The sequence below is a fragment of the Dermacentor variabilis genome, chromosome 6, assembly GCF_050947875.1.
Source record: "Dermacentor variabilis isolate Ectoservices chromosome 6, ASM5094787v1, whole genome shotgun sequence".
In the NCBI taxonomy this organism is placed as follows: domain Eukaryota; kingdom Metazoa; phylum Arthropoda; class Arachnida; order Ixodida; family Ixodidae; genus Dermacentor; species Dermacentor variabilis.
This window is the reverse complement of record NC_134573.1, coordinates 125,087,641-125,375,998: the sequence shown is the minus strand read 5'-3', so window position 1 is coordinate 125,375,998 and position 288,358 is coordinate 125,087,641. Positions and strand designations below refer to the sequence as shown.

The following is a 288,358-nucleotide window of genomic DNA, read 5'->3' as shown; positions in this document are numbered from 1 at the left end:
CTTCCGATAATGTTTCCTCACATGATGTGCTCCCCACACTCACACTTGCGTGCACTGAATCCCGTAACCTCCAGCATCGGGCGAGAGGGACAACGGCACGCATCATGCCAGCATTTTTGTTGTCATTCCTTCGCACCCGCAACATACGCCACGCGGGGACGATCTTACCACACTTCGACTTTGTGCCGAACCTCACGGCAACGTCGACGCCAACGGCGAAAATTCGCGTTAAGAGTCTATTAAACGGATATCGCAATAAAAACATTCTTTAGGGGGAAAAAAAAGCAAGAAAACACTATTCTTGTACCTATTTTATGGGAGACTCAGCCATTGGGACACACTGAACGATGTTCGCCAGACAGGCTTTTAAAGGTACCCAAGGGGTCGTACCTATCCGAAAATAGTTAGTATGCGAAACGTGTTTCCAGGTATTCCTATGCATACACCTAAGGAGCCTTGATACGCGTACGCGCTCAACGGGTGATTAACAAGGCCGTAGGCGTTCCCCCGTACGAAGCGCCCCTACAAATATAAAAACGCAGCAGAACCACTTATCTTGTAGGCGATTGTAAGAAACTTTACGCTGCACCACGAATGTCTCATAATACAGCGAAACAAGTCTCACTGGAGACGTCTACAAGGTGGGCGTCCGCGGCAATACTTGTTTGGGACAATTATTTCCTGTGACACAAATTTATTAGCGAGATTACTGTGTCATGATCATTCGCTCTTGAAGACGAGAGTCACGCGCGAGTGTTTAACGCCGCGGCTTTTGAATTACATGGGGGAGACGCGAAGCGCCGCAACGACACATTATGTAAATGGGCTATTTCCACGTCACGAGCGAAGGGCCATCAGTGAAGCAACGAGCCACTAACGACATTTTACTGGTCAAGTGGCGCAACCTGGACGGGATAAGCTCACCATTTTTTTTTCTGGTACATTAGATGCGTCCTTTCTTTCGGTGTGTATTTGCTACATTTTTACTGGGCTGCATTACAGCGAGTGAATCTGTAAGGTATAATCCAGTTAAAATTGCCTAATTCCAGTTGCAAGTTTTTTTTTTAGATTTTTATTCAGGTTAGCAAAAGCTGCGAAAGCATCGCACATTTATATTTGCAAATAGGCATCGACTATTTTGGTAACGCAGCTGCGAGAACATTACCGCCAAAACAACATAAAACAAATGGCTTGTTATTGCTTTTTAGCATGAGTGAGATAACATCTCAGGCGCTCGTATTAAGCGCTAAATGAAAAATCCAGTACAACTTATCTATATAAACGATGGTGGATCGATATTTTTTTTTACTTTGCAAACATAGCAAGATGCACTATTTTTACTGAGTTTGCACAAGACATGTCCACCGAAGTGGCAGGCTTAGATAAGCTGAGCTGCTGTACAATTACCGTGATGAGCATGTAAGGGCAGAAATTTGGTAAAGCTCTTACTGCCTATTTAATAATTACGCGATACGTGATTGAGATAAGTAGTGATCGAGGAAGTCTCCTTGGAACCTTGCGTGGGCGCCGTCGGCTACCGGCACCGTGCCGTCGGGGCGCAGACGTCTCTTTGGGGCGCACACTATGCGTTGCGATATCCATAGTCGGCTCGTGCTCGTCGTTTACGTGCCACGTCGACAGATTCGCTCCCTCCTCTGCTCTCGCGGTCGCTCCTCGTAGATAAGCTGCTCTTCAGGCGTACGGATCACGTACGCGTGGCCTTCCCGCAGCAACGGTGGAGCGAAACGGTACGGAAAATTCCCCTTGGTCACCTTATCAGGCGCATACTACGTCACGCGCTGCGTCATACAGCCACAAGCACACAGCTGCGACGCCGCGCCGTTTTAGGCGCAGGTGGCCGTTAAACCGAGCTCCGACGCGAGTGGCGATAGGCGTCCGCGTTTGTTGTGGCCCCTTTCACTCTCACTCTTTAGGGGAGAGTTTTTCAGTAAGGTGTAAGGAGTGCATAGAAAAAGTACAATACATAAAATAATACAAAATTGTTCGGCGACATTTATACGGCGTTTGCAAATGTGTCCGAGCAAAGCGGTAACAAAAAAAAATGACAATAAAATAACTTGGAGGAAAACCACAAATTGCAAGTGAAGTTTACGACCGCACGTGAGTTACAGCTCTCTCTCTGTCAGAACCTCTCATTCGTAAAAATTTGTGAAGAACCAACGCCGGATGCTATCCAAGAAAGCACCTGGAATTTGCGAGGTGGTAATTTTTGGCAGTACGATGCACATACTATTCGGGATTGGCTCACAAGAACGGTCAGAAACACAGCAAGAAATTGCGGTGAGTTCCCAAAGAATGCTAAACGCGCCAATAGTTGTGGGCTGTTGATAAATGTTTGAGGAAAGTTGAGCACACTGATTGCCGTAATCCGCATAGCGGAGGCTTGCTGTTTGCGCCATCGCAGACCCGTGAACAGGAAAAAATCATCAACTTTTACAATAATTAATTCCCATTTTTAAACATTTATTGTAACCTGAAACAACGTTTACCAATTATGCGCTTAGCGACAGCTAGCTTTATTGTAGTATCGAAGAAAGCATTCTCTTGCAGTGCTATATGGAGGCTGTAAACGTTTCAAGACAAAGTACCAAAAAAAAGAAACACACACGCACACACATAGTTCGTCGTTTTTACAGCATCTAAGTTATCATACCAAAAGCTTATGGCTTCCGGCATGTGCGTGAGAGCTAAGTGTTATCAAGTTGTTATTGCTACGTTCTAGTACTTACTGATTTCTTCCCGTTTCAAAAGCCCTCGCGCTCAACAAATCGGAGAAGCGCTTAGCAACATTGCGGCAAATGTCGGCACGTGTGCTGCGTCCTTTAACAACTTTCATAGTACATCCAGCTAAGAAATTCGCCTCCGTGTTCTCGTAGCCGAGTGAGGACAATGTTTCCGAATCATTTGCATAGAGCAATAACGTTTCCATTCCCCCTCCCCCTTACTTTTTACTCTCTTAGAAGGTTGTGCAGTACATAAAGTTCGATACATCGAAAAAGATAGACTCGAATGCCTTTCTTATAGAAGATAGAACATTGTAAAAGAAAATGTATGCGCGAATTAGTGATATGATTCGAAACGGGCCGCAAATGAGCACAAGTTCAAACAATGTTACTGTAAACAGCACTCGTCACTTACGAAATTGGCGGAACAGGTTCGTTATTTTCGGGACAACCAGCTTTTGCGATCTATGTTCGGTTGTACAGAGGATGTATGTCCCCTTGATTAGATCCCTAATTATGACATGCTACACGAAATTTTTAACGAATACCCTCGTTATAAGAATATAGGCTGTGCTTTGCTCTCTCAGCCCCGTCACATGGAACTGATATACTTGCACTGTTGCTTTAGAACAACAAACATTAACGCAAAGGACACACACTAACCTGGTCACACTTGCTATTGGCTGTGAGATCAAGTGTAGCCGCCTGGCGGACACTGGCTGAACTACGATAGTGTGGATGGCGCGTCGCGTCGTCTTCTAGCTGCTGCTTGTTTACATGTGCGCGTACAGCGCACCTATCTTTTCAAGCCTGTTTTTTCCGTGGTTGTAGTGCAGTCTTAAATCGTGGTACGGATTCTTTTGACCATTTAGAGATTCATTTGGTTTTGCATTGTAAAATAATCAGTGACTGCAGGTGTCGAGCGCGCTATGTGTGATCGTCGCGCCCTCCATTCGTCACAATCATTCAAATTAGATGGTCACATTGAAATTCAAGCATGCCACACACACAAAAAAAGAACGTAGTTTTAAACAAATAAAGTGGTCGCTGCGATATCTAAATGCACCGCTTTAGTGATTTCTTGTAGCGATGTGTTGGTCATTCCGCAATCTTTGTGATGCCCCGAAACATCAACGACGCATCGTGAGATCACTCAGCAGTAGGAAAGAAAATCTTTAGCTCTCATATGACGTCCCGGGATACAATTGATGGCATAATTCCATGACTGTCGTCGTGACTGTGGTTGTAATGTGTACGCGACTATCCTTAGTTGTTTCTGAAGTGCCCCTTCTAGCATGTGGATATCCCACTACACAGAAATAATTTTGCCTCGCATTTGAATTTTTGAGGATTGGTACTTTTCTTATCTCCTACAACATGGAAGCGGAATACTGTGTTACAAGAGGATCGTGTGTAATATTGCATCCGCTGGACACAGGCCATCGTAAAGTTGCGTTGATAGGGGCAAATACAATGGGCGCTTTAGTGTGGTGTTGTTGCCTTGACGGAAGGTAGCGGCCCATTTTTTTCACCAATAAAGAAAACAACGCAATAAGGCTAGCTCTCAAAAGAACTTAGAATTATGGAAACCATTATCATGCACGTAATAATGCAAAATCACCCTTCTGGTAAAATGCTACATTTTTACTATTGCTGCAAAAATAAAAAAAAGCGATGAAGAAGATACGTCTGACGCCCAACGGCAATCCTGCCACTGCGCTGACACGCATAGTGCCGCATGTTGTTTAACTGAACTTAGTAACGCTGTTGTAATTGAGAGAGGATGGAAAGACGGAGTAGACATGAGTAGGCATCGTTAACTATACCTACAAGCGTTGAAATAGAGTCACAATAACTAGCTACTTTACTTTCACGGTACAGGAGTACACTAATTTTTATAGCCGGTGCGACAATAGAAGAAAGTTCAGTTGCACAGCAGCAACGCCAACAGAAAAGGCCGAACGGAAGCCTAACACGAACAAAAAGCACCGTAGAAGTATAGGAACAGAAACTGAATTCTGCGCTCCTTTCACACATAGCAGGAATGTTCAGTGCGTTTCGTGCAAGCATGTGGCATTTAAAGGCCATTTATCATCACTTCAATAGCGTCAGCACATTTCATTACCAAATAATTGGCACGAATTGCTCAAAGCGAAGCGCCCACCGCGTACATTTCAATGCACGCCGCCGGCCACCATCGAAACCAACGCGGCGACGGTGCTGCCACCTATATCCCGACCTCGTGGCCAATACAGGAACATAGAAACTTCAAGAAAACAACACGCGTTTCTACGGCGCTGAGCACTGACTGTCATGTCAGCCCTGCCGAGATTTGTGGAAGGTAAAGACATGAAAGTCAAGAAACTCTGCCTTAACGTGCACACGCGTGCGGCTGGAAGAGGGTGTTTGGTAGTAGGGAACTCAATAAAAGAGAGAATTACCCTCAGGTCATTGACCTCGTACTAAAACCAAGACACATCCTCGACACTCTGCATGCACCCGCCTGATTATGGCGGTGAGAAAGAGATTGCAGAAACTGCGAAGTCCACTTTATACTTAACTTGCTCTCAGCGCAACGCGCGGTTATACGGTAGCGCATTACCTGCTGGATAAGAGTGCGTGGCAGCACCTGTTTTAACGATTCAGCGCCTTGTTGTGTACTGATGCTTCGTTAACTTGCACCGTGCTCCGTCGTTGTTTTTTTTTTTTTGCCTGCTAGCCCGTGGAAGCTCGTGTTTCTTTGATTTCGATGAAGCTGCGGGGCCACAGCGCCCGCCGAGACTTAGAAGGAAGCAAGCGGAGCGCTTCCCGCAATCCCCACGATTGAATATTCATACACGGATTGCCCGCGGGAAAGAAACAGAAAAAATATAGCCTCGTCCGCCTGCCTTCTGTGTGCCGACACCGCTTTCGGGGGATAATGCTTGGATTTACGTGGGACGCGCGAAAGTGCGAGTGGTGACGTGAATATTTTAGGGCGATGTGACACTCGCTTTCTTCCGCGGGCAGGGCTGTGTTTCTTTTGCGTGCGTGTGCAAGTTTCTTTACGTTTTTATTGCAAACTTTTTCTCTTTGTTTCTTGCGCTAATGGCTGCGGAATAACGCACGCAGAAAGAAACACAAATTATGGAGTTTTAGGGGCCAAACCCACGATCCGATTGTGAGATACACCATAGTGGGGAACTCCCGATTATTTTGACTACCTGGGGTTCTTTTTAAAGGGTGCCTAAATCTAAGTACACGAGCGTTTTTTTGCGTTTCGCGCCCATAGAAAATGCGGCCACCGTCGCTCGGATCCAACGCGCGACGTCGTGTACCATAAATAGAATGTCATGGTCCATGAGCCACACCGGCGGATCGGCAGCTTGAGTGAACCGTTGCCATTTGCTCAACAGCGATGTCCCAACTAAGCAGACACGCACGTAACGGTTGTCGCTAGCCTTGTATCCCTAAAAGACGTACCAGAGAAAAAGAATGTCTTGGTGGCTCCTAACGTTCCTGTTTTCCCGACTTTACAAGCACGTTTCTTATACCTCTGCTGGAGCCCTCAAAGCTCACCGGTAAATACATCGCTGTCCAAAATAAAGAGAATCTGTATAAATGCGCTAGCCAATTACTTTCGCTCGTTTTCTTGACGTCACGGAGGAGGGGAACTCCTTTTAATATCGGCGCCTTCAGGCACAGACTATCGGAGAAGTGGGGTTCTTTGGGCGGAGATTCAATGACTGTCTGTGCATGTCTCCATACCATCTCTCTCTCCCTTCTCTCTCTTGCCCTTCTCCCTTCCCCCAGCGCACGGTAGCCAGAACTGCTTGTTGGCCTATAGTTGGTGCTTACTAAAAGACGTTTTTTGCCGCAATTGAACACTCACAAAAGGAAGACACATAAAGACAACAGGGGCGGCTTCCTGTGTCACATGTCTTCCTTTTGTGAGTGTTCAATTGCGGAAAAAGAACATGTCTTTTAGTACGGTAGCCAAACAGACTCTTGACTGGTTAACACCCCTGCCTTCCTTATATCCCTCTCCCTCTCTTGGGCGCTGATTGTATAGCGTTCTTGAGTTGGACGCCGACAATAGGAGATTTGCGGTGTTACATTGCCACCTTCGCATGGTAGCTACATATATACTGGCTGACCACTACTGTCGGGGCTGCAAATACATGCGTTCGGTGTGCTTTAATGGGAAACAGTGAGCTGTGCGGCCCCTCCCGGAATCCCGAAGAAGACAGCGTCGCCGGGGCTTAGTGCAGGAAACCGGGGCGAAAGCCGACAACCACACTTCCGCGTCACGTTGCAATCCTTTGCCTGGCGCTTCTTCTCCTTCCACCTCTCGTCTTTTCGGGTGTGCGGTTCCCGGTATTCGTGCTGCTCGCGTACCTCGCGTTATATAGAGAAGCAACGCGCGCGGTGCACAACGCTGACTCGGGTTATATATCCCGCATCTCCGGCTTCGATGGCGTGCTCGTCCCTCCCCTGCTGGCGGCGAATCTCGCCTCTAGCGCGTCTGAATAATTCATGCGGCTCGGGACGCCGGCAGAGTACTTCGGGGCACGTAGCGAAAGGGTGAGCACGCCACGCGCGCGCGCGGACAGGTAAATATGCACGTGGAAATTCACACACACACTAACGAACACAGCACAACACACGTGGTGAAAACCAAAGATTGCGGGGGTCGCACGTTTGAAGAAGCAAATAATGCCTGCACCAAAACCACGATCTGATACTATATGGTCATGGCAGCGGAAATGCGCACGGCGGTCGGGCATGGACGAGTTTATTTTATTATTGTTTTTCTCTTCCGCTGCCTCAAAGGCGGCATGGCTTTGTGACGCAAATCTTCTTGAATGAAAAACCAGCAGGTATGAGTTGGGCATAGAACTCTTCATACACGAGAAATTAGTGCCTGGAGTCCTGGAATGAGGACACCACCCACTCGACCTCAAGAGCAACCACCTCGATGGTCCGAATAAATGTTTTTCTCTCTCTCTCTCTCTAATTTCCTATATAAACAAGAGAGGCAAAGGTGTTATCTTCTATTTTGCTAGCTGCGAAGCTAACTGCCAAACCAGGAACGGTGATGCGAGGATCCACTATGATGTAGTGCCAAGTTAAGCATTTCGTTCATTAGTTGAGCTGGGAAAAAAATAAAAGGATATAAGAGGAGACGACGAAGTAAACATGGAAGGTGAGTGTAGGCGAAAATAGTTGCTCGCTGTGAGCACAATTCCTGGCCTATAGAAAGGCGCGGCAAAATAATACACGCGAAAAAAAATGCCTCATTTTGAGCTTGCCACTCTCTACCTTCAAACGGAGAAATCTGCGGGGGCGTCATAGCTTGCTGACAGGTGACACTATGTATCCACTTTCATTGAATAGAAACTCGTTGCGATAAAGTGATGAACACTAGAGAGAGAGAGAGAAAAAAGGAAATGCGGATGCAGTTCCTGTCAGTTGGTGGCCCGACGACAAGGCGCAGAAATCGGCTCCCTTGTTTCCGGGCTTGTTTACCACAGTCCTTGACCTGTTCTGAATCAACAAAGGCTTTTATTTTATTTCTTCACTAGCTACGCTTACACAAAATTTCCGCATGGTAGGTCTGAATTTTCACTGCAGTAAAATGATTTGATTCATACCCGCAGTGGTTGTTTAGTGGCTACGGTGGTGGGCTTCTAAGCACGAGGTCGCGTGATCGAATCCCGGCCACGGCGGCCCCATTCGTATAGGGGGCGAAAGACGAAAACGGCCGTTTACTTAGAGTTAGGTGCCCATTGAACAACCGCAGCTGGTCTAAATTGCCGGAGTCCTCCGCGACGGCGGGCATCATAGATTGTTCTGGCACGTAAAACGGCCTAATTTAATTTAGTTTTTCATTGATATTTTAAGGCAGGAACAAAACGCACCAAGCAACCCTAAAATTATTTTTATGGAGTGCATTGTTTCTCACAACTCTATACAACTTTCGCGCTCGTGTATACGATGGTTCGCACGTACAAGAGAAATACATTCGATGCTGCGTTGATCACAAATTACATGCAAAAGGCAACTGAAGCTGTCTCAGAGCAGAACGACTACATTCGAGCTGTGCCGTAAGTTTTGCGCGATCCAGAAAAAAAGCAAAGCTCTGTTAGCGAAAACTTGGTAAACAACACCGAGCGTATTAAAAGTGATGAACACCTTTGAATAAATCTCTCCAGGGCTAAGAAAAATTTAAGCTTAAGGATAGCATGGAGATCTGAACACAATTCTCACCTCATGTTCCCGCAAGGACAATCAGTTCGCAAAGGATGTCGGCATGCTTGAACTCTTGACCAAAATGTTGACGTCGTAGAGGAAGGCTGAAGGAAGCGAATGCGAAAGTATCCATTCAGCAAAGAAGCAAGGAAGCAAGTCGAGAAAAAGCCTTCTACCAATCACATGACTGGCACCAAACGGAAGTATCGGCGCTTGGTTCGCAAAAAGTTGTGTAGTGAGAGAGCATCAGGCTCTGTGTGGATTCAGTGTAGAACTTGCAGCGAATGTGCCAAAAATGCTGTTCGGTGGCTCATAGAATTTGCTAGAAATGCTTCGTTGGCGAGTAATGAATTGTGAAAACTTTTGGGGCAGACTGATTTGGTCCTTGTGGCAGAGGTGAAATGAGCCGTATCACACTAATTTAAATATAGTTTTATTTAATACGTAGACTAATTGCAGCAACATATTTTTCTCAGGCCAAGAAGCCAAGGACCAAATGAACGATCTGATTGTATTTTTTCGCAATTATTAAAAACAAAACAAAAAATAGCATGTATTCGCAAATTTCCGTCTCACTTTACCCCTCCTTACTCTAAGACAAGCAACCGGTAGAAATCCTTCGTTCCGATTTTCGCCCCATCTAAAATGCCCAAGTACTCGAATTAATTTCATTTTTTTGCGCATCCTCCTTCGTTCTGCGGGCCGCACATTCGTGCAGCTTATTCGCCTCGTGAACACGCAGGTGGGAAGTCGTGGTACAGTTGGGCCGATTCAGTTGGCCGTGGCGCAATCGGCGGGAACTTAGGCCCTGTATGGGAATATTCGTGCTGGACAATCTACTTTCTTTTCCTCCTCTATTATTTCATCTTGTCTTTGAACATACTACCAAATGCACGGCTAGAAGCTAAAAGAACGCAAAATAAAGCTTCCATATTGGCCAGCACGGAAACCACTTTGCATGGGCGTGCCTTTGCATGGTGTGACAAATTATGTCTTTGTAACGCTTTCGTATTATGGGCACTGGTGACATTAGCTTTTCGCTTTGTACTATGCAACTGCGCCTTCCTTTCTCTATGACATCAACCTGGATGCGACTCCAGTTCATGACTGTCAAAAAAGAAGGAAAATGGAAAAAAATTAAATACCGGGTGAAAAATAGCAGACAGCGTTCGTCCCACTTCTTGGTTGCCCAGAAGACATATTTATTCAGAGCCAGAGAACGCGCAAGGGCGGGAAAAAGTTCATTCAAAGTCCAAAGAATTTTGTTATTCACCCACAAGTTAAAAACAGCAGCAACCTGCGAATCAAACGCTTTCAACCTGTCTTCCCCTTTCCCAGTCGATCCTACCTACCCGCAAAAAAGCAGAAGAAACAAACAACAGTTCTAAGCTCTGGTGTTGCTAAGCGATGCATTAGCGTTTAATCCAAGCTTATAGACCAACTTTTTCTGCTCTGCCAACGTGTGTCAATAATACCAACGCATATATACCAACCATCGTCGATTACTCGACGATGGCTGATTATTTCGGAGCCTGGATACCTGAAAGGATATAACGCTTAAAGATTACTCACTAAATTTAAATATTGCTACGCAGAAAATAGTAAATCTAATGCTGATAGAAGAAACAACGAACGTTTCATGTATAACGTCTGTTCTAACTTTCGCTGTGGTTGAGTGTTAGTTTAGTTCGTTGTTCTAGAGAAATAAACACAACGATTATGAACCTATGAAAATGTACGAGTGCAGCAGAATTGGTATTTAGCACTTACGTATTGTTTGCTCCTCAGTGCAGCCAACTTCAGAGAGCGCAACAGCAAAATTCGCGTTAGCACATTCGATTCACTCAACCAAGTGTGCGCGGACCGAGCTTTCGCCTGATCAAACATTGGTCTAACTGCCAATAATGCGTTAATTAGGAAAAATAACGAGTTTTATAACCCTGTTTGATAACTATCACATGCATTAAGAATCTACTAACCATTCGCAACCTTCCGTCGCCGGATATGACGCCTCTTCGTAAAGGATTTTGCACTCCTGCTTAGAATTGTACATGCGCTGTAGGAAAAAAAAACCATCAGCAGTGCGCAGCAGATACATGACGAAGACAGAATTCTGGCTTTAAACATACAATAGCTAAGCTGCTGGCGTCGTCCGTGAAAAGTACAAGCTTGCGCAACAGTTGTCCTCATTGGCAACGCTCATTTATCTGCGGCTCCGTCTGAAGGAAACACGCCACACGTCACCCATCGCCGCTTGTCTCGAGCAGGCGTGCTTTCACGGAAACAACGCGCACGCCCTCTCCAACAGCAGACAGCCACGGATACAAACAGCGAGCTCTCAATGCGAACGTGCTCGTCTGACGTGCAGTGCGACCTGTCAGCGCAAGACATATCCGCTCTGTAGGCGATCAGGATAACACGGAGTGAGAAGTGGAATCCTCTGCGTTCTTTTCGTCGCGCCTACTTCTTCTTTCTCCTTTCATTTTCACTTTCTCTCAGCCTCTTTCCCTTCCTCGCCTTTGGTCTCTTATGCGGCTTGCTTTCTACAGCTTACATGTGCCGATCCTAACTGCGTATCCACAAAATTTCTCACCCGTGTAACTTGCGAGCCCAACTTGCTTGAGAGGCTCGCAATGGAAAGCTTTCTATCCGGGCTTTCAAAGTTTCCCGTCGGATGGGGCGCCCGCCAAGCTCAACCGAGATCCACGCTCCGTCGGCTTGTCACAAAGCGTGTTAAGGGCGCCTCGGGCACACTAGTGTTCTGTGCAGCCGAGAACAAAGGTTAATTTTCAAAGCGATCGCCAAGCACCCGCCGTCTGCTCTGTATGCGAGCAGAGAGCGAGAACAACTTCCGCTAGGATTCTCGGCGCATACACCCGTCTAGAAACAGCCCCGTCCCGGTTTTCACGGACCTCTTGCGCTCTCGTCGCCAGCGCCGTGTCACCTTCCACGGTCACACGCAATTTTCTCCTCCCCCATCCAGTCCTCCGTTCGAAGCGCGACATTAGGCGTGCTGTTCGCGTCACGGCAAAATGCATTTCCGCAACCATCCCGTTTTTTTTTTTCGCACGTTAGAGGCCGACTGAAACACATGACATCTCCAATAGCTCTACAAAAACGGTCGCGGTAAACAACTTGTCGCGTCGTGTATATTCGGCTAGCTGAGTGCTTTTCGTGTTGCGCGGTGTTTGGCCGCACTTTCGCAAACAACTGTACAGCGCCCACTCAGCTCATGAGCTTCACGGATGTCGTCGAGCGATTTTGAGCTCCTCTTTTGTCACAGATTACGAGTGCGCGTTTCCGAATGCGAAGAGAGCTATTTCAGGGTGGAAACGTCGTCGCTCCTGGCTGAGAGAAATTCGCGCAGTCGCGGCCTCCCTCTTGGTCTCGAAGGCGGACACATGTTCGCGCTAGGGTGCAGATTTCTAACACTCCAGAAACTAAGGGGAGGGGACAAAATGTGCGGCGCCAGGATGTACACCGACCAAGCAAAGTGGGGTAGTTTATTCATTGCCCCCAAGAGAAGTAGTGCAGGCACTAACTTTTCACCCCTGTCGTCGTCAGACGGTGCTCGTGTCGCAATGCCGTCAAATTTTTTATTCTCTGTCAGATTAATTTATCAGAATAAGCGCTCCTTGTGATCAGTCGTACACGAAAAACGTGCTTTCCCGCTGCTCATGGAGACTGTCTATGTATAGTTAGTTCTTCTCTTTCTAGACTTTCTTTAGAATATTTGTACGTGGCTGTATTCAAGATTGCCACCAGGCTTTGTCCTTACACTCTTTGATGATTCGTTCTAAATCCTTTACTGATTGTCCCGATAGGACAAGCTCGACTGCAGGCTGCCGTTTGCTGTTCATTTAGACTCGGTGACTCATGAATGTTTATCATCTTGAACACAAGATGGGAATGTGCAGTGGACAATTCTATATTGTTCTCTTGCCAACTTGCGTGAATTTCAAAACAATAGAATGTCAATGCGACTAAAGCAATAGTCGTCTAGAGGCACCCTGTAACTCTAGTGGCTTGGCAGCAGTCACGCCGTACTCCGTTTCAACACATCGGCGTCTCAGCAAAACTGCCGCTTTGAATTGAGCCTCGGGTGCACTCAGGTACAACAGTAAAAAAAGCGAACAAAAATCGTCCATCTTTACGATATAAAACACGCGTCTTGCAGAATTACCACTTCATGTTATGCCCCTGTCAAAGGGAGAGGCCTAAATTTTATTTGCATCTAGGCCATCTGTTCGCGATAGCTTGCAGAAGAGAATATCCCCTGTCATCGAATCGATTAGAATGTTTTTTAACCAGTGAATCACGCGTGTGCTACTTTCAAATGTGCATAGGGGAAAAACGTGCTAACCTCTTCTATAGTAAGCGTCAATGCTAAAACACTAAAGAATCAGGGCTTCCTGCTTTTCCTTTTGACAGACCACCCATGATTTCAAGCTGCCCTCCTGAATAGCCTGCTTCACAGCAGAAAGCTTCTAAGTGCGGTAAAGCCACTTTTGACTTTCGCAAAGGGCGCAGATGCGAAGGAAAAGCTGGCCTGACGAGCGAGAGGCAACTACGCTGCACTCTACTAGCGCAAGATAGTAAAGTGACTCTTTTCTTACCTATATCCCCTAGTATCTTGTCCCACTGGTAGTATCCCTTAGTGTCTGCCCGTCAGACGGCACCTCGCCTTGTAAAGTTTACCCGCCCCGAGCACAGTGTTACCAGTGTCATACGGGTCCTTCTCCAGAGATGGTGCAATAGCAAACTCGGCTGATCTAGGAGGTGGTGTAATCAAAACTAAGCCTGTCCCAAAGACTCCACATCATATGTGTCCTCGTAAGCGTTTTATTGTGGTTTGTAGTGAGAGATGATCCTGCAGGGAAGCGCAATCGTGATAATCCAGAAAACGCTATCTATCACAATACGGTCACCCAGGTGCAGCAAGTGGATCTAGCTTCATTTTCTTTTTTTCCATCCTCTACTTCGGCATGTGTGCGTGTATGTGTGTCCGTGTGGGTGCAAGAGAGGGGGGATAAAGAATGTACTAAAGAAAACGGAGACAGGTCTGCACGAGGCAGTAACTACTACTCTAGCCTTCTACTCTGCTCAGAATGAAGAGGAGAAAAAAATTTGGCAGAAACAGTTTCCAATGATTGTCATTGTAAGAGAATAGCCGAACGCTTGAAAAAAAGCTATTCGCTTGATTAAAGAGATTGTTAGCGGTAGGACATACATGAGTTGCAGCTAAGACATTTTGGTAGCATCGGTTGTTTCATTGCCTAGTCCCATGGAGAGCATAGCAGTTACCCATCACATCTCTGGCGGTTGTATAGACACATACTACGTGGGTCTCAAAGAGCTACGAATGATGGCGTTCTGCAACCAACGGGGCCAGGATGCCTCGATAGTACCGCGGACTACCGCGCCTCACTGCGGCGCTGCTTCTCAAAGCACTATACTAAATACGCCCCGCAAAGCTCTGACGAATGGACTGCGGAAGAAAGCCTGAAGCAAGCAATATGGCTTCCTTCGTCTTTAAGTAACCATCGCTTAGCATTCGCTATCTTGAGAGAGTTACTCGCACATATAAAACTTGGTGACAACAAATGAAGAGCTCTATTTGAATGACGAGCAACAAATTCATACTGAACACGTATCCTGCTTTTTATCTATTCATCACGGCTGTCCCGACTTATTGATACGTTAATGTTTGGCTTACTGCCAGGCAACGTAAATGTTCAACGAATATAAGCAATACTGTCGTGGCTTTTACACGCCCCACACTTTGCAGCAATGTATAAGGCACCGCCTATTTAAAGCAGTGATAAGTCAGAATGGCGTTCATGGAACTGACGACAGAAGCAACCTCAATTTTGCACATTACTTAAGCCTTAAAAATTAGTATTCTCAAGCATCTAGTCCGCTTGAATCCTTGCTCTGAGAACACCGCAGAAAATCGCCATACTTCTGACCAATTAAAACATGCCAAGTAAGTATACGGAGAGTAGAAGAAAAACATCTGGTCAACATTTCACTGGCAAGACGAGAAAAACGAACCTGTTACTTTATGGAGCTGGAAATAAGAGAGCAAGTCAGGAGCAACAGTTTCATTCTTCTTATCCCGGCATCTGTTATTGGGAAGCCCAGTGAACCCGATTACATTGAGTGAACGGCTATGAAGTACTGGCGCTCTTCACGTTCAGACGACTCAAGACAAGCACGCCAGCAGAAGCTACGCGGTCCTCGAAAACGCTCGTTTCTCATTTCACAAAGAGCACAGACGGATGTCCTCAGCGTGACAAGAGCATCGACGACGAACAGAACAGCGGAGGAGGAGAGTAAGCGAAAACAAAGAAAAGAGGGAAGAACAAGAGCAAGAACAGAATGGAGAAAACTTCAAACTTGCACAGAAAACGTGAGAAGAGGGCCCGCCTACTTTCCCTTCCATACCACCTACCTCGCTTCCTTTCGAATTGTCGCCCGTCCTTCCACCCTTTGCTGGCAAACCGTGTCGAGAGGCTGCAGCATGAAATAAATTGAATGTCTTGCTGAACTCGGACGAAATAATATATCCCCAAGCGTTTGGCAGAGTGGGGAGCGCTGATGGATGAAGTGTACAAGCATGTGGCGTTTTTGTCACTCTTCTGCACGTGCGACCCCTTCCCCTCCTTCCCTCTCCCTCCCTCCCTCTCTCTCTCTCTCTCTCTCTCTCTCTCTCATATATATATATATATATATATATATATATATATATATATATATATATATATATATATATATATATATATATATATATATATATATATATATATATATATATATATATATATATATATATATATATATATGGGGGAGGAAAATAAGTTCCGTGGTATAACCGATGAGACAGCTCTGCTTCCGCTGTGACTGGAGAATCCCTCTATATGGATGCGCCAATGCAAATTTAGGAGAGCATAAATATGAAGTATTGATGGTGATTTGGATAGCCTTGTCAAAGAGCAATACTTGTCGAATGCCTGAAAGGAAGCAGATGCCACGCCGCTGCGCATCGTGCAAGAGGATTCGACGCCGCAATAACGATGCCTCCGGAACGCGCAGTTGCCATGCGTGCTGGCCAAGGACATTGTCTTTCAGAGTAAGAAAAGCCGAGAAGATTACAGTTGTATGTGAATTTCACCTGGGAAAGGACGTTAACTGCGCATCATGAAGCGAGGGAGCTCCTACGAGATGGAGAGAAACAAAATGGGAAGGAAGACATGGAGGTTAGCCATTGTGTGTACCAGCTGGCTACCCTGTGCTGGGGAGAAGGGGAAAGGGAATAGTAGGTGAAAGAAGAAAAAAGAGAAAAATTCACACAATAGCGTGATGCTACGCGCTACAACTTTCAAAGACCAAAGTGCTAAAGAAAAACAAATGAAGAAAACAAAATGCGTAATTTATTGCTTAGGCACTTACTGAAGTGAACTAAAAGCCAGGCCTGTAAAACCTAGCATATTGGTAGGTATTCATTATCCTGAACCCCCACGTTTTCTACGCATGCCTTTTTTTTTTTTTACTGCGAAAGAATGGTCCCAAATGGATACGTGGTTGACACTGAAACGGCTTCGAATAACCGCTCCTATATAAAGCTTGCGGGTCCTGATAGCTGAAATTTTCTGGGAACTATGAGCGTAGGCTGAAAATTTCGGAAAGTGATGAGGAAGGAGAGAAACGAAAAGCCGAGGAGTACTTAGAATTGAGTTAGCGTGGGGCTCCCCGGAGTTAATAATGTTAACACGCTCTCTTGAATTCGTAAGGCGGCGATGGAAGGCGTAGCAGGGTAGTGTTGCCTCACGAACTCCTTTACGCTGGTTTAAAAATGGATCAGCTTCATAGCGTAATAGCCCCAGGGAATAGGGAGCGCTTATACATAGAGGTGATGGCCAAGTGCTTGCTCTCTCCTGGCACACTCTTGACCTCGTTCAACCTAAATTCCACTCCGCAAGTATCACATCTTCGCAAATATGTTTTATTTAGTTATTGGAACCTATGTGAAACGAGATTAAAATGATCCACTTAGCGAAACGTGTCTGTAATTATGAAAGTGTAATTGTATTATGCTGAAGGGCAACTTTCCAAATAAAAAATGCATAAATAAAAAGGATTGATGTGCAGCAACAGTAGCCGCAAGCAGCTGGAATAGCCTATGCTCAAGGATATTCGTTCGAAGTAGGTGCCACTTCTCAAGTGGAACTAAGTCAACTACTTTCCAGAAGCAGTTGCGGGACATGCCGCAGCTGCTTCGCAAGTGGCAGATTTTACAAGTATGTTCCACTTAGTGGAACCTATGTAGAAGTAGACCAAGAGTGTGCTGACCTTTGTGACATTCTTCTTAATTAGGTTCTACAGAACACCTAATTCCCGATTTCAATAAGCTTCACAGCCATCTTAAGGCTTCGTCGAAAAGCTGCGCTACTTCCAGACATAGCGTCGCTGAGTCCCGAAATACCTGCCCATTTTGTCAACTTCACGTGGGCTCGCCGAGGCTACCGATGCCTCTACATCTCTAGGAATCTCTCTTCAAACCATCCGGAACCCATTTCTGGAGGACTCGAGCGCTTCGACGACTCCGCGACATTGTTGAGCATACGTTATACACAGGCGGCGGGCAGGAGACGTGGAAAGCAGTGGTCTTGCCAGATGATTGCCTTCGCGATGAGGCAAACGATCAATAAACGGCCGAACCCTTGCGACGCAGTGTGCTCCGTTGGCCTGCGCAGAGCAAACGAAACAGTGAAACATTCCTCTGCTGCGTTGTTCATGGTTAGGCCACTATGTTTCCTCGAACACCGAATCGGAAGTAGAGGCAAGATGTCCGAAAAGATGACGTCGCTGAAATGGCATTCACGTGACCATGAGATCATTGACTATAGGCTTCAGTCACAGACACAGTCCGCGGAGGAGGAGGCGACGGAAAAATTTAAATGGAAGATAGGAAAAAAGTGGAGGAAAGAGGAAAGACAGATCAAGATGAGAAATCTCAAAGAATATAATGGGACACACGCACTACGGTTCACAGAAAAGAATATGGTTCGTAATTTGTACTTTGCGTAGGAAACTCCGTTTGGCATCGCGTCCAAATATAGTTGTCTCCCGGTAATGAGATTACAGGCAGCACGCCATATTTCAATTCGCATCGACTGGAACGAAATTTTCCCGCATAATTTCGTCGAACGTTCAGTCACACTGGTCGAAGAACGCCTTTACTCGTCTAACGTTGACCTAACTTGTTCTCTATCTTCTCAGCTGTTTTTCTCTTGTTCCTTTGTTACCCATCGGTCGGCACCGCAGCCCGCGTTGGAAATAGCAACCAATGCGACTCGCTGGAGGTCAGCGCGGAATGCACCAAATTCAAGCACAGGGAAACAATTCGATTGTAGATCCTTGAAAGAAACAGAGGCAGCAGCAGCTTCGGCAGTGCTATAGCGTACGGCTCACTCTAAAATTATCGGCACCCGTGCTTCTAAAAACGCTTTTTCCAAAGCCCGAATCAATACCTGCGGGTATTGGTGTGAGGCCTGGAGAACGTGGGGGTTACTCAATATTAAGGCACTTGCTTAGAGACATCTAAACGTTAAATGCATGTAGACGCTCCTAAAATACAAGAAGAAAAAAAGAAAAAAAAGAATTCTTGGAGTAGCTTTCGACAGTGCTCAGAAATGACTGAGATAAGATTAGCAGTGGGCGAGCAAGTGAAGCCTCCACCCGGAGCCAATGTGCCGACAAAGGAACTTGTAGACGAGTGACCACGTGGAAACGTTGGTTCAAGGCTGTGACTTTCTTTCTTTGTCTGTTATTCACTAATTCTAGGCTGAATTTTCCTGTGATTCATTCGTATTGTCGGAAATAAGGTATATTTCTCAGTGTAAGTATGATGGCATTGCTTAAAACGTTTGTATTACATGATTTTGCCGCGATAAAACCGCGTAATTTTTTTCATTACAGCGGTTAAGTTAGTTGTTATTGGGTTATAATATAGGTCGTCACCTGCACGTGAGCAAGTAATGCATCACTTTTAAGAGTACGACCATTCTTAAAAAGTGACGGGTTTTCACTGGCCCGTGTGAAAGTTGACATCCTCACACGTGAGGCTTTCGTTTTCTCTCTCTCTGTCTCTCTCCTCCACAAAAAATGCAATACGTTTATACTGTACTTTTACTTTTAGCCGTGCAGAAGCGTTCGAAAGGCCTAAACAACTGGTTTACTTGTTTCAAAGTACTTCACTAATTATATTAATCTTGCGAAGCTATTTAATATTCATTCTCCAAAGAAAGAGAGAGAGAGCGAGGCAGCGAATTAATTTTACGGAAAAAGCATAGATGTAAGAAGAGTATTCTAAATGATTTACCGTGGTGTGCTAAAGTACGTGCAAGAAACTTTTCTCGCGCCTCCTTTCCCTCTCTTTTTCGCTGTTTCTTACCCGTGCCTTTCTAGGGGTTTTTTGAGGCCTATAATGGCGTAGAAAAAAAAATAATCTACACTTACGCCTAGAAATCTTATTCCACAAAAATATCCTAAAAGCACCTCCATCTGCCCTCAACATAAGTTTACAGTTGCAGAGCACATTCGGCTCAATTGACAACCAGCATGACTAGAACGTATCGGGATATATATAAAGCTAACGTTGCAATCTGTCGTGTTTCTCCAGCCACTCCTTCACGGCTGACACTTTTTTCCTGCTGTCTTAATGTTACCCATCAATTCGAACGTGCTTGTTCGTGGCACAACACTTCCAGATACTAGCGCTAGAAATACCAGTTCGCCACCAGACAATAGATAAATAGATAGATAGATAGATAAATAGATAGATAGATAGATAGATAGATAGATAGATAGATAGATAGATAGATAGATAAATAGATAAATAGATAAATAAATAGATAGATAGATAGATAAATAAATAGATAAATAAATAGATAAATAAATAGATAAATAAATAGATAGATAGATAGATAGATAGATAAATAGATAAATAAATAGATAAATAAATAGATAGATAAATAGATAAATAGATAGATAAATAGATAAATAGATAGATAAATAGATAGATAAATAGATAAATAAATAGATAAATAGATAAATAGATAGATAAATAGATAAATAGATAGATAAATAGATAGATAGATAAATAAATAGATAAATAGATAAACAAATAGATAAATAGATAGATAGATAAATAGATAGATAGATAAATAGATAGATAGATAAATAGATAGATAGATAAATAGATAGATAGATAGATAGATAGATAGATAGATAGATAGATAGATAGATAGATAGATAGATAGATAGATAGATAGATAGATAGATAGATAGATAGATAGATAGATAGATAGATAGATAGATAGATAGATAGATAGATAGATAGATAGATAGATAGATAGATAGATAGATAGAGAAAGGATAGGAAACGCGGGGCGGTTAACCAAACGAGCACCCGGTGGACGCAATGGTAGGAAGGAAAAAAAAAGAAGAGAGAGGGAGAGTAATGCGCGTGTTCAAAATAGATCACTGCATGCTGTTTTAATTTTTGCACAATTCACACTCAGGCGGCAAATATTCTCCCATTGGCTGCAGCTGAGCTGGCGCTTGAAGTTCAAACCTGCCTTGACCATCGCCATGCTGTCGCTACAGGAAGATCAAAGTACGGTTAATGCAGGCAGCAGGTCTGCACCCTCTGTCAACTTCAACAGAAGTCGGCCGTGCTACGGAAGCCGAGTAACAGCGTGGGCTTCTTCGCTGCAGACATTGTCCAGCCTTTCCTTTTCTTCAGGGACACTTTTTTTGGCTCGTACATTAAGCGCAGGAGCGTCACTATTTAACATGTAATGTAAAACGGTAAAACGTCGGGCACGTGGCACACTCCGTATGGCCAGCACGAATGAATTGGTTCACAGAAAGCAAGTGATCCAGGAATAATAAAAGAAAAACTTATTGTTTCTTTTCTTTCTTAAGAAATTAAAGACTTTCAGAGCTAATTCTGTAGTTTTGTTTATAGGGAGTTGTGAACATTTCCGATTAACTAAAGTGGTAATACCAACCAAATCAGAGCTTATTTCCCCGTTTAATCGGCAATTCTGTTTGATGCGATTTTCGTTTACCGAGATTCTAATGCATTTTAATAAAAACCAGAGCTATCGGTTTGATTTACAAGTTTGTTTTTGTGGTAACCCTGCAAATCAGCATCCAGAAAGAAAATTGAGCTCCCATCCACGCTGTGAAGGTATTTGGCTAGCAAAGCTGTGGTATCACCTAATCCGATAGACCAATGTGACAAAGCCTTGAACGATTGAGCAATGCACTGCATCAAATGACTCACAGCAAGACAATAAAATGGGCATGACGCCGTTGTGCATACTGACGTTGCTGCTCCCTCCGTCGCTCATCGTATACTTGCGCTGCTCTTCGGGCGTTCTAAGTGTGCATGGCTTGCTTTGGGCAGGACCCGCTGCGTCCTGCCTAGCCTGAGCCGGACGCCGTTGTGCATATTGATGCACAACGGCTTTCACAACACAAATGAGAACAGTTTCTAAGCGGGTTCCTCCTTTAGTATAGTTACGTCCCTACCCGCTTCGTATGCTACAGTTGCCCCTTCCCGGCAATTGCAGCTTACGAAACAGTTATCTTTACATGGAAAGGCATAAGGCGAACGCTGCGTGCTTCGCATTTTCGAGCTCCCCTTATCATGTCATGTAGTTTTGACGCTTGTTTTGCTCTTTTGTTTATTGAAACGAATACTGGGGTGTGTCTTGCACGCGCAATTCCCACGAAGATAAACACTTTTCGCTTCAATTCGTGGCATGGTTTTCTGTCGATGGTTCTGTCGACGGAGACGAAGAAACCCCGGGATCCGAGTCATACACAGCTTCGTTGTAAAAGGTGTTCTGCAAATGTCTACCACAGTCGCGCTACGTGGCCAAAATAGTGTTCTGTAAATCTGGCAGTAAAGTGTTCGCTTCTTAGCTGCACAGCTGATGACTTAATCGGCCTCCAACAATTACTAACATTGCTGGGACTCCAACAACCTCTCGAATTTGCCATTCTTGCACATCCTTCAGAGGCCTGGCTCACATAATGAGGCCTCACAGTTTTACTTCTTCACAGGCTTCACTCGTTTGAACCTGCAACCTTTTCTATCGTACAAAAAATGTCTTTCCCTTGCACTAGCCGCGAAACGATGACATTTCGAGTGAAAGTGCCTACAGGCTTCTGTTCTCACGGTAAGTGTGGGGCTCCATTAATTTTATTTAAACCTTCAATATCTGCGCGCTGTATATGCACGTAGTATAAGAAATATATTGGTGTCAACCAAAAGACCGATAAGAGAAGCTGCAACTTAGCTTTTCACACGCGTATTTCGTAATATAAGTGGACACGCGAGGAAGTAAAGAAAGTAAACTTTCGGCATGAGCTGCGCGACCCGGAAGCCGTAGTAAAGTCATTCATTCTAATTCTGAAAACAAAACTGGAAGCTTTTGACGCAAGCCTTTCAGTTACGGATCCCTCCCCGAACCCAGGATTATAAGGGAGCGTGACCGCCGTCTCCTCTGTTGAGCGTCAATCTCCAAGAGACTCGCTCGGCTTTTTCAAAAATAACATGAGGCAAAGCGGCCTTTTTTTCTTTCTTTTTCTTTTCACTTTGCGCTCTATTCACATGTTGGCCTTTATTTTTTTTAACCTTCTCTTGAACCTCCACGTGCGGTCGTTTGCATGCAGCTCAAATAGAGATTGATGACGCAGTAACCATATGAGCCGTTCCACACTGCACCCGCGGAAACAAAAAAGAAAGAAAAGAAAGAAAAAATCAAGTGGAGCATTGAAATTTCGCGATCCCCCTTTCCTCCCAAACCCCACCCTCTCGTTTCCTTCTACTGGATTTGTGCTTCTTAAGTTGTTCATGGGGGCCCCATAATACGCTCCAGCTTTGAAAACATGTCATAGGCAGAATTACGGGCCATGCTTTGTTCTTGTTGTTGATGGCATATTTAGTAACGCTGTTTGGGTAGAGAGATTTGTCGATGTACGAACAGGTTGCTTTATTTCTTATGTGTCTGAGGTATTGCATGACACGCCTATGTGCAAGTGCGTCCGAAACGCATAAGTACGTTTGTTTGAGGCAGCTGTCCAGCAAATACGCCTAGCTACCATTGTCTTGCGGATATCACGCGTCCATGATTCATGCTTGCTTAACTTTTCTGAGCCTGTGTGCTTGGAAATGTGATAGTAACCGGCTGCTTTCTGATCATTTGCGAGATCAATATGAAACCATGAAGCAGCTATTACGAAGTTGGTGCCAATCAATTTTCGGCGAAACTCTTTAAGAGCTTCTGAGGACGGAGTAATAGTCAGGGGACACTTTGAAGCATGTTATTGCGTGACTGACTGGGCCTGCGTTGCTTCCGTTGGCGTCGATCCTATTTGCCCAAGCAACGAAAGATGTGCGCAACGTAAGATTACATAACGCTCTACTATAATGCTTGCGGATTAGGCTAATGTATAATTGATGTTGTAACAACGTCAACGTTATAATTATAAACTTGAAGGGGGCCGCCCTGCTGCTGCTATCGTACGAGAAAATCAGAGAGAGAGAGAGAGAAAGAGAGAGAGAGAGAGCAAAGAGAGGAAAGGTAGGGAGGTCAACCAGAACAGCATCTGGTTTGCTACCCTACACCGGGGGAAGGGAAAGAGGGAACAGAAAGAGGAAAGCGGGATAGAGGGAAAATCAGACGCGATTAACCTACCATTACGATGTACTGTTGCGAGCAAAATAAACGAACCCCTGTGAGCACGTGCCGAACGGCGTCATCGCTACATACTCCTAGGCTACAGTGTTCGCACTCGCCAGGCGCCCAGAACCGTGTAGTATATATGTTCGCAGTAAATTATACTCAAAGGCGCGACCTTTCGCTTTCTCCGATGATTCTCCCTACAGCTTTCCGAGTTTTGCGCAAGCCATCGCCGCCGTCCAAGTAAGAATTCAGCGGTTGCATCACAACATCGACCGCATGACGACAGCGCGGGTTCATCGGTGACGCGAATATCGCATGGGTGCAGCCCAGAAAGCGATAGTGCGAAGCATCGAATAAGGCGAAAGGTCAACCTGGCGAGTTATACAGGAATGACATTCGAATGACAGGACTTGAAAAATTATAGACCGATCAGCTTACTGTCCGTTGCCTACAAAGTATTTACTAAGGTAATTGCAAATAGAATCAGGAACACCTTAGACTTCTGTCAACCAAAGGAGCAGGCAGGATTCCGTAAAGGCTACTCAACAATAGACCATATTCACACTATCAATCAAGTGATAGAGAAATGTGCAGAATATAACCAACCCTTATATATAGCTTTCATTGATTACGAGAAAGCGTTTGATTCAGTCGAAACCTCAGCAGTCATGGAGGCATTATGGAATCAGGGTGTAGATGAGCCATATGTAAAAATACTGGAAGATATCTATAGCGGCTCCACAGCCACCGTAGTCCTCCATAGAGCAAGCAACAAAATCCCAATAAAGAAAGGCGTCAGGCAGGGAGATACGATATCTCCAATGCTATTCACAGCGTGTTTACAGGAGGTATTCAGAGACCTGGATTGGGAAGAATTGGGGATAAAAGTTAATGGAGAATACCTTAGTAACTTGCGATTCGCTGATGATATTGCCTTGCTTAGTAACTCAGGGAACCAATTGCAATGCATGCTCACTGACCTGGAGAGGCAAAGCAGAAGAGTGGGTCTAAAAATTAATCTGCAGAAAACTAAAGTAATGCTTAACAGTCTCGGGAGAGAACAGCAATTTACAATAGGCAGCGAGGCACTGGAAGTCGTAAGGGAATACATCTACTTAGGGCAGGTAGTGACGGCGGATCCGGATCATGAGACGGAAATAATCAGAAGAATAAGAATGGGCTGGGGTGCGTTTGGCAGGCATTCCCAAATCATGAACAGCAGGTTGCCATTATCCCTCAAGAGAAAAGTATATAATAGCTGTGTCTTACCAGTACTCACCTACGGGGCAGAAACCTGGAGGCTTACGAAAAGGGTTCTACTCAAGTTGAGGACGACGCAACGAGCTATGGAAAGAAGAATGATAGGTGTAACCTTAAGGGATAAGAAAAGAGCAGATTGGGTGAGGGAACAAACGCGAGTTAATGACATCTTAGTTGAAATCAAGAAAAAGAAATGGGTATGGGCAGGACATGTAATGAGGAGGGAAGATAACCGATGGTCATTAAGGGTTACGGACTGGATTCCAAGGGAAGGGAAGCGTAGCAGGGGGCGGCAGAAAGTTAGGTGGGCAGATGAGATTAAGAAGTTTGCAGGTACGGCATGGCCACAATTAGTACATGACCGGGGTTGTTGGAGAAGCATGGGAGAGGCCTTTGCCCTGCAGTGGGCACAACCAGGCTGATGACGATGATGATGATGATGATGACATTCGCATTTCGCGGATCTCTCGAAGGTATAGGCGAGCCCAGGTGCCGCGGCGCTATGGAACATGGCAAGTAGAACATTCCGTTCCATTTGCCGCGTTCCTCTTACTTAGCAGAACATACGTGGGGCGAGAATAAAATTAAGGATTATAGCGCAGTCCTACGCACCCTCGTATATGGGGCCATATAGTTTGCTCGCGACAGTACAATCATGTCGAACAAAGAGACAGTGACGAATGACGGGGTGTTACACACAATGACGCATTAGTTCCGCGTCTAATGCATTATTATATCAGTAAAAACAGCGAAAGCTTAGGTAACACAAAATAGCTGAGATGATAAACCAACGCGGCCACACATAGAGCGTAAGTTCGCAGTTCACGGCCACAGTGAGCACGCGTACAATGTTCCTGGACTTCACGAAAAGTCCGGCGCTTAGCTGGCCGTCGTGAGTGAGCTGCATTCCAAAGCGCGACAAAAGTTCAAGCCAAATACCAGAGGGCAGCGGGATGAATAGTTCTACGCCGAACTGATTACGAGAACCTCTAATCAACCCTCGCCGTAGCCGCAACTCTCACTTTGACATACGGACCCATAGTACAGCCCACCCACGGGTTGTAGAGCAGCACTTGCGGATTTCAGTGCTTGGAGAAAGTGCAGAGCTTTTCGAGGATTCACATCCTACTGTAGCCCCAAAGTTCCACGAATGGGCTTTCGTACAAGCGACACCATGCCGGCGCAAAAGCGTCTGCGCTCCGCGAGACTGCAAATATTGACTTCGCGCTGCGGTGTCGAGGAGGGCGCAACTATACAAACGCGAGCCTTCAGAAGTGTAGTCGAGGAGCGGCAGTGTCAACTCACCAGACCCAGGAGAGGATTCTTCACCTTAAGACGGAGGCGCTTGCGATGACAACTTTGGATTTATTGTGGCGCGCAGTGTCAGTGCCGGAAAGCGGACGCCGTGCTACATTTCCGTGCACTCCCTGGAGCGCTATAGCTCGTGTGCGGTCTCACAACCACAGAAGATGCGAAGAGCTAAAACGTGTACGATATGCTCAGGACGGGCTCAGCCGAACATAATGACTTGTTGCGTGAATAGAGCGGCAGATATACATGACTCTTTCTGCCACACATATTATTCCCGCAGCAGCAGAATGGTGCACTGTCAGTACTAAGGCGGAAACACTGCGGTAAAAAGTGGGCATGTCTTGAATCCACATGTTTCGAGTGGCGTTGCCACAGACCACATCCACAGTGGATTTATTGCGGATGAAAATGGTAAGCAACGCCCCAAAAATGTAATATGAAAACAAGCTCACTGCGAGATGCTGCCTCGTTGCGAAATTTGGTTGGAAGTCAGCCGGTCCTATATAGCTGTACCAGTCGTATACATCTGCCATTCCTCTGAATTCGACACGTAGTATATGCGTCTCATATATAGGCGACAGCACCGTAGCCACCCCCATTTCCTTCCTTAACCCTATATAAAGATGAAACGCACTTACACATCGATGAAAATTACATCTGGTTATCCGTAACGTCTTGGAATAACGAGTGTATTTCTGCAAAAAAAAAAAGAAAGTAACTAAACCGTATTTGAGCAATAGCCTCATTGGAATAGCAATTAACGAGTAGTTGGTTTGCAGAAATATTAGAAACAGAATTATCTCCAGCATATAAAGAGAGAGAGAGAGAGAGCAAGAAGGCTGGGAGGTCAACTGAGCATCCGGCATATAAAAAACGCTACTATAATATATGTGTTAAGTTTACTGCGCTGAATCAGAGCTACGAGGTAGCAAACTCAGCGTAGGAAAAAATACAATGGGAATTACATAGTTACATTCTTCAGCTCCTGTATGGTAAGGCCGAGCAGCGTTCATATTTCTCCGAGCTTGATACTGTAACGCGCATGCGCGACAAGCAGTGACTTCATCGAACATTGCAATGCTCCACTATTGAGCTCGTTGAATGCACCTCAGCTGCGGTCGTAGGCTTCATGGCTGAACGGATGCCCTTTCTCTTCCCATTTAGCTTCTTCTTTACGGTACTTTAGCATTTCCTCAATACTCCATTTTTATTGTTAGCGTTAAGGGAAGCCGAGAATAGGTCGGCGCATTAGCCGAGATAAAAGTGCACGTACACGGTGCATGCATGACGCTTCCGGTGTCGTAAATCGTGGCAGCATAGCACGAGCAAGCAGGTCAGAGCGCTACTTCAAAACATCTTGCAATGCGTTTGTACCGAGGAGCAGGATGGGTGTTTGCTTGCGGCAGACGCGCTTGGCGTTGCAAACGTTGCCGGCTATGGACGACCTCAGAAAAAAATCAGTGCGACCTGCGGAGCCAAGGGCATTATGCGAACTGTGAAGGTCACATTCGGTTTTCGAAGCCGTGTGCAGCCTAGCTAGTACGTGTCTCCCCCACGGGGTGTCACGACGAGAAGCCGCGAAACGGGCAAGAGGCTTGTAAGCGTTATTGGGCAGATGCTGCAATCGGTCGCAGTTGCGCAGTGTTTCGTGAAACCAGTGTGGTATTCGCGCGCTCTTAAAAATAAAAGACACGCTCGCATAAATCTCGTAACTGGTACCGGTTTGCACCGAGACGTACTTTCAGCACACACTTGGAAGCGAGCGCGAGCACCTGGCAAGGTTTACAAGCAATCAATCGGTGCTCCCGGGACAATTTCCAAAACGTGTTGCGAGACACGTTCACAGATCTCCGTTCAAATGATCTTAGGTGTTCTAACGAGCGTGAGGCATATAACCAAGCATATAACAGTGCTTAACACGCTCGGCTAAGAACCCCTCAACAAAATGCTTACGCACCCAATCGCGTTAAACGCAATTGCTGCCGGAATGTCTCCACGCATATATACGGACAGCATAAATGCAACCCATCACTACAGTGTAAAGACCTACCCCGTATTCTGATATCATGCCACTGTCTTCTCAGCAATGTGTTGCGCGTTTCATACGTTTATCGAAAGCAGTTCATCGAATTCGTCGCATATACCCTGCAGGCAAATAAAAGTTGCTTAATTGAATTAATAACATATTCACGCTCATTATCTTTCCAACTAATTACTTTACGGCCCATATTTCAATTTACGAGTTGCAGCTAGTGAGCTTACAAGGCATATAGACTTAGAACTAATTCTAAGGATGACACCGGTTTCGATAGATGCGCCGTCAGACTCGCGGTAAAAAAATGCACTGTTTTTCTCACTTCTTACATAAAACGCTGGTTTATGCACTGAAGCGGAAAAGTAACTGGAACGTCAATGCATTTTGTCGAAAACTTCTAAAAATTAATTTATCGAGCCTTTTGCAGTCCTGAGAATGCATTCTAAGGCGATATGCCTCACGAACTCACCGGCTAGAATTCGTAGATTGAAGTATGTGTGTTAAGATAACTTATTAAAAAGTCAATTAGGGTATTTATGTTACTTATGCAAATACACATCTTCATTTAGAGGTTTAGAATTGTGCCGTCTGTTACAGGCGATGTTTTAAGATTTGGTGCAGCTAAAGAAAGAAAGGACACAAAAATAAAACTTGACATAGGGTGTGAAGCGCGTCGCATGCCATCTGGTAACACGAGCAACTGGACAGTGAGTACAACACGCGTTGCGCGTCATCCAAACCCCGTCGACCCACAAGGCTCAACATTCGCACTCTAACCACGCATCGCGGATTGACTTTACGAATAGCCGAAACATCTATCTCCTAAAAAGCCAGGGTCCTTGCCCCCATAAAAAATGTCCCTCGCGCTGGAATTTGGGGTAATCTTGCCTTACAGTTTCATTTATTAATATATTCCGTTCTGCGTTAACTTCAGGATACTCCAACAAATAATGGTCAAGGGCACCAACATCTTGACAGTGCGCAAACGACGACGATGTGCTAAGCATGAATAAACCTTGAATGAATGAATGAATGAATGAAAAAGGAAGAGGTCCTGTCTTGCACTACTACGCTGACGTTCACGCTAATCCTGGCTGTAGATCACCATGCATTTCTGCTTCACGGTATGTGACTGACGTCCGCCGCGTAACATTTCGACCCGAAAAATAAATAAAGAAATAGAAGAAAACACGCCACAGGAATGAAAGAAGGAACAGTGAGCTCGCAGTATAACGATCGCTGAAGCAGCCTTATCCGAAAGGAGGGGAAAGAAATTGGGAAAATAACTAAAGACAAAAATAAAGAAACAAGATGCAAAAGGAAGCGGAAATGGAAGTTAAGGAAAGCAAAACTAGTCTGAAAACGCTAAGCATCGAGGGTCCTCTTTATTTTTCTACAGCACTGCAAGGTCTGAACTGAACAGTGGTTTGGTGAATCAAGTACGCGGCATTAGTAAACGTTTGTTCAGTGAGCGAACATCTACAGTGAACGGGGTGGTAGCTAAGGTTGGAGCAAAAAGGAAAACGAAAATGGGAAAATATTTGTCCCTCTGACGGAAAACAGAGAGAGAGAGAGAGAGATTGATTTCATTTGCCAGGAAGACAGACGTCGGCCTGATCTGTAGCGCTCTATCCAGCTACTCGGCACTAGAGAACAGGCAACGGCTGAAAAAAATATCAACGCCCTTACCTGCCTAAAGATAGCCTGTGGCAGATCGCATAATTCTTGTCATTGAGCTTGATTATTCGGAGAGGCGGACATTGCTAGCACGAGAAACGGAAACACGTATTCAAATAATCAACAAAACTTGAATAATTAATTTATCGATCAATTACTTTAGGCCACATTTGGCAATTGAATTATAGCGGTGAGCTTGCAAGACGTATCGACTTGAATTTAATTTCCAGCATGGCACCAGTTACCAGGTATTATTTCCAAAAATGTGGAGTGAACAACATGGTCGTTCCACTTACTTGCGTGTTTCAGTGCATGAAAGAGCGTTTTGTTAAATAAAGGTAAGTGGAACAACAGTGCATCTTTTTAGGGCATGTTTGATCGAGCATATCTCCAAACTGGCGTCATTCTGTAAATGCATTACAAGTGGATAGGCCTTGCAAACTCACCGGCTAGAATTCGTAAATCGCAATATGCGCCGTTGCGTAATTAATTCAAAAGATAATTGGTGGATTTTTGCTAATTAGTTGAATACGTGTTTCTGTTTCTCGCGTAAGTATTGTCCGCCTCTCAAAATAATCTAGCTCAAGGACTAGAATTACGTTATCGGCAAGAGGCTATTTTCAAAAATTGCAATAAACTTACAAATGATCACCCTGTATTGCCCGCGCCATAGAGTTTCCTACTACGGCGCCTCTCCTTAATTGTTGGCGTGGAGCCCAGGGTCGGGTCCGGATTCGATTCTTCGCAGGGCTTAATTTTCTTAATTACTTTTACGCGCTCATCGCATCGAGGACCGATACACACAGAGATCAGATTCAGGCAGGGTAGACAAAGAAATGTTCTCGCCTTTATGAATTCAAATACACGACGTGTTCAACACCTTAACACATCAATAAATTCGGTTATCACGGTGTTGTAAACTGAGCCTATTAAGACATATAAAGAGGATGGACCATCGTGCTCAGCTCGGCGGCGAAGCCTGACCAGCATTACGTTTCCCGCTGCTGGCCACAGCGCTGCCCCTGCGTACATTAGCGTTTTTCTTTCTGCGTTTTTTTTTCACCCAGCGGTCTACCCGCCGCGGTAGCTATGTAATGTTCCGCTGCTAAGAACGAGGTCGCGGGTTTGATCCTGTTCGCTGCGGCCACGTTCCGATAGAGGCAGAGTACAAATAATAATGCTCGTTTACCCTGCACCGGGTGCTCAATAGGTTGTCGGAATAATTCCCGAGTCCCTCGCTTCGGCACGCCTCGTAATCAGATCCATGCTATGGCCCGCAAAACATTAGGAATTGAACTAGTTGTTTCTTCGCCTCTGAGCCAACCGAGACGTACCAGCATACTAACTTGGCTTTGGAGAAAGTACAGCTTAAGGTAATCTAGTCGTGTTTCACGCGGGAAAGAAAGTACAGTCTACAAAAATACTGCAGGTGGCATGTGAATGTGACGAAAAAGAGAGAAGCCTCGTAGCTAAGCGTAATCTGGGGGAAGACTTGGTAGGTGAAAAAAAAAATAAGCAGACCTTCTCGCGAACGTGGTCATATAAGCGTGGATAAAGTCATTTCGGATGGCTGAATTTTCCCAGAACTAGGGCGAAAGCATCTCCAGGTGGCGACATGCTGTCCGCTATCTCCCAGGTACGTGTGTTGGGAACTAATGACTTCGTATACAATTCAAGCCTCTCCAGACAATATGCCAGGTTGCAGAAACTCGGATGCCACGGTGCGTAGCAGGGTGCGATTGCACAGCGCCAAACGATGTCAACAGAGCTGGACGTAAAAACAACCTAACACACCTCACTAATCTCTCCGACCACCGCTCAGCAAATGTTATTTTACTCAATCCAGTGCCCCTTTGTTTGCTAGACCACATGTGTTTCTTCGCGCTGGTTGGTACTCTGCTTCGCACTTTTACGTACTTCCTCCGATGCGCCTTCCGTGTTGACTCTGTAACAAAGTTTTACTGCTTGACGTGCGCAACCGACTTAGTTGCCGGCGGGAGAGCGGATGTTTTATTGCGGTCGAAATTGAGGCCCTTCGAAACTTACACCTCGGTGCACTCTTTTTTCGTCAAGGGTAGAGCTGCGGTTGGCGGTTGACGTTATCCTTCTGAAAAGGTGTACTAATAATTTCTCCCTATTTGTCTTCCTTTCTTTTTATCTCCTTCGCATCAGCGGTCTTTTAGACCGTTTTTTTCACGTTCAGCGCACCTGGAGAAATGCACCTCTTACAGCATTTCTACAGATGCGTTTCTGCATATCGTGCATTCTTCAAGGCTGCTGTACGTGCCTCGGTAGGTATTCGGACTAAGGCACTAAAACATTACTGTCGCAATTGAAAGAAACCTTAAGGCCAAAGCCTTAAAAAGCCTTAACTGACTCAAGTGGAGAAACATTTTACTGGCTTAAGTGGTGAAAGCCTTAAGTGGCTGATGCCCCCGATGGCCTTCAAAACAACAAAAAAGAACGCGTCATACGGCCCTAGGTACAATAACTGTCATCATCAGCAGTGACTCATACCTCAATAAGCAAGGAAAAAATGCAATGGCTCATCCTTCTCGTAATGCAGACGCTACAAGTACTTACCAAAGTGAAGCGTACAGTGCACACATTCATTGGAATCACGCACACAACATACAGAAACCCGGTATCTAGTTTAGTTGTACAAAAAAAGGACGTGGGCATCTCAGTGTCATACCCACGTAAGCAAGCAAAAAATGCAATGCCTCATATTACCGTAAAGGTGAGGCTACAAGCGCTCAGCAAAGTGAAGCGAACAGTGCATAGGTTCATTGAAATCACCCTTAAAACACACTGAACAGCATACGTTTTAATGCCATCCTGAGAGGATAGGACTTAAAGTCGAAGAGCAACGTCGTTGGCGCTAGTGTCACCCCACTATAAGAGCGCGCTAAGCCACAGCCAAGCGTCGAAAATGAGCCGAAGAAGCTGAACTGCGAAACAATCAACGCGACGATGATTCACGGCGCTTTATTAAGTGTGTAGCAGGCTTTAGGCGTTCACGTGCTACAGGAGTGTAACATGGTACCGAACTTTTTTTTTTGCCAACAGTGAGGATACAACGTAAATTTCGCCTTGGAGTCGATCGTGCGAGCGTAAGTGCGTGAAAATTTCTGGGCTTTCCTTAGAATGCCACCGTCGTGAAAGCCGCTTTACGGAACTATATACCCTTGTTTTCACTCTGCTAAAGTCATCACTATAAATATGTATCGCAGCTGCGTCCAGCACACAAGATGCGGACGGGCTTGAACCAGTTCGCATGAGATTTTACTATAAGCTGCATCGGCATATTAGCATTTCTGCAATATCTACATTTCTGTTCTTGGTCTAAATAATGGTTGCCAATAAAAAAACAGGAGAAATAGGAATAAGGGTGCAATAAATTACCGATTCCAATGTTCCCGCCCATAAAAATTCCTTCATAAGTAAGAAAAGAAGAAAGCGCAGTATTTGAGACTGTTACATTGATACACTGAGAAAAAAAGAAAGTAGCAGTGTCGCGCGAAAGGCGAAGCATCAATTACGATAGCAAATCAATGGACAGCTATATGAAGTAAAACTCTTGCTTGGGCTAGTTGGTTCATGCTTGGATGTGTGAAGAACAGGGCGCAAAGAACAGGACAGAAGAAGAACACAAACGTCAGGATCGGCGCCACTTCAACTAAGTTTATTTCCGCAACAAGCCTGCCTTATGTAGGTCAATCAAACGGCAGCACACGCGAAACATTAGAAGCAAAATGCAGCAATCTTTCGACCACTCAGGAATCGTATCTGGCACAATATATCAAATCAGCAAACAAGAACCACAAGTGGAGCAGCACAGGAAGCAATTCATCGAGCACAGTCATTACCAAGCCAACAGGGAGAAAAACGAGAGACAACAAGTACCAGCTACGTTTCACTAACAAACTATCCAGCACATAACACTATTCAAACGCCTAAGGACATAAAACCCGCACGACTATGAGAATAATGACCAACGAATAACACGGGAAAACATAGAAAGGGTGTCTAGAGAAAAGCGTCTGCGTCAAATCTAAAATCTTTAATGTCACTCACCGATACATTAATAAAACGTGTGACCGCGCGAAAAACGAACCATGTGATAAACAATGAAATGGACAGAACAGTTGAACGATAAAGGGTCTTAAAAAACAGCTCCTGCGCCAAAACGAAAGAAAGGCGACAAAAACCTGTAAGAGCCACTAGAAAGTTGTCAAAAGATAAAAAAGATAAATAAAAGGAAGACAGACGGGAAAAACCTAAACGAAATCATAACATGAGGCCTAAATGAAGCCTTCTAAAAACGAGTAGTCTCCTTGTCACTAAGCACAATGGACGGCCTGCTGACGCATTTGTTTCCCTCTTTCTTGATGAAATAGGCTTCCACAACCTCCCTCTCGACCCTGTCTTTTTCAAACTTCAAAAATTTAGTTTTTTTCGAACTGAGGGCGGCAATTAGTGCAGTCTCTGCAATGCTCTGCAAGGAAGCTCCCTTTATTGCTGCGCAGATTACGACAATGCTCAATTGCATGCTCATTGAAATATCGACCTGTTTGTCCGATACAGGTGCGACCTCAGCTTAGAGGGATTTGGTATACGACATGTGTCCTGCATTCAGTGAACTACTTCTGATGTTGAACTGAACAAACCGGGCGTTTCTCTCGGTTCACGGCACAAAGCTTAGACAACTTGCAAGGCGCTGAGAATACAACCTGAACATTATGCCTGCTCGCCAGTTTTTTAATGTTCTGCGATACCTTGTGAAGGTACGAATTTACCGCAACAGAATTGCGTGAGACTGGCTCCCTGATAATAGGCGGGTGCTTGAGTTTTTGGAGCATCGCTTCGCAGACAGCTGAAATCAGAAATGGCGGGAAGCCTGCCTGTTGTAGTCTTTGCACTTGAGCGCTAAAGCTACTTGACACCAAATGGAAACAAGATTTAGTTAAAGCAGTTTGCAAAGAACCGCTAGCAATTGCGCGCTTTACAATCTTGGAATGGGCGCTCTCAAACGGTAGCAGGTCTTTCAAAGAACGCGGATTGTACATCCAACAGACGCCTTTCTTTGGAAACACTAGCCTGCTATCCAAAAACTGGAGTTGACCACTGTTCAGAACTTCCTTGGTAAACTTGAGACCCTGGCTGTGGTTCGAGGAGACAGTCTTGGTTCTCTCAACGGTAGAATCTAATTCGTGCTCAGGGACATCCTTCAATATAACCAAGAAATCGCCAACACATATGTAAATGGACACTACATGAGGATCACGAAGATTATCACCGATCTCGGCAACAGGAAGAAAGATATCGCAAAGAACAGGAGATACAGAAGAACCGATGCATATCCCTTTCTCCTGCACATAAAACTGCATGAGTGGAGGTCTGTCTGTCTGCGGCGGCTGCTGTGAATCGCGCCCATGGGTCAGCCGAGCGTTGCCTCTCGCGATCTCTCGATTAGCCAGGCAGTGGCACCACTTTGTTAGCAATGGGCCGCACGAGACAGATTGTCCGCGCTAGCGAATCTATCTCGAAATGAAAACGGGTATACATTTCGCATTACGCAGTATCGCAATTGTTGGCGAATTTTTTTACTCCAGAAAGAAACGGCACAACCTCGGCCGAACCCGAAGGCAGTACAATATCTCGCAGCTTCTTCGTAGAGTTCAGCCACGGAGAAACGACTGGGGGAATGAGAGCCGACCGGCGAAGGTGGGGGTGCAGTTTGACAAAGTGTCCCAGAGCGTTAGCTGCCGCGAGGCGAGAATGGCACACTGACACGCTCCCGATCGCGACGCAAGGAATAAAGTCAATAATTCTATAGTGGCCGATTAAAGCTATAGCGCACACAAGTGCTCTAGCTCGTGCACGTATGACGTGACGCATATGTGCCAGTCGTCTCAAAAAAGTGTAATACGGTCGGACACCTTTACGATGAAATCCTTGGCGCGTCCGAAATTATTCCTTATGTAATTCACTTCATTATAAAGGTAGCGCAGCACACAACTCACGCAAGAACAGGGACATGGTTATTCCTTCATTACACAGGTCATTTCGTTCTCTAAAGAGGAAGTGCTGGACTGTAACTGAGGTCGGCGTGAGAGAAGCCTGCGTATGGTTTGAGCATCGCGCTGCTGTGTGTGTTGCGTCAGCGGTTCGATCCCAGCGTGTCTGCGCGAATTTTGCGAGTTGTGGGTGTTATCGCTCATAAACACTGCAGTCACTCTGGTAATGTCATTATATGATTGACGCGTGTGTTTAGAAAAAGTTTATTTAGACAAGAGACGATATGAACACAGTCACAATCACGGCACTTTTCCACCAGGACGAGAACATATTAAAAAAAAAAACGAAGCATCATATACATGGCAGGTTTTCAATGTAGTGTCCGAGTCCTCATTCACCAACATATAATCGCATATACACACAGAAATGCACAGTTACACACAAACTACATGTCACATGTATAAAATGATGTTCCATATGTACAGTGTACACAATAGTTATGTACAATGATGGTGAGACAGAAACTTTACACACTTTTGAAGTGGTGTGAATGAGATGTTCATATACAAAAATGATCATGTATACGAGAGCGCACAAACACAGAAATGGAAGTCCCTCCGAGCAGCCGCTGCTTCTTCGGTGAGATATTGTTTTCCGTTTTCTTCGTAATATCAGTGCTATGTTGAGACTTCACTGGTGTCCAGGGAGAACACACATCCTGTGGGATTCCCGTGTGCTCAAGATCGCGCACAATATCGCGGCGGTTTTGCTGCGCTCCGCAGCGCATCTAAGCCTACCACGGCGGTAGGCAGCAAAGAACAACGACACGAGCCATATGTCCGACAGCGCGTTCCTAGGCGCATGAGTGCCGCAGAATCGGCGCCGCACTCGGAAGTGCCACAACACGCGCCCACTGTCGCCGAGCCGGCGACGTTAGTTTTCAACGCTGCCCTACCTTCCAGCGCACCTTCAGTGAATATGGCTGAGACAAGCCAAAGTGAAGCCAAGAAACCACGGGTTGATGACGACAAAACATCTACCTATGATTTAAGTGAAGATGAAGACATAGACTGCGATGAAACACCGTTCTCCTTGGCAACGTATAAAAGGAAGCGGCCTGAAGGAATTCCAGTTGTTTTTCGACCCTCACAGATAGGAGAGAGAGAGAACAAACATTTTTATTGGGTGAATGCAGCTTTGGAGAGGCGTACTCATTCCAGAATGCCTTGAGCTCTGGCCGCGTCCTGGGCCCTCGCAATCAGCCGTTGCTGATCCGCGAGGTCGGAGCTGGCCAAGGCTCTCTCCCAAAGCTCGTTGGTGGGGTAAGGTTTCGGAGGATTTCATGGTGCTGCTCTGCAACCCCCTACTATGTGCCTGAGGGACCCGGGCTCTGCGCAGAAGCGGCATTGTAGGGGCTATGAGGTGATTTCTGGTTGGGTGGGGGAATGTATTAACCTGTACAGCTCGGACATCACACAACACTACAAGCTAACCCACAGAACATATGCATTCCACGGCAAAGGAAAAGGTGCAGTCATTCTGCGTGAATAGAGATGGAAGTTTCTCTGTCAACGTTACTTCAGTCTCATCTGCAAGACATCTACTGTCGATGAGCGAAGTGGCTGGTTTGGAAGTCAAGCCATTCATTCCGGTATATTATACCAAGAATGTTGGCAAGATACGCCATGTGCCAGTTGAGTATACGGAAGAACAACTGGTTGACTTCCTGAACGATCTTGTAGTGACATCTGCCCGTCGTCAGGCGTGCTACAATCGCTAAGAAGACGGAGCGGTAGAATCACGCCCTCTGAGAACAGTCATCCTCCATTTCAGAGAAGACAAACCAATGACGCAACGAGTGCATTTAGGTTTCACGAGTCACCCCGTAGAAGAATATCAGGGCCCTGCTCTAAAATGCTACAACTGCCAGAGATTTAGGCATTTATCGACGAACTGCCGCAGTCAACGTCTCTGCAAGATATGCTCAGAAGACACAACCATTCAGAGTGCAAGTCTGTGTTTCAGTCAAAGTGGGCCAACTGTGGCGGAAAACATACAGCTTCCTACTCCGGGTGCCCTCAGAGCAGAGCTGACTCGAGGTTACGCAGACATGAGTTGAAATACGGAAGGCTGCCTCATCGTAATGCACCCCCACCCAACCTTAATGCTGTAAGGTGCGCGTGTCCAACTCCTAACAAATAAAAAGAGCAAGGGGTCCATACGAACTATTCCGCAGCCCTAAAGCACTCAGATCGACAACGTTCGGACAGCTAGCGACATGATCCACCTTCAAAGAATGCTACTCATCTTGCCCAGGCTTCGAGTGAAATTCGCCGACTTTCTCAGCAACGCCCTCAGCCATTGACACAGCAACCTCATCTAACATCTGAGCGACTACCTCAGCATTCGTCTCAACCACACCAGTCATCCCAGCGACCATCTCAGTCAACTCTTCAGCGCCCTATTTCGAGCTCGCATGGAGCTTCAGCGTCGTTCGGTGATTACGTGTCTTTACCCGTAGCACAGATGATCCTGCCGATGCTATTCACAGCTCTGCGTGCAATTCTTAGTGCCATTCCACAAGCAAACAACCTACCAGAGGTAAAGCACTGCTTTCTATGGAATCGTAGGTGCTTCCACAACCACCAACAGTTCCACGGCAGGCTTACAATGAATAATCGTTACAACAATGTTTTCGTATTTCAGTGGAATGCTCATAGCCTTCGAAATAAGTCAGCTGATTTTCGCAAACTACTATAGCTCAACACAACTTTACTGTTTTATGTATACAGGAGGCAGGCGTACGAGATTACTTTCGTCTTTCAAACTGTGTTACACATGAAACATCGCGCATAGCTGGAAGTAGCAGAGCGATGTTATGCGTGAGAAAGGACCTGCCGTCCTATTTAATACAGTCGAGCGATTTAATTATACCGAAGTTCGTAGCATGCAAGATGTCTTTTAGAAATACAAGTGTCACAGTGATCAGTCTTTATCTACAATGTTCTAGCAAAATATCAGTAGACAGCTTGGGGAATGTGTTTGGCTTCGCAAACTCACATGTGCTGGTTTGTGTGGACTTCAACGCACATAACGTCATCTGGGGCAGTGAATATAATGATTCCCGTGGAAGCATTATAGAGACTGCCGCAGAAAAAATTAATCTGATCGTGTTAAATGACAGCTATCCAACGTCCTTGCGGGGGTTTCGTTACTCAAGCTGTATAGATGTTACGCTCTGCTCACAAGACCTTGATGGCTTTGAATGGTCAACGGACATAGAAAGGCACGGTAGTGATCATTTTCCGATCCTGATAAAACATAGCCTCATACGGAGTGAGGGGACCCGGTGCTACTCAAAATATACTAATTGGCAAAGTTTTCGTCACCATTTAAGTAAGTCATTGGGCGAAAATCCCAACTTTCAAAGTTTTGCAAAATATTGCGTGAGGCTGACAAGATCTGCACAATGCAAGTCATTGTTCGAAATGAATACGCTGCAGTCGACGGGGAATATGAATGTCTAAGAGCAATTAGAAGACGCGCAGAACGGGCTTACCGCCGCAGTGGAAAGCTGGATGACTACAAGATGGCACAGAAAGTTCGGTCAACTTCGTGCAGACGCTTACAAAAATGAGGTACCAGAAGGTGCCGAGAATACTGCGCGTCGTTGTCTCCGTTTACTCCTGTTCCCAGAATATAGTCAGTAGTCCGATCTTTTAGTGGTCCAGTTACCCAGAGCCATACCTTCCGAGCCCTTGCCGTAGCTCGAAGCACTCCGGAAACATCTGTTGCTGACAAATCCTGTCAACTTATAACCAGACCAGGAATACCGTTTGCTTGCTTAGAATTTGCAAGTTCGACAACACTAGCAGAACAGAAGGTTCGTGCGTACTTTATGTCACAACATCCTCAACTTGCCTGCGAGTTTAGTTTAAATGAACTTAAATGTGCTCTTTCGTTATGCCGTACAAAGAAAACCGCAGTCCCAGATGGTGTCACGTATATGATGTTAAAGAACCTAGGTCCAGTTGGAAGAATGGCTCTTTTGGAGATACTTAATGATATCTGGATAAGAGAGACTCTTCCAGATTCACGGAAATTAGCCCGCGTAATTCCAATACCGAAAACCAGGAAAGACTTCCCTTTGTCTTGTCTCCTACTGACACGTCAGTCTCACAAGCTGTTTTTCCAAACTAATGGAGAAGATGATTGACCGTTGACTGCAATGGTGGTGTGAACACACAAATGTGTTTTCCAACTACATGACCGGTTTTCGACCAAATCGGTGTACAATGGATTCAGTATTAGACATTGCCACATGCGTCGAATATGAACGAAGTTGCGGAAATGTTACAGTAGCAGTATTTTTAGACGTTCAAAGAGCATTCGACACTGTAAGGCACATACACATCCTTGCTGGTATGTTAGAGCTTGGCCTACACGGTCGAACACTGCGATGGGTATCAAATTTCTTGAAAGATAGAAAAATATTTATGGAAACAATCGAAGGAGAGAGTAATTATCACAGCATCACGCAGGGCGTTCCACAGGGCAGTGTTCTCAGTCCGTTTTTATTCAACTGTGTCATGGCAGCCTTGCCACAAAACTCCCGTCTGGTCTACAGTATTCCCTGTACGCAGATGACATCTGCATATGGGCCTCTGGATCTCATATACAAGACATTCAAACAACGCTGCAAGAGGGTCTTGATAGTATCGACACCTTTTTAAAAGAAAGAGGCATGAGTCTTTCATACGCAAAGACAGCCGCACTTCCTTTCACTAGACGACAGTTGATTAATTTCCAACTTAGGCTTAACGGGCAAACTTTGATGTTTGTGAAAGAGCATAAATTTCTTGGTGTTATTCTTGACCGCCAGCTAACATGGGCTTCACACATCCGCGCAATTGAAAAGCAGACCAATGCAGTAATAAACGTACTTCGGCGACTCGCAAGCACAACGTGGGGGGGATCAGTCTCTTCGCTACTACAAGTTCATGACGCACTCATAAAACAAAAAATTGCTTACTCGGCACCTATTCTTCATGGTTTATCGCAAACTTCTGAGGAACGTCTTCAACCTTTACTGACAAGAGGGCTGCGAGTGTGTCTTGGGGTTCCGCAGGCTACCTCGAGTTCTTTAGTAATTGCTGAAGCTCGTCATCCACCATTTCCAGTCATACGAACGGCGGAAACATGCCGAGATATTTATCGCATCCTAAGCCAACACGAGAATCATCCATTAAACCTCGCGCTTACCGAAAGAAGCAAAAGCGAAATTAACGATTTTGTTCGAGAACATAAAGCATTATTAGCAAGATTTGAATTATCCAAAGTGGGTGTTAGTTACCCTCCCTGGATGTAAACATCTCCTAAAATAGAATTATCGGTTGACGGCATTATATCTAAGAGAGACGTGTTCATAGTAGCCGCACAACAACTGGCACTCTTCGAAAGTTACTCATTATATCCCCAGTACATCCACATTTATACAGATGGTTCGTGTCATAAAAATTCCTCGACTTCAGCATTCGTCATTCCACATTTAGCGCTATAGCAAACACTTAAATTATCCCGAGAGACATCTTCTACCGTGGTAGAACTGTTTGCAATCCTGTGTGCTTTGCGTTTCATAACATCAGAAAAAACATTCGCAAAAATGGGTTATCTTTAGCGATTCGCAAGCCGCTCTCACATTACTACAGAACAATAAGAAAAATTTTTGGACACCTTGCTATTGTATGAGACACTCAAAGAACTTACAAAAGGAAGCGCAATGAACCACGTAATTGCATTCCAGTGAATACCTGGGCACTGCAATATTCCTGGTAATACTGCAGCGGACGCAGCTGCGAATCGGGCGCACAATAACGCGGAGACAACCAATCTTCCCCTATATTGTTTAGTGAAATCCGTCTGCTGCTGAGACAGATTTCTTGTCACCTCAGCAAAACTTCCTGGTTTGATCAGCAAACTAAAAACTCGGAGTTATACTTTATAGACCCATGTGTAAACTTATCAATGCTGGAAAATCTAAAAGACAACAGAAAATTTGAAACATTGGTACACCGCCTGCGTCTTGGTACTGCATTTACGAAACACTTCTTGTACACGATAAAACGTGTCTAGTCCGCAGTATTTTTGTGGCCATCCAGACGAAGTTGTGCATCATCTTCTCCTCAAGTGCACGAAATAAGATCCACAAAGAAGGGTATTGCAAGCAAATTTGTTGACATTAGGCAGAAGACCATTAACATTAATAAAGATACTTGGCCCATGGCCAACTGCGGGCCTTCGAAAGAAAAGAGCGCTTCTTGCTGTGAAAAGTTTTTAGAGGACACCAACATTTTGGGAAAATATTAAGTATCAGATGATCCGAATACGCTAAATGAGTATCATGCACGTTGTTCGTGGTTCATAATTGGTTTATGTGGTGATCGCAACTTTTACGCAATATGTATAATTCTGTCCCGTACTTGCAGTGCATTACATGTGTTGTGTGTTTTGGCTGTTCAAAATACATGACTTTATATTTGCGTACGTGAACTAATGCACAGAACTTTGCGACTCATGTACTGTTGGACTGTATATTTTTTATCCCTCCAGTGTTCTACTGAGTGCCATATTTTGTGTCGCTATTCTCCCTTTTTACACAAATTTGTTTCCTTTCCCAAGTGACAAAAGTAGCCGGTGCCACCATAAAGGCGCCAACCGCTCCTAATATTCATTTCAATAAAAAAAGAACACAGAAATCACGGGCACCTATATTCCATGCGTATTAAATGAATATTTCTGATGGCCCGGCTATAAGAACCAGGCTGGTCGAAAATTAAACCATACGCATTCATAAGCCACCGACAGGGAACGGCATGACCACTGTCGGAGGAACTCTTCTTCTTCAAGGAAGAACAACTCCTCTGGCTGAAACAACAGTACCTCAAAGAAGAGCCTCGCCAGAAGTGGAAACAAAGCGCGGCAACGAAGCCTCAGGGCCACTGCCTCGCAGTGGTTACGCCACAGACAAAAGGTCCCCACAGCAATTAAATGCCGCGCAAAGCGGCCACGTGAACAGCGACCAGATGTAATAAAGCGGTCAACTACAAGGCATCGGAGACCAGTATGCACGGCCCTCCAAAATATCCTGGCAACGAAGCATTGCAGCCGCACATGTTTATTCGATTCTTGAAGGGGGAGATAGGGGCACAGCGAAGATGGGGCAACGCCCCACCCTTTATAGCCTGTCACGAGTTGGAAGCGCTTGCCACCCTAGACGCCACATGAAGTCGCGTAGGTGACCAGGCAGAAATGACGCCGTTATCGCATCCCACGACACATTATGGGAACGTGCGAGGATCGCTAGGGAATTAGAGGAAGCAGTAAGGCTTACATGGTATCTACAACACGGCTTTCTAGAACGTCTACATAACGACATATGTGTTGTATGTGGCGATAAAAATGCCACGGCCGTACATTAAAATGTAGGTGCGTTTAACACTTCTAGTCCTTGATTGAAGTGCGCGCCCCGTAACATGTAGCGAATTTTTGTCCAAAAGAAATAGCAGGCGAGTTCACGCGCCGGACACTGATCACGATGTATCATCATGCAATCATCATCATGCATCATTTCAAGGCGACATTTTTCGCCTTGAAAAAGATAAGTACACTTGTCGAAACGTTGGTTCCCACTTTTGCCTTGTTCTCGTATTGCGCATCGTCTTGAATTTCCACCTCCCGCCTTCCCCGCGTTTTCCATGTAATAGTGACCAGTAATTCAGGAACCTGCTCTTGTATGAACGTTGCTAACTACTCTTGCTCTATTATGGAAGCAATTAAAAACTGAAAGCAAACCGCAGAAAAATAGGGAAAAGAAAAAAAAAACGAAAAAAAGAACCGAACGAAAGTCGAAGCCACAGAAAACATCCTTAACCTTGCACCGCAATCAAAATCTTTAAAAGTATCTGGTACATATGACCTGAACATTTGCACTAACGATGGGTTTCTGCGCTAGCTTCGATCGCCTGGTGTACGCTAACGGCATAGCGCGGCTACGGCTGCACAACCACTTGGATTGGCATTGGATATCAATATATCCTTTGCCAAGCAAAGCACAGAGGCCTTCGTTAAGACGGAAGTTCTTCCACTGCGAAAAGGAACGTCCGCACCTGGCCACGTCCTTGTTGTTCAAGCATGAAATGTTAAAATAAAAAGAGAAATAAACTGACAAAAAATATATATCAGGGGTTCCCAACTCCTTTTCCGGCTAAGGAACTTCGATAGCTGAATCCAACCAGAACATTACTTAAACTGAAAATATGCTACCATAACAACTTGTCATTGGCAAAATAGGTCGGTGGCCAAAGTATAAAAATAGTTTGTGTGCCTAATTTAAATTCACGTGCAAGAAACGACACGATGAAGAGAGAGCGGGGCATTTACCAGAACATTACCAGTCATCGACAATCCATCAGGAATTACTGGTTGTCTTAAGTTCGCCTAGTACGGTGTGGTGCCTGTACAATGCTCATTTCGGAACCACAAGATTAAATGTAACACAAACATAAGTGTCCATCTTAACGACGGAGTTATTGTGAGCGAAAACGCTGCACAAAGCGTGGTAGGAAAATTTTGTTTTCTGTTATTGTTTAAATTTGAGAGACTGTTTCCTTTGCCACTGACATTTTAGCCTGATCACACGGTTCCCGATGAAGCGCATGACAGTTCGAAGAGTTCCTCCACTGAGGTTCAATTACATTTTTTTTTTCTTCGAGAGGATTTTTTTTTTAAAGTTTATTCTGAACAAACAGGCCTCGACATCGTACGTCCGTGACGGAAAGTTGCGCCCGCTAGATTTTCCGTAATATGTATTGCTAGTACAAAAAAACGAAAAAATAAAAACGGAAACGCTGCCTCACGAGCAAAACAATTAAAGCAATAAGACAACTTCAAAAAATTAAGAAAGCGGATGAGTACACATATTTCCCAAGTAAGTGACGGGAAAACAATGCTAACAAAGTTAACAAATTGATCACGTTACAGCCAAGGACAAAGAAAGGAGGAACCTAAAGACTTGGCGCTAACTGCGAGTTTGTGTAGAACCTTATCAATGTCCTTAGACAGCACAAAATCGCTCACTGCGTGTGAAGCAGGATTAATGTTCGCCAAAAGGGAACTTCAACAAAGATTTCAATGCATATAGAGAATCATCTCTCAATTCGATAAAATATAAGTAACATCATCGCTGTCGCTTCCTTACTGTTTAAACTGAGTGAGCGAATAATTCGGCTGGTATGATGATTCCATTCGACGTTGAGCCGCTTCCGGGAGTTGAGCACCCTTTTCAAGCTGCGATCTCGCTCCTTTCATGCTCGCCCGAAGGTGAGATTGCACTGAATAATCACGTGATGTTACTATAACTTGCTTCTATCATAAGAAGCCAACAAACACTGGCATTAATGAAAACATAGGGGAGATTACTTGTGCTTAATAAATGAAATAAAGAAACGATGAATTATTGGAAATGAAAGTCGATGGAAAAACAACTTGCCGCAGGTGGGGAAAGATCCCACAACCTTCGTATGATCGGTCAGCGCCAGCAATAATCTAACTTGTATTCTACTGGTCGCTCCCTCAAATTTTTCCCCCTGCATTGAGCACACACACACACATATACATACTCGCTTTATTTTGTTGCTTTCTACTTATGGGAGCCAGAACCACCCCGCTCCACCCCATGAATGGCCTTATGAGGAACGCAGTAGCGCAAAGGGTTGTGAGAGGTCGTTAAAATAGGAAAACGCCGAGATCGACTTTGTCGCTCGACTTGACGACCCTCTTAACGAAAGGTTGTCGTGAATTTTAAGTTCCGACTTATGGGTTAAACCGTAAAAAAAATATTAAACCTAAATTAATTTGCCCTTGGATCAGACGTAGAAGGTCACCAATCAGAATACTTGTACTATAACTGCAGAAGTAGTAGCAAAACACACAGCGAGGTAAACAAGAGGTCCCAATGACGATGATAATAATACGCCTTAAACATGGCACGTGCCCATAATTTGGGGTAAACGAACAATCGGATGGTCCAAAAAAGAAAGACAATATTGTACGGTTTTCACTTGCCATAACCCGCGATATGATCGAAAGGCACGCCGTAGTGGTATAATTTTGGTATAATATGAACATCCTGGAGTTATACCTTACACCTAATTCACGGCACACGAGTGTTTTTTGTATTCCGCACCCATAGGAGCATGGTCGCCGCGGTAAGAATCGAACCCATGACCTTGAGGTCAGAAGCGCAACGCCATGGCCACTGGACTAGCGCAAGGCGTGAACGGTCAGTTATAGATAGGGTCAATAACTCCACGATAACTCCAGGCGTTAGGGAACGTAAAACAGGCAACGAGAATTTAGTGTACTTGTGCAGTCAGGACAAGATAGCAGTGAAAAGGAATAGAAACAAGATACATTGGAGAATGTAAGCCAAATAGAATTAAAAGGAAATGGTATTTGGAGATGGTAAATATATATATATATATATATATATATATATATATATATATATATATATAGATTAAAGGCAAGGGCTTTGAATATTTCAACTTCCTAAAATAATCGGTTTTCTTGAGGCGGTGAGCCTGAGGCATTCAAATTTAATGAACGGAGCTCAAGACAGCGATATTGTGTAGCCGCCTCGTTTGCGAAAACTGGCGCAAACCCACGCCTCAGAATTGAATGGGCGTGTTCGCGGGAGTGCATGCAGCCATAGGCCCCCGAGAATATTTCGCCGAAAACAAGGTGCACACTGTTTTAAAGGGAACTTTTTTTTTTTCAGCGAACCCAGTCTCACTAATTAGCTCGCACAAAGGACAGACTCATGCATAGCGTGTGGTGCATCGCCATCCTCGTCTTTTCTGTTTCTATGTTGTAGTGTGTCTAGGACTAGTGCGTTTAGTGGGTCACCTTGTAGCGACGGTGAAGATCGCATTAGCACAAACTGTGAATCACGAAACTAGCTTTTTTATTGGGTGAACCTGTGCCCGAAAGAACTATAATGACACTCAAAGTAGAACGATAGCGGCGAGCACAGTCGGCGATCGTCGAAGTACACTCTTAAACAAATGTACACCCTTTGGGGTGCATATTTGCCACATAAACATGATCGTCATCTGACTTGCTTGCGTTTTCTTTCTTTAAAACGCTGCTCTCGCTACTTTCCTGTCCAGAATGCTCTGTCATGCTGAGAACGCACATGCTGTTCGTGACTAAGAATAATAATATTTGGGGTTTTACGTGCCAAAACCACTTTCTGATTATGAGGCACGCCGTAGTGGAGGACTCCGGAAATTTTGACCACCTGTGGTTCTTTAACGTGCACCTAAATCTAAGCACACGGGTGTTTTCGCATTTCGCCCCCATCGAAATGCGGCCGCCGTGGCCGGGATTCGATCCCGCGACCTCGTGCTCAGCAGCCCAACACCATAGCCACTGAGCAACCACGGCGGGTATGTGACTAAGAAGTACCGGGCTCGCAGCGTTAAAGAAAGGAATGCAGACAAGACAGATGACTATTATCGATAGGCAAGATACGACTTAAAGTGAGCAATTTCGCTTAAGAGTGTACGATGTGCGGATCGGACGTGTTTGCTATTTATACACGACTGAATGGACCTTCCGGCATAATCGCTGGTGCTCGAGTGAATTCTGGAATGTGCGCTACTATTCTCGTCGCGCACACATTGTTTACACGTGGCTCGGCGACAACATAGTGAACAGATAGAACTATAGCCATAGCATGCGAGAAACTTCCGATACAGAAAAGCGCATCTTGCGCTAGGCGAAGCTTTCAACATTTGTTAGCCCCGGTGAAAGGCGGTAACCGGGAAACAAGCAAGCACACGTGGCCATGCCGCCCTCTTAAAAAGCATTGCCCCGATGCTGCATACAAAACACGAAAAATAAAAGCGCACGTTATTAAGAAAATTCACGAAGCAACGTAAAAGTATACATATATAAGGTCCCAGTGTTCGTTAGCGTGCGTATAGTGGCTCAAGTCGCGCTACGTGCACGACTTCAGGTCGTGCGTGGCGCCGCGGTGACCACGTAGTGTCGTCCGGCACAACCTCATAGTTCAGTGCAGCAGTACGTCGGAATATCCCGACTGGTCCGAAGTAATGTCGCAGCGGCTCTTCACCAAGTCCACGTCGACGAAGTGGGGTCCACACCCAAACGCTATCGCCGGGCTGGTATTCTATATATGTAGCGTGATCGAAGACTGTACAGTCTTGGCTGTCGGTCCTTTGCTGGTTCTTGATACGCCGGCGGGCGAGCTGTCGGGCTTCTTCGGCACGCTGGAGGTAGGCGGTGACGTCGAGGCCGTCTTCGTCGGTGACGTGTGGTAGCATGACGTCGAGCGTCGTCGCCAAGTGTGAAGTTTGAAGTTTATTTTCTTTCTGCATTACAGAAAGGGGAAACAAGAGCTAAAGGCCATTTGGCATGACAGGGGCTCTTGCTCCTAAGAGCGTTCGGCTTACATGATGATCCAATGTAGGAAAAAAGCAATTATAACAAGAAACAAGCAAGTACGATGTAGAAAATACAAATAAATAAGATAATGTGTACATTATAAAATGACTATGTGAAAAAGACATTTATGCTTCAATTTTTGTTTGTGCATTCACAACAAAAATTCCAAAATTCCAAAGTTCCTTCCGTAAACCAGCTTGACCAGAGTCACGTGCGTTATTTCCTGCACCGCCGCGTTCTAAGCGAAGGTTACGCACGGAAGAATGGCATCCCACGTCTTGCGCTCAAAGTCGACGTACATTGCTAACATGTCCGAGAGCGTCTCGTTTAGCCGTTTACCAGGGCCATCCCTCTACGGGTATTAGGCAGTCGTCCTCCTGTGACTCGCTGGCTGCATTGCGGAATCACTTGGGTATGCTTCGCTGTAAAAGCCGTCCCTCTATCGGTGATCGGGACTTCGGGGGAACCATGCACAGCACCTATTGATGTGCCGGTGACCGACTCTGTTCTGTACGGAATTGTGCAACGAAACAACAAACGGAGCCTTCATATCCGTATTGAAGCAGATATACGCCTTTGAGAAGCTTTCTACATTTAAAAACTGGATTTATATGTTAGATGCTTTAATATTCTATGCTATGCTATGCCGCAAAACACTATGCTGCAGGATGCTTTGCAGCAGACAAACAAATTTATATCATTTAACTAACCGCTTCAAGAAAGCTTCGTTTCACATAGATTCCTACATGTTCGTTGGATCTGCAAAACATTTTCTGTGATTCTCTATATAGTGCGTTTCTGAAAGACCATTCGGCTTTTCACTGAACCATTTACATGTCATCTCTCCGTCGCTTCATTTCGCCTTGAAATGTTTTCCCGCACGTGCTTTTAGCTTAAATCGTTTTCCGCCCACTCCAATCCGCGTTCGCATTGTGATTTGTCTTGATCAAAATTCGACTATTCTTATTTATTTCCCACTTATATCTTTTTTTAACTCCTTGCCTCACTCTAAACTCCTATGGTCTCTCGCAACAGTGCAATCACTAAAACAAAACAAAAAATGAACCGGACGATAAGTTTCCAGCTAGAGGAGCGTTTCTCGCGGTAGATAAGAAAACACAAATTGTTTTTTTTTATTCTGCTTCTATCTGCGACAGTTCATTTGATAAACATGCTCCTCTGACAGGAGGTATGAGAATATGATGGTAAGAGCAATAGAAGGTAGTTTCTTCTAAAATTCAATTCCGATAAGATTGTTCTCAAACATACACTTTACATTCCTTTCCTGTTCTGATTGCTTGTGTTGACATTTCAGCATTAATAGTTGATCTCTGTACTTTATAAACTCTTTTTTTGCAAATTCGGCTGGTTTGTTGCAGGATTGAATATAACAAGAATCGCAGTTACGGTATCTCATATTATCCGGCAATCGTGCTTCTATCCCGTTTTAGTGCATCTGCGTGTTTTTGTTTTTCAGTTCTCCGGCTGAAGTATTTACCGGTATAGCCAAAAATGTCTAACGAGAGAAATGAAACGTTTGCAAACACATCAGACAGCCGACCATCGGCCCATTCCGAATAGGGGATGCGAGCGAGATGTCTCTTGGCTAGTAATGACGACAGCTCCAGTGGAAAGATGGCGCGTGCAAAGTTAATACAGATGCGCATCAAAAAAAAAAAAGAAGAGATAAAGAAAAAAATGGTCGCTGTCATCTTCCGTGACCTGCAGGCTAATGAAAACTTGAGTCCCGGCTCTGATCCCCAAACGTTATCCAGACGCCGGAGGCATTCCAGTATTGGAAATGCATGGTTGCATAAGTAAAAACGCTTAGGTTTTATACATCTTGCAATGGAGTAGAGGTCAGCTAGCACGGGAAGGCATGTAGACCAGGCAAATGTCACGCTTATTCAAAGGGTGTCCTTGACAGTGCGCCAGAGCAGCTTGCATAACATACGCTGGCTTGGAAAAAATAATGACATTGATATGCGTGACCGCATAGCAACAATCACGCTACAGTTTTCAAGGCAGCTGTACCGGTATACTTTATGCTACAGTTGCAGCAAGCTATAGTATATGTGTATATACACGCAGGACTTGTTCAGATGCCAAGCAAAACGTAGGCCAGAGAATCTATTCACTACCTTTTCGCTTTCGGCAGCCGCTTCACGTACGTGGCCGCTATGAACTTCCCAGTTTCTTTGTACGACCACTGAATAAACAAAAGCGTGTGATACTCCGGCAAACAAAGTTACAGCCTAAGAGGCCGAATGTAGTTGCGTCATTCTCTTTTTGCTAACCGAATAAGGGAAACAAGCTTTATGGCAAACAGCGCACCCTTTACGGAGCGCAGTAAAGTCGCAAGGTGGGGACGTGTTGTTGGCGGCCTAATCCGATGAAGCGAGGAGCCGCTCTCAACTTCTCAGACTTAAACCCGAAGACATTAGGTGCACGTAAACTCTGCTTCCGTTGACGTCAAGCAATAGCCGGGCGTTGTGGGGGTCATCGCATAGATGCTAAAGAAACGCAACATCCTCTTGATCACAGAACTCGAACGGTGCGCGTGTGATGCAGGAGAGTGCAGAAGAAGCCTTGCTGCTGCAGTGTGAATGACAATACACACTCGCGCCGGACGCTGCACTGAAAGAGGGCACACTCTCTTGATAATTAATTCAACAACCGACTGTGTATTACATAGCACCGACAGTAGTTTTGCTTGCCCAGAGAAGCACCGGAGCCGGCGTATATCGCACTGTACAGGATGATCATCTTTAAGCTTTACGGAATTTTCCAAGATAGCCTGTGTTAGATAGCATAATTCTGATTTGTTGAGCTGAATGATTCGATGAGGCCGAAATTCACAGCAGGAGAAATCAGAACACATATTCAGCTAATTAATCATTATTGGCCAATTCTCCAATTACTATACGACACTTACTGCAATTTGCGAATAGTAGATGGTCCGTTTGCAAGACGTGTCCACTTGAAGTGAACTTTCAGGATGGCACCAGTTTCGAGACAATATTTCCCAAAGCGTGGGACGAAGTACATGGCCGTTCAAGTTAATTTTGTATTTTAATGCATAAAAGGGTGCTTTGAAAGAAAGCAAGTGGAACAACAGTGTATTTTTACCAGAGTTTGATGGCGCATATCTCCAAACTGGTGTCTTCCTGGAAATTCATTCCTAAGGGATACACCTCGGAAGCTCACCGGCTACAATTCGTAAATTGCAACATGTGCCGTAAAATAAGTGATTAAGAAGTTAATTACTCATTTTTTGGCAATTAGATGAATATGTGTTTCGATTTCTCGTGCAGGTAATGTGCGCCTGTTGGAATAATCCAGCTCAAGGACTAGAGTTATATTGTCTGCAGCAGGCGATTTATGAAATATTCATAAACTTGAAAATGATCACCCCCCCCCCCCACTTTCAATAGAATCATAACGGCCTACAAGCTATGTGGCAATAAAAGCAACAGCACAAACTACTCCGACGTTAATAATAATATTTGGCGTTTTACGTGCCAAAACCACTTTCTGATTATGAGGCACGCCGTAGTGGAGGACTCCGGAAATTTTGACCACCTGGGGTTCTTTAACGTGCACCTAAATCTAAGCACACGGGTGTTTTCGCATTTCGCCCCCATCGAAATGCGGCCGCCGTGGCCGGGATTCGATCCCGCGACCTCGTGCTCAGCAGCCCAACACCATAGCCACTGAGCAACCACGGCGGGTGACTCCGACGTTCTTGCTTAGTTATGCTTCTATAGTTTTTCTAGAAACATTAACTTTATAGTAACGCTTTAATGAGAATAATGACTATAGTTTTGATTGAAATAGGGATAGAGTTAGGTGCCTGAATTCATGTGCCATCTTGAAGCTGCCTCAAAAAATTAAATTATGGGGTTTTATATTCCAAAACCACTTTATGATTGTGAGGCACGCCGCAGTGGAGGACTCCGGAAATTTTGAGCGCCTGGGGTGCTTTAACATGCACCTAAATCTAAGTACACGGGTGTTTTCGCATTTCGCCCCCATAGAAATGCAGCCGCCGTGGCCGGGATTCGATCCTCAAGGAAACCGGAGTTTGTCAAATTAAGCGGCCGCTACATCATAGCACGGATGGACAATACTAGTTTTGCCAATAATAGTCAACTTGTAGACCTAATAGAGAACAAAAATGGATTCACTGCAGTCAGCTGACACACGCTAATCATGAGCAGCAACAGACTATCAACATTCTTTAAAAGAAAACTAATAAATCGCTGTATTCTACAAGTACATGCCAATGTACAATTGTTAACTTGGAAGGAAACTTGGAATTGTGCTATCGGTGACAAAGAGAAGCAATAGCGCAATGTTATTATGTAAGAGAACAGCATGACTTAAGAATCAATGCAAGTTGATTACATTCCACTTCAGATGAGAAAGAAAGAAAGAAAGAAAGAAAGAAAGAAAGAAAGAAAGAAAGAAAGAAAGAGTGGAGGGAGTCGAGTAATGCTACAAAACTGTACGCCGGTGTTCAGTAGCAGAAAGAAAAAATTTCAAAAATGAATTAAGCACAGTTGATTGTTGCACGTAAATAAATGCAGTCATGAGATTAGGAAGCTTTGGGTTGTGTAAATCCTAAAACGTACACAAATTGGCTGATAGCGATATTTCTGATAACATTTTACGTAGGCGCACGCAAGGATATCAAAAGGAAGCCAGAAAGAAAAATCCTAAGGAACACACAAAGGAACATGAAATGCGCTGCATTTCTTTTTATTCCTTTTGTGGTTTTCTTCCTTTTTGCTGGCAGTCCGCTATTTAATATCGTGGTGCCAGCGCATACTGAGCGTGAAGGTATTTATATACGCAACAGCAAAGGCAGAAAAGAAAATAGCAGAAGAAATTTAAGCTTGGTGCCATAAACCATAAAATAAAGAATAGCAAATCACATTAAAAAAATAAAAAAGAACGAGCGGATCTTGCACCAGTGGTGCAAGGCTGGAGTCAACAGCGGAGCTTGTGATCACCTAGCTTTTTACGGGGCTTGCCTAAGTTGTTTGTACGTTTTGCTAAGTTGCTGGTAGGCTTGGCTCAGTCGTTTCTAGCTTTTGCGAGATTAAGGTAGGCCTGGCTAGGTTGTTTCTAGGTTTTGCGAGGTTATGCTAAGCTTTGCTAAGTTGTCTTGGCGGGCTTTACGCTGGAAGTTCTCGAGCGGTCGCAGGCCAGGATCGCTTTCTCGGTGACGTCGAGCGTTCCCTGCACTGAAACTCAGAATACTCAACTCGGCGTCGCCTCTTCTCAGCCGCAGCTTCGGCGCGGTGTTCCGGATCAGCTCGGCGGCGACGCATCGCTTCTTGCTTGGCAGTACGGCGCTCTTCCTGGTAAGCCGCTTTTCTTCAGGCGTCCGGACTTTCTTCGGTCTTCCCCTGACAGCAGCACGCACGTACGGAGTAGAAGAGGCGAGAGGTGTGTCGCCGCGCCGGCTGTTCGGAGTTTTTATTCGCCTGTGATGTCACGACTCCGCCTTGCGCACGTGGGGTGCGAGAAGGTTACGTGGCTCGGTGCTCTCGCAGGCAGTTGCTAGGCAACACGAGGCGGCGCACTGCTGGGCTGAGTTTCCTGGTAACGCTCCACGGCGGACTTGAAGCTTAAGCAGCTCCGCTGTTAAAATGATGAGCTATTCCACTCTGTGAAGGTGGATGGGCAGCGAAGCTGTTCGGCACACGACAGAGATGAGACACAGAATTTTGAACAAAGGTGCGAGCCCAAGCATTGTCCTGGAGGGTGGTCATCCTGACGAAAGGTATACAAACACATTTATATTTGGAAGTACGCTTAAGCTTCGCCTTTAAGAGTGGAACGCGATAACAGCCAAAGATAGCTGACTGCTTCCGACATCTTCCGACAACTGCAGCTTGTGGAACCATAATGTTTTCCTGGAAACGCTGGCGACAAGTGCTATCCACGAAGGCGAACTTGGTGGCTCTTTTTTCGATGGCGTTTCAAGGAACCGGGCAGGCCGCACCGGTCCTATTTTCAGACAGACCTCAAACGGCACAGCCGGAAAAGGAGATTGTGTCTGAGTTTCCCCGTAGCAGAATTCTCGTATATTCAAATTACATTCCGACGCTATCACGTCTTCAGGTTTTGTGTAAGCCATGTTTAACCAATTTTCTGACGCATTTTATTTTCGGCAATTCAATTATTTCACTAACGCCTCTGAGCTACGCGGAGAGCCTGCGTGTTTCAGGATACGTGGTTCGGGAAGAATGTGTCGACGCAGAAGAAAAATGTGCCATAAACAGCTTGGCTGTAAAAAACTGCTCACAACGTGGTGCCGACTGCAAAATATATCGTTCACGAATTTAACCTGTGAGTTTAGCAGGTAAAGCTGTGTCATTGTGGCAGCTCATTACCACCTCTGTCGGGTCTGCGTCCGTCGACTGATTTATTTACACGCCGTAAATTGATGTTATTTGTGCCGTTTATTTTTTTAAGAAATGCTGCACTCGGAGTGGTTGGTTGCTCCTCCTCTGGCCTTTCCCCTATGTCTTGTGCGACTTGCAGCAGGACGTGAACGAATATTTTAAGGGAAGAAGAAAAAAAATATTTTTTCCCCGACTGTCTAGTTCCCTGTTATGCATCGTACGGTTTTAATTATCAGCGACACGGACCACTTCTTGATGAACAATAAATTGACTGTAGTTTTAAGAGAACAGCTGAGTGACTGTGTTTTTAAGGCAATGAGGGGCCTTCTTGTTGTTGCGTTCAATGGGACAAGAAACATTATTTGAGATGTAACAGTAAGTTAGCTTTCTGCAGTACTCGAAAAGCCCCTCTTATTATGTGAACAGGCTTGATAAGCCAGAAAAGGCGAAAGCAGGAAAGACACGTGGCGGCACCGCTTCGAAGTTGCCGGAACTACTCGCATGACGTCACTGATTTCCCCTACGTCTGCTCAGGCCTAGGTAATGTTTCATCGGTATAGATTGGCTAAGTTTCATTTTAAATGAGCCAAAGATTGAACTTAGAAAGTCCTGAGAAATTTTACGGAGCCCCATAGGCCCAAATATGAAGGTTCTTGTTTTTGAAATACGTGACATAACGGAAACGTATCATCGCGAAATACAGAAAATTAGACTTGAACCTTTTTTTTTCTCGGACCATTCAATTATTTGGCGCAAAATTAACGAAAAGAGAGTTTAGACAACACTTGAGCAGTGTAAACTGATTTAGCGTCTCCCTTTAGTGTCAATTTATTGTCGTACCTGTGCAAAGAAAACACGAAAAAAGGTTAAATGCAGAAACTTTCCTTTCTGCCGTGTGTGTTTCCTAAACATATCGTAGTGCGCGAATATACCAAAAAGGGATATAAAAGTTTCAGTGATATGATTCTGCACCCTAACATTGTATAAATGGCTGTAGTGTGACAAGGCTCTGAGGTAAACCAGAGAAATTTCTTGTAATTTTTATATCACTGGCAGCTTTTTCAAAGGTAAGCTTCTTTTTCCTAAACACAGTGGCCACCATCGCCATAGCTCTCATGGAAATCAATTAAGCGCGTCACTAAAGCTTCGGGTCACATTGATTCGAACACGCGCGTTGGATCTGCATATTTTCACCCAACTGCGCGTAGCAACCACCGTCAGCGCGTCTAGCAACCCGCGGATACGTATCCTTGACTTTCTATGCATTCGACCTTTTCCCCTGAAACAGGGAGTCGCGCGTCTCGAAAGAACATAATACTTGAAAAGAAACGGACTGGAAGTGGACTTCAAAGAACGTTGTGGTAAGCGCGACCTTTCCTTCTTGGCGCAAGGCGCAGCTCCTCCTTGCATGCGCCGTCTTCGCCGCTCGCACGGAAAGAGCACGCATCGGCGGACCTTTTCAGTGTCGTCGGCTCAAAGAAGTACCCGCGAAGGTTCGTCGCACTTGCGCAATAGACGCGGGAAGCTGCTTGCAACGTCGTGCAAACGAACGCCGGGATGCTGGTCTGCTGTATTTTTGTGGTTGTCTCTCTAGTGGCACGTGCCTAAGATGAGTCTCGTTTTCTTTTCCTTTCAGCGAGGTTTTTTCGGCCACCTTGTTCTTTTATACTTTACAAAGCACCGCATGCCTTCTTCGCTGCTGAGAAAATACGAAAACAATCCTTAAAACACAGGAGTGCGCGACCGTGCCTCGGCGGCGTAACGCACACATAATTGGAAACGTTAGGTATATGCCATTGAAGAATGCCCAGACATTGCAGAGGTACGCTGGCGCAGCGGGCAAAGTGTGTGTTACTTTACAGAAGCCAATAGACTGCTTTAATTGTTTTCTTACTTTCTTCCCATATAAGATAAATATATATTTAGTTAACATTGATTTATAGTAAAATTCAATCGCAAACGTATTAGTGTCTTAGAATTTCATATATAGAGAAACAGTAGTTGAGGCTTCGTTTATCGCAGCGCCTTCAAAGAGGAGTAATGATGGTGATACACTTGTGCTACCTGGTTGATGAAAGGCTCGAACTATAGACAAACTAGGCGCTGTGCGCTCAGAAAAAGCACCTGCTCTGGTGTAAAATTAATAAATGGGCGCTACACTTTACCACGCTCGGCAACTCTGATGAAGTTCGTCGCTTGGTGACACGTCTATAAAAATTAATTTTCACCAATCATAGATCATGTATAGACATCAAGTAGACTACTTTGTCAACTATAGGAATTCTCGGGGTGTATTCTATAGCTATGTTTTTATTCTTTGGCGATACTATGAGTAATGGCTGTCTCTAGAGAAACTCCGTCGACTATATTCCATTACGGTTGGACTAATTGCGAATGGGGGTGTTTGCAGACATTTTTTAAACATTAATCAACAATACGAGTAAGGACGTAGGACCGTCTACACGGACGGTTCTGTTAGTCAAAGAAAGTGCGTCTGCAGCTTATGTTATACCATCCTTAGGGGTAGAGTACGCTTGTCGACTAGGACACACGTCGTCACCAACAATAGCGGAATTAGTGGCAATTCTCCAAGCCACTCGTTTTATCAAAAGATATGAGACACCAACAAAGTGGGTAATTTGCACGGACTCTTTATCGGCTTTAGTATGTCTTGAAAATACCGATGACAGCCAACCACACGCACGAATAACATACGCAATAGTGAAGAGTTTAACTCAGGCTAATGAAAGGAAACATGAAGCGATATTACAGTGGGTCCCGAGCCATGCTGGTATAGCAGGCAACGAACTAGCGAACTCATTGGCAAAATCAGCCCATAGAGATGCAGAAATTGAACTCATCCCTTTATCACCAATGGACACAAAACGGATATTGAGAGTACTAAAGAAAGACTTGTGTAGGTCAACATGGTTTAATGAAAACACTAAGGAATCAATACTTTACGAAGTAGGCCCTCACCTCGAATACCAGCTGGATGTGCAACTTTCTAAAAGTACCGAGACACTAATTCACCGACTGCGCCTTGGGACAGCATACACCAAACATTTCCTGCATCGCATCAAACGGGCTCATTCCCCGGCTTGCTCCTGTGGCCACGACGATGAGGATGTTCGCCATCTACTCCTCGAATGCCCCATATACGAGATACAAAGACATCAGCTAGAACAAGAGCTACACTCCATCGATCCTCACCGGCCTTTCTCACTCGCAAAACTGCTGGGCCCATGGCCATCGAAAATGGCACAGCGAAAAGCATTGAACGCAATTGAACATTTTTATGAAGAGACAGGCATCCTCAACAAATACTAGGTTGAATAATCACATCATTGAATAATCACATGATGTCACTAAAACATTCTTCTATTATTTGTAATTATTAGTGCTTGTACATTACGTGTTATACATTTTTTGTTGTTGTGCGTAAATTATTTTAACACTGTAATTCCTCATCTGTTTATATACTCATCGAAGTCAACATCATGGCCGTTTGTGGGTGTTTGTGACTATTAATGAACTCATTGTGGTGAAACTTGCATTTGACTTTTACACTGCGATGTTCATAGGCGTATAGGACTGTGCTGTGGCTTTCTCACCCTATGAAGTGATTTTTCTTTTTTTTTTAATTTTCCAACATATTTTTTTTATATCGTTGTTGCTGTTATGAGAAAAGGAACAGCCGTCACCATTATAAGGTGACTACGTCTCTTTCTTTTATTTTAATTTCAATAAAAAAAAGATGTAGGTCCGCTGATAGCATATATATATTCTACAACTTTATAGTAAAACATATATGGACTACCTGTAAGTGTTCTCAATAAATTTTTGTGGAGACAGGGATCCTATCAGCCTGGAGATATCGGTAAACTGAGACTGCTAAGTGAACAGCCGTATAGCGTTTTAATGTTAAGTGTGTGTAAAGGTGGCAACATAACATTTCTATTTTTACAGCCCTAATAGGCACCTAGTGGTAGGACAATGAAAATAAAGAAGGCCGAAAAAAAGTGAAAATTTTCTTGCCCCCTTCCCCCCGCCATTTTTTTCGGCAACCATCAAAACTAATTCTGTAGAGTCTACCTATACAGACCAGAATATACAGCTCGCTAAACTATCTCGTCAGCATCGTACACGCGAGAAAGTGGAAGGAAATAAACATAGAAAGCACATTTGAAGAATAGCTAGGTCGATATGGTATCCCTCAATGATTGCTTCCTCGGAGTAACGGAAATAAATCGCTAAGGCAATCTCTTGTTATATTTAGGTGCCGAAAGCAACCCGTGATGTCATGGTCATTTTTTGTGCACCACCTATACAGGTCAAGCAAGTCACTAGAGATGCAGTGATTTGAAGGGAATAGACGTATAGGAAAAAGCAAAGAAAAGCAAAAGAAAAACAAAAAGAACAAAAAGAAAAAGCAGCCGCAGCCAGCCGTCTTTAGTCTAGGCTTACAAATTGGAACGGTTGACGCGAGTGGCAGTGCCGGGCTTAAGGCCAATTGAGAGAAAGTGAAGGAATGCATGCGCGCTAGTAGTGTTGAACGTAGCGTACAACCACCCTCAGTGGGTACAGCCTTGCTTCTGACCCCTAATAGAAACCATACGGAAACACTGCATTCCGAAATGGGGAAGCGGGTGGGTCGAAGTTCATTTTTTTTTGAAAAAGAGCGAAAGGGACGAAAACCACGGGAAGAATCGCACAAGGCAGTCGCTGCTCGATGGTTTAACATCGACTGTTCAACATCGACGGCTCAGCGCGTTTCCCGAGCGCTTTCTTTCTTTTTTTTTCCCTGTGGCTTTTGGGCTTTTCACGTTGTTTCCAAAATCAACGTGCACAGCGAAGCTCAAAATCGAAGGAACAAACATTTCAATTCACTCACCGAACGAAATGGCTTGGTCTGTCCGGCAGTTTCCACGTTACTTACTCGTTTGCTAGCAATAGCATCACTGTGCGCGGGCCGATTTCGCAGTCAATGCGGTGCCAAAGCGCATGTGCAACTTACGGCGAGAAACAGGTCGTTTTGGCATGATAACATGGCTGTTCGTTGAGCTTGACGACGCGTGCGTCAGAAAGCCATGGCTGCGCAATGTCCTGCACAACCTTAAAGGCATGACACAACCTTGGATTTGTGCCACAACCGTGACTTGAACAAGTTCTATGACCAGCAACATACCGATACGCGATCACGTAATAAACGCGCTACGAAAGAAGCATCTTCTAGTCTACATATTCTGGTCGAATTTTAACTTTCCTGTAACGTTGCGTCCATGCGTGTTCGACATTTATCAGAAAGAAAAGCAGTTGACGCGCATCGAACATGGCGACCATTTCTAGACAGAAGCAAGACGACGACATCCCGCCGGGGCTGCAAATGACGTGTCGACCATGTTCGTGGTTCTAGTCATTCATCTCAAGCCATTCTCCAGCAGTTTGCGGCACTACTACAGTGGGAATGCGCGGCCTGAAAAGCGCAATTCTGGTGCTGTGACTGCGCGACATTTGTTGTAGCAACACCGAAGACACCAAAGTGTGTTGGTGATCGATGAAGTTGCGCTGATTATGTTCTCTCATTTGGTTAGCTCTTTCCAACTTCTCGTTGGTTTCTTGGCTAAGACAATGAGATAGCCGTTTGTTTCAGTTGTCAAGCTTCCCATGTTTCGCAGCCACCGAAGAAAAAACAAAAAAAGCTTCAACGCGAAGTTGACTGAAGCATGTACTCACTTAGGCTTCAGTGAAGTGGGGATGTCGCAAAAGTGGAGGTGCTTTTGACTCAACCGGCGCGAATTCGTGGTCTGAGAGCTCGCCTACTTAACACAATAAACTCGGCGAAAAGTAAAAAGAAACTACTTATGATGGAAGGAGAATCGAAGCGTCACATGAGGAGCTCTGGAAGCAACGCTGGAGCTTGAAAGGAGAGGAGAAAGAAATGTACTAAAGTTTCTGAAACCTTGTCGCCGGACAGTGACCCGTTCTCAATAGTCAAAGATCGTTAAATAGTCAGTGTCATTGAGAACATTGAGCAAATGACGTTAATCCATTTAAATACTTAACACTTCCGACTTTTAAAACTTTTTTGAGGACCCGGTGGTTGAAAATCAACATCAATGCGCACTTTCAAGAACAGAAATAAATTTGTAAAATGAAATAAGCCATGTGTTGTGAGAAAACTATAAGTAGCAATAATAAAATCTAAGCAAAAATTTGAATACAAGCTCCAGAAATGCGTGTCTCCTACAGTGCAAGCCTGCCTACAGGCACTACGAAAGTTCGCAGCGGTAGTTTCACTTGCCTTGGTAGGGTTGCGAACAGGAGGTTCACGAGAACCATAAAAAAAACGGGGAGGGAGACATATAGACAAGAAAACTAATTTCTATAAAAAAAGTGATAAAAACATACAGAACAACGCAGCTTGTGTCTGCACTTTTCTAGCAGTGAATGCATTAGGCAAAGAAAAAAATCACCGCGCATTCGAATTGGCGCTCTCAATTTCTAGGGGAAATGCGACAAATGGTGTCGTTGTCCCGCCTACAAGTGACGCCTTCGCGATGTCGAGTGCTTTCGTCGGAGAGGCCACGGACGATTCTTGACGATTTCTTTGAGCAGTGATGGCCCCATCCAACGATTCAATCAGGATCCCTGTAGGAGGGCGCCTCTCCAATCTGGCTCGCTCCCCGGTAACGGTAGATGCGCGAATTGCCCCAAAACTCTGATGCATGCTGCGCGCGGATGCCACAGGAACAGAAAAGCAATACCTAAGGAAACCTTGAAATCTTACGCGAAACAGCGAAGAACTAAGTGAGATAAGTAAGCGTGGAAGACGTAAAAAAAAGATAGAATCGCCTCGTTCTCACCTTCTCCTTTCTAGGCAGACTTTTCGCAATGATCACCGGCGGCGTGTCCTGTGAAAGTAGCAATTCCCTCATGTCGATTCGACGGTGTCCCATACCCGCCGCCTCTCGGAGTTCAAGATTCTTTTTCTTCGTCAGCTGTACCCAGTCTCTCAAAAGGGCCTTTGATTACTTGCGACTTCTTTCAGCATGAAATGCTTTTAACTCCCGTTGTCGGCGACCTTCAAGGGACCTTGACCCAAAGGCCAAAGCCGTTATCCCAGCACTCAAACGAGAACACCCGGGGAAGTTGCGAGAACAAAACTAGATCATCCTGGTAACCAGTCAAAACATTTAAAAAATGCGGTCTCCGGCCCCCAACCTTTTGTACAAGGAAGGAAAAAGTAGAGAAGGAAAGGCAGGGAGGTTAACCAGTTTAGCGTAACCGGCTTGCTACCCTACACATGGGAGAGGGATGGGTGCGATGAAAGATGGGGAAGGGGGAGAGAGAGAGAGAGCACATAGCACAGCACACAAACATCGGCCGGTAGAGTCTATCAATATGGCATTGTACGTGATAACACTGTCAGAGCCGCTTGTCCAATCCCGTCTCTTTCAAAAACTGAAGTAGTCCCTTTGTCGCCTTCATCTGCGATGTCTTCTGTCGGCGGCATGTGAAAATCGTGTCGAGGGACAATGGTCTAGTGTCAAGGTGCGCGAGAACGGATGCCAGGGACTGTCGCTGAACATTATATTCAGGACAGTCGCACAGAATGTGTTGCAGCGTCTCCTCGCAAAGACAGGCATTGCAGAGAGCGTTGTCGGCCATTCCAATGCGGAATGAGTAAGATTTCGTGAAAGCCACCCCTAACCATAAGCGATAAAGCAGAGTCGCCTCGCTTCGGCGGAGTCCAGTTGGCATATAGAGATGCATCAAAGAAGGCAGGTGGTATTGACGGTTGCTCTGGTTGGTCTGGCTGTTTGGTGTGCACCATGAAGAGAGCGTCATCTCCTGTGCAAGCACTCGAAGTCTGCTAGCTGCGTCGGATCGTGAAAGCGGTATGGCCTCTTCCTGTGCGTCTTCAAGAGCTGCCCGAGCTGCATTATCGGCGTCTTCGTTTCCAGTGACGCCGCAGTGACTTGGCAGCCACTGAAACGTCACGTGGTGTCCTTTCTCCTGTGATGTATGGAGTAGGCATCTAATATCGAATACGAGCTGTTCGAATGGCCCGCGACGCAGAGCTGATAGTACAGATTGTAGGGCTGCCTTTGAGTCGCTGAAGATGGACCATTGTCGAGGTGGCTCCCGACTGACGAAACGGAGTGCAGCGCGAAGAGCAGCTAGTTCAGCAGATGTCGATGTTGTCGGGTGGTCAGTCCTGAAGCTGATGGTAATAGCTTTTGCTGGGACAACCACAGCATCGGACGAACACTGGATGTTTGTGGAACCATCAGTATAAATGTGTTCACTGTCCGCGTACCTCTCGTGCAGAAGAAGCAGAGACAGTTGTTTGAGGACAGGCGCATTTACTCGGAAACCGATGACGCCTTATATCATCTCAATCAATGGGCGGACCATTTCCTATGTCCGAAACCACAGATTCCTTGGCGTCATTATTGACCGAGACCTCTGTTGGAGCCCACACGTGGCCTACATGAAACGGCGCCTGACAGCTACTTCCCAGTTGTTCAAATACTTGACAGGGAAGACGTGGGGGATGTCAGTAGACGCAATGCTTAAACTCTACAGAGCTCTCTTTCTCGGTTTTTTAAGATACAGTCTACCTGTACTGAACAACACCTGCAAGACAAACATTCGTGTTCTGCAGGCAGTACAAGCTCAAGCACTCAGAGTCTGCCTTGGTTTGCCCAGATGTACGTCAACAGAGGCGACTCTTGCGATTGCTCGGGACCATCCAATGCGAACTCACATTACGGTGGAAGCCCTGAGAACGCACATCAGACATTTTGCACGTGCCCCCTATCACCACCTTGCAGCACTACCTTCAGACAGGCACCAATCATCATTCTCTAAAACTATCAACAAGTACAACGACAAACTTCCCTCGGGCTTCACCGCTGCATCAAAACCATCGATACCCCCTTGGTGTCTTATCAGCCCCACAGTACATCTCAGTGTACCAGGAATCGGAAAAAACCTTTTGTACAAAACCGCATTACGATAGTTACTGCCCAAACAACTCACCAAAAAATATTGCTTCCGAGTTATTGCTAATATTTGTTGCAACATTACTCAAGCCGTAACTTCTAGCACGCTAGTGTTGTATTTGTCATTTCCGATAGGCGACGTTCAAAAGGCAGATACAAGGCACTATACACTCCATTGTCATCTTTTGGCGCTGAGCGCTGAACGCCAGCGGTCCGCAAGTTCTGCGGCGCGGGTTTTCCGCTGCTTCGAGAGCTGGCGCCACGCTGCGTGGCGTATCCTTCAGGCGCTTCTACCCGTCGCGGTTGTTTAGTGGTTATGGTGTTGCGCTGCTAAGCACGAGGTCGCGGGATCAAATCCCGGCAGCGGCGGCGCAATGCACGCCCTTGTGCCGTGCATTGCGAGCCCGTTAATGATCACCTGGGGGTCAAACTAATCCGGTGTCCCCCACTACGGCGTACCCCATAATCTAATCGTGGTACTGGCACGTAAAACCCCAGACTTCAGTTCATTCGCTTTCTAGCTAGGCAGGGCGCTCCGACTCCCTGACGTCTTTCGCTGCCTGTAGTGCAGCCTTCAGCTTTTTTTCTTCTAACTGGGCAGCGTCTATATGGACCAGTGCACAATATGGCGTGCACTGTATGGCGTGCGGTGTGGCAGGGTGTGCCATTGCGAACATGCATTACACATATTTTATGATTGTGGCTTGTATCGTCTCCAATCAACCTGCTTTGCCGGTTGCCATTTGATTCTTACATCTACTCTCGATTAACAGAGAGCCAGCATTTCTTTGTTTTGTCTTTTTCCCAGAATCTGATTCTTTTCCACATGTGCCCAACCACTTATGATGAGTAGGTGATCCTTGCTCTATACGGCAAGGTAACCATCGTACTCAGCTAATTAACGTAAAGCCGACCTGTGCATAGTGTACGCTACAACCAGACGCGGCGTAACCAACACCCTCAAATACCACTCGGACAACAGTGAAGTTTTAGGCCTACACGGAAGTGGACAAAGTAACTGGTGGTAATTGAAATAAAACATGGTTCTCAAAAACGAAAGCACCTTTGCTTAAATGCACGCTTCGGCCGCGCCCAGAGCGGTGTTCGCATCATTGAAACTACCATGCCTTAGTAAAATAAAAAAAAAAACGCGTAAGAGTTAAAGGTCTGGCATTCAGTTGCAAAACGTTTGCCCAACTTTGTGACGGATCTTAAGAACCGGAATGATCTGGCAATTCCGTATGGGTATTTCGCTGCAGTTGTAGAGTGCCACATCAGCACTTGATTTGTTAATTTCGGTATCCTCCTCAACAACCGACCTACTTGTGCAGCAGTGCACAAAGGTGACACTCCATTGTCTCCTGAACCCCACTTTTTTATATCACGTAGCGTGTTACGCGCTAGGACGGCCGAAACAAACAAATGATACACGCAGCGTTATTTGTTTCTTTCTATCGTCCTGGTCCATAACGAGCTGCGTAATCGGTAGTGCACGTAATCGTACACTACGTAATCTTCATCGACAGTCGCCAATAGTAACCTTAGTCCTCCTTTTCGCCGAACTTCCAGCCTCCTACCCGCTTTCTCACTTGGAGGCGGTTGAAATGACTGCCGATAATGTCGTTGGTAATATTGATGGTGCATTTATGACTCTAAGAGAACCAGTAAGGAGTAGGATAACTTAAGCTGGGAGGAAAGTTTCACTTAGTATATCACTCCGAACTGAGGAATCACATCGTTCTTTGATATTAAAACAACTGTTAAGTTATGACACCAATGGTTTTTGAGATGAAAATTTTCAACTAATGTGGTTCTTTTTGAAATTGTAGGAGGGACCATAAACAAACAAATTGTAGAAAATATCCTAGGTGGTTTGATATATGAAGGCAGCGATCATATTTGCGTATTACGACCTACTTGGAAAGAAATGACACCAGTAACGGAAACCACATTCTGGTAGTTTTCAACCTGCAAAGTCTTCTATTATCAGGACTTGGAGATACGATAGTGATTTACATGCAATATAGTGCAACCGAGGTTTTTATTCATTATCAACTTTATTTTTTTACTTTCTCAAGTTCTATTATTTCAGATATCTTTGTTTGCTTCAGAATATATTCATGGTTGCAGCACAAAGTAAAGCTGTTATAACCAACTACCTAAAGCGAACGGATTCAACAACGCTCACGCGCAATTCTCATCAGGTGTCCCTGACAGAAAATAAGTGTAGTTCGCAGTTTCATGCAACGCTGTACTTCCGATAATTCCTTCTTTGCGATCATGTTTCGGTATTTGCGAACAACGTTTCCATACAATATTCAATTCCAAATTGGCTGTATACCTGCGAATAGCTTGCGTGCACAATGCTTGCGCCTGTCGCTTCTAAATTTGTGCAAATTTTGTGATGTTCATGTGAACATAATCACGAAGTATTGTAGGCACAGAATAGGAAGGTGACCATAAGAGACAGGGTGTGAAATGCTGGAGGATAAGTTGGTGCTTATTTTGTCCAGGAAGCTAGTGAGCAAATCACACAAAACGCATACAAAATGTACGGAGGCGCGCATCCTTGCAACAAAGAGCAACGTTTTCGAGTCGCCTACGCAGTCCGTGTAGGAAATGATCCGCACGCCTTTAGTATTAATGCGTAAGCATTCTTTGTCGAGTACCTCAGCAAAATCGGGCCTTCCCTGACACCTTATATTTGCAAAGTAAATGCATAACTCGTCAGGTTAGCACATTTAATCGTTGTAATAGTGTTAGAGTAAATTATTGGTAGCGGTGGGTAGACGTACATAAGCTAGCTAAGTAAGCAAGCAAAAGTGAAGTAGCTGCCGAGCCAAAGAATGCTTTCGCATTAGTAGACAATTTTCAGAATTTCTGTATGATTTTGTGTGCCTCCATAATCCTAAGAACAATAACGGGTAGGCGAAGGAGTGGTATTCAAGAACAGAACAGGAAGAAGTGAATTGTGAACTCTGTTGCGTTAACTTTGGGCACATAACTTCCTATGCCTGCCAAACCTCGTGACCGAAGACGTTGCTGATTGAAAACTGTAGCTTCTGCGACTTTTGTGATTTATTTATGTAGGTCTATTGATGCAAAAAATTCGGAAATTTGTGCAAATGTGGATTATGACGCATGTAGTAAAGATTTACCGCAGCAAGGTAGGATGGCGGCGCAATTGTCCCGATTTTTTGGTATACGAACCAGCGTGCATAATAATATCGTCTGGTTGGCATGTTTATCATATATCGTCGTTTGGCAAGCGAGTACTCTTCCTGGTCATGCACAAACTGCAAGACTCACCTGAATGATATTTGTGAGACGGCACCCAGGAAAGGCGTTCTGGTGGCTGGTTGCCCTTACTCGGTTGGAACACGCATTTAAGTGTACAGGTTGTCCCTTGGGTTAGGTATCTATGATTGCGAGCTGATGACGTTGCAACTTCGACCAGTCCAATATGGAACGCCTAAGTTATGCTTGAAGCCGGTGGCAGTAGGCACATGAGCTGTCTTCCACAACCCAGACGCCGTGTGCTCTTGAATTGCTTGTAACTGCACTGTCATCGCGGTTCTTGCACGAGGACTAGTGCATAGTGACTAACCGCCGTGGAAAAACCATAAGTCAAGGTGTCTCACTAGAAACACGAGTAACGGTTTGGACTAGATGCATACGCATAGGAGTTCATAGATCAACGTCCCCTGCCTACGCATTGAACACGAAAGGCAGGCAGCTTTTGGTAACATCGTCTTTATTAACAGCGGATTCGTGTTTCGTAGACAAAAATAGATGTCCTTTCAGCTAGGCTCCCACCACATGCCATCCATAGCAACGCTCATACCATTTCTCAAACGTTTCGGCAACATGAAAGATGCATCGACCTATCAAGTGTCCACCTCCTAAGATTAAAAAAGAAATGTCGCTGATACATACACTTCTACCATACAAGCTTTGAATCGCTTCTCAAGTAATCAGATTTCATTTCTCCGGTAAGGGCGGCAGGACGGTGCTTGGCTTCAAACAGCAGCGTGCGATCAGCTACCTTTCTCGCTATTATTCAATACTCAATCGTAATAGTGAGTCAACCTCACATATGCTTCCTTTGTTGTACACGGGCAACTTCAGGTCATCGCAAAGGTGTCAGCTACAATACGGCACTGAACTTGGTAAAACATCGTCATTGTCATGCAAATGAGTGTTCGCTGATGAACTTCCAAATGCTCGCGAAAATCCAATACGACCGCTTACTGTGACGACTTTGTCAAAGTTGACAATTCTATTTTTGATTACCGTTCTTATAGCTCGCCTCTGCGATGACTTGTCACACATGTTTGCTGAGTCAAAGGAGCGACAGTGATATTCAAAAGTATGAGCAACAACTGAAAAGCTACAGTCATGCCCGCGTGTTATCAACAGTGTTTCAGTTGGCTGATGTAAGTATTCTGGGTGGCTACATTCTATCTGTCTTGTTATACTCAGCACAGAAACAGTTTATTGGGTTAATATGTTAATCACACAAACAACACTGTGAACTCGCCTAAATGTGTTCCTTTGCTGATTCACGTACGTGTACTCTATCCATATAAGTTTCCTAGAATGAGTTTATGAGAAAAAGTCAGGAGAAAAACATGTTTCAAACAAAATGCATCCGTCACGTAGGGTTAAATTACAAGTATGTTCTCGGACTGTACCTACTTCGCATACTGTTTCGTCATGGAAATACCAAAGAAAATGATTGATGATGATTATCATTTGCAAGATTGTTCAGTATCAGCTGTTCAACAACAATCCTAACTTGCTGTGCGGTTTCTGATAACGATTGCTTTCCCCAGCGCTCCAATTCTGAGGCCGTATCAACAACTGTTTTTGCTGGTAAGTACTCTTTGCCCATAGGTTGGCCCTCTTCACTAATATTATTTCAAGCAATACAATTAGCTAGAATTTGTTGTTACAAACAATTCTATCGTAAAAACTTTCTTATGCATACGGGCGCTGAGGCCCTCCGGACGCCAGTGAAAGTAGTAAGAAATGTTCTGTACAGAAAAATGACAAAATTGTCTTCCATTCTCTCTCCCTCCCAACAAAGAAAGCCCATGCGGGTTTCTCAGAAAGAACCTTGTGGATTTACGCAGGAATCATTTGTCACATTCGATCTTTCTGCACGGTACTACCATGTCATATTCAATATCCCTGTGCTTCCACTTATCTAAGTCTACCTGGTATAGTCATCTGCTATCCTTTTTCTCGGCTCGTATGACCGAGCAACCGCTCAGGAAAGGCGTTGGTCCAGGGTTCGATCCCAGGACCAGGACGAATTTTTTGTTCAACTTCGGTGCTGTCTAAGCAACTCGTATGGGCTTCCTCTGCAGCTTTTTGCCACTCTCGTGCGCATGGCAATCTTACCATTTCGATTAACTTCCTCCGCCAAACGGACTTCCGCAGAGCTCACTTGCTATGTTCTTCTCAGTCTACGTCTAAACTATGGACTATCGCAACGTCACTATAACGCTCACACAAATGTGACGTCACACTCGCTGTCACCCACTCGAAAGCTTTTGATTGCGAAGACACCCATACTTCTCACGTATAACACTCTGCAATGATACCATTTATGCTAAAATCATATTGTCAGAGCCACCTACAGTTTCAACCACGTGCAGTGCGGGGTTGCCGCTCATGCGTGAGGCCACCGCAGTCCATTTGTCGCTCAATTATTTCCTGGTCCACAAACACAGTATGCAATAACACGTCACGTGGGCAGAAGGATGGCAGACGACCACCTACTGGTGTCATCATATTATTTTGCTGTGGAGTTTTCTGGCACGTTCTACTGAGTATGCTCAAATCATACATTGACATATGTCGATGACATTTTTGAACGAACAAAAAAGAACCTTTTCAGTTATGCAACAAGTCCGAAATATTCTAGGCAGTGTGAATACTAGTACACCCTACCTTCTATGGTTGTTATCAGATCCAAATTTTAAAGCATTACGCTCTGCCAAGGCGTGCTCTACAAGCCACCCTGCAAAACATTTACCGGCGTGAACAAACATGCCCCACATTATTTTCGTGTAGGCAGAGGCACATTGTATTAGACTGTCATCAGCAGATTTCGAAAGATTTGTCAACAATGTGTCACTTCACATTCGAGAACTTCAATGAAGAAAAAACCCGATGAAGGTTCTTATAATACCATAATCGCACACGCGCGGTACGTTCTACAGTTTGTTACACCGCTAAATATTCAGGTGGTAAGTGCAGCGCTAGGGACGTCGGGCGCACTCATTATTTGCCCTAGGTCTCAATAATGGTGCGGTGAGTGGAAAAAGGCGAGTAGCTTCATAAAAAGCAGATACTTTGGCTTACGTATTGGACTGGGCTGGAGATTACAGCCCGAGCATCGCCACACCACCGGAACAAAGAGAGGTGTCTAGCCGAACACGTGGGGCTTCACACCACCTCACTGGTTGGAGGCATTCTAGCGACAGTTAGAAAGGGCGCAGTAATTAGTCGGAATGGTCAGAGAAAAAGCAGTGCTAGAAGATGGAACAGGATAGGAATGAGCACACAGACACAGCACTAAGTGGTACTTCCTATGTTTTCTCGTCTTCTGGCACTGCTTTCTTTTTTTCTGTAACCATAATCCACCTAGTCCACGAGTCAATTCTTGCATGCGAAATATAGTGCAGCTTCTTTACGTTTTCTCCCTTACTCTCCGAGAAGCCTTAGCTTCATTTAACAATATACCTATTAGATTCGGTGGTTTCGGGAAACTTCTTAGGCGCCTGCACAAGCTTAACTTCGAAGTGTCAGTGGCTCGGCGCACCCGTTTTGTCTTGACTTTGCGAGCTCATTTACTTTGCCGGCGTTTGTGTTTACACGCAACTGTACGTCACAGGCTATTACGTTGCGCTTTCCATTCTATTTCTTTTCTTCGGGCACGCCTGAATCTGGTCGTTCCCTTTTATTGCAAGCTGTTTGCATGGTTTTCGTAGCTCGGACTTTTTTGGTGTTAACAGCGTCGAACCAAGCCAACCAACGAGACTCATTCGCTAACTGTTACGCAGATGCCACCAATTCGCTCGCATTAGGCAGCGAACCACTCCGGTGATTCGAACAAGTGTCAAAGGTGGCAAGCAAGCAATCGAGTGAGCCTGTCACTTTCCCTCTACGCATAGAGAGAAATAATTCGCCTTCGGGCCAATTTTTACGAAGCAATTCGTAAGTTGGAGCGGTTTGTAAAAACAGAAAGCTGGCCTATGACAATAATGAACATGTACTCAGTTAAAACAGCAAGCCAATCTCGAATGGCTCTTACGAATCCAAAGCCTCGCGAATTCGGCCACTGACCATTTGTGGTCAAGTGGTGCAACCATATTGCTTCCAGATGTGCGTTTCGCGAGCGACGAAAGGAACAACAAACATCGTCGACGGCAACCTGCGTTGGCTCCCGAGCTTTTGAAAGCCTCGTTTTTGTTCTGCTGGTGTGGCGTCAACGCGAACACTTTGGCAGCAGACGACAAATCACTAAAGAAGTGGGGAACGGGGCTGAGAGTCGGTTACAGAACGCGGCGTGCCAACAGTATAGGTGCGCCCTCGCTTCTACAGCGAACGGGATTCAGCGTCCAACAATCCCGACAGCACAAAGCAACAGTCTTCGTGGCAAGTGTGCCTATCAGCTGTCCTCGGCGTGCTTGGCGCATATGCGGTTGAGCAGGATCTCGCTGTAGATGGCGTTGATGTCGCCTTCTACGTGGAACGAAGGCGCTGGCGGCGGTTTGCCCGGCGGCCGGTTTTTGGGCGCTTGCACTGGGACCACCTGCGAAGCGAGCAGAGAGTTTCGTTTACAGGGAGACATTTGGGAGACATTTTTTTCACGCCGTTGCTCGTATTGCCCGCTCAAAGTGTGCTTAAGTAATTTTTTTGCACCGTTCAACAAAGTAAAAGAATAAACAGAAGCAAGGGTGATTTACCTGCCCTTTTCTCTCAATATTTGTCTGTTGAACTGAGTTCTTCACGGCCCTGATGGCAACATCATTACGTTTGTTGCTTATCACATAGCTCGTCACCCTAAGTAGCTTCCAAAGACGTAGAAAATAATACCAGTGTCAATTCTCGCTAAAGCTGCATTCCAAGAGCGAGGGAAGCGGACGTCTTTGTATGCTTCCCTCCGTCCGCTTCAGCAAGAGAACAGGGGCATTAAGACTGCTAACATTTTTTGTCTTGCTAACTCTCCTACCAGCATCGACTGTTCTTCTCGCGCAGTTATAAACGTGCCTGTTCTGCCCATGAAAAGTAATTGTTTTTCGAGCGGCTTCGCGTGAGTTTTCTCGCGCGGGGTTAGGGGACCAGCGCCACCATGAGGCACTACACCGCTTAAATGTGACTGCCGTTTATGCAAAAGCAAAGCGCTACCTTAGGCGATGAAAACATATATACTCCCGTCATGCTTCCACGGGCCTTCAAGCTTTACTTTTTTTTCTAAAGCGCCATTAAGCGAAAGCTTCACCAACAGGAAGTGCAGTCACGACCGACTATAGGTCAATCTCAACCTTGCGTGTCATGCTTGGTTGGCTTCCATGTTATACCATGCACAGCTTGTTTTTTGTGTACTTGTGAAAGTACACCCCGGAAGAGTGACAGATTGTGCTAGTTTCCAATCTACCCTAGTTACAGATTGTTGGAGCATGAAGCAGATAACAGGATTTGCTGGCCGCGAGACTGACCGGAGTTGCCGCTTGGCGGACAGTGGTTGAATCACGGATAGCACGGATGAATAGCCTGGATGACGCGTCGCGTCGTCTGCTAGCAACTGCGTGTTTGCATGTACGCGTACGGCGTACGTCTCCTCTAAATGCAGTTTGTTCCGGGGTATTGGCCTAGTCGTAAATGCGTCTATGCATTTTTGACGATGTAAAGGATCATTTTGCCTTGTGGTGTAGCCATTGCTCCCTATGTGACGGCACTTGTGTAGAGCGCGATGTATGATCGTTGTGCCCTCCGTTCACCCCAATCATTTCAATTCCGTTGCCGCTTTGTGTTCCAAGCACACCGCAAAAATCATTTAACACCAGTTTAAACGCGTGAAATGGTCACAACCAGACGTCAGTGCACAGCTTTCGTGTTCTAGGCTTTTGTATTTCGCTCATAAGCAGCGCTCAAGCGCCAGATATGTTGAAGCTCCGACGTGAAGGGTTCGCGGAATGAAACACGTAAATTTAAGGATAACTAATGCGCACACTTTCGTTTTACACCGACTGCACTTCGTGTGACATCGGCGCATTTTCGGCGCCTACACTTAGCTCCGAGTCCGCGTCACCTTGGGTGACCGGATTAACCCACCACATGGCGTGGTATACTAGAGTAATTGCACATATGGAGCGTTCAACTTAATGCTCCCAGTCGTGTTTCATTCCGCGACAACTGTACGAGCAACACAAACCATTTAAAATTCATTATATTTGCATAGGGCGACCCAAAGTGCATTCCGTTGTTCAGACGGTCTGCGGGCCGTCCCAACCCCGCGTGAATTAAGGGCAATTGAAAAGATACCAATAGCGGTTAAATTGGCGAAAGTTCTGCACTATTCATGCATTATGCGCAGTGCATGAGTGGTGCAACGTTAGCTATATCTAAACGGATATATAAACAGAAAAAAAAGAAAAACAGAAAAATAAAGCTAAAGGAAGAAGTAGCTCATTGCGATTCATACCTTGTGGAAATGACAAGCGCATTTTCCTTGCAGGAAGTCTTTGTAGCGCGCCACCGTAATATTGAAGGTGTCGATGACGTCAATGTTGTAGTGGCGCGCAAATTCGGCCAACCACAGGTTCTGCATCATCAGCTTCTTCTGTTCCTTCTGCAAGTGAAGAGAAAAGAGAAAATTATTTCCTTTCTTCTAATTTTTTCTTTACAACGATTAGGAGGGAGGGAAAGAGATAAGTAGAAGGCAGGGAGGTTAACCAGAATAACGTCCGGTTGGCTACCCTACACCGGGGGAACGGGAAAGGGGGAAAACAAAGATAACAGGGAGAGAGAGTGCACTTTCGCATTAAAGATGCAAATAGAGATGTTCTATTAAGCAGAATGGGCATAGCAAGTCGTCGAAACATTCGTAGCACCAGGTATGCAGAATTTTGCCAGACTTGAGGTACTAGGGTGGATTACCCGTGTTCGGCAGCGCTTCATTTGCAGGGCAGTGTGAATAGCATAGGAAATTTTCGTGGTGACTTTCTGATTTCTGCGTAGAAAGATGACATCAAGAATTTTTCGGCAGCCAAACTTCAAAAGTCTTGTATGCGATCCATATGAAGACGACACATCCAACGCACTTGTTGTAATTCAGGGTAAGTAAAGCTTTGTTGAAACATTTTAATTAAGTACTATACGAAAAAGGCACGTGCTGAATGCAACCTTATTTTGTCTACTAACTGCGTGCAGTGAACGGAGAGTCTCGCTTGAAAATTGAATTTCATTGTCGAAGTGCGGAGTGGCTACACAAGTACGAAAATCTTGGTGTTGGAATGTACATTAATTGCCCAATTAAAGCTCACCATGCTCAGACAGTGTATCCCTTCAACAGGCTGGTGGAATCCGGCTCCAAGAGTCTTGATAATAAGCTTGATTCCTTGAAGGTGGTCCCTGAACAAAGTAAGTGAAGACGCAGCCAGTGAAGTATACATGTGAGGATGAAAATAAAGAAGAGGAGAAAACGCTAGCCCAGTGAATTTGACCGGTCACTTACAACCGAATGCCATTCATCAAGTAGCATACGTGTTTATCAGAAGGAAGTGACGAACAACTAAAGTAGGCAAAGCTACAACGGCCTGTGCTAAATTTCCAAGCTGTTAAGCTCCTTCACCACCGAGCTGTATTCTGCGCTATTAGATAAGCCAGTTTATTTTTGAACCGATAAATATTAGCGGTACACAGGCGTCTTGTCGGATACACCGAAGATATGTCACTACTTAAAGCGACCTTGGTATACCCAAGTCATGATTTGCGCGTTCATCATACATGCAGTAGTGCCATATGTAGAACGCCGTTTCACTCAAAAATTTCATAGCTACTGTTAAATAATAATGAAAAAAAAAACATCTCGTAAGCTCTGTAAGATAATGATGGGTCGCTAACGCATACAAGCTCGTCTGAACAAACATTGTGCCTGTAAATTTGACGTAACAAGAGTGCCTTCAAAAGCCTTGATGTTAGGTAGTGACCGCGACAACTTTGCGACAGGCTGAAATTGGGGTAATGGGCCAACTTAATCCGCCGGGAAGCCGCAGCTGCGGCCGGAGCATAAGTATTATTGTTTTACGTGTTTCCGTCACTTCTACGATGTTGCAACCCAAATGGAAACAGCATAGAAAACAGATTCCTTTCAGTCTCCTATTTCTGATTCACGTCATATGCTATACGTACACGTTGTCGCTTACAAGAAAGTCAAGAACTAAAGGCCAGGAATTATGTACCGACATCGATTTTTTTTACCCATACCGGCCATCGCTAACTTGAAAAGCGACCTGTTTCTCAGGCCAGTTATCGGTGCGCGTGCGCAGCTTCTGCGCATGTCGATATGGATGCCGGTCTTACTTACCCACGTAGCGCCTTGACCAGCATGTAAAGGTGCTGAGTCGCGAGCCAGTGGACGCCGCCCACGATGAGGACAGTGTTAGAGTTGTTCTGGAGTGGCCTTGACCTAAAAGGAAGCGCAGGAAAAGAAAGGCACACAAAAAATTCGGAATATTAAAAAGGCGCTAAAATTTTCTAAGAAAAGTTGCCCCCACCACTTTAAGCTAAAGAAAGCGCAAAGCGTGATTTACGAATGCAAGTTAGCTTAATATTTCTGCTTACTGTCTCTGGGCCGCGATATCGTGATACAGCGATGCTGCTTCCCAATGCCTTTCGGCACCTTTCGCATTAGTGAGTGGTCAAGCGACTCTCTGCTCCCGACCGAAGCGTCGAACTCAGGAATGCGAAAAGCGCCGAAATGCACTAACATCGGGAAGCGCAGCATCGCTACACTATGCTGGCCCTGTTCTCGTTAATATTTTCACGCAGACAAGAAGTTATCACTGAATTCCAAAGTGACAGCAATAACTGCAAGTGACAGCAATTGTACTGCGAGTTGCCCGTAGATTGGACAGAAAATGTGGTCGGGCTGGTAAGACTTTCATAAAATAAAATAAAAACGTAAGTCCTGCCCGCCGCGGACATTCGACAAGTCTTCCAAAAGTATTTAAGCCCGAAGGGCGTCGAGAAGTTCCCAGGAAAGACAACAGACCAATTTCACGAAATGTTTCACTATGGTTTCACTATGCCACAAGTGCCAGGAAGCATCCCTGTAGTATATAGTTATTCTTAGCGAGCTGATGACCAACTACGGTAAGAGGCGTGTTGTATTCGTATCACGACTAACCCGCTTAACCATCGAGATTAAAAGGCAACGAGCTGGGAATAAAATGATTCTACCTGATGAGTGGGGTTGAGACGACTCATCACCAACTTTCCCCTAAAGTTCACTGAAAAAGAAAATATAGCAATGGCACTACCCCCGGTATTCGCATCAATGTTGCCCTAAATCTAAGCTTAGCGGAAAAGCGTTGAGGGCTCCGTCGTCATGGCACCAGTGTAGCGCCACTGCGCATGCGCGTTAAGCATTATACACAGTCTATCGTGCGACAGCGAATACGGCAAAAACTGTAGTTTTGACAGGAGCAGTGTGGCCTCGATGCCTCGCACTTCACCGGCGGTATCACAGTAGAGTCATCGGATTCCTTTATTTTTTCAAGGCAATGCTGCGAAGCGTGTCATACCTCTCGATAAGCTGGTAGAGCGCTTTGTCGAAGACAGGCCGCTGACTCGTAGGCAGCCAGAACTGCGGGTAGTAGGCGAACGCCACCGCCGTCTCGCCGCGGTTCAGGTTGGCGTAGACGCGCAGGTCATGCGTCTTGTCCCAGTGCTGCAGGGAGCCGTTGAGGCGCTCCATCACGTAGTGCATCATGCCCCGGTTCGTCGAGTCGCCGATGAACAGCAACTGCGTGAGACGGTAACGGGTCGCGAAGGAAAATGTCGGCTTTTAATTAACAGTGACGTGCCTTTTCGACACAAGAAAGACAAAATATTGAGCCCTCTTCACTGCGGCAGATTATTAGAAAAAAAGAAAAGGCCCGTCATGAAGAACTTCTTTTAAATGCCACAAATATAGGCACCTTGCGCTGGCCAGTGCGCCGCCCTACGACGCTCTGATTCATCACCCCATTGTCGCCCACGCCGACCACAAGCGACTCGAAGAAAGCGAGACATTTCAAATGGTTGAGGGTGCAAGAATTTTTTTTTTAGAGCGCAGCTCTTTGGCGTCCGTTCCTGGGTTTCGCGTCGGCGTCGTCGTCGGCCTCGTAACCAGCTCCGCCCCCCTTTCATCCCCCCAGCGCTAGCAGCGACCGACTGATACCGCTGACGCCGCTAGAGAGTCAAGATAACGTGACTGCATAGAACACCGTCGCCGCCATGCAGAAAGAGGAGGAAAGGGTCCCCCCCCCTGTTCTTGTGTAGCGGATAGGGTGCTCTTCAGTTGCCGACGCGCCGGTTATTCGTTGTCCCTGAAACCAACTCCGCAGCTGGGGTTGACTCACTATCGGCGTCAGCGGCATCAGTCAGTCGCTGCTATCTCTTCCCTCCTCCCTTTATCGTGTTGTCCGCTTGCTGCGCGCGCTTCTGCCCCCATCGTTTGCCGCTGGGTGTACACGCCGCCCCCCTCCCCCCTCTTCCTGCGAGTCTCCGGTTGTCAAAGCGCCGGCTCGAACTTAATTCCTTTCTTCGCTCCTCCTCCAATGCAACCCCTGTGCGGTGGCAATCAGAGAGCCAGATCGGTGGCGGCGGATCTGTATATGTGCACCGCCCGAGCCGAAATTGCCGCTGCCGTTCGCCCTGTGCGGTGGCAATCAGAGAGCCAGATCGGTGGCGGCTTGACATAAAGACAAACAGCAATTTCCTAACACTTATGCGGGAGAACATCCCGTTCCTCTCGCTCGTAACGCGTCCCACGGCTGTGACAACCTCGCGAGGCACTTGTATACATCTCGACTTTGAGAATCAAGCATTGGTGTACCAAGTCGAACATATATCAGTCTATTTCTCCGACCACAAAGCTTCCTTCATGACTGTCAAGAACTGTTATAGTGGAGTCTTTGTTAAAGGAATACGTGTGAAAAATAAAAAAAAAATTCTGTGATAGCGCATACATGTGTTGCTCGATTTCTTTGCCTCAATCTATCGAAAAGGTGAAACAGCTTATTTGCTGCGCTCAAATTTCGCATTAGGAAGTAACGTAATCGTCGGCACTTTTTTTACGTAGCGTCAATTGCTCCTCTATCTGCAGCCGTAAGTAACGACCAACACTGCAGCAAAGGTTCTGCTTTCAGATGTTCGCGGTGAACCAGGCTTACGCTACCTTCTTTCCAGACATGCAGCGCGCAAGCGTCCTCTGCGGCAGGTTCACATATCGGCACTGATAGGGCTGCCAGCGGGCCTCCTTCCAGAAGCAGGACTCCTTGGCGGCACACTTCTCACAAGGCACCATCCAGCGTCCTGGAAAAAAAAGTATAGCGAGCAGAGCTGATTTTCTTTGTTTCTTTATCATTTGATCGAGAGCGAGGCCAAGATAATAAGGTGCGAAGCCCGACTAAAGGTCATAGCGCCCCCCCCCCCCTCGACTGCAAGTCAACAGCAAATTATGCAGTGTTCGCAAAACTACATTCACATCAAAATATAGGTGTACTCAATATACACGCGTCGGTTTCAAAGCAGTTTCTGCTTTGAACATGTTAATTATTATACATAACATTTTTTAGACATCAAATCTGAAAACATTTTGTAACATAAACAAAAAGATCTTTCTCAGCTTCATACAAGGACAAGCATAAACTAAATAAACAATCAAGAAAAAATTTGAACACCAACGTAAGAAATGTACGGAAATAATATCAGTGTGTATATAGCACTAATGATTGAAAACAAGACATCCCGTGTGTAAAATTCTTTACCTTGTTCTTTAGGTGCTTTCCTTGTTGTATTTATGTCCACTAGTTATTTACACTTATTAAGCATTTATTGTAGATTGCTATTGAAGAGGTAGAGATAATTTTACAGTTAATCGCTTCGAGAGCGAAATGATGTATCTAAAAGCGGGAGCTAAGCCTACGCCAAACTGATTTCTTTCATGATTCTCGCATTAGAGTAAGGAAGCAATGACAAGAGCACGAAAATGAAGCCACGCTAAACGAGTGAAGTAATTTTTCCTATTTATTCATTATTTATTTAATAGCGCGAACCTCGAAGTCCCAAGCAGAAGGGAGTACAGAGCATTGCAGAATACAGAAATACAGTAAAAAAAATGGGACATATCATGAATACATACTATAACAACAAAGTATGTAATTGGGTAAACAGCGGCAGGCAATACACAATAACTGGAATAAAGTTAGGCGGACCAACTTAAACAGGACTGAGTAAAGGTGAAATGTGTGACGAGGAATTCCAGTCGGCTACAGTCCGTGGAAAAAAAAATGAATTAGTACGCAGTTCTGCGTGCAAATACAGGTTTAACGCTGAGGCCATGTTTATGACGGGACCGCCTAGTTGTTTCTAACAATAAAATCTTCCGCATGAATATCTAATTTCAGAAAATAAAGACAATTAAAGAATTCTAACCTAACAGCCTTTCTTCTCTCCGACAAACGCTCAAGATTTGCCAATGCCAACATAGATGTTTATGTTTATGCCAACAAAATGTTTATAAATAAACCGAGCGGCCAGTCTTACACACTTTTTCAACTTCATCGATATCGCCTGCTGTGTGCGGGCCCCGTACAATACTGGCGTATTCTATAGAAGGTCCGACTATAGATTCCTAGACCATTAAACGTAATGTGGCTGTGGAATTGCGTAACTTGGGTTTTAGGCACCCCAGCTTTATTTTTTTCTAGCATTTGAACAGAAGTTACTTGTATGTTCTGACCATTTCACTCGTGAGGCAGTTGTGACACCTAAATACTTACAATTGTCGACTTGTTTGAGAACTGTACCATAAATTTAATAGCTATGCATCAGTTTGGTCATTTTATTCGTGAGGCACAAGTCAACCGTTTTCTCGAAGTTTAGTGCTATATTCCATGTTCTACACCAATTTTCCGGTAGCTGAAGGTTTTTTTGTTTAAGGTAATCAGGTCCTCTGTGGAATTAACCTGATAAAAAATCACGCAGTCATCTGCGCTAACTCAATCAGCTAACGAACAACTGAAGCCTACTCACAACGCATGGCAGAAAGAAAAGCGATGCGATGTTAAAAGCAGTCGCAAACAAGGTGCCACGTGAATTTCAGTCTGGTCTCTTCGCGTACGAGTCCCTGTTCTTGTGTCCTTCCGCCAGTGCAGAATTTATGGAGCATCACCAAAGAGATCACCTCCAAGAATTGTGGGTATGACTTGTTATACGTATTTATGCAAATGAAACACAGAAATGCTCGCAATATGCAACTACTGAATCTATTTGAATTATCAACATGTTTGCTTTTGAATGTAAGGGTTAGGGTTGTGGGAATTCGTGTCCACTAAGCCCGCGCGCCAGGCAGCAGCAAGGACATCGCCACGAAGAAAGAAGTTAAAGTAGAATGCGCAGGACAGGGACGTGTTTGTTGCCGTTTGCGGTTGCATACAATCAACAAAACGAATAACCTTTTGATTGTTCTCTTGTAATTTGTTTGTTTTTGTATATTTACATTTCTTTCTTTCTTTTTCTCATCGTATTTGTAACACCCCAAAAGAATAGGTAATTGTTTCAGCACACAATTCTTGGCCAATCCCCCAGTGTGGGTATGAGCCATAACATGAGGCCATCATCATCATCATCATCATCATCATCATCATCATCATCATCATGACTGGCCGGTACCAGCTAGCTGTGAGCTTCACACACGAGGCTTGTGCCACAAGTTATAGTGATATTTGACAGAAAACATTTTTGATGCTCTCAAACAATTTTTTCCCATAATGATAAACGTCAGTAAATATGTGCAGCATCTACTTCACAGGTCAGTAACTCTGCACAAAGAACACATTTCGCAATTTATTAAACTGCATCTAATAAAGTAAACCTAATGTATCATTTTATAATTTAGGAAAAGCCGTTACTATACTTGTGCAAGTACTGAAAAATGCGCATAAGAACTGCTGGAAAATGTGCCGACTTGTATTCTGCTAATAGATGCCGTTTTACAGAAGTGCGGTGTGTTTTAGTGCGTAGCCAAAGAGTTGGAAATCATGTCCCATTTTCTGGTTTGAACTTAATAACTTCTTACACTTCTGATGATATTTCTGGCAATGCTTGAGGAGAAAACTGAGAAGTGAATAAGCTAGCTTCTAAAATATTTGTTGGGATAAAATCTTTTCTTTTAAACGCCACAGACTTCCTTAATGACAGCTTAGCAGTTGCAACATATTATTATTATTTTTTATTTACGTATATTTGATCAGTGAAAGTCCGAGTTAAAGCGTCTATCCAATCGCCGTCATAGTTTTTCTGTTTGCTGCTCAACCCCCAAACAATTGGAAAGGCTAGAGAACCAACTTTATATCCATCATATCATATTTAAGCTTAGTGCTTGAATTCAGCAGGGGCAAAATTCGAAAAACGTTTCCGCTGTAAGCGCTGTTTGCCATTGGAATAGAACTGTTCGTAAAAGAAGATGCAAGCCAACCGTGATCTTGGACATATTATTAGCGAAGGCTACCGTTAATGTCAAGCAGTTGTTAGGAACAAAAATACTTGTTAATTTCGTCCTTTATTTTTAGTGCGTTCTCTTTGTAAGAATATTATTATTCATTGTCAGTCACTAAGCATAATTATTCAAAGGCTGGTTTGCTTTAGTTATATTAGTATATCTCCACGACATGATTTTGACAGATAACGGAATGATTTCTGATTATACCTTGGGAGCTGCCGTCCTTGCAGACAGGTAGTCGGGCCGCCTTTTCAAGGTAGCTCGGCCAGTCCACAGAGGTCTCGCTGTACAGACCACACGGCTCCGCTGGTGCGACTTGCATTTCGCACTCCTTGAAAGATAAACCAATACGCGTCAGGGTAAGACGAATACAAGCAATAAAAAACAAAACGAGAGAGAAACATTGTTGCAACTAATGATATTTTCTTTCAACGTAATAGTCACACTGGCAAATTAGTTCTGCGGAACTTCGCAAGGCGGAGGAAGATGAATGACAGAGAAAAAAATTCCAGCCACTTGACAGCCTCGTTAAGCAAATAATGAGAAACTCGTACAAGAGAGAGAGAGAGAGAGAGAGAGAGAAAGCAAGGAGAAGAAAGACAGGGAGGTCTACCAGGCATGCGTCCAGTTTGCTAGCCTACACTGGGCTGGGGGAAAGGGGAATAGCAAGAGGAAAAAGGGAAGAGAGAGAGCACTGGGTGCATGTACGTGGGAGGATCCCCAAAAACACTATAAGCGGTCTCTTAAGTCTTTGCGCTTCAAGTAGCGTACTAGTGCACGAATCGCTTTTCGTGCCAGTGATGGGTGTGGCCACGGTCCGAGTATCTTTGACTCGGAGAATGGTCTCGAGTCCAGTCGACTTAAAGTTGTCCGCAGAGAAAGGCGTTGTACGTCGTAGCGAGGACAGTTACACAATATGGTTTCCTCAAACCTACAGGAGTCGTACATAGGGCTCTTGGCCATCCCCATACAATAGGAGTTAGCGTTCGTGAACGCCACTTCCAGCCACAAGCGGCACAGTAAGGTTGACTCGCCACGGGAAAGGCTAGATGGCAGTTGTAGCCGTAATAATGTGTCCAGCTTATGCAATCGGCAGTTGAAGGCACTTGTACTCCAGGAAGCTTGTCACGTTTTGTGTGCAAGTAGACGAAGTTTCCTGGCAACGTCCATCCTTGCCAAAAGTATTCGACGCGTCTGGGTGTCTTCATGGGCAGTCCGAGCAGCACTGTCAGCCAAGTCGTTACTGACGATGCCACAGTGAGCAGGAATCCACTGCAAGATTATGTTGTGCCTTGTTTCCAGAGCATGGATGGTGTACTTCTCTAACATCGGATATCATCTGCTCGTATGTTCTGTGATGTAAGGAAGACTTTATACAGTGAGGAGAGGCTTTAGAGTCACAAAATATGACCCATTTACACGCCGGCTCTTCGGTGACGTAGTTCACAACGGTATGGATGGCTGAAAGTTCTGACGCTGTAGATGTAGTCATGTGGGACACGTTGAACTTAACGGCAATATTCTTAGTTGGAACGACGAAAGCGGCAGTTCTGCTGATAGGCGAGGTCCAACCGTAGGTATGCGGTCATGATATGCCTGGTGGAGTTATAGCAGCGTTGGTTGCTTCAGAGCCATGACGGGTGATTGGCCTTGTTTGTAATTCCGGGAATAGCAAGATTCACTTGTGGCTGTCACAGGACCCACACAGGAGGTGAAGGCTTCGATGGTCGGGGATTCTTGACAGATGGTGAATGTGCGCTCCGAGAGAGTTGACAGCTACGTGTGTCTGGGTCATATAGTATCTCGCGATGCCAGTTGTTGCTGGTGATGAGGTGCACCGAGGCAGCCCTAAACACGTGCGTAGGGCTTGACCTTGTATGCTCTCCAGAGCACGAATGTTCATCTCGCATGTATTTGGCAAAACTGGAAGACTAACGTAGGAGTCCCAGGAGTACCGTACCCTGTAAAGTTGCAGCATAGGATGGACTAATGTACCCCAGATTTTCCCGCAGAGGAATTTCAACATCTGAGCAATGGCAGATAACTTCTTCTTCAGATAGACAAAGTGAGGGCCTCCTGAGATGTTGCGGTCGATGATGACACCCAGAAACTGATGCGTCTTACACAGGATACAATTTGGCCGTTAATTGATTGAACTAAAATACAATGACATTTCTTTGCGCGTAAAGCCAACCAATGTGCTCTTTTCGGTAGGCACACTGAGGCCTTGTTCTTGGAGGTGAGGAGACGTCATGGTTGCCGCTCACTGCAGCGTAGCTCGCACCTGAGGCCGAGTGACCGAGGCCCAGATGCAAATGTCGTTGGCGTATATGGAGACATTATCTGTCTGTGGTAAGCACTCAGCAAGTCCTACAGGGAGGAAGCTGAACAATATGGGGCTGAACACCCCACCCTGTGGCACACCCCAGCAGATGTAATCTTCCGAAGTTGGACCGTCTTCGGCCTGTAAGAAAAAGCCTCTCAGTCAAACAGCCCCGAATTCTTTGATACATCTGGCCACCCAACTCCCACTGCCTCAAGTGAGTTCAGTATAGCCTCATGGGCGTCGTTGTATTGTGCTCGTTTGACATCGAGAAAAAGTGTCATTGAGAGACGATTTAGGCTTTTCGTTCTTGGACCCGGGTAACGGGTAATGGGCGACCTCGACGAAAGCCCGCCATGGCATCGAGATAGATGTTGAATCGCTTGAGGTATCATTCCAAGTGAGCAAGAATAATTTTTTTTCATCACTCTGCCGACGCAACTAGAAAGCTCAATCGGACGATATGATGATAAATCAAGAGGAGACTTTCTAGATCTTAGAATCGGGATCAAGCGGCTCGCTTTACGTTGTTTAGGAACAACGGAATTGTGTCACGACTCATTGTGGTACTTGAGAAGCTCACCACGTGCGCCATGTCCAAGATTGCATAGGGCAGCGTACGTTGTGCCATTTGGTCTTGGTGACGAAGAACGCCTGCAAGTCACCAACGCAGCGTCAAGTTCGTCGAGCGAAAATGGCACGTTCATTTTTAGTACACTTGTCGCGGGGATGTTACTCAGTGATGCGTCGGTAGTGAACCACGGACCCAAGAGCCCGCGAACAGAACTCTTCAACCATTTCAAGCTGCGGGCGGTGTTGGGAGAAGGCCAAAGCAACAAAGGTATTTCTTTGGTATGTACATGAACGGAGACCCCTATTTGTTCTCCATATGTACGACAGCGAACTTCGGAGATCAACCGACTGGCAGAAAGATTTTCGTCGCTTGTTTTCGAATTTATCCATACGGCGCTGGACTTCTTTTTGTATGTGTCGTGAAGCCCAGAGATCTCGGACGGACTTCATGCGCCGATACCTTCTTTCTGCCTATCGGCGTGCCGCACGCAGCCTCTCCAGCTCTATATTGAAGTCTGTTCGCCTTGCTGATCTGGTAAGGGAGCAAATGAATGTTTTCATTCTTTCCGCGATTGTATCTTCTATGATGTATGAAAGGCCTTCCCGACATGTGTCATTCATATGCGCCTTAAACCTCGACCAATCAATTGCACGCAAGATAGTAGAGCAGGATTGTGCAACTCCACTAATGTTTATCCATGTTGGAATATGGTCGCTTCCATGTGTCTCTATGTCCTTAAACCATTGGACGCTGGAGGCGAAGCTCCGTGACACCAAAGTCAAATCCAAGCAGGTACTCCTGCCCCGCAGAAATGTAGGGCTGCCATCATTCGCACAGCACGTATCATTGTCGGCAACAATGAAGGCAAGACTCCTGCCTCTGGAGTCAATTTTAATGCTTCCCCATAGCTGGTGATACGCGTTGAAGTCACCTGTGATAACCCAAGGGTCATTGGTTATTAGCAGTATATCTCTAAGCCTTTTGCCATCAAAGTGACCCGCTGGGGATATGTAAGCTCCGATGAGTGTAAATGACACAGTATTCTTTTTGACATGCAGGCATACATATTGATTGTCGCCATGACGCTCTATCGCGTGGATGGCATATGGTAAAATCCGTGTGGATGTAAACGATTATTTTGCTCCGTGCACCGCACGTGGACGAGACGGAAGATTCATAACCAGACAGTCTGAAAAAAGACGATTTATGTGGTTCGTAAACCACCTGTATGGGGAAAAGATTCGTAAAAACAAATTGGCAAAAGACTGATATACGGGTCCTGAAACTTTTGGCATTCTGCAAGCAGACTGACGCAACTTTAACTTCAGTACGGAAGGAGGCTATTGGGCGAGCCATGGTGCTTATAGGATGCTCTCAAGCACTGAATTTAGCGCATCCAGTATCTGCACAGCTTCGTGCGGCTGGTGTTTGCACTTTGTCCATTATCATGCGGATTGTAGTAATTAGCGATTTCAGCATTACAGCCACTTGCCTGTCTTGGTCGGACAAATCACCGAGTAAACATCGGGGCTTGTCTATCAAAAGTTTGCTGTGATTCTGATGGCGATTGCTCTCACTCTGGTAGAGCCGGTCAAGCTTCGGCAGATGTGATCTTCTCAGTGACCTTGTGCTTCGTGGTCTTTTCCGCATTGTGTGGACTGAGCGGCAGCGCCGGAGGTGATAGTGTGGAAAGTTGCAAGCGCGTCGCAGAGGTAACGGTCTTCCTTGAAGGGCGTCGGCGACGGGAACGTCGCCTGCGGAGTTTAGCGGCGGCTTATTGATGAGATGAATGATGTCGCACCATCTCTTTCAAGAGGGTCACTTCGTTGTTAATATGTGGGCAATTCCTCGACGAAGCCTCATGAGAGCCGCTACAGTTTGAACACTTCATTACAGTGGCGCTACATTTATTTGCAGCGGGAGGCTCGGCGAATTTCATATGAAGAAAGCTTCTCAGTTGGAGAAGCATTTATAGTGATTAGGGGGAACGAACCCGCAACCATCGTCCTTCCGCAGTGGTCACTTGGCCATCTGAGCTTACCCGGATGATAACATCGCAAAGCCAGTATTAATCAAACAAACGTAAAAGCGCAAGACATTAACCACAGATGACTTACATGGTTCGAAAAACGTACTTACATTTGAGAATTAAACGTAAATGCAAATGCTATCTGTTCTGTGTCATGCAAATAAGCGATAAATGAAGCTCCAAGATAGATTGTGTGGCTTTGAGCACTGATGTGTTCATCATGCATACCACGGAAACAGGACCTGCGACTGATCAATCCAGAGATATCCTGTTTAAGTGCTTGCTTTGTCACATCCACACTACTCGCATTAGCCCCCCCCCCTCTCAAGCCAAGTGCCACAGTGTATTCACTGCTAAAGGCTTAAACCAAACAAACATAAAATTTTAGAGAATAAGTGGTGACGACGATAAAATAATTGAAACCAATTATAACGGCCGATAACTGTATTGCGTCTTCACCTTTTTTTCCCAACTAGTGTGTCAAAGTAAACCTTTTTTTTTTTATTTCGCAGGCGTAACAGGCAAACAGAAGCCTCCTCTGAACGCAGTTTCGTGAAACGATGCAGGGAAGCATCTTTGCAGTATTAGTGTCTCCGCCTACCTGCTTGAGGCTGCACACTTGGTGCTGAGCGGCAGGGCTGAATACCACGGCGTCGTCTGCGAGAGGCATGCGACGGATGAGCAGCGTGTAGGCGTTGACCACCCAGGGGTCCGGCTGGCCGCCGTCCATCACGTACAGCACGACCTTGTTCTCACCCACGCCCAGGGTATAGTTCGCCGGCCTGCGACGCGCGTACTCTCAGTTTCAGGTTACGGAGACATTGAAACGGTACACTGCGGGTTAAATATGAATAAGAGTCACACGGATAATCACGAGAATCTTCTCCAGCACACGAAAATCTTCTCTTGCAAGGAGTAATGAACGTGCATCCACATCCGCATGAAAAGCGCCTGTTCGCAACTTCAAACAGAAGGAGCGCATAATGATGAATCGTCAACTTCTGAAGAAGCATTGAAGGAAAGGGACACAGCAGGCGCATTTACGCTTATGGAAAGCAGAGTCTGCTTTTCAAAGAACTTAACAGTCAAGGCACTGAAATTCAAGCCATCATTCGTCACCATTTGCGTGCTGTTTGACGCGCTTCGACGACGCTGCGCGCTGTAACGTTGTGCCGAGCAATGACAAAAGAAAGCGCAAAGGTCCGTTCCCAGGTCGCAGCTCTGCTCTCACTACACCGACAGCTACATCCTTCAAATGAACTGCGCTTATGGAAGTGGTATCGAATTCCTTTCATCGATTGAGCCACACATATAATCCATAGCTTCCCGCAGGACAAGCTGCAATGTAGTCTGGGGGAACGGTGAGAAAGCTTGCGTTTAAGGCTTACGGAAGCGACGAATTGCTCATGAGAGGCACAGGAAAACGGGTGTGAGCTCTGGCGGACTGCTGAGAACGATTACGCGGGTCACGTGTTGGAACCATCCGTGCCCTTGAAAGCGGGAGTTTGAAAGGGTTGTACCTGAAATTCGGGCGAAGCTGCAGAGTTTAACCAGCGTGGGTTCTATTTAATGGGAGAAGAATGACAAAAAAAAGAGAGCAATAGAGCAACGTGTACGCACCCGAACCTGAGGAAGACATTACCGATACCAAAAATATGCACAAGTAACGCGATCCCTACACTAAATCACACTTTGATCTCAGGGAAAAAAACACGACGACAAGAATGCCTACGATTCCACAGTAATAATCGATATCTCCACGAGAACACCCGGTCTGTAGGATGTTTCACTTCACGCTTGCCACGTCTGGAAGCCACGCTACAGAGGTTAGCACGCGTGTTCAGGACGTCATCGCCCTCCTCACCTGGCTGGGCCATACTTGTCGTCTACGCGCACTTGGCTGCCGCAGTGCTGGGCCAGCCCCCACACCTTGACCAACACCAGGTCGTACGAGACGTTGGCGAAGTACTCGGTCCGCTGCGGCTTGAAAGCAGGTTGCAGGCGCACCGACGGTTCGGTCACGATTTGAGCCAGGTACGGCATCGTCGACGGATCTGCGGTGCCGGCGCGGCGAGATCAACGATGCGCTGACGCGCTCCACATTGGCGAGCCACATTGAAACGCTGGCTGTAACGGTCTTGTTAGCATTGCCTTTGAATTGCCGTTATGTCTCGGTTTTGCAAAAAAAAATTGTAATTAATACTGTTTGAAATTTTTGCCCCCGAGAGATGGGAGACCGTAACGGGTAGCGCTGCCAAGAAAAAAACAAAAACGGGTGAGAGGCAAACGGAGCGAGGCAGATACGATGTCTCACGAAGTGGTCAAGACAAAGTAAACGTAAGACTAGAAATCGTAGTCTGCACAAGATAAATCGAACGGATTGTGCTAAAAACTGTGCCAAAGTCCGCTGCCTCAAACCGTGTTACAGCAGAGCCCTCTTACTAAATGTTCTACTCATTAGCAAGCTGAAAGCAAAGCATGACACAGTAATGATTTCTGGAATATATATATATAACGAAATCCCCTTGTAAATCACACAGCAGATGTCCCCTTGTTGCCCAAGCTTTGGAGGCTATTTTACATATTCTTAAATCGAGTTTTCCATCCAATTAACCTGGCGTGGTCAAACTGTTTCCCTTCAATTTCCTTCGAAGATTTAAAGTGAAACGTATGCTTCGGCTGGCAGAAACTACAGGAAAGTTTTCGAATCATGAAGGAAACAATCCGTTTAGCGTACGGTAACCATTGCATAAAAGTAAGTGAGGCCATTCAAAGAGTAACAAGATGAAAAGGAGAATATCAGCATCTAGCGCTGCGCCAGGTAAAGGCATTGCTGCTAAATCGCGTGTAAGCAGACGAAGATAGTTTTACAGGGGAGCGTTCAAAATTTTAAAGCGATGCCATTAACGAAGCGGATGCGAAGGAATATCGCGAGACACTGTAATCTCCTACAACTAATAGCGAATTTGCAGTGAAGGCTGTTCTTCTTTCATTCGACTACCTGTCTCCTCAAAAAAATAAAATAAAGAGGAAATACGGCAATTATTTCTATCTTTCCTTTTCCCGCTTCCGTGCTCATAAACTCCCACTTCCCGCATCTCTTTATGACACGTGTCATTGAAGTCTGGTAAAGTTTAAAAAAAAAAGCTCGGCTAAACCGAGTTCGGCCATTACACTATTCTTCGCCTGTGCCCCAAACGCGGCTAACGGTCCTGCGGACATAACTTATATCAAACCGTCCTGAAACGTCTTGCACAGGTTCGCGAGGCAGAACAAACGGCGATGCGAGAAATAAAAAGAAAGAAACACAGAGCAAGATAAGCTAACAAAACAAACAAATTCGAACGCAAGCAATACAGTCCAAGCGCGCGTTTTTCCGCAAAAAGAAACTACTCAAAGCCATTTTACGCTTGAGCGAACGAGGTAAACACGTTTTCAGCGTAAGGTTTCCCAAATTTCAAGACTAGGGTGCGCGTAACTTTGTCGGTACTTCGGTTCCATTATTACTTTTAAGTTTTCTCAAAACATTACGAATCACGTGCTTCGGTTCGGGACGGGACCGACTTGTGCACGTGTCACAGTGTGTGTGTGTGTGTGTGTGTGTGTGTGTGTGTGTGTGTGTGTGTGTGTGTGTGTGTGTGTGTGTGTGTGTGTGTGTGTGTGTGTGTGTGTGTGTGTGTGTGTGTGTGTGTGTGGGGTGGGGGGGGGGGGTGATGCGCACAGCATTTCCATCTCAGGCGCGCTGTGCGCGCGCAAGGGCACACCGTCGCCCGTAAAACGTCGGGTCATATATCCTCGGAGAATATTGGTGCGTCTCGCTAACAGGAGAATAAATCACGGTCCTTTGTCGCGCTTACCTTTGCTGCATGTGACGTTCGCCGAGGTCGCTGAAACGACAGATGCAAAAGAGAGAGAGAGAGAAAGAGAGAAACGAAGTGTAAGCGCGTCACTTCGCAAAGCGGGCCCAGCTTATTTCGCGAGGCAAGAGACACGCGCGGTAATGAATGTTCAGCTGCTCGCTTCACGTTGGAAACTGTGTATATATACGTTCAACAAGTTACATAGCAGATGCTGTGCACCACCTCTTGCTTTATGTTTTTATTTTTTTCGTGCGCGCGGACGGAGCCACAAGTTTTCCGCGAGTGACACGTTAGAAAGAGGATCGTGCAATTCCTTTCGTTCTAGATGAAATTGCGGGAATGTCGCAGACAAGATTCGGCGAACGCGCGCACCAAAATGAAAGAAAGCAAAACTGCTAACCGTCAACAAGAGATAGGATGCGGGGTAAATTGAAATATTTCAGCTGCGTATCTTTTTTCCTGGTGGAAACAGGCTCATTAAATATCTTCTACGGCGAATACTGATATTCTGTCACATCAGGTGGATTACAAGAAGAGGCGGCTATTGCTGGGCCCAAGTTTTCTGAAATACGCGCTGAATATATGTAGTAGAATGTATTCCAGCATAGGTTTAACAAAACTGTTCATGTTTTTATGTGTTAACTGTAAAAGTAATGGCGTGTCACCAAAGAATTTGAGGATGCATTTCTCACAGTGTGTGGTAAGCCCAAGATTTCTCCTGAATGATGTGACTTCCCAACTAACAGAAACGTGCTCTTTAAAGTAAATAACGTAAAGAAATTGCATGATATTGTTCATTACGTATGAAAGGGAATATTGTTATCCATGCGACAGTACGTAGCACGAAACAACAAATGAAACCCACGCTGGTTTTGTCAGGAAGAAAACCTCCCAATTGCTAAAAAATTCGTAGTAGTCCCGGAAATTTTTCTTAAGACCCGCACTGGTTTCCTTTGTATAGCATCGTGCCACAATCTGGTGGATGACAATTTTCCTAGTATCACACTAGTATTCGTTACGCCAGTAATATCCGCTTCTTCAAGAAATCCAGTGAATGTGGTAGAGAGAGAGCGAGAGATAAACAGAAGGCAGGCATGCTAACCGGTCAAGAGTCCGGTTGGTTACCCTACGCCGGGGGAAGGGAGAAGGGGAATAGAAAGAAGGGAGAAGGAATGTGACAGAATTGGGATATCTGCCTTAGGTGATATTTTCTGTGTCATATTTTTCTAAACAAAGACCACCTGGTATAGGATTTACGTGCCAGGTAAGTACAGTGAAAGAGAGCATGCATAGAAAAGCAAAGAGATGAGTCAGGCTCATCTCGGCTAGGCTACCTCCCACAAGGGGGCAGCGTTAGGGGATAGGAGGAGGAAGTGAGAGGAGAGGATTACAGGCTCGCAGAACATAAAGCACGTGCACAATTCAGTGGTATCACGCACCGTGGCCAAAGTCTAATATGTAGGCTCGTATAGGCCTGAGTAACCGTACAGAGGCCTAGCATTCCGTTCTGAAACTAGACGATTGCGTCACTTACGTCTCCGCACTACTGAACATGGGAGGACGCAGAGAAGGTAAGTAGAACTGACAAGTTAAATATGCGGGAAAAAGGAATAGGCGGAAACGGGAAGTTCGCTGTCCGGAAACAAACACAGGTGTTCACTAGAAGGCGGCATTTAATGGCGTAGATAAAAAAATGCAGGAAGCTTAAGCTTCACCTTCACGAGTGGAACGCGACAGCATTCAAAGATCCCTGACTGCTTCTCACGCTTACCGGCAACTGCAGCTTATGTAACCGTAATGTTTACCGGCAAACGCTGGCGGCGAAAGCTATGCACGAAGGCGCGCTTTCTGGTAAAAACGCGGCCTCTTGCGTGGAACGATGCCGGAGGTAGAGCACAGCTGCGCCAAACCTCAAGCGGTTGGAAACGGGGTTTGTGTTTCTGTTTCCACGTAACAGAGTTATGTCTTCGCGCATATTCAAATTACAATCCGAGGCTATCGTGTCTCTAGGTTGTGTGTAAGTCATATATTTACAAATTTTCTGAAGAATTTTACTTTGAGAAACTCAATTACTTCAGTAAAAGCTACGCGCCACACGGAGGGCTGATTTTTCCCTTACGGACAACGCCGCCGACGCCGACACAGGATATTCTGTGGCGCAGAACCCTTACCGCTATCGTATTAAAAGCTTACGTATTCTTGCGTGAGCACTAGCTCGCTTACGCGGAGTCCCATGGACTGTGTATTAGACATACAGATGTGCTTGGCAGCTAGGGATAAATGTAGGCATCCGTCACATGACCTATGGACAAGTCGGCAACAGTGCGAGTGCGTGTGCATATTATTGCATGCTCACGGGCGCGTCTATGTCGAAGCAGTTGACCGCGTGCCATGCTGCTAACACCGTTTTGTTAAAGATAAGCGATTCAGCGAATAAAACACTGAACATAAAATCACCTTTCAGGAATTCAAACGCGTAACTGTGCGTATAAACCCTTCCCGAGTTAGTCACGAAAGAATTTCTGCATAGTGATTTCATAGTTTTCAGGATGTTTATCTGCGTGAGGTGCCAGCGCATTTCGGTTGCGCCGACAATGGTGCTTCAGTAACGCTCTTGAAGGCAGGCGTGTACTCACGTTGACTCGAGGCGTAGAAATCCTGACTTCCGCTGAGGAAGTCGTCCTCGTGTTTCTCATTATGCTGCGCCGACGAACTGTTGGTCCCTTTCCTGCGTCGAATGCCTCGTTGTTGAATCAACACACAACCCTCGCGTGTGTAAGCGTATCATCGTCGTACTATGAGAAACATCAATTAAGGAGAAGGAAAAGGGAAATATTTATTTTAAAAACCCGCCTTTCGGAGCCCGACCGGTTCCTTCACTGGTGAGGTGGCGTGTGGCATAGCAGCGCTTATATGCGTTTTTGACGTGCGACAGGTGTGCACACAGCCGCGCAGACGCTTTTCCTAGACCTGGACGTAGACCTGGACTTTCGTAGACCAGGAACACTTTTCGGAAGTGTTCCTGACGAACGATTGACCTTACTGGGCGTCTTATGGATATGCCAGGATTCCAAAAGGATCCGCCGCCGGTGGTTGTTTTCTCTCTCACAGGGCGATCTGCTCGGGCTCCGAAACGTCGGATTTCTAAAATAAATTTTTGTGGGAGTTTTCCTTTTCGTTCTCTTTAAATCGTTTGTACTCAACCAGGCAGATATAAGCCGAATGTTTACCTTTTATGAGAAGCATCGTGTGAACTTAAGACTTTTCTATACATGTGCTTGGCTCATTGGAAGATTTGAGCATCATTTCTCATTATTATCTTTCTTTCTCTGTAAAACCCTTTCTGCTATCCGTAACTATGCATCAGCAACTCAGGGGCACGTCTCCCTACACCACCCTCCCCCCCAACCCCCCTCCCGCCAAGCCCTTTCTTTTCATTAAACGTTCTCTTCTACTATGGCTTTTATTCGATTTAACGGGTGATTGCTCGCACCTCCATTTGCAGCCTGTTATACTGGAAATCCAACAAAAGCGGCTTAACAAGTGCCCAGCCACGCAGCAACACAGGTGAACAGTACGTAAGCAACACACGTGAACAACGCATAAGGGAAATTACGCCCAAGAAGGCGCACACAGACACGACCTCGTTGACCGCATGTATTGCAGTAATGCACTCATAGACAGGATTTCACTTAGCCGCATCAAAAACCAGACACACAGGATGAATGTGGAAATATCAGCGGTCACCGTGATGAACAAGAAAGCAACACTTGCCGTGCGTGCGTGCGTGTGCGCGCACGCACTTCCCCTTTGCTTTTTTCGTTCCTATTTCAATGCATATATGTTTTCCAAACAAATAATGGGTGTACTGGTTCCCACTTCCCATGACCGCTAAGCAAGCTCCAAGCAAATAGATCATCTGGCTGGAACTCCCATCCAGAAATAGCAACTATGCGTGCAACACGGGCAGGAATAGTCGTCGAACTCGCGAAGAAGAGAGGTATACGACATTTCTTTTTCTCGGAAATCGAACGGAAAGCCGCGCAGTGAAAGCAACGAGAGAAAACTCGAGTCAGGCCCGGCCAAAATGCTGGCGTTCTATCTCCCCGAAGTTGTGTACACGGGAACGAGCAAACGAACGAATAGGGCCTTGCGCATGAATTATGCATGGCAGCGAACCTGAGCCTTCAAGAGGCAAACACGAAAGCAAGTACGAGCGCCGGTCGGTCGGCCTCCACTTTCTCTGCGTAATGATTTCTTCGTCCGGCATTTTACGAATCTCATATAAATAGTTGAAGAGCCTAAATGGGAGATCGATGCGGGACCACGTACGTGCTCCGGGTCGAACCAGGTATGCAACACTGAAGCGGGACCACTGCGCCCCAAACCTTATTTCTTGTCGGTTTTTCTGAAGAACTCGCACTGCTGTCTCCTCCATCGATACGCTTGCTGTGATCTGGCCATATCGAGGGCTACAAGAGGGGCGCGTGCGAGGACTGGAAGGATACGATTGCGAAAGCGGCCGAACAGGTCCGTAGCGCTGGACCCGCAGAGTGATTAGCGTAACCATTCGCCTCGAACAATCGCGGTTTTGCGGTGTTTGGTGAAAAGAACGTCGATAAAAGAATTGGTTCGTTAGCTGGCGACGAAACCTGACGGCACCCCGAAGTTACGACCTCGAGACCTACGTCGCAAAACGATTACTACGCATGTTTGGACGCATGGCCTGAAATTGCGGAGGTTCAAAGAACTTTCAAGTTTTTAAATTTTTTTACAAAAGGCTGTGATGCTACCAGCATTGAGTGGATCACTGCAAAAATGCTTCCCTGACGGTCTTCAACTGCCATGTTTACTTTCAAATCATTCTTACGGTTTTTTGGTGACTGTCCTCTCCAGCTTCAATGTATTAAAACCAAGCTTTGGAATGGTTCGTCATTCCTACCTGGCATTCAGCTCTTAGACGCCCGTTTCTGTGGCGAGCGACGGCGTCGTTCCTCGGCGTCCTCTCAACCGAACGGACGAGCACAGCAAGAGGGTGAAAGAGCAAACACAGGGCGCGGATGAAAAGCGGCGATAGCGAAGAGAGCGCGAGGAGGAAAACGGAGGAGGAGGGCATGGCAAAAGCAGGAGAAGAAAAGCGTAGTGCCGTGCACGACGGGATTTTCGGCGACGATGTCTACTAGATGGCGCCAGAGTAGTGTGCCTCGATTGTCTGTATATGGAAATAAAGCTCTACATGAGCGGAGGTCTGTCTGCGGCGGCTGCTGTGAATCGCACCGACGCGTCAGAATTAGCGAAGCAGTCGCGCCACACTTCGTTTCGTTTGCAATGTTCCGCACGAGACAGCTTGTTCGCCTCAGCCAGTACATCGCGAAATCAAAACACGTATACAGCTGCCTTTAAATTTCGCATTGGGAGTATCGTAATCGTCGGTGAATTTCTCATCTCGGTTATTTTTTTTTTTTGCTTACTTGCTTGCAGGAACCGGTCGCCAGTGCAAGGCAGAGAGAGAGAGAGACAAGGGAGAACATACAATCGACGCCACAGGTTCGCGCAGTGTAGTTTCTCCGATATGGCTAACTTCGTGTATATACTGTCCACGCGAACTTTATTTCGCGGTAATATGGCCCCCTTTTTACGCAACTTAATACAGCACATTATATTCCAAGAACTGCGCCCAGGCTACACCTCAATATGGCATCATTAAAACTTATTGAGCAGATAGTAAATGATGATTAGTGTTAAAACGATTCCTTTTATAATTTTGTTTGTGTTTCCATCCCTCCAGTTTATGCCGGCAAGGTGTTGCAGTGTATATATCGAAATCACATGGGTCGGCTCATTTAGCTAGAAAAGCCGGCAAGATAGTGGCGTGAAAGGGACGGATGTCCCAGTATTGAACCTTCTTTTCTGGCGCGCCATTCTTTTTCTTTTTGACATCGGACTGTTGGGCTGTAGCCACACATTTCCTTAGGCTATACTTACGGTTGCCTCGAGTGCACCTCTCGGTTTTGCAATCGTAAGGCTCGTAATAACCGAGGGAATTTTACGCTATCGTCAGTCTTGGCGCGACGCAGCGAACGGGAAAGCGTGATCGCGCTCATCGGCACTGCATTGCATTGCGGACGACCGGAATAGGAAGCCGCCGAAGAGCGGTGGACAGTGATAGACGATCATAGGCTCAGCTACCGGCGCCTGATGTGCTATAATCATTTAAGGTTTACAGAACAACTGCGCTTCTTTCTGACGACGTTTCTTATGCCAAGCTTTCTTTCCTTCTCAATATCATTTTCAGATCACAAGCTCAGCTACAGGCGCTTGACGCGCTATCATGATTGAGGAAACGAGTTAGGGCAAAACACATACGCCTGCCGGCGCGCGATAGCTGGCGCCCGCGCGCCTACGCATGCGCAGATGGTGCGGGACAGATCGTACGCGTCGAAGCGCGGCGGGATCATAAATATCTCCAGACAAATATCGGTGCTCTGATTGCCTAACAAAAATGAGAAACGACGTCTGCCAACGCCCTCCTTAGTTCAAGCCGCCATTCCTCGCGAGGCGCGACGGACGCAAGACGCGCGCCAGCAAGCGAACGTGTAGTTTGGCCTTTACAACACGACTGCGCTTCTTTCTTACCATTTCGTTCATGCCGAACTTTAGTTTCCTTTACGCTTTCATACAACGCTGTATACTAAATCCACCGCCACGGTAGTTGCACTTTATCACAAGCAAGAACATTTTCGGCTTAGAAATAGCCCACTGAACAGTGTTACTGCCAAGAAGGTTGAAACCAAGATTGCTAGAGTGGAGCTCATGTCTCAGAAGTGAAGCCGGACCATCGTCATCTTAAAAAATTATGGGGTTTAACGTGCCAAAACCACTTTCTTATTATGAGGCACGCCGTAGTGGAGGACTCCGGAAATTTTCACTACCTGGGGTTCTTTAACGTGCACCTAAATCTAAGTACACGGGTGTTTTCGCATTTCGCCCCCATCGAAATGCGGCCGCCGCGGCCGGGATTCGATCCCGCGACCTCGTGCTCAGCAGCCCAACACCATAGCCACTGAGCAACCACGGCGGGTCCATCGTCATCTTAACATTGGCACGAAAAAACGTTAGTTGAATAGCGGGCACAAAGCGTTTTCTTCCCAGCCGCGGAGCGAACCGAAGAGGTCGCCGTCAGGCATCGCGTGGCGGCCATCCGGCCTTCCTGACGAACCCATGAATTAGCTCCCCACTCTGAAGAATAAGGTTTTCTCTCTCTCTCTCTCTCTCTCTCTCTCTCTCTCTCTCTCTCTCTCTCTCTCTCTCCCGCTTCGGGAAATTTAGGACGGTTACTATTTTGGCGTAAAGATATCGTTCAACATCTTTCTTTCTGTCACTGGTTTTAGAATGAAACCTAAACGTCTTGTCAAATTTTGTGGCAAATCATGATATCAAAACGTAACTAAAAGTAACATTTTAGCCAGAATCCACAAGCTTTTATTTTCCAATTAGCCTAGCAGTTACAATAACTGACTAAAAGGAAGTGAGCTCTTAACATATTTCAGCTGTCGCGGCCTTCTTTCATAGTAGAAGTATAGGCAAACTTTGGCTTCACCTGCGCTGGTAAGAAACTGTAGAGGCTGCAACTCCAGAAACATTTTTTAATACGAAAGTGTTTTATGCCGGTGTCCACCATCAACTTTCTGTAACGGATATGACGTTCGCGCGAAAGCGTAAACTATGATCCGTCTTGATAGGGATGGCGCTGCCACCTAAGAGCGGTGAAGCAAAGTACTGCATCATGGCACTAACGAGCGCGAACATTGAGCGCTTCGGTAGTCCCAGCGTAGCGGAGGCTCAAACACGGTGTAGCCAGGTGTAGGCGGTGTAGGCATTCTGCTGAGGTGACGACGCAGTTCCGCGCATGACTCGTCTTTCGCGTTCGATTAGCCTATGACGCCTAGTCGCCTACGGAACGCAGCTTCGACATGCATCAGTAGTGCGTACACGCCGCTTACAACTTCGCTTGCGATGGCACCAACTAGGAAAACTGCTGCACTGAGCAGCGCATAAATGCAACGACGTCGACGGGTGAATCTCGCCTTGGTCCGGCGAGAGACACGCCAACGTGAAGCAGAACGCCTTCGAGCGTTCGCGTCGCACGCTGCGAACTCTGCCACTCGCATTCCTGAAGCTGAGCGCGTCGCAACTCAACATGGCTGCCCAAGACACTAGGAAGCCGGACCACAATGCCCGTACCTTCACCGAAGTGACTCGGCAGCAGGACGCGGCTCGCCAACCAGACGCTTCGCGACAAGCAAACCTGCAACACGGTCGCCGACACGGTCGGTGATTCCGAGTTCACGAAGCAAACATGCAACGGCTCCTGTGAAGACAAGTGTCACTTTCACGTTCTACTGACTCCGATAAAAGAGGGATTCACCATATTTTACAGTTAAGCTGTACATGGATAGGTTCTGAAAATTTTTGCGCCCGTCTATCAAGTCGCATCGAGAGAGTAAAGAATTACCGCCCCTTCCAGTTCCTGAAGATGGTCGAACAGCGAAGCTGTGTCAGCTACAGCGAGTGTTGCACCGAGTATTACACCATGCAAGTCAAATTTCGCAAGCAGTCTATGTTGTAAATCTTTTGTTTCACAATTCATTCACCTCACTTTCCCTTTTGCGGTAGGCAGACTCTTCCTCAGGATTACGCACTACTAGTTGTCTTCCCATAGTTGTGGCTGGGATGAAATCTGCGGAACCACTAATCCAAAGTTCCATATATCGGGCGCAAGGCTGATCACTGGAGATGCGGGAACTGCAATCGTTTTGACGATTAGTTGGATCGGTTTGACGATTGATGTGGCTGCCGGCACTTCTTGCTGGCGCAGTAAGTGCCGCGTTTCAATCGCTGGGCACTGTTCTTTGGCCGCAAACCGCCAGCTTAACATTTCTTTCGCGGCAGGGTGGAATCAATCGTCGTTAAATTCAATTTCGGCTCGATCGCCGAAATTGCACCGTGTGACAACCGTACAAGGTTATCTAATAAGATAGCATTCTCATATGGAGAAAGGGGTCACTCCAACACCTTTACCCCTGTTGAACTCTTCTTTTCCTCTCCGGCTAGGTCGCGTGGCCCCTTTTTAGCGAAGTCCGACAACAACGGCACAGGGTCCGCATAAACACTTTCGCTGTAATAAAACGTCGTATTCTGCCCACCAACTGCTGTGCCTCGTTTTATTCTTACGTAGTCATCACCCAGGCGACGTTATCAGAAGTTGCACTTTGGACTTGCTATGGGCAGTACGCGCGTAGTTCGCTCTGAAGAAGAACGTGCCCTCAAAGACCGCCGATGCGAACAACAGCGCGAATGGGCGCGAAAGCGACGGGAAGCCGCTGCCACCGAACGCGCAGCGGCCGGCGCGTACAGTAAGTAAAGTACCATCAGTTGGAAAACGCAAGGCGTCGACGTGGCTAACATCCATCGGCATGTTTCCTCGGGGCGACGACGAAGTTCGAGCAGGAGTTCATGGGCAACCCGTTTGGCGTCACTTGTGTGGTGTGTGACCGACTGTGGTTTGACCTGACCACCATCGAAGGCGTGCGTGATCAACAACAGCGTGAATGCGCGGCGGTGGCGTTGCGGCAGTGTGTGCAGTCGGGGTCCTGACGGGCACAACGATTGCGCTTGGCATGCGCGTCCCGCTCCTCGTCGGTCGTATTCGCCTGCCGTAGCCGCACATGTTCTCGCTGCTTCTAGCGCCAAAGGACCATACGGGCCCTCTGTACTTCGTCGGTGTACCACAGCGACTACAAACCTATGGTTACTGTGTTAATAAGTCAGAGGAAATAAAAGACGATAACAACCACGAAGTTACGTGTTGGTGTCTTTATTCAATCAATACAGCAACTATGTAAATCAATATGTTTACCACAGTAGTCATCCCAATACACCTTCGCTCGGTTTGATAAGTTGATAGCTGCGCTGGCGCCGGAGCGTGAGTCGTTAGCAAGGATTCCAGCTGCAGAGGCGCGCGCTCACGCCACGCGCGCAACCAATCAGAGCCATTTCGCTTCCGCCGGGGAGGGAAAGGGCAGGAAAGGGTTTCGCACGCGCTGCGTCAGCTCCGTTTCTGCTCAGTTCAGTCTCGAAAAACGGATGGGACGGCCACGCGTTGTGCGTTCCCCCGAGGAACGGGCACCATTCCACGTTCGACGAGTGGCCGCGAGAACTCGCCCGTGAAACGGCTTGCCGTCGGCGCGCCGATCCAGCCGCTAGAACCACCCGAGCCCAGGCAATCCGACAGCAACGAGAAGATCCCGAGCTGAGGGAGTTGGAGGCCGAAGCAATCTGGCACCGTTACCTATGGGTTACTTAACCACGACGTAGGTCAGATGCACGCAGGACAAGCTTCGCTTGCCCCCGTTTTCCGGTAGGGGAAGGGCTGGCAATTTTTTTAAGTATACCGTAACTTTCTCATCGCGCATTTCTCATAGAGCCAAGGTTTAACAAAACTGCAACACGGTCGATCGGCGACCGCGAGTTCACGAGGCAAACATGCAACAGCTTCTGTGGAGACACGTTTCACTTCCATGTTCTACCAACTCCTATGAAAGTGGGATCAACCATATTTTTTTATTGCGATAGCAATTATATGGGCACTCCAGGCGCATTCCTGCCATCAGCGTCGCGGTGAGGTTCACGGCGACGCTAATGGCAGGAGGCACACAAAGACAGCGCTGTATTTGTGTGTCTGCTTTTTCCTACGTCCGTCTTTCAGTCACGCTTACACATTATATCTTTGTTCTGTCTCTATGTGTGTGCTTTTTCCTACGTGCTTGTCCAGTCATGCTTAAACAATCTATCATTGTTCTGTCTCTTTCTTTCTACGTCCTCGTTTAGGAATGCTTACAGATTCTATCATTGCTAATTTAGCTAGTAAGTGAATGTTTACAAGTTTATAAGGCAGATAAAACTGCTATCCTAACTTCGTGCAGTTATCGACTAAGTTGCTATCGCAATCGGTGGTTCGGCGTTCCAGCGAAGCTGCGAATGTATTATTTTTTTATATGTCTCATAATCAGCACGGTACACTTCTCATGCAGCCAAAATTTAATAAGCCGCGTAGGGATGTCTCTTTAATAGAACATAGTACTTTCTCCGATTATTTCTGCGGCATATTACTCAAAATTGCGTCAAGATTTCTAGTGATCGCGTTGCACATCAACACCACAAAAAGATAATTGACTGCAACATGTAGCTTTTCATTTCATAAACCTGTATATAGCAAAAGAATTAAAACAACATTGAACTAGGCGCTAAACGCTTAATAAGCCCAGGTCGACGACCCACAGGGTCACGTAGCAGTTGTGCACGGTGTCGTTCGCGGACACAGAACACGAAAACACATGCGGGCTAGACACGAAATGCTTCTCAAAGACTTGTTCTCACTGACGTAGGCGAGCGCACGCTCGGTCATTTCCGCCTTCCTGTTATTCTGCCACTCACTCCACTTCCTTGCACTCATCGAAGCCCGTCCTTGGCTGCCCTGCGACATAAGGTACTCTCGTTGTATTTCTTCCGAAATCTCGGCAGCTACGCGTCTGTACACTGTGCGACTATATTCTATGAAACGGCTTGCAAATGCTGCTCGACGCCATGCTTCTCTAGCAGGCACGATAAAATTAACGCATTTGGGCGAGACGGCCCTCGCGAGCTTCGGCCGTCTTCTTGGCGCGACTGGCGGGTGTTTTGGCGAGGCCAGCTTGACTTGGGTCGGCACTCTCACCGGTTGATCGAGCGCGCGCAGCTTCGGCACGCTTGCTAGAGCGTCGACTAGTGTCTAGCGACGCTGCAGCAAGCCACTGTCACGGACCCCACACACACATTGTGAGACTCGCGCGGCCGGCGGATCTCCGCTCTCCCTGCTTCTCCGACCCAACTCCAAGCCTACTCATGATGATGATGTTGATGATGCTTATTGGCATGCAAAAGGTAGCCTTCGAGATGTGTTTCTGTCGTTCAGAGAGAGAGAGAGAGAGAATAAACATTTTTATTAGGTAAATGCAGCTGTGGAGAGGCGTCCTTATTCCAGAATGCCTTGAGCTCGGGCCGCGTCCTGGGCCCTCGCAATTAGCCGTTGCTGATCCTCGAGGTCGGAGCTGGCCAAGGCTCTCTCCCAAAGCTCGTTAGTGGGGTAAGGGGTCGGAGGATTTAATGGTGCCGCTCTGCAACCCCCTACTATGTGCCTTAGGGACCCGGGCTCAGCGCAGAAGCGGCATTGCGGAGAGAATTTTGTAGGGTGTATCAGGTGATTTCTGGTTGGGTGGGGGAATGTATTAACCTGTAGAGCTCGGAGGAATCGCTCCTGCTCTCTAGGTAGTGACCTGTGTGGGGGTGCATATGTTCTGCGGGTTAGCTTGTAGTGTTGTGTGATGTCTTGGTAAGAGACTAGAGGGTGCATGCGCTCAGGTTCAGATTCCTCGGCGTCGGTGGGGTGTGGATTTAGACGCACCTATGGAGAAAAATCAAATAACGTAATTGGAAACCAAGTTCTTCTTGCGATGCTTTATTTCGCGCCGTAGGTTATCGTGGCATGATGACAGAGCAAAACTCGCTTACTCCATGCAGCAACAAGGCTAGATATGATAGTGTTACTCATAAAAAACTTTGCGGTAGATCCACTGTACTTCTTTAGATCGACAATATGTGACATTTTCTCGGAACCTGGCAATTAAATTTTACGTAAGGATGCGCATGGCCTGTGCAATTTCCAAGTGCGGGCATAAGAAACGGTTCGTGTTATTCTCCCACCACACAAGTTCCGTCTCATTTGCCTTCGCGGTAATGCGCATGTAGCGTTCGTCTTCTGCGCCGCGTTTTTAAACATAGCGAATATGTACCTGCCCGGAAGACGCGAAGACACACCCACTCCGCTCCATCCTCGCGACGCGACCCACGTGGCCCAAACCAACGACAAAGGGGGGTGGGGAGTGAGAGGGTTATTTCTGCATAAAATTTTAAGCAACCAAGCGAATTTGCATAGCCACCATTAACGGAAATGCGGCCGACATGGAATGAAATCGAGTCGCGATTAGGCCGCAATATGTCGTACTCAGCAGCGTAGCAACGTAGCAACTGAGCAGCTGCAGTGAGTAAACTACGTTGTCGCAGACGATCGAACCGCCTGCTATGCAAATGCAGAAACAGCAACAATGGAAATGGAAAGTTGGGGCTTGTACGTGATTCATAATTATGCCCACGTATAGCAGGGACTCAACACGAGCAGGAGCGCTGGTTCATGTTAGTCTTATGACTCGGCGCTGCGCGAACAACTAAACAATAAGGACATGCGCAATACAAAACAAAACTTAACTAAACAATGACAATATCACAGAATGACCACAACTGTTCACACTGAGTCTGTGGACGGTTTATTACTTCGCCTTTTCGTTACAGCCTCGCAAAGTTTATCTTCTAGAACTTGCGCATGGAAACGACGTGGAAAGGCAGATCCTTTGAGCAGATACAGCTTTAATTTCTAGGTTAATCGACGAGCTTCATGTTAGCCGCTATTACTGATGAACACCGCCTTCTCTTCGCTGACATGACTGGGTACATCCTAAGTACTTTGAAGGAAACGAGCACCAGGGTATGCTGACCTCTTATCGCACATTCGAGTGACGCTTCTCGAAAGTACCTGGAAAGGTTCGAAAGTCGTTTACCAGGGAATCTAAGCTTTGCCTTCGCATTACGCACGCTTCTATAATTTTAAGAAAGTGGGATAGCGCTATTCAAAACATGTGTCTGTAATACAGCTTGATTCTTTATATATATATATATATATATATATATATATATATATATATATATATATATATATATATATATATATATATATATATATATAGATATATATATATATATATATATATATATATATATATATATATATATATATATATATACATATACATATATATAAAGAATCAAGCTGTATTACAGACACATGTTTTGAATAGCGCTATATATATATATATATATATATATATATATATATATATATATATGTTTGTGTGTGTGTGTGTGTGTGTGTGTGTGTGTGTGTGTGTGTGTGTGTGTGTGTGTGTGTGTGTGTGTGTGTGTGTGTGTGTGTGTGCGCGCGTGCGCGACCATCAGAGTGCCGCAACAGTGCTCTGAAAGAACCAGTCGAGTACGTCGTTAAAATCACGAAAATCACGATGGAGCGTGACTCGTGGAGTTTCAAATGGTTGTGTAGTCGTAGACAAAAGTGCTAACACCTGTTAAAGACCCGGTGGCATGACGACTCACCAAACGTCGCTAGGCTCCGGCTCCAGGTCGGAGTAGTTGTCGTCGGCCACGTGACGGTTGAAGTGCCTCTGGAGCGCCACCACAATCGGGTGCATATCGGCAGTACCATGCTGGCTGCTACTCCTGTACAAAAAGGAAGCGGATCGAGTCAAAAGACATTGGTATAGACTGACGCGTGAGGGTAACTACATCACGTAGGTCGAACCATAGAAAACTGCCTTCTCAACATTTGGGTAACGCTTCCGAAATCTGTGATGCTTATCGTCTAGGAAACAAGGACATCTAACAGAGTACACGATGACAAAGCTCTGAACATATTTATTAGGAGCTTTACTGGGCTCGCATACGTTTTTTTTTCTTTGGCCTAGAATAAGCATTAAAAATAAAATAAACCAGAATTCAGAGCTTCGAAATAATGTTGGGCCTCTCGACCGAAAAGTTGCGTTATTTAAGCTGGCAGCCAATGGATTTATTAACGCTCTTCGCATTGCTGAAACAGAGCTACATGTTCAGTTATAAAACCGGTATGTTCTAATTATTATTACGTACGTGTGTCACTGTATTACGAGAAATATACAACAACGGTAACCTTTCGCCTGCGGTGTTACAATTTACAACACAGCATATGACGTCGTTGGTGTACATGCTCGTCGTTACTGTATTTTTTTTTCGCTCTTAAGCTGCAACAGGCTGATAGCGCTACAGCAACTACATACGCACAAAATGCAAATGCAGAACGGTTTGCAATACGTAACGTAGTCATGGTAGCTTTCAACGTGCATTTTGAAATCGAATCAGTCACGTCGCTTTTTGACAGAGTTTAAAGAACCTTTAGAAATCAGCTCTGTCGAGTGTGTTTAATGCCAGAGGGGAGACGCTGGGTGCTGGCACGCCCCCTCCTATCCCCCCCCGCCCCCCACCAAGTACACTTCCGAGACATGCCGGCACTTAAGTGCTGAAAGTATTGGGTGTGCAGCAAATCCTCTCTCCCTCCCCCTTTCTTTTTCACACTACCCTGAATCCACCTTTGGTTTAATGCGTTTGTAAAAACGCATATTGCCGAAAGTAAACTCGTCAGTGCGTACGCCTACCTTTGTATGTCTTCGGTCGCTCCCCCTGCTTCAAGAGTTCCCATGTGAAGCTGTTCTAGCTCGTCGACGAAGGTTTTGTACTGTCCGCTCTTGTACGTTGGGTACAACTGCAAAAGTCAGAGCAAGACAAAAGAAGTTGCTTTTCGTGTTCAGTGCAGATAAAATGATTCCTAAGAAGTGAAAGTGTGATATTATCTTTTATATCAGTCAGGGGAACTAACCTTTTATGTTGTAGAAAACACGCGCATTTATTTTGCAATTATTAGACAAACAGTTCCCATGCTGAGAAAGAAGTTCATATGATAATGTGAGGTGACAGGAGAGCATTCTCACAATAAAGCACTTTTGAGGATAGCCCGTGGTAAAGTGATATAGAAAAAAAAATATGTAACTCCCAGTTCTGCCGTTTCTGCGATTGGACAATAATCAGTAAGGCACCACAGACAAAAGTTCAAGAATCTGGCTGTCTTCACGCGGTTGCTCTGACGTTACGTTCTTTTCCCCACCAATCGCCGCTTATAAGTGCACACTGACCAATTTGCACTAGCACCGACGTAGGTAGTACGCTTCTCGCTCAAGCCTTTGTTTCTGCAGCAGCGCGGTATTGTGGCGCCATCTACCACGGACCTGTAATTGCCGGTTATGTCTCCGAGATTTGGGTGACTACCTTCAGGCATTTTCCCGCGTTTTCTTCCATGCATACATGGTGTTATGATGGCAGGATGACACGAACGGGTGCGGACGCTAAGTAAAACCTCTACGTCAAGAACATTTGCTTGATTACACACCATGGAGGGACATATGACGCACAAGAGGCTTCAGACAAGAAAGCCCAAGACCAGGTCGTACATTAAACACAACTTGTTACCACAAGTAAAAAAGAAAAAAAAAGACAGCCAACAGGAAAAAGGCCGTCGGTGAGAAAACGAAGTTCCTTAAAGGCAATTCCTCTTGTTCTCTTGCGGAAACTGCCCCCCGAGAGACGATAGCAGCTGTGCTATTCATCGGTACAATAACGTGCAACGTCATGAGAAACTTGCAACCTAGCGTTTCGCTCGAGTTACGTAAGCAGCGTTGCGAGATCACGTTCTAATGAGGCCGCTGTTAAGCGCCGTATATAACGTGGTCATTAAGCGGCAGCATACTGTGCCCTTTTCAATTCTCTTTGCAATTCAGTATTGCCTTAATGCCGTCTACCGCAATTAACGCTGGCTCACAACAAATATTATATATATATATATATATATATAATATATATATATATATATAACTGTATATATATATATATATATATATATATATATATATATATATATATATATATATATATATATATATATATATATATACACGCACTAGTAAAGCAGACGTCGATTAAACGCAGCGTGCCTACCCCATTTTTTCAGGAAATAAACTAAGGACAACTAATAAGCTTCAGCTGCTGGTGAAGCATCTTCAATGCTGAAGTTAGGAGGGGAAGTTTTTGCTCTAGATCCGGAACTAGAGCGGCCGCTCGCACTTAGCTCTGGCGTTATGTTTCGACATTCTGGTGCTGTTAAGAGTGCGGCTGATCCTACTCTGCGCCGTACGCATCCACGATGGCTAGTTAGTTACTGGGAAAATTTTCGTAGCGTGTCGAGCCATGATGCTATAGATTTACACACTTACACATAATACAATGTTTCCCCGGAAACCGGACTTTGTATTCTGTTTGAGTGCTCTTTCTCTCCTCTCTGTCACTTTTCGTTCTTTAAACCTTTCCTCCAACGCAGGGTAGCAAACTGGACGTGCATGTGTTTAACCGTCCTGCCTTTCGTCTCTCACTGTCTCTTGGCTGCCATGGTTTACCACTTTCATTCATCTCTCTCTCTCTCTCTCTCTCTCTCTCTCTCTCTCTCTCTCGTTCGTGTGCGACACTTTTGTATCAAGACGTAAAACGGCACTTGGGCAATGCTCTCAAAAGTGTCTGCATTAAGAGCGTCTGAAAGCTTTTACTAAAGAAATTCCTGTAGCTAGCCTCGCTGTAAACCCACACCTCCATTCTCGGCAGCTTACACAATTCTCTCGCTCGCCACCCTCTCCGCGCCGATCTTGCGCCGTCTCTCCAGGCTGGCTCGCGACAATAGGAAAGAAAACAAAGCGCGCTAAAGCACCTAAACGACCGCTTTATATCCTATAGAGCGTCGTCCCTGGAGCACAACGAGGCCTCTCTCTAGCGCTTCTATCTGGCTTGCGCATTAGCTAGATTGCTAAGCAGCTAAGCGTGAAGCAAAAAAAGCGCCGCACCCAGACACGTAGCTTCCCGCACCTCCCCACCTCCTTCTTCTTTCCCCTCAGCCCTTCCGCTTACTCTTTCCGTAGCCTGAGAGTGGGAGCACCGGAAAAAGGCCGCGGCACTCTTTCCGTTTCCCGAGCTGGCAGTTCCGCCAAAGCGCAAGACTCCCAGTCGCGGCAGCGAAACGCCATCGATACGCGGAGGAAACGGGAAAAAACGAGCGCACCCTTCTGAAAGAACACTGCACGGCGCTGGGTGGGATGTTACGTGTATGGCATACTCTCCTGTCCAAGTGGGCCAGTCTGGTCTTTTTTGTGTTTGTGTGTGCGTCTGCGTTTGCTTTGGAGATAAAGACAACGGAGCCCGCGCAGGGAACGCGAGAGCGCAGGCCTTTAGACGAGGATATGCGTTTCGCTGTAGCTCAGTGCGCGAAGGAATGGCTTTCCCGCGTTTTTATCGTGATTTCTATTCTCACCTTCTGCGCAACTTTTGGTTGGTTGGTTACTTCTCGGTGAAAAAACGCAACCGACGCGAAGGGATCGGCCGTGATTGGGACGGTACGAAGGTTCAAGAAACAAAAATATTTATGAGACATAAATTGGAACGAATTTACGTAATAACTGAATATTGAGAAATTAGAAGATTAACGGATACACAAATGAAGTTAATAACAGCTAAATGTTGCGGCAAAGAAAAATGTGAATGCTAAAAAAGTTAGCCTGCAATAATTCTAGTCTCACGCAGAGCATAACTTTAGTCTAACAAACCACATCACGAACGTTCCTGTGGCTAAAACCAAGTTCGATAGCCTTGAATGAAATTAACCCTGCAAGAAAGAAGTTCAAGCAAAGCTTTCGGAAGGGTTCTCTCAATTTCTTTTTTTTTTCGGACGCTAAAACGCCGACATACTGAGATTAAATGTACTACAACTTCATGCAATTTCATTCCACAAATAACATAAAAGTGATAGGGCAATTGCCAGACCTGCGGAGGCAGATGTTAAATAGTCGGATTTGGCAACGCAGCGTCATAAGCGAGACTTCGCACTTTCTAGTGGAGCACCATCAATTGTTCCCAGGACAATGTAGATGCCAAGTTTGTGTGGAGCTTGCCCTCCTTTCGCTTATGCTACTCTTCCAGCTCATTCCTCGTTATTCTTCGAGTCATCCTGCTTCACATGTTGCCGTTTCTGACGTTTACTTAAACACTACTTAGTAATTCGTAATCTAAGAGGGCAGGCGGGATAGAAAAGATTATCTTTGAATCCGACTCTCCCGCGATGTCTCATGGCATCCCAAGTGCAACTCGGCCAATTTTGTAAAGCTGGAGGTATACCATCATCAGCTGATGTGCTTTGTGACGCAGAAAGTGTCGACGTGGTTTACGAGATGCCACGGACCCACCGAAAACGCCGGTGGTTATTACGACACATTATAATGCAGGCACTGCTGAAAGTGCAGCCTCGCGTTGCTCTCAACGTTGCGGTACTTTTTATTTAGTGCAGCATTAAAAGCCATGCGCTCAAATAACAAATACCTGTCGGCCATGTGTGTATATATATATATATATATAAAGCGTGCTTTTTTAGCTTCACTATGCATTTACACAATGCCTGTTGCAAGTAACACAATTATAACCCTTGATCTAAATCACTTGATGAGGCGGTCATTGCTTCTGCTAGAAATCAAGATGCTTAATTAAATAATCAGCACAGTCACGCGAATTAACTTTTTATTGATCATTTTAGCGCACATATTTTAATCCTCAAATTGTACCTAGTAAGTTCACAAGGCGTATCCACTTAGAATGAATTATCAGGATTGCCCCAGCTTTGAGATATTAATTTTCAAAGTCTCCGACGAAATGCACTGACGTTCCAGTTACCTTTTTTTTAAAGTATACGCAGTGTTATGCATAGTAGCTCAAAAGTCACTGGAACACCATACATTTCTTTTTCGCACGAGTACTCTCGTTCTACGATTAACTTTCTGGACGTTACAGTTGCCCTATCTAACAATAAACTAGCCGCTAAACTGTACAGTTAACCAACAGATAGGTATCGTTATCTTCACTTTGGAAGTTCACACTTAAAACACTCTAAAAGCAATATACCATAGTCCTACACTCAGCTTTGCTCGCAACAGTCAGATATTTATGAAAACTGTGAACAACTTCGCGAACCTTTAATCCGACAGGAATAACTACGTCATATATAATAATTTGTTTATTTAGGTATCAAATAAACAAATAAATAAATAAATAAATAAATAAATATTGTGGAAGATGCCGTTAAATGGGCCGATGTGCTGAATCGGAAGGATTTGTTCCGCGCTAGAAAGCAATCGTCCATTCATACACAAAGTAACCTTCTTCTAACCCACTCATCAACGGTTCCAAATGTTTCGTCAATCGTTAAAAACATTTAAACATACTAGCGCAGGGTGATCAGCTTAAGGTTATCTTTCCAGAACCACATCGGGTAGTCTTCACACATTCTAGTAATATTCATTACATGTTAACGTCATCTAAAACGATGATTCCTGAGACCATGGGTTGCCGACCTTGCAAGAAAACAAGATGCAAGGTTTGGGCACACATGACGACATCATGTATTGCCAAAGGCACTCCTTCCGATTTCCACATGAAAATTAAAGGTAATTTTACGTGCGACCCTAACAACTGCATCTATTTGCTCGAATGTTCTGTTAGTAAATTACAGTATGTTGGATAAATTGAAACACCGTTCAGATACCGCTTTAACAACCAAAAGTGTCATGCTGCTACTCTTCCTAATCTTCCGCTATCAAAACACGCGCGCATTCTGGCATATATTCGTATTCGTATTCTGACATATCTTATATGGCATGTTTATGAAGTGATATGTATATTTCCACATCATTTATTATAAATTCTTCTCGCCCTTCTGTTATGTTGACTTTATTACTCCATCTTGTCATATAATTTGTCATTTATATTTTATTTTATTTTTCACGCGCGCATAGACTTTAGATATATAAAAAAAACCGCTTCCCGCGAACACAAAGGGTACCACTTGTGCAAATAATGCAATGGAATGCAGTTCGTTCAACTCAAAGGTCAGTGGAGGTCACAGTGCAGGTGTCCCGTAACCAGGTAGGGGTGTATTGATCGTCTTCGTGGTCGCACAAAAATTGCAGCAACTTAAAACAAAGAAAAGAATAAACACTCCCCCTGCAGCTGCGACCCCTCGCATGCTCTTTGTTAACAGGTGACCCCTCTCCCCTACATTCCATTGGCTACGGTTTCCGTCCTTCCTCCCTTGTGGACACGACCGAATGTGCACCTGCGGACGTGTGGTTTATTCACAAACTGCCTAACTGTTTTTCTTTTTCATAATGCCAATGTTTATACTGGCAGCCTTATAGTCCCGTTATAGCACCACTGCATGTGCGCGCAAGTTCAAATTCACGGTTGTTTTTGTTGATTTTCACTTGAGTCAACGCGCGTGTTAGTATTCATGAACTCACTAAATGTACGCGTGCTTGTGGTCATAGGCAACGTGCTTCTTTTTTTCATAACACCACTGTGCGTACGCGCATGTTTACATTCACGTTTTTGCTTTCTCTCTCTACTTCTTTTCTTTTTTTTTGCGGAGAAAAATGTATAAATTGAGCTCTGTGTGCTTGCAATCGTACTCTTGAGAACGACCAGACCCCGGCCGAAACGTCAGTAAAGTCCTGCTATTTTTCCTACGTGCTACGGGCATTTGTTAAGCTATTCTTTGTCACCCGTACATGATCATCATCATGTGAGGTTAGCATAGGGTTCTTCTTTATCATAGCTTTTGGGGCTTTCTCTTGAATGTGATCTGTGCTTTTGGAGTGGTCGGTTCGCCGCACCTCCGCCGCGATATAAACGTCGTGATAACTGCTGAGTCACAAGTGGTGGAGTGCGCTCTTCGGTCCTCCGTCCTCTGACTCCCCGCTCAACCTCCTAGAGCTTCAATCAGGTCGCCGATTGTGCCAGCTGTCCACCAGCATGTCGCACGAAGAGCCAACAGGCACTTCTACATCAACCATCTCTGGCTCGACTACCACAGCCTCTACGTATTGGATTGTCAGTGGGCACCAGCGTGATCCCCGTCTGTTTGCTGGACTTCGCGGTGAAGACGTCGAGGATTAGCTGAACTGTGTCACGGTGCTCCTCGCGTCCTCATGGGCGACCGTGGAAAAACATTCCTCTCGCAACTCGTAGAAGAAGTACTCCAGAGCCTCCGGAACCACCCACAAGACTACCTCCAGTTACCATCCGCAAACCAACGGCCTAAGAGAGCAATTTCATCGCACGCTGTCAGACAATGATAGTCATGTACATCGAACCAGATCACAGAAACTGGGACGCAGTTTTGCCATTCGTGACTTTTGCGTATAATACCGCCGTTCAACGCACTAACGGTTACTTGCCATTCTGCATTGTCTATGGTCGTTCACCCTCTTCCTGTCTTGACATCTCTTTCTTCGCGCCAACTGTCAGTCGATGTGTATCCTCCTGTGCAGAATATGTGTCCCGCATTGTACGTTGTCGCCAGCTCGCCCGCATCAACACCGAAGCACGGCAACAGGACCGCAAGCAGCATTACGATGCCTCTCATCGCGTCGCGTGCTTCTGCGCTAGCGAGGAAGTGCTACTCTGGACACCAGTTCATACTGCTGGCTTGTGTGAAAAGTTTCAGCTTCGGTTCATCGGCCCCTACAATGTCTTGGAGCAGACCTCTCCGGTTAACTATCGTGTGGCACCTGTTACTGTTCCAAATGACTGCCGCTGCCGCGCTGCTGCGGTTGTCCACGTTTCCCGTATGAAGCCTTTCACGAGTCGTTCTCCGTCCTTTGAATTGCGGCCAGGATGGCCGCTCTTGCGCCGAGGACATTAGTGTTGGTATATATTGACACAATATTATTTGAAGTTGCGCGCGCCAGCCGCCTCCTAAGTCCGTCCAGCTGTTTAGTGCTACCTGCGAAAGTTAGCGGCAGTGAAGCGGGTAGCGCGGGCTCGCAAGGCACGCGCAATCGGAGCAGCGTGCCATCAGCGAGGGACACGAGGAAAGAAGAAGAGGTGCGGGTCTCTTGCGAAAAGACTGTGGACGTTCTAGTGAGGCTCTCGTTTAGCGGTTTGTCGGGCACAAGTTCGCCCAAGGTAAGTGTGATTAAAGCACCGTCACTCAACTGTGCGTTACAATATTAAGCTATTTGTCATTTGGACGTGATCATCATCACTTTGGGTTCAGATGGGGTTCTTTTTCCTCATCGCTTGTGGGGCTTTCTCTTGAGTGTGATCTGTGCCTTGGGCGTGGTCGGTTCGCCGCATCTCCGACGAGTAATATACTTCGTGATAACTGCTGCGTCAGAGAATATATATATATATATATATATATATATATATATATATATATATTCTGACGATATATATTCAGACTATATATATAGATACTCAATAATTAGCCTCAATATTAACGCGCAGTAGAACTTTGCGCTACTTCAGGCGTGTTGCTGGGACTTGGTATGATGCTTACCAAATACTTTCCGCACCCTCATGCTTACTACATTATCGCCGCGCACTGCTTCAAACGATTTGCGCGTTGAGGTGCTCGAGTAACTTTTCCCGACTTTGCTCGCCTGCCCATCTCAATGCAACCCATAAATTCTCAATGACGCGCTGAAGAGCAAGAGCCGGAATTAAGAAATTAGCGAGAGGGTGCACAACTACTAACGGCTCTGTTCAAGGATATAAATACAATATTACGACTCGGCACGCGTTTAGAATCATAAAACTAATGGATAGGTAATTATAAGAACGCATCGTGAGGGAGCAGATTTGCCGTGATGCAATTAAATCTATAAATTTTGTTCGCTCCCCGACGGTCGTGCGGAGGTCTTCCAAAAATGCAGGGATATATAGCGCAGCGTACCGACCGCCTCCAATATTACTTTCAAGCCTCAATTTGCCACACGACGATGTCGAGAAATTGCAGCGCAGTTCTGACGAAAGAAAAATTGCAAGAAAAGCTAATATGAGAAATAAAAAAAAAAACAAGCTGCGGAATACCAGTACTCCCGCGCATCGATCCCTGCCTCCCCCTTTTTCTTAGGGCGGCTCGAAAATCGACCAATTTCTGCGGTCGACGTATAAATACCACAGGAGAAGGAGGCGGGAGTGAAACGTCTTTTCGACTCAGAGGGGAGTCGTTAATAGATTTATTATTTTCTTTAATAAGGCCACAGAAACCGCCGCTGGCGTTGAACGAACGTTGTCGGGTAAAGCGGCACAGAAAAGTAAACGCTTTGCCGTGCTTCCAAGTTTGGTCGTCGATAAGGGAAAACTTTCGTTACTTGCGATTGGTGCAAGAAAAATAAGAAATAAATATAGGTTCGCCGACGGGGCCCTAGGTGCTTGCGGTATAGGCTTAAAAGTAGATATAAAACTATTTCTGTGCGTTTAATTTCGGTTCTACTTCTTGAACTTCTCTGTGAGAACAAAAAAAAAATTGTAAACATCACAAGGCAAGTTCTTTGCATGTTCGCGTCCAATTTCGCTCGTAATCGTCGATGTACTATGCCTGCAATATGTCCGCTGCTCGCGGCCTCCTTCTTATGTTATTTTAGCTGATTTGTGCATACTGCAGCCCTATGCGGAAAGGGCTAATTCAGGGCCATTGCAGAAGCCTCTTGCGATCTTTTAGCGTAAGACAGTCCTTGATCAATATTATCAGCTGGAATCCTGCACGTTAAAACATCATACCATCAAATACTGGCACACGACATAGGACAGCGCGTGGCCTTCAGCCCAGTGTTCATTACATTTTCTTTGTATATTGAAAGTTGGCTGCAGCTTTCTTATTAGACGCTAAAGATGGCCACTTGTAAAAATGCGCGTCAAACCATACACAGAACAACCTTTTCTGCCGCCAGGTAAAACGCGTGATGAACGGATCACTTTGCGATTCATATGTTATTTCTACCAATTTCTCAGAATGTAAGTTCCATATCCCTCTTTCGCATTATATCCATGTTATCTCTGTGTTTGTTGGAACTCACCTCTTTGCTGACAAACATGATTGTATATATAATTTATCACTTTCTACTCTGTGTGCGAAGTTTAAATCGTATGTCTAAATCGTAAATATATAGCCTAAATGAAATTGTTATCAATTTTATTAACCGAATAAAGTCGTTTCGCATGTTATTCCACACAAGCAGCTTGCGGAGCATTTAGTAGGTAATATTTTTCTGACATAAATGCTTCTAAATACAACGGAATCGTTGATATTTTAGCTATGGCATAGTGGATAGAGAAAATTTTCAAAAGTGTGTCGCAATATATACTTGTGTATTTTAACGAACTCATCAAATTATGCTTTCATTGCAAATAATTTGCTGAGTAAGCAAGGTAGATGAGAGAGGAAAACATTATATTGTCGTTAGTTAGCGTCAGAACTATTAAAAGCTACGGTGGTCATCGTTAGCTACGTTCATCTTTTTAAGCTCCAGTCACGTTTCCTATTGCCGTTTATATAGATCCTAATGTTGTTGTTGTTGTTTATTTATTATATTGGCCAACAGCATGTGCGCAATGGAAATCGCTGACTGCGCTTACGCTCTTCTACCTTGACGGTCACAAATACCGCAGCTGACTCAATTCATTCCCCCTCCACTTAGGGTAGCAAACGTGCTACACTCCTAAATGTTCGAGAGTTTACTATCACAGGGAAGTGACACTTAAACTGAATAACAATAAAGATTGGAACAAATATTCGCACTCAAAAGATGGAAAGTGCATACAACGTAGCTTTTGGTCCCGCTATCACGATAGCTGTCGCTATTGTTCTGTAACATAGCGGTGGAGTGATCTCAGGGGCTTTAAGAACACTATTTCCCTTTACATGCCGATATGTACGGAAGAGTGAAAAAACAAAAGAGAAAAAAAGAACTCGGCCAGCGAAAAGTAGGACTGTTAAACAGAGCAGATTCCGATTGGGCACCTTGCAGAAGCAACGTGCAATTTCTGATATAGTTAGCGAAACCCCGGTCGAGAACATTTACAAGGAGAAATTCTTGCCTACTACTAAATGGTCTTGCCTAATCATGACCTCGCTACACCATTGGTCTTTTTTTTTTTTTTTTTACTGTAAGGGCGCAAGAAGTAGTGAGATGAAAAAAAATCATCAAGTATAAAATTATGCCGTTCAACGCACAGAGGCTTCACCGTCGGCTGTTAGGCACATATTCCAGCATTACGCCACGTCGTTACGCGGCCACCACGGTCGGCAGTCGAACTCGCAACCTCACGCTTCGCCGCAGGACGCACTGAACTAGTGGGTAAAATCGTTGCGCAAAATGGTGAGGAAACTCGTTCAGTCTGTCACGTCAACTTCGGCCGGCTGAACAAACAGGTAAACTCTAGACAGTGATCGTATTAAGACGTTCGCAGATCGGCGTATCGAGTGTGACGGTACTGCATCGCCACGCATCCTCGTAATCCGGGTTTAACTTATTCGACAGTTTGGACGGCTATCCCGACTAATGTTATAGAAAATACTGCGGCCAAGTCCTGATACACTGCGCGCGAATTACGAGGGAAGAAGATGCAATATAATGGCGCGTCCACAGCACCGCGGTAAAAATAAAAGCAGCATATAATGCGCACCACTAGCCACTGCTACATCCTGGTTATCCGCCCCCATTCGTGGTTCTAGTTTCTCACCTGCTGAAATCCTCCCGTCTGCATAGACTCCCGTCGCGTATCCATGAGAAAGACCAGGTCTTCACGGCTAAGGCACAGGTCGTGGGAGATCTGGCAGCTGAGACCCTGTGGCGAGCAAAAGAGGCACTTCGGTGTATACAGTACTAAGGATGATGAAATAACACGCTTTCTTAGCACGGGTATGCCCGTTATATCTTACGCAACAAGTGCCAAGATACGTTTGGCGGTTAAGGGAGGAAATAATGTGCGCCCGTCTGCTAGCCTCGTATGCTGGGTTCGCTCTTGAAAACATCGGCTACTTCTTTACGCACGTAGATATAGTCGCCAACTAATAGAAAAAAAAAAGAAAAACCCGCTTGAACAAAACAACGACGTTAACAGATAAGCTAAACAGCGCAAACGCTGGTCCTCATGTGAGTTTTGTTCCGAAGTAAGAAATATGGTGTGCAGGCGCAAACAATTCAGCTAGGTGAGCATGAAAATGTTTGTGAATTATCAGTGCATAGCGGATAGCATTTGCGCAGATGAAATTAACATAATAAAGACCAATCAAATTAGAAAACCCAAAGTTTCATGAAAAATACCTTTTTTGGACAAGTTATACCATTAAGGAGCAAGAACCTGCCAGCTTTTCTGGAGGCGAAAATGGCCGGCCCATTGCAGTTACCTGAGACGAATATTACGCATACTTAAACTCCATGTATTTAGGGCAGTGTCACTGACCTCGCACTTGAGCAATCTTGGAGCTCCTCGGCATACACACTCCAAGTACGAGTATCATGCATGCGTTTCTTCTCTGCCTTGATATAGCCAAATGCTATCACCTCAGGAATTTCTCGAGGGAAACCTGCCAGCACGAGGTAACTTACTTGGCTCTTGCATGCGGCCTCTAATAAAGTGTGCACACGACTTTGTGAGAGCGCGAACGGCAATCAGAATACATGAGCCAATTTTTTACCTTCTAACCCAGCGGTGAATACGTCTAAATTACGCTTTATCAGTGGGAAGCTACGATCACGTTATACCTTTTCCACTTGGAAACACATTGTCGAAAATGCGTTCGGCATGATTTTTACAGCCTTTAAGAAAAACGCTTCCGTTGTTACACGGTTCTATGCACCACTTCTTGCTGCTGCCAGCGACCCTACCATGATTCCGAGGTTCTCGAACACCTCGTCGACAGCTTCGGCCAGTTGGTCGGCCACGGGCTGGGCGCCGAACAAGAGATTCAGGGCGTCGGCCAGCACTCGCTGCTTGAGCCCGTTGGTTGGCTCGTCCTCGGCCCTGGGGCTCCGGTAGAAGCTGGGCTGCCCGTTCATCTCGGTCACCACCGGTTGGAAGGACGTGTTCAGGGTCAGGTCCACGCCAAGCAGCTGGAAGCACTTGGGAAGCCTGCACACAGTAGGGACAGCGTAAAGTGTATCGATTGAGAGTTTGCCGGCGTACGTGGTCGAAAGTGTTTCGTGTAGCAGCAGCAATCCTAATCAGGTTGGCTTGAAATTTATACTCCGTCATTTACTCGCTTTGTTGATCCTCGGTCGCACGCACGCACGCACGCACGCACGCACGCACGCACGCACGCACGCGCACGCGCACGCACACACACACACACACACACACACACACACACACACACACACACACACACACACACACACACACACACACACACACACACACACACACACACACACACACATACACACACAGACATACACACACACACAGAGTAGCACGCACGCACACACACACACACACACACACACACACACACACACACACACACGCACGCACGCACGCACGCACGCACACGCACCATAATGTAAGCACTTTGACGCAAGAAACTCCTTCATGCATTCACTTCCTCCTTCGCCACTCCAAGATTCGCGGGAAATTTGCTTTGGAGTGCCTGAGAAATAATATTCCTTGAAGTTAAACAACCATTAGCACTGGTTACAAAAAGATCAATGTTTAGGCTTTTGTCGAAATGAATTCTCGCATTAAGTTTAAGCTTCTTTGACCGTGCTAACGACAGCGCTATCAGATATTTGGAAGACCAATCTTAAGACAAGACTAATACATGCACGCTGCGCATTTCAAGTAAATTATACCGCCCGACAAATGTGAATCAAATGTACGTCTGAAGATTTAATGTCCCGCAATAAAATCATGAATCCTGGATGTAATTTATTACGAAGCTAAAGCGGGATCCTTCTCGCTTAATACCGGCGTAATTAAGAGTCGGGAAGCGTTCTAGCAAGGCCTAGAGAGAGAGAGAAAAAAAAGAAGGAATTTCGCCGAGAACACAGCCAGAGACTTGGGAAAAACTCACGGAGAGGCACGTGCCCAGAGGAAACGAATTTCCCTGGTACCAATTTGCTCCGCCAGTTCTTATAACGAACCACTCGCGCTTCCAGAAAACGTGACTCTGACTGGGGCTGTCCGCCCCACACGGCGCTGTACGTTGCGTACAACGGTCGTACGAGAAACAAACAGAAAGCAGAAGAAGAAAGTAGCAAGCAAAGAAAATAAAGGTGCCAGCTTTGACACGTGGCCGCTCAGACTCAGTCGTGTGAAGATGAAAATAAAGTGCAGCCGGCCAGCCCGAACAGCATGGCGACGAGAGAGCGATTGGGAGGCGCCAATTAACGACGCGATTTCTTTTTCTTTTCTTTTTGTGCTTTTTTTTCAGGAGAAGTTTGAGTAAGTGGATTTTTTAGCGCCCCGGGAGCGGCAGAGTTGACAGGTTCTGACTGAACCAACGTATCCAGAAAATGTAATTTAAAATACACAATGAAACTGAAGAACACGGTTTGCAAGACCACCGCATGTAATGAATTAAATATACAGGTCTCGCTGATGAACGTACTCATCGCCTTTTCTTTTTGCGGTATTTGTTTGATTTAGTACTCACGTATACGTGCGTATTTTTTGAAAGCGCGAAATAGGGTCAACTGCGACAGCAGAGAATTCGGAACACCAACTTGCTGCGACTTATTGCCTTCTCTGCACAGCTCGGAAAAAAGCAACGTTGCTGGCTTCCTTAGGTGGTGTCCAAAACATGGCATCTGTGAAATGTTTGCAGTTCTGCAATTGCTTCCGGTGCAGTCATCAAAACTATGGCCATCGAGATTTCTTTTCCTTCTTTTTTTTTTTTTTGCTGCTAGGAGGGAGGCCGTCGCTGGGGCATAGATATTGTTTTTTTATTTTTATTTGTTTAGAGAGTACTGCAGACTATCAGGAGGTCCTAGCAGGAGTGGATATAAATACATTGAACTAATACAAAAATACACGCAATTCAGATGGATCAATGCAAAAACACCAAGTATTGCAACATCAACAACAACAAATAAGGGGGAAAGTGTGATAACAAAAACAAACTAAAATATGTGTTTTTACACACCTATAAGCTGTATAATAAATACCAACGCTGAAGGCCACCACAACTCTTCAAGCACCCAAAAGTTAGGTTAGGCTGTACAATCAGGATAGTAAAGAAATGCACGAAATACTGCAACAAAAGCAAAGCAACAACATACCAATTACAATCAAGCAAATGGAGACGCAAATGCATAAGGTAACAAGGTACCAACAAAACAGAAGGTACGAACATGAGGTACCAACAAAACAGAAAAGAAAAAATATACCACTACGTCCTATGCAACCATTTGTTCAATTATCTCAGTGCTGTGCAACCATACCGATGGAAGAACGTTCCAGTCATTTACCGTGCGTCGAAAGAAAGAAAATATGAACGCATTGGTTCTGGCACTGAAAGGGCTAAGAGAATCAGCAGGGAGATGCCTTGTTTCTCTGTTGAAGAGGGACGATATATAATCATCTGGATTTAAAGCTAGTTTCCCATGATTCCGCTGAAAAAAAGAAAAAAGCTTGAATCACGTCACCTATACAACTTCTTTTTTGCCAGGACTTTCGCGAGTGCTGCCTGTTGTGCCTTGAAGATCAATTGCTCGCGTTCAGATCAGGCGGCTGAGATGCCAGGTTCAAGCTCGTGAGATATATATATATATATAAACATATGGGGTTCTAACCTACCAAAATCGTGGTTTGATTGTGAAGCACACCGCAGTAATTTTGACCACCTGGGGTTCTCTAACGTGCACCTAAATGTAAGCACACAAGCGTTTTTTTTTATTTTGCCCACATCGCACCCACAATCTCAAGCTCGGCAGCACAACTTTATAGCCTATAAGCTGCTACCGCGGCGGGTGAGACAGTAAAGCTAACCAAACGGACGGAAAAGGGGCATGCTGAATAAATAAGAGCAGAAGCAGTTATTATGGTACGCTGTTATAGCTGTTCGCAGGTCTTTAGTGGAAGAATTAAACTGGCCAACGAATATTTGTTGACAATGAGAGACCTAGTATTGCTTATGGGTTGCAGTGCATACGATAAGCATTACCAATCCCGACTGGGAGATTACGCCGGTCGTTGAAAAGTGTGCAATCATTGCATTGTGCCGGTGCTAACACATGGGGCAGAAAGTTGAATAACAAAGAAGCTCGAGAACAAGTTAAGGAACGTGCAACGAGCAATGGAGCTAAAAATGGTAGGCGTAATGTTAAGAAAGATGAAGTGAGCGGTGTGTATCAGAGAGGAAACGGGGGATGGCCGATATTCTAGTTGACACTAAGAGAAAAATAATGGAGCTGGGCAAGCCATGCAATGCGTAGGGTAGATAACCGGTGGATCATTAGAGCTACAGAATGGGTGCCAAGGGATGGGAACGAGTCGAGGACGGGAGAAAACTAGGTGTGGTGATGAAAACAGGAAATTTGCAGGAGTAAGTTGGAATCAGCTAGCGCAGGACCGGGCTAATCGGAGATCGCCGGGAGAGGCCTTGCTCCTGCAGTGGACATAAGCATAGGCCGATGATGATTATTGTTTATGCAGTGCGAGGAGATCAAACACACGCTGTGCTCGGATAGAAAGATGGCCCCCAGCCTGGGCGTTCCTAACTGGACGCGCCCGTTCTCCCTTCTACACAAGCTGCCAACAAGCGGATGTCGCGTAACGCCACATCTTGCGCTGCCTTTGCTGAACATGCAAAGATTGAAAAGTGCTTCTGTCTGGGAAAGTTTAAACAAAGCGCAAAGCAATGAGATGTGCCTATGAGTCCTTGCTGTCTTCGTCTTTCTGTGATGTATAGCTTGCGGTAGAAAGAGATAGTCTGTCGAACTAGTGATGAATAGGACTTCCTCACGCGTACGTGCAGGGCCTAGTGTCCACAGAAGAACAGCGCGTATAGCGTGAATGAAATCATCGCGTCTTCTGGCATTCTTGCGCGACTATAAACTAACGGTCCAGTGGTAGCGCGCTTCGTGCTTTGCACAGCTACCCTCAGGCAATATAATTGCACATACACTTGACCGCTAGGCTAACAGCGCCTGTAGCAGCATCGCAACCACCGCCACCGGAAAAGAGAAAGAGTGAGGTTCCGAACCTGGACCTGCGTAGTCCCTGCGCAGCCGGGGTTGACTGGAGCACGGCCTCGGCCACGAGCAGCGTCCGCACCAGCACGTCGGAGAGGCTCTCCAGTGCTGTCTGCAGAGACTGGCGGCCGTAGTTGCGCTCCACGAATCGCCAGAAGCGAGACAGGGGCTGCACCCGCATGCCAGGCTGCGTAGCAAGAGCGAATAACGCAGAAAGCGGGGGCTCAGTTTGACAAGCGCGGGGTTCGCGAAGCGAAGGACACGTACGTGCGTGGGACGCAGTATAGCCCGCCCCCCCCCCCCTTAAAAACACGCAATTTGATTTATCGATAACGCTCGAGGCTACGAGGGCTGACCTGCGGAGATCGCCGTAGCGGTATGCGCCAGGTAAACTTTGTCGGTTCTCGTTCTTTAATGTAGAAGGAAGCATCAGTACACGTACAGTTTGTCTGTGCAGTCGACACCCGCCGTAAATGCGTCTTTCGTGGTGGAGCTGGACGATGGCCTCGTGATAGTCCGCAAAACACTAGACGCGGGCTAGGGCGGCGCACGGTTTCTCAGCATCCGTTTCAGAAGCATCTGAACCGTGCGCGTTCGTTGAAAACGTACAATGACCATGCCCAAGGGCTTGTCACACTCGCTTATACAAAATCGTGCTCAATAATCTGATGCAAGCGCCACTTCTGTTCTTACTTATTTGTTTACGGACTTCGTACCAGCCTAGAAAGCAGCCAACTTCCGGGTCATTTTATGTAAATTTCACTCGCACGGCAAAAAATGTGTAATGCCAGAATGGCCGGAACTGAAAAAGCAATGTCAGAGAACACAAAAATAAAAGCGAATCATCACCGCGCCTGAAGCGAACTAAACGGAGAGAACGAAAGAGACGAAATAAATAACTAAATAAATCAGTGAAAGGCATAAAGCTTTGTATACGAGCAGTGCAGCGTTCCGCAACTCTTCATTTCGTAACCCACCGCACAATGAGATCCCGGGTCGGGTGTGCCGGAGCCACTAGTTCCGTCGTCGCCGTTTCTGGCCGCTACTGCGCTTTGCGCATAATCCACGCCGCGGAAGGGGCATGAATAAGTTGTCCGTCGTCGTCAGCACACTTTGCGAGCACTGACGCCAGATACAGGAAACGTATATATTTCTCCTCTTTGCGAGCGTCAAGGCTTCCGCGACCGCCGCCAGCGCTGCGGGAGGCCTTCTTTTCCTCGGAAGTGTGAAGACGGCCAGCCGGCCAGCGCACATCCCTCCTCCCGTATTTCGTGCGGGCGCGACTGTCTTAAGGGCGCCGGGTGGCGCGCCTGCGGGTCACTTCGCCACCGAAAATGTGCCGTTTCGCAGCTCCCCCTCATGAAAGTCAAGTGCGGTTGAGGGGAAGCGCATTTTCTGGGTGAGGAATAGACAGCAGGAGTTGCACTGCCGAGCGGCAACGAAGCGACTCGAGACGCACGAGAAACGGTTAAGGGAGAGAGAAAAGTGTGCGATGGGGGTTTCTCTGGCGAGTTCGAGAAACTGGGCTCGGAGGCGGTTATACGTGTGGCCGAACGCCGCGACGACGGAAATGAGCGAGCCGCTCGGTGCACCGTTTCTTCACGGAGCGGCGCTTTGTCCGTTCTTATAATGTAGCCGGGAAAGGTGCCCTGCCGAAACTCGACGTGGGATTCGTCGGGCACCGACGTGTCTTCAGCCCAGCGAAAGAGCGTTGCCCTTACTTTTTTTCTTTCGGTTTTGCATTCGTTGTCAGGGAGTAGGCTATTTGCCTTCTCAGTCTGTATTTGTGGTTGGTGTCTCTGCTTCAAATGGGAGTGTGGGTGTGCGAATGAGACAAGCGTTTTACCGCCAAGCGATCACGCATCGCCGCGGTCAGCTGAGCAAGCTGGAGCCGATATTGCCTATACATGCTCAGATAAAAAGGCACATTGCGCTTTCGTGTTGCAAAGTTTGTGTGGCACGCGTCGTCGTGTCACAAGATGTAATCGATGTCATGGCATGCGACGCAAACTCACGGTAACTGGGCTTAAGCTGGCCCACGTCATCCCGTACTATGCCCTACTCTCCTGCGTAATGCCGCATTATTCGGGTCTTCGTAACGCTGACTACAGGGTAGATGATGCGTCCTGGAGCGCTAGAGTGCAACTCGAGTATGTTATTTGTTGCAACATCTGAGGCGACATTTGTCATGCAATGAGATATTATAACAAGTATCGACACATTGTTCATTACTTGTCATGTAGCGCTTTGCTCAGATACGTGTTTTGAGAGTGTTTCGCTAAGAAGCGAAGGAGATTTGACAGGAGCGCGAGGTGTCGCTCTTTGACTAGACAACGCGCTATGACAGTTACGCCGAATGTTTAAATTCATGTAGCGTTCAAGGAATAGCCTGGTTAGGGAAAAGAAGCAACGCGAACTCGCCACACGGAAGAAAAGGAAAGGCAGTGTTTTCTTCTTATGAGAAAGTGCGTTTGATTATTTTCTGCTCCAGGATTTCACCTTTCTCTTCCGTACCAACACTTAATATCTGGCTGTCCTGCAGCGCAGGCGATGGTTTTTATTCTTGATCATTCTTTCGTGCATCACGAGTGATTTTATCAGCAGTCACTGTTGTGAGAAGTCTTTCGCGTACACTGAGAAAAAGCAAATACGCGGTACCGTCCAGCATGGACTCAGCGACTACAAAGCGATGAAATCAATAGAAGTTGAACAGGAGGAATAAATCGCAAATGACGCAAATCTTGCTCGGGCGAATAGTAACAATTTGTCAGCGTGCAGTTACAAATCGCTGCGTTAAAGAAACGTCCAATGCGAGGCACTTCCTTTCTTGAAGGTTTCAAAATATGGGCATCAGGACCGCCAAGCTCGGTTTCCCTTTCCACCCCCTCCCCTTTTCTTTTTCGTTCTTTCAGTCGGCTACCTGCGAAAACTAGAGTATCGCACACCGACAGTCATGAAAGGTTATTACATCGTCGAACGTACTGCCACTCCACTTATTGTTTGAGCACCCGATATTCGGCGAGGGACCGTAAGGCCTGTAAGTCCTGGGCCACAGCAGGGGCGCGCGACGCTCGCTTCACTCTCGACTTCCGGCCGTCAGTTTAACCGGCCGCGAAAAGTCGTTTGCGAGCTATTAACACCCTCGAATGAATATGTTGATCGCAAGATTGAACGTCGCGCGAACACTCAGTATAGGAAAGCACCGAGGCACAGCATGTCAAGCCGGAATGGATGAACTAGGACAGCAGTGCGGGAAGGAGTCCAGCCGGCCGCGTAGAAAGGGAGGGCATCTTTCGAGAGTGGAGAGTGGTTCCTGATTTCCGATGCACTTGCCAAGTCGCGAATCAGGGAGGCTTTGTGGCTTCGAAGAAAAGGAAAATGTCAGACGATGGCGGACGGAGAGGCAGAGGGAACGAAAGAAACTCTGATCTTACATCTTAGAATGAACAACAGCCAGTGCATGTAAGTAGGCTGTTCAGAAATGCAGTTACTTGGCTGCGACAGCGCTCGGGTGCCAGTGCACGCTGCTTTGGTGTTACTGCAACCCCTGGTTGCCGTGAATTTCTTTAACGCTATGCAGGAAGTGCGACTTTGCATACCAATGCAAGGTAAGGAGACCGTTTCTTACAAGAGATGCTGGCTCCGGTGTTGTAAGCTTTCCGGCGGAGCGGCTTCCGTATAAAACTTGGACCCGTCATTTGGTATTCTGATAGCACCGCTGGGTAACTGTGTGCAGGATCTATTCTAGTCACCCAAAAGTATTTCGTTGCCAGTACACCAGGTTTGGGACAGGTGCTCCCAAGTTCTTTTACCATATTTTCGGCGCTGTCTTACTGCGATAGTTAACGTCAGAAAGCAGTTGTCACAGTACCTGTGGCTACCAAAACAAACACACAAACAATACAACCGCGAGGGCCACCTTCATAGTGTGGGGCCGGTTTAATGTCTCAAAGCAGTTCTGAAGCTCTGAGAGACGCTGTGGGGGAGTACTCCGAAGTATTTCTGTTTATTTATTTCAAAGCACCTTAGAGGCCCGGTGAGGAGCATTGAGTAAGGGAGGGGGGGTGCAGGGGGCAGGGGGCATCACCGCAAGACAGTCGGGCACCTTGACACGAGCACCGCAAAGATATGTAGAAATCATCGTTACAAAAACAGGGTAACAGAAGAACAAGACGTGGCATAGCGCACAAGGCGTCAAATAAATTTTACAACGAACATGGCCTGACTGTGCCAACGTGGGAGCGGCCCGCAGCGCGCTGAGACACGTACCTCAGGACCTTCATTAAAGTTTTGCATCCATCCATCCAACAAACATTGCTCGCGCACACAATCACAATTTACCTGGGGCTGTTTAAGCGGCACGCGAACCTTTTGCATTTCGCCCCGATCGAAATGTGGCCGCAGGACCAGAAATCGAACCTTCGACCTTGTGCTCGCAGCAACAGAACACTGTAAAAGCAACAGAACACCAGGAGGCGCTCAAAACACGGTGGCCATGATGTAGTCGGTTTGGTCTGCCACTCGCAGTATACAGCAATAGCATAGCCTTCGAGATTGGTTTGCCGTTTATTGGGTATCTGAAGATTGAACACCGATTGTAAGAATTGCCTTTTTCATAATAAGATGCACGTGAGTGCTACGACTTGAAGCAACAACCATGCTTGAGTTCTTATATTAAGAAAGCTCCAAGATCTACTACCTTCTCGAAAAAAAGAAATGTGCGCTTTAAGAACAACCGCTCCGCTTCGCCGAGTTGCACCTTTGCATGGCAGAAGAGGTATCGAATGTAAGGCGAGGCCTGTGTACTGACCTACAGATGGAAGTTGAAGCCCCTCCTGAAAGATTCAACGTCGATGCGCAGGATGACAGAGGCTTTCTTTTTCACTTCCTCGTGCATCGAATACGTATTTCCATCTTCATCCAAGAATAACAGGATCGTTCGCCGCGAGCCCATTGTCTGCCCAACTCGCTTGCTCGGTTGCTTAGCGTGGTGCTTTTCTATATCTTTTTTCTTTTGTATATAGCATATAGTGTTCACTTCACCTACGGATAACGGATGGTCTTCTGTTTCCGAACGTCTCGGAAACAGTATTGAGATAGAAATTCCACCCCGCTCCCATCTTTTCGGTTAACACTACACAGTATAGTAAGCCAAGAAGGTAAGAAGATGGCAGAGCTGGTTACCAGTTCTTCGTTTTTGTTCAGTGAATGGAAGATGCGCTGCAACACCTCAGGCAGCATACCTTTAGCCTTTGCGCACGAGATGGGGAGAAAGTGAACAACGAAGAAAAGCCCACCAAAGAAACAGTGCGGGGCACAGAACAGCGTGCTGCAATGCCAAGGGAAAAGGGGGAAGCAACTTCCCCAGGCTTTCATCGTTGTCGGCGGAGGAAATAGGATTGCGTCTTCACAGCTTGTATGGGATGCCAAGAAAACGCAAACAAAGAAAGGCTGGAGAGGGGTGTTAGGGAGGCTAATTCGGGAAGCGCGCATTGCAAGCCTCGCTCACGGCGCAACAAAGCCCTCGGCGAACGTAGGAAACAGACCAGCTACACACACACAAAAAAAAATCAAAGTATGTGGAGATGAAAACTGAAAGGAAGCCGGCGAAAGGAACAAGGCGCGACGGTAGGCCCCCAACAGGAGTGGTACGAGCAAAGCAGAAACGACACTCGCGGGAACAAGGCACGCAGCGAGAAGCTGGGAACAGTAAATGCAACAATAAGAGTAAAGCGCAGCCCCGAAACAGCAAGCAGAACCGATTGCTCGAACTTATTTGCGCTGTCAAGTCAGGAAATCGCGTTGAGGCCGAATGCGGGCCACTTTCCGGCGTCTCCTTCCCAGGGTCTGCCCAGCCAGCTTGGGCGGTGCTCCGAGAGAGGGCGGCCTTTTTGCCTTCGCCGCGTGCCTTCTTCGCACGTCCCAAGCAGCTTTTCCCTACCCCTCACTTTTGTTTTTGTTTTATTTCTTTTTGTCCCATCCCATTTCCTTCCCGAAACGGTTCTCAGTGAGCTTCGCCGCGTCGCAACTCTCGCCTACGTCGCCTTTCGGCCCAAATCATCGTCGCCTGGCATGCGTGCCCCTTTTATAAACTGTCCCAACTTTTTCTTTAATTTTTATTCTAAAAGCGTGCAGAGGTCTTTATCCGGTACACTTGGTTTCCCCAGCGTCATTCGGTGCACCGAAGGCTAAGGCTCCTCTCTGCCATTAAGTAACGGGGACCGATTGTGCTTTTCGAGAGGGAAGGAGGACTCGCCCATTGTGCGGTGATAATCGTTCCGGCAAGCTTCTGCCATACAATGGGCGTCATCGCGGAGGGGGATTATAGGTGGACGATATTGGAGGACCCTTTCGTCTGGTTAACTTACGCGACCCTTATAGCCTTGGATACACTGCACGGAATTGACGAGAGGGAACGTAGGCTTCTGGCACGTTTTCCTCTCCCCATCGCGATTTCCCCCCTATCTCCTTACCGTCCCCGTTCTTAGAGCGCATCGCAGTACCCTTCGCACGTCCGCTTAGAGCGCTGAGCGGCCTTCTCTCCAATTTTTAACGCACAGAATTTGGAGGAAAGACAAAAAAAAACAAGGCTGGGAAGAAATTTGAGACCTGGATATATAAACAAAATGACGGCGCTTGGTGGCGGCGGAGCGTCTATCCAGCGTCGAGGCGCCGTTGTACTGTCACCCTCTTGCGCACACAAAGAAAAAATAAAAATGAAACTAACGTACAGTAAGGCCAGACACGCGAGTAGAGTGCAAGAACGTGTACGGGGGAGGAAGAGCGGGAGCGTTTGCTTGGTGTTTCTGCTGCGCTGGGCTGTGTAGGCGCTTTGGCCGCCGCTTAAAGAGGCGTGACATACATTGCTATTGGCGTCCGAGCCTCGATGCCACGGTTGTGTTTCTCAGAGTTGGAAGCAGTTGCCTTTTTCTTCCTCCCATTGTTTTTTTTTTTTTTCTAAACTTGCGGACCTTGCACATCTGTTTGCGGCGAGAAATAAATGAAAGAATTATCGCGTTTTAGAAATCGACGTACGGAAGGAAAGAGAACTAAATTTAAAAAATGCTAAAGAGAAACGAAGAAGAAAGAAGCCTTAGCCTGGTGCGCTTCGCGAGGAGCACACGGGCGTCTGCGCTTCGCGACAGGGTTCGCGGGCTTTACTGCCATTAGTGTTTATCTTATTTTCGTGTTGTAAACTAAGTTGGTAATTAAAATTTTCTTGAACCTGCTTCTCTTCTTAACCGTCTCAGATTTTCTGCTTGTGGCTGTCTCTGGATTTTCTTTAATTCTGATTGTTTTTTTCTCACACTTTTTTGTCCGCGCCAGAGTCCCTTTCAGCGTTTCTTTATTTCGAGCGTGTGCTCCCAGGCTCAGCGCTGCCTGCGTACTGCAAACTTTGCTGGTTGGCGTGGTCTTGTTTCTCGGCGCGATGTCCTCGCATCGAGCGGTCGTGTTACAGCTACGATTCGTGGCTTGATGCCTGCACATGTCCAGCAAGTGCACACTTCGGCAACCATCACCTAGCCGATTGGATCGGCTCCCGCGTTGTCCACTTGCAGCAAAAAAATATGGGGTATTGCTTACGTTCCTTTTTTTATTTCAAGTTTTCCTTCTCTTCTGGGGCAGGTCTAACCTAAGCCTTAGAATTTAGTTGATTTGATGTGCTTTCTATGGCTCACGGAAACCTGCTCGAGCGATCATAGCTCGAAGCTCTCTGAAAACAAAATACAGAAGCTTTGATTTCTGATATTTCGCCATCACGGTAACGCATCACCGCTTTAAGGTATCGTTTGAGAATGGCGGAAATTGAAGTAACAGATCCAAGAGAGCTTAACGGTCAGCCCCGTGAGAACGTTCGTTTTGTTCAAAAGAAAGAAGCGACTGTAGTAAGCGACATTAAAATAAGAGAGAGAGCCAAAAAGGAAGGAAAGACACGGAGGTTAGCCAGTGTAAATACCGGCTGGATACTCTGTGCTGGGGAAAAGGGTAAAGGGAATAAAAGGAGAAGGAAGAGTGAAAAAATAACTAGAAAAATGCACACAGTAACGCGATGTTACGCGCAACAATAGTCAAAAGCGGTCGCACAATTCGCATGTCCTGAAGAACTTGAGCAAAGCCATTAAGGCCTTGAGTGCCGAAACCCGTCTGGACCAGTGTCCTAGAACTTTCTCTTCTGTGAACGGGCGATTGTCCAGTTTTTCGAGCGCGGTCACGAGCACTTTTCTTGGCACATTGTAACGTGGACAGTCACGGAGGAGGTGCGCGATCGTCTCTTCGCAGCCGCAAGTGTCGCAAGCAGGGCTGTCGGCCATTCCAATGCGGAAGGAATATGAGTTCGTGAATGCCACGCCGAGCCATAGGCGGCACAGAAGTGTTGCTTCCGCTCGTGGCAACCCTGGTGGAAGACGGAGTTGCAAACTTGGATCCAATCTGTGAAGACGTGGGTTCCTGAATTCACTGGTGTTCCACAGAGTTAGCGTAAGCTCGCGTGCGAGGGAGTGAAGACTTGTCGCTGCATCTGTTCTTGACAGCGGTATGGGTATAATCTGGGCACCATCATGGGCCGACCGGGCAGCGTCATACGCACTGTCATTTCCCAAAATTCCGCAGTGACCTGGTATCCACTGTTAGATGATGTTGTGTCCCTTGTCGATTGCGTAATGGTGGAGTAGTGGGATGTCTGCGACTAATTGCACATTTGGTCCGTGGTTGAAAGGGGACAGTGGACACTGGAGAGCTGCCTTTGAATCACAAAAGATGGACCATGAATGTGGTGATTTGGGACCAATAAACTTCAGAGCAGCACGGATAGCTGCGAGTTCTACAGCCGTCGATGATGTAACGTGAGACATGTTGAATTTGATAGTGACAGATTGAGCAGGAAGTACCACTGCTCCAGCTGAGCTTTTAAAGAAGACAGAACCGTCCGTGTAAACGTGGGTGCGTTCGTTGTGTTTTTCATGTAGGAAATGAAAGAACGGTTTGTTTGAGGCGAAAGATGACATCTCCGTTTTCTTTTTGATGCCGGGAAAAGCAAGAAGGGCCTGGAGTGGATGCAGGTACCACAGCGGTAGAGATGGTCGTGCTGCAGGTGTGAAGTTTGACGGCAAACTTCCGTGGTTGGCGGCAATAATTCTGCTAAATGCTGAACGAGGTCGAGCAGCAGGAAGGGAGGCGAGATGATGCGATGGAAGTCGGGCGAAGTGCCTGATGTGCATCCTTAAGAAGTCGACATGAATATACGTATTGATAGGGTGGTCATGCGCGATGGCTATTGTTGCTGCCGTTGATGCACACCTGGGAAGGCCAAGACAAATTCGCGGAGCTTGTGCTTGTACAGAGTGGAGGGCTCGGATGTTGGTCTTACCGGTTCCGCCTAGTACAGGTAAGCTGTAGCGTAGGAGAGCCAGGAACAGTGCGTTATAGAGTTGGAGCATTGCACTCACAGACGCAGCCCATGACTTTCCCGCAAGAAATCTGAGCACGTGGGTTATCATGACTAATTTCCTTTTTAGGTAGGAGAAATGAGGACTCCAGGAAAGGTCTCGATCTATAATCACTCCTAGAAAGCGGTGCGTCTTCTCGTAGGCAATTGGCTGTCCATTAATTCTGATAACGTACGGTTTCGTCGCTTTGCGCGTGAAAGCGAACATAGAGCACTTCTGGGAGGACACCTCCAAACCTCGTGCTCGAAGATAGCTGGATGTTAGTGTGGCCGCTTTTTGCAGTCTGGCGCGCACCTGTGGACGCGTCGCTCCTGATGACCAAATGCATATATCGTATGCATATATCGACACATGGACGGATTCTGGAAGGGTGTCAACCAGGTCGATGAGCACGAGGTTGAATAGAGTGGGGCTCAAGACTCCGCCTTGTGGTACTCCACGGTACGTATTGTGTTGTGATGATGCACCATCCTCTGTTTGTACAAAGAATGACCTGTCCGTCAAGTAGCTGAATATCCATCGAAACACAAGTCCACCTAGGCCGACAGCGCCCAAGGGGTCCAGGATGGCTCGATGTATTACGTTGTCATAAGCGCCTTTAACGTCCAGGAACATCGCCGCTAACAGTTTCCTTAGGCTTTTTTCGTGTTGAACAGACGAGACAAGATCTATGACGTTGTCTACTGAAGAGCGTCCGCGTCGGAAGCCTGCCATAGCGTCAGGGTATATCTTGTAATCTTCTAGATACCACTCTAGACGTGTCAGCACCATCCTCTACATCACTTTTCCTAGACAACTGGCCAGAGCAATGGGACGATAAGACGCAACATCTAGGGGTGATTTACCTGGTTTGAGCAGAGGCACAAGGTGGCTGGACTTCCACGCAGCTGGAACCACTCCTTCACGCCATGATTGTTGTACACGTCTAGAAGAGCATGCCGGGCTGTTTGACCGAGGTTGCCAAGAGCTGCGTAAGTCATCCCGTCAGGCCCAGGCGATGAGGAACGTCTACACGCTGCCAACGCCGCTTGTAACTCCTCGATGGAAAACTGATTGTCCATACGAGAATCCCGCGAAATTGGAACGTCAAGGGGGTCATGTACGGGGAACGAGGATTGTAGACCAGCAACCCTTAAACAGAAATCCTCCGCTACGTCGATCTCTCGGCGACCCTGACAGAGAGCCAGGCATTCGAAGAGGTGGCGTTGTTGTGGTGATGTTCGAAGACCGCGCACCGTTCTCCATATATGTGGTAGCGGTTTATGTGGTTCAAGGAAAACACAAAAGGTATTCCATCTTAGAGAGTGCAGGGAGTTGATCCGACGTTGGATCTTCTTCTGCATGCGTCTGGCCTCCCTTAGGTCGTAGATGGACTTGGTGCGCCTGTACCTCCGTTCCGTGCGACGGTGAATTGCTCGAAGCCGCTCCGATTCTGCTTCGAATTCAGAAAACTTAGGAATAGGCCTAAAAACTCTTGTGGTCTCTCGAGCAGCGTCGTTAATGAGCTCCTCGATGTTGCCAGGTGGACATAGTTGGATCTTTTGGCAATTCTTCTCCATGAGCAACGTGTATTTAAGCTAGTCGATGCGTTGAAAAACTGTGGTAGAGTCTGACTTGTGTATGCCATCGATTTTAACGTAAGTTGGAACGTGGTCATTACGATGTGTTTCGTTGTCCGGAAACCATTTCACACTGGCACTGAGGCATCTTGGAACAAAATTTAAGTCCAGGCAGCTACTGTATGTCAATCCCCGCAGAAAAGTGGGCCTGCAGAGTTCATGGTCCGACGCGAAGGATAGTACATGTCTTCCTCGACAATCCATCTTCAAGCTTCCCCATAGCGGGTGATGCGCATTGAAACCGCCAGTAAGAATCCATGGTCCAGATGTCGTGGTAAAAAATTGTACTTAGTCTTGCGTTGTCAAATCGACTCGAAAGTGAAATGTAGGTACCTCTCAGCGTGAGTGAAACGTTCTTGCATTTTATAGTCGAACATACGTATTGATTGTCGTCATCAGGTGCCACTGGGTGTAAAAGATAAGTGAGATCACATCTGACGTAGACGATGACTTTGCTGCGGTCAGTACATGTAGCAGACATGAAAGCTTCATATCCTGATAGGCGGATGGCGCTCTCGATGTTTGGCTCACAAATGACAATGATTGGAAATTTCTGCTTGAAAACAAACGGACGAAAGTCCGAAATGCAGGATTTAAGGCCTCTGACATTCCACTGAAAGATGAACGCTTCCTTGACTTCTTTAAGGAAGGAGTGCTGAGGAGCAGCCATGGTGCTTCTCAAGACCGAACAGTACCGGATTCAGAGCATTCAGTATTTCAAGTGCACCTCGAGCCGCCGGAGTGTGTATGGCAGTCAGTAGTACTCGTAGCGTGTTCATAAGGGCCCGTATCATGTTGACAACTTGTTTGTCGTCGTCTGGGCTGCTGTCAGAAGGTGAAGCATAATTCGGCGAGCGTACTACATCTTGCTGCTCTGCTGGTTGGTCTAGCCTTGGCAACGGCGGCCACTCCCCACATGAGGCAATGTTATTGGGACTTTCTGCTTAGGAGCCTCGTTGCTAGTATTGCTAGTTGTCTGTGGAAGTTTGTGGACTGTCAGTGGACGCGGTGCATCCTTAGCAACAGCAGTGGCTTTCCTAGATCTCCGGCGATGTGAATGTCGACGTCGCACTTCAGCGGCAGCCTCTCTGTGCGACGAACCATCTCTGACCATTTGCCTCAAGATTTTAGGCTCATTTTCACACGTGGGCAATTCTTTGAAGATGCATCGTGAGAGCCTTGACAAGTGGCGCACTTCTGGTTTTCTGCACGACATGCATCGGAGCTGTGCGACCCAGAGCATAGTGAGCACACGGCACCATTTGTGCAAACCGCACTAACGTGCCCTATCTTTTGACACTTCCCGCACTGAAGCGGCCTTGGAACAAAAGGCCGTACTACGTGTCGGAAGTGCCCGACCTTGACATGTGACGGTAGGCTGCCTCCTTTAAATGTTAGCTTCACACAGTGCGAATTCCCTAGGCGAGGGGCTTGCAATATGGCGATTCCCTCTGTCGCTGGCTTAATGAGTATATGCAGGTCTGCATCGCTTATGAAATTATCGACGTTATACACCGCCCCGGCCGTAGAGTCACGATCGTCTTGTTTGTAGCTGCGTACGTTGACGCTATCCAGCACCTTAACGTTACTCAGAACGTCTAGTGCGCTGCGGTTCGTGACATCTATGGCGAGAATGTTCTTTCGGGCGTTGATCCTTACATCTTTGATCTGACCCGGAACAAGCGCCTCGAGCGATACAGGTGTAGCTTGGCGGTTGAGCCGGTTTAGATTGTCGCTGGAAGCCACAGGCACGAATAAAATTGTGTGGCCCGATGGCTTTCGCCTCGGGAGCACAGTTGTCTTACTTGTGGAAGGAGATGTCCTGACGAGTCTTCTCTTCGCTTTGCGCTTTGCTAAGGGCACGAAGTCAAAATAAATAAGAAGATAAACAAACGAATACCTAAAATCGACGAAGTTGGTTAGTGTTACATCAAACTTGAAGCTTTGAGTTATCTGCACTAATTCTTTCCTTTTTTTATTTCACTAAAAGGCAGAGTTGGCTGCAGAACCACCTGGTTGTTTTTAGTTAAGTATATGAAAACTGTTGTATTATAGTAAAAAAAAAAAGGCCCTAATATTCTTCGTTGACATTGCTTCTCCATAACACGGTTCGAAGTTTCAGAGAAACTTGATGTCACAGAACACCGGCGCTGCGAAATCGCCCGAAAATCATTATTATGTTTACGACCATTTCTTTTGTTAGAGAGAGATCACCATGAATTCTCTTTGACAAGAAGTTGACTACAGTTCTTGTACTGCTATCGTGTCGAACCATTAGCACATTTGTGAAAGCCATTGAGACATAAGGTAACTGACACAAGAAAACGCCATACTGGGCAGAACCCTTTTGCATTATCAAAGTGTAAAGAAAATGACGCCATTACTTTCCACCTTTATCCGTGCTGTAGTCTTAGACATAGCTTCTAAGCATCAAGGTTGCATTTGTGAATCTAATGTGACACCAGGGGCAGTAACGTGACTAAGGGAACCTTGCTAACATGTCACGTAATCTATGCCACACATTTGGTGAATAAGCTGGCATCCATTCGCAAGTGCCGCTGAGGGGCATAATTTAAAGATGTTTAAAATTATGACAAACAACCCTGTACGCATAGCCATATTTTTGCTTTCATAGTTCAATAGAAAAAAAGTAGCTAGAACTACAGAGAGAGAGAGAGAGACACGAGAAAGGCAGGGATGGTAATCAGACGCACGTCAGTTTGCAACCCTGCATTGAGGGAGAGGGGATGAAGAGGTGAAAAGAGAGAAAGAAGGGAAGAGAGAGAGCGAGCACCAGATGTACCGCACATGTGAGGATGCGCTTCGAGTCTATAAACGGACGCAGGGACCTGTAGACTTGAAGTAGACTTAGCAGTGGCCTCGTTAATTCCTGTGCACACGCTAGTTCTTATTTATTGATTGATTCAATTCATGTACATCGCAGGTTTCGATTTGGAACACTGCGCGAGGTGGTTACAGTAATATTCAGAGTTTGTTTTGCAACACTAATAACAAAGACAACGGAAAAACAGGGAATACAACCATTGCACGGTAACGTGAAAACCGGAATATAGACCGAACCTTTAAAAAAAAAACACACACACACAATCCCCCTTTCCCTATTTTCCGTCTCATATACCGCTCTTTCTTTCCCGCTTCATACCGGGGTTCTTTCTTTTCGTTTTTTCTATATTTTTTTTAGAATTGCAGTTTGTGGGGTCGACCTATACTATGGCCCGACCTATTTTCCGGTTTTTATGGTACTTAGAGTGACGGAAATAAGAAGTACAAATCCAACTGGTATAGCAGAGTTTGCACAACAGAGACAAATGATCACACATAATTTTTTGTAGTAGGTAGCACATTACTTGGCGTCCGATTATTACGCGATATGCGTAATTTGAGCCGCGAGACATGTTCATATGTCAAAAAAAACGTTTTGTAAAGGAACTAAACATAGCTCATGGTACTTATTTTCGAGAACACGGTAGGCAACTAGTACAACGAGCTTTTAGGAATCATTAGTGCGCAGTGGATTCCCTTAGTATAGATACAAAAGAAAACACTAATTAGCGATTTTCTGAAGGTTTTGCGGGTCGCGAACGGTAACGATGTTTTACTGATAGGCTACTCCACCAGCACGTCGAGAAACAAGGTCCTATTTTCGCTTCTTCCGTTGCTTCCCTTCAACCATATAGCTCAATGCTTCGGTTTAACCGAAAGCCAACAAGCCCAGCTTTCTTTATCTTATTTTATCTTATTTTTGCTTTTGCTTCTTAATTTTTTTTTCGGGGGGGGGGGGGGCTCGTAGTGAACTCACCTTCGCGGAGGTGGGACCCGCGCGGTAGCTCCTCAGGCGCACCATTCCCTCGGTGTGCACGTACGCGCGCAGGGGAGAGAGCGACGTGACGAGCACGAACACGCGCAGGCTCACCGGCTGCCCGTGCACCAGCAAGGGGGCCGACAGGGCCTGCTGGACCACAGCGCGCCGCGTCGAAGCTCTGCGATGAAGGGGGGAGGAGGAGGAGGTGCAGGGAGCACGCGTTTGCAAGGAAACGCCCCTAAACGTGGAGTCAACCGCGTACAACAGCAACAATAACGACTAGGACAACGACGATGACAACGATGATGGAGATGATGATGATTTACACCTTGGAAACTAAATGAGGGCGTAAGTATGTCTACAACTCCCACCCTCACATCCTTTTTGGGTCTAAGGGTGTGCGTTGCAGAGCGATTTACAATTTTTCTTCACGTTTAAGGGCGTAAATTATTTCGCAGGTGTCGCTGCGTCAAGTGGCACGGCATGCAAGGGAATAGAAATGATAAGATTTATGCCGTTATGATTCGCGTGCACACATACGACTTTCTGTGTGATCGTGAATGTATGTAACTAGCTGCATATATACCTGCGACATACGCAGACTTTCTTTCAAATGCAGTTTTTCGAGAACAGCTTTCGCATTTGTGTGGGAGTATTTCTTCTTTCTTTTTTGCTCTATTGCGGTCTTGACTAGTATACTATAGTTTCTATACTTTTATTCAAAAGTTTCGATCTTATACTGTTTAAAATATAAGCGGAATGGAGTAGACGTCGCCAGAGTACGGCGGCATAGCGCCTCCTATTTTTGCGTTAATATATGTGTAAACTATACATACATGCATGCGTTAGAACAAGCTATTCATAAATAAGAAATGTTACGTCTACTCAGATACCGACAGGGTATGCGCGCTTGAATTCGACACTGTCGGAGACGCAGCTGATAACTCTAGTCAATCTACACTCTCTAACGCTGACACGCCTTCATCCTAACACTAGCGTTCGGAGAAATTCAGGTCATGGCGGCTCATCATTTTCATTTTCAAACGTGAGAAGGATCCTCAGCAAGCGTGATGCTTTGCCCTCGGCCTGCGACGACTGTGGGGCTGATGTTGTAGTTCTAACAGAAACCTGGCTGTCAGCGAAGGTTGCTGATTCCGAGTTGTTTGACTTGGACAAGAACAACAATATTTATCGCTGTGATTGTGACATGAAGTCTGGAGGTGGTGTCCTTATCGCTGTAGCCAGTAATATTATATGAAGCAATGTCCCTGTAACCTCTGCTTTAGAACTTATTTCTGTCTGTATTAAGCTAGGACGTCAATCAATATTGTTGTGTGCATTCTACCACCCACCGAATAAAACTCTGCATTTTGTAACCAGCTGCATGACGCATTGAACAGCTTAGTCATAAGGTACCCGTCATATCCGTTATCTCTGCTAGGCGATTTCAATTTCCCAAATATAAACTGGTCCGGATCCGCTCCTGTTCTGTTGTGAACAGGTATGTTGGCGCACCAAGCGCACCAACATACCTGCTCATTGGTGCGCGTATCGAGACATGTTGTCTTATCTTATCGCACTCTTATCGCACTGCTGTTAGGGAAGCCAAGCATGCATTCCTTAATAATACGCTGCCGTCACTTCTCTCCAGTAAGCCGACAATGTTTTGGAAGATCGCTAAGCCGATCAAAAGAGACGTCATATTATTAAAGAGTCCGAATGATGACGTCAGGCGTCCTGAAGAATGTTGTACTTTGTTAAATAATGCATTTGTTTCAGCTTCTTCGAATCCACTTTCAGGTCGGATGCTGTATGTATGTAACCGCAATTTTTTTTCCAATGAATTCGATTGCGATTGATTCCGTGGGAATAATGCGCCTAATTAGGAAACTGAAATTGTCTTCATGCTGCGGTGTTGATGAAATTAACTACAAGTTTCTAAAGAACACAGAAGTGTACTGATCTATTTTTCTGTCGCATATTTTCACCCAGTAAATTCAGTCTTCTGCACTGCTGTTAGATTCGAAAGTGGGGAACGTGATCTCGATCTTTAAATAAGGTAACCCCCAATCTCCTCTTAACTACAGACCGATATCCTTAACGTCAATTCCTTGCAAACTACTAGAACGTTCAAGGCTTGCGTCTTTTCTTGAAATCAATTTTTTCTTTAGTCTTCCCTGGCATGGTGTCCGCAAATTCTTCTCTTGCAAAATGCAACTATTGTCTTTCACCCACAGCATTGTTTCTGCCTTAGACAGCGGATCTGTTATTGACTGCATTTTCTTAGATTTCGCTAAAGCCTTCGACAAACTTCCTCATCAACTGCTTCTCCTTAAAATTAGCACATTAAATGTAGATCCTAACATCCTCAGGTGGATCGAATGCTTCCTTGCTAACCATTCTCAGTTTGTGTTAGCCAATGACTGCACCTCACGTCCTTGTAGGGCAACATCCGGCATTCCGCAAGGCTCTGCTTTAGGCCCCTTATTGTTTCTCATATACATTAATGACCGTCATTTAATTATTTACTGTATCGAGTAATAACAAGTTCAAACGATCCTTGTATTCTTCAATCTGACCTTAACGCTATCTCCAACTGGTGTGATAAATGGCTAATGACTTTAAATGCTATCGAATGTAAAAGCATGATAGTCTCGCACCAAACACTCCTGTTTGTTATGGTTGCATTATTAACCAAGATCAGCTTTATCAAGTTTCTTAATACAAATATCTTGGTGTTCATACAACTAGTAACTTCTTATGTAACTTGCACATTGATTTCATCACCGCCAACGCAAATCGTACTCTTGGATACTTGCGTCGCACTTTCGCTCCAGCCCCTTTACATATAAAACTGGTATTTTACCAAACTCTAGTCAGGCCTAAACTTGAATACGCGTCGGCAATATGGGATACAGCTCAACACACCTTAACTGACCTCATCGAATTCGTACAAAACCATTCCGCTTGTTTCAGTACCTCCAACTATCATCGTACATCTAGCGTTTTCTTAATGAAATGGAATCTTACCACTACCAGATCTACTTCACCGGCGAAAAATTTCTTGCCTGGTCTTGCTTGATAAAATCTTCTTATTTTTCCCATCACTAAAAACCGAACTTCTTTTCCATCCTTCCCACGCATCATCTCGCCCTGACCACCATTTTAAGGTCGCCATCCCCTAATGTCGCACTTATGTTTTCTTCGACTCATTTCTGCCAAAAACTTGCAGCGAGTGGAACCGCCTTCCCCCTTTCGTTGCTTCAGCTGTGGACGTGCCATCTTTCAAATTAGCACTTACTGACTACCTGATGTAATAGCACCACTACTTTTGTTTAAAACTGGCACTCTGTACTTTTGTATATGGTTTTATTTATATTTTTTATGATAGCACCAATACCTTTGTATAGAAAACTGCACTGTGTACTTGTGTATCTGTGTCTATTTTTGCAATGTACCAACCCCCTCTCTAACGCCCTTTCGGGCCTGAGGGTACTGAAATAAATAAATAAATAAATAAATTTGTTGTTGGAAACTGCTTCCCAGTCGGTTTTCTTTTTTTTCAATTAATCTAATAACCACCATTCTCCCAAAGCTTCAGCAATCCATTATCATCATCAGCCTATTCATGTCCACTGCAGGACGAAGGCTTCTCCCTGTAGCAATCCATAGGCTGGCCAAATGGCTTAAAAGTTTCACAAAATGTAGCACTGTGCCTAATTACTTCGCACGAAAAGTTAGTCTCTGAACTTCACTTGTAGATCTTAAAACTTGCAACCTGTCAAAACGTGGATTATTAGCGTGTTTCAATATTGGCTTACAAGCTTTTGAAGAACGCCATTCAGATGCACTTAACTACAGCTATAGCAGGCCAAAAAATCAACGTGTTCATCGAGATCAGCGTCTCGCGGGATCGCAGCCCGGCCATGGCGGCTGTATTTCGATGGGGACGAAATGCAAAAACACCCGTGTACTTAGATTTAGTTGCACGTAAAAGAACCCCAGGACGTTCCAAATTTCCGGAGTTACTCACTACGACGTCCTTCATAATTAGATAGCGGTTTTAGCACTAAAACCCCATAATTTCTTTCCTTCTTTTTCTCTTTCTTTTTTTCTTTCCTTATCTTTCTCTTTCTTTCTTTTTTCTTTCTTTGAGATTGTGTGTTGGTGCTAAATTTACGAATACTTGGCCGCATGACATCCCCGTTCAAAAACTTATCACATACCAAATAGCACACACATCTATTTGCGCACTACGTTGGCGTGGGAACAAATATTTTCCTTGTGGTCAATCATTGATTGATTGATTGATTGATTGATTGATTGATTGATTGATTGATTGATTGATTGATTGATTGATTGATTGATTGATTCGTGCTCGAACGTCCCAAAGCGACGTCGGTGTTGCGAGCCATGCTGTAGTGGAAGACTCCGGATTAATCTCAACCCCTCGGGCTTCTTTAACGCGCCGCAAATGCACGGTACTCGAACACTCTTGCATTTCACCTCCGTCGAAATGCGGCCACCGCGGCTGTGAACCAAAGCAGTGAATCCGTAAATTTTCCAACGTGTAACACGCGTGATTAATCTAGTACATAACGTGATCGTAACACGTATGATGACGTGTAAAAGTTCGAGACGCCCTTGCGCGTGTATAACAATAAAACGCGCAGTTGTTGATGCGTTGTTGATGCGTTCCCCTAAGTCCTCAATGACACCCAGAAATCTAATAAACGAGAGAACGAACATCAGAAAAAAAAATAAGACAACAAATTTTGCGGACAAGCCGGTATAGTACAGCGCTGGCGGTCTTTTACGCGCGGCGTTTTACGATCCTGACTCGTCCCTTCACGGGTCACGCTACACTGTGTGTAACGTGTAGACGGCTACACGCCGGCTGAGTTGTTACTTTGCTTTAGAGATGCGGGGTATTCGGTGACACTTGCATAATGGAAAGTGCGAAATACTGCTCCGCGCTAGCGCTTTTACGCGCCAGGCAAGAGCCCAATGCATGCACGCGGACGGTGACTCCAGCTCTGACAAGAGCGCTTGGGAAAGAGCTCTGCTATACGGGATAAATGCGGGCCTTTTTTGGGGTCTAGGGAAGTGAAACATTAATAAATGAAAAAGAAGGAGGCGCAATCGAAAATTTTTCCTTTCAGAAACGAAATGTAAACGACGCTTAGATTATCTTGGACCCTTGTTGCGTTTCGCCTGCGACACGTGGTTTTGCCGGCGCGACTGCGGCGGGGCGGCAGACATTTTGGCCCGATCGTCGTCGCCGCAACGCTCTTCGCCAGGTGTTTCCAGGCGCGACTGCGGCGATGCGACCGCAAAGGGGCACCCTCTCCTTCCAGTCATTGTGCCCGAACCAGGCGATGCGAAAGCAGGGATCATCCTCTCATTACAGTCATTGTGCCCGACCGGCAGCGCTACGACAGGGTGCTACGACATTGTGCTCGACATGGTGCTACGGCAGCGCTACGACAGTGTGCGTCACCATTAGCCCATTGTACATTCACGTGCTCGTCTTTTGAGGGGTTCCTTCTTGCCCTCAACTGCGAGAGTATAAAAACAGCTGCCCCCGGACGCCAAAAGGAGGGCTCCGATTTCTTCTGTTGAGTGAAGTGCTCTCCCGTCTCTCTACTTCGGTCAAACCTGACCGCCAACTCTTTGCGATGTTAAAATAAACAAGTTGTTTTGTTGTTACCAGTCGACTCATGCTTTGCCGGGACCTTCGGATGCTTCCAGTTGTACCCCAGGCCGCCAGGCCAACGCTACCCTTGGGGCTTGCGACCCAGGTACAACCACGGGCGTCAGCGCCGAGTTCCCAACAGATCGTACCAGCGGTGCGATCCAAACATCTGGTTGGCAGCGGTGAGATCACCTCCGACTTCAAACAACTGTCTGCCAGCGGTGAGATCGCGACAACGGAGGCCAGCAGCGAAGAGATGCAGTTGACTGTATGCTGAACAGCTCAACGACGATCCGGGAGCAGTGCAACGAGCCCTGTGTGATGACTGGTTGCCTGCAGCGGAACGACTGCGCGGGATTCCTGCCTGCGAGGTGCAGGTGGAGAATGCAGGTGGAGCGAAGTCCGGACCATCGACGAAGCACGAAAAAGAAAAGTGTTCGAGTAAAATTGTGGCATTATACCTGCCTTATGGCGTCATGCCGCGTGTGTGGAAGCGAGGATATAAACACCGGTAAACGCAGAGATAGACTCACGCTAACACCACGCAGAGTGCCTGCTTGCGATTTGGACGCTACGCATAAGCAAAAGAACGGGTTGGAGGTTTACACTCACTGCTGGATGCGAGCTCTTCCCAGCGGAGTGAAAATGTCCAGCGCCTCGGGGGCGCTCTCCTTGGCTCCGGGGGCGAGCGGGGTGAGCAGCCAGTGGGCCGAGTAACCCAGAGCGTCGGCCACGTTGACGAACTGCTGGTACTGGCTCGGAAGCACGAAGCACAGGGGAACCAGCGAAGCCTTCATCACGCCTGCACGCAGTCAACGCAGAGGTAAAAGGTCAAACAGGAAAGGGCAAGCGATGGACGCGGAATGACGAGAATCGTTGCCAGAATTGTCTTGTACAGGCGAACTTCAATTTGAGACAGAAGCGGCTTGCACGCAGCCCAAATAGAGCCAAGAAAGTGCGACTAAACACATTGCAGGAAGGGCAAGCGTAGCTTGGCGTTTAAAAGTAATTTTCGCCTTTGTTTTGTGTTGTTTGGGCTTCGATGTACTTATAGAAAGTTTCATGCGAAACGAAAGTCTTGTGCTGTGTCACCTCCTCAAGCGCTGTTTCAGGCAATAAATTAAAGTGAACTGACAAAGCGACTAAGTATTCTCTCAATGAATGGAGTTTCTTAAGCGAGCTCGAATAGAGATAGAGTGAGGGAGAATATTGGTGTTACCAAAGCGTGCGTCACGAAAATAGACTGACGTGCAAGAGCGCAAAATCAGCTCGAAATAAAGGTGGTCATATGTCAATTTTAGTTTTTTCTGCCTTTCGCCCTATATATATTTCTTACCGCACTCTCCCAAAGCTCTACTCTGTCTTCATTTAGAAAACTCGACCAGATATCGGGTTTAGTTCACGACCAAGCCTAAGCGAATGGCGTCAAACTGTGAGTTCCCTTAAGTTTGTCTCTTTCATATCACTAATCATTTTAAAAGAAGATTAAAGCAAAACTTATTTTACCATGAAAGCTGACAGTATTGCGAATAGCTATCGATTCACACAGTCGTCATCTGTCACGTCCCCACCCCGTCACGGCACCAGGTTCGCCAGGAAAGAGCGCTTCCTTGCCGATTCTTACTAAAGAAAATTCACGCAGAAACTCCTGTGGGAATTGCCTAAGAATGCGTAGCCATTGTGTCACTTGGTCATATCCATGCAGCCGGGCGTCATTGTCAATGTTATGAAACTTAATCCCGCCAGTAGAATCTCGCCAGCACTGCAGAGACACGAACTGCGGCGTACTGCGGCGCAAGGTGAATTGATGATGCAAGCAAACTACTGCAGGTTGCGGTGCCAGGCGCGCTGATGATGTTCCGATCATTATAAGTCGTTATCGCTCTGAGCATCTTATCCATCCGCCTGGAACCATGATCAACCGTGATGAACCGTACTCCGGCGGTGGCTGCCTATGGCGCGGCCACGTGGGCCCTATCTTGAAAGCGATCTGCGATGGGGACAGACTGCACCACGTGCTGATAGCTTCGTGTGCCCTGTGTTCTTGTCACTTATATTGCATTGAAGCGAGACGTGTGGGCCCTATCTTGAAAGTGATCTGCCATGGGGACACAGTACCCCGAGTGCTGACAGCTTTGTGTACGCTGTGTTCTCGCCTTTTAGTTCGCGTTGAAGCGAGATGCAGCACGAAGGTGAATTCGCTCGATGCTGCGGGTCCTATCTTGAAAGCGATCGTCTTACGTGATGGGCAGACGGACGGACGGGTTACCTCGTTGGGTAGGCATAGGAATGCATACGCATTTAAAACTGGACGTCAGCGACGTTGACCCATGCTCTTAGCGTCGCCGGCGCGTACTACGTTATGCCGTTACATTTACGTTACATATGTTATTATTTCTTATGATCCACCGATCACAACGGGTTGATCGGGATGAGAATGCAGGTGGAGCGAAGTCCGGACCATCGACGAAGCACGAAAAAGAAAAGTGTTCGAGTAAAATTGTGGCATTATACCTGCCTTATGGCGCATGCTGGGGCATCTTTTTTTTTTTTTTTGTAGTTGCTGACTGCCTGTTTTCGCAAGGTGTGGCAGGCACATTGGCGCGTAGGAGTGAGCTGGCGCATGCCAGCGCGCGATAGAAAGCGTACGTGTATTTAGGGTTTAACAACTATCTCACGGTCTACCATCCGGGTACCTTCGTAAACAAGGTCTGGAGGTGACGTGGGAAAAGTGCGCAGTGATGGTATTTACCCGGAAGCCAGTGTCTACATACGGCATATCAATCAACAGACAAATGATATCGTCCAGGGGGAGTCGCAGGTTCTTGGATGTTGTGATTGACAGAGGCTTGTCCTGGACTCCTCACGTGAACCACGTGAAAAAGCGGCTGATTGCTATATGTCATCTGTTCAGGTTCCTTGCAGGAAAGAACTGGGGTGTGTCCACACAATCCATGTTACAGCTCTACAGGGTGTTGTTTGTTGGGTTCCTCCGGTACAGCCTACCTGTTATATCCAACTCCTGCAAGACCACTTTGCCTACAGTTCAAAGCATTCAAGCCCAAGCTCTGAGGATATGCCTTGGGTTACGACGCAGTGCGTCAACGGCTATTGCCATTGCTCATGATTATTCAATCACGAGGCACATCGCCGTCGAGACAATGCGTGCACATGTCGGGCACATTGTCCGGTCCCCTTGCCACCACCTCGCCGCGCTCACCATGGAAAGACACCGCACGTCATTTAGCACAACTGTCAGTGCATAGCATGCTTCGCTTACATCGGGGTAACACACCTGCGGCCAGGTCGGTGTCTCCTCCATGGTGTTTGTGCCGTCCTGAAGTGCACCTCAGAATTCCAGGACTTCATAAAATGTCAGATCTACCACCCTCATGCACTAAAAAAATTCTTTAAATGCGAGGCTTAATGCCCAAGGGCATACAGGTGGGTATAGGATGCGAGCGAATAAGATTAATTAAATGAATGAAAAAAATATTTGTAGATCTAATAAAGTCCGGAAGGGATCGATAATGTGGTCCCTGCGTACAAGCCGTGTAGTGGCTACGACTATGCGGCGAAAGTCCCACTGCTGCGAGGTACCGGAGCCTCGTCGGTTTCAACGCAGGGCAAACCCACAGCAGGTGGTGGATGTTAGCTTCAGCCTTGCGTGACTTGCAGACTGGACACCCAGGGCTGGCGAAACTATAACTGGCAAAAGTGCGGCCACTTCCGAGTCACGGCAGGAGTGAGGGCAACCCCGACCCGGATCCTCCGAAGCGCAACCTCCTCTGCACGGGTAAGACCGCGGGGAAATGTTACCGCACACGGAGGTATGAGAGCACGTGTGCGGCACCGGAAGTGCTCCTTTCTTATTAAATTGAGGGTGGCATCATCTAGGTGAAGGAGCTGAGGTGGTGACGATGGAGAGGTGGCTAAACGGGTCGCAGAACCTGCACGGCTTTGGAAGCTGAGAAGGTCGCGCGGGATCCACTCGACAGATATTTGCTGCGGAATGCGTGCCGCCAGAAGATGGATCTGCTGACATATTTCAAGGCTGCGACTGACGCGTCGCATGAGCCGCGTCACGTGCAGGACACCGGTGCGGATGACAATGTGCGCCGTGGGGATCACGGGAAAGGCGGCCACAGAGCACATCGCTTCTCGAGCAGCAGGGAGCTCGGCACAAAAGGAGGAAGGAGGTTCTTGAAGTTGAAATCTGGACGTTTTATTCAGCGCAGGTGCTCAAGTACAATAAAGTGCAGTGGTCGTTTCAAAGTTCTGGGTGCTTACTCTTGTTGTACGAGAGATAAAGTAGCCACGTACACATCTATACTGACGGACGGACCACATCAACCAGTTCCAGGGGTGCTGTGTTGATACCGACATGAGGAGTAACACTGCGATTCAAGGCGTCACATGTCACGACGTCCAGGGCTGCAGAACTCGCGGCTCTGCGCAGTGTGCTTCAATTTATTGACACAGAGAGTCCCGGTACGTGGGCCGTGTTTTCAGGCTCGAGACCGGCTTTGCACAGCATGCAGTCAATTCTCAGATGTGGAGCTCACGAACAGCTAGCATACGAGATCGCGAAACTTCATCGCGACGTCGAACAGAAAGGCCACAAAATTATTTTGCAGTGGCTACCTGGCCATTACAGGATCAGTCGAAATGATCAAGCAGACAAAGCTGCCCGAGAGTCACATCAAGAACAACGCAGCTTTCCTATTCCTCTTTCCGGAACAGACGCTGCAAGACAGCTTCGTCACCTGGCACGCAAGCTCTCTTCAACAGAGTGGAACACCCCAATTATAAGGCGCAACAGGTTGTACGAACTGAACCCTTCGCTCCAACTCCGACCTCCAACCGGGCTTCACCGAGTATTCATCGCTTCATCGCTTCTATTCCGGCTGTGATTGGGAGTGCCTTTCACGAAGGCGTGCACTACTTTGATCGGAATGGCCGCCAGTGCTTCATGCGACGTCTTCGGCGTGGAAGAGAACATCAAACATTTATTGTGCCATTGCCATCGATTTCAATCTGAAAGACAACATTATCTATCGCATTGCGACGACTGGACGATCGGCCGTTGTCTGTGCAGGGGCTACTTGAAAACCGTCCCTATCAGTCGTCGGCCCACAAAGCTATGAAGGCACTTTTGCCTTTCTTGAGGGCGACTGGCCTTTGTGAATGCCTTTGACTCGCCCAGGCCCTCCGCGTGCGTGCGCGAGCTCACCGCGGCTTTCTTCCCCTCCCCTCCCTCTCTCTATACTATCTTTCTATTCGCTCTTTCCCGTCCCCCAGAGTAGGGTAGCCAACCGGACGCATTTCCGGTTAACATCCCTGCCTTCTCTCTTTATTTCCTCCTCCTCCTCCTGAACTATGTTGGAGTCAAACGGTACATCTACATCAACTATGCATCTTACAGACGACGTAGTAAACATGCTGAATATTCTATTAGGGTCCCCCTACATTTTCGAATAGAAAAATGCTTTATTTTTATTTTATTTTTTTCACTTGAGCAGTATTTTCAAAGGAGACAACGACAAAAAACGGTCCAATAGAACCACCGAATTTTCGATTTGAAAGAATCCGCCTACTCGTTCAGACGGTTGTTTTTCATTATTCGAAATGTCAGAGTGACCGAAAGCGATGTCTGCAAAAGCTGAGCAAAGCATTCTTCCCGTCTGCTAGCAGACTTATTTCTAGTTTCTAGATACTTAGACTTATAGAAGGCCAGCAATACATTCATACAGAACGGAAGCCAAACGCACAAATTACGCCACTAGTGTGTTCTTTACTTCCCCGCTTGCCATGCGCACTTTTTTATCGTAAGCTATATCGGGACCGCATTCGATCAAAAGGTACTACGCCTTTCTCTAACATTGCCCCAAGTAAGAGAGAGAGAAACAGTTCGACACAGCGAACAATTGGCACAACATCATCAAAACGACGGGGAAAAGAAAGCGTGGGCACACGCCCGGCACGCTTGGAAAAAGAAGCTTCAACTGTGACACTTATCTCTCTACGAAGCGAGGAGCGCGCTCGCTCGGGTGTGCGGCTTCAAAAGAAACCGCCCACAACTCGCTCAGTGCATTAGCTTATTGAAGAGGCGCACACAAAAGCGGCCCGTGTTCGGAGAGAGGGCAATATCGGCAAATCGACTCGGCGGGTGGCGCCCCCCCCCCCCCCCCCGCATCGAAAGCGTGGCCGTGTCTCCCACGAGAAGATTGTTACGGCGCGACATTTGCGCCATCCTTCCAATGGGACAGAAGGTTCGGCGTTTTTTGCGGCTCCTTGCGTCCCGCGTGTTGCTGGCGAGCGTCCCTCTTTCCCGAGCACTCTTATCGCATTCAACGCATCTCTCGAACAGTTTGCTCCGCGAAAAATGCATCACGGTAATTGTCCCCAACATATTCTTTTTAATCTCTTTGTAGCGATCTGACCTGCAACTAAATATAGCAGTCGAAAAAGCAAGCGTCTCCCTGCAAGGCGCGCTAAACGATGTAAATGAAAGCTGAGTGCAATCACTGATTGCTGTGGTAGAGATTGCGAGTAGTTCGTCTTTGGTACAGAGATATGTTTGTTGCCTTGTCTTTATTGGTGGACGCGAAACAAGTAGGGGCATAACGATGCGCTGAATCGACGCACAAAGCCCAACAGCTACAGCGGTGAGTTGGTTGCGGCGAAAAATGTTTCCCTTTAAGTGACAATCATTAAATGTACTTTAGTCTCGAATTAACGAGGCCTTTCTTCAGACGCTATAGGTCATAAAAAGGTAGTAAAATGACTAATTTATTCATGTACGCAAAAAGTAATTCATCGCTACTTCACGCTATCTCGCTCATATTTCAGCGCATGTCTCGCGCGAGCATACCGTTTTCAGCATTCGATCAGAAAATACAATTCCAGTGCGGAACAATTTGACCTGCCAGTAAATGGTATTCAGGTGCTCTGTGTCTCTGCAAAGCGCATTTAGCAAAGTAGAAAAACTGAGCGCCGTCACTGATTGCTGTGTTGCCCAATGCGAACCATTAGCCTTTGGTACAGATATATATGTTTGTCTTTTCATATCTGCAGATCGGAAATATATGGAAGCATAACAAAGCGATGAATCGACCGACAATGCCGAAGAGCTGCAGGATGTATACTGTGGTGACTCGATTATGGTGAAATGTGAAAGATCTTGAAATGTTTTGTGAGGTCCCTTTGAAATGGTCGACGAAACAATAAAATACTGAAGTGAGTATTTTAAGTAGGTGCGCGAAATATACATCATTTATCGACACTGTCACACTCCTATGAAAAGAACCATATTGCACAAACGTACCGTTCTTAGTATTCGATAAGAAAAGTTAATTTCAGTACCATACTATACCACTTCCACCTCTTCATTGTGGTACTTATGTATTCCAAGCATTCCCCTTAAAGCTACTAGCTGAGCAAAACAAAAAATTATTGAAGCGAAGCAAGATAGCACATGTGCGGATGAATGAAGCTACTATCATTGTGTGGAACGTTACAACTTAACGTTCAAACCTTTTACCTATTTATTTTGCTGTCATTTTGACTAAAACGACTTTACGCACGTAAGTCAGCATGTTCGTCGTCTCAGAACACGGATTCTAAATAAAACTACTCAATTACCACTCATAACATGCAGCCATTTTAGTCTATAGAGCGAGAGCTCATAGGGTAATTATAGCTGATAAATTTTGCATTCCTACCTGGTATCTTCCTGGCATCATTCATGGTGTTGCAGAAAGCATCTTTCTTGAGGAGCACGTTCTTTAGGCCGGGTATCTTGTTCACCTGCGATGAAGAAGTTGTTGTGAAGCTATGCACTCAAGTGCCTTTAGTATCGTCCTACGCGTCCCGCGTTTAGAGAGATAAACATCACAGTTTACATACAGCTTCTTGCAGAGTACGCTGTCATTGGTAATACTGACCGGAACTGGGCGAACGAATTGTAAATGCGTAACGCTCAAAGATGATGTTCCTCACAAATTCCACGTATGATGAAGTGGCAAAGCCAATCACAAATTAGCTGCTATCAAATTAAACCTCACAGAGGCGCTCGACCGGCTCTAGCAATTAACGACGATATGCCGGCGTCGTGCTTCGAGTGCTTCCACGTTATTATTGTTCCAAGTGAAAGATTTAATTAGGAAAGAGTCAAAGACAGGCTGCCCACTGGCTTCGGAAGGAACACAACGACCGCCGGTTAAGACGAGCGCGTGAAAGTAAAACAGAGATGACAGAAAGAATAAGATGAGAATGGAGGGAAGACAGGAAGGCGCCAATGACTCAACCAGGGGGCGCAGCAAGATCGCTGTATGTAAACCTGTTCACAGTAGGGATTAGTAAGAAGCGATTGGAGGATTGGTGGAATAAAAGTGGGGAAACGACAAGAAACGGAGGCGCACAAAAGTACAGTTCGTAATTGGGGATCAAAAAATTTGGTTGTGTGAGTTCATAGCGTTTTTTTTTTATTGCTTAACCTAGGTAGGACATTAGGCAGTATAATAGCAAGACCTTGGTGGCGCAACCCACCGCCCTATTCCAAAGACGAAGCTCATAACATCCATCCATCCATCCATCCATGGATCCATGTGAAGTCCCTTGATAATTTGAAAGTACCGCCACTCTTTGAACTCTGCCGCCGCCGCGCGCCCTCCTCGCCTTCTCCTTGCTCCTTGCGCGTCCCCTCGCGGGAACCAGTGCTGCCCCCGTTTTTCTGAACGACGATTGGTCTCCTTGCCGTTGCCCTCGGAAACGCGGGGATCTTGCGCTTTGCTTCTGTTTTTTCTTTTTCGTTGGCGCCATTTTTCTCCTTAGCTCGCGGCTGGCTCGGCGCAGCGAATGTTGCACGCTGTGTTTCCTGCGGTGTTGTGCTAGCGTTATGCCGCACTGTAGAGCATGTTACTGCAGGAAGAAGCCTGAAGATGGTTATGCAGTTCTTGTGATACCACAACGAAAGCATGACGGCTTGCGCAAGAAACAGTAGCTGCACAACATTGGCCGAAAGAGCTTTGTTCCTACAAAGAACAGTGTTGCTTGCGATCTAAGGCGCCTTTCTTCTTGCTCGTATCAAAGCATCCCCTAATGCTTCATATTCTTTTAATTCCTGCGGCCGGCTCATCAGTGTTTTTGCTGCGACAATTTCTACATTGCATAAACATGGACGTGTCCTCAGTATGCTGAATATTATGCTGGGGCTCATCATCTCGCCCGTCGTCAACTGTTATTCAGTCGGAAATGCTACACTATAGGTTCTGCGTTCCGCTGTGAACAATTATGGGCGAAGATACAGCATCTCGATCGCACTTTTCGTGATTGTTAAGATCCGTCGCTTGTTTTACTCAAAATCGAAATAGCGGTTTGCAGAGGAGCTTTCTTTCCAGCTTACTTTGATGTGTGCGTAATTCACTTAGATACCATGAATGCAGGCCCTGAAAAATTAATGGGAAGTATACCGGTGGCATTGCGGGTGATGAGGGCTAGCTAGTCGACATTGCGTTTATAACCCGCCGTGGTTACTTGGTGGCTATATGCTGTTGGGCTGCTAAGCACGAGGTCGCGGGATCGAATCCCTGTCACGGCGGCTGCATTTGGATGGGGGCGAAATGCGAAAACACCCGTCTACTTACATTTAGGTGAGCGTTAAAGAGCCCCAGCTGGTCAAGATCTCCGGAGGCCCCCACTACGGCGTGCCTCATCATCAGATGGTGGTTTCGCCACGTGAAACCCAATAATTTAATAATTAATTATGTTTTTTATGCGCATAAGCATTCTTTGGAGAGTACCTCAGCCACGTCATGCGAGAAGTGTAATGCCTTGTATCTGCACAAAGATGTGTAATTTGCAAACTTAAGGCATTTAGTCATTGTAGTAGATGTAGATGACTGGTAGCTTTATAAGTGATAAGGAAGAATTTTAACACCAGGAAAAATAAATACAAAGAGGATACCCGTAGAGATACATAGGGCTCCTTAGAAATGCATGGGGAAGATTATAGTAGGGGTGGGCCAACTTGAACTTTCGGAGTGGGCCAACTTCAAATTTCGGGGTGGGTCAACTTAAATTTGTGGGTTGGCCAACTTAAACTTGGGGATAAACCAAGTTGAAATCTGGAAGTGGGCCAACCTAACATTTGGATGTGATCCAACTTAAAATTTGGGTGTAAGCCAACTTGAAATTTGGGGGTGGGCCGACTGAAATTTGGGGGTATGCTTACGCATTGTTAGACTACTACACTGGAGTTCCTGCATTATATTTCAGTTTTCGAATTTGCTTTGAATCGGGCTGCTACGAATGCATGAGCGGGTGACGATTATTATTTGCTTTTCTCACGGACACAGGCGATGTGCAAGGCGTGTTCGCATAATCCCGCACGCTCGCTCGCACTGAAAGTGCACAACCGTCTTATTTAGTTTCACATTGAGCTATATCGCTATTTTCACATAGCTGCTTTCACATTGATAAGACAAACACATGGACGAACTAGGCACTCGCGACTAATTCATTATGCGAAGGCACGCTGAATTGAGTACCTGTGGTGCACATGCGCGAACAAGCAAGAAAGAAAAGCTGGACACAGAGGGATGTGCCACAAGCAATACTATGACAGATGCACAAAGTAAAGCATCTTTTCATGGGGCACAAAAAGATATCTGGAGTATAGAACTCTCCCCAAGGCTCATTTTACATCAGTATGCCCCATATTACAGATTCAGTAAGAAACCAACCTCCTCATAAGCATTACCTTCAGCATTCTCGATGCTGTTATCACCATTTTTCACAATTTTCTACACAACTGGCGCGCTCAACTGGTCCAAAATAATGCACCTCCATCGAATACTGCGGACCGTCCGCGGGAGCCAAGGAGCAAGAACGTGCCTTGAACAGATGGCGCGCGAGAAGAATTGAGGAGGAAAGCGCCGCGTGGAGGAGAGTGTCCCTAATTTCAAATCATGAAGGGGCTTTGACTGAATGTGCTAACGCGCTCCACAACGCATACAATAGTCCGAAGGAAACGCAACGCAATACTGTACAAGGAACTAACTTGAATTCTGTCTCTTAGAGCTGAAAATAAAAAATAAAAAGATATGCATTACTATGAACTGTAGTGCAAATCGTCAGCGACCACTCAGCGCAACAACTCTGAATAGGGACACGTTACGAACAACAGCCAACCACAGAGCCTTGTCCGCTTACCTCTACAAACACATTGTACTCCTGAAGATTGTCGGCGAGATGTTTGCACCATGTGAGACAACGGAGAACGGTGCGGGACTTTTTCGTTTCCTCTTCTTCTGCTTTTCGTTTCTTTTTCAACAATGGCCCATTCGCTGGCCCAACAAATGGCCCAGCGAAATAACATTCAGTGTCGCGCTCGCTTAGCAAGCCGGGCAAACCGAAACAAGTTCGAGGCTAAATGGGCTCCACAAAGCCACATACTGGAAGACTAGTCGACAAGCGAAGGATCGTTTACCCTCGAAAACGCATCGCTTTTCTCTTTCGCACAGTGTATATAAAGCGCTTAAGACGAAAACGACCGTAACGCTCACTCTGAAGGCTCCGCGAAAACACTTGAAGACGGATGGTCGCCCGCGCAGCTTGCTGAAGAGGCAAAAGCTCCTTGGTGGCTCTACCACGCTGCAGAACAAAAGGAAAGCCGGGGGGAAAAGATTTGCAATCTCTGGCAACAAAGGACTGCGCAGACCTTTGTAACAAACTGGAGGAGGCAAGTACATCCGGAGGCTCGGCAACGGGCGATGTGAATGAGATATTTTTTACCCCAGCCGGGAACAGTCCATTAGCCCGAAGGAGGCTAAGAAAGAGGACAACACGCTCCAGAAAGGGGAATGTGCAGCCGACGTTTGTCGGTGTGGTGTTTCTCTCTCTCTCTCTCTCTCTCTCTCTCTCTCTCTCTCTCTCTCTTTGTGTTTTGGGCTAATCCTAACGAGATCCGGGGCCGCGGTTATCTAACTCAGCCTAGAGGGATCACAGCTGGTCTCTTCGAAGAGCGTTTGCTGGCGGTCACCTTGATTTTGGTAGTAAGCTTTCGTCTCCCTAGACCATATCTGGCTACTGCTTCTATTTATCATCAGAACACTCAAATACATACACGGCCAAATATCAATTTGAGCTTGCTGGTATAATTTTAACACCATGTTGTCCCAATTATAGTCACTACTCAAAGTGCTAGATTATCCAATGAAATAAGAATAAAATGTTGTGACCCAGCAATCAACGTATAAGAAAGAGGTTTCAGAGGTTTAATGCAGAATGTCGTAGTAACGACTCAGCGGCTTCTTTTTTCGATGTGATTCCCTCAAGATGGACGCTTGCCACTTCCACAGCCACCTACTTCCTCAGTCCTGCGTCCCTCAAGCGTTAAAGAGCCATGCTCATTTTTTCCAAGAAACATGCGTGTCAATTCTAGGACGGACACGTGTGAGGTCATCGCGCTGGACAAACATTGGCCTGACTGAGGCTTTCCTTGCTCGAAGACTGCCAGAATGACTTAACGCCGACAAGCGGCTCACCCTGTGCAAGAATAGTTATTTAATGATGACGTGACGGCGGCCGACTTGGCCTGCCATCGTCTTCATAGTTATTTAAGGCGAGCGAATAAGCGAGCGAAAACTGGCTGGCAGCGAAACACGTTCGACTTCGTTCGAGGTTCAAGCCACATGCAGGCGCTCGACGCTGATGGCGATGCCGTGCGATGAGAAGTTGCTAAGATAATTTGGCTACGGTAAATTATTTCGTCAGTGTTTACAACCAGGCTAGTTGCCAATAAGGCTTTACGAGTACCGCGGCGCAACACACGACGAAGACAGGGAAGGGCCTGCCCTGCTTCCTTTCTAGCGCGCTCGTCTTGTTTTTTTTTTTTTTTTTTTTATTGAAGTGAATGTTAGGAGAGGTTGGCGCCTTTATGTGGTGGCACCGGCTACTCCTTGTCACTTGGCTGACGAAACAAATTTGCGCAAAAAGGGAGAATAGCGACACTAAATATAACACTTAGTAGAACACCGGATCAATGAAAAATATACAGTCCAACAGTACATGAGTCGCAAAGTTCTGTGCATGAGTTCAGTCCACGTACGCATATATGAAGTCCGATGTTTCGAACAGCCAAAACACACAACAACACTTGTAATGCACTCCAAGTACAGGACAGAATTATATGTATTGCGTAAAAGTTGCGATCCCCACATAAACCAACTACGCACCACGAACAACGTTTATGTAACTCATTTAGCGTATTCGGATCATCTAAGACTTAATATTTCCCCAAAATGTTGGTCTCCTCTAAAAACTTGTTCAGAGCAAGAAGCGCTCTTTTTTGAAGGCCCGCAGTTGGCCATGGGCCGAGTATCTTTTTTAGAGTAAATGGTCTTCTGTCTAATATAAACAAATTAGCTTGCAGTACCGTTCTTTGTGTATCGTATTTCGAGCACTCGAGAAGAAGATGATGCACATCTTCGTCTGGATGGCCACAAGAACACTGCGGACTAGAGACACGTTTTATTCTGTACAAGAAGTGTCTCGTAAATGCAGTACCAAGACGCAGCCGGTGTACCAAAGTTTCAAATTTTCTGTTGTCTCTTAGAGTTTCCGGCATTGATAAGTTTATACATGGGTCTATTGAGTATAACTCCGAGTTCTTAGTTTGATGGTCAAACCAGGTAGTTTTGCTGAGACGACAAGAAATCTGTCTCAGGATCAGACGGACTTCACTACGCAATAGGGGAAGATTGGTTGTCTCTGCGTTATTGTGCGCTCGATTCGCAGCTGCGTCCGCTGCAGTATTACCAGGAATATTGCAGTGCCCAGGAATCCACTGAAATGCAATTACGTGATTCATTGCGCTTGCTTTTGTAAGTTCTTTGAGCGTCTCATACAATATCGAAGTGTTCAAAGAATTTTTCTTATTGCTCTGTAGTAATGTGAGAGCGGCTTGCGAGTCGCTAAAGATAACCCATTTTTGCGAATGTTTTTCTAAAGTTATGAAACGCAAAGCACACAGGATTGCAAATAGTTCTGCCATGGTGGAAGATGTCTCTCGGGATAATTTAAATGTTTGCTCTAGCGCTAAATGTGGAATGACGAATGCGGAAGTCGAGGAATTTTTACGACACGAACCATCTGTATAGACGTGGATGTACTGGGGATATAATGAGTAAATTTGGTAGAGTGCCAGTTGCTGTGCGGCTACTATGAACATGTCTCTCTTAGATATAATCCCGTCAACCGATAACTCTATTTTAGGGTATGTTAACATCCAGGGAGGGTAACTAACATCCACTTTGCATAATTCAAATCTTGGTAATAATGCTTTATGTTCTCGAACAACATCGTGAATTTTGCTTTTGTTTCTTTCGGTGAGCGCGAGATTTAATGGATGCTTCTCGTGTTGGGTTAAGATGCGATAAATATGTCGGCATGTTTCAACCGTTCGTATGACTGGAAATGGGGGGTGACGAGCTTCAGCAATTACTAAAGAACTCGAGGTAGCCTGCGGAACCCCAAGACACACTCGCAGCCCCCTTGCTAGTAAACGTTGAAGACGTTCCTCAGAAGTTTGCGATAAACCATGGAGAATAGGTGCCGAGTAAGCAATTTTTTGTTTTATGAGTGCGTTATGAATTTGTAGTAGCGAAGAGACTGATCCCCCCCACGTTGTGCCTGCGAGTCGCCGAAGTACGTTTATTACTGCATTGGTCTGTTTTTCAATTGCGCGGATGTGTGAAGCCCATGTAAGTTGGCGGTCGAGAATAACTCCAAGAAATTTATGCTCTTTCACAAACATCAAAGCTTGCCCGTTAAGCCTAAGTTGGAAATTAATCAACTGTCGTCTAGTGAAAGGAAGTACGGCTGTCTTTGCATATGAAAGACTCATGCCTCTTTCTTTTAAAAAGGTGTCGATACTATCAAGGCCCTCTTGCAGCGTTGTTTGAATGTCTTGTATAATAGAACCAGAGGCCCATATGCAGATGTCATCTGCGTACAGAGAATACCGTAGACCAGACGGGAGCTTTTGTGGCAAGGCTGCCATGACACAATTGAATAAAAACGGACTGAGAACACTGCCCTGCGGAACGCCCTGCGTGATGCTGTGATAATTACTTTCTCCTTCTATTGTTTCCATAAATATTTTTCTATCTTTCAAGAAGTTTGACACCCATCGCAGCGTTCGACCGTGTAGGCCAAGCTCTAACATACCAGCAAGGACGTGTATGTGACTTACAGTGTCGAATGCTCTTTGAATATCTAAGAATACTGCTACTGTCACATTTCCGCAGCTTCGTTCATGTTCGACGTATGTGGCAATATCTAATACTGCATCCATTGTACAACGATTTTGTCGAAAACCGGTCATGTGGTCGGAAAACACATGTGTGTGTTCACACCACCATTGCAGTCGACTGTCTATCATCTTCTCCATTAGTTTGGAAAAACAGCTTGTGAGACTGACGGGTCGGTAGGAGTCAAGACAAAGTGGAGTCTTTCCTGGTTTTAGCACTGGAATTACCCGAGCTAATTTCCATGAATCCGGTAGAGTCTCTCTTATCCAGATATCATTAAATATCTCCAAAAGAGTCATTCTTCCTACTGGACCTAGGTTCTTTAACATCACATACGTGACACCATCTGGGCCTGCGGTTGTCTTTGTACGGCATGACGAAAGAGCACTTTTCAATTCATTTAAACTAAACTCACAATCAAGTTGTGGATGTTGTGACATAAAGCACGCACGAAGCTTCTGTTCTGCTAGTGTTGTCGAACTTGCAAATTGTAGGCAAGTAAAAGGAAGTCCTGGTCTGGATATAAGTTGACAAAATTCGTCAGCAACAGATGTTTCCGGAGTGCTTCGAGCTACGGCAAGGGCTCGAAAGGGATGGCTCTGGGTAACTGGACCACTAAAAGATCGGACAACGGACCATATTCTGGGAACTGGAGTAAACGGAGACAACGACGCGCAGTATTCTCGCCATTTTCTTGTACCTAATTTTTGTAAGTGTCTGCGCGAAGTTGACTGAACCTTCTGTGCCATTTTGTAGTCGTCTAGCTTTCCACTGCGGCGGTAAGCCCGTTCTGCGCGCCTTCTAATTGCTCTTAGGCATTCATATTCGCCGTCGACTGCAGCGTATTCATTTGGAACAATGACTTGCTTTGTGCAGTTCTTGTAGGACTCACACAATGTATTTGCAAAACTTTGATAGTTCGGATTTTCACCCAATGAATTACTTAAAAGGTGCCGAAAACTATGTGTTGCGGAGAACGCCTACAAACGTGCGGAAACCTGAAATGGCGTAAGTTCAGAGAGCAAGGAAGCATACGTTTCATGCGCTTTCCTTCTCTTTTTAATATTTGGGCAGGCCAACTCACCGCTTGGTATTGCGACAGCTCGGCGGTCTCCACGCAGGCTCCGTTGTCTCCATCACTGAAGCTCAGGCACAAAAGCAACACCCACTCGGATGGCTGCTGCAGGGTGTTTCCTACAGATGAAGAATGCAAAATAACAACGAAATTTCACCAACCCCATCAAGATAAGAATGGGACACTAGGAATGTTAGTTTGTTATTGTATTTTGTCGCAGAAAAAAATCATATTTATTGAGATAAAGGTTTTGGTAGATCTGTGCAAGAATCGCTTGCACAAGTTTCAACTAGATATATAGAGCCGAAGAATATTCTAGGCGCATTTCACCGTGGTCGTGCTAAAAGAAAGAAGAAACTGTAGGTTTCGGAGGTTTGCTCTCAGCTTGTGACTTTTCATGCACATATCTATAAATATATGTAGTATGCTTCACCATATGAAGTTACAGCAGAACAAGTTATCTGGTGCTCGAAAAGTTTGTACACAGCTCTCTCATTTCCCTATTCCCCCGTAATTCTTGTTCCTCCTGCCACTGCTTTACACTGAGAGCCGAGAAAAAATATATTTGTATGCGAAAGGTCTCATTTAGCAAAGTGGTTACTAACAGTCAAACATGCAAAGTTGGACAGCTGAGGTTATTTAATTTTTTTTGTATTAAATACCTACGGCTGTCTCTAGGTACTCCTCCCCCCCCCCCCCCCATGCAGGGAGGACAAGAAATAAATTGAAATAATAAACGAGTGTGTTTAAATATGTTAGTTCGTTCAAAGTTGGAGCATATTGAATGTTATGCCTAGTCTGTCTCGTCATTAGTGGTCTTATACTATACACTGACGGCTCCAGTGCTACCTGGACCTGTCCCGACAAAGCAGTCGGGAGAGAAACTCCAGCCGTAATTTTCTTTGCCCTTCTTTTCCCTACCATTCTTTCTCTCGTCCGTACTTTAAATAAATAACATTTGCCTTCGATTCGAGCACCCCAACCTCAGCAAATATATTCAGAAAACATCAGAAATTACAAAAGGGAGGTTCATTGGTCACGTCCATATACCGCCTATGACGGGCAGGTTCTTTCACCAGTGACTATTGAGGCTCCAGCTGCACCCTCGCGGGACACGTACAACCCATTACTGTGCCCACGTGCACTAGGAAAAGAATGCGGAGGCCATTCTCAAAAATCTTTATAGCTGCTGTTAATTTCCTTCTTTTTCTTGGAAAAAAGAAGACGCGAACAACTTAAGGCCACTTAGATACATCGAAGAGCTTTCGAAGACCAAGTGAGCATCCTCACTGAAGAGGATAGGAAATGGGGCAAGTTCGTAATGATTTATAGCTCATAACAACAGCGCACTGTGCATACATACGCTGTGAACTAACTGTGCATATGCGTGCAAAGCAACGAAAGGCCACGACAAGGGATTGTGGTTATATCGGTTAACACAAAATTAATAAGAGAAAAAGGATAGGAGTTACAAAACAATAAAAGTAGTGTGGCACTTGATAATCACCGACGCGCGTAATCTGCGCGACAGTTCCCGGGCGCGTGAAATACGGCGCCGCGACGAATGATGCCTGCCTTGTAAAATACGCTTATAAGTTTGTGAGTTGCGCCCCTGATGCAGCATCCTCTTCACGGGCCACCGAGTGCACGCCAGACAATCGCAGTGGTGTCTAAACGTGCCTCTTAGGGGGCAGCGAAACGCGCTAAAAGGCTCATCCCACTTGGCAATGCACTGCCCGAACTGTGGGGTACACTGCATAGTTCGTGCGGACCGAAATCCTGGAGTGCAATTAGTGTACAATTACGGACCTCAATTATTGCAACGAACCAACCATCGCAAACAGCGCACCTCCTGTCTTCCTTCTTGTCTCTGTGAATCCAGGGCTATGACCTCAATTATTGCAAAATTCTGTGTTGCGGGACGCGTGAAATTGACGCGTGAAATTTGTGAGCCCTATAACATACAGAAAGCAGGGCCTATGGTTATGTGAGTCAGCCCTCAATAGCCCTCCAGGAGAAAAATATATTGGTATTTTAGATTACGCGAACCGACGATAGTCGAGAGCCACACTGCTTTCGGGGGTTTGTAACACCTGTCCTTTTTTTCTTGCTATTTATTTCTTTTTAACTGATCTAACCACGATTCCTTGTCGTGGTCTTTCGGCGCCTTGCAGCTACATGTAAAGATGGAGTGCAGATTTACTCGGTTCTTCAATAAATCTTCCACATGACAGTCAGCACTTGTGTCTGCGCCTTCTTTCGTATTTTTTTCAGTTGGCTGTTTTCATTAGCCATGAGCTATTCGGATAGTGCTATGAAAGATAGTGCGATACGTAATGATGGCGCTATGAAGTACAATTTGTACTTCGGTTGCAAGTCTCGAAAGCTGAACGCAACGCGCAGTTCAGTCCTGTAGACCAAGAATTTCCAAACTTTCTGGCCTTGAGGAATTCCACCTGCCTTCCCATAGTGCCGTGAAGCATCGCCCTCCCTATCGCCGGTATTGGTCACTCGGTGGGACGATTGATAACAAGCGAATACAATATAAACAAAACAACTGTCATGAATTAGGGCCGCCAGTGTTCTTGAGGGTGCAATTTAAACTCGAACAACAGGAGCATGCCTTAGCATTTTGTTCTCATCCTAATCATTATCAGCCTATATTCTATGTCCACAGCAAGACAAAGGCCTCTCTCGAAAATCACCAATTACCCCTGCCTTGTGTCAACTGACCCCCTCTTATGCCTGCAAGATTCCTCATTTTATCTCACCACATATTTTTCTGTCGTAATCGACTGCGCTTTTTTTTCCTTTCGTACTAATTCAATATCTTCAATAGACTATCGGTTATCTGCCCTACACATTACAGGACCTGGCCAACTTCATTTCTTCCTCCGCTTAATCTGAACTCGAATGCCGACTACCCATGGTTGCACTCTAATCCACACCGCTGTCTTTCTGTAGCTTGTGTACGTGTACTTCCATCCTTTCTTTCTCTATACTTTACCTCCACTTCCCCTCTCTCCCGAGCGTAGGGTAGCAAAGCGGATCTTCCCCTCTAGTTGATCTCCCTGCCTTCGCCTTTTCTTTTGTACAGGGACAGAGACGGAAACCACGGCCTCGTTTTTAAAGTAGAGCGGCGCCGTATAGCCACTGAGCTGAAATTAAAGGAATCGCCAAGGCATGCCAGAAGTGTCGCAGGTGTTTTATGAAGAGATGCAACAAATCGGCTTACCTCCGTCGCTGCTGACCGTATTGTTGTTAAGCCTAGCCAGTGACGAAGCAGCAGCGGCCGCAGATGCAAGTCCGGAGACGGAATTTGCCGGAGCACTGCCGCCGCCAGTGCTTGGCACCAACGGAGACGCTGGAGAGCGGCGAAACCACGGGGGCGCCCTGAGCTGCCACCCATGCTCGGCCAGGACAGAACTGATGAGCGGCAGGTCCCTGCTGATGGCCGCCTTGTGACCACGAACCACGACGACGCGGGTGGACTCGCGCAGAGGACGAAGATGTTCCTCTTCCAGCTGAATCGAATAAGAAGGCAAAACTAAGACGATGGCCGAATTTAGAGCGCAGCTCGGCAGTCAACGTCTTTTAGCAGCCGAGAGTTCGACGGAACACCATCCCGCCGATCCCGAATTCTTCCGCCAGCCTGGTTCACTGGGTAGTCCTTGGTATAATTGGTAGCCCATCGAGCCTGCTGGGCTCAGGTAACATGGTTCGAAACTGTCGGCCCAACTTGGGTCACTGTGCGTAAGAGACAGGGCGGGTGCCACTCTTCGACGCACCTATGTGACACCGACTTGGGTCACTTTGTATGTGCCACTCGTTCTGTGCCACTCTTCAATGAACAACTTTGACAGCAGCTTAGGTCGCTGGGTATATGTCACCTGGTTTGCGCCGCGCTTCAATGAACCTATTTGATGCCAAATTGAGTAACCGGGTATGTACCCTTGCTCTTCAGCCGCTCTTCAATGACAAAGATAATCCCTTACTGTTTCTCCGTGGCTCGGCCGAATCGAACCTCCGCCGCGCGTATACTTCGAGGCGGCGCCACCAGATGGCGCAGCGTGTACAATGAGAAGCGCGAGAAGAGCCCGGCTGCAGACACGTTTTGGCGTTGGGAGCACTATGTGTGACTACACTGTTTCAGTGCTAATCATATCAACGTCGACATTCACCGTGAGATGGGCTCTGCCACAATTGTTATATTTAAGTGCCAACGCAACAAATGATAAGCTACTATCATATACGACACTCGCCGTCAAACCGAAATGCACATTTCATGTGCGAATCGAATACCCCCTTTCTTATATCTATTGCTAACGATGGCTGATACAAACGTCTTAGTACGTCGGGAGTGGATTTTGTTCGCGAAAACTGCTTCCTGACCTGCAATTAAAGATATGTCGAATGTGCTCCCCATGTCAGGAGGGGAGATTCCTTGTACATACGAACGTGCTCGACAGAACGCCTAACGGCATATGGTAGGCAGGCATACTCCCGCCGTAGTAGTTTACGGATTCAGGTTTGGTTCCTGATATATGCATCATCAAGACTCGTACTAATTATTTTCTGTTGAATTAAAGGCGGCGTCGCAATGTTATTCAAAAGTTCCGCATACAACTCTAATGTTCAATAGCGGAACAAGGATGGACCCAAAAGACAAAACTACTTACTATACATGCACATAGGCCGCTTACAAAGTGTGGCTGAAAAAAAGAAAGTGAGAGCAAAGTGTCGTTGAAATGTGAAGGCTGCGCGAAAAAAAAAATGGGGAAGAAACTAATGCATCTAATTGACAGCGTGACCGGCACTCATGTTGAAAGCTTAGCGCACGACTAATTCCAGCTTCGAATTAAAAGCGAGTAAGAAAAAAAAAACGACAAGCGACGCCGAAATGCCGGTTTCGAATAGAGACGGATATCCAGGATTCAGGAAGCTTTTACAGTGTAACATGCAGCTTCCTTGTTAGGCTAATTAGGGCTTCGGCTATAGGTCCACCTGTATGCACTCTGAGAGTGTCTGCATCCAACGGGGGGCGTGCTCGTGTAATGAGCCTTTTCGCCGGATCCACAGAGGCCGTTCTGTTTCAACCGTAGCTTAAGCGTTTTTCGAAGTGCGCGGAAGCTCTTCAATGAAGAGCTGTTCTAAGCCGTCGGCTCGCATTGCTCTGAACTTACCGATAGAGCGACCCATAGGTCACGTGGTAAACAGGTCTCATTTGCGAAGGCAGGTCCCATTTGAAACTAGCTCCAGTCGTGTAACGCCGTTTTCGCATCATGGTTCGCGAAGCCTTTAGCGAAAGACGAGCGCGCTTAGAAATAGCGAAGCTTTCAGTGATGGCCACGCTCGAACTGAATATAAAGGTACTGATCACCGCCATTTCACTGCAAGGCAGACGGGTCGTTTATTACCGAATACAATGCAGCCATCTCATACTGCCCACGTTCAAGAAGAAATAACGAGGCATAGCAAGTAAATAAAGCAATTTACACACCCAGCTGCCATCGATCCTGCTTTTTATTTGATTGATGGACAGCTAAACTCAACGTTCACGATGAAGCTCGCAAAAAAGCATGCATTTCCCTTTGGGATTATTATACCGACTAAGTTCTCCGTCTTTTGCAGTAATAATAGTAGAAAGGATAATCTAAAGCAGCCCGAAGTGAACTGTTTAGCAAACGCGGCCGTAAAATTACGCTCGATATATATACGACCGCAACAGGCGCTATTACCAACAATGCCGAATTTTCGGTTTTGAGAAAACGGCGTTTGCGGAATAGTTAAACGAAACCGAATAAATAAATCCAGAATGCCGATTTTACTGCTTCAGAATAGTGGTTAACAACGACTTCTCGCGAAACCCCGAGATAGTTCGAACAATCACACACGTATACGAACGATTTCGCTTTGTCATCTGCTCCTTCCCTCCACAAAATATGCAATAATGAAAGCACAGCGCACCAAAACAGTCCACAACTCGGCAAAGTTTCAGCTTCACCCGGGCTTGTATCGACAAAATGCCAGCGAACATCGCCTGTCTATAAAGTAAGCAGAGGCACCGCTACGAAAAAGCGAACCCGCGCTGCGCCGCCCGTCCTCCACCTCCTCCGATCCTCCTATTCTTCCGTTAATTGCGTTCGGTAAGCCTGATCGAACGCGCGGCTACCCGGCATCGCTCATACAATGCGGACGCTCATGAGGGAACACACCAAGGTACTGGAGCGACTGGAGAAAGCTATAGCAAAACGTAACGGTCAACCAGTTTCCCTCACGCGGCTCCTCCCCCCTCTCCCTCCCCTACCTTTCCTTCTTTTTCTTCCTTGCTCTACTTCACCGTGCTTAGCGGTGGCTGTAGGAACCGCTTTCCTCATCTCCCTCCACGACTTCCTTCGGCTGTACGCGCTCAGTCTACAACTACCAAACGCGGCCGAGTATTTCGCAGCAGCATCCAAGGCAGAAAGGCAGAAGGACCGCCGAACAACGACAGGCGGGGACATACCTTGGACTTTGGCTCCGTCCTCCTATTATCGCGTACAAAAATTGCTTGCGCGAGAGCCAATGAAGTCCCGAATCTCACCCCCCGCGCTTACGTCTCTCTACTGCACTTTTTTTTTTCCCTTCTGTGCGCCGTCTTTCGCGAGCATTTCGGTATAACGCTGAACGTACCTGTATTCCTTCTTTTTCTTCTTTTTGTTCCCCTCTCGGCCTCGTATTCCGACGTCCTTCAACGCGGTGCGCCCGCGAACATTGCTCTCGCTTCAGCCCCTCATCCTCTCCCCCGTGCCCGGAAGTCTCAATCAGATTGCAGACTCATTTCAATTTGCCGCCGGATCCCCTGAGGGTCAGAGCTCCATCTAATGGAATATCTGCGTCGAGTCGTCACCCGTCCCGAGTCTCTACCCGCACATTTGGCCCGTCGCGAGCCGCCCGGCGAGCACGTTCACTCCACCCGCCCGCCCACCGTTATACGTACATACCTGCTTCCGCGGGAGCTGACAAAACACTCTCTCCACCGGTCGACATTGCGATGTAGCTCCGTTATTCCTTTCTCTGTCTCGTCTTTTTCTCTTCATTTTTAATGTGAATCGTGGTAATCTGCGCAAGAGTTTATTTTGCACCCCGACTTTGAAGGGAGGGCGACGGTTGCTTTCTTTTCGTTTGCCTGCACCTTGCGCGCATGCGCAAATGCATTCAGTTGCAAGCAGCAGGAGTTGTGTTTCCTGACTGTTCTTGGAGCTGCCGTTGCTTCTGCTGCTTTTTTTTGCACTGGGCTGACGACGTATACTCGAAACAAAAATCTCACCCATTATTTGTTTTTCTGTTTTCTTTCTTTCTTTTGTCAGTCAGCCGAGCGCGGGTGGTGCGGATCAGGTAAAGTCACACGTAATCTTGTTAGGGTGTTCGTTCTACGCGCAATGAAAAAAACATACCAAAGAGACTAGATATATTCCAAACATGAAAACCTGTACAAATAGAACCCATGAAGCTCGAGCAGAAAGGAGGCACGAGGCATCGCGAAACTTGCCGCGAAAATGAGATTTAGGCGGATGCGTTGGCATTTACACAGGCGTCAGCAACACCAGCGTATATATTTACTTGTGTTATACGCGCGTATTTTGCGGCATTTCCTTCGCGCCGGCTTATAAGCAGGATCTAAAAGCGTCAGTCAAAGCTTACGCAGCAACTCTCCGCGTTGCTTCTGATGCAACTCGTGTGTGGGATGCGTGACGAGGAGGTTCGAAGGAAAACTAAAAATCGAGGCTCGGAATGCTGCCGTATACGCTGTCGTTACTCGAGCACCCTTCCCTGCTTGTGGGAGTCGTCAAATGCCACGCGCTGCAACGACGTTGGTGATTCGCGTAACGAAGGCGTCAGCGAGAGCGCGAGATCGAGTTACAGCTCGCGATTGACTTTCCACCGCTGACGCGCTGCTTATTTGCGCGGGGCGACGCTGCCCTGGCATTCTCGCAGCTCTTTCTCACCCGCGTCGAGAATCCAGTAACAGAGTAGAAACCCGGCTTAAGCTCAACGCGAGGAGTTTGCAACTTCTCCGGATGAAAAGGATCAAAACCAACAACAGTGCAAGCACTGTTTGCAGAAAAGGTCGCGTATATCGCGATATAAGCTTGAGAGGAGAATATATGTATTGACTTTCGCAGGCCCGCGGGCAGCAGAGCAAATAGGAGCCCTGAAGCTTCAGTAACATTGGTACAGGAAAAAAATCTGCGCACAAATGTCACGGCATATGAGTGAAAATTGGATCGGTAAATGTTAACGTGCAACGCCGCCAAACAAACAGTTGTCACAATGTACAGCGGATGCCCTGAATGTGAGAGCATTTCTGTATATATAATGTTATCATGACGTCGAAAAGTGGTTCACCGAGATTCCAGCAGAATGCGACTGTTTATCAGAATGAAAATATGTTTTCCTATAGTAAGCACCATAAACTAACAGAAAATGAGACCAAGCAAGGCATAGTGGATGTTGTTTTTGTTTTTGTTTTAAATGTAGAAATTTTGAGAGAGAGAGGAAAATCAACTGCGATCGAAGAACACATAGGTTGCGACCCGTGGCAGCTTAATCTACAATCTCTTCTGGACGCATGCGATGCTCCACCAATAAAAGTTACGACGGCGACCGTTTCTTCGTCCATGTTTTTGGTTATTTCTGCACTGTGTGTACTAAGCTCTGGGACAGCGCGAGAGCTTAACAAGTGAAATATCGTTGAATATTAGAATATGGTAAGTAGACGAACAAAGTTTGATTCGCATGATGCCCGTTTAGACAGTATTTGACGGCACCCATGAATAGACGGGCTACGAAATTTCTCTGAAAGTCGCGATAGGCAAAGGGGCACAACAGTCTTCATTACGTGGTCAAACTTCGTCGAATCATGCTCGACTTTCGTGGAGGTCTTTAATAATCTGGAAGGGAGTGTCTTAGGCCCAACTCATTTGCTCGTCACGTCATAACCGAGCGTGATTTCTTGCTTACCAAGTAACTGAAAACTGTTCGCACAACGCGGCCAAACCACTCCGGCTTTCACGTTTCAACTTTCATGTCCCTTTCCCATCAGCCCTCACACAAGGCCGCGATATCATGCTCAACCTACATACATTTGTTTTTGGTTTATTCTTTATCTATTTGGTCTAACGGGCCCTACATAAACATTTCTTGCACACCCAGAGAGATAATGAACACTTTTCGTCGTCTTCAGGGCCGCAGTCGTCCACTTCTTCGCCTCATCGTAACAGTACCGTGACGGGGCGTCAAATAGATGAAAAGCGAAGCACGATTTACAACCAGGCTCTTCAAAGAGATTTCAAAAATTGCTGAACACGCACAAGGTCCCCGTGATCGTCGTCGTCCTTGTTCGTCCAAGCAGGTGGCTCGTAACATCTAACCTCATCGGCAGGCAGTGCGCCGTCTCAGCGCAGACTAATTACACAACAAGGAGGTGGCGGTAAAGTGCGGTTTCAATCGGGATACGAGCACGGCGTCACGAGATGACAAGGTAGCTGATGAAGAACTGTCCAGTGGCGCGATCTCGCAGTTAACGTCCCTAAGTTGCCGTAAAACATTGTAAGGTACGGTGAAACACGACAAAAGCTTTTCGGAAAGACCTATACGACGAGATGGAGTCCAGAAAAGTACAAGAGATCCCGAATAAAAGCAAAGCAGTCGGTGGCTGAAGTCACAGCAGTCCTTTTGAAATAATTGCGAGTTGGGTAATCGCTCACGAGGGGTCTGCCGTGCCAGATGGGCGCGCGCAGCGACGTCGCGAGGAAACTCTGTGCTATCTTGTACAACAGCAGGTAGTAGCGTATTGAAAGACAATGCTGGATGGCGGCCAAGCAGTAGGTAAAATTGTGAAAAGCGGCAGCGTCGTGACAGGATGAGTTCTACGCGAACGTGGCGTATGGCAATATGCTGTCACAGTCCCGACGATCGTCACACACGTACATCGCCAGCATATCATTTAAGGTGCGGTTCAGCCTCCCGGTGAGCCCGTAGGTCTATGAGAGGCGCGCAGTAGTGAGCCTCTGCTCCACAGAAGAGGGACGGAGGACGTCATTGACGACTTTGGATAGGAAGCAACAACCTCAGTCACTGAGCCTTCGGCTAGTGTCTCCATGATGAAGTATAACGTCATGAAGGAGGAAATCGGCGACGTCGGTGGCGCAAATAGACGGCAAAGCTCGCGTGATGGCATACGGCGTAGCGTAGCCGGTCGCAGCTGCTACCGATTTATTCTCTGAAGCAGACGTAGGGAATGGGCCAATGCGGTATGATGGCTCCTTGGGTACGTCAATGGGCGGCAGCAGGCCAGCAGGCAACGCCAAGGGCCGTTTAAGTCGCTGAAAAAGGTCACACGCAGCAACGCAGCGTCGAACAGATCGGTACAGACCAGGCCAGAAAAACCGGCGTCACACGAGGTCGTATGTGCGGGATACTCCAAGATGACCAGCGGTTGGGGCATAATGGAGTTCTTTCAGAACAGTAGCACGACGTTGCTTGGGGATAACAAGCGGAAGCTCAGGGCCATCGGGAGTGGTATACTACGACCGTAATGAATATCGTCATGAAGCTGAAGATATAGCGTGTCATCACTTTTCTGTTCAGCCTGGATGTTGGCCAGATCTGAAATAGCCATGGCGAAGTCACCGGTATCACGCTCGGCGGTGTCGGGAGGGTCGACGGGGTAGCATGATTAAAGGTCAGCATCTTGGTCTTTCCGGCCTGACTTGTAGAGAACGTCAAAGGTGTACCCCTGGAGCTGTAATTTCCAGCGACCAAGTGTCCCTGTAGGATCCTTCAGTGACGAGAGCCAGCAAAAGGCGTGGTAGTCCGTGACGACAGAAAACGCACGGCCATATAAGTATGGGTGGAATTTTGCCGCAGCCCAGGCTAAAGCGAAGCAATCGCACTCAGCGAAAAATTCCGCTCCGACGACGTGAGAAGGCGGTTGGCGTAGGTAATGACAAGTTCCCAATATGTAACTGGTAGTCGGCCGGTCAGCGCTGTTCTACAAAGACAACTACAACAAGGTGAAACCAAATGTCGTAACCGAAGAAAGTCCAGATAATCTTTCAAGAGGTTCTCCTTTGTTATTCCTTTTTTATTTGTTATTTCTTTTTCGACTAAGGCACCTCGCTAGATCGCCAGCCCAAATTAGCCGCATCGACGACGCATCGCACCGGCATCAGGCATCAACAGGAAAGCCATCCAACAGAGATTCCTCCCCTTGTTCAAAAAAGCGAACCGCGGTCCGCCTGTCGCGTCACGCAGAATAATCCCAGCGCTCTATATACACCACGGCGTTATGCTCCTGCGTTCGCGGAAGCGGTGTGAAAAGCAGCCAGACAGTAAGATAGAGTACGAGACAGGTTTCGGGTTTTGTGCTCATGGAAAGGAGCAGGCGACACACCAAGGAAGAAGAGCAACTATATCTCGTTCCTTCGCTCGCCCATGCAAGGTCGAAAGCAAGGCACCACGAAACGTGCTTCAATGGCGAAGGAAAAGGGGTGGGCGCCTAGATTGCGTGCCAGGGCCAGTGGTGTCAACGTAAGCACCCATCTAATCCTATCGTCGACAGCCTACAGTGGCGTCCCTAAGACGTACTTCTCCCTCCCTTTCACCCCCCTCACTCTTTTGCTTCTGATCTAGCTAACCTTGTTCTTCGCGCGTACTCTACCGCGGCTGTTAAGAGACATCGATCGCCTGGCCTCTGTTCGTCGTCACGCATCTCCCTCTATCTGTTCGCGTGCACTTACTCCGCCTCCGCTGTCCATAATCCGGTTGTAGCGTTGTCTCCGGTTTTCCGCAGCCCGTCTCTCCTCTTAATGTTTCTCTGATTTGTCACGAAGACCTTGTAACCTTAACGAGTGCAATTTCTGAGCTATCGGTGGTCGACGCCTCCCGGTCAAACAAACACGTACCTACTCCTTATTTTTTTTTTTTTTTGCCTTTCCCGGCGGGTAATTTGTCACGATACACTGAAATTCGTTCCAGATTCGCTGAGTTTAACGTCTCAGAGCAACATCTAACCAATAATACATTACTTCTGGTTTTTAGGTTCATTCCAGAAAAGAAATGAAGCGCACCAAGTGAACGAGAACGAAAAAATACGTCACCAGGTCTCTTCACCGTTCGTCTTACTTTTTTCTTTCCTTCTTGGCTTCACGCTGTTTATTTCGTTATGTGGTGAAGCTATGAGAACTGTTATATAGTAGAACCTCAGGGAATGGAAATCGTTTAAACGTAATTGCCGCTTGAATGGGAGAAGAGTTTCTAAATTGGTTGGTTTTGTGCTCGGATAATGCAAAAGAAATTATGTGAATCGGCACCAAAATTTGCGGGGCTCTCTATAAACGAAACCACACAAGCAAGCTCTATAAAGGATTCTTTTTTTAGAAACAGACAGGACCTGAAGTATATGTTATACGACACAGCAGTGGCAGTACTGGGCAGTATCAAACATATATTTATCTAAGATACTATCTTAGATACTGTTTGGGCATCTTGTATCTGAATCATGATACGTCTGGCAAGACGTGTGTCAGTATCTGTATTTTCGATACATAAAAGAATGTACCGTATATCTTAAGATACAAGATACTGCTATCGCAACATCACCGTGCGAAACGATAAACATTGGCTGAACTCCGCCTCTCAACCTGGTAGCGCTGCCCCTAAGACACCTGAATATAACTAAAAGCCGTGACATCCTTTCATCTTTCCGCCAGAACCCCCCAGCGAGGGCAGGCGATTAGGTCTGCGCGTCCCTATTGGTGGAGCAGAGTCACGTGGTGGCGCTCGCGCTGTCTCGACAAAAACAAGCACGCGAAAGTCTGCGCGCAGCTGACCTTTTGTTTTCTTGATTTTTGTTTGTTTGTTTTGTTTTTAGTTGCGTCAGTGTCATGACATTTTCTCCTAGCCAGCGTATTGTGCTGCGTAAGCTAACGCGTGCGGCATCTTTCGCGCAAATTCGTTTGCCGCTATAGTGTCGTTACCGAAGTTTCTCTTGCGTGGCTCTTTGTTATGAAGTCGGAAGAATGCTGGATGTTAGCAAGGAGATTCGAGAAACAGTATCATACCAAATACTCAATTTTTCTCCTGAGCGTCCACAAGAGCCATTTTAAACTATTTCTCACAGGCACTGAATTTTCTCCTGTCTGACCTTAACAGGTAAGTTGACAAGACTTCATGCTTAAATGTCACAGCTATTAGTGTGCCGCCTGTATCGTGTTTCTACGCATTCAATGTGATTGTATGATACGGAACCGCCCTTATATTTTGCTTAGATATGTTTTCTGTTTCCTAGCTCACGCTTAAATTTCTTACTGTTACAAATCACCAGGCAATCGGAGCAATGTGTGGCAGTAGTGTGAATAGCAGCTGTATCCAGCGACGCTTTGTGCCACTACACTACTTATGGAACTTTCGTGGGCTGCACAAGTTTTCTTGTAGAAGAAAAATCGTAAAAGGATTGCACGTTAATGAATATGTCGCTAACGAATGCTTTACGCCAGCAGATAACTAGAATATGAAAGGTCATTGTAGCTTTATGAGCCCTCTGTACACAATGCATCACAAAAAGATACTGCACATCATACAGGGTTAGACAAGAGCAGACGTATGTGCTTTCATCATTTGGTAATGGTAATGATGATGGAGTTATGATTACTGTCATATGAACAGACTGCTTCGGTTACAACCTCAGACAGATTGTTGGCCAAACTTAAATTCATACACGACCGTTGTTGAGTACTTGAGTGATAATTGGTGAGGAACTTCAAACCGGACTCTTCCAGTACAAACTGCGTGAAACATTTCTTGCCTGGTTTTGAAATGTCCACATTGAAGTCTCCAACGATGATCACAGGGGTAGTGCCACCACGGCTAACCCACGCAAATTACGTGGTCATGAACTTCTCGATATCACACTCGGGTATGCCTGAATATATATACAGAGTGAGTATCACAATTCTGTATTTCGTTTGTACGGCACAGACTTCCTCACAGCCGGTTGCATTGTCCTCTTGCAAGTCTAGGGCGCATAGCTGTGCACATATTTGGCCCCTTGCATATATGCTATGTGGTGCAGTGCGAATCGAGACAAGAGACATAGAAAAATGAACGAGGACAAGCGCTATATATATATATATATATATTGTCACGTTTAATTGACAGGCGACTTCTAAAAGAGGCCGTTGAAGTCCGAGTCATCGAATCATCGAAGGGGCAGCGCAGCACCGCCAAAATGATCCAGGCGTGAACTACACAAACACAAACGTGTGGCATTACCCCTCCTCCCAGAAGAGCATCGACTCGATACTAAACACAACTTTGACGGGAAGAAAGACTTGTCCCAGGACAAAGGCATTAGTCCGAAAACCATGACTATTATGGTGTTCGATATGGTTTTAACCGCACGACGTGTACAATTTCGGGTCGCGGTTGTCAGCCTCGTGATGGCTGGGTGCCATCTGAAAGAATTTCATAATTGAATTCATTCACTCGCCGAAGCACTTTGTAAGGGCCGAAGCACCGACAAAGAAGTTTTTCCGAAAGGCCTTTACGGCGGACGGGGGGTCCAAACTAACGCTTCGTCACCTGGTTGGTAGTCAACTTGTCGGTGGCAGAGCTTGCAGTGTCGCACATCAATACATTGTTGTTTCCTGACATTCACGCGAGCCAGTTGGAGCGCTACCTTCGCACGCTTCGCGAAACGCTCGGTGTCCTCATCAAGACTGTCAGAATTGTAACATGGTAACATGGCTTCTCACATCGTTTGAACTTCACGACCGCAAGCAAGCGAAATCGGCGTGGAGCGTGTGGTCTCTTGCGTAGAGGTATTGTACGCAAACGTGACGTACGGTAGTACCTCGTCCCACGTCTTACGCTGCACGTCTATGTACATCGACAGCATGTCGGTCATCGTTTTGTTAAGCCTTTCCGCCAAGCCATTCGCTTGCGGATGATAAGCAGTCGTCTTTCGGTGCGTGGTGTAACTCGGTTGAAAAACTTCTTCAAGCAGCCTTGCCGTAAACGCCGCCCCTCGACCTGTGATGACACATGTTGGGGCGCCATGACGTAGTACAATGTTCTGTACGAAAAACTGTGCAACCTCAGTAGCTGTGTCTTTAGGAAGAGCCCTTGTTTCAGCATAGCGGATTATACAGTCTGTGGCGATGATGCTGCATTTGTTTCCGGAAGTAGACAACGGAAACGGGCTCAGGAGGTCCATGCCGACTTGATTGAAGGGCCCTCAAGGCTACTCGATAGGATTAAGCAATCCCGAAGGTTTCACATTGGGTGACGTCCGCCGCTGGCATTCACGGCAGGCTTGGACGCATCTTTTAACACAACAGGCGAGTTCTGGCCAGTAGTAGAATTCCCGTTCCTTAGAAAGGGCTCGAGTGAAAGCCAAGCGGCTATACGCAGCCTCGTCGTGGCCTGCGAGCAGAATTTCGTCACGAAGCTCAGCTGGTAAGACCAAAAGATAGATTTTGTTGTTGGCAGCAGAATTGTTGTATAAGATGCCCTGTCACCAACAAAACGATGAAAATCCGCGAGCAATTTGTAGGGGCAGACGTACAGTATTGGTCAAAAAACATAAGGCCGCTATGAGCGGCCGAGGAGCGGCAGCGCTCCGCTATCGCGGCGCTGCCACCTACGGCGCACTAGCCGCTCGCTAGCGCCGATGATAAAGAGGGCGAGGGAAGCATGTCTCTTACTCTCAAGCATCCTTCGATAACAGCGCTCGTGAAAAACTAGTAGGGCGAACGCGACGGTGGCGAAGCGCAAGCCAGCCTGGCCAGCAGACAGGCTATCATGCCGTTTGCAGTGTTTGGTGGACGAGGGGGCGGAGGTCTCTGGAGACCGCTGTAAAACGCAATACGCTACCGCTAAAGCCGCGCCTGTATATAGGTTTGTTGTCCCTACGCCCCTCTGCTGTGAGCACACAAATTTTCGGCATTCCAAAACGGCTTGAAACAACAATGGTCAATGAGAAACCTGACCTGGCCAAGTTGCGAGAAATCATCTCTACACACACGGCTAATCAAAGACAGCCACACAGAACGGCTTAAGGGTCGCCTCGCAAACTACAGTCATCACGCGTAGCGTTGCCTGCCCTCGTTATGCGAAAGGCGAACAACTTCGTAAGGGCCACTCTTATAGCCATAGTCGATGAAGCAGGTTAGCGTGGCGTTGGCAGAGTACAAATTGAATGCGAAGTTTTAAAAACAACCGACTGCACCACCTGGGTTCTTCACACAAACACACAAAAGAAAAAGCAGATGATGGTCACAAGTTTGTAACGCGAATGTTTAAGCGCTAGTTGTGGTGCGGGCTAGGCATTTTCGCTCCTGATCTCGAGGTCTCCTAATCCTCTGAAGATACTGCTTCCTCTATGACAATTCCGTACGTGTAATGGATGTTTTATAGCCTTCTGCTTTGAAGTACTACGCTCTTCTCCAACGCTCTTGCGCTCGCCGAGTTTCTTAAGCATGCATTGCCGTAGCAGGGCACCAGAGCGCTGAGCGAGCTACCGCCACCGCCACTATCGTAAACACAATCTGATTACGGCAACCCGGCGGCAAAGGCCCGCGCTGTAACCGACTCACGAAGGGAAAGGGGCGGCGTGACTGCGTCGGGGCGAAACTTCTATCGAGGGTTCCGCCGACCGTGGATGGCTGTTGTGAGCGTCCTTTTTGGGATGGGCCGGTGGGCTGCGCCACCGAGCTCTTGTTCTTCTACTACCTAATGCCCTACCTATGTTAAAAAAAGAAGAAAAAAAAGAAAAGGAAAAAATAACACGATGAATTCCCATAACCAAATTTTCTGAAGCCCTATTGTGAGTTTTATTTTTGTAGGCCACCGTTGTCTGTCGTTTCCTTGCTTTTCTCCCACCAATCTTCCAATCACCTCTTACTAATCGCTATTGCGGACATGTTTACTTCCCCCCTGCTCTCGCTGAACTGAAGGGCTTCAAGGAGGCCAGTTATTCCTAAATCGACCGCTGGGCACATGTATTTACATTCTGATACAATATACTCGATCGTTTCCTTAGCTTTACCGCAGTAAGCACATGCTTCTTCTTCCTTCTTATATCTCGCTTTGTAAGTGCGTGTTCTAAGGCATCCTGATCTCGCTTCGAAAAGTGATGACTTTCCCTTTGAGTAATTATAAAGTCTTTCTTTCCTGATTGCGTTTTTCTTCTTGGGTAGTTACTCATGGCTGGTTTCTTTTCCATTGCCACCACAAATGAGATTATCTCAGCCTCTCTGACTTTGCGCTTGACGTTCTTTGTTGCTGCGTTGCTCCCCATACAGGCCACATACTTGCTGGTAAGCTTCCTAGTTCTTTCTATTCCTCCACTCCTCCAATGCCTGGACGCTCACCCAGCCCATTTACTTTCTTTCGTCTTCCTCAGTCGTTCTTCATAAAGAGTTTTACTGTGAGCTTACCTCACTTCAAGAATTGTCCAGCCCATATCACCCTTCACAGCTTCATTGATGCGCGGAGGGCAACTCAATTGTTGTAGGAAGCCGAGCTTTGCGTCATGTGACGAGACTTTTCTGTCTCATTGGTGGAGGCATCGCGCGCGCTTCTACAAATGAAAGCCTCTCCTGACGGTCTGCCAAGTTCGGCGCAGCGGACGACAACTTTGGAGATTGTTGAAACACAAACGAGCAGACGTAAGCCTATCAGCATACTTCAAAGAAAGAAGGTGGTGTACCGGTACTATAAACCAACGCGTGTCTGCTTACAGTCTCTTTGTCAAGTGATCAAAAGTGGCTTCCGGTGAAAAGGCACGCATGATAATGCTCACTACAACACAATTTTTCTGATAAACTAGGACTGTGCAGTTTCATCCTCAACAATTTTGTGCAAGAACGGACTCAAGTCACATGACGAAACATGCTTCGTAACGTACGATACAAATAACGACGGGTATAGAGAGCATCTGCTTCTACGCAAGCACGGCCACCCGCACGCCCACCCGCATGCATGCACAGACGTACACACACATACACACACAGGCACGCAAGCACGCACACAGCTCTCATTGCCATATCGTAGAGGAGAAAGCCCATTTTAGCTCATCCTATTCTCATTTGGTCGCGCACTGATTGTTCTCAATGAATTAACCAACTCCTTCCGCCCTTACCTCCTCCTCCTCCCTTGAACAGGTAACACGCGGCTTCTTAGGTTTCATTCATGATAAGCTTTCGTTGCACCAACTTATGCATTTCCTCGCAGCAGAGCCAATCAATCAATAAGAAGTCTTCTATCCCTATTCTGTAAAGATGCATTACAGCACGAGATGAGTATGGCAAAGCGATGAAAGTCGGGTAGAGAACCCGGAGAAGGCGAATTTGAGTGCTGGTGTTGTTGATTCGCTTTCTATAGGGAAATTTGTTTTCGCGTGGCGAAGAAAAAGACGAAAACAGAAACGGCATTGCAAGGTAGCCTAAACAAAGACGGCGAGCAGGACTAAGCTTGCGGAAAGAATATAGAGGCAACGCTGGAAGGGCCTATCGGAGGCTCCGGAGGAGTACATCTGGACGGCAACGGGGCGACTCGCTATCTTTGTTCCTATCTCCTCTGTTTCCGGATACGTGACCGGGCTTCCCGCTGAGGGGGGGCATCCGTCAGCCCACCCTTTGCGAGTAGGCCACGTCTCGGCCTTGGTGTCCAAGTGCTACGGAAGCCCCGGGAAGTTCCCGAAATGAAGAGGGAATGGTCGGCAATTGATGGGCGCGCTCGAGACGATAACCTTGGCGCCCCCACTTGGCTGCTGTCCCGTCTCTTTTCTTTCACCCGTCGGTGGCGCAGTGTTGTTGCGACAACGTGGTTACCGTCAGTGTGTCGCCGGGGCGCGCCGCTGCGTGGAGCAGGAATAATTACAGTTTCTCTGTGGCCGCCGAAAGTGGGGATAGACAGGGAGAAGCATGAGGATTGTCATTAGTTGTTCGGCATGGGCATTCTGAGTAGAAGGGGTAAGATTAAATTAGATTTAGCTTGCGGATCAGATGGAGAGGTTGGAGACGTGTACTTCCTGCTACTCCATTTTATTCCTATGTCAGCTAAGGTACTATGAGTAGCAAGGTTAATTATCACTGATAAGCGGTATGAGCTGAAACCAGAAACAAACGTTATCTTGTCCTTGGGAAGTATCGCTGTATCATGACCAGTTCGGAAAGGGGGACAAATATTTAAAAGAAAAATTATGGGGTTTTACGTGCCAAAACCATTTTTTGATTATGAGGCACGCCGTAGTGGGAGACTCCGGAAATTTTGACCACCTGGGGTTCTCTATAACGTGCACCTAAATCTAAGTACACGGGTGTTTTCGCATTTCGCCCCCATCGAAATAGGGCCGTCGTGGCAGGGATTCGATCCCGCAACCTCGTGCTGGGCAGCCCAACACCATAGCCACTGAGCAACGACGGCGGCTGGGACAAATATCTATAGGCCGCCTCATGGAAAAAAGAAAGAAAAGGCCAATTCCTTGTGAGGGAAAATAGGGCAGACGGTGCACACAATCAACCCACGCATTATTAACTCGCGCAGCCGCTAAGCGAGAATGGTCAGAGTGATAAGGTCGCGAAGAATTAAAAAAAAAATAATATTCCCGAGCCCAATATACGAACGATGGTGATTCTACACACGGATGGCTTTTTCACTTCTGCCCTGCGATTGCACATCGTTCTAAATAAAAGCGCGTCAGACGTCAAAGTATATAGAAACAAAGTAGAAAGAAGCTGACAGCGAGAAAAAGTAAATAAAGAGAGAGAAGAAAACATATATAAAATGAAACGTAAGGGTTTAGCGGACGGGATATCTTGGACGTTCTTCCAGGAGAAGCTGACCAACGTGTCGTGCCGGCGCGTGGCGTGACTGGGGCATCGCCTCGCGCAGTCCAGCCTGCTGACTGTGCTGCCGCATGCCGTGAGTGAGCTCTTGCGAAGAGGATCCCGAGCTACACCGTATACTGCTGACTCCAGAAAAAGGCGCGGCGGGAAGCGATAGCGGAACACGCTTCTTCGGACTTCACTCCCGTCTCGCATTTTTCTAACCTTTAGACGTTCTTCACTGCGAACGAGCGTGCGTGCGCGTCAGCCACTCTACTATATACCAGGACCTCCCCCGCTGCCACCTGGCGACTGTCTACGATTCCACCTCTCTGCTTCCCTATGGTGCTGAAGCCCTGCATCCATTTATCCCCAACTACCCTCTGTTCTAACGTCATGTATCAGCAATTCCTTGCAAGAACTCTGCGCCATTCAAACCGTGTCGTGGGCCGACAGGCATGGCGAAGACTTCCCTTATCGCCAAGAGGAGAAACTGCGCTCGACAAGCCTGACCGCCTTCCCTACTTCCCTTTACATCCCACCGTTATCGGTGCAGAACCTGATTTCCACGACTGCACCGGGCCTCACGCGGCAGACGCGGTCTGTGCGCCACTGTGCAGAAGCATGAGCGGGCAAGTGCTCTGTGCGCGGCGTCTGGTATACGGAGACTCATGAAGAACGCTCGCGCGTACGAACTTGTACTTCAAAGAAAGGAGATATAAGGCTTCTTCTACGGTCACGTTTCCTTAGCGAGAACGCGCGTTTATCTTTAAGAGCAGTTTTCCAGGGACAGAAGTCGGAGCGAGTTGCAGTAATGTTTGTGAAAGGTATTCCGCAAGATTAAACGCACAGCTTTTATCTACCGGTGTAAGGAAAACGAAAATGAAGCCTGTATCATTTTAGACAATCGTGTAAAAAAAAGTGCAGCAAACTGCCTCGATGTACTTCAGAAAGAAAGGGCACAGGCAACAGCCTGCAGCGTAAGCCTGCAATTTCGCGGTAAATATTGTATATGCACATCTGTACGCGTGTGGCCGATCCATGGAAAACAAGCTAATTTCACCACCGATTCGCGTAGAATGATTCACTCCGTCTAAGCACGTCTGTTCACATTTAAGTACCCTTATACTTTGTTGTGTACAAATCCACGGGGGTCGTAAAACATTATTTCGTGCTCTTCGTTTACATCTGCTTCACCTCAGCTTTCGAGACATTGTGACGAGAAGAAAGTCGTTAAACAATTGAGAGCTTCAAATCACAGCCTGAAAAGGTCATTGCACTGACCTCGACGAGCATCTTGCGCAGTCTGTTGTTGAGCGTGGTTGATCTGGCCGGCTGAACATCTCTCGGGTTGCGCTGATTTCCACCATGGTCCACTGAATTCCTTTGCAGAGCATCACTGAGCCCTGCAATCGTTAAAAAAAGCAAAAAAAAGAACACGTGGTTAAAAGAAATGTGTTCGTTGGCTTGATGCGTTGGTTATGGCAAGCGCAGCATCGAACAGAAACATTAAATAAGAGATTCCGCATTAGAGAGAGATTTGGGGGGGGGGGGGAGGGGGGTGTCTTCCTTTAGAGCAATCGCGGAAAGGTGAGCCCGGGTTCCTTAACCTGCTGCTTGGCTCCGAGGGAAAGAGAAGAGGAGAAAGAGAGTGGTATGAGAAGTCGCAACGGGGATAGCGGGATGTGGCTGTTATGTACGTTCGTGTCCCGGAGGGCACGCTCACTGGCTCGAATCTAAGCCTGCGCTAACGAAAAACTCTGAGAGAGTTCCGATGGCTCGCTTCGTTCATATTATATCTGGTCAAAGGCCCACAACACTTTTTCACTCGAGGGCCTGTTGTTGATTGACGCTAACAAAGGGGCCACTGCCTGCCGTTCACATTCGTAATGGGGGCAAGCAATAAGCACCGTGCTCCACTTTCTCAAATCAGCCTAGCCCGTCCGCGCGCTGGATGCGATGAAAATGTTGCCACGTAAAAGCAGTGCCTATTCTTAACCTGGGCAGGAGACTCGCATGGCTACGTCAGATGCAACGGAATTTTCTACGGGGATGGAGCCTAGTATAATCGTCTGTGACGATTTTATCCTTCCCCCCTTCCTCTTCCTACTCCCCATTATACGCCTTCGAGTCATCCCTTAATAAATACATCTTATCACCATTATAATCATCATCGTTGAGCTTAATGTCTTTCTGTCACTTTCTGAAAGAGGATGCACCGGCCATTGTCGTTGGCAGGTCATCTTATTGCCATATGAATTATACCGACACTCGAGGCGTATTCATGCCGTCAGCGCCGCCGTCATACTGTCGCGCTGACAGGGCATACGCGGCTCGCGCGTGGAGGTTTAGGGAGTCTCCAGAGACGCGGAGTGCGGTTGGATACAAAAAACGGGGAAGCGAAGCGGGTTCACCGTGTATGCTACACTCAATGGCCCCGGGGACGAAGCAAGGACAGCCCATGCCCCCCGTTGCTGGCATGTAAACGTTGCGGGCACACAAACTACGAGCACGCTACCATCCATCCTGAGCAGTGAACGTCATGCTAACGTTATCTAATATTTCACTGGACGCTGACCTAAGGCCGATGGTTTCCATCGGTCGCATCATGCGAGCCCCCAAAGTGCGAAGCCTGCAGCACTGTACTGTACAGGCGGCGCTCGAGCAGTGTGAGACGCCTGCTAGCTGCCAGGGCGCTGTTTCTTCTTCCCAGCAGGAGTTGTATAGAGTGCTGCGTCGCGCCAACATGTCGCACGCGCTTATAGTAAGAACAACGTCCGAGGAATTCCGGCGCAACGCTAAACCTTGCTATCGCTGTCAATGATTCGTCCTTCGGGCGAAACTGCCAAATTGTTATGTTGTGCAATAACCAGACCATGATTACAGCTGGTCCTAACCTGTCGGCAACTGCACGGAACATGCTTGGATTGAGATAACAAACACCGGGGTCATCACGCAGAATCAAATGAACGCGCCAGTGCATCTCAGAGATCAAGACCTCGGCGATGACACCCCCCAGACGAAGTGCCTCAGCCTCAGGCGCTGAGCAGAAATGCTGCAGCGTTCCTGCTCAGCGCCGCTCAGGCCAAATAACATTATGTTTTAACAAAACACTATGCTTTAACAAAAACACATTTACTAACAGTAAATAACGATGAACAATACACTTCCAGGAGTTATCTTTGAAAACCTGCGTTCGCAAAGGCATACGCATCACAGCTGTAGTAAGCCTGCAGCGTATCATCGATATTTTCGGTGTCAGGCCAATTCCTTGCTTATATGTCGTGGCCTGTATGGGTGGTTTTCGCGTGACACCACAGACGTAGCGTTTCACCGCGGTAGTAACCGTACATGGTGGTCACGATGGCGTCATTGCAGCATATCACCGCGCGTACATAATATTGCTTCCTCATGGTGACTCTTTTTCACCAGATTATCACTGTCATCAATTTCTCGCACGGCGCAATGTGCGCCTGGCGTATTGTCGAGCTGCCACCTTTCTTGCTTACGCAGCTTCTCGACCCCCAAGATGACGACCATGATGAGGTCAATACAAACCATCTATACTTCTTTTCAGCAGACCTGTACATGATGATGATGATGATGATGATGATGATTGTGGTGGTGGTGACGTTGCGGGTGACTATGATGAAGGTAATCCTTAAACACGGTGTAAGGTCGCTCTGATTGTTCGGGTTCTTAAGTGTCACGAATCGGCCACGTGCGTTGTGCATAGAGAGGGGGTTCACTTGCCCCCGTGTCAGCCGGGCGACAGTTGCTGTGTTATGTGGGGTCACAGGCACCGCGCGGTGTTGGGTGACGCGTCGCGGCAGGTGCCAGGTGGGCGAGTGCCGATTCCGGGAAGTCGGCATTGTGCGCACGGTGTTGGCAGTCCGCCGACGGTCACACGAGTCCACACAGACCAGTCTTGAAAGGGACCGCTGTACAAGGTATTGTGAGTGTGGCTCCCGAGTGCCTGACTAATTGGAGGCGCCGCCGAGGTTAAGAAGGGCTTAGCAACTCTGACCCCGTTCCGCAGCAGTGAGCATGGACCTAATCTTCTACGCGTCCGGAACGCAATCGCCAGCCTTGTTGTTGGGTGCGACTGCCTGTGTGGTGTCGAAGGCCAGCTTACAGTGCACGCTGCAGGAATGCGGGGCACACGTAAAGAGTGCGTTCGGACGACGGCGTCTTGGAAACACGCACTCGAAGAACTTTGTCTTGTAGACAATAACTCTGAAGTACAAGGAGGGCCATCAGTCTCCCACGCGGACAAACTTTGAGTACGGCCGCACTACGTGGTATCGATGCCCCTGCTTCCGAGACATTTGTGGCCTAGACGCCGTTGGGATTTGAAACGGTCTAGCGATAACTTGTTCGGGCCTGGCGTGTTTTGCTGACCCCGTCACTAACTACGGAGAAATGAGAGGGCATCGGAGTTTTAGGGAAGAAGGAAAATAGCTTTGTTTTCCAATATGTTTATTTTGAAGAGTAAGCCCATCCCTGTGGGTTGTGGCTTAACAAACGGTTGACTCTGATTGGCAACTGAACCTGTGGGACGGGCCAACGGCCCTACCGCCTTTTTTTTCTTTGTGTAATTGGGCTATAAAAATCGGGACGACATGCTGTCCCTCAGACTTGGCTGAAATCAGGATTGCTGATAGATCAGTGAGCCTCCGTACTATGTACGTTAAAACGAGTCTGGGCTCTAACAGTCATTGAGACAGTCGAAGAGTGAGACTTTGTTTCTCAATTGTTCAAGTTTGTAATGTATTTGTTTTACCTGCCATGTATATAGAAAAGTTTACCTATAAATATTTCTTGTACATCTGATCTGCATCGCTTCCTGTCTGCGTTTGATCAACAACTGCCGATCATCGTCCGAGAAGCTTCAAGTTCCAGCGGTGAAGCGAGGACGGAGAACGAACGAAACTTTACTGGCGCAGCACGACAGGATCGGCAAGCCCCACAACGAGCAACGAGCGGCGAGCCAGGCGCAAGGAATCAGAGGGCCACCAGCGAATTCCGCAAGGGTTGCAATTCATCTGGACAAGGACGTCAGGCGGCGCCCCCAGCAGCAACGGGTGAGCGGGATTCCTTGCGTTTTGTCTAGGTTGGCATGGCTGTTGTTCAGTGAGGTTAATGGTGTTCACGCGCAGAACAGCAAACGCGATTGAGGCTAACGTAAACATTGATACTGCATTTGAACAAAGAGAGGGTCAGAGACGGCAGGAACTGCAACGCGTCGGAGAGACCGAGTCTGAGACGTCGGATACTGAAATGGATAGTGAGACGCAAGGCGCTGCTCAGGCTCCGAGCACGACAGATCCAGAAGCCATGGCGGTGAGACGCCTGGAGCTGGAGCTGGAAAAGGTGCGCCTACAGCTAGAGTGCGAGCGCATTGCTCTACGGAGAGTGGAGCTCGAGCAGTCGAGCAGGCCGCCTTCGGTGTCGGAAGGAAGCGATCGGCGCGGTGCCATCACGGATGGAATAGCACAATGTGCTAAAGTGCTTAAGGCATACCGGTTGCCGTGTGACGCTGACGTTCCGATATGGTTTGATGAGGTCGAAAAGTTGTTTGCATCTTTTCAAGTACCAGCACATAGCCGTGTACATTTGATCATGCCTGCGCTGGCCGAGCGGGTTCGTTATCTGTTGCGTGGCCTCAATGACGAGGAATGTACAGATTATGAGACTGTAAAGAAGGCGGTATTAGATGAACTTAAGCTCACGCCAGCTAAATACTTGGAGAGGTTTGAAAAGGCATCTAAACGAAAGGAGGAAACTTGGGCTCAGTTCGCGTCTCGCGGGAGAACTTATTTGGCCTATTACCTTCAATCTCGAAATGCAAACACCAAAGAAGCTATGACGGAGCTTATGGTCGCTGACCGTATGAAAGCCAGTCTAAGCTCAGAAGCCCTTGAATATGTTCTTTTGCGGGAGGGTGAAGATTGGTTTAAGCCAGTGGAGGTGGCGAAAGTGCTCGAGACTTTCGAGCAAGCTAAAGGGAAAGGACGAGCAACTAAGCCAGCCGCAACAGCCTCACTGCTGCAGCACTCAAAACTAGCTAGCCCGCAGAGGACAAACTTAAAATGCCACGTGTGTCATGTACAGGGTCACCTAGCCAGAGACTGCCCAAAAGCTTCAAATAAAGAACAGCAGGGGAAGGCGCCGACTGTGCAAAAACAAAGGGTACAGAAGGTTGCTGTTGTAAGTGAAGAACCTCCACCAGAGCAAGAAAGGGTGCTAAGCGCTAGAGTGCAAGTCGTAGCTCAAAATGCTAGTTCAGGGAGGTCAAAGCTGGACCTTATCCCTATCATGTGCGGGAATATAGCAACAGAAGCTGTGTTGGACACAGGTAGTGAGATAACGGTCGTCCGTAAAAGTATGTTGCCCATCGTTTTACAGGAGCCATCACGAACAGTAAGACTCGAGTCGGCATTTGGAAACACCATTCGAGCTAACCTAGCTACGCTGCCCGTAGGCATGCATCGCCCAGGGGCTGTGATACAACCGCAGAGGATCGATCTGGTGTGCGCGGTTACAGACGAACTTGCAAACGGGGTTGACTGCCTGCTGTCAAAGGAAGATTGGGAACTACTACAGGCGCAGGAAAAAGAGGAGTTTGGAGAGGAAAATATTCCGCGGGTAGCCAATTCCGTTCGGGTCCGATCAGTCGAAATGGTCGATAACACTGAGCCAGACTGCGGTCTAAGTTGCGAAGAAATGACAGATGAAATCCCTAAATTGCAAGGGAATAGTTTGATACAAGATATCAATGGGGTGCCCAGTCAGCGGGAGGAATTTCGAGCTGCTCAGATAGCCGATGAAAGCCTGAAAAAGGCCTCGGATGATGCGAGAAATGGAAAAGCTAGCATGTTCGTGTCAGACGGACTTTTGTACCATTGGGATTCCTTAGCGGGAGTCAAGGTCAGACAACTGGTCCTACCAGAAGAAAGACGCAATGAGGTAGTGCCGCTCCGATCCCTGACAGCGAGGGCCGCATGCGAGGCTTTACTGGAAATTCTCAGTCGTATTGGAGTGTCGGGAACGATCTGTTCAGACAAAGGTACTAACTTTAAATCTCAACTGACACAGTTAATGTTAGAAAAACTGGGCTGTTCACCCAGGTTCTCCACTGCCGAACACCCTGAGGGCAACGGAGTGGTTGAGAGATGGAACAGAGTCCTCAAAAATATGTTGTATACTGTAATAGAACGGGACCGAAGAAAGTGGGACAAGCTGATCCCATTTGTTCGGTGGGCGTATCACGAAGTGCCGCATGATACCACCGGGGTGGCTCCGTTCAGGCTATTGTACGGTAGAAACCCAAATGGGTCCCTATCAATATTGCAGCAAACTTGGACGGGTGAAATTGCGGTGCCCTCAACTCTGAGAGAGAACTACGCCGACGTTGGGAGCCCGCTTACAACTTTGACAAGGCGAGGGGTTCCTAATTCAATTCCATGGTCAGAAGATACGCAGTGCACGTTCGAAAGTCAAAAGTTAACTCTCTGTCAGGCTGTCGCCATGAACACTCCTGAGCCTCATCAGCCGTACTGGCTATTCACTGATGCGTCGGCGACGGTGGCTGGTGCCTGTTTAGCTCAAATGTCAGCGGACGGAAAAGAAAAGCCGATCGCTTTTGCTAGCCATCGCTTTAACCCGACACAGGCGCGCTGTTCGACTATAGAGAGAGAAGCCTTTGCTATTATTTGGGCACTCAAGAAATTTGACTACTGGCTTTTCGGAGCAGTGGTGAATGTTGTCTCTGACCATAACCCATTGTCATATTTGACAACCAGCACCCCGCAGGGGGCCAAGTTAGCAAGATGGGCGCTTTCACTACAGCGCTACAATGTAACGGTGCGTCACCGGAAAGGAACAAGTAACGCCAACGCTGATGCATTGTCAAGACTCTCGAATCGTTCATGGGAGCCAACCGAGTAAAGAGCAGAAAAGAAAGGATAGACAGAAACAGCCATGCCAGCTACGACAGGCGTGAATGTTCCCGTCCACCCGAAGGACGTGTGCGTGGGACAGTTCAGCCTTGATGGAACTTTCGGTGGTTGTCGTCGTCCATGTGTGTGAGGGTTATAAGACTGTGGACATACTATGTATATAACCTGCATATGTTACTTTGCTGCTGTTGTGCCGTGCAGTGCGTTGGAGTGTTCCTGTACATACATCAGTGTTTCTTTTGCATGCTCACTGTCATGAATGTGTTGAGCTTTCGCCCTTTTCTTTTATCGCTGTGAGAAAATTGTTTTTTTTTCGTGGTCCTTTTAGTTCATTTTCCTGTTCCTTACGGGCTCCGCAGCACCCGTGTTGGGCAGCGTATGTCAATTTTCTTTGACGGAACCTTCAGAGCCTAAATTTTACGATACAGCGCCCTTTGGCTCTTGTAGTATAGCTGGGCACATTGTGAGCCCAGTATACTCTTTAGGAGGGACGTGTAAGGTCGCTCTGATTGTTCGGGTTCTTAAGTGTCACGAATCGGCCACGTGCGTTGTGCATAGAGAGGGGGTTCACTTGCCCCCGTGTCAGCCGGGCGACAGTTGCTGTGTTATGTGGGGTCACAGGCACCGCGCGGTGTTGGGTGACGCGTCGCGGCAGGTGCCAGGTGGGCGAGTGCCGATTCCGGGAAGTCGGCATTGTGCGCACGGTGTTGGCAGTCCGCCGACGGTCACACGAGTCCACACAGACCAGTCTTGAAAGGGACCGCTGTACAAGGTATTGTGAGTGTGGCTCCCGAGTGCCTGACTAATTGGAGGCGCCGCCGAGGTTAAGAAGGGCTTAGCAACTCTGACCCCGTTCCGCAGCAGTGAGCATGGACCTAATCTTCTACGCGTCCGGAACGCAATCGCCAGCCTTGTTGTTGGGTGCGACTGCCTGTGTGGTGTCGAAGGCCAGCTTACAGTGCACGCTGCAGGAATGCGGGGCACACGTAAAGAGTGCGTTCGGACGACGGCGTCTTGGAAACACGCACTCGAAGAACTTTGTCTTGTAGACAATAACTCTGAAGTACAAGGAGGGCCATCAGTCTCCCACGCGGACAAACTTTGAGTACGGCCGCACTACGTGGTATCGATGCCCCTGCTTCCGAGACATTTGTGGCCTAGACGCCGTTGGGATTTGAAACGGTCTAGCGATAACTTGTTCGGGCCTGGCGTGTTTTGCTGACCCCGTCACTAACTACGGAGAAATGAGAGGGCATCGGAGTTTTAGGGAAGAAGGAAAATAGCTTTGTTTTCCAATATGTTTATTTTGAAGAGTAAGCCCATCCCTGTGGGTTGTGGCTTAACAAACGGTTGACTCTGATTGGCAACTGAACCTGTGGGACGGGCCAACGGCCCTACCGCCTTTTTTTTCTTTGTGTAATTGGGCTATAAAAATCGGGACGACATGCTGTCCCTCAGACTTGGCTGAAATCAGGATTGCTGATAGATCAGTGAGCCTCCGTACTATGTACGTTAAAACGAGTCTGGGCTCTAACAGTCATTGAGACAGTCGAAGAGTGAGACTTTGTTTCTCAATTGTTCAAGTTTGTAATGTATTTGTTTTACCTGCCATGTATATAGAAAAGTTTACCTATAAATATTTCTTGTACATCTGATCTGCATCGCTTCCTGTCTGCGTTTGATCAACAACTGCCGATCATCGTCCGAGAAGCTTCAAGTTCCAGCGGTGAAGCGAGGACGGAGAACGAACGAAACTTTACTCACGGTACATACTTCTCTGTCCTCCTTCATTCGCAAACTGGAGTGGACGTCCGCGCCTACGCCGACGAAGACCTTCGCACTTCTAAAATCACCGCAATTCTGTAGGAAGCAAAGCACGTGCACACCACGCTTGCGAAGCGAAAGTTGCGCGTTCGCGGAGGCAGGTAATTTCAGCACTGGTCTAATTAACCGACCACCTTGCTTACGCACACGAGATTTTCACCTGTTACTCCTACAAGAACAGAGCGACGAGAGGAGCGAGAAAAGAACGGTTTTCACGGCGTACTCATGGCGCTTGTAATTGGGACACGTGCAGTAGCCTTGTTTGCATACGGCCGCCTTGTTTGCGAGCCTCGTTGCGGCAGCTCGTTGCTTCTCTGGAGTGGACGACAGCAAGCCGGGTTTGTTTGCAGATTTTCTTTTTTCGATTAGAATTTCGTTAGTCCTCGATTCCACTGCCATCATCGTTTCCTCTTGTCTCGGATAAGCTTAGTTGTATTTGTTTTCGCTTTCACCTCTTGTGGGTGTGGGAAATCTTTATCCATTGTTCCGTGAGGGACCAGACGATGAGGTAAAACGAATGTGCGAGCCACGGTATGCGCAAGGTGTCCGAAGACAGTTCACTTGCTGTGCAGCAAAAGCCTCGTGTGTTTCTTCTGTTATCTATAAGATATTGGACTGATTATGGCAAGGAGAGAAGGTGGACCTATTTATATTTATTAAGCCTGTTTGTGATGGAGCAATATTGCTTGCGATTTCGCACTTGCGAATTTCCAGGTGTAGCGAATGAGCCGTCGGCCTCTTCGTGCGTGAGATTCTTTAATGTTTGTTGCGCTGAACTCCTCCGCGAATTCACACATGCGGCGCGGACGGGGAACCAATAACAACGCGGATCGCGTCAGATGCGTCCCGGTGGCCCGCCAGCTTACTTATTTTTTTCTTTTGCTCGAATAACAAGTTTAAACAAGGAAAACGTTTCCCGAAAACAGATTCAGGTCCATTTTGCCTTGTTTTCACCTACGTGGACTGACGCAAACAACAATTTCCAATAGGTACTCCAATAGGTATTGCAATCATCATCAGCAGCTACAGCCTATTTCTATGCCCACTGCAGGACGAAGGCCTCTCCCAGCAATCTCCACTTACCTCTGTCTTGAGCTAGCTGAAGTTTCCTAACTTCATCACCCCAGCTAATTTTCTGCCGTCCTCGACTGCGCTTCCCTTCCCTTGGCACCCATTCTGTAACTCTAATGGTCTTCCGGTTACCTGCCCAATGCATTATATGGCCTGTCAAGCTCAAATTTTCTTTTCACTTAATGTCAACTAAAATGTCGGACATCTGCGTTTTCTCTCTGATCCACACCACTCTCTTCCCGTGTCTTAACGTTACGCCTAGCATACTTCATTCTATCGCTTTTTGCTCAATCTTTAACTTGCTCTCGAGTTTCTTTGTTAGCCTACAAGTTTCTGCCCCATATTTTAGAACTGGTAGAATGCAATGAATGTACACTTCTTTTGAACGACAGTGGTAAGCTCCCAGTCAGGATTCGTTAATGCCTGCCGTATGCACTCCAACCCATTTTTTATTCTCCTGTAAATTCTTTCTCATGATCAGGGTCTCCTGTGAGTAATTGACCTAGATAAGCGTACTCCTGCGCAGATTGTAGATGCTGACTGGCGATCATGAATTCGTGTTCCCTTGCCAGGCTATTAAACTCTACATTTGTCTTGTGCATATTAATTTTGAACTCAACTCTTCAACTTTCTCGGTTAAGGTCCTCAATAATTTGTGGCACGTTATCCCCAGTGTTGCTGAACAGGGCAATGTCATCTGCAAACCAAAAGTTGTTGAGATATTCGCCGTTGAACCCCACTCCTAAGCATTCCCAGTCTAATGGCTCGAATACTTTCTCACCGTGGGATGACATTGCTGTCGTCGACACTACACCAACGCCCCGAAACATGGGTGCCCAACATGCGCACCGCCGGGCAGCATTCGCTGCGCGTCATGTGCAGACATTGGCAGACGCACCGCCAAGCCATGAACAAGTGTACACTGACGCAGCTTTCGACCCGCGCACCAACGAGGGAGCAGTCGCCTACCACGTAGTGGGTTCTTGTGAGACACATTCTACCTTTACAACTGCTGATGCTGACGACCCAACGGAACTTGAACTCCGCGCAATAGCCTGGGCATTAGATAGAGTTTCAAGCACCACGCAAGCAAAACACATCGATATATACACCGACTCTCAGTATGCGCTGCATGCCTGCAAGTCGCGCCACACATCATCATCGGAAGTACTCCTCGTCAAGCAGGCCTTCAGGCGCGCGGAAGCCCACGGGGTCACTGCAACACTTCATTGGATCCCTGGTCACCAGGGCATCGAGGGAAATGAGAGAGCCCACGAGGCGGCGCGCGCCCTTCTTTCCAACCGCGTCGTCTCCCGGGATCCTTCAGAAGCCCTTACAACCAGCACAGGCAACACGACAAATGGAGCCCCGTATGACCCCGACAGAGCTCTGAGAGCAGCAGCCAACCGACGCAAGAGGGAACTCCGTGCGAGTGTGCCCTCAGACCCAGACCCACTTCCAGCGGGCCTTCCCAGGTCGGGACAGGTGCTGTTGCATAGGCTCCGTTCCGGCTTCGTCCTCACACCGGATGTGCTGGAACGGTGGCGACAGTACCGGCCACGCCGGGAAAGACGCCCTCCATCTCCGTCTCCCAACTCCCTTCCATCGCAGGAACCCGGCCATCCCACAGCCTCCGCGGACCAAGAAGCGCTCCATACGCCACACAGGTGCCCTGACTGCGACATGGCTACGCGGCCATCCGCAGCCCATCTGTTTTGGGAGTGCCAGCGACACGCTCAACAGCGGGACCACCACCTGAGGGCGGTGCGAGTGTCGTCCTACGAGGAGTGGATTAGACCGGCAACTGGATCGATGGATTCTGACAGGGCCATTCTGGACTCGCTCTTGGCTTTCGCCAAGGACGCGCAGCTCCTAGGACGGCTCTGAATACGCCTCCTCCCTCCTCTTCCTATTCCCCATTATAGGCCTTCGCGCCATCCTTTAATAAATACATGTTGTCATCATCATCATCTAAGCATGCAGTGAATGGCGTTGTAGATATTGTGTCTCCTTGCCTGACCCAGTTCTTCATTAGCAATTTTCAATTTTTCGTCTGGAGAACCAAAGTACCTGCGGAATCTTTGTAGACAGTTCCCAAGATATTCATGTATACCTCCTGTAATCCTTGAATACGCAATGCCTCCACGACTGCTGGTATTTCTACTGAATCAAATACGTTTCCATAATCTATGAAAGCCGTACAAAGAGGTTGATTGTACTCCGCAGCTTTCTCAATTATCTGTTTGATGACATGGACGTGATCCGTTGTAGAATATGCCTCCGTGAAGCCAGCCTGTTTTCTTGGTTCATTGAAGTCAAGTGTTGCACTGATTTTATTGGTAATTAGCTCGGTGAACGTTTTATACAATACCAAACGCAAGCTAATGTGCACTTAATTCTTCAGTTATCTCACGTCTCCCTTCTTTGCGCGAACAAAGGATAGCAGCTTCGCCATCATAAGTTGCCAACTAGCTCAAATGCACCCTGTTACATGTCCATGTTATTTCAAATAGCCGTAGGTATGCTTTCAGCCACAGAATGTTCGTGTCATGCATGAAGAACAATTAGGCTAACCATTACAGACGATAATTTGCAAACAAAATAAAATATAATTGCAGCAAATTCTAGAACATGTGAGCGCTAATATTTGCAACACCACTTCATATATGTAATTATGTTATTTTGCCTCACGGTTCAAAGGAAACAATATTGGCGCCTTCTCGGCCTGTTCACTCAACAAACATTTTGCTGCTTCGCGACAGCATGTATCCGAAATAGACAATCTCACCGCCCCGCTGTTGAAAAACGGACACATAATCAAATTTCAGTGTCTGCATGCAGGGTCATTGCGGCACCATAGGCAACGAAAGAGCCGACATAGCAACGCGGTCCGCAAACCAACCATTGCAGCGGGTGCCTGTGCCATCGTCAATACCTGATGTACCGCGGCAACCTCATGCACTATCTCGTCCGAAATTCATTAGGTGATCGAAATTCACCGGAATGCGCAAACTCGGAGCTCCATTCCCTTGACCCTTCATTGCGCCTTCGACCACTGCCTGGTTCATCTAGATGCGACGGCACTTCTGTGTCACTTGTGGTCGGACATAGCTTTTACGAACGCGTATTCTTTCCGTGACGGGATGGTATCGTGCAGGGCTTGACGATTTCGATAAGACCATAGAACATACCTCGATCTCCTCTACTTCTTTTGACAATGAAATAGATGCATCGCGTGCCTCTTTAAGCCGCCTTGAGGACTGCGCGTTTAGATAAAAGAAACATACTGGGACTATATCTCGACCGTTATCCGCGCTGTGGGTCACAGGAGCACTGCTGGACAATTTAAAGACAACTAAGTTCGGCGACCGCCAGTTATTGCATGCTGAATGCTGTTATGTGGGCACGCGCGCATCACTTGACCTTTCTTTATTTCTCCATTTGCTTCTTTTGCTTTACTGTACTCTTCCTCTCTCCCAATGCAGTGTTCCTCTCTCCCTCCCTGCCTTGCCTCTCTCTCTCTTTCTCTCTTTGTGACAGCGAATAACAGTAGAGTCAGATGTTGTAATTAGCCTAGAAACATTGACACACCAAAAACATGCTGATTATACTTTTTGTCTCACTTCTTCTTTCTTTCGTTCTTTCTTTCTTTCTTCCTCTCTTTCTTTTTCAGGCTCGTCCGGGAACAATATTAACCAAGAGCCAGTGCGATTCATCTTCTTAACTGAATGCTATTGTTTCCAACTCACCGAAACCGCAACGCCGTATAAACAACGAAGAAGCCACGCATACACGCCTTGCATTCAACCTTCCACGTCTGGCTCACGGGCACACAACTCGACAATCGCCCCCCGTATGGGCCTTCTGTGTTTCCCCGAAGCATTCCTCTTCATCAGTCACGGCACTCAATTTCGCGAAGGTACATCACAGCGAGAGACACACAGAGCCCTTTGAACGACGCAGCATCTCGCGAAGTCATACGAGGCGCCTAATAAACATAATCAAAGAAGTCCCCCAACGGGGAGTCGTGAGAAGAGATGTGCGGGGCGGAAAGCGACCATTCATAACTTGGATTCAGTGTGCCGCGTGACAGTTAGTATTGCCCGGCAGGCCCAAAGGGAGAGCATAACCTCTAGCGTGGCTGCCTTCTCGCCCCAGGGCGTGCTGTGATTTTAGTGACGTCCTACATGAAGACGCCGAAGCCCACGCTCCCCCTCCCCCTCTTTCTCTCTCTCTCTCTCTTCGCAGCATAGGGGAAATGGGAAGTGCCTAGGGTCATTGTTTGTTGGCTTCTTATGATCCGACTAATAAAATCGGATTCCTAGGTTTCCTTTCTTCTCATTCATTATAGCGACGGTCTCGAATGCGGCAACTTTGATGCATTTAGGCAGCATGTGCGGGTTTATTGTCCAGTTGCCCTCTCTCACAAAGTTTTCATAGACGTGACGCCTGAGACAGAAAGGCGCTGCCAGATGCTGCCTGATGCGCTGCCAAAGCCGTGTGTGGTGGCGCAGGCTAACACTCGGAAGGTTAGTTCTAGTAAACACAAATACCACAGAAAGTGGATTACAAAACGGCGCCGCGGTAGCTCAGTTGGTCAGAGCATCGCACGCGTAATGCGAAGACGTGGGCTCGTATCCCACCTGTGGCCAGCTGTCTTTTTTTTTTTTCATCCAGTTTCATTTCCATTTAACTTCTTTGATTCAGTTAAGAAGAACTACAACTAATATCAGCTATGCTGTCCTTCGTGGCATTGTTTATTGGATTCTTATGATATGACTAATAAAATCCGGGCCCTTCGGTTTCCTTTCCTCTCCGTTATATATGCCACATGCCCCGCGAGAGACCGTAGGAGAAGCTGTAGAGAAGACCACATGGTGATGTGGCGTCGAATAGGAGGCTTTGTCTGTCTGGGACGCGACGCGACTTCCACGTACGTCAGCGGTTCGGCAACCAGAGGTTACTGTTGGACAGGCGGAAGAGCCTCTGCAACCTGCTCGCGGATGACATGCTGCATGACCGAGGACATAGGTTGGACAAGCTCATTGGTGAGAGGGAGTGGTGAAAGCTGGCAGGCCACATCTACCCGAATGAAGGTTTCGATATGAGGCAGCAGAGGCCCATCATCAGTCTGTCCGGGGGCAGTCGCCAAACCGGAAAGGGAGGCCACATGAGGAACAGAACAGTTCGGCGGGCGAACGCTCGTTGCCGGCGTTATTCGTCAAAGCTTTGGCAGCAAGCGACTACGGCTGCAACGGTGGTGGGACCCTTGGCCAGGAGCACTTGAAAAGCCTCGTATTCAGCGCCCTTGAGGACTTGTTTAATCTTATCTTCCTCAGTCATCGTAGGGCTCACTTGGTTGCAGAGGTCGATGACGTCCTCGATATAAATAATGAAATTCTCGCCCGACTGTTTCGCTCGTTCGCGGAGGCGTTGATGGCGCGAAGCTTTCGCACGGGCGGATGCCCAAACACTTTCACGAAGGCAGTCTTAAATTAAGTCACGGCATGTCGCAACAGTTGCCTCATGTTTTCAGAGGCATAGCTTGGAGATATCAGCAAGATACGAAATAACGTTGATGAGTTTCATCAAAGCGTCCAATTTGTTGTGATCGCTCACCCGTTCGTACGCTGAAAGCCAGTCGTCGACGTCAGTAGCCTGAGTAGCAGGCTAGAGCGCCTTAGCTTAGGCCGACCTTTTTGCCTTCTTTCAATTAAATTATCTCTCTCTCTCTCCGTATCGGCGGTGTCACTGAACACAGCTGTGTCTCGTTCACGAACGGCACCGCAGGCATTGAAGTGGGTCGCTCACCGGCGTCGTCTGGCATGGTCTTGGCGGTAGCGGCGGGCAAAGTGCGGCTCCGGAGTTTCAGGGCGAGTCCTTAGGGTACCCCGCACCTCCACCAAATGCTACTTGGTTTAATGACCGTTAGCGGAAGTCCCAGTCAAGTCGGGCCCAGCGCAGATAGCAGTCGAGCAGTTGCAGCCAAGCGCCAACGCGGCTAAAGCAGCGGCACCGATCCTTTGGTCTTTGTCTTCCTCCCTTCAGTGACATTTGGCGGTGCGAGGACTTATCGTACTGCCATTTCATCAGGCGTTTCGTTTTACCTTTGCGACGTCGTGTGACCTGTGATTTATTTCCGCGTTTCTTTCGCGTGAAAGCGAGTAGCCAACCTATCCTTATTTATTCGCGTCAATAATAAAAGAAAAGCCCTCAGCTACAGCCGCCGTGGTGCTGTTTGTTCCATATATTTTTCCCCTCGCCACTCCCGCTTCCTATACACACCTTCATTTGCTGCTAGAATGCCGCGCTTCGGCCATTCTTCTCGCGCGTGCTCGCGCGGCCGTCGGAAGTCGTAAATCTGGAGGACGCACTGCGGCGCACGTCGGAAAGGGGGGGGGGGGGGAGGTCCCGTTTACCGTTGCTCTGGTGTGGCGCGCTGGCGTCCGTGGACCGTTTAAACCAGCCTGGTGCACCCTTCTCTCCTCCACCATCCACAGTCATCCACCTGCGTCCGCCACCTCTCGCACGTATAACGGCACCCGCGAGAGGTGGTGCAGTCGCGCCGTTTGTCTCACGTTCTCCATCTTCTCTACCTGTTCGTTTTCTCTCTCTCTCTCTTTGTGTGGTTCTGTGCCAGAGTACTTTTGAATTTAGCGTTCCTTCGCAACACTGATCCCATTCTTCTCACTCCCCCGTTCTTTTTTCTCTCTCTCTCTCTTTCCTTTCTTGCTCTCTTTTCTCCTCTCCGCAATCTGCTTCTGGTGCGAGACGCTTTGTAATGTATTCCCACTTCGTCGTGTCGGCCGCTTGGTCAGGGCGCCGCTGTGCTTGGCCGTTCCGAAGCGTACGAGCAGGGAACTAATGTTTTATGCGCTCAGTAATGCGGGCGTGGGACAGAATGTATCTGCCCGATTTAGAATTGCGGCTCCGAGAAAAAGAAAAAAAAAGCAGAAATGACTAGCAAGGCTTTCCGAATAAAAAGAAAAGAAAAAGAAAACAACGATACAAAAGAAAAAGAGATACCAGAGAAAGGAACAAACTACGTGCGATGGTAAAACAAGCAGCTAAAAGTAAGGCCCGCATCTCTTCGTCGTAAGTTAGTTACTTCCTTAAATTTTGTTTTCGGGATATACTTTTCTCGTTTAGAGAATGGCCTTCATCTCATGAAGAGGGGCAGCTGCATTTGTACAGAAATGTTTGCCACGGGTGCTCTTAAAGGAACATTCGAAGCGCGCATTGTGACTTTAATTCGTGCACTGGAGATGCTTTAATGCGAAAACATTATATGCCCCATTACGCGAAGATCAGGCGTCGTGGCCGCGCGATGGTACAAGCACTGGCCGACCGCGCAAACAGTAAAAACACGTCACAACATGCTCCGACCGACGTCAAATTTCTCAGGGAGGTTCTTTTAAACAAGTTAATGACTGTGAAGATAAAATTTGGTACACTTCGGTCTGGGTACGAATCGAACCCGGGCCTCCGGGTTGCGAGACGAGGACGCTCCTCCGACGCCATGGCGGCATTTTTATTCTTTTTTTTTCTTTTTTTTTCTTTCGTGGTATTTATTACAGTAGCATACAACCCGGCATTCCCCAGTTGTGCATAGTCAGAGAATGGAGGGCACAATGAAAGTCACACAGAGGAAAGGCATCGTTCATACTGTGGGTGGAAATGTTGATTTCACTCTACGGTCCTGGCGGGCTAAAGGCCTGCCTAGTGCATGCGTCATTGCACACTTCACGTCGAAGCCATGTGGTTGACTAAAGGTGTGGCCTATTTCACCAGAGACTATATAGCTTTCGCGCTCTGACACATGATCAATCTTAAGCGTCCCTGCCGAATTTGTTTTTTTTTTCTTTTTGGTGTTTACATGTTTTCTTTTTTAACAAACAGAAATTAATGTGTTTCTAACTCTTAATTGCAGCTTAGGATACTGCATCCCAACAAAAGTGTGCTTCGAAGAAAGTGCTTTGCGGCTATTTTCAGCCATAGCGCTACACGTAATGCAACACGTAATGTGTTGCATTTGTATCTTAAACGAACGCTGGTCTTTTGAGGTTCCAGTATTGCGCGCAAAGAACGCAAGTAAATGAGCGCTCAACATGACGACCACGCGAAAGAAATCCGGTTAGCAAAATTACGAATATTTTCACGTGCACAGCCCGCGTACAGCACGCGTACAGTATATTGGCGCGCGTCGGATTCACGAACACGCAACTTTGCCTTGACAAGCGTACATTACGTTTTGATGCACTCATAGCTGTCATTATTCTCTCTGAGCTCGAACTCGATTGTGAATTTGATCATGGCCGCATTCCGATTGGAACGGAACGCAAAAAACGCCCCTGCACCTTGTATTGGGTGCACGTTAAAGAACCCCCGGTGACAAAAATTAATACGGAGTCCTCACCCGCCCCCATACATTGTGCCTCATAATCAGACCGTAAATTTGGCAAGTGATATCCAAAGTATTTAATCTTAAGTTTGGTAATATTAACATTGTTGTTATTCTTGTTTTGTTCTCACTGTTCTAAAGCATCCGATCGTTTATTGCCGTCGGACGTCGTATTCGAGAAAATAATCAGTGTTTTGGTCAGTGTACGTCTAGTATATATATGCCGCAAAATCTCACTGCCATCCTTGAAACTTTAGCGGTAGCCGTGATGCATCGGTAATATAAGGAACGGTGTTCTTGGTAAGGGCCAAGCCAAGCCGAGGAATTTGTCAACAAGGCGAATCAATGAAGTTTAGGTATAGTAATGGATCGGAACAATGGATGGCCCGAGACCACCGTCGCTCGGGCTTTTAACGCGACTTCGGAAGCTGTGATCACAAACAACGCCACTAAAGCAGTGATGCCGTCCTACCAAATTTGTCATCCAAATAAAATTTGATTGATCACAGTTTGACAAACGTTTTGTATTAGACAATATGTCTTGCATTGGACAATATGCGACAGCAGCCAAATACTCTTGGGTCACACCTATGGTAACCTCCGCAAGACGACACAAAGACTTGCACAAAGGACCTGATCATACTAATTTGCACAATAACGGGATCAGCATTAGTTGCTACAACTGCAGTAAAGTTGCTGCTTTCAAACGGCTACAGACTTGGAGGGTATTATGGAGCCACGAAATAAAGGCGTCGGCAAAAAGTATTGCCCACAGGACATTTCCCGCAACTGAACAAGAACCATTTCGTGACTATGACGCATGCTTGCGCAAAACGTACACCAAGAAACATTCGGGGCAACATAAACAAACGACTTCGTGTTTGCAATAAACTCTGAACCGTACGAAGCCCACGACTGCCATGTGTACATATAGTGCACCCTCTCGGCTTCCCCTGAGGCAGTTATAAGTACGTCTGCGAAAACATCCTCACCACAACCAAAAAGAAAAAAGCGCATTGGAGAAACCTTGCCGACGCCTTCGAAGCAGGCCCAAGCTATACTTCCTTAGACGTCGGCACTTTAACGCACATTATACATACTCACGCGTGCCTCACGAAACGCGCACGGAGGCATACGTACAACCCATACACATAACACTGAAAACGACCCTTCAGGTACTCTAATAAAACAGTTGCGGCGGCGCAGAAACCAACGCGCCTCAACCCCATTACCTTTCCAGGACCCTCAGAGTGTGAAAGCAACTACTCATTCGGTGTCAGTGTAGCGCAAAACGGGGCCCACGAGGAAAGCGGCGAACGTTTCGGAGGCGCGAGTTACATCTCTCCCACCTGGAGAAGGCCGTAGCGAGCGGCACACGGCTGGGGCCCAGCACCGCAAGCCGAGAGAAAAAAAAACGAACGCCGCGCCACGCGAGCGCCGCGGTTAATTAGGTTTATGAAGGAGCCCGAAAACGGCGGCCCTCGGCGCGCCGCCATGCTAATGCCAGCGCTCGTTTGCGTTTACGCTCGCCGCGAGCACAGCGCGGCTGTTTTCCTTGCGGCCTCGCGCTGAACCAGCCCCGGACTGAACGGGGCGTCGAGGACGTAGGGCTCTGTTTGATTAGGAAGAACGAGCTAATTTGCGCCTGTGTGCTCGCGCGCACGTTGCCGTCTACACGCGCCGGCGACAAGGCGTTTGTAACGCGTGAAGAGCGGACGCGCGGTTCTCGCGCTTGGCAGGCTATCGCGGGCCCGGCGCGAGAGGTAAAAGTTTCTGAGCATAAATTGGCTAGCGTACATTTGGCACCTGTACCTGCTGGTCTGTGTGTGCACCTTTGTGAGTGAGTGAGTGAGTGAGTGAGTGAGTGAGTGAGTGAGTGAGTGAGTGAGTGAGTGAGTGAGCCAGTGAGTGAGTGAGTGAGTGAGTGAGTGAGTGAGTGAGTGAGTGAGTGAGTGAGTGAGTGAGTGAGTGAGTGAGTGAGTGAGTCAGTCAGTCAGTCAGTCAGTCAGTCAGTCAGCGAGTGTGTGAGTGAAAGAGTGAGTGAGTGAGTGAAGTGAGTGAGTGAGTGAGTGAAGTGAGTGAAGTGAGCGAGTGAGCCAGTGAGTGAGTGAGTGAGTGAGTGAGTGAGTGAGTGAGTGAGTGAGTGAGTGAGTGAGTGAGTGAGTGAGTGAGTCAGTCAGTCAGTCAGTCAGCGAGTGTGTGAGTGAAAGAGTGAGTGAGTGAGTGAAGTGAGTGAGTGAGTGAGTGAAGTGAGTGAAGTGAGCGAGTGAGCCAGTGAGTGAGTGAGTGAGTGAGTGAGTGAGTGAGTGAGTGAGTGAGTGAGTGAGTGAGTGAGTCAGTCAGTCAGTCAGTCAGTCAGTCAGCGAGTGTGTGAGTGAAAGAGTGAGTGAGTGAGTGAAGTGAGTGAGTGAGTGAGTGAGTGAAGTGAGTGAAGTGAGCGAGTGAGCCAGTGAGTGAGCCAGTGAGTGAGTGAGTGAGTGAGTGAGTGAGTGAGTGAGTGAGTGAGTGAGTGAGTGAGTGAGTCAGTCAGTCAGTCAGTCAGTCATCGAGTGTGTGAGTGAAAGAGTGAGTGAGTGAGTGAAGTGAGTGAGTGAGTGAGTGATGTGAGTGAAGTGAGCGAGTGAGCCAGTGAGTGAGTGAGTGAGTGAGTGAGTGAGTGAGTGAGTGAGTGAGTGAGTGAGTGAGTGAGTGAGTGAGTGAGTGAGTGAGTGAGTGAGTGAGTCAGTCAGTCAGTCAGTCAGTCAGCGAGTGTGTGAGTGAAAGAGTGAGTGAGTGAAGTGAGTGAGTGAGTGAGTGAGTGCACACATGCGCCTCTTCCTTGTGTCCTTGCATAAACACTAACTAAGTGACTAAACTCAACGATGTACTTACAGAAGGGAACAGTAGAATACTCGTGCTTTTGTCACTATTTCGGGCAAAAAAAAGAATATTCTTACACTGGTGACAACAATCTAGCGCGCCGCCTTAATAAAAAAAGTGATGATGACGAAAACGTTTTTTAGGGTTAGCTCGAAGGCTTTGCAAGTAGAGGGGGAAAGGTGAGGCGTTTCCAGAGTTAAACCGAGATGACCTTGTCGCAATTCGCCGGAAACAAATCCGAGCGAAAGATTTCACCCATCCTTACGGTGAAGAAATATTAGTACCAAGCGATTGTTTTTTCATGACATGTATTCATGCTTCGAATAACATAGGCTCGAAAATCGATTTATTCTGTTTTCTTCTATAAACAAGCGTAGCTCAACCTGGCTCTTATGTGGGCTATTGTTTTTAATTTGGTAGGTAAGGGCAGCATGGACTTTCCCGAAGAGAAGAAGCTCTGGAAAACTCAGAAGTTGTTATTTTTGAGGTCCTTCTCATACTTCCGCCACGGCGGCCGCATTTCGATGGGGGCCAAATGCGAAAAACACCCGTGTACTTAGATTTAGGTGCACGTTAAAAAACCCCAGGTGGTCGTAATTTTCGGAGTCCTCCATTACGGCGTGCCTCATAATCAGAAAGTGGTTTTGGCACATAAAACCCCGTAATTTAATTTTAATTTTTGACATATTTCCAATGAATACGCCGGCAAAGTGAGGTCAGCACTAGCAGAGCAGTTTTTCGTAAAAAATAAAGAGCGAGAAAGCAAAGCTAATAAGGCCTCTTGGTAACTCTCTCCACATAGAGAGTGACGATCAACGTAATCTCATATACATGCCTCTTGCTCAGATGGTGGTGCACGCATATCGAATAGTGTATCACAAACAGTTTCAATGAAATCATCATCACATCCATAAGTACTCACCTTTTTCTGTATCTACAGAAGGCAGCAGGACTTGTAAAACCATAACTGCACTTGGCATTACGCATCAGGCACGCAACATTGCCGGTCCTTTTTCCTTTTTTTTAATGGGATAGCATTAGTAGTGTCAAAGTGAAAAAAACTGTGTGTGAAGTCTGGGAAGCAGGTCACGTGGTAAAGAGGGCTATGTATGTATGAGGGTATGTGATAAAGAAGGTATATATATATATATGATATGTATCTGTGCGCGCACGCACACACACACACACACACTATATATATATATATATATATATATATATATATATATATATATATATATATATATATATATATATATATATATATATATATATATATATATATACCACTGTCAGTTGCACTTCGCTCATCGAAGTGGCAGGACGTCTGTCGAGTGAGCTCCTAAACAACACGTCGCAATGCGGTGATCGCAATTTCAGTCACGGATTCGAGAACTCAGAGTTGCGACGCATTGCGAAAGCATGTCTCTCGCATTTACCGTAATATAGTCACTGAACTTCACTTAAGTATATTCGGTGGACTTGCCGCGCGGCAGAACTGCAAAACATTTCAGCAACACGCGTCAACTAAATTCATGCAGCCCCGTTTGATGCGCAGGCACTGCGGTAATGAATTCGCTCACTTACTGTCCGTTATCCAATGCGCAAATTCCTCCTGGACATTCGGCTTTAGCGTGGCCACACTAAGCACCTTTTGCCTAATGTCCTTGTACCTTTCATCGGCTTAGCGGTCGGCATAAAACGCGCATCGCACACCTTCGAAGCCCAGCAAGCGGCCACCACGAAGCGCATAACGTCTGTATCGCTTTCCTTTCTCTTTTCCTCAAAGCTGCCAACGTCCTCCGTGAAATGGGTAGCAAGGACTTCTCTTAATCCCCGCTTTCGTGCCTACGCCGAGCCAAGCATCCCGCATATATGTAAGCGGCGTTCTAGCGTCGGAGAGGCTTTAGCAAAAAAAAAAAAAGCATCGTTTCGTAGGAAGGTTAGCCCAAGAACCTTAAGCTAACCGTGAGTATTCACTTTTGCTCAAAGCTTAAGAGAACAGGGTGATGATATCATAAAACGCGAAAGGAGCTTTACAAAAGTCCGACGAAGATCTGCGTAAGTTAAGCTGTTATCAACACGGATCGCCTTTCGTTTTTAGGAATTGATATATCTTCACCCGGACGCGACGTTAAGGCGACACATCATGTTTGCACTGGACATTTAAAAGCTTACGACATATGCAAGAGAGGCGTCATGGAACTGTCATGGAGCTTTTGCTTAAATGGGATAAAAGTGAACTGTAGTAGCTGTTGCTGTCGATTATGACCGGTGATATGACGACAACTTAAACGTACCTTACGGCGCACGTCCTAGCTTTGTCAAAACACACCGCCCAGATAAACGCTTGCCTCGGGTTTCGTATAAAAGGCATAGTAAATGCCTCCGCCCCGTTTGTAAAAGCTGGCAGTCAACGGTTTATCAACGTCTCTAGTCCAAGATACGGCAAGAAACAACGGGGCTTTAAGCTTTACGTTGTGTTATCGCGTCACATTTGTTTATTTTTCTTTATTCTACGAAGGACACTAAGAAAGGTCGCAGAAAACAAATCCTCCTACGGAGAACCCTCCGGAATGCCAAGTTTCGTTTGTAGACCACGGATTCGTCTATGGCTATCTGTCCCTGCTCTGTTCACTTTCGCGGCAGCTGTCAGGGCGCTAACTTTGCGCCTAAACTGCCCTGTACACGCTTCGAACTTCTAGGCAGAACCTTTGGATGCAACCCAAAAAGTAAGCAAAAGAAAAGAAAACGCTTTGACAAGGGGCCACGTTTTCTGAAAAAAAAAAGTCGCGTAGAAGACGCCAAGTTGTCGTGCCGGTTCAGGCCATTGTATACGGCAACGGAGACAGGATGCAGGTAACTTATTTTCCGCCTGGTCTGAGGCTCGCGACAAAAGCGGCAAGAAAAGTTGAAGCTGAGTTTCCTCGGATATGTGAAAAGGAGCAAAGAGGAGAAACGTACGCGGCACCGATACACGTGGGTTTAGGAGTATCCTTGTTTACCTTCGAAACTATTTTTTTTTTCTTGGGAAAGTGGCAGAAAAGAAATTGCCGGCTATTTGTAACTGTTTGCGGCTTGTTCCAACTTAGGATCTGTGGAGAGAATTCGGATAGGCTTCTGTAACGAGAGTAATGGAGGACGCTGTGAGTGTCACCGAGGAGGCCGTAAATTGTGAAAGCTGTCAAACTGCGATCGATATCCGATTGGGAACGCACGGTGTTGTTCGCGAAACCAGGGACAAGTGGCGTTTTACTTCCTTCTTACTTACAGGCTCCCCTTGCGTACTTTCTCTCATTTTATATCGACTTGTCTTTTGTTTACTTTCTTTTTATTTTTTATTTTCTTTCTTTCGAACGAATTTGTTGTTTCCAGATGGGTGAAAGGGTTGGTTGTAGGCAAAGGACACACAGAGGCAGTCTCACAAAGAAAGACATATACTCTCTCTCTCTCTCTCTCTCTCTCTCTCTCTCTCTCTCTCTCTCTCTCTCTCTCTCTCTATTTTGTACTAAAACACCCGCACACACTTTTCTACACATTCCTGTACTGTTTTTAATTCGTCCTGTTCTCGTGCGGCTGGTTGCACCACCCATTACGCGCAGTAGCATGTAAAGAAAGAAAGAAAGAAAGAAAGAAAGAAAGAAAGAAAGAAAGAAAGAAAGAAAGAAAGAAAGAAAGAAAGAAAGAAAGAAAGAAAGAAAGAAAGAAAGAAAGAAAGAAAGAAAGAAAGAAAGAAAGAAAGAAAGAAAGAAAGAAAGAAAGTCCTGGCACACTTGGCCATATTTGTATACTCTCATAGGGTTCCCAAAAGGAGGAGAGGCTGTGCAGTTCCTAACCCCGCATTTTCTTATTCATGTGTAAAGTATCCGAAACGCTGATCTACAACGAATTGTTTAGACTAGGATGCAAAGTTTGAAGATGAAAAGCAGGTCGTAAGCGTTCATTTTCGCACGTCTTAATTGCCGGGCCTGTTTCGCACCGCTGACAAACCACCTACTGCACCTACACGTGAGATTCCTTTTCGCGGCTTCTTGAAGCCTAATGTTCGACCGTAGAATGAAATGCCTCAAGTATTGAAGACGTGAATGGATGAACCAATTTGCAAAAAAAAAAAAACGCCGAACCCTGTTTAGCTTTTCTGTTTTCGAGCCAACACTATGCCACCATGGCGTTGATGCGTGAGCTGAAAGACACCATTTATTACGACTGCAAATAAGGCCATTTGTTATCAATCCATGTTGCAACAGCACCACTGACAGCAGGGACGAGAAAAGCGAGCACTTGCTCGCATGCCCTGCATTCTCTGTACTCGTCATTGTCGTAAGTGGTACTGTTGCAGTCTGTATGCTGTGGCAATGCCGCTTGTTCCCCGAGCTTAGCTTTGTTTTGACAGCAGACGCCTGCGTAACTTGACTTGCTCAGCCCTCTTTTGTTCTCCAAGACTAATTCTTACTTTAAGAGCAATGATTTAACTAGCTTCGAGTAGTCACGGCGGTACCTTCTGATGCCCCATAAGCTGCGTCGAGGTTGTTTTTTTTTTTTTTTTTGGTTTGGCTATCGGGAGTATAATTTTACTTGCTTTCTTCGCATGCCTCTGTCAGTATTCAGAGGGCTTATCCGATATTCTTAATAATTTTCTGGAGTGTAAGCGAAGTAAACTGTTGGACCAGTTGTTTTCACGTTTATGTTTAGATGAACGAAAATAAATATCAACACAAAATTACACCGACACTGAATGAACAAGCAGGCAGGACACCACGTTGCCGGTACTACCCTGTCTACCTTTCTTGCGTTTAACTTTTACTTTCGCTGTTGTTGTTGTTTCTACTTTCAACTGGCCACCCTCTCAAATCTCAAGCATTGCCGCAACTCTCCACGAGTACACTAGGCCGTACAGCGCACGATCGCACGCCTTCCCTTCCCTTATTTTCACACTCACATAACCTTACTATTCGACACCAAACTTTCGCCCGTTAGTTCCATGCTCGTTTCATTATAAGCAGCACTTTGCCGGCTCACAAGTCGGACTCTCCACGCTAAGACACCGCGACAGCAGCTGGGTTTTAAACTCTGCCCGGCACACGCCTTCTCGCGCACTAAAGGGCAACCTCGGTCTTCCGATCCAACCTTTCTCGTTCGCTTCCTCTTTTTGCTTCTTCTTCGCTGCTCTTTCTCGAATCTGAGAGAGGAAATCTTGAAAGCGTTCCTTTGTAACGCAATTACGGCCCCGTCTGGAGCCGAGAACTCCCGGAGGCCCATTCATTAGGGAGAGAAAAGAAGAAGAAGAGAAATAAACCTTGGCCGGGGCGGGCGATTCGCTACCTGCTCCGCAAGTGAACCCGACCCAACATCCGGTTCCGGCCACCTTGGCACTGCGACTCTTGGGAAAGCAGGTAAAAGTGGGCGCACCGTCGGAGCTGAAGTGCAGTCTATTTTACATACCTACCCTATACTTGGCGGGCATGCCTCCAGAAGTTGAGGCACGGCCTACAAGCCGTGAGGTTTCGTTTAGGAGGAAGAAAATGTGTTACGTTTCGAGTTTGCTGGTGCTTTCCCAGATATAGGGTGTGTCATGCAACTATAACCAGGTTTCTTTTTTCCTTTAGGTTGGACATACCGAACGAATAAAGGGCCCTCACACACATTTAAATTCTGTCATAACCTCAAATCAGCACTTCAAAATTTGTGGAACTTATTACACGTTTTTACTGAACTATGGGGGGGGGGGGGGGGCGCTGGTGAAGAGAAAGCAGAAGGCAGGGAAGTTAACTAGAATAACATCCGGTTGGCTACCCTGCACCGGGGATGAATGGGAAAAAGGAACTGAACTATTCGTGCTACGAAAGACATACCGACTATCTCAATACGACTGTAAACAATATTAATATTCCCACGTACACATTGCCGCACCTGTGCGCCATACCACGAAGACGACATATAGGCAGCGCCGAGGGCAACGAGAATACAACGACGTCGCGTTTGCTCCCGATAAATAAAGAAATAAAAGAAAGAACGCTACTTCACACCCCCATCAGTAATGCTCAGACGGGCTGCATCGTAGTCTCATCCTTGTGTAGGTGATACACACGACGAAAAACTGCCGATATACCATCATTGCGCACGGGAGGCCCCAACGAACTACGAGGAACCAAAGTTTTCGCTTTTTGTTCAACGATGGACACCCCTGCGAATTCACTTACCTGCGGCTCTCCCTGGCAGCTCCATTGAGACATCAACCGCAACCGCGTGCGCTGACGGCAAAATACGCGGTCGTTAAGGGATATCACTTCGCGGGTGTGGCCAAAAAAACCCAAGTTGTTCAGTATGCACCATTTAACTTCGGCGATCCCTCGGCGCGTCTCGGTTATTATCGAGCGTAAAAAAAAAAAAAAGAAGAAGGCTCGCGCCGTAGCGCTGTTTTCCAGCGGCTCCACTCCGACGGCTCCGCCAGCGTGCGCGCACGATCGAGATCGCGCGGCTGCGATCCCCATGAGGACCAACTACCGCGGGACTTTGGGAAGCGCGCTTCCCCAAAAGGTGAGCGCGCCGACTGTCTCCCTCTCTCCGCCTCTGTTAAGCTCGTTTAAGTTCAGCCTGCTGCGCTGCAACTGCTCTCCGCATCATCCATCACTGTCCAACGTTTGCCAAGTTCAACTAGTGTCCCTCTCATTGCCGCTTCTTCCTGAATCAGCATCCCTCTCTCCTCTTTTTTCCTGCTTGCGTACACGCTTCCCACCATACAGTTCCCGCCATTCTGTGCTGTATATGCTCCCCCGAGAGAATGGGTATAGCGTGGGAAAGACGAAAAAAGAAAAAGGAGCCTGCAAGCGTACCGTGCGTTTCTGCGAAGGATGAAAACGCTTACGGGACACCTTTACGGAGCGCGTTCAATATAATTAGCGCGTTTACATTCAGGCGTGCTGCCGCCCTGGTCATAATGAGAAGGCGGGGCCTTTCTTATTTAAATGTGACCGTGATGGATGTCGCCGAAAACGGGTAGAGACGGGCTCTGCAGGTTTCCACCGAAAACACCGGATGTGCGAGCGCTGAATAATGCACGACGATGAGGTAGCGAAAAGGTAGGATGTCGGAATAAAACATGACGTCAGAGACGACGGACAGTGTTCCCAACAACTTTTGGCAGAGTGCGCGCCACTCAGTGAAAGCGAAGTACAGAATAAATGCTGTCCCAGAGATTGTGCGAAAAATGGTGGGAAAGATGTCAAGCTACGGTTCAGTTACACTTGATGGGATTTTCGCGATGTTATTGGGGTAAAAGTTCCGTGCTTCTCGATCAAGCACTCCACGTCAGTCGGCAAGCAGACATCAAAGCTGCCGTTCAGGTAATTGGCGGGAGGAGAATCACGGAATGGCTGCGTATGTAACTGCCACGATGCGAAAGTTACATACGGTGAAATTGCCTCCTGTTAACTTCTGTCTTCAATCCTTTCTTTTCCTGCTCTGAGTCACGGTCCCTATGTACTGAAATGCACAGGTATTCGGGCCGTAGTCTATAAATATAAAACCAGACAATGCACTTGAGCGTCCTGTGAGGCTAAAGAATCTAGATTCGAATTTTTACTAAGGCTGTTTCTATTTTAAGCCCGTGCAGGTTTGCTAAGCACGTTGAAAGACCAACCCGCATCACTGCAGAGGAACGGTAAACGGAGTCTTGCATCATAACCCCGTTAGCCACAGCGAAGCAAAGTCTGTTTTTCCTTCATTTTGCGACAGCTCTATTTAATAAAAGTTTCCCTTTCGGGAGCCGACTTCCTGAGTCAGCTAGAGAAAAGTCTTTAAAGTTTACCCTGGCAGCCCAACCATGATGCTACGACATTTATGCTACGGGCCTATACAAAGCCTCGTAGTCCGATCCCCCGACGCAGCTGTGTAGCATAGCGAAAGTGACACGTGCGCCGAAAATAGGGCTCAGCCATAACGGAACAGCTCGGGAATGGCTTTATGACAAAACTCGTAACCACGCATTTCCACGCAACCCCAGAGACGGGGCACGTCAACGTCAACTCACGGTAGCCGCCAGTGCGCCCAGCACACTTCGGGACGCGTCGTGGGAGCGAGCGATACCACAGTCGCGCTCCCGCAAGTGACTGCGCTCTTCACGAAGCGTGCTCTTCAGTGCTCGCTCAGCCACTTAACGAACTGTCCTCCTTGCCGCAGATGCCCCGAGGTCACGGACGCGTGGCCATTCCACCACCGCGGGGTGGCGCTACGCGCAGCGCCTCTGACGCTGTCACGGCTCATTTATCGGCTCATTCGCAATGATGCCGCCACGAGCTCGTGTGAGTGACAAATTTAATAACTCCTCGCCGCCGTCCCAGCCTCCCTCTGCCCCTCCTCCGAGAGGCCATATCGCGTGGAGACACCGAGACCATCACGGTCAGTCCGGTGATTAAAGGCTGGCCTGGATTTAATTAACGCCCTCGGCTAGCACGCACGCCCCAAGTACCCCTTACTCTGACGACAGTCTTGGCCGAAGGCGTCGCATCATCGATGCAAGTTTCGGGAAACAGGATTTCCTTAACTTAGTACACGCACGTGTGTGGCGGTTGATAAGCGTTATACGCGCCCATGCGTTCATCATCCCTTGGGGGCATATTCGCGGCGAGTTTGATGGGTTATGAGACTCTTCGTCACTACACTACGAGTTCTCGAAGTTCGCCTTTGGGTGTTTTACGTCTATAGGTTTCACCCTCGAATGATCAATCGTTCCTCTTAAGATGCTTCATACCCAGGAGTCACCATCTAATGACCAACTGTTTAATAAACTTTCGACACATCGCAATTGAAGCTTCGGTTCCGGTAAGGTCTGAGGGAACTGTAAAGGTATACTCGGGGTAAGATATCCGGCTAGCTTTATAAAATTGATAACATTCGAATTACAGCAGCCCAAGTCAACCTTCGATCATAGCGATTTGAAGCACGCCCCGAATCGCCACTTCAGTTTCGAAGATATCAGAACATTTGTGATGAACTGCTTGAGCTCTTGAAGAGAACATGCGTTCTGGCAAACTTTTTCATACTTAAACGCGACGAATGCTGCAATCTAACACTTTATTTCTCATTGTTAAAGCAAACGATTGTGCTTATAATTTTGAACTCACGCACCAGAACTGTTCTTGCTTCGCTTTCATAAAGGCTTTGGAAATGTACATTCATCCTTCTAGAGTGCGATAGCAGATGTTGTACACGTCGATGCAATGTTAAGTTGTCTTGACTGGTGGAGATGTGAAGAAGTGTCTCAAAGCCTATCTCATTATTACTGAAATCTGAAATATTGGCTAAGCCTTATCTAATACATTAGACGAGAGAGGCTTGGGGGGGGGGGGGGGGAGGGGCTTTTCTTTTTCAGTCTGGGAAACGCATGTCCCTTTTTCCCTGCGATGTTTCTTTAGAAGCACTAACGTTGCACTCATCAGTGTCCGTTAATCTAACTAGGATGAATAAACATTAATTTCTAAGTGTAAGCAGTCCATCATCCACCAGTTACGAGTCATGATGTTCTTCTGCCAGCAGGAAATGAGAGACCTGGCGCAACGTGGAAGGTCACTGGGCTTCGAGTTTTGCTAACGATAAAATTTAAGTTGTTTTTTATGATCATCTGTCACGACGAATTATGAGTGCAATCTAGATCACTGCAAACCGAAATGTAGCTTTTGATTCGTCGATTCATTTTGAAATTTCTAGGCGTTATACTGGAACGAAAGGTAAATTTATAGAAATAGTAGCTGCGAAAGCTAATTGTACTAGGCACGTTTATAATCAAGCAATACCTGACTGATTGGAAGGCATTTCCATACTTTTAGCATCATATGTGTCAGTGTCAATTAGCTCTCGCATATCTATTCCAGAAGAGGAGTCACAACACTTTGCTACAGACCATACACTCGACACGTAAGATACTGTAGACATCTTGGGCGACGACCATGCTTGTCCAGTACATGCTCTTGCGGAGTTCATCGGAATGTAAGAAATCATTGGTGTTACTTCTCAGAGCAATTATTCCTTTTTCTTCGCAAAATTCACAGATTAACATGTAAATTTAGACTGTTCTTTTCTCTTTCTTTACCTATGAAAGTCTAGTGATCGTGGACCTCACTGTTCCGAGGCCGTCAACTTGTGCTTAACCAAGCTTCATTGAAATCTTAAATATGGGTGTTTGAAATTTAGGCACACTCCACACAACACGTTAGCCACTTTCGACACAGCACATATCTGATTCCAAAAAAAGAATCCTGCGAATCACCGTTCACATTGCGTTATCGAGCTACGTGCGACGGTCGCATGCGAAAAATATTGAGGAGCAGCAGTGCGTCGATTCGCGTATCGAAGCGAACGTATCAACTCAGTCATGCATAGAAACAACTCAAAAGTTTCCCCAAACTTGCTCTCATCGATTCTATACTGTTGTTGGCCTTGCGGAGCGCTGGAACACAAGCTGCCCGACGTGGTGCAGCAAGCGCGAAGTCCACAACATCCGCACAGTGTTTGGCGTACTGATGACGCGCCTTTGTTGTTGGTTTCTGACTCCGAAGTTTGCTGGTGTGTCATTTTCTACCGCATAAGAAAACACGCGGGCTACGACTCTTACCTCCTGTAAAGGTACAGGAAGTCCTGCCGAACATAATCGACACAAGGGACTCACAGTAGACAAAGAAGAAACGACAGAGAGAGAGAGAGAGAGTAAATTAAGATCGCAGCTGAGGAGTCGGCCTCTATAGCCTCACTTTGACCAGCTGCTTGGCACCAGGAGTATGGAGAAGAAGTAGGAGCAGCAAGCGAGGAGAACAAGAATGATAGCGACGAAGACGAAGCGTAATTAAAATTGTTCCGCAAGGCGACGAAGGGGACAGGTCTTGAGCGCGAAAACAAAGACACGAACCGCGAGCGCAACGTGTTTCGTTTTGTTTCTCCGCGCAATACTTTTAGCTACGTCTAACCAACTATATCCCACTGCGTAATTTTCCTTTGAAACGAAGCAGCTGACGCACTCCGCGAGTGGAAGTTTCTCCGGACGCTATATACTCTCTGCTGGTTAGTTAGCCGCACCTCATTATCTTTGTAAGAAATAAAATTGATCAGTCAACGGACACTAATGTTGACTGCCATTAGGTCTGTTCCGCGACCCGTTTCAAAGCGCAACAAAGCGTGTGTACCGGTGGCACGCAGTTATATAAGTGCGTCAGTAGGAGCTAGTGCGCGTAAATATACGGGAGTACGCGCCAGGAGCCGAGTTGAGATACGCGGGAGCGCTAGAGAACGCGGGGAACGAACTGTACAGGCGCGGTTCACTAGGACTCTCTAAAAGAAAAAAAAAGAAGCCTACGCGCCCTTTCCCACCAAGTGCGGAGCTGCGCATGCGCTCGCCGGCTCGTGGGATCACGTCTCGAGGCGCGCACGTTGTTAATCACATCTGAAACGAATAGAGAAGGATCGTCGCGTTGCTCGCTCACCCGACGCGGTGTCCTGCGGGTTGGGCTGCAGGTGCAGGCTGGTCAGCCGGTAGCTCATGTACACGGACAACATGGCGAACGAGCAGAGCAGCAGCAGCAGATCCCGCACCGACAGCCAGCGCCAGCACCATCGGGAATGCTGCGCCGCCGAGTACGGGTGCTGCTGCACCCCCTGCGACCACAAGAAAAACGATTCATTCATTCATTCATTCATTCATTCATTCATTCATTCATTCACTTGCTCGCTCACTCGCTCTCTCAACAACTCTCAACACCAAGCTTGAACCATGAAAGACGGTGCAGTGATCTGAGTCCATTCAGATTACATGACGCCCTGTATTGTGCACCAAGTTATCAGAATGGGAGTGGTATTGGTCTTTCTGTTTTTATTATTTGTCTTGGCTAATCCAATGGGTAAAAGCTGAGGTCACCAGACTGCTCACCCGACGGACGTCGTTAATCAGAAGTACATGTTTCTGGGCTAGTCCGTGCATATTGCTGAATATACCATAAATATGATCGCTTTGGCGCAAACAAGGAAGGACGTAAGCGAACAAGGGGAGCGCCAAACTTTTGACTGTTTATTCTCTGTTGCATAACATGCAACATATACACGCAGGTGAATGCGCAACATACAAAGCAGCTTCAATCGCGCAACGCCCTAATCACAGCCGGCTATCAAAAAATCTTTTTTCTACTTCCAAAAATAAAATTGATGTGTCACTAATACAAGACGAACCTCGCTCCTTAATATGAAACGCCTCTAACAATTCACGTGCCGTGGTGTCGCTGCTTCTTCCAAGAACCCGTATCTTGCCCAGACATGGCCCACGCGGATGTGAATTGCAGTGCTCAGGCAAACGTACTCCATCTTTACCGTTCAGTGACAGCTCATGTTCCCGCGCACGCTCATTTACGCATCGCCCAGTCTGGCCGACATATGTCTTACCGCAAGACAACGTAAACTCATACACCACTCCAGTAGAACATTTTCTGTACGGTTTGGCGTGCCTTTAAAACAGCCACGTTTCTTGCTCCGGTCAGAAAGAATGCGAGGACACAGCTGGGCGAGCTTGCATGGCGCAGAGAATACGACTGGCACCCTATGTCTGTCTGCAACCTTCTTTAAGGTGTGGGTTACACGGTGCATACAAGGTAAGACCTCCGGCCTCACCGTTCTCTGCGCTTGCTCAACCCTTCTCCTGTGTTCGTCGCTCTTGAATTTCTGAAGGAGCGACTCGGCAACGGCAGTAATGGGTGCGCGGGGAGACCCAGCGGAACAGTCAAACCAATTGATTCTTAAAGCTCGCCTGCGTTGCCTGAGGGCATGACGTACGAGAGCGTTTTCAAAGCAATGTTTGGCAATGGCTCTCTTAACTGTCTTGGGATGTGCCCACTCATATGGCAGTAATTCCTTTGTTGTCCGAGGCGAATAAAGCCAGTAGGTTCGACCCGTCTGGGAAGTGATGTTAAGATTTAAAAATTGTAAAGAATTGCAGGAAGATAACTCGTGAGTGAAATCCAATCCCTTCCCGAGATGGCAAAGGGCCGCTAAATCTTTGTCAACAATGGGCTGATATGACGCAATGGATTGTTGCTTCAGAACAATTTAAAAATCGTCAACATACCTAAATACCTCAAAAGCTCCCCCCTCCCCCCTTAAAATGCTGGTGCAAGGCACGATCAATCGCAGATAAAAACAACTTACAAAGCACATGAGAAGCGCAGGTGCCAATACAAATGCCATGTCTCTGCACATAAAATTAGTCATGAAGTTTGATGAAGGTGACTAAGATAAAACTCGAGAAGAGATAGAAAAGCGTCAACAGACGCACCTGCAGCATTTTAGACGCCACTGGCACCGGTCCCGTCGATGAAACTTCACACAAAAAAAACAATTCATTGGGCGGGACAGAATAAAACAAATCCCCAACGTCCACGGAAAACAAGCACCCTATCGATGGATTCGCCTGCAGAAAAAGCGTGACACATGAGGAATTCTCCGTCGCGAACGGGTCATCAACAACAAGTGAATTGAGGTGCCTGATTAAAAACTAGCTAATCACATTCTGCCAAGTACCGCGTTCAGGTAGGAGAGGGGCACAACGTCTAACGGACTGTCCAGGAATGACGATTTATTCGCTTCCTCAAGGCTCCTGTTTGTATGTTGTACAGTTCTTCTAGACTGGGAGCCCCACTTGGTCAGATGTAGTCCTGCGCCTTGCGAGTATCTCACTGTTCTCGCGGATTCTGGCGGGGCGCTCAACTCATTTGATGATGTTTCGATTCATTTGTTCAAAAAATTTCACTCCGACCCTCTTTGCAACGACGAAAAATTTCGTGCACTCCAACGATACCTTGGGTACCGACGTTATCATTTGCTGTGAAGCAGCCATACGAAATACTACTGTAGCGTGTCCTAGAAAGTTACAAAACAGTTCCGCGGAAGCCCGCAAGGTAGAGGAAAGTTCAACTGTCATGCACCCGGCCACAGCACGATGCTGCAAAAGGAAACCCATTCGGGTTTCACGGAAAGAAATCTTCGCATTTGAAGAATAAAATTGTCCTGCTTCGGGACGATTTGAACCCGTTGGCAACCCCCTACAAGGGCAACCCGTCGTGCTTCCTTTGTAGCTTTGGGCTTCACTACGGTGGGCGGCCATATCTTTCCATTTTATACTTAGAAAGCATTCTCATTTTCTCCTAACCGTTCATCAACGAATCGCCGAAGTGCTGCCACGTTTGCACGTGATTTCGAAACAAACCCATCCGACGGCTTTTTTCGAGCAAAGCTTTTTAATGAGCCCACCCGGACCGTGGCTCTTGCTGGTGTGTTTATAAAAAGTCTATTTCGACAAGAGATGATACGAACACCGAATCACAAGCAAGGCACAATTCCACCAGGACGATAACATATAAAAAACGAAGCATTGTATACACGGCACGCTTTCGAAGTAGTGTCCTAGTCCTCACTCACAAACATAAAATCACATAGACCCACAGAAAGGCACAGTTACACATAAATTAACTGTCACATATATAAAATGATGTTCCACATATACAGTGTACACAATGGTTATGTACAATGATGATGTCTTGCTGCTGTCTTGCTGAATAGCTCACGCACAAGACACAGAACTCATAACGAATCAGCTAGTATGTGGCCCTATCTATATATACTACCCTAACAGCTGTGCCGCTTATCGGGTGTGTTATTTACGGAATCACGCAGTGAAAAAAACAAGCGCCGCCCTAAATACCCGCGCTGTTACGGTTAAATGCCCTCAAGCGCATACTTACTTTTTTGAAACGAATCTTTTTACCTCTTCTTCCGGGGCGTTTGGTGCGTCTGATCGGTTGGTGTCCCGTCGAGTAAGGTGGGCCTATCCTATCAATCGTGCAATAGTGAAGTGGGCCGACACAGGCGACAATGTTGCGTGCAAAATGGGTTGACGTCGGAGGCACTGTAACTCGTGGTTGCGTGGATCGAGTGCTGGCTTTCTTTCCACATTGCCGCCTCGCCTGGCAGGCAGGTAATAGACGTGCTTCAAAAAGCTGTGCTGAATATGATCAGTTGCATAGCATTTAATCGCACGAATGCTTTACACAGATTCTAACAGGTGCGACGTACCTGCATGTTTAGTTTCCTACCATGTTTTGCCATCTATGCAGGTATTTCGGAAACAGCCAGTGGCGTATTTTGTAGAGAGACTTATTACAGGAAGTGCGTGGAAGCTGTAGCCGTAAAACCACAGCTACTGCTTTAAAAAATGCATAAGGGAGCGAAATGATAGTGCCAGGCCGAAAACCGCGAAGAGCAGAAGAATTCAGATTCCCCCGTACTTGGCCTCTGCCTGCTTCAGCCTTTTCTGAGCGCAGCCTACTATACTGAACTTTTTTCTTTTCCCGGTAGGTAATTAAATCCATTACGCAGATTACAGCGCAGTGCTGCTTCGTTCTGTCACGTGCTAATGTGCGACAGCGCGGTTTCTAAATTATAAGCGACTCATAAAGCGTTTTGCCCCGCTCCGCTAGCTCATTTTCCGAATACGCTCTGCGTAAGTGAAAACGCGAATGACCATCATTAAAGCTGAGAGTCATCAACAATGCTCTAGCGGTCAAGATTAGCGAGCTGCTCGTGGTAGCCTCTCGATGCCCTCACTTCCTTCATTTTTTTTCGCATGGAACATCTTTTTTTCGAGTGAGTAATTTGGCACGTCTTGCGTATTTGCGTATGAAGCAGACTGCAGTAGACGGCTTCACAAATGACTAACTCAAGTTACTAAAGTATTATTATTACATTTTTTTTTGCAAATGAGTCCCCGTTTTTGCTGTCCAGTTTCGTTCTATCCAAGGTGTCGTGCTACTCAATGCAAGATGCTACATTTGAGTACCATTATAACCTAGTCAAGCTTACGCATAAGAATGAGCCTAGAACTTCAGCTGTTCAGGTGTTCAGGTGTGACACATCGCCTTAAGAAAATGAAAATGCTGGCTACTTATGGAAGCACTCATCTTTCACTCACTATGGCATTTCAGTACAGATGGCCGTCCACACCTTCATGAAGGCCGTTTTGGCTGTTGCCAACTATTTAATAACCATATTCTCATTCACTTTTTTTTCTTACTTAAGAAACACTGCACTGAGCCTGACTATGACGTCCAACACAGAACGGCAAGATATACTGCGTTCTATGCCTAATGTTGCAGAGAAAATAGGGTGAGTTTCGGCAAATGCGTGCGTCTTTCGTTGACACCCAATCGAACAGGTCTCTTTACGCCAGTTCATTTCTGTTTCCTATCTCTGCAATCTTCTTTTTAGACACCCTCAACATTTCATCGGCCTGTTTTCGTTCGCACTGTCGTGCTTTTTCTTCCGTTCCGCTCGATAATTCTGCCTAGACAAATAAACACATGAAAGCAGAATTATCGTGGATCTCCTACAAACGTACTGAACATATATATATATATATATATATATATATATATATATATATATATATATATATATATATATATATATATATATATAGTAGCACAGACGGCGGATATTCCAAAACCCACATACGTATATAGTATCACCTCGCCTTTGCTTAAGTTTCACCCTCATTTGGCCTTTTGTTTTTTTCGAGCTTTTTCTTCATTTGTTGTTGTTTGTTTATTATTTATCTAGCCCTCCAGCGAACCGTTTTCGCTTAGGTAGTCACGTACTCGCGATAGACAGCGTGGGCAATAAAGCCGAAGAAGCGCAACCCGAAAGCGAAAGAGGGAAAGATCCCCCCTCTCCCCCTTTCCCCACCACACCCAAGCACTAAAAGAGTCCCCGGGTACCAGGGCGGCCGACGAGCAGGGGTCGAAATCGCTGTGCGCTCGTCGGGTCACCAAGGGCAACCGCGATGCTCCAACCGCGGACGCCGTCATGACGGCGATAGCGCTGTCGGTTCTACATAAACTCAGAGAAGCGGCAGTGGGACGAAGCTCGGAAGAAGGGCGTCGAAGCGATTTTAGGGGGTCACACGCAGCTAATATGACCGGTAAAGTAAGCATGATGCAAGCTGGCTCGTGTCGAGAGAAGGTGGAGGGGGAGGGAAATAAAGGTTGGGAGGCGGTTAACCGCAGGTGTGTTCGATTCGCTACCCTTCGCATGAAAAATTGGCAAAAGGAGGGAAAAGAAAGAAACTGCAGGAAGACAATGGCAGAGCGAGCACATGCGACAGCCCTTACAATCGGTCACTAAGTCCAGTTGGTTTCACAAACTGCTAATGCCCGCATTGGTTTGTAAGTGAGCTGCGTGAATGAAATTCCTGGCTGCAACGGGACGGTTAGAGCTTGTGGTCTCCGCACGGTTTTTATTGTCACATCCGTTCGGGGCACTGCACCAAAATACTGTAGCACCAAACACGGGTAACATCGCAATTATCATCGTGCTTCCTCGGCAGAAGTAGTTGTAAAAAATAACGATAAATAAATTAGAGCCAGAAGATTGATCTCCGGACCGCAATGCGCTAGCTCTCGTTCGACCTTCCGTCGTCATTGTAGTCGCGTCAACACAGTCTGTCAGGCCGTGGTCACCGAACAAAACAGCTGTCGCTGTTTTTAGCCGATCTTAGCGCTCTGCTATATAATAGTGACGCTCTCATTGTTTTTTACCAATAATTATCCGTTAATTAACCTACGCACCACGTCTTTTCAGTCCGGTTTTCTCGGATAAACTTTAGCTGAGACTCGCCGCAGATGCCAGTGGTGGGGATGCGCGTGACCTTGAGATAAATGGAGAAAGGAAGCACTGCGTGTGGCTCAGACACAAGCGGAATAACGAGGCCGATCAGAACAATTACAGAAAACAGTCGAGGAAGGGTGTTCACCTCAGCTATACCCTCTTACATCGTCTTCGCCTCGGTACTGCACGTGCCAAGCACATCCCATTTCAAGTTAAGCCTGTGTCCTCCCCATGAAGCATGTTCGTGGCCGCCATGACGTCATGTATGCGTACCAGCTACTCCTCGACTGACTGAAAACATGTTTTTTATTTATTTATTTATTTATTTATTTATTTATTTATTTATTTATTTATTTATTTATTTAAAATACGTGACAGGCCCGAAGGGCATTGATTAAGGCGGTTTAGTTATTACAATGGAAGCAGAAGCAAACTAGTAAGAAGCGCTAGCCTTGATCGCTACTCTAAGTGAGCAAGTGAACATCGAAACATAAACACAACAAAGTAAATTGCAAAATACAAAACAAGGTTCTAACACAAGAGAAAAAAATACGTCTGCGAAATAAAAAGCCCTAAAGAAAGTGTGAGTGCAAGTGAGGAAGAAAATGCAACACATTACAAAATAAACAAATTACGAACTTAACGACTAATCTGTGATACAGCGCTATTGCAGAAAATTCACCTCAAGCTTGCGACGAAAAGCACTCAGGTCCTTATCAGAGAAAAATAAAAAAAGAACTCCGTTCGTTTTACCCACACCAGCCTCTTTATTTATTACAATGGTTCTGGGTCCATAGCCACCAAATGCATACGGAGACAAAGACGAGTGTGTAGTTTATGTTTTCAACTCAACAAGGAGCGGTAGCAAGTGGGTGTTGTGAGGTGTTGCTGACATTTACAGCGGTCTATATATATATATATATATATATATATATATATATATATATATATAGACTGGTGACTTTCTTCCGTTGCCTGTGCTCTGAGTTCACGTTCAAGCTCAAGTCGGACTTTTTTAAATCTTTCTCTGGTAGGCAACCTCACCTGCACTGACACGGTATTTATGCGAAGTACCTCAGAAAGCAACGTGCATCAACTTTCCAGTAGGCTTCACCGATCATCGTACATCAGTGCATTTGAATAAAAAAAGTATTGCGAAGACGTACCAGCACGCGTTGACTCTTATAATCTACGACTGTTGTCTACGACTTTCAAACTAAATCCGCTTGAAGGCGCCGAAACACTAACATATCTCGCGATGCAGCTCCAAGGCTACAAAAACAGCGTCCAAACGTGAGCGATCATTTTCAGCGCTCGTCTGGTTTTAAAGGCGAATAGACAAATGATGAGTTTTGGTGGTTATCACCACGACTATTGGTGTGAAACAATATTTATTGATGAAGGTTTAGCGTGCAAATTGATTTTCACTCCCTCTTGGAAAGCTTGGCGCCAGTTATGCACTCAATTGAAAACCTCTTTACAACAGCGTGTTCCTATTTAACATATCTGTCTTGCTCGTATGAGTTAAAGAGAGTATAATCACCGTGATTCCCACATTAGAACTCTAAGAGCCCACAGAAGGCAAGAAAGTAATTCACCCAAAAGTAGCGCAAAGCTACAAAGGAAACAGCTCCTTCTTCCTGGCTGAAATTTATAACAGGAAAAACTCACGGTGTAGCGAAAACTATAAAGCAACGACTCTACAACTAGCAGTGCGCATGGCAGTCGTGTTTGTGTGTTTCCTGGTGACAGCAGCATTAGACGCGTGGTGTATGTTTTTTTTTTTTTAATTTAGAGTCAGTGCCACCGGAAAGGAAAAGGCATTTCACTGACACTCGTTCCTAAATGAATGTTTAGGCCGTTGAGTACAGCTGCATTACTCGACACTGCTGACAGTTGCGTTCACGTACAACCTGCCCATTCAACAAAAGCACGCGTACCCTGGCGAATCGAAAAAGCAATTCCGACGCAATAACTCCTAGAAACGCTGTTAGGAGGAGTTAAACAGAACTGGCCATGTCAATCGAGAGACACGGTGAGCAGGCCTCGAATATCACGAGACATTCAAAGGCAACACGAAACCACCACAACGTTTGTCCACCTCTGCAGTGGTAGCGCAAATTGAAGCAGTGCCATTTTGCCCACGCAGTGGACACCAACGTTGGCAACGTCACTTGGAAAACCGTTACTGCTGACCGCCGGCTGTATAGGCACAAGCGGCCTGCCCCGACGAGACACGGGCGGTTTTCCAGTCCAGCGCGCGGTCCAGCCGTGACCACACCGGCGCTGGCAAGTGCCTTTGGGGCATCGCTGTCTCGCCTTCTCTCCCTCTCTCACAATCGCTGTCGTTTTTATGTCTCGTTCTTCCGCCTCTGTGTCGCTTCTTTCTTTTTGTGTTTCGCTCCATATATGAAAAGGGAGAGGAGGCTGCCATCGATCTTTCCGGTACGCCAGTCGCATCGAGGGACCCGTGCGCAGTGTGGCGACGAGCCGGCGGTGCAACCGCGCGTCCGTACCTGCGCCCGAGGCAGTGACCAGCGTGCCTGTCTCGTCTCAGTGCGTGCTCCTATCGGAGTCTAACCCCTGTCTCCCTTCACATGTATTTGGATCTTGTGAGACTGCACTGATGTATCGATACATACTCCCTGACAGGGTCTTCTATTTCCCGTTCTCGCCAACGAGGACCTCAGTATGAAGGGAAAGAAAGAAAGAAAGAAAGAAAGAGCAACGTGGCTTCGTGGCTTTGTGTAGGGAAAAGAAATGGGTAGGCTTCAGTCGTTTCGTCAGTGATTATGCAACGTAACACACCACGCCGTCCGTTACAGCAACGCAATGTAGAAAATTCGACATCGTGTATACGTCTAACCTACTGACAGATCGTACCGCATCTACAACGGCGTGCCTTTAGTGCAACCAAACACAGATTTCTTTATTTCGAGCACTGGCGAAGGCTAAGGAAAAATTTATCCCAGTTATTATCACGCATGAAAATCGTACGAACTGCCTCGCTTCAACTGAACTTACCATATAAACTCGAGCTCCCGGGTCGCGCTGCGGTGGCGCCATCTCATTGCACCTCCGTACAACGCAAAACTTTCGTCGATGTGTTTGTAATAAGTGGAGCACGACGTGCCTTCAGTCAGAACTTTCCGATGTTCTCGGCAAAGGCTAGCTCCACCACTCCCACGCACACAATCCCACGGACACGCGTGGGAGTGGTGAATGTAATGGCATAGCACAGTATAACTGACATCCATTACGCGTGAAAACCCAATAGTTACGCCCAAATCGTTTTGCGTTTGCCGACTCCGATCGATCCGTCCCACACAGGTCAGCGGAAAGTGAGGTTGACTAGCCTGGTCTGTACGAAAGTCCTCGATTGAGCTGGTTATGCATGTCCTTGTCCGTGACAATGGGCGTATTTGTTGTTAAGGTGGCAAGGCGGTGACAAGCATGCTCTTATAACAGATGGAAAGCTTTGTTTATTCGACCCTTGACTTCAAGCAGCCACACCTAAGGTTTGCGATTGCTTCGTCAAGGCAACTCTACTGTCATAGCTGTTGTGGGCTCGCTTCCTTGGTTTTGATGTCTGCCGGTGTAATCGCTGGAATTCCAAAACCCTTTACAGGAAATGTACAAAGGAATAAATAAAAACAATTGTTCCACGATGATTCCAGCTTACGACCAACAAATTGACCACCGGAATTCTACTTCTCAACGACTCTTCCAATAGTACCGCAGTCCAGAATACTGATCCTGGAGAATGCGATCGCGCCAGGCAGTCGCAATAATTGGCTATAACGCCCGCTCGACATCTGTGCACTGGACAGAGCTGGCGTCCGTGCCTTAGTGTTCCAGCACGTAGCCTTCCGAGTTGCGGGGTCAGCCCTAAATTAAGCTTTGTCCTTCTACATGTAATGCCAATGATGAAGCAGACGCGCTCAATCACGTAATGTCGAGAATTGAGTGCCGTCTGCTTGTTCTCCCTCAGTCATCCACTCCAGCACTCGGTTTCTTAACATGTTTACTTGACGGCGCTGACGTCGTGTTGTTTTACATCTGAAAGATTGACCCAAAAAGGCCGTGTCTGAGGTGGCCCTAATATAAATGTGAGAAAAACCTAATAACTCGAACAGTAATAAGGCGAAAGGTTTTTATAGTACGAACTAGTGGCTCTACAAAACGGGACCAAGGTCCCGTTGCAGTGTCGTAGTGTGGGACCCTCGTCTGTATATTTTGTATGGTATAAATAATCTCAACTTTATTGATAATATGATTGATTGATTGATTGATTGATTGATTGATTGATTGATTGATTGATTGATTGATTGATTGATTGATTGATTGATTGATTGATTGATTGATTGATTTGCGGATAGGTTAGAGGAGAAAAAAAGCATTACCAGGTTCATAAATGTGTTTGTGTATATAAGGCTCATTCACACCGGCGACTAATCGCAAATGGTCGCTTTTCTCGAAAGCCGACTATCTCGGGCCAGTCGCTCGCTGCTCGATTTTTCAGTCGCGTGACCGTGGACGAATGTAATTGGTGTGTCTTGCCTCCGGATGCTGGGTCGCAGCAGTTTCAGCAACGTGTCGAATGTACGCGGCAGGAAGCTAAACAGCAGCAAAAGAATGCACACAAAGTATGCACCGATTCCCACGCAAGGCGAACTAGAAACTGGAACTTACTCTCGATAATACTCCTCGTCATGCGCGCGGAGTTCGGGCAGGACGCAGCTAGCGTGTCCGGTCACTTAACGCGAACGGAAGCGCGGGCGCACGCACTAGCGTCGCTTTTTCTTCGGAAGTTCCCGCGCTGCCACAACTGACACCACAGCAGAGCACATCAGCACAGTGACGACGTCTTCGTCTTTGCTCGAATCCATGGCTGTTGCCGGAACGCGAAGCCAGCAAAGTGCGCGCGACCTGCGTAGATCTCTATCGGGTTCTCCCTGAGAACGAGAACGTTCGGGAATGCGACTTGCAGATCGCGCTCAGCTGCGCTTGCCGCGGTGTGCGCATCGGTCGGATCCAGTCGCTTTTTGGTCGCCAGTCGCAAATGGTCGCGCGACCTCTTAAAGTCGCCGGTGTGCTTGAGCCTTAAATGCAGCATTTGTACGTGTGACGCGAGTACAGTGAACTGGAATCAACGCTAGATTGCGTGTGTAGACGGTAACGACGATTTCACGATTTCCACGAACGATCTAATTCTTGTGAAATGGGAATCATGTAACGAGTTGACATATACAGACATGCCATGAAGTTCATTCATGGTATTCGTGCCAATCATTTTTATGACATGCATGACATGTCATTAATATCGCATGTGCATGTCATGACACGCATATCTAGAATACATATCCTGTCAAAAAAATGCATGTCATGCCATTGAATATGCATTAATGCCATCTTTTTTATGACATTCCTGGCGTGACATGAAAGGCATTTAACCAATCTCATAAAATTGATATGAGCCTGGCAACGTTTAACGCTAGAACGTTATCTAGTGAGGCGAGTCTAGCAGTGCTATTGGAGGAATTAGAGGGCAGTAAATGGGATATAATAGGGCTCAGTGAAGTTAGGAGGCCGAAAGAAGCGTATACAGTGCTAAATAGCGGGCACGTCCTGTGCTACCGGGGCTTAGCGGATAGAAGAGAACTAGGAGTCGGATTCCTGATTAATAAGAATATAGCTGGTAACATACAGGAATTCTACAGCATTAACGAGAGGGTGGCAGGTCTTGTTGTGAAACTTAATAAGAGGTACAAAATGAAGATTGTACAGGTCTACGCCCCTACATCCAGTCATGATGACCAGGAAGTCGAAAGCTTCTATGAAGACGTGGAATCGGCGGTGGGGAGAGTGAAAACTAAATACACTATACTAATGGGCGACTTTAATGCCAAGGTAGGCAAGAAGCAGGCTGGAGACAAGGCAGTGGGGGAATATGGCATAGGCACTAGGAATAGCAGGGGAGAGTTATTAGTAGAGTTTGCGGAACAGAATAATATGAGGATAATGAATACCTTCTTCCGCAAGCGGGATAGCCGAAAGTGGACGTGGAGGAGCCCGAACGGCGAGACTAGAAATGAAATAGACTTCATACTCTGCGCTAACCCTGGCATCATACAAGATGTGGACGTGCTCGGCAAGGTGCGCTGCAGTGACCACAGGATGTTAAGAACTCGAATTAGCCTAGACCTGAGGAGGGAACGGAAGAAACTGGTACATAAGAAGCCGATCAATGAGTTAGCGGTAAGAGGGAAAATAGAGGAATTCCAGATCAAGTTACAGAACAGGTATTCAGCTTTGACTCAGGAAGAGGACCTTAGTGTTGAAGCAATGAACGACAATCTTGTGGGCATCATTAAGGAGTGTGCAATGGAAGTCGGTGGTAACTCCGTTAGGCAGGATACCAGCAAACTATCGCAGGAGACGAAAGATCTGATCAAGAAACGCCAATGTATGAAAGCATCTAACCCTACAGCTAGAATAGAACTGGCAGAACTTTCGAAGTTAATCAACAAGCGTAAGACAGCTGACATAAGGAAGTATAATATGGATAGAATTGAACATGCTCTCAGGAGCGGAGGAAGCCTAAAAACAGTGAAGAAGAAACTAGGAATTGGCAAGAATCAGATGTATGCGTTAAGAGACAAAGCCGGCAATATCATTACTAATATGGATGAGATAGTTCAAGTGGCTGAGGAGTTCTATAGAGATTTATACAGTACCAGTGGCACGCACGACGATAATGGAAGACAAAATAGTCTAGAGGAATTCGAAATCCCGAAGGTAACAGCGGAAGAAGTAAAGAAAGCCTTAGGAGATATGCAAAGGGGGAACGCAGCTGGGGAGGATCAGGTAACAGCAGATTTGTTGAAGGATGGTGGACAGATTGTTCTAGAGAAACTGGCCACCCTGTATACGCAATGCCTCATGACCTCGAGCGTACCGGAATCTTGGAAGAACGCTAACATAATCCTAATCCATAAGAAAGGGGACGCCAAAGACTTGAAAAATTATAGACCGATCAGCTTACTGTCCGTTGCCTACAAAGTATTTACTAAGGTAATTGCAAATAGAATCAGGAACACCTTAGACTTCTGTCAACCAAAGGACCAGGCAGGATTCCGTAAAGGCTACTCAACAATAGACCATATTCACACTATCAATCAAGTGATAGAGAAATGTGCAGAATATAAGCAACCGTTGTATATAGCTTTCATTGATTACGAGAAAGCGTTTGATTCAGTCGAAACCTCAGCAGTCACGGAGGCATTACGGAATCAGGGTGTAGATGAGCCATATGTAAAAATACTGGAAGATATCTATAGCGGCTCCACAGCCACCGTAGTCCTCCATAAAGCAAGCAACAAAATCCCAATAAAGAAAGGCGTCAGGCAGGGAGATACGATATCTCCAATGCTATTCACAGCGTGTTTACAGGAGGTATTCAGAGACCTGGATTGGGAAGAATTGGGGATAAAAGTTAATGGAGAATACCTTAGTAACTTGCGATTCGCTGATGATATTGCCTTGCTTAGTAACTCAGGGGACCAATTGCAATGCATGCTCACTGACCTGGAGAGGCAAAGCAGAAGAGTGGGTCTAAAGATTAATATGCAGAAAACTAAAGTAATGCTTAACAGTCTCGGGAGAGAACAGCAATTTACAATAGGCAGCGAGGCACTGGAAGTCGTAAGGGAATACATCTACTTAGGGCAGGTAGTGACGGCGGATCCGCATCATGAGACGGAAATAATCAGAAGAATAAGAATGGGCTGGAGTGCGTTTGGCAGGCATTCCCAAATCATGAACAGCAGGTTGCCGTTATCCCTCAAGAGAAAAGTATATAATAGCTGTGTCTTACCAGTACTCACCTACGGGGCAGAAACCTGGAGGCTTACGAAAAGGGTTCTACTCAAATTGAGGACGACACAACGAGCTATGGAAAGAAGAATGATAGGTGTAACGTTAAGGGATAAGAAAAGAGCAGATTGGGTGAGGGAACAAACGCGAGTTAATGACATCTTAGTTGAAATCAAGAAAAAGAAATGGGCATGGGCAGGACATGTAATGAGGAGGGAAGATAACCGATGGTCATTAAGGGTTACGGACTGGATCCCAAGGGAAGGGAAGCGTAGCAGGGGGCGGCAGAAAGTCAGGTGGGCGGATGAGAATAAGAAGTTTGCAGAGACGGCATGGCCACAATTAGTACATGACCGGGGTTGTTGGAGAAGTATGGGAGAGGCCTTTGCCCTGCAGTGGGCGTAACCAGGCTGATGATGATGATGATGATGATAAAATTATTGTCATTCATGCCAGGCTCATTTTCTGGCAAGTTATGAAATGAAATGACATCGCATGCGTCACATGAATGACATGACATGAAAGAGCTTAGGCGCGAAGATTTGTGGTTGATCCGACAATAAACTGGTGTAACATATGACTATTACGATAATATAACAACACACACACATGACAACATCGACCGGATCGGAACTTGTTGCTCTCCGAGGTGCCGTTGATTACATTAACAACCAACCAGCTAATCGGTGGGCAATATTCTGCGATTCGAAGGCGGCCTTACAATGTCTTCTGTCATCTCTTCGTCGCGGGTCGTGTGAACAACTAGTGTCGGAGATACGAGAAATGCACCATCGTATGATAGCGAAAGGACACGACGTCGTGTTTCAGTGGTTGCCTGGCCATTGCGGTATCTCCGGCAACGACCTCGCTGACGAAGCTGCTAGGAAAGCACACGAAGGAGCAACCCTTGTTTCTGTACCTTTATCGCAGACCGACGCAGCCCAACACCTAAGCAAGGTAGCACACCGTATGACATTAGAGAAGTGGCACACGCCTGAATTCACCCAAGAACGATTGCATTCCCTCGACCCCTCTATGCAACTGCGGCTGTTACCAGGGCTTCTGCGAAATGAGGAAACAATGCTGTGCCGCTTACGCTTGGGCGTCGCATTCACCAATGCATATACGTTTTTGATTGGAATGACTGATAGCGCCGACTGTAATGCCTGCGGTGTCGAGGAAACTATAGAACATCTACTGTGCTACTGCCCATCTTTTCAAAACGAAAGACATGACCTCTGCACAGCGCTCAATCAGCTAGATAGAACACCGTTCACCTTGAAGAAGATCTTGGGACCATGGCCTCGCATATCGCAGCTACAAAAGGCCACAAAAGCTCTGCTGCGATATTTGAAAGCTACTGGATTGAGTCAGCGTCTGTGATCCGGACTGAGTGACCGAACGATATAACCAGTAGACTTTCTCTTCTTCTTTTAATCTTTCCGTCCCGTTTTCTCTTTCCCCAGCGTAGGGCAGCCAACGGGGCTCAGTCCTGGTTAACCTCCCAACCTTTCCTTTATCATTTGCTCTCTCTCTCTCTCTCTCTCTTAGTGCGTCATATAACATACCTTATCGTAGCAGAGCTTAGTAGCGAAGATTTGGGGCTGATTTCGCAATAGACCGGTATAACGTATGAGTATAACAATAACGTTGGTGCGACATAAAAATTCCTTATCCGAGCAGAGATTAGGCGCGATTATTTGAGGCTGATTTGATAATAGACTGTTATAACCTATGAGTATAACAATAACGTTAGTGCGACATGTAAAATACCTCATCCTAGCAGAGCTTAGGCGCCAAGATTTGAGGCTGATCTTAAAAGGGAAAGGTGCTGCAGTCAAGATGTTCAGAACACGAGATTTTAAAAGAAAGCAAGGAGTCCTTACGATGTTAAATCACACCCACGTGCGCCGGAACAATTTTTGTCTCAACGTAGCTCATATAACTAACAACTGCACCTCCTTTTATCCTGCCCCTCTCTATCCATTTCTATCTATTCTCTGGCGGGCAAAAAGACGAGTTAAATCGCGCTGTGTTGCACTAGTCGCGCTGCTACGCGTCGTTATAGCCCGACATCGCCCATGACATCCACAAAGTCCCCGAGCTTCCAAGTATCAACGCACAAAAAAAAATTGCTCAAGATCTTATTGCATCAGCGACAACCCTCCGCTTCTCTACTCTTCCTAAACCCCTTACTCAGGAAACACACCACGCGTCGTTCTCAAAGCACCATCAGCATAGGGAAGATAAATATGCGCTCCACATTCTCTTCTTTCTTTCTCTCTCAGGCAAGAAAGATGAGCGCAATCGACGCTCGCTAACCGAGTCACACTCGCCAGCCGAACATCAAAGCGTACCCGAAGCAAGCAGCGCGCGAGGTCCCACGACGCCGCGTAGTGCTTCCCGCCGTGTCAGCTCTCCCACGCGAGTCGTGGGAGGAAAGGCTGGCTCGTGCAAGGCAAGGAAGCCGCGCCGTAATGTGTTCTCGAGAGCGCACCGGTGCTGGTACGCAGGTAAGGAAGAGAGAGGGGGGGGGGGGGGGGGGGGGGCTTTGCCAGTAAGCAATGATCTTTTACACGAGCCACGACACCCCTCCGCGACAACTCTATATGCACGGCTGCGCGCCCAGGCGCGCGGAGGATTGAAGGAATCGCGGAGTCCGCGCGTTATGCCGGCGCCGGAATCACCGCGCAAGGCGCTCCAATACGGCGCCGCATTACCGGCCGAGAGCGTGTGTGATGGCGGCGCCTGTTTTAACGACTCAGCGCCGGGTTGCGCGCATGCTGGCTCGGTACCTCGCCCTGCGTGGAAGGGGGGGTTGCTTTTGTGCTGTTGCTTCACACTGTATACGTACGCGTTCGTGCGTGTTTCTTCCGAAAGCCTTCTGTACGCGAAGGGTGAATTTGCGGAGCCAAGCGCCCGCTGTGTGCCCTGCGGGAAGTGCAGAGCCTCCTCCCGCAATCCACGCGATTGCATATTCATGCACGCGCTATACGTATAGCCTGCGGGGCGAGGAAGTAAGAGAAAATCTCGCGCCGCCTGTGCAATCCACGTTTGCCTCCGTTTCCCGCGGGAACCTAACAACTCTCGCGTTTTTTTTTTCTTTTTTTTTTTCGCGCGGAGCATCTTCTCCGTGCTACGTACGAGCGCAAATGAGAACGGTGACGTGAATATTTTAGCGCGACTGACACTTTTCGCTTTCCCGCGCGCTTCGGACATCGCGTGTGAGCTTTCTCTGTGCGCCGGGGATTACCTCATTTCGTTTTCTTTCTTCTTTTCTTTTTTTTTTCTACGCAGTGCTTTTGTCTCAGCCTGACTATCCTCGGCAACCACCTATGTGCTAGCCACATTGAGAGAGTATGCATGTATGCAGAGATGGCGACTGTATCTCGCGCGAGCTGCAGTCTGTCCATCCTGTTTCGATTCGGCGAGAGTCTGTGACAGACAACACGGGCGGTATGTCAGACTCATGCACCATGCGCTCGGTGAGTTCAGCTCACAGTAGCTACTCTTCTGAGAGCGAGAAAATAAAAATAAAGAAGTTATGCGGATGAAACGCCCACGTTGAAATCAATGTGAAGCAAAGCTTTGGTGAAGTGGTCTATTAAATGCTATACAACAAACGACAATGCGTACACTTGTGTTTATCTTCATACTTTGTGTCACGATAATATATACGGGCTATGGAGGACTGGCCCAGGGCGCGCACACACGTACACCCAGAGGCACATACCGAATGACCAAATCAAATGATATTACGTAAATCGAAACATTCATTTAATATATTGCGCTTTTTCGATAAGAGGTCAGTGTGGTTCAGCCGACATACATGTTGTAGTTTTATGAGGGAATTCAGTTCTTCACGACGCAGAACAGAGGTGTACTCACAAGCACTACTATGTCGATCAGCAAACATGAGTATGCCTGTACTTGTATTCGGCGCACCACATATAACCACCATAACCATACGCACAAATATATCCTCCTAGATACCGACCGATCCAGCAGGAAAAAGCTACAGCTACGCAAACCCTATAGAAGGTAGGCACAAAAAGGTTGGCTTTAAAACAACAGAGGAAAGGTAAAGAGAGATAACCAGAGAGTTACTGCCGGCTTGGCTATTGTGCACTGGGGAAAGGAATGCAGAATTTGAAAGCACATGCATGTCGGATTACAATGTAGTTCGTCCGAAGCCGTAGTGTTTAGATGAACTAACTTCCGGCCCGCTGCTATTTCACCGCACGCCGGCGTCGAGGGAAGGCAGCAGTGCACGTGAACATGGCATCCGGCATTTCGTTACTAGCCGCGAATCAGCAAGTTGACGAACGCATGCTTTTATACACTCAGGCAAGCATCATCGTCAGCAGCAGCACCACCAGCCAGCAGCCTAACTTTTTTTGTTCATGTCCACAGCAGGGCGAAGGCCTCTCGGAGCAATCTCCAATTACCCCTGTCTTACTCTGGCTGATTTCCCCTTGCGCTAGTAGATGTACTAATTTCAACACTCCACCTAATTTTTTGTCGTCCTCGATTACGCTTCCCTTCTCATGGCACCAATTCTGTAACTCTAATGATCCAATGGTTGTCTACCCTACGCAGTGCATGGCCTGCCCAGCTTGATTTTTTTTATCCTAATGTCAACTAGAATATCGGCTATCCTGGTTTGCTCTCTGATCCACACCGCTCTTTCCCTGTCTCTTAACGCTACGCCTAACGTTTTTCGTTCTGACGCTCTTTGCGTGGTCCTTAACTTGTTCTCGAGCTTCTTTGTTAACCTCCAAGTTTCTGCCCCATATGTTAGCGCCTATAGAATGCAATGATTGTACACTTTTATTTTCAACGATAGCTATGAGCTTCCAGTCATGACTTGGTGATGCCTGCCGTGTGCACTCTAACCCATTTTTATTCAGGCAAGCAGCTGTGGTCCAATAATCTTCCTGAGGGCACGCCGGTCGACCCATCCAGTGTTAACATTTGGTCTGGTCAATCAGCTGTAGACCGTGCCAAGCCCGCTTGACAAGCGAACTCGATGCACTTTTGTGTGCGTGTGAACAAACCGCGTGCGAAAAGCAGTGTGCTTAAATTTTAATCAGGTGCGCGCATTTCATTATACCATCACCAGAGTAGCTTCAACCTTGCTCCAGTGATCTACCCACTCCTCGACATCATGTGTTGTCGGGGGCTGTCTTGTCATCCATGACCATGTCACCAAGGCCAAGAAAACTATCAGTAAGAACGGAAGCCGGGTCAGAAAACCCGAATATTCAATGAGGGAAGATTGAATTAGGCAATAATGCGTCTTTCGTTTGCTCCACGGAGTTCCAATATGTTTACAGTGAAACCGCATTACGTGACCAGCAATACTTGCAGCGCCGTCTGATGATTACCACCTTCGTCACTCGCAACGCGATAAGTGCCTTGTATCTATTTGTACCGGACTATCACCAGCGCTATCTTACACAGCTTACATCGACTAAACGGACTGAGTTCTCATGCAGCATCTGTTACCTCCACTCAAACATTCGTAATTTTTCAAACATCGAACCATCTTGGCGTCAAGAATCAGGCCCGCCTCATCTTGATGCTACGGGACCATTTTGGCGTGAAGCACCGATTAGAAAGGACGTCTTGTAGATCAACGTGCCTGATATTGGTCACGAGACAGAGCAGATCTGCCAATGCCACTGTAGACGCTGTAGTTGTGTAAGCTTCGTTAGTCACCTAGAGGTTTGCTAAACTCAAAGTTGTAGGCACCCGACAAATACAAGAGCTCCCTCTCCCTTCCCCCCCACTCTTCTGTCATATATTTTGCTTAACATAAAGGCTCGAAGGGCCGAGTAGACAGCAAGCTCGTGCAAAAGCCACGAGCCTCAATCCGTGCCTTGCCAGCAGCATCGCATGCGGCAGCGCGGCGCGGTAAGCGGAGACCTAGTAAGCGAGCCGCCAGGGTCGGCGGTTCATTAATTATTGATGATGCGAATCACGCCCCTTCTACGAGCAGCCCTTCTCCCGTCTAACCTTTTCCCTCTCCCCCGGGCCAAGTCGTCCACCGTGGTCAGTCTCCCCCCGTTTGCGCGTCACCATTAGGTATTCCCGCGCAGTCCCGTCCCCGGCTGCGTATGTTCGCAGCCTTCGGGTTCTTAATGCGGCCGAATTAACGCTCCTCCCTCTCTCTACGACCTTTTGTACCCTTCGGCTCCTCAAAAGCATAATGGCTGTGACGGAGCGTACGCTGACAATGCCGCCCTCCCTCTCCCCCCTCCGCCTTAGCTTCCCTCCCTCAGGCTCCCTTCAAGGTGCTCACCATCGACGTGGAATGTCGCTTGAGAGCACGTATTACACATGCGCAAGATCGCGCTGGACAAATGGCTAGTGCGCCTTCCTTTTCCCAATTAATAATGAACGCGACCGGGTTAGAACCTGACCTTTGGTACTACTCTACGTTTCCTCGCTGGATATGCGTAAGGGTTGAAGGCGGCGGCCAGCCAACGGAAGTAATATAGTAACAATACGCTCCTTTGAGCATACTTCGAATACATAGTTCACACCAGTGAAGATGGCTGCATGGTTAATTTTACGATCGATACTCTGACCAAGGTTGAGGGCAGACGCTGGTTTTCGGTTTTCATTTATGGTACACACTTGGCTAACATCTTTGACTTGCCGACCGATAGCCATAACACGGTCAATGGTGACGAATTATTGCGCTTTCTTTCGCCTACTATTTAGCTTCTAGCCGTCTTTCTACTCTGGCTACTTTCTAGAGTACCACCCAACTGAACAGTTGCTTTGGTTCGCCTCTTTGCCATTATCTCCTATTTTAACCGTCTTTCTCTCAAGCTGTCACAGTTCCCGTGAATTTTTTCGGGTAACGCAGCGACAACGAGGGCCCTGTTTTCACGATGGCAGCGTTAAAGACAAAAGGAGAGAGGGAGATACAAGGTTTAATGATGTGCGACAGATGTTAGCCTAACTGATCGCCTGACATGCTACTCAAGTTGCTGGGTGATGATTATCATATACACAGTGATAAACAATTGAAGAGCACATACAGTCACACATATACACAATAGAGACATTTACAAAGTTTCATTAAGGCTTGTCTCCCTCAAGAACATCAGAAGCATTTTCCTGGTTTCATACAGATGTACTGCTACCTTCAAAGGCTGTCTGTCTCTCTACAAGTAGCACCAGCAGTCATGCAGGATATGTTGCAGGTCTTCAAGCGTTAAAGAGACGACCAGGCGCACCATTAAAAATAAACGTGATTGCCCTTGATAGACACTTAATGCCTGATTCAGTTATAAACTGAATTATGTAGGCGGCCTTAATTTCAGGCAGCGACATCTCTGTGTGCTAGCGTGACTGTAATATATATTCGTTTACTAAGCATGGAAAAGCTGATGGCATGCGATTAGCTCCCTTGAAGAGTTTTGATGACCAGTACGATTGCGACGCACTTTCGAATTCTCTATTATATCGAAGTTCATGCGAGTAGTATGAAAGAGGTGGCTAGGAATAGTGATACTTAAACAATGTTAAGCTTCGGTGTATAGCGTTGATAGTATACCGTATAGGTTTCCTTCACGCCCTCATCTCAGTGGTCTGCGTCCTCATTTACGAACCAGTCCTTATGTTGTAACCAGTTCCTAAGTATAGAGGCCTGTCAATTGCGATAGCGAACATAATACGTGTTAGTGGGTCTTAAAAACAACAAACAAACAAAATTCAGAGCCATACCACTCTGTGAAGGTGGAGAACCAGCGCAGCTGTATGCATGGTGATAAATATGTTGATAGTAAATATGTTCATTGAAAATAAAAAAACACATACCCCAACAAATTTCGTTCTTTCGCGATATTATTGTTGTTTTATTCAATTTCATACTCTGCACTTTCTTTTATTTGTAACCTTCTTTTGTTAGCATTTTTAGATTTATTATTTGGCCACTAAGGTGACTATTACTTTATAATCGCTATGATACGTGGCCAGTGGCTCTGTGGCGACACTGGTAAGGTTCTTGGCCAATGTGAGGTGTGTACACGACCGATGCTACCTCGTGGGCACAGTGATGTTTGTGTAACATTGAATGCCGAACCTTTTCAAGGGAAGCGCCAAGTACCACTTTCCATCCGACCGAGACACGTCTATATTGAAACCACACACAATTACGAGGGAGTGGAGTCGGTATGGGTAATCGAACCAAAAGTGCATACGCTTGGCGTTTGCGGTACGATCTTAAAATTATGGCGTTTTACGTACCAAAACCACTTTCTGATTATGATGCACGCCGTAGTGGAGGACTCCGGAAACTTCGATCACCTGGGGTTCTTTAACGTGCACCTAAATCTAAGTAGACGGGTGTTTTCGCATTTCGCCCCTATCGAAATGCGGCCGCCCTAGCCGGGATTCGATCCCGCGACCTCGTGCTCAGCAGCCCAACACCATAGCCACTGAGCAACCACGGCGGGTGCGGTACGATCTTCGTCCGTATTACGTGCCGCCCGCCGTCGCCGCGCACATTGCCGCTTCTGTTCACGGCGTGTTCTTTGTAGGCGCGCTGTTCTTCCGCAGTCCTCACCGCACGCGGCCTACCCATTGCACGGGTGGAAAGGAATTGAGATTATGTTGCGTGATTTGTCTATAAAGCCCATGACCTCAAACCGCAATCCATACTAAACAGTGTCTATTCCCGTTTTACTTTATTTATTACGCTATTTTTTATCACAACACGTTTCGGCACTTCTCGCGATTAAACGCAGCTGGGGCATACCCGGCAATAGGCTTTTGCGTTATGCTTTAGCTCTTTTAGCTCTGGAGTGTCTGCCATAATTTTTGCCTAGCCCACAAACCGCCGGAGGCTAGAGTGTAAAAACTCAGCTGTCAAATACCGCGGAACTCATATCACCATGACTGTCGATGGCAATGCGATTAGCATTGGAGCAATGCAGCGACACGCCGTTTTTCGGAAGTCGCGTTTATTTAATAGCTGTAGCGGCCATTGTGAGACTTGGGTGGCGCTCCCCTTACCACCGTGCCTTACCCGTGCCCGGTAACCAGCCGGTACTTCTGCGCCACTTCTTCAAGGACCAGTTCAGAACTCCGTGCAACGTCTGCAACCAGGGGCGCCACGCCCGAAGGACAGCGCGTGAAAACGCTAGCTGTCACCAGGGAAGAATGAGAAAACGCTGTCCTTTTCAACGGCACAGCCGCATGGTGGTGCCGAACCACCGCGCTGCTTTTACCGCTGCGTAGACTGCGCTGCCTTCGGGATCGGCCCGTGCAAACGGCTAGACAGTCACAAGAAAATTGGAGTTGCCGCAGAAAGCTAAACGCTTTAAAAATTGGAATTTTGCGCCAAGGGTGGAGCACAGAAGGAATACAGAGTTTTAGCGTGCCCGGCATTCCGGAAAACGCGGGTGGTTTGGGCGGATTGCCGGGTAAGTGAAGGCGCAAAAGGCGTAAATGCAGACGGGCCGAGTGGTGACACCTGGTGGCGCGGAGTTCAAGGAGCCAAATACAGAGCTAATATTGCAGTAACCCAGCGCAAAACGTTTTAGACATTTAAAGAATAAACGTGTTCGTGATTACGCCGCTCCCGGAAACTTAGACCGGCAGCGAAGTAGGATACACTTCATAACTGCGCTAACAGTTCTTTCTTTCTCAGGCTGAGCTCTGCGCCGTCAGGTCGCTGCACCATGCCGACCACTCACATTTCCGCCTCTACCCATCCGCCCGTCCGGCAGAACGCCCAGTCCGCCTGCGTTTACCGTACTACAGACACGGTAAAGGTCCCTGTTTAGCGTTGCGGTCGAGTGTTGAGCTCCAGTGACGGTGTCCCGAAAATACGAATTGCTGTGCCACATAAACAAGGTCCTGGCAGATATTAGGCGTCTCACAGCCCTGCCATAGGAAGCCTTCACATGCGCTCCAAGGCACAGAGCTTGAGCGTGTGTGTGTATGAAGGCACGCTGTGCTGGTGTAGCTCCCCTGTGGGAAGCATATCTGGGGACACTACGCTCGCATGATGAGCTACGCTGGCATGATGAGCTTCGCAGGCATGATGAGCTGCGGTGCATGCGTTTTCGCCTCTAAAGCCTTCATAGGTGCACACACTCAAGTGGTGTAAACGTGCGTATGAATGTTCCCTGCAAGTACCTCAACGGTACTCGAGACAGGACCGACGGAAAAAATTCGGCATTAGTCATCGCCCAATGAAAGGATTAGGTAGTTTTAGCTTAACGTTTGCTGTCTGTTGCGCTAAAACCAGTGTATGCAGTACGGTGAGGTATGCGCACTTCAGATCGGAAGGAACGCCACACGTGAGCGCATAGTGTTCACGCCAGCTGCTGAAGGCAGAACGTTGCGCCGCTTCCGCTGCAGAGGCAGCTGAACGTAGTCTGACGGCAGCCAAATGCACTGCGCGTCACTCGTCTCTCAGGGGACCTTCTAACCCTCCGCATGCGGGTCGCGCATCCACGGTCGATGCCCTGATAGCACGGCAGCAACATTCGCGACGGCAACGGTGACGGCAAAAAAAAAAAAAAGAAATGCGCTTGGGGTGTCCGTATAAATGCGATTGCCATAGCAGCTTTGTGAATTCTGCCCCGGCCTTTTCTATTAGCCGTTTTCTCACATTCGAGGAATAGACACCACGCATAAGGACAATAAGTTTTATGCAAAACGCAGAGGACAAGAAGCTAACTAAAACGAAGACAGCCTTGTGGAATAGAATAGCTTCAGGGCGGCTAGTTTGATAACACGATATTGCTGATATGGATCTATAAGATCATTCGGGATTCTTCAGCGGTCCACCTATGTCAGTGCCTCTGTGGGGCGGCTGACCAAAGCGACCGTGGCGTCTGACATCTGCGTCGTTAAAACTGACTGAAAAGAAGGCGCGTCGTACGTTATCTTACGTTCCGCGCACTTGTCACCTCGGTTCATTATCTCCCGAATGAGGAGCGACACACGCGCAAACTGAGCAAGGCGCTACTGGATCAGCTCCACTCCCCTCGAAGATAATGTGAGAAGCAGGAAAAGCAGCACCGGCGGTCTGGGCAACGACGGCGTGCACCGGGTAACAAGCACTCCAGACAATATCCCGACGTTCCCGCTGTCACCTTTGCTTGGGTGTTACGCGCGGGGGCCGTCGTCCACTCCTGACGCCGCAGCCAATAACACGGGTGTGGCGCGCTTTAATAGGAAACAGCGCGCCGTACGTGTCACGTCAGAAGATCGAAAAGGAGAGCATCGCGTCGAGATCGGGGCTTATGTAGCTTTCGAAACGGGGACGACTAAACCTGGCTGCCACGCTTCCATGCCCCGCTTCCGTCGCTCCTTCCCTGGCCTTTCTGCTTCTCCCACATCCTTCTCGCATACACCCTACTGCTTTTGGATATATATTTCTCCCCTCCCCGTATAGCTCCGGTTAGATAGAGAAGCAACGCCCGCGGTGTACAACGCTGACTCGGTATAACCCGCTTCGCTGGAAGCCGAGACGTGCTCGTCGCTGCCGCCAGTGTCGCCGTTAGTCCCAGTTTCCCGCAGGTCTGAATAATTCATGCGTCGGGACGCCCCGCCGCAGTCGGACTCGCGACGTAGCGAAAGAGTCAGTTCGCCGCCACTGCCGCCGCTACAGCCGCCCCGCACGCGCAGACACGCGTAAGAATACACATACGTGGGCAAAAGCAGGAAGAGACACACAATCACCGACACACGAGCATAAACACGTCCGCTGGAAAGAAGATGAAAAAAAAAATCGCAAAAAGCATAACTTTTTTTTCCCCCGTGGTTCTTGGTGGTAGAAAGGTGCGCGACGTTCGGGCACCGTGTTTTCTGGGTGTGTATGTGCGCACAATATTATCCCTAGTATTGTAAGCCAGCGCCACTCATGGACAAGGCGGCGGATGGGGGACTACCTTTTAAGAGCATACGTTACATTATATATATATATATATATATATATATATATGCTGCCTTGGTCTGGCCGCCAATTAAGCTATTGTGTAACTCCGATGCAAGCGCTTGATGCAGGAAACAAGCACGATCTCTGTCACGCGGCGGCAGCGTCGGTCAGTCGGTATGATGTAGCGCGACAGTTCCCCAGAGAGGTCTGCCCCGTGACTTTGTCATGGCCGACGTACCGATATTGAATCTTTCACCATAAACCAGCTTGCACACAGGGGTTCAAAGTAATACATCATCGCCAGGGCGGTGGAATGCGACGCAGTGAGAGGCATCATAACGACTATTACGAATTTCTAATTGGCTCGCCTCTGTGTCTATGCGAGCACGTTGCTGACATTGGGAAACACGGGACCAGTGCATGGTGAAGTGTTGATCAAAAGTGGTGGAGGCGCCTTCCTATACTTCAGCCTTCTACATCAGTCCTTGGAGCTGCATTCGGAATGCCGCGTACGCGAAGTACCTTCCTTTCCACCACTTGAAATGCAACGGTTGAACCCAAGCTTTATTCCAAAAGTACGCACGTGTGTGCGTGTGCGCGTGTGTGCGCGTGCGTGTGTGTGTGCGCGTGCGTGTGTGTGCGCGTGCGTGCGTGTGCGTGTGCGTGCGCGCGTGTGTGCGTGTGTGCGTGTGCGTGTGTGTGTGCGTGTGTGTGTGTGTGCGTGCGTGCGCGCGCGCGCGCGCGCGCGTGTGTGTGTGTGTGTGTGTGTGTGTGTGTGTGTGTGTGTGTGTGTGTGTGTGTGTGTGTGTGTGTGTGTGTGTGTGTGTGTGTGTGTGTGTGTGTGTGTGTGTGTGTGTGTGTGTGTGTGTGTGTGTGTGTGTGTGTGTGTGTGTCTGTGTGTGTGTGTCAACAACCGTACCGCCAAAGCGCGGTTTGAGGCTCAGAAAAACAAATCGGCTCGCAAAGGCACAAAGCCAATCAGGAAACAACCCTACCCACGGCTGAAGATCCACTTAGACGAGGCGCCAACCTATGCATTTCTTTTATGAGCTCAGAAGCAGAGAGAGAGAGAGAGAGAGAGAGAGAGATAAAGAGAGAGCGAATAACTACACGAGGTTAGAGAGGAGGAAAGATGCAGAAGGGGAGCACGCGTTGTGCGCAGCACATCTGCAGGAGCTGGCCAAGCAAGCACTCGGGATCGTTCGTTAGGAATTCTGCGTTATCCTGAACACGCAGTCCTCTTCTTTTTTCCTTCACCCCATGTCTCCGGCATCTTATTCCTTTCTTTTTTTTTTTTTTTTTGCAGTGCTCGTTCGCCTTGCTTGCTTGGCGCGTGCAACCCATCTCCGGCGTAGCTGCGAAAACAGACATCGCGGCTTTGTTGGGACCGGCCTAATGCTCTCTGAGAAATTGTACGTCGGGCAAAAGCCTCCCACCTGACTTCCTTTTTTCTCGCTCCTAGGCTCGCAGAGACAAGTGAATATATACCTTTCCTCGCCGAACCCGAGAAAGGCCTGTTTACAGATGTATACGCGACTGCTACCGTTTGCGCGAGCCGCTCTTTCGATATTGATCCGCAACTCGCGTCGGCGCGTTTCTCTGCGCGCACGTGTTGAAGAACGCCGAATAATTCTTCAGTTTTTTTTTTTCGCTGTCCAACGCATATCTCCCAACTATAGGCGCGTTTTTCTAAATTTGTCTCGAGTTCTATATTGGGGACTGCAAGAAAACGAGAAATTAGATTGTTTTAGATTGTCCGTCAACTTGTCATTTCTGGATTAGCCACTGGGTCACTGGAGTAGCAAAGCATGTAACGACATCTGGTGAGACTTTGTGCCACTATAAGGCGTTCGAAACGTTTTCCTGTTGCGCGAGTTTTCTCGTCGAAGGAAAATCGTAAAAGGGCTGCATGTTAACGATTATGCCGCTACCGACGCTTTACAAAAGCAGTTTTGTAGAATACGGCAGGTCACTGCAATATCGGTTTTGCGTGCTCTACATCCCGAGATTTCGCTAAAAGAGCTATTGCTGTCCTACGCATATACGATAGCCCAATATTGTGCAAGCGGCAATATGTTTACACACAAGCTAAAGCTCTCTGTTAACGGAAATCAGTAACGTAAGATGGCTCAAGAACGACGGAAAGAGAATGGCAGGCGCCTTGAAGATGAGACTTAGCGGCAACTGTCGTGAAATGTTAACCAACTGCTACTACCTTCTCCTTCCTGCTTCATAGCAATGCACTTAGTTACTAGAAGAAAGCAAGTGGGGATTCGAAGGGAGAGGAAGAAGGGGGGGGTGGCTTTAGGGCACAGAACTCACGTGCCCCGCTCCGGTGAGCCCGGGCGTGTTCGAAGTTACCGAGCGAGGGAGTTCCGCGATTTTCCGAATCTCTGCTGCTGCTTCGCCGCCGGGATCGTGATCATTAATGCAAGATGAACCAGCGAGCCCCGGCCGACGTTCTGCGGCGCAGACAGATGCTCGGCGATCCGGCTGAAACGCTATAGTGGAGCCCGCCACGCCCCCTCTGGAAAATTCATGCCGCTCCCCTGACGTCCCGTCGTGTCCCACGCACGGGAGGAAAAAAAGCAGGACATCCGCTGCGTCGAACAGTGTCAGTGTTTCCGCGGCTAATTTGTCCCGCCTATTTTTACTCCGGCGCAAAAAAAAACACGGCTTAAAGACAGCCACACCTTTCACTACATAGTGCGCTCGAGCGACGTGGTGTGGAAGACACACCGCTACCGTAGCGCGTCCTACATTTCTATTTGCGCAAGTTATAAGGCCTAAGTATGTTGGCGTATGATCTTTGTAAAAAAAATTATAAAGAAAACGAATCCACGTTGCTCCTTATCACACCTCGCTCCCTAATGCCTTACCAACCTGCTGTTATACTCACACACTGGAAATCTGTGGGGTCGATGATACCGTATTTATTAGAGTCTAAGCCGACCTAGATTCTAGGCCAATCCCATAAATTTGGCGGGTCAAAAAAAAGAAAGTGGACAGTCACTTTAGCGTACGCTAAAGAAGGTCAAGGCCTGTGCGCTCACCAGACAGTCGTTAAATTACTTGACATTATCGTTCGAATGCGTTGTTACTTCCTATTACTTGTTTTCTCCAGCTAGAAGTCGTGGGTTCCAGTGCCTTAATTAACATCATCTTAACTGTGCCTTAAAGAACACCAAATGTCGTGGGTCCCACTCCCATCAATGGTAGTAGGTTCGACCATCAATGGCACCATGGCACCAGCAGTTTTAGGGCCATTGAATATCAGCGCCATAACGCCAGGAGGCCTAACGCCGGACATCGGAGTTTTCATCCCGTGAGCTGTTAAGTTTTTTAGAGCGCAGCTCTTTGGCGTCCGTTCCTGGGTTTCGCGTCGTCGTCGGCGTCGTCGTCGGCGTCGTCGTCGGCCTCGTAACCAGCTCCGCCCCCCTTTCATCCCCCCAGCGCTAGCAGCGACCGACTGATACCGCTGGATGCCGCTGACGCCGCTAGAGAGTCAAGATAACGTGACTGCATAGAACACCGTCGCCGCCATGCAGAAAGAGGAGAAAAGGGTCCCCCCCCCCTGTTCTTGTGTGGCGGATAGCTGGGGTTGACTCACTATCGCCGTCAGCGGCATCAGTCAGTCGCTGCTATCTCTTCCCTCCTCCCTTTATCGTGTTGTCCGCTTGCTGCGCGCGCTTCTGCCCCCATCGTTTGCCGCTGGGTGTACACGCCGCCCCCCTCCGCTTCCGCTTACTGCTGGTTGCTCTCGACGGCGGCGATGCGCCTCCGCTTCGGCGGCGCGAACTGCAGGGTCTTCTCGGCGGCGGCGATGAGCTTCTGCTTCAGCCTCGCTTACTGCTGGTTGCTCTCGACGGCGGCGATGAGCCTCCGCTTCGGCGGCGCGAACGGCAGGGTCTTCTCGGCGGCGGCGCTTAGCCTCTGCTTCCCCCACGGCTGTGACAACCTCGCGAGGCACTTGTATAGATCTCGTCTTTGAGAATCAAGCATTGGTGTACCAAGTCGAACATATATCAGTCTATTTCTCCGACCACAAAGCTTCCTTCATGACTGTCAAGAACTGTTAGTGGAGTCTTTGTTAAAGGAATACGTGTGAAAAATAAAAAAAAAATTATGTGATAGCGCATACATGTGTTGCTCGATTTCTTTGCCTCAATCTATCCAAAAGGTGAAACAGCTTATTTGCTGCGCTCAAATTTCGCATTAGGAAGCAACGTAATCGTCGGTAATTTTTTTTATCTTAATAAAAAAGAAACTTTCCTCGTATGTAAGCGGAACGGAAAGCAAGTGATCGACTACGAAAAGTACGTGCAACAGCGTCGAGATGTTGCACTTATTGTATGCTGGCATATCAGAGAGAAAATGGGCCGGAAATTAGATTCCATGCCGCCGCGACTCAGTCTACTACCTGACTAAGCGAAGCATAGACGGCGTCTGAAGTAATTCCTAGCAACACTTCGAATGTTTGCGACCTATTTCGCCTTCACCTATATGAACTCCGTCGCTACGCACGTTCCCGCTTCCCTTTATATTCTAATAAAGTTAGCAACATCTATTGCCCCCTTGTGGCATCGAGCTTTCTACAGTCGGAAGTGTCTAAGGGTTATAGCCAAACCGCATTCTCGAATCTAAGGTCTAAGCCGACCCCTATTTCCATAGATTATTTTTTTTAATTAGGAGTGTCGGCCAAATTCGAGAAAATATGATATCTCTGCAAAAAAAAAGAACTAAATAGAAGACTTGCTCATAGACTGCTACGATATTAGGTTTTTATCGGACGACAACGACGGCGGATGTCATTTGACATGATAATGCCTCGTGGTCTACCCCTTACTTGGTGTTTGGGAATCGCTCGTACCCACGATAACCGTAACTGCACTGACTTCCTCGGTTAGAGAAGCTGATGATCAGGATGTAGTTTTCATTGCTTTTCTCTTTGTAACCCATTCTGGACACTGTCTGTACACTTCGTGTGCGTCTGAATTGAACTAAGTAGATAACGGAATCACCCCCTCCCCCCGCCACTACCCCACCCTCCTCCAGCCGAAGTTTCAATTGGGTAAGATATCACCACTCCTGGCGGTCTTCGAATATGAACGCTAGCGATGAATACATGTATAAGTGCGTTCTACGAGGATTCTCCCGCCGCACTCAGAAGTTTCCGCGTAGTTTCGGTTCTCCAACGCTAGCTGTGACAACCCTGCTTGAACATTTTATTTTGAAAAATTCTATACGCGTCGCACACAATGCCATCAAATCTTGAGCAGTAAGGACTGTATAGGCGCAGGCAGAACACTAGCCAAGAGACGCCTTTGTTGTAGACGTCGCCCACGAAACCTACCAACCGGAACAAAGTCTGTCCACGTTTGCGCCTTCCATTTATATGCGGCTCGGCCAAGCGGAAACGCACATCGCCACATCAAACAGGACCGAGCTTGTCTCGAGGAGACACGTTTCCGAAGTAAGGACAACGCGCATGTCCTCCCCGACACCAAACAGCCCCCTGAAACATCGAGAAAGCACTGAAAAACAAAATGACGCCGCTACACACTCGACGAGCGTTGCATGGTGACAACTTAAGACATGTCCGTTCTGTAGACCGTCACTGCGACACGGAGAGATAGAAGACGCAAAACTTCTGCGCTCCGTTTCAAGCTGTCACTTTATACTCGTCTCACCTATAGTTCTTTCCCCCTTCCTTCCTTATCTGAGTCTGCGTTCGCGTCGGTTTGGCCTGAGCTTCACGTAGTTTCCATAACCCATCCCGCCCGCCTCGATTGCGCACGAAGTCTCCTTTCAAACCTGAAGCCCGTAAGGCCTTTTTTTCGTATGTGTGTCTGTTGTTGTTGTTGTTGTTGTTGTTGTTGTTGTTGTTGTTATCGCAAATTCCAAGTTTTCTGTCGCATAGGAACGGGGAGCGCCGAGCACGGCCAACGCCTAGGCTCGGCCTGCTTAAAGCGCGTAAATACGCGTGCAGGACGCTCGCGATCATGCGTCAGGCACAAAGAAGGACCCTCTAAATAGGCACCAAACGAGACCGTCGTACTCTGCAGACGACGTCCACGGAACGGCAAACAGGTTCACTCCGATGCTCGGAGATCACCGGCAGCAAACGGACGTACCCCTCCCCTCCCATTCCTCCTCGCTTTCCGAGGCGCTCTCCGCCTCTCATCACTCGCTACGCGCCACTTTCAATGCTCACATACAATTCTCCCGCGTCCGGTCTTCGGTTGAATGCGCGACAAAAGCTTCCACTTTCGTTTCGCAGGAAAGAGTTATTCTTTGAAGGTTTGTCTTTTTCCATCTTTATCTTTTGTATCTTCCCTTCGTTCGAAGGCGCTTCAATGTTCGCGCGTGGATAAGCAGGATGAATACAGATGGCATTTTCTCGCTCCGAAAAGAAAGAGAGGCGCGAAGCGTACGGGGGTAAACACCTTGTCCCGTCGTGTACAGCTCGCTGGCCGCTATTCGTGTTATCGGCGTAGGCCGTGCCTTCTCTAGCTCAAACACTTGTATGACATCCACGCGGCCGGGACCCGCTGATGTCGCCGAGTGCTTCCAGGCGCGTTTTCGCAAAGGCATCGTGGGCGAGCGCTCTTGCATGTAAGGTGGGTCGTTGTGTGCGAGGAGGCCCTAAACCTATAGCTGGGAGAAATCTGCGCGTCGCGGGCTTTTTCGGAGTAAAAGGGTGGAACATGCGTTTGCACTCGGCGCCGATTTTTTCGGCTCTGGGAACGACGTGAGAAAGAAAGAAAGAAAGAAAGAAGGAAAGAAAGAAAGAGAGAAAGAAAGAGAGAAAGGTTTAGCTGCACAGCGACTACGAAAAGCGCGATAGTTGATAGAGCTACGGCTGGAGTGAACTACTTCTTTTTCACCGTGATAAATAATAACGTTTTGAACGAGAAGGTAATTATATTTTCCTCGAAGTCATTTAGTTTTGCCCAGTGATATTATGACAATATAGAGTAAGTTTGAGCTGTAATCAAAATGATGTCTGAGTATCCTAAGCCGGGGCTAGGGTCAGTGATCGGGATTATAAAATTCTTCTAAATTCTTATATATATCTTCCTAATTATGTAGCGTGTAAATACAGTGCAGTGTTTGTACTCTATATCGCACCAGAAGAAAGGCGAGCCCACATTTAATTCCTTAGACTTAACGGTTAGGCTTGACGGTTAGGCTTAACGGCGAATGTCGGAATGCTGGTGACTGTGTAGCGCAGTCGCCGAAGGTTACGGTGGGCGCGGCTCAACGTCATAGATCACTGCACAAAATGAGCAATAACGAAGTTCAGCCATTTCGTGTGCAGCATAACGACATCGCCTGCCGAGATCAGTTATGCGAAACACTCCCAGTTTTTTTGTGTTTTGTCTTTTTAGCACGCCTGTGCATCCTTCGCACTTTAATATAAAATAGTGCAAAAGGTCGTTTCATCACATGGCACCAGCCCAAGGGTAAGACTATGGACGCGTTACCGAGAATATGATCCGGACTAATGCTCGCGAGCTTAAGAATAAAAACACAGCACTAACCTCTAAAGTCACTAGTGGTCTGAAGAAAACCAGTGACTCCAGTGGCAGTAACGTAGCCACAGTGCCCTCCGTTAAAAATCACGCGTCTTTCAGCAACACCTGCGCCATAACACTACCAAGCAGCCGCAGAGCTCTTTTCAACGACTACTGAGTGCAAAAGAAGAAAAAAAGAAAACCATTCATCTTCAATTTTTTTAATATCTGCGTCAAAGAAATGGCCTCATGTCTAGGTCCCGTTAAAATGAAACCTGGGTTTCTTATTCTTGGCACAGAATGGCGAACAATTGTAATCGTTTGCCGGATAAGCTATTCGCTGTCCTCCAATCAATCAAAGTAATATTCGGTCAGCGAGCGCTCTCTCTCTTTGGCATCAGAATAGACGCACAAGTTTAGTCCAAAGAGCATCAAGGTTAGGAAAACTGTTCTGCAGGATGCATGCTAAAATGACATGTGCTAGGATGTTGACAATTAAGTCATCCAAAAAAAAGATAACTCATGAAAAGCTAGCGATACTATATATATATATATATATATATATATATATATATATATATATATATATATATATATATGATTCGTTGAACTCCTTATTCCTGCTATCGAATCAATTTGTGCCACACTGTAGACGTAAGCTTTATAAAAATTGCTAAGCGGTATCAAAGTCATTAATCTCAGTCATGGTCTGATTGCCTGTGACAAAGTCATGCAAAACATATTGCACGTGGGCATTTATCATGCACGTCTCCCTCACCTGTATATTATCATCGTCATACCTGTACCTTCCTTCTTCATCGCGCATGCGAACGCATCATAAGTGTGGACTGTACCCGGGGCCCTTCGCCGCGTCTCTCGGGCTCAGTAATGTCAGCCCTTACTGTGACACCACATTCATCATACTTTGCCTCGCAGCCTGGCAGGAAACATGACTGTCCAATACAACAAAACATTGAAGTATTGACCAATTATGATCACAAGCATTTTTTTTAATTATATCTATACACAGCTAAGACGCGATGAGCAATGGTGGAACCAGAGGCATCACTGGAATCAACGTTCCCATAAGGGCACTTTTCTCCGTCAGGTCGACAACAAACCCCACTGTTGGAACAGTCGCTCCAATTCTTTGCTCGAGCACCATCGACCACTTATGTCTGTACCTTCGTCTGATTATCTATTTTGTTTGCCTTTCGCAGCAAAAGGAAGCCTCTCAATGCAATAGCTTTCGCGCCCTAATACTGAAGGCTATGTTCTCGTTTGCCTCAGAACGCACAAGGTGCACAATATTATAATATAAAGTCTAAAGCACCGTACGTTCGTAAAGTTTAGTTGCACTATTTAAAGGTTTCCGCGAGATGGAGCGTGCTGTATATGTCATCCGTGTCCTGGCAAATACTGTCTTCACAAGAGATGGACGTGTGCATAGAAGTTTCCTAAAACAACTGAGTAAAAACGAAGTCAGTAAAATTAAAAGATCATCTTCTAAAGATGAAAGGCGATCTGAAATAAAATGCGCGTTTGACTCCACGCACCGGGATTCACTTTCAGCGCTACGTCTCTTACAAAACAAAGCTATAATACAGCTGACCCGGACTCGGGTTTTGCGTAAAATAATGTTGTTCTCTCTGTCTGGCCATTACGGCAAGAATAGTTTTTAAATATTTACCCTTTTATTATAACAAATAATGAGAACTTGATAAAGCGGACAGCCTGATTTTTGCAAAACATAAGTTACTACATTTAGAACATGCGTGCCGGTGCAGGGGTTCTTGAGGGCTTACTTAGCAGCCCAAAGTGGCTTCCTACACCGCATGATACAATGCAAAACTGTCACTATTTTTTTTTTCTTTTTTGGCTGCCCGCACCCACCTATTACGCACCGTCTATACGGAGCCAAAGTGGTCGCCATTTCTCATGGCCGAAGGGACCTCACCCTTGCCTTCCGACGGCACGCCCCAGAATTCGAGCCGCCGTCCTGGATAGCGTGCTTCATGGCAGTAACACTCAATATGCGGCAGAGCCGACCCTACCGAATAGACGGACGGCGGCGTTGAAGCAAGTGGCCGAAAAACTTACGTTTCTACCTCGTGTGGGTCCGAATCTATTGCGAGAATTTTCGGTGGCCTTTAGTGCAGCTTATTAGGCCACATGAAAATCGGTCAAGCGTGAAATATAAGAATAAATTGCACATAATTACGAAAATACACCTCACAAGCGGCGCCCCATGGACTTGCGGCGGTGAAGCATACGGTGCCAGATCGAAGTGGGCAGCCATCCACCTACTGAGCAGGGCTCGATTGGACTGCAGTTTTGTTGCCACTGCATTCGAAATGCTGATTTCACTTTAGACACTATCGTGGGCATGTCTCATAAACAGCATTTTATGATAAACATCGATATCTATACCCAGTGCAAAGCGGACTCACAGCGTACTAAACGAGTGTTTAAGGTTTAGCAAAGTAAACGTATGGATCTGCATTGATGTGGCGTGGTGAAAGCAGGTATTATTAAAGCTTTATCTTGAATGAAGCTGCCTGCCACAACACCCTCGCCAAATACGATCTCCGCACTGATGTGGGAAATAGCAGACGACGTCTTGTGTAGTGGCCCCTCACTTCTTTCACTTGTACGATAGTATTAATTACCGTATATACTAGTGTAAGTCTAGTGTATGAACTAGCGCGAATATGTCACAATTTCGACGAGGTGCGGCTCCTACACCGGAACGAAACTATTTAGTCAAAATGGTGCCGGCGCAACCGGCGACTACTACGTGCCCCGGATCCCCGAACGTACCATTGCATCACAGGTCAACGCGCAGCTATCACCATCTAGTAGGGGCAAGCAGAAGTGCGCAACGCGCAAAAATTCGCCGATGCGCGTGCGTGGCGTCGGGGCACCGAAGGCGATTGCTTCTCTCGTGCAATCTTATTACCAAATTTCGAGCTGCCAAGTTGAGGGTGCGGCCCTTACACGAGTCTATGCGGTATTATCACGCACCTGCATCATGTATACAGTCATTTATTATACACACGCCGAGCACTGCAGCCACGAGCACAAGAAAATCCACCAATTTCCAGCGGGCACCAGAAGTTCACTAGATGTAGAATCCACCAAGCATCCAAATGTCCGAGCAGCCTTTGCAAGTATACTTCTGTATGTTGCGAAGGCTGTGTAGTGATCACTGCATTGAGGTTCTTGCCAAGTTAGCGTATAGAAACAGTAGTTTCTTGGTGATCTCGCGTCTTATAAACCTTCGCTCATTGTATTAGTATACCACGCATTTTGTATTTTCCTGGTGACTCTGACGTTGACTGAGCCATAAAGATGCTGCAGCGTCGGTCACCCATTCCAGTCACTTGTCGCGTAAATAACGCTCATTGAAAGGATTTCGTTAACCGTGTCTGAAAAAGAAAAATAGGAAAACGAAAGAAAAGGAAACGGTCGAAGCTCACCATTCTGAAAAATCCTCGCCTCATGCCGCCCAGTTGCTCAGCCGCCGATAGTGGTGGTTAAGTGCGGCACTAGGCAGCACCGGCAGCGCTGACGCTTTCTCATGTCGACCTTCTTTCCCGGTGAATTCCAGGCAAGAACTGCGCAAAAAGCGTTTGCTCGTTAGCACCAAAGTCAGTTGGGTAAGAAATTTTTTTTTAAATGATAATAAAATAAATGAATACGTATGTATGGTTTTCATAAAAGTGACACAAAACAATATTTTTGCTGCATACTCTGCTTCTCTACAGCACATACTGTCGGATAGAAGGGGAAGTGCTTTAATTAAAATTAAAATAACTTCTGGAGATTAGGTGCCAAAACAAAGACCTGATTATGAGGAACAGCTTAGTGGAGGTGCCCGGAATAATTTTGACCACATGGCCTTCTCTAACGTGCACATATATTTACGAGTACAGTTTTTGCATTTCGCCTCCATTGAAATGAGGCCGCCGCGGCTGGGGTCGAGCCCGTGACGTCGAGCTGAGCAGTTCAACACCATAGCCACTAAGCCCCTATGGGGGGTCAGAGGAAGGTCAAACGCAGCCACGGTGTTTGGCTTTCCATTTCACGCCGCGTCTTTCTGGCGCTTTAAAGATTTGTCAAGTGTGCGCCAACTACACCCACAGAAAATTCTAGGTCAGAGGAAGTGCTGTGAGCTTACTTGGCGAGAGCAAATATATCTAGCGACAGCTTTCTGTAACATCGCGGCTGAAGCTAAGCAGTCTAATTGCACATACCGTGTGTCCCAGATAACGTTAGCCTTTTCAGTCACGGCGTACACGTTTGTGAACGCTACTTATTTTTGCCATCACTGTTCAGTGGTTGCAAGGAATAAGGAAACTTTGAGTAAATTGAAGATTCTGCTTTCCTAAAGTACAACCACTTCACGTCCGATTGAAATGTGTTGTTTGAGACGACCACTTTGGTAAAGACACTACCGTGTTTGAGGGCACGTTCGAAGTGGGGCGTTTTGGTAATAATTGCGAGAGATTTGTTTTCCTTGTTGTAATGCTTTCACCCAATAATTAACCTGTGCATGTCATTCGAGCCATTGATTCAATATATTTAATGAAGAAACGTAGTATGAGTGACTTTAAAATACATGAATGTCGAATTAATAAGTAATTATGATGGACCTCTATAAAACGCGCAGCGTCATTCTCATACCAACTTGACTTGCTTTCTATGGAGTCTCAATCACTTTGGCATAAAATTGTGTAAACTTCGAACATTTATCAACAGCTGATCGTAATTCGTGACTGAAGGGGCTAGCCGAGCTGTTCAACGAAAGAAAAATTGCGGTTTAAAACACACCATGCAAGATACAACTATAGCTACATACGGTGTTCGGTCGTTAGAGATATGGCAACGGAACACAGTAGGTGTTAACATCATACCTTACACCTTGTTTCTTAACCTTCTTTCTTTTTCCATTGAACAGCTTGCTGTTAGCTGAAGTTAGCTGGGACACCAGCTAATTACCAAAAGCGAGCTACTGGATATAGTCCGAAATGCAGTGGTAGATTTTAAGGTCGAATTTCATTACGTTCCCATGTCTGCGACGTCTGTAGGAAATATGCACTCTGGTATTCGTGATTTTATCTGACGCACAGATAATTTTGAACAAGAAAGAACGGCGCGCATGCAAAACAGTGCCGGGTACATGGGGGCACCGATTGCACTAGCCTCACCATGAACTCACTGTCGTCAATACGCGGTCCATAAAGCCCAACACAAATTATTAACTCCGAAGGCTTTAATTTTCACTATTGTTACATCGGCAGCAATGGCTTTGCAGTAAAAGCCTTCTTTTCTTAAGCTGGCATAATTAATCTTTAATTATTGGGCCGGGCCGTCTTCTCTGAGCGTTGTAGGTGAGCGGGAGGCTCTGAGCCGACGTCACCAAGCGGCGTCTGACCACGCCGCGGATGTCACCCGGCGAGCTGCTTCACCGGAGAGGGTCCGGAATGCCACAGGTGTCACACCATCGAGATCAAAGTAGCGACAGCGTTCGCGCCCTGTCCGTTTGTGCTTCAATGCTGCGCATATTCGCGGCGTCTCTTTGCATGTCTAGCACTTGCGCTTTCACTGTGGCGTAACAGGCGCTCCACCGTCGAACGATGTGTGTCTACCCAAGCCGAATCACAGTTGTGTCTAGGCACAGACTTAGGCAACCCCGTCATACCTGGCTTAATGATGATTGTGTACCCAAGTATAATAATCACAGCTAAATCAAAGGTTAACCAAGTGAAACCAAGAGTTAACAAGGCTAAACCGAGCTTTCGCTTTGCGTATCCAGGGTTAGCTGAGGTTAGCTGCAGTTAACTGAGGTTAGCTGCAGCCAATTTTCCTTTTTTTTTTTACAGAGCAGATCGACATCGTAGAATTTGTGGTCAAGGGTTCTACGAAAATTGGTCTGGTCAGATCACATGATGATGAAGTTGCGGTCACTGTCCAAGTCAAGGTGAAAAAAAAAACGTTTCGGAGCTCGTCATCATCGCAGAATTTAGTTGCGATATGCCATTTTAGGATTCTGTTTTCAGCTCAGAATGCATAGGCACTACCTCTGCCGCGAAGAGGCAGTCAAACCTCAGCATACCTTTAAAAAAAAAAAAGAAAATCGGTATACACACGAAAGTGGCGTGCAGCTATAAATACTTCGTGGTGCAATATCGGCTGGATGACGATTATTCCATTTCATGAAACCTTCGTTCCGCTTGCGGTTTTCCAGCAGAGGAATTTGCCATATACAGCGTGCTCCTGTGCTTTGAGTTGTCGATTATTTCGGCTTCATCCCGCGGCCTTATTCTCCTGGTTATCATAAATGGTATAGAGATCATCCGAGAATTTTGTTAGTTCCTCGTTCGATTGCGGTACCAGGAGAAAATTTGTTACGAAAAAGCTCCCCTGGTTTCCTCTGTAGCCTCGCACTAGCATTATCGGGTAGATGACAGTCTCCTTTTTTAATAAATTTTTGTCTACCTTGCGGTTTTCCGCAGAACTTATTTGCCACAACCATACATTACGTAATTTTCGTAGATGCACAAATATCAATAGCTAACATTGGCAGTCGCATTAGAAGCTCCCATGTGGCGACATATTTCTTTAACGATAAGCTGACAATGATATTTTCACGTTGTATGCAATTCCTTTTAAGAAAGATATCTCAGTTACCTTATTTAAAACAAAGCTACGCCGTAACTGCATCGTTAAAATTCATGAATGACATTTACGCTGCAGTTCTGTTCTTGCCTAGGAACGTCACGAGGCACTCCCAATCGTTCACCGAAAGCTGATACAATATGCTAACAGAAAAGCTCGACTCATTCAGCATTTTATGAAAAATAACACAAAGATTCTCTGTTTCAGAGCCCCAATGCTGTAGGCACCGACATTTCTTTCGCCTACAGTAAAATGCCCCAATGCTTACACGCTCAGAGCGCACACAGATGGGGCCAAATTCATCCTATTTAGAATGACCAAAAATCTTGCCGCTGCTCGTAGAACCAAGGATAGCACAAGGCTCGCTTTATCAATCTGATCCCATTGGAAAAACAAAGTATATACGAGCTGGCACACGGACGCGCGCGAGGACTCACGCACCGCGGCGATCGTGGCGAGCGAAGTGGCGGGGAGGGAGGGGAGCACCGAGACCCGCTGCTCACCTTCAACGAAATAAACACGCATTATCAGCTGTCGAGGAGGACCTTCCCGCTCCCCCACGCTAAACTTACTAGACCACAGTCATCTATATTCAGAATGTTGCAAACCAGGTCGTTCCCCTCGAGAGGCAGAATGAGCCTTTATTCATCGGACGTAGAGCCGCAATGTCCGGATTGCGGCGAATCGTACTGCTCGCTATCGCACATGCTTTGGCAATGCTCCGCGTTAGGCGGCACCGTGTTCAGCAAAGAAGAAGACTGGATGGACGCCCTGCGAAGCGACGACCACCAGACCCAGCTCCGGGCCGTCCAGAGGGCTCACGAAAGGGCGGAGGCTCACGGGCTTCCCGTCCCAACGTGGGTGCGGCCCGCGACCCCTGCCGACCACTAAACCAAGAGTTGGTGGGAAGGGGTTCCTCAGGACCCAATAAAGTTCTTTCCTCCTCCTCCTCCTCCTCCTCCTCCATAATTAACCGCCAATACCGCCTGCAAATCATACCACCGAAAAGCAGAATATTTCGCATCACTTCAACCAAACTCAAGGGAACATCTAAGCGTCGGAACCGAGGCATCAAAAGCTAGCACGCCCGAAAGGGGCAAGCTGTGGGAAAGGGCGCTCGAAATGCGGGGACGAGGGAGCGTAGCGACCGACGTGTAGCAGCAATGACGTCCTTGTTAGCGCGCGTACGTCATTACGGAGCCCTGCGCCACGGGGTCGCAGCGAGCGAGCGACTTGTAAGAAGTGGCGCTCTCGAGTTTGAGACGAGGACGACAACCTCGGCGGTCTCGAGGCGAGCGCTTCGGGAATAGCAACGGCGTCAGCCGTCGTTTTGTTTTTCGATCGACAAAGAGCAGCGGCTGAGGTCCTCGGCGTGACAAGGGCCTCGACGATGACGCGAGCAGCAGAGGCGAAGCGACGAGCGGGACAAAGAGGAAAGACTGAGAGCTCCAAGAAGGGGGCTCGAAAGACGGGAGCAGAGGGTTAGACGATCGCCCTGCGTCTGACCTTACCGACCCTCCCCTTATCCCTCCCCCCCCCCCCCCCCTGAACGCCCGCACCCCTGCATGTCGCCCCGGTCTTTTGCCCTTGACTCGCTCTGGCCCTCCACATCCGAATCTCCTTGTCGAGAGGGCCGTGGCATGAAATAAATTGGATGTCTTCCGGAACTCGAGGAGAACAAAAGAGTGCGTGCGTGTGAGAGAGAGGGGAGGGGAGGGGGTGTTCTCGGCGTGTGGCGGTTCGCGGGAGTGCGACGCACTGATGGATGAAGTGTACACGCCTGCGGGCTTTTGTCTCCCCCCATTCCCCCACACATATAATACATAACTTTTCTCCTCTCTTTTTTTTTTTTTTTTTTTGCTGCCTCCGGGGCGACCGTGCTATAGCGGCGTGCCACTTCCGCTGCGTTCGTAGTGCACGCGCAAGCCGTGTACAAATAGGCGCTTCGATGCAAACTTAGATCTAAATGTAGTGTGGATAACGGGGCAAGTTTGTTCGAAAAGTAATGCTCGTCGCTTGGTGGGGGTAAAGGCGGGAAATACGGGCGCGGCCGCTTCGCCCTCGGCGCTATGGGGCACATTGAAAAGTAGGGCGGGCCATCATTAATGGCGGAGGTTGCCAGCTTGGTGATGATTTGGTTGAGCTGAAGTTGCGCTAGGAAATAAGAAGACTGTCCTTTTTTTTTTTGCAGAGAAAAAGACATATACACAGAGAGAGAGAGAGAGTTTCGCTCGTTTCATCTCAGGCACAGTGTTAACTTCAAAGCTTGACACAGATCACAATAAAGATAAATATTTATTCCATAGCGGTCATCTGTTTCAGCAAAGGGATTCAATCAATGAATTTATTGGACACTTTCGCGCTCTTAGCTAGGACACACTATCAAGCCATCAAAGGCCCTCGTTAGCGTATAGTTTCTAGATTTCTTAAGATGTTATGTAACCCCGCACGCTCTGTACTGAACATAACAAGTGCTCACAAAAATGCAAGGCAGTATTAGTAAAGCTCTTCTAAGAAGGTTATTTCTTTATCTGACGAGAACATATGGCACATTAAATCATGTGTCACCGCACATGCATATTGCATTTAACAAAAACTACAAAACGCTGGTGTTCCCTCAGTAAAATGCAGTTAGCAATCAAGGCGTGTTCTCTTGAGCGTGCTTTCTTCTTTCTCCTCGTTTTTTTCTAGCACTTTTGGAATATCAGTCTATAGCACGCACCCTCTAAGTAGTCTGTGCACATTGTATAAGTATGTTGCGGAAGTTGTTCACTAAGCATTGATTCTACATCGCGACTAAAATATCGATTCTCCTACGCTTACCTTTCGAATAAGCCACACCGCATACAGTTACGTTTTAAGAAATGCAAGTACTGTGCTCCGCGCCTGAAATGCGATACTCGAAGCTCATGGCTGCCGGCGCTTTTCGCGCCACAAGTCAGCGCTGGGTGATCGCTTGTGAAGCCAAATACAGACACAATGCGGCACAAACATTGTCCCTCTCATCTTCTACCATAATGCACCAGCTCGGTGTCCACATCGACTATCAGCGGCGTAAAAAGCACCGGCAGCCATCGCGCACCGAGTATGGCATTTCAATCGCTGAGCACCGTACATTTGCTTCAAAATTAAGCCTCGCATCATCTAGCTCGGTTCCGCAAAAAAAAGATTGTGTGCTGCTTCAGCAGCGTTGTCGCTAGAGCGGGTAATATTTGCGTCCTTACGCTACATTCCTCGGGCGTTGTCGGCAGGCGATGGCCACTACACGGTCGCGCATGTCTCCCCGGTGCCCGGAGTAGCTTTCGAAAGAACTCGCAAGGCCTGCGCTACTCGGCGACATCGTCCGGCGTGCAACCTATATACGCGTGCACCCAGCAGACGACGCGACATGCAGCGAGCCGGCGAGATGATTGCCTCTGCAGTGAAGCGATCAATAGGCGATTGGCCTCGAGGCGTACGTGGCGCCCCGATGGTCGCCAAAGTGATACGTGGTTTCAGTTCCGCCCCGCAGTTTGTTGTTAGTCCCAGATGCTGTCGCAGTACACCGGATTGTAATGGAAGGTAGGTTTCCAGAAATGGAAAAGCTGCCGGCGAAACGGCGCCTGGGTGGCCTCGGCATATTCTGCTTGTAATCGATCGGCCACAACGATATACCTTACCATGCAAGGAACCATCAGCTCTGACGGTGTGCACCATTCATCGTCATTGGAGTACTTGCCAAATTGAACAGCAGTCTGAAAACTTTAACAACAGTCTAAGTGCCCTCTCTGTTTGTTCGCTGGCAACAACTCTCGGGTGCAATTATGCTTGAAATTATTCTCTTGATTATGAAAGCAATAAAAAAACAATAAATTTTGATGCATTTCGCTGCTATCCGAATCAGTACCTATAACAGCAAATTTCTGCATAATATAGTACGTTTCTTCAACGATTAACATTCAGAACATTAGAGATGATTCAGATCGTCACTATCCGAGCGACAAAGACAAAGGAGGGCATGCATAGAGTGATCGGGTCAAGGACGATGAGGACGGCGAGAAATGACCGAGAATTGAAGTTTTATGGAACAAATTTCCGCTTGACAGTCGCATTCTCGGGGCAACAGATCAATTATTGCATGCAAGAGTTATATTGGGGCTCGATGAAAAGAAAAAGAGGCAGCTTAAGTCATTTGTTCTTAGGTGGCCGCCTGGCTAACTCGATTCCAGCACAAGAATTCCATGCCTCGGCAACGGGTCATCATTTCGACTCGTATCCCTGACGACTAACCGATCGCAGAGCTGGTGAAAACTAAAGCACGCCTATTGTTTGCCGAAATGCAAAGCGCCACGTTTGTACCATGCCCCGCGCACAGCACAGTCTCAAAAAAAAATGATTTCACTTGACATCGGGTTCAGGCAGCGTCGGCCCCGTCTAATCATATTACAATCTGCGCGCCCCGCCGCAATCCTCGCCGACTGGCACAAAGTTCTACGGCGCAATCTTCGCCCGCCATCGAATCACGCGCCAGCGAGAGCATCTTCGCCCACCCCGCGTTACAATAAGTTCCTACGCCTTCCCGTTTTTTTATTTTATTTTCCCCCCGTTCTTCCTCATTCGGTTCCTTCCCATCGATTGGCCGAGGCCCGCGTGCTGTAAATAGCAACCGACGCGGTTCTCGCGTGAGAACGCACTGAAAAAGAAAAAAAAAAGCTGAAAATCCAAACACGGAAGGAACAGTTCGATAGCCGAGTCTTGAAACAAAACGTAGGCGGCGGTGCCGACGGTGGGGCCAGGCAACGGCGGTATACGTGCTGGCCGCCCCTGCAAACACACCGCGCGCGTGCTGCTCTCGAAAAGCTCTCCTTGCGTCGAGAGAATCGATACTCGCGGGCATCGGCGTGGGGACTCGTGACGCGCGTGGCCACGGCTGACCATTGCCGCTCACGTTTGGCCGCACGTATACTGCAATATTCGCAGTACTTAACGCGGACATGCCGTATGCACCTTTAACCGCCCCTCCCACTTTGTTTTTTTTTTATTTTTACGATGAAAGACAGACTTTGCCTGCTGTTTGACGCCGACTGGACGCAGAGCCTTCGCAGAAGAAAAGATATTGGCGCCAGTTATTCGACCACCATCCGCACAGAAAGACACTAGAGTCACTTCTACATATTTCTTTTAAAGCAACGACTGAGTTGCAAGGCCGCCTTTAATTGCGCAGTTAACGATATTGTGTGTGCGAGCGCATCACTTCTCCATTTCCTTTCTTCTTTCCCGTTTCTCTCCTCTCCCTGTGTAGATTGGAAAACCATGTGCAAAGTGGTTATTCTCCCTGCATTTCCTTTTCTCTGCATTCTCTCTCCTACCGACGATATCGGAGACCTCTGGTTAGGGTGCCTTATATGGTGTTTAACTTGCAGCACCTTCCTTTCGAAACGTTCGAGCTTTGTTCCTTAAATTCCACGTTTTTAATGTTAGGCCGCTAGATATGAGTCTTTATTGTTCAAGTTAATTCTGTCGGCGGCTGAACGGAACCTTTAAAATGCCCAAGAAGGTTCTTTAAGAACAATGCAATGCATTGTAAGCGGGAATGCGTCGACTGTACGCTTCGGATAATTTGAAAGCTGTATTGCATGCGGCTACGTGTGAACGTCTAATCATAACGCACATTATACCAGCGCACCTGAACAGAGGTTGGTCCATAAATGCGAATTTGATGGTGCTGTTGGTGGAAAGCCGGCGCACGCAACGCAACCAAACGCGTTTCACTTGCACGTACGTGGCTGCGCGTTGTTTGCGAATAAAAATAATTGATGAATCCGCGGAGCACGAAAATGCGGCAACGTAAGCAGAATGACAATGCACAAAACGGTGCTCTCAATCATCGCAGAGGCGCGGGAAAACATCGCAAACCTGCGTACCGTCATTTATTTTTTTCACTGGTAACGGAGACTCCCATATTTTATCCGTTAAGTGTCAGGTATAGTTCTCTTACACGTGTGGTACCTCTTTAACCATGATATTCCTGACTATTTTTTTCTGGAATTGTGCAGACATCGTTTGTACAGCGAACTTGTTTTATCAAAAAGCGGGTTGCATCGACATGCTCGATGGTGAGCAGACACATGAGAGTGCGAGTTACCTTCTGAGTAATTCTTCTCGTGCTCCCTAAGACGCTGAAACGTTTAGTGTGGGCGAAAAAAATGTATATGGTTCAAGTCAGACATTGCGAACGGAGGCGACTAGAGGGTGGCAAAACGTAACAATGCGACTAGGAAAGCCTGCACCGTCGCATTGTTCATATCTGAGTAGTGGTCGCAGCAGCGTACACCTCTTGCAAGAATAGCTCTATGTTTAAATTACGGGGTTCGGCAATCCGGAGGGCCGCAGTGGGCTAATATGGATGCCGTAGAGGAGGGGCTCCAGAATAATTGTTACCACCCGGAATTTGTTAACGCGAGTCCAAAGTACGGTATACGAGGGTCTATGCATCCTACGCCTTTCAGAATGTGGCTGGCATGAATAGAATGGAATTGAATAATAAAATAAAATAAAATAGTATGCAACGGGATGGGATGGGATGGGATGAATGGATGGTTGGAGTTGTATAGCGACCACCTCGGTTGCGAGAGGTTGTGGGTTCGATTCCCACCGGCGCCGAGCGCACTCTGGTTCAAAGTGGCACAAGTGTTCCCGGATCACGCGTTCGGCTTTCTTCAGGGGTCTTACGACTGAGAAAGTAAGCTGCGCCCTAAATTTCTGTCGAAGCCCTCGTGAGCGGAAAAAAAAAGTTATGTTTGGGCCCCTCCCATGGCGGCTGCTTCCCATGTGGTACCCCAAATGCACCTGTTTAGGTGGGGACGCCTTCGTGTTAAAGACAAACACCCCTTTCTCAGCGTTGAGGTCCCATAATGGCCGAGCACGAGACCTGGAGCGCGCTTGTACCTAGTTTACCGGCCAGTACCTGGCGGCAGCACTTGCCTCCTACAGCCGCGGCGGATGCTCTAAAACAAGGCCGTCTGTAGTTGTACAAGAAGCGCCAGGATACAACTAGTAAATCTCTATTGTGCCCTCTTTCGAGACGTGAACACCAACGAAAAGCCGAGCGCCAGGCCAGGCAACATCTCTGTCTATTAGAAAATAAAACGGTTAGTTTCCGGCGGCACACGGAACTTGGTACCTGCCGCATAGGAGGCGGATGCTCTACCACTAAGCCACCAGTACGTCCGTGGACGGACGGACGGACGGACGGACGGACGGACGGACGGACGGACGGACGGACGGACGGACGCATGCATGCATGCTGTGAACGTCACCTTTAAAATGCGGCGGTGGGGTTGTCCCGCCACGGCCGAAAGTCAAAAGTACCATCTAGTGTTCAGCGGCAGTGAGTCATAGTCAGGTAGCCACCACACGGCTTGCAGGGTTGCTACCACGCGACACATTAACTGCATTTAGTTTGCCACGTACACGTATGAAAGCAGTACTGTCCGTAAACATATTGACACCGTGGTTTTCACAAAGTGACCAACCTAGAATAAGCTTAGGGAGGGGAGCTCCGTATTAAAAGTGCTGAAGCAATGGTCACTTCGTATACCAGAGCATACCAGCTCAGGCCGACCTCTCCGCTTTGCCTATAGTAGAATTTATCTCCCCTAGTCTGCGAACCTTGCACCACAGAGCTTCCGAAAATGATTAAAACTGCTTGAGGGCGTGAGTCCTTTATCAATAAACTAGGAATAAGATGGAAGTATTCTGAATTGATTAGATTTTCATACGTAAAATGGTCATAGAGAGAAGCATCCCGATGAAGATCACCAAAAGAAGACACCGTTAAACGTGCAAACACAAAACTTGATGGCAAGGACGGTGGTTTAGCAGGCATAAGGAATTACAGGTTGTGCAAAAATACAGGAGCTCTAGAGACCATAAAGCACTCCTGATTCAAAACACCAGATAAAGCTCAATTTCGTTTTTCTAGAACCATGCTGCATTTGAAGAGGTAAATTTGAAGGCAACTATAGTGTTATAATATGTTTACTCCGTGGCGACTCTTATTGCAATATTCGTGGAAAATCATTTCACCTCATTTCACGATTACAAGCAGGCAAACAACCATAACGTTCCGAAAATTGTCCTTTATCTCAATCTTCATACCAAACCTGTGGAGTCATTCATCCTGCATTTAAACGCAACTACGCTGTTTCTTTATTCACATTAAGATATTGTCATTTTCAAATGGCATGGACAGTCTTGTCACTGGTAGAGTGGTTCAATTTGCCTGGAATCTCTTCAAGAAATTTAAATAACCAATAAACGAGGTACCGAAACAGGCAGCTGCTTCGTGTGACGTAACGGTGACTCGATGATGTCAGATCCTAAACTACCGTAATGCAAACACGCAAAACTCGTGCTGAACGCGGAGTACGCGTGGTGCTAACGCCAAAAGAGCGAAGCTGACAATGCCTTCTTACGACACGAGAATCTTTTCCAGCTCTTTCGAACTATATTCCATTGCACACATAGCAGTCAACGCTGTGGAGCCTAGCGAGACTTCTTTCAGTGTCTTCGTTCGCACTTGGATATAGTTCGATGTTTTTTGGCCGCAATTGTGCGCAATTGTTCTTTATATAGGCTCAGTACTAAGTGAAACAAGTTTCAATCCTTACAAACAAACGCATGTGTAGTATACAGTGGCTAGTGCGTCGTTTTAGATCATTTTTGTTTTTCTTGTTCTTTTCGGATTTTTTATTTGCAACCCGTCGCGACGAGCCTCCCGTACTTGCTCGCGCGAGCGAACGCTGTTGGAGCGCAGCGAAGCATGGACGGAACGCGCCGAGTGATAACTTTTCTTGACCGAGGTTATTGCGTAGCTTCCACAGAGTTGACTGCTATGTATGATTTCAACGTTTGCATATGGCCCGCCGCGCAAGGCAACTGACGTGCCCATGTTCAACACTTGCTGCGGCAAGACGAAGGGAAGCACCGGTTATCACGTCTGTCAAAACGACGATTGCCGGCGTTGTCACGTAGAAAAAGGAGCCATATTCATCGTTTCTGGGAACAATGGCTGTGCAGTCTCTGACGTCACAAACACAGGATGTCCAATAAAGTGTCATACATTCGAGGCGAGAACACGCAACCTAGCTTTCAAATTAACTTTCAGTAAAACTAAATGACTAGCAGTCATATCGTTTGGCACAGATAATCAGAGCGCAATATAGAATGTATATACAAAATTTTATTAAGGTCAGTGGACATCGAAAAAACGCCGCATTTGCCTTTATAGCGTTCGCTCGGCAGCGGTCAAATTGAGAGGATAAGTTGTTTAGGAAAGGCTACTGTATAAGAGTCGTGGCTATCAACGGTGCTGGGAATGTAACGCCCCCTTAAAGCCCTCCCCCGCCTTCCTCTGCATTCCTCTACCCCCAGTCTCTCACACTCGCCGTGCGAGCATACGTTCTCAAGTGAAGCAGCGGGAGCTCCCGTTTACTGGATAAGTGGGCATTCATTCATTCTACTTAACGACCCAATGCCTCCCCGCGAATGCAGTGACGTACAGAGACAGCGTACGCACTGATCCAAAGACTTTAAAAAATGGAGGCTGCAGGCTCTTCTTTTTGACATGATTAAAAAGCACAAAAGAAAACATACAAGCACGAAAAGAAAGGGTAGGCACAGGTCAAGCGCTGCTTGATCTTTCACCTTCACATCGCGCATATAAGTGGACACCCGTGGGGAAAGAAAAAGGTAACACAGTCTGGCAAGTGATGCACGACCCGGAAGCCGTCGATGAGTCATTCATCCTAATTCCACAAAGAAAAAAATATGGGAAAAAAAAAACCGAAAAACACAGACCATTTGACGCGTGCCTACCAGTTAAGCCCGCCTTCCCGACCTATGTGTTATAACGGAGCGCGACCGCCACTTCCCCTGCTAACCATCATTCTGCGAAAAGTATGACTTCTCTTGTGATATCATCCGACAGGGCCGTATTTCCTGGCGGCTAAGCTCTGCCATTTTTTTTTCTTTCTCGTAGCCTTTCACGCTCAGTGTGAAGTCATTTGCATGCAGTTCAAATTGAGATTGATGGTTTGGAAACCATATAAAACCGTTCATAGAAGATTCACGTATTGGAAAGACCATGCTGGTTTTATTTCCCTTCTTTTCATTCCATTTTTTTTTTCTTTTCTCTTACAGCGGGGTCTCCGTGCCACTAAAGCTGCTCGGGCCAGCGTCATAAAAATCGTCGACTTTTAAAGCGTGTGAAAGGCGGAATTTCAAGTGCTTCTTTTGTTATTCGTACACTTCGAAGCACACTTCAGTCGTGTAGATGGATGAATGAACCCACGAGATATCTCGCCTGAGGCCAAGCACGCATTTTCGACGAGGGGAACTGGAACTATGTTTTGAAGCTAAGAAGCGTGGGTGACGACATTGTGACGCCATTGTACACGTCTACCCTTCGCTCATGTTTTCCGATTCTTGTTTACATTTAGCTGTAGCGGGAAGAGAGAAGTGAGTAACAATATCTTGTAGCCTGGCCATGCCCGAGGGTGGTACGAAGCAAGTAAAGCATCCGTGGTGACGTTACTGACTTCAATAAGCTGTTAAAGCAGAAGTGATGGCCATTTCCACGTTACGCTGTAATTGAGGCATCACTGCTTCATCTGATCAGCGTCACTGTTCTCTTTGAGTGGAACAACTTGTTTTAGCAAACGCCCTACCCTGCAGTGTCCGGTGGCACGTTTTTCGTACCCAAGATTGGCATTAAAAAGAAAGTTGTGCTGTAGTCGACTATATGTTGTTTATGTGTTCAACTATAATAAGCACGCCTCGCCCGACGAGCTCATGTATATAGCTTTCTTGCCCATTTCGAAGAGGCGAAATGCAAAAACGCCCATGTATCGTGCATTGAGTGCGCGGCAAAAAACCTCAGGTGCTCAACATAACTCGCAGGCCCCACTACGGCATGAGTCGTATTCGTATCTTTGTTTTCTAGCTAGAAGTGTGAATTTTTTTCCGGCAATGCATTGAATTGCCCACGAGCCAAGACTAAAGGAGGAGACAGTCTCCTGTTTCGGCTTCGCAGGGCAAAACAGCAGCAATAACTCTCATGGAACAAAAAATTACCACATATTATATATATATATATATATATATGACTAATATGTATCTGATATCTGGTTATTTTTTGTGCATTGCGAGTCACTGTTGCTCTTCTGCCCTGTGCGACCAAGACCGTAATGCGGAGATATCCGATATCCGAAATAACCAGATATCAGATACATATTAGTCATATATATATATATCATATATATATATATATATATATATATATATATATATATATATATATATATATATGTGTATATATGTATCTGATATCTGGTTATTTTGTGTGCATTGAGAGTCACTGTTGCTCTTTTGCCCTGTGCGACCAAGACCGTAATGCGGAGATTGTGGGTTCGGCTCCCACCGGCGACATGTTATCCCTTCGTCGACTTTCGTTTCCCTTTCTTTTTTTAAATTTTACAAGTTTCAATTTCTGCTACAGTTCATTTCCCCGATGCTTTCCTCGGCTTCATTGTCTGTTGGCTTTATACCGTCATGATTACCAAAAATCGAGTCTCTCGGTTTCCCTTCTGTCATTCATTCATAGGGAGCGTCTCGACTCTGGCAGCCTCAATATCATTAGGCAGCATACAAGGATTTTCTTTTTTTCTTTAGCCGCGTGCCTGCCCTCCTAAGTTCACGTGTTACGTGACGCCATCGGGCAAAAGAAGGACGTTCCACATCCGCCCACCTTGGCTTCGAGTGGCGCTGGCTTACGCTGCAAGGTCTAGATAGAACAGACGTAAACACCCAAGTTAATGGACGGATTGATAACCATCGCCGTAGCACAATTGGTCCTGCAACGCACGCGTAATGCCAAGGTTGTGGGTTCGGCTCCCCCAGGCGACACCTTATCTCTTCGTCCACTTTCACTTCCCTTTTCTTTATTATCTTCTACATTTCAAGTTCAAGTGCAGTGCAGCCTGTTGACTTTATGTGCTCATGATTTAAATAATAATCATCTCCATCGGTTTCCCTCCTTGGCTCGTTCATATTGTTACGGGGTTAAAAACAGTCAGACGTGTATTTACAGAATATTTACAATAATTATAGCAGCTGACAAGATGGCCGGTGCGCACGAAAACCAGAACATCGTCTTCTTCCGACAATGATTAAAGCATCTTCGTCAGCGTGTCACATGACCCCCGGCGGCTGAAGCACCGGCTCGGTGCTGGTTAGGAGGCGGACGAGTGATACAACTTGAGACGCGCGACGTGGACCACGTCGAAGCGATGCTGAGCCACGGTTGGCTCAAGAGTGGCTATTTCGTACGTGACGTCAGTTACTTGACGCAAGACACGGTAAGGGCCGGAGTAGCGTGAAAGTAACTTCTCCGAGAGGCCAACGCGTCGCGAAGGCGACCAAAGGAGAACCAGGGAGCCCGGTGTGTAATTGACGTCACGATGGCGGGCGTCATATAAGCGCCGCTGATTGTCCTGCGACTCCACAAGTCGACGTCGAGCAATATGGCGTGCTTCTTGTGGTTTAAGGATGGCTTCACGGACGTATTCGGATGTGCAATTCAGACTAGCAGGCAGAACGGTGTCGAAAGGTAACGCAGGGTCGCGGCCAAACAAGAGGAAGAATGGAGAGAATCCTGCGGTATCATGGCGAGACGAATTATACGTGAAAGTAACGAACGGCAGCACAACGTCCCAGTCGCGATGGTCATCGGAGACATACATGGACAGCATGTCAGTATGGGTGTGGTTAAGGCGCTCGGTTAGACCGATCGTTTGTGGATGGTAAGCAGTAGCAAGTTTGTGTTTAGTCGCCCACGAGTGTAGAATGTCATTGACGACTTTAGAAAGAAAGTAGCGGCCTCGGTCGGTGGGGAGCTGTCGAGGGGCGCCATGGTGAAGGATGACGCTTTCTAGGAGGAAGTCCGCGACATCGGTTGCACAGCTTGTCGGAAGAGCCCGTGTGATTGCATATCGGGTGGCGTAGTCTGTTGCTACAGCAATCCACTTGTTTCCCGAAGCAGACGTAGGAAAAGGGCCTAAAAGTTCAACACCTACACGGAAGAATGGTTCTGATGGTGCGTCAAGTGGTTTAAGGCGATCAGCAGGGAGTGTGGCCGGCTTTTTGCGTCGTTAACAAAGATAACACGTTGCGAAATAACGGCAGACGTCACGGTATAGACCAAGCCAAAGAAGCGCCAACGAACGCGGTCATAAGTCTGTGACACACCAAAGTGACCTGCAGTCGGTACATCATGAAGCTGGGCGAGAACAGTCTGACGCAGATGCTCAGGCACAACGAAAAGTCGGGCAGGGCCGTCCGGGCGCATGTTAGAGCGGTACAATATACCATCTTGAAGTTCAAACATGCGAAGGGAAGGATCGGGCGTCGTTGAAGTGAGCCGTTGAATAAGGTGCTGCAAGGAGGCGTCCCGACGTTGTTCGGCTCCAATGTCGCGAAAAGCAGCCAGAGAGAGAACGGTGACAGGTATGCCGGCCGCAGAAACGTCAGGAGGGTCGACAGGATGGCGCGACAAGCAGTCCGCATCTTGATGTAACCGGCCGGTCTTGTATACAACTGAATAGTTGTATCCTTGAAGGCGCAGAGCCCAGCGCCCAAGGCGGCCTGAAGGATCTTTGAGGGACGAAAGCCAACACAGAGCGTGGTGATCATTGATGACTGTGAATTGGTGGCCGTACAAATAGGGGCGAAATTTACCCACTGCCCAAACGAGAGTCAGACACACGCGTTCGGTGATCGCAGACGAAAGAAGGCGGCTGGCGTAGGCAATAACACGTTCTCGCCCTTGTTGTTTCTGTGCCAAGATAGCTCCAATACCGTGGCCACTGGTATCGGTACGGACTTCTGTTGGAGCTGACGCATCAAAGTGAGTGAGAATGGGCGAGGACGTAAGCAGCCCAATCAGCTCGGTGAAAGCACCAGCCTGCTGAGGGCCCCAAATGAATGCAGCGTCTTTCTTGAAGAGCTGATTGAGAGGGCGCGCAACGTTTGCAAAATTTCGGACAAACCGACGGAGGAGCAAAGGCCCAGGAAGCTGCGAACATCCTGGGCACATGTTGGCACGGGAAAGTCTTTGACTGCCTGTATTTTATCGTGATCAGGGCGTACACCAGAATAATAGACGAGATGCCCGAGGAGAAGGAGGAAAGAACTTTATTGCGTGCCCTGCGAGTTGGTGGGGAGGGCCAAAGGCCCCGCCTAGGTGACGGCCAGGAGTTCGTGGGTCCTGGCGGCATCCTCGGCCCGCTGGACGGCCCATAGTTGATCCTCGAGGGCGGGGCTGAGCAGCGCGGCTTCCAAGCGCGTGCGAAGGCTGCTGCTAGAGGCTGCGTTTTCTTTATTGTTGTTTATCCCTCGGTATTCCCATAATATATGCTCCAGAGTGGCTCTGGATTCACATGTTTTGCATTTGTCCGTAGGATATACATCCGGATATATGATGTGCGAGAGCGCAGGATTCGGATACGTCCTAGTTTGTAACTGCCACCATGCGACAGACTGCTTTTTTGTCAATTTTGCGTGAGGTCGCGGGAATATGCGCCTCTGTAACCTATAATGTTTCGTAATGTCATTATATGTTGTCATTCTGTCCTCCCACTTCCACTCATTTACCGCACCGTCACGTCCGGAGGGTGTCGGGGCGTCACTTGCGACTGCGGCTCGGTCCGTAAGCCCTCGAGCCGCGTCGTGTGCCGCCTCGTTGTTGCCGTTTTCCGCGAGGGTGTGAGCGGGTGTCCAGGTGATGTATATCTTTTTTTGTAATTTTGGCTTCCTGCAAGAAGAATGCGTAGTGCCTCCGGGGAGATTCGGCCGTTGGCAAATTTTCTTATTGCCGTCTGAGAGTCGCTGACTATCATGGTTGCGTTAGTCTGAGCTACTGCCCGAGCACAGAAATTTTACGACAACCGAAGTGGCACTTGGATAAATTTAGTTGTAGCCCCGCCTGACGGAAAACAGATAGGATCGTCGACAGGCGATCGAGGTGTGTCGCAAAAGTCGGAGAAAGAACTATCACGTCGTCCAGGTAACAGAGGCAGATGGACCACTTGAAACCGTGTATGAGGGCGTCCATCATTCGTTCAAATGTGGCCGGGGCATTACATAAACCGAAAGGCAAAACTTTGAAGGCCATCGGGAGTAATAAAAGCTGTCTTCTCGCGGTCCATGTCATCGACGGCAATTTGCCAGTAGCCGGAGCGAAGGTCGATGGACGAAAAATATTGTGCTCCATGCAGGTAATCCAGGGCATCGTCAATGCATGGCAGCGGATAGATGTCTTTCTTTGTTACCTTGTTGAGGTGTCGATAATCGATGCAAAATCGCCAACTGTTGTCTTTCTTTTTAACTTGTACTACAGGGGATACGCATGGGCTGCAAGTAGGTTCGACGATGTCTCGAGAAAGCATCTTGTGAACTTTGTGTTGGATGATATGTCGCCCAGTAGGCGAGACGCGGTAGGGCCGCCGATGGATCGGGCTCGCATCAGCGGTGTTTATTCGATGTTTTACGACAGATATTTGTCCTATAGGGCGCTCTCCAAGGTCGAATATGTCCCAATATGAGGCAAGGAGGCAACGTAGTTCTTGAGCACGCTGGGGAGGAAAGTCGGGAGCAATCATTTTTGTTAGGGCATTCAAGTCTGAAGGGACAGGGGGCGAAGCAGGAGTTGAACACGAGGAGCTGTCACAAGTTAAAGCCGAAATGTGGTAGTCTCTGGCTGGCGTTATTTGCGCCAGGAATATTCCGCGGAGAGTACTTGTGTACAGAGTCCAAAGTTCACAAGCGGAAGGCAGGACGTGTTGTCCGAAATGGTAACGACGGTGTGAGGGAAAGCGACGTTATGCGAGAGCAAGACATCCGGATTAGGAGATAAGATGTAGTCACCGTCTGGTACAGGTGGAACGGGGAAGACACCTATGTAGGTAACGGCTCGGTGAGGGAGGCGAATATGCTCTGTGGAACAGCCGTATCAAAGCACTATCGGGAGGGTCAATAGCAGCATGTAGAGCCAGTTGCACAACACCAGCAGAACAGTCTATCAAAGCGGAATGTGTAGACAGAAAGTCAAGGCCCAGGATGAGGTGGTGAGGGCAGTGCTCTAGTACATAAAACAAAACAGAAGTATGATGTCCGGTGACACTCACGCGAGCCGGACACATGCCAATAACGGCTGGTGTTCCACCGTCGGCGACTTGGACCACAGGCGAAGGGGTAGGAGTGAGGACTTTCTTGAGACGATTCCGAAGCTGAGCATTCATCACAGATACGTGCACGCCAGTGTCAATCAGAGCCGTAACAGGTACACCATCCACGTTCACGTTAATGAGGTTTCGATGTGTGGGCAAGGTCAAAAGAGGATTTTTGCGTCGGGTCGGTTTGGCAGCATGACCTCCAGGTGCTGCACCCGTTAGTTTTCAGGAAGGGTGCGCCGGAAGGAGCTAGGGGACGGCGATCGGCGAGATGGGGGCGATCCGTAGAAGCGGCGACGTGGCGAAGGAGAGCGGCTAGAGCGGGTAGGACGAGAAGTGTCGCCAGAATTTGCTGGCTGCGTTTGCGGGGCGAACCGAGGAGCCGCATGAGGGCCGTGGGATGGGTGGTAGGACCAGGGGGTCGAATTCCACGAAGACCGGCAGCGACGTGAAATATGGCCGATACGACCACAAGTGAAGCATATAGGCCTGTCGTCTGGAGTACGCCATTCGGCCGGGTTGCGATACCGCATAGGGGCATTCAGGCTGCGGGAGCGTATGACAGTGCTGGACGGAGTGCAGTCAGGTCGATTGACTGAGCAGACGTTGGTCAAGCCAATGTTGGCCAATTCTTGGCGCACGACGGACTGTATCAATGAGACGGTCGCCTGGCAATTTTCGGGGCCATGGGTTGAGGTCGTGACAGGATATGCGGCTTCTATTTTACGTCGGATCACATGGAGGATGTCATCAGAGCGATAGGGTGTGGGAGGACTGCGGAGGTCTTCGCAGGTGGACGTAGCAGCCGCATTGGGAAGGCGGGGAAATGGCTGGGCAATGCGGCGACTCTTGGCTTCTTCAAACCGGCGGCATTCGGTAATGATGGCTTGCACAGTGGAAGAATTCTTGAAGACAAGGAGATAGAAGGCACCATCTGCTATGCCCTTAATGACATGTGCAACCTTATCAGGTTCGGACATCTTCGGATCCACTTTGCGGCACAGAGTGAGCACGTCCTACATGTACGTGAGATAGGATTCAGTGTACGTCTGGACACGCGAAGCGAGGTCTTTTGGGGCGGCGCGCTGACGTCCAACAGGCTTGCCAAACAAATCTTTGAGTTTCTGTTTACAAATCTCCCAACTGGTAAGTTCTTCCTCGTCTGAAACCAGACGCGTGCCGTGCCCACGAGGTAAAATATCAGATTCGCGAACATGATGGTCTGGTCCCAATGGTTGCTGGCGCTCACCCGCTCATATAGTTGAAGCCAGTCTTCAACATCAGTGTCGTCGGTGCCAGAAAAGGTTCCTGGGTCGTGGGGTTGTGCTATAATGACGGTGGGCGTGGGTGCCGACGAGCCCGAAGCATCCTCGCCTTGAGCTGGCATTGTAGATGCAGCCAAGGAGTGCGTAAATCCATCTTGATAATGATCTCGCAACCTCCACCCAAAAATGCTACGGGGTTAAAACAGTCAGACATGTATTTCCAGAATATTTACAATAATCGTAGCAGCTGACAAGATGGTAGACAGCGCGCGAAGACCAGAACATCGTCTTCTTCCGACGATGATTAAAACATCTTTGTCAACGTGTCACAATATATATATATATATATATATATATATATATATATATATATATATATATATATATATATATATATATATATATATATATATATGTGTGTGTGTGTGTGTGTGTGTGTGTGTGTGTGTGTGTGTGTGTGTGTGTGTGTGTGTGTGTGTGTGTGTGTGTGTGTGTGTGTGTGTGTGTGTGTGTGTGTGTATTGTGTGTGCGTATGCTTGTGCGTGCGCGCGTGAGTGTGTGTGTGTGTGTGTCGCCGGTGAGTCTCCGCTTTTAGTAGCGGTTTTTCCATCACGATATATCCTGTTGGCCTCATGCTGCAGTCAAATATCAAGTTGATTCAACAAACCTCAATTGAAAGAAACGCTCTCATTCCTTCTTGCGAGATGTGATTCAACATGTTTTCATGATGATGATGATCATCATCATCATCAGCCTGGCTACGCCCACTGCAGGGCAAAGGCCTCTCCCATACTTCTCCAACTACCGCGGTCATGTGCTAATTGTGGCCATGTTGTCCCTGCAAACTTCTTAATCTCATCCGCCCACCTAACTTTCTGCCACCCCCTGCTACGCTTCCCTTCTCTTGGAATGCAGTCCGTAATCCTTAATAACCATCGGTTATCTTCCCTCCTCATTACATGTCCTGTTTGAAACAGATTAGCATGGTTTTCACGGGGACAAGCAGGGAGAAGCGACACGGACGGGACAAGAAATATCAGGAAAAGCTCGTTATAAGTCTTCTAGTTTCGCAAACCTAAATAGTAGGACGTTTATGAAACACTGCTTTGACGAGCAACATCGGTAGCTGGTTGTGGAGCTTACAGTATTGATGTGGCTTGCAAATTCATAAAATTTCGCTGCCTACTCCCTTTCACGCCCCCCCCCCCCCCCCCAGTGCCACAGCAAGACATCGTTTTCCACGATTCTTACCAAAACAGGTACATCTGACAGGTAAAGTAACGTTCTAGTGCAGTCACCACTGTTCTTCCTTGACGCATTGAGCCTTTTATAATAAATATTTGTTTCATTACTACACCATAGGACTCTGCCATATCCTAGTGGAAACGAGCGGTCTTAGGGAACCGCGAAATTGTCTCGATTGTCGAACGTCGAAGCACCAACCTTCGCAACCTTTTCGCATTGGCGACTTTCTATCGCTCATGCTCGCAATAGCAGCTTCAGTCAAAAAGACAGCAAACTTGTTTGTCAGCCGTCCACAACGATAAAAGAAACGGAATATATTTTTGCATGCCAAAACAAAGGTGCTATACCAACCTAAATGGTCGGTTACGACACTGAGGCTGCATTAAACTTATCCGTTTTCCCTATTCCAAACAATTCTCTCACGGTCTCTAAACTAGTAGCATTTTAAAAGGATAAGTGAAGATCTCTTTTCAGATTTGAACAAAGTCTCATTACTGTTCTGAGCGCTGGATCAATTCATCATCATCAGTTTATTTATTCCCACTGCCAGGACATAGCTCTCTCCCAGAAATCAGCAATTATCCCTGCCTTGCGCCAGCTGACCCCATCTCATGCTTGCAAATATTGCAAATTCATCCCCCTACCTAGTTCTCTGACATCGTCGATTAGGCTCCTTTTCCCTTAGCACTCGTTCTGTTTATCCTGTTGTTGCACTCATACTGTTGGTCTTATCGTTTATTCTGTGCAGCTGCATTACGTGGCCTGCCCAACTCCATTCTCCCCCTCTTAACCTCAATGAAAATATCGGCTACCCCTGTTTGCGTTCTAATCCACACCGTTGCCTTCGTCGCTTAACGTTACGCTGAACCAACTATTAAATCTCTAAAACACCATTGGCCTACTTCGACGTGAGGCCTGGTATTCACAGAACGGCAGATTCACCCATAGTCACCCATAGCCACTTGTTTCGAGGTGCCAAGGTCCTATATTTTTGAGGACGGCGCGCTCTCAGCGAGAGAGGGGATTTTCGAGGCTCCATTTACGCCGCTGTTTGCTCAGACGCGAAGCTCCGAGCGCGGTCTCTCATATAGCGGCGACACCAATCTCCCCGCAAAGTCTCTTCCGCGAAACCACAAATATTGACGCGGCGTTCGAGTGTCGAGAAGAATGCCGGAGATATAAAATCGAGACTTGAAAGAAGTGCGGAGTACAGAGGAACCGTTGTGTCAACTCCTCCGCCAGACGGCAGATTTCTTCGCCTCGACGACGCGGGAGTCGCATGCGAAAAGCGAGGATTTAGGGTGAATGTTACGAGTGCCGTCGTGAAGGTGTCGCAGTGTTTTGCCCCCAGGGCGTTTTCAATCTGTCTCGTTCCGAGTGACTTTCAAGCGCTCTAACAGGAGAGTAAAAACGAACAAGATACAGATGATTATATGAAGATTGCAAAAAGTCTTGCAATAAATGGAAAGAGCGCATCCTTGCCGGCACCAATGGGACCTGATTTATTTGTGATTATTTCCTCGTGTTGCGAGAACAGCAGCTTGATGCGTATAATAGTTTTTAATTATATTGCAAGTGCTGTACATACGAAGTATGATAATGTCAAACAACACCGTAGTGCGCTGCGAACGCGCTCGTCAGAAACTACCATCTCCCTAAAGGCGTGGCTACTGATTCTCAACGGAATATTGCGCGAACAATGAGGCCTTAACTTTCTTTTTCACGTTTCATCAGCAAATGAGCCAGAATAGCCTGATTTAGGCTAGTTGGGAAACGTCATCGCAAAAGATTGGCAATAAGTATTGTTGAGCACCCCTTCTTTCAGGCTTCTTAGCTACGATAGGTTTTCCGAAAATATGTTTATAGCTCACAAGCGTACGCAATAATTTCAACGATCATACGAACGCTCACCCGAAAAAAAAAACAGCATTCTGGGTGACGTAGAGGCGCAGTTGCTAGGAAACCCCTAGCCACGGCCTGTTCCTTCATTCAGCGCTTCTATAACGACGCACCCTCGCTCCCTTTTGATCGCAGAACATCACGTTTGCATTACCTCAGAATGAGCTCCCGTCAGCTTTATTCGTGAGCTCGCCAAGCAGTCTCTCACCGAACACACGGATGCTCATTCGAAAACAAGGAGAACACAGCGTGCAATGATGTGCATCGCTTCCAGACCCCCGAGTCCAATATAAACGAGACGCGCACGCGCCCGCATTCACGCTAGAACGAAACATAACACACTTCCCCAAGGCAATGACGACAGCGAAGATCTTCTCGAACGAAGAGAAAATCGGTGAGCAAGACAGCGACACAGGCGTTCCAGACAATGAACGTCGGCGGCCCTCCTCTCGTTCCCCCTCCTTTCCCTCACCGCGTCTGTCTCCCGCCGTTCTCGTCGTCTCATACACCGTTAGTAGCAAGCTGCAATACACCCTTAGGGTCTGAGGACTGGCGAAAATAAAAAAAAAAAGAACTCGGGTCTTTCCTAGCGATGAACATAATGCGGTTTCCGACGGTCAATGTTACAGGCACGGTGGCGGGGAAACCCCGGCATTTGCTTTCCGCTCGATTTCCGCCCGCAGGCATTAAAGGAGGCCGAAGGTGGGTCGAGTTTGCGCCAAGGGGGCGGTGTACGTGGTGTACTTCGCGCGTGGAAAGTATATTGCGATGCAATGGATTTGTGGCAGTAGCATAACTGTGCGGTTAAGGACGATGGGACGTGGGTGGGGTAACGGGGGTGCCGTGATGGCGACAGGCCCCGAACCGGAGAGAACCAGTGGACTACACTCTTCTTCATACTCTAAAAGGTTTCCGCTTGGTCCATTGCCTGCATCTCGCCTTCTCCGATTGCGGTGGACGCTGCCCCAGTCGCACGTTATGAAAAGGAAATGAAGAAGAAAGACATCCGCGCGCTCAAAGAAACAACCCCACGGTGCGGGAGGTGGTACAGCAAGCACAGACAAAAGAAAGAAAAAGCAAGTTGGAAGTGGAAGGGGGAGGGGGGGTTGACAAATGCGCGATGCTGTATAAGGGGACATCGGAGGGGAGAGAGAGACAGAGTGAACCAAACGAGAACGCGCGAGGGATAGAAAGTAAACGAAAGAAGAAGCAAAACACACGGCTTCTAAGGTTTGTTTTCCTCCGAGCTATAGCCGAGGCTCCCGACAGTGGTTCGAAGAATCAAACACGCGGCCTAAGCAAACATTTGTTCAGTAATCGAACCTCGGGCGCGTACGAGGTGGTGGCGCCATGGTTGGAAAGGAAAACAAGACACGAAGAAAAGCTTTGCACTTTCGGGGGAAGGATGTTTAGTGCTCTTTTGTGTTGAGGGCGCGTAAATCTTAAGCGAACGAAAACGCAGGGGGCGAGGCAATGTCCAGAACAGACTTAAAGCATTAAAATGTGTAAGTCAGTGTTTTACGCAAGTTCAGAGAGATCAATTCCTACAATTTGCAGTACGTTAAAGCTCTTGTTCTGGTACGCAAATTTTGAAAGCGCCGACTTGGTCGTTTCAACAAACGTGGTCGCAAAGTCAATAACCACAGTAACCCCTCCACTTCCTGTCTTACTTTGATTCAACGAGACGATATATCCGAGGAGATCATTAAGCGCAGATCATGCGATGCGAAACAAACTTTCCAACGCAAGACAGTAAAGAACACGAACCATGAAAAGCTGTGTCACATCTCGATCAGCGGAAAACATCAGAAGGTATACGTAAACATTACAAACTTGCATGTGCAACTATTACAGATGTCGGTTATGCTGTTTAACGCTGTTATTTCACTGGTTCTTACAGATGCTTTGCGCCTTAGTCATCTCTGATTACGAACGTGATGTACCGCAGCAAGGATACGAAGAAATGGTCAAGCGGTCCAAAGATATGTAAGAAAGAAAATAGATTTCCTTCTTATTTTTGCCTCTTGGCCCCCTTCGCCGTTTATTACGCTTTCTCGCCGCACTTAATCAGGTACGTAGCGCTAGTGCGCCTGACAGAAACGGGACACATAAAAATATTATAGTGCATGTGAGCTGTTGCGTTCTTTGTTTTTTTATTTTCTCTTGTTTTTTCATCTTTCCTATCCCTAACCCACCCACCTGTGAAGAGTAGCCAACCAGACACTGTCTGGTTAACCTCTCTGCCTTTCACCTCTTGTTTTCTCTCTCTCGTAATGCCGCACCAACTTGCCAAATTTTCGACACTAGTACATTCTCTTATGTTACGAGCTTATTTTGGTAAAAGACTCCGTCAATGAGCCAAGAATCGAGCACAGCTTGATGTGTTACCCAAGTTAAGCGAGTCAAGTAAATAATACCCCCCCCCCCCTTATCCGCTTCTCCGCCCCTCTTTCTTTTTCTCACCTTTTTTGACAATGTACGCATGCGCAGATTCACAAGTCTCCTCATTACTACTGTTTTTCAATGCGACATTTTAATGTTTCGAGAACGGGTTGCTCGATGCTCGAATAACGCCACCAGCTATTAAGGGCTTATCGCATTCTCGAACAACGTAGTAGTGCCACTTTCAAAAAATCCATGCGGAGATCCGCCATGGCGTCTGAACTATTTCACAGGCTGTGGTCAACCGAGTTCAGCTGATTTACAGGAGTTCACTACAATTAACAATTAAAAGAAATAGCCAAAATATACACTAGTTAAAATTTTTTGCCTGTACACCATATATATGCATTGCTCATTCACAAGGACAATGCTATAGAAAAAGCAAAGGCATTCTTGAAAAGTCTACGAACAAGCTACAGTCTGTGTATGTTAATTGTACAAGTAAATTGTGCGCACACGAGAGGATTCGGCATGGCTCGTAGCAATGAGGCTTAACGAATGTGCTTGCTATGAACAGCATGGTCCTACGTTAATACTAAATGAACTTCTATCAGCCTTGCGCGCGATGTGGATTACACCACATGCGTACGGTTCCGTTACAGCTTCCAGACAAGACGCTTTCTTGAAGAGACCGACGCTGATTCGCAGGAAATTGTTCAGCACTTCCTACAGAGTCATTTAACTTGTCAGGGTAATCCGTACAGTATTCGAGAGAAAAAAAACGCGTATTTTTGCTATCAGTGCAAACCCTGTAAAGTAGCAGCATACATTATTGATTATCGATGCACCACCGCGAGACAGTATGCGTAGTGCGTGCGCCTCGTCAACTAATTATGCAAAGGCTGCAACGTTTTAGGAACAGACCAGTTTTGACTGAAATCATTCATTCTTAGTTCCTCCGGGACTAATAAATGCTATTTCTCTCTCTCTCTCTCTCTCTCTCTCTTCACCAACAAGTTTCGCGTTGGATTGACAGAAGTGATCCTACGCTGCTTAGATGTTCCACAGCTGGGAAGGCACTTCTAAATAGGCTTGGTTCATTCACACGGTACCAGGGAAGCTAACAGGGCCCTGGAATAATAAGCCATCGGTATTTCCCTTGCATAGTTTCTACCGCTTTTAGGGCCTTCGAGAGGCACTCTTGCGACATGACTGGTCTAAGCTCTGCTGTGCGGCATCTCTTCAAGCACACACACACACCAGTAGCGGACGCAGGATGCCCGTATACTGGATGTGCTAGACGGTAAAGAGCGCCAGGTGGTCATGGCAAAGAGAGAGAGATAATTTAATTGAAAGAAGGCAGAGAGGTCGGCCTGAGCTAAGGTGCTCTAGCCTGCTACTCTGCACAGGGGGAGGGGGAACGGGGACATAAAGATGTGATGAGAGATGATGATGACATAGCAAGAAGGATGCGCAAAGGTGAAAGCAAGTTCAGCACACTGATGATGAACAATCACAAATGTCGTCCATGAAGCCACAATCAGGTTTCGCTTCAAGTCTGTAGTCATCAATTCGAGTGAACTTAAAAATAGAGGCACTAGGACGAAGCTGGGCGTGGGCCTCCCCTGCGTGAACAGCACAAGCGCCAAACAAAATCTTTATAGCATATAAAGACCTGCAATAAGCGGCTCTAGCACGGCGAGCACTTGTAGGGCACTTTTAGCGGCCGGAGTCTCGAGACCACCGAGAATCACGCGCATAGACTCGACTAGGTGCTTTAGCATTTTTTGTACATTCTCCTTCTCATTGTGTGCATATCCTTGCTTGTCCGTAGTGTCACCGGTTTCATTGGCCCTATAATTCTTGGCTTCATGGCGCAGAGGACCGCTAGTGCCCGCTGGCATGGCCGTGGGCCTAGAGGGCAGCAAAGGCCATTCCGTGTCTGTATCAGCCGGAGGAGGTGAATGTTTGCCGCGTGCTCTCGTGGACCTTGAATTATCAGTAGACGCCGTTACCGTCTTTGATGCACGCACAGGCAGAGGTGGTCGTGGTACTTGCGACACGCTAGGTAGTTCTCCTGAAATGGTTTTGTGATGCTTCTGTCGCGAGCGTTGGTCACTTTGGCGAACAGATTGAGCAGCCTCTTTACGTGAAGATTGGCCTCTGGCCATTTTTCGAAGAATACGAACCTCTTGTTTCATCTTCGGGCATTCCTTCGAAGTCGCTTCGTGAGAGCCAGTACAGTTGGGACATTTATATGAGGGCGTCTCACAGTCGGTGGTATCATGCTCTCCGCCGCAACGTGAGCAGGTGGCTTTGCTTCTACAAACAGCGCTCACGTGTCCTATCTTGTGACATTTCCGGCACTGAATAGGCCTCGGAATGAATGGTCGTACTCGGTGTATAACGTAGCCCACTTTGACAGACGCTGGTAATGTCGAAGAAGCAAATGTTAACTTGATACATCGAGACTGCCCCAAGCGGTGAATCTCAAGAATGCGCACCGATGACCTCAAAAGACTCTTGAGGTCCGCATCCTTGATTTCAAGCTCCACGTCGGAAATCACTCCAGTTGTTGTCTCCTTCCCGTAAGTAATAAAGGAGCGGACGGGGATTGCGCTTAATTGTGGAATGGTCTTTAACTTCTCAAGTACTACGGAATTTTTTACATCTATTGTCAGGATGTTCTTGCGAGCGTTGATCCTGATCTCGTTAACTTGCCCAGGGGCCACACTTTCAAAATATTCGGTTAGAAACTGTCTGCTGAGGGAGTTCATGCTGTGTGACGTCGAGAGCGGCACGTAAGAAACCATGAAGGATTCTTGCTCACTCTGATGCGATGAAGTCGCCTCAGTCGGCATACGGCGCATCTTCTTCTTACGGCGGCCCATGACTACGGTGTACTCGCTGTCAGAGTCCATGACTTCTGGCGTTGAGCTCTCCCAGGAATCGAGCTGGTCCGAGCTTCCAAAGGCACGTCGTCCTAAAATGAGCGATGAAGTAGACGACTGACCTTGTTCAGGTGGTCGTGGGAACATGTTCTCACTCATCCTTGATGCAATGATTCTCACGAAAATGGCAAGAACGTAAAAAAATGCATAACTGCGAGAGGCCCAGAGCACCAGTGAGCTCTGGGCACTTCTTTCTCTTCCTCCTCCTGGTCATGGCAAAAATATTTAAAGTACGTACGAACACGATCTCTCCTCTTAGTAATTACTATCGAGAGAGGAACATGAGGAAAGCAAGGTTTGAGAAAGAAGTGCCACGCTTTGCTCTGCCTCTTTGTTTCTCTCAAGCCTTGTTTACCTTATTGTCCGGTTTACCCGCTGCCGCATGCCGATAGAGGGTCGCACTAGCGGCAGATGGCGACAACTAAACGAGACAACAAAGCTAGAACGCAGAGAGGGCATCGAAAAGCTCAGTAAGCGATAGCAAAGAAGCCCTATGGGCGTTTTCCCGTGGGTCATCGCGCGAGTGCCGCTCAAGCCTGTTCACAAGACCGTTTTCTCGGCGCCGAGGCGAAAGTAGCATCAAGGCGGCGCCATCTTGTTCGTTGCCCAGGTGCGCTCGGGAGGAATGGCCTCGGGAACAATCGGAAACCTGGCCGGGCAATAGAGCAGGCGCAGGAAAGAGGTAGAGGGCGTCGTAGTGCTTGGGGCCGCGACGACGCCGCGCCGAGCGATGCCGACAGGGCGGTGAACATAAAAACAGGCGCGCCCCCACCTCCCACCCTGTAGCCTACCACTACGGCAGCCAACGTCTCCCATGAGCACTCTGCAAATGCGCGTTCGTCCAGTGTTGTGCCCGTTTACTTCTCGGTGTGTATTTGTACATTTCTTCTCCTGTTGGTGTGATTTTTTCTTTTCCGTTTCTGCTTCATTCGTCCCCGCGCCTTGCACATGGCAGCGTCTTTCACCTTCCTTCCCGGCCCTGAAACAAAGTTTTCGCGTCCTGCCGCCGCAGCCGGCTTAGTTGCCGCCGGTATGGAGCGGCCGTTTTATTACGGACAAAACTGGGCCCCTCGAAACGTGCCGCCTCGGAGGGCTCTTTTCCTCCGAGTCCAGGGTTTCTTCCGAGGAGGCGTCTATGTAATGTTCGGCTTTTTTCTCTTCGTCTTCCTTTCCTTATCTCTTTCCTCTCAGCGGTCCTTTTTACGCGATAACTACACGTACCGACGCCTCCGAATCGACGCACGTCTAGCACCACTCGTACGAGGATTATTAGACGCTCCCGACCTGGGAGCGCCCGTAACGCCCGCGGCTGCACCCTGCTGGAAACGTCATTTTCTGATACCGCAATTACTCGCTTGGTGGACCGTATCAGCGCGCGCGCGGGTCAGTTCTTCCGCGTGTGCGTCAAGTTTCGTATGACCCCGTCCTATCCTTCGGTTAAGTGTTTAAGAGTTAGGCCACTCATTTTATTATCCTCACGTCCACGTCGAAATTCCTGCTACGCATAGCGTAATCAACATGAAAACCTTTCCGCACCACTAAGCCTGCAGAAGGGCAAAAAAAAAAACGAATTCCGATCAATGCTGCAGACCACGAGTCGCGTCTTTTGAGCATTGTAAAGTGCAATCCGCCGAGGTGGCTATGCCGCTATGGCGTTGCGCTGCTGAGAAGGAGGTCGCGGGTTTGACTAGTGGCCGCGGGTGGCCGCAGCCTTTCGCATGAGGCGAAATGCAAAAACTCCGCGAGAGGTCAAAATTATTCCAGAACTCTCCGCTGTAGCGTCCCCCTAAGCTTACTGCACAGTTTCGGGAGGTTAAACACTACAATGCAATTTTAAACTACAGCTTCATTCTACAGACATCGACTCTCCTCGATCGAGCAGGCATAATGTCACCAACACCCAATCACAACGTGCCCCCGGCGCCTATTCACTGCTGAGAGGCAATCTGACACTAGGTGGAAGTATCGATTAAGTGATTATAGATCATGCATGTGAACCCACTCTTATGCACCGCCTGAGAGTGCAACGTCATGCATGCGACTTTGTGCGCACCAAGTCGGCGCGAAAAAAGAACGGTCTGTGTCACGCAACTTACGGAGAAGAAGGAAAGAATACATAATGGAACGTTTCCTTAAGCGTCGAACCCGCTTCCTCTGTGACCCTAAAATGGCCTCTCCGAACACACGTGGTCACGTCACCGACACGCCCTTTCGCCAAAATTAGAAGTACTTTTTTTTATCATATGCCTCAAATTGATGCCATATTGATTTATATGGCCGTATGCCTTCGTAATCCTAATTGAAGTCAAATATCTCTTTGCAAAATGTTATAATTTCGTTCCATATCCGCAAAAGAGCGGCACAGAGCAATTCTTTCACACAGCTAAATAGGTACGAGGAAAACTGAAGCGATATGCACAGTCGACGCTGGAAATAAAAAACACGTCACAACACGCAACAAACGAGCAACTTAATGCACCCTAATTCAGTGTCCTCAAGCCATCGGCTAAGCACTGTGAAAGCATCACGCAAAGCAGAAGCGTTCTGCATTCATGAAGGGTTGACAAGGACACTGAGAAGATAATAGAAAACGGCAAACCATCTTGTTAAAGTACGCCTATTTGATCGTGCACCCACGACACACGGAGAAAAATGATTCAGTTCTCGGTCGACTGGTCCCTGCTCGCGCAGTCGATGCAGAATGCGACAACGAAAGTACAGCAAAAACTACAGCGAAACTAAATAACAACGTGCACTGAAATAACACAAAGACAATCGTTTCGTGTAAGTCCCTTCCCGTTGGTTCTTTCACAAACGCTAACCACATTGTTTAACTTTCTGCCCCCCTTCCAACTTTCCAGCTTGCTCCCTTTATATTACACCCTCGACTAACGAACCAAGAAAATAAACCTAGAATAGGACACAGCAAACTTATCCTTCACTTTCTCAGCTTATAAAAAGAAATTAAAGAAAATTTCGCCCCCTGGTGATCCAATATAAATCTGCACATATCAAAACTGTCCGCTAGTCGTTTAGATATGTTCTTTTCTTAAAAATTATCACGTCGCTTAAACTCCAGTGGCGATCTACAAAGTAAGCAAGGCAGAACAGCGAAGTGCAAAGGGAAAGGGGAAGAGTGTTCCCGGAAGTCAATGAAGACAGGCGTATAGACACAAGCGATAACGAAGCCAAAAGAAAATTCTGCGAGCAGTGCAGCCGGCTGATGCACTCGCGCTAACGAAGGCTCCGTGCGCTGCGTTCGATCGGAGGATGCGCTATCATGGCCGGGCGACCACTTCGATCGCCATTGGATATCGATGCAAGCAGGGAAAACTCCGCTCAGACAACGAGACGCCCAGGTCTACCTGCGCACCTGGCGGTCGACCGCAACGGCGGCGTCGAAAAATAACCAGCACCCGATTTCTCCGGACCGCCCTGAGAAAGACGGTGGAAGAACACCGTCAGGAGACGCGGTTGGCCCTAAGCTCTTTGTAAATTTGGCCAGGAAGCCCGAATTTGTTTACGCGTTCTCTTAAAATGAAGTTGAATGAGCTGCCGTTATTACAAAACTAGGGTTCGTACGATCCGCAACGCGTTCGGTTCTTTTGATCAAGACTTTGTTCCGAAGAAGTCTCCTTAAGACGAATATTTTAACTGGAAACTTCATGTCCGAAGAACTCTGAAAGAAACTTAGTAAAGATTGCTTTCTTTCATACAAACGCCGCGACGTGTATGACATGCATACCTTATGTATTATTTATTTCAGCACATTACACAATCACCTAGCCTACTTTATAGTTACTTGGAGTCACATATACTGGCACATATTTTAAACCGGTTATAAACCTTAATAAAAACAGCTATTAGCTCTGTACAAACTGCAATAATGGTGCACGCTAGCTATCCACGCTAAACATCCAGAGCATTCATCACTTTTTTTCACATCTGGCGATGAAAGCCGTAACAACGTTAAAGGCAACTACCGCATTCAACATTGAAAAAATGCCTAAGGCAAGGGTAACATTAAGATTAATGGAGTCGTAGTGTGGAACAGCCTTCCACACATACAAAAACATACCGTGACAATTTCTATTTGGCTTTCAACAGACATTTCTTAAATAATATTTAGCCTGTTCGGCTTTGAAAACCTGAAAACTAGAAACAGAAGTGATTTTTCATGACATATAACTACGTTGTAATGACCTTCTTGTATATTTTCCTGTTACGTCGTTGCTAAGTTCATTTGCGTTGAAATCATCTTGTGGTCACATTTTCACTTATAATATGTATTGCCTTTTTGTTCAATATATCATGCTCTGTTTATATGAATGTGTTGTTTGTATAAGTGTAATAAATCACTGTGCGAGCCGGAGGAGGCGCGATCCCGGTGGTGACCACCATCCGTGTACTAGGCCTGCAAGGTCACGGGCGCAACGGCAACACAATTCATAAACTGGAAGCCTGCGCTCAGCAGACGATGCGACTTACTTCAAGAATTGCCAACCGACATTCTGGCATGAAAGAAGCCAACCCCATAAGGTTGGTACAAGCCTTCGTTCTCAGCCGCATCACCTACATCACCCCGTACCTCTGCCTGAAAGCGGCTGAGAGAGAGAAAATAGAGGGAATTATCCGGAGGGCCTATAAACAGGCTCTTGGGCTACCTATAAGAACGGCCAACGCTAAATTGCTAGCCCTAGGTGTGCACAACACCCTCGATGAACTTGTAGAAGCGCACCTTATATCTCAATACGAAAGGCTAGGTCAGAGTGCCGCCGGGCGAAACATCCTCCAGAATCTCGGCATCAACTACGAGTCGATGCAAAGCATTAAAGTAGACATTCCTCACGATCAGAGGCGCCATCTCAAAATTAATCCACTCCCTAAAAACATGCACCCCGAATTCCACAAGGAAAGGTGGGCCGAGCGGTCTAAAGCCCAACATCAGAAATTCCACGCCTTCAAAGACGTAGTCTATGTCGACGCAGCAGAATGCATATAACGCAACTGTATGTCCCTTGCAGTGGTGGACTCCTCAGGTAAAATACGCGCTGGTGGTTCAATTCGCACCAGAAGCTCCGAAACCGCGGAAGATGCGGCTATCGCTCTGGCAATAGCCTCCACACATTGTCATTACATTATTAGCGACTCCAGAGCAGCAGTACGCAATTTTGCGAAAGGTCGGGTCTCGGCTCCCGTAAAACACATAGTAGACACCAACCAACACCCACGACCAATCCAGAACATTTGGGCACCAGCACACTCCTCCCTACCCGGCAACGATGCCGCCCACACCGCCGCTCGAGGACTCGCCAACCGAGCACCCGGATGGCTCACGCTATGATCAGAGAGGGATCGCATGGTCAGTCACCAGGAAATAACTCAGCACTACAGGTTAGCCAGGGCAGTGTACCCGCCAGCACACAAATCGCTTAACAAGCGACAAGAAGTAGCTTGGAGACGACTTCAGACGAACACCTACCTCAACCCCGTAGCCTATCACTACTGCTACCCGGACCAATACCCTAATACATGTAAGCATTGTAAGCAAAAAGCGAATCTATTCCATATTATGTGGTAGTGCCCAGCCGAAAATCACACGAATCACGAAATAAGTAATACTGAGCAGTGGGATGCCGTGTTGCTCAGCTCCGACTGTGACCTGCAGGCCAAGGTCATCGAGAGAGCTGAAGAAGCCGCCCGGGCCCAGGGGATCGTGGCTGCCTAACAACAAGGTCATCCGTCAGTACCTTGTTTTCAAATAAAGTCTTTACTCACTCATTCACTCATGTTCTAGTTTGGTTCGCCATAAATCGCAAATTCTTTTTTTGAATGAATGAAAATCTGCGCACGTGTACTTACCAGGCGTAAATCGAGATTAATTAACACACGAGTTACTGCTGACAATTTGAAACAAAAATATCAAAGAATAAAACAAAAGTTGCTTTGAGCACAACGCCCCGCACTGCTGCATCTAACGTGTAGGTTAGTCCAGCAATTTGTATGAAAACATTGCTCAAAATTTTAGTTCGATTACTGGCTATACAACGACCAAACGTTTCTATATTTTGGTGGCTGTGCGAACAACTTGGTTACTTTGGTGTTATCACGGTAATTTAGTTAAAAACCTTGTTATCTTTTTTCGGAGATTTTCCTCCTGTTGCACAACCTTTATAGCAAGCTTCTTCCGACAAATCCCCTTAAGCAGGCAAAGCACGCTTTACAGGCAAACGTACCATATTTATGTAGGTATGTTCATCGGAGGTCAAGCGAATGGAGGGAAGCCCACTTACAGAAGATTGTCAGCTGCATATTGGGGGCTTTGACAAAAAAAAGAAAGAAAGCTAACGTGCGATATACTGTTATATAAATAAGCACAAGTACGCACACCTAATACTTATCAGAACAGTGGCGAACACGCTCATGTTGTTTCACGCTCTCATGCACGACACATTGAATGGGAAAGCCAAACGAAAAGATACAATCACCTCTACCACCTCGCAATCAGCAGACGCGTGGGTATGATTCATTATAGTAACTGCTGATTAACATTCACAAGTAGTTAGGCGGCAGTCTGGAAAATTGACAAGCTACGGTTGCCTAGGTTGCCGCTGTTGTCAACCGGTACGCTTTGTTTGGCTATCGCTACGGTAACCCTAAGGGGCGTCGCTTCTGAATAGATTACTCGATGCGAGCTGGCTACGAATATTTTTCTTTCAAAAGGTAGTGGAGAATTTGTATAATAATGTCGAGCTCACAATCTTAGTGGCTCAGAAATGATCGCTCGCAAGGATGTTCTTGTAGCATCAAACACTTCACTTTTGTGCCTAAAAGAATGTCAGTTTCTTTTACATCTAATTTCAAAAACTGCGCGAACTCTGCTGCAGCCAAGTTTGAAAGATTAGAAGTATAGCTGCGTTTACACTGGTGTCTATAACATGACCGTCGCTTTTAGGTCTTGACTGCAAACCAGCGAGGTGGTCACTGCACAACGCACATGGAGTAAGTACACGCTTTGTCTACCCGTACATTCGAGCAGCACCAAACAATAGAACCGAGCGACTCATTATGACTCAGTATCTAATATTTCAGTCGAATAAATTCGGTATTCAGTGAAGCAGCTACCGCTGTTTCCAAACAAATTGATAGAGTCATCACTATGAGTCTAATTTGTATTCCTGAGTGCTCGGCAACCACTCCGGCTCAATTAAAAAAAAGTTTTTATCGTTTGTGCAGGAAGGTGTGTAGGCTGCTCACGCTCCTTCCATAATGTACTTATTTTCTGATTATCCCTATCAGTTCTTCCCAGAGCGTTCTTATGTGGCGCAGAATACCCAAACGACTTGCGATAATATTCTAAAGCTAAAATAAAACAAAACGTATGTATTTGCAGCATTTTCGTTTACGTTGACGTATTAATACGGAGGAAGGCAAATGTAACACTGCAATATTCAAGTGCAAAACGTCGAAAACAAAGCAAACAAAACTCAAAACGTAAACGCCTCCCTCTCGAACGAAACCCTAGGAAAGACCAGTAGCGACAGCGATGAAACAAAAACCAAGAAACGAAGAAAATAAAAGGAAACGCACTCCAATTATTTTCTCTGGCTAAAAGGGTCGATTAGTTCGTGACGAGGCGCACTTTATCTTCGGATTCTGTCTGGCCGCCTACGGAAATAGAAGCCAAAGACTCCCACCAGGTCGGCCTGCCGCGTCACATTCTCGAACCCTCACATACACACACAGCACACACACCCACACCACTCACGGAAGAGAGGAAGGAAGTGTTCGCGGAAGTGTGCGCAAGAGCGGCCCGCCATCAATGCGGCTCCGGAACAAGGTACGCACACTCTCCTCCCACCTTCCACAGTCCAATTTTTTTTTTCTTCCAGATTTACCTTATCTTTCTCGTCTCACTGTACTGCCGATTTCCCGCCCTTGTATATCTATGCATTCCTTCCCTTGCTCTTCCTTATGCGCACTGCCTTTGCTTCTTACTCAACCATTTTACATGTCATCTCAGCAGTCGCTCCATTTCTTCGAGAAACGTTTCCGCGCTTGCCGCCGCTATCGGGGTTTTCCATCGTTCGCACTCACTCTTCGTTGCATTTCACTGATGCCACTTTGCTTTATTTTCTTCTTTCTCACTCACTCTATTTACTTTTATTGACTACGTTGTGTTTGTACCTCCGTATCCGGTGCCGCCGCTCCAGAAAGCCGGGAAGCTCGGAAAAGTGGATCGAACGGTGCATTTCCGACCGAAACAACCTTACGCCCCGGCGAAGAAGAGAAACGAATTTTTTTTGTTTTGTTCATCAGTGCGTGCGTGCGTGTATCTTTTCCGTCCGCTTACATCTGCGAATGCATATTTGATAAAGGTCTCCCCGCCGCGACAGGACCCGTCACAATTTGATTACGAACAGGAGCACATTCCGGGGCTCTCTTCGCCGGATCGCTGCACTCGGCTTTGCGTGCAGACGGCTTTCAGCTTTTCTTGGAGGTTCTGTTCTTTCACTCGAAATGCGGTGTTCCGTTCCTCCCAGCTTTCTCGCGATCTCTCTCGCCAAATCCTCCAAATCTTTTTCGTCCCTTCCTAGTATTTTTCGACATATTATATATCTACACAAGTGGGTAGCAGTAACAGTGTACTGGAAGTGTGACCTTTGTCCCACTTTTTAGCTACTGGTATTTTTACTTTTCATCGCTAAATTCTGTTTCCTGCGTGTTCTTGATCTCTCTCTCACTCTTTCTCTACTTCCTTCTTTCTTTTTCTTTCTTTCTCGATCGTTCCCTACTGCCGTTCTTATAACATGCACTTATGCGTTCACATCGATAGCGTCTTCCAATCTCGAGCCATGGCCTTCTCCCTTCCCGGCTCAGTTCCCTCGGTGGATCTGCTGCACACTTGAGCGCAACTCGAGTCTCAGGTACTGCATTTTCTATGAGCCACTGCCGGTGCTTCCATCACACTGTCGTGCGTATGCACTTTGTCAGGGCTCGAGCTGCATTCAAGCGACGCCGCATATACGCACGAAGGGAAAAAAAAGTGGAGACAAAGAAAAGGTTCACAAATCTTTCAGACGGTTCTGATGGAAAGCCGACGTGCGCGAAAGGAGCACAGTTATTATCAAGAAAGGCTGCAGCTATCTCCCGAGACGTCGAAGCTATCGAAAGTTGTGTACACAAGGCTAGCGTTCCAAAAAGCTAATCCAAAAAGACGGGACGAAGACCGGTATCCGTCGTGAACGCTTGCATAAGTAAAGACACCCA

The 288,358-nt window shown here is 47.0% G+C and overlaps 1 protein-coding gene and 1 non-coding gene across 3 annotated transcripts; one reads left to right on the top strand and one right to left on the bottom strand.

Annotated features, from left to right (window-relative positions):
- Positions 1-67,755: 67,755 nt before the first annotated feature.
- On the bottom strand, positions 67,756-250,011 carry LOC142585164 (cadherin-like and PC-esterase domain-containing protein 1). Of its 2 annotated transcripts, XM_075695700.1 has the most exons (24): positions 249,877-250,011; positions 212,878-213,049; positions 180,575-180,696; positions 162,652-162,940; positions 159,426-159,535; positions 150,752-150,836; positions 143,640-143,829; positions 137,330-137,510; positions 122,456-122,631; positions 118,140-118,383; positions 116,992-117,096; positions 105,981-106,087; positions 104,890-105,012; positions 93,207-93,298; positions 90,568-90,597; positions 88,575-88,764; positions 87,312-87,492; positions 81,992-82,115; positions 78,458-78,594; positions 76,821-77,041; positions 75,602-75,703; positions 74,559-74,646; positions 73,718-73,864; positions 67,756-71,824 (listed from the first exon to the last, which is right to left on the bottom strand). In XM_075695700.1, the coding sequence occupies exons 1-24, from the start codon at positions 249,898-249,900 to the stop codon at positions 71,681-71,683; spliced, it is 3,384 nt and encodes a 1,127-aa protein (XP_075551815.1). In that variant the 5' UTR covers positions 249,901-250,011; the 3' UTR covers positions 67,756-71,680. The 2 variants fall into 2 exon arrangements, with proteins under 2 accessions (XP_075551815.1, XP_075551816.1); XM_075695701.1 differs by lacking the exon at positions 90,568-90,597.
- Positions 194,725-194,797, top strand: TRNAT-CGU (transfer RNA threonine (anticodon CGU)). Its single transcript has one exon. It is a non-coding gene; the product is annotated as a tRNA-Thr (tRNA).
- Positions 250,012-288,358: the final 38,347 nt, after the last annotated feature.

What these genes read in the sequence shown, in the direction of transcription:
- LOC142585164 (XM_075695700.1), bottom strand. Translation starts at nt 249,900, where the DNA reads ATGAGGCGAGGATTTTTCAGAATG. An exon ending in CGGGTCCCACCTCCGCGAAG is followed by an intron (nt 122,632 to 137,329) that starts GTGAGTTCACTA and finishes CTTGCTACGCAG; the next exon opens with CCTGGCATGCGGGTGCAGCC. An exon ending in CAGGGACTACGCAGGTCCAG is followed by an intron (nt 118,384 to 122,455) that starts GTTCGGAACCTC and finishes TACTGTGTGCAG; the next exon opens with GCTTCCCAAGTGCTTCCAGC.